Below are 280,280 nucleotides of genomic sequence, written 5' to 3'. Positions count from 1 at the left end.
TTTGGCAAGCAGATCTCTGTGAGTTCGAGGCCAGCCTGGGCTACAGAGTGAGTTCCAGTACAGCCAAGGCTGCACAGATAAACCCGGTCACGGAAAAAAGAAGAAAAACAAAAGTGTGACAATGAGACTCCCGAGGGATTTAAAACCGCACACCTTTCTGTTTCTCTCTAGGCCCTGAAGAATGAAGTCTCTCTGCCCCCCCTCCTTCCCCTCCCCCCCTCTCTTCAACCTGCAAGTGCAGAGCGAGACCCCAGAGCCTTGCTCTGAGCTATTCAAGAGAATTCAACTTTCACTGTACCATTTCACTTTAGGAAGAGGGGATGACGTGTGTGTGTGTGTGTGTGTGTGTGTGTCCACAGGTCTCCAGTGTGGAACTTGAACTGTTTTCATTTTAGCTGGGAGAGGGCATTTTTCTTTTCTTCGTCCGCATCAGGAAAGCCCACTTAATGTACAGTTATTATGACTTCAGATGGCAAGGCTCAGCAACGGGAGGGCAGCCAAGGGATAGAAGAGACTCCTCCTTGATATGACACCCTGCCTCCTAGAAGGGGCTCATCCTCCTGTAGTAATGCTCATGGGAATACAGGCCCAGCCCCATGGGGCTCATTTCCACAGACCTGCACAGTAGTAGCCTTGGTCCTGTTTCTGTCCTGTGGGCCCGTCTCTGTTGCCAGCACTACAGGTGTGCCCTTGTTTAAACCTCACACCACGTGAGAGAAAGGAACAGTCATCATCCCTATTTACAGACGAGGAAACGGAGGCCTGGAGTGGTTCTGTAGCTTCTCAGGGTCACAGAGAGAACTCCACTTCTATCCCACCTAGCCTGAGCCCAAGGGCCAAGGCCAAGCCAATCGTCATCTCAGTGGGGCTACTGGCAAGTTCGGTGATCTCATCTACACGCAAGGCTTATTTGGTACAAGCCTCACTGTAGCCCTAGCCCCCAAGCCTGTCTGTGCCTGTCTGCAAGGTGGGGACTCCAGATTCGTTAGAAATGCCATTAGGTACCCCAGAGACATGTGACTGAATTCAGGACAGCTGTCAGGCCTGGGTACTAACTAGCCTGATTGGTGTGATTCAGAGAAAAGGGTTCCCCTCTCTGATCTGTACCTCAGAAGACCCCGGAGCACAGGAATCCACAGCAGGTTCCTCCCACTTCCAGTTGCTACTCTTGGGCCTTGGTATTTATGCTTTGTGGGACTAATGCACCTTTTGGAACTGAGTGAGCAGCTACGATCGCACCTGTTATAAACTGTAAGGCAAGATATTTCCTCCCCACAGCTGTACCGAGTGCAGAAGTTGGGGGAGCCTCGGAAATGGTGGGGTTCCTGTCGTCTCTCTGCTTCCTGAAAGTCAGCAAAGGCCTGATAACTTGGAATTCTTTCAAGGAGGTTTCACTTCCTAAGGCTGACTTAGGCCTGCTCTACACAGGGAAAATTTTAGGGAAATCAGCATTTTTAGAAACAATGTGTTAGATATTATTTGAAGCCTCTGGTGATTTTGTTGTTTTTGTTGTTGTTGTTTTAATCTTTGCTGTGGCATTTGTGACTGACAGATCGTATGGTAACCTGGGCCATGTCTATCTGGGGTCAACCACCTAGCAAAAGGCAGGTAGCAGGTGAAAAACTACGGCTATCCCTCCTGTCCTCTGTGCTGTGGAGACCTTGGCCTGAGAGCTTTACTTTGTTAATATGCCTGTGTCTCACAGCAGCTCTAGGAGGAGGCTCTGTCTTCATCTGGCTTGCAGATAAGAGTGCTCAGTATGATGTACACACCTGTAATCACACACCTGGGAGGTAAAGGGAGCAGAAGTTCGAGTTTAAGGCAACCTAGACCACACAGTGAGATCTTGGTTTTTTGTTTCATTGGTTGGTTGGTTGGTTGGTTGGTTGGTTGGTTGGTTGGTTGGTTTTTCAAGACAGGGTTTCTTTGTACTGGCTCTGTAGACCAGGCTAGCCTCAAACTCACAGAGATCCCTGTCTCTGCCTCTCGAGTGCTGGGATTAAAGGCCTGCGCCTCCACTGCCAGGTGAGATCTTGTTTTTCTAAAGTGCAGTTGGCTATTAAGTTCTTCCAAGACCAGAGAGGAAGTCCTAAGCCAGATCTGGAACCTGCGTGGCTCTGGCTTCTGTACTTTGTGGAAGAAAGTGAGAGGAGGGAAACTGAGTCCCAGAGTACCAGTTGGAGGGAGGGAAGGGAGAATCCATTAAGCATCCCTGCTGTGCCACTGGCCACCCCTGCATCTGTATCTTAGGGCCTCAGTTTCCCTACCTGTGGGTAAAATGAGAACATTGCCCAGTCATAGACAGAATTTGGGTGACAATTCTTTTTGCTGCAGGCAACAGTAACCAGTAGTAATAGCCAGGTTTGGCCAGAAAAGGTGCTTGAAACTCAAAGCTTACCAGAAGAGTCTGGATTTGGCATAGACCATTGCAGACGCTCAAAGATGTCAGTCACTATGAACCTGCCCCTAGTCTGTACTGTTCTGTGTCCACTTTATTAACAAGCTGAGTCTTCCCATAGGGAGGCAGGGATGACCAACTGACAAGGAAATCATCTCACTACTCCAGCAAAAATCCCAAGACTAACTGCCCCGCTGGCCTGGTCTGAGCTCATACCCAGCTCTGAAATCACAACAGTTGTTCTGATTGGCCAAGCCTGAGTCACATGCTGATGGCTGGTCTAGTGGTGGGATCAGTCACTCTTCAGCCACTAGGGTCGAGAAGAGGGCAAGGGCTGAGTTCCCAGACTCAGGTGTGATGAGAGGAATCTGGAAGTTGTGGGTGTCCCCTCCCTCCAGAACAGTTGCTGGGATCTAGTCAAAGTGTGTTTGTGGAGGCCAGAGCAGCAGTTGGCTCTGGTAGGTGCTCAGTAATTGAGTCTCCTCCCTTCCTTCCTCTTCTGAAAGCAGGAACTGTGGGCTCACCAAAGCCAAGCCAACTTCTTCCTGTTCACATAGGGAAACTGAGGAAGATCCATAGCCAAGAAGGGACTTGTCCAAGGTGCTACAGTTTGTCAGCCACCAAACCATGTCTGACTGGGGAACAAATCCCAGTGGAGTCAGCTGGAATCAGCTGGCATCTACTGATAAGGAGGGAGATGTCTGCCTGCATAGACGAGACTGGAAACTCATGAAGCCTTTCCAAGCTGGAGGAAGTGAGTACCACTTACGTTGAGCTGTCAAGTTCTGCTACAAGCTGTAGGCAATGCGGAGGTCTGGGCAGGGTGCCCATTCAGCTCCCCACCCATTAAAGCTGAAGTCAGCCAGTTCCTCAAGGACAGCGTGCTCTGGGTGCCGAGAGATCCCCAGTGTTGTTTTTATGAAACTGCCCCCAAAGCCACCAAAGCCAAGATGGCTCTTTGCTGAGTTCTTTCCTGCTTGGGTTGAGAAAGCAAATGCATGTTCTGGGACCAGAGTGGAGAGGGGGTAGGCTGCCCTTTAGTCATCAAAGTCAGCCTTTCAGTTGGCTCTCGGCCAGATCCAAGTTCCTAGTCTGGGACAGTGTCATAATTTGGATCTGGACGGTCCTCAAGAGCTCATGCGTTCAAGCCTTGGTCCCCAGCTGGTGACATTCTTGGGGGAGGAGTTAGAGGGTGGGGCCTGGTGGGAGGAAGCAGGCCACTGGGAACATGATCAGATAGCTGTATTTTAACCTCTGCCCCTTCTTTGTCTCTCTCTCTCTCTCTCTCTCTCTCTCTCTCTCTCTCTCTCTCTTGGCTTTCTAGTCACCATGATAGAAGCAGCCTCTGCCTCTCCCACGAACTTCTGTTGCCGAGAGCTTCTGCCCCAAATTAGGTCCTAAATAATGGAGCAAACCTCAGAAGCTGAGTTAGAACAATCTTCTCATCACAAAGGCTGATTTTCTTAGCTGTTCAGTCACAGTGATGGAAAGCTAACTAATACTGAAAGTCTGATTTTTCCACTTCCAAGTTGGCTAGATAGACAGCGTGAAGTAAGTCTGTCCTTCAGAGAGAGAGAGAGAGAGAGAGAGAGAGAGAGAGAGAGAGAGAGATCTGAAGGTGCTGGGGGTAAACCCAGGTCCTTGGACATGAATGGCAGGTACCACATTGGGATGACTAGGCCTCTCCCCTCTCTTCCCTCCTAAGTGCACAGCTTTGGTGTGAACTCTGTGACAGGAGATAAGGGAGAGGGTTTCATGCAGAGGAGGTCACCAGGAGCAGGGCACAGGGCTGGGGGAAAACATAGACAGTGGTGTTGAGCTGCCTGTACCCAAATCCCAGCAGGATCCTGGGAAAGCACGGGGCCACTCTTCACATAAGCCTCTCCACCCCCAGATGAAGACAATGGCCCCAGGCTTGCGGCAAGCAGAAATGATTATGTGAAGTCAGTTCCACAGGACAGAACAGCTTTGTACAAGGCGAGGGCTCCATGAACACAGGCTGTTGTGTGCTTACCTAGATGGTGGGACACAGGTGCATGTTCATTGTCCTAGGGTGGCCATTATACATCATACAAGAGGACTTCACACATGCAGGTGCTCGCCCATGTCTCTCTTGGCTTTCTCGGCTTCCCTCAATATCCTTACAGTTGGTATAGAATAAAGTTTCCCCAATCCCTACTCTGCTGGGCCCTGTGGAGGAAGCTGCTGATTCCAGGGAAACTCAGACTCTACTTACATCTGACCCACAGTCCAAAGCCTGGGGTGAGCAAAAGTGGCAGCTTAGTTTAGGGGCAGCAGTCCCAGGCCTTCAGAGACCCCCATCACTCGCTGAGAGACTGATCTCAGGCAGCTAAGGGAAAAGTACCCGTGGCTGTGTGTAACCACATTGGTATCTGTGGAGACATCTTTGTTCCCATCCACACAACATAGGTCACTGCTAAGTTGTCCCTTATTCTCTCTCCAGTAGTCTTGAGGACACATCTCAAGGTCCCCCAGGGAAACTGTTCAACTCCGTGGCAGCTGGAGCACAGAGGTCTCTTAGAAAACAGGAGGCTCCTCTGTGTAGCCACATGCTACTGCCTGAGGGGAGGGGTACTGTTCTCTACATTCTCATTTCCTTAGACTTGTCTAAGATGCTGGAGTCTCTCCCCAAACTCAGGTTATGCCTGAGAGGCCCACAACAAGGGAGGCTGCAGATGGAAGCCTCCCAAGCCTGGGGAGGCTCTCAAGAATGCTGATCAGTTTGGAACTTGGAAAAGATGCCCCTGGAGGTGATAAGGAGATGGTCATGGGCACGGGGGTGGGGGGGTGGGGGGAGATTTAATAGCCCAGGAGATGGGGGTGGGTCCTGTGGAACCAGGCAAGGAACAGTTGGGGACTGGTATGAAGAAAGGGGACTCAGAAAGCTTTGGGAGCTGGCTCTGTTAAGCAGGAGGGGAGGGGACAGTTGAAGAGATTCCTGCCAACATGAAGCCATTTACTAAGAAAAGACTAGGGGGAGGGACATTTGCAAGTGTCAGAGTGGTGAGCAGTCTTCTGTATCTGCCAATTCCCACTCCTGTTCCCCTTATCCTTGAGGAAGAACCCTGTGTGCTATAGAGAAGCACTCTGCCCTTTGCTCAGGTCATGTAGCCATTGGGCTGTAGGACACAGGACTCTGTTCTGGCCCAATCAATGTGTTCCAGCTCTCTGATCCCAAGGCCAGGTTCAGGGGCTAGCATGCAACCAACCCTGAGCCAAAGGGAAGTCCTGGGAAGTGTCAGTGCTCTTGGTAGTGAAGTCTGTCTTCTCTGAGGGTTTGCTGAACAGCAGGATGACAACCTGAGCTGCCAATGGCCACAAAGGCAGGGCGAGCCAGCACTTGAACAAGCAGAAATCAAAGGATGGATGAGCACATGTGGGTGTTCCTGTTTGGTGCCTAGATCCAACTGTGCCTGGAACCAACAGAGACTTTTCGTGAACTGACACATTATCATCTTAGAGTAGTCCTGTTTAGACCGGGGTTTCTCTCTTAACTGAGAGTGTGCTAATGAATACAGACCCCATTAAAAAGCTTTTATGTGATCACTGAGGCTTTGCACAAGAGAATATGAACATTCTGGAAGTGGGCAGCAGGTGATGGCTGTGCAACACCGGGGTTTTGTTTATGCTGTAAAGCATATGCTTAAATGGTTAAAATGCTAAGTTCTTACTTTCCCACAATTTGAAATACATTCTTTAAAAGCTTTTATGGTGAATGTAAGAGAAACAAGCTTAAGGGCCCATGAAATGGCATTGTAGAGACATTATTCTGAGATGGCTTTTGAAAGACACCAGACAAAAAAAACCTGGTTGAGCATGGAAAAGCTGGATTTCAGGTGGAGGGGAGCCATGCACACAGGAAAGGAATATTGAGGGGCCAGGCTGACCTTACCAGGCAAGAAGAATGGGAGAGCAGTGTAGAAGAGAGAGCAGAGTACTAGCGATGTGCCTTTCGGTGGCAGAGTCATCTGAGGTTTCTACAGAGCTGGATGGATGTGAGCTCAGAGACTGGCAGATGGTTCCAGGATGCAGCTTCATGATGTCCCTCTCTCCCCTTTCCTAAGTCCTACAGCCTCCCCACACTGGGACATCTGGCAGTCTGGACCAAAATTAAGCTATCAGCACCATGACCTTGCCCTCTGTAACCCACTCCCCAAACAGGAGAACAAGGACCCTGCAGCTAACAGCACTCATCAAACCCCAGAGGTAAGCCCACACCCTCCCAAGGACCATATCATCTGATCTTGTGCCCACTCTGCCCTTGTCTCAACCTCATCCATTCTGGGAATCTCAGACCTCAGCCATGCCCACAAACACCTCGTCAACATTAATCCTTCCTCACCTGGCACTTGGTGGGTTTGTAGAACCCTCTGTGTCTGTTTCTTTGTCTTCCAGATTCACCTGGCTGGCTAGAGTCCAGCTGAATATTTTACTCCATTTGAGCATTGGTGACTCTTGGGCAGGTGCTCTGTCCTTATCCACAGTAGGTGCCTAGCAAATGGCAATGGAAGGAACAGTTTGCACGTACAAGGTCTTTCGAGACACCTGGGAAGTTAGATCTGGAAAAGGGAAGGGACTTACCAAGGGCATCCTGAAGTCAGTGCTGGAGGTTTGGTCCTAGCTCTAAGGCCCGTTAGTTTTCTATAGCTCTTCCCACATTTTTCTGTGGAAGGATTTGCTAGGCTCCTTGATGGCAGTTTTTCTCTGCAGGGTAGAAAGAACAAAGAACTGGCAGCCAGAGGAGATGGGAGCTGGCTGGGGCTCTGCCACCATGTGCCTTGTAGCTGCCAGCTCCCTCCTGTTGGGGCTCAGGAAATGAATATGCAATGGCTTCCATGAAGATGGTGGGTACCACATAGGTAATGGTTTTGAGTTCAGGGTTCTGACTTCAAGTCCTGCCATGACAATGGTCAGTGGCTCTCCACCTTGTCTCAGGCAATGAAAGAATCCAGGCTTGCCTGAGGCAGCTCATCTCTAAGACGTCCTTCACCTCCCTCCTACTTCTTGTGTGTTTGTGGAGCCCATGGTGAATGGGGATGACCTGTGTGGTAAAAGAACACTTCATAGTGACAGCCTGTGATGTTGGCATTCTAAATCATAACAGACGACTCTTAATAGTTTCATTGGAATGAAATGAACCAAGGCCTCCTGCCAACATTTAGCACCAACCTGAGGGCCAGTGATGTCAACTAAACCCTTCCAATGCCAGATGGCAAAAACACGAGACACTTCTAGAAGCGCCCAGCACGGCTGCTTCTGAAATGCCAACTACCCAAACTATGAGAGGTCAGATATTCCCATCACTGTGGTGAGTCACTGTGTACTGTGATGATTCAATGAGCAGCCCAGGTATCAGGCATCCTCATCTTCATTGTGGGCACTTAGCGAGAGCTTCCTATGTAGCTTCTCAGCTAACCTCTTAGAAGGATTTGCAATCCCCATTTCACAAGCAAGGGCTGCTGAGGTTTGGAGGAGTGTAGTCTCCCCCTGCAGAGGCCCTGGCATGAGGCTTTTGTAGTCATTGTCAGATACCTATGACTGGGACTCTGGCTGGCCTGGGCATGGTGAACATGGCTCTGGCAGGCCTTGCCCTCCTCTCTCATCCCCTCTGCCTTGCTAAAAACCCTTATATTACATTCCTAAAGCTGGCCACCAAGGTCTGTTCCCCTTTTTGAGCACTTCCTCCCCTGAGGCTGACTTCCAAGGTCCAGCTATCAAAGTATTGAAGTTCAGCAATCAAAAGCCTGCTTTGGCTTACCTAATTAATGTATTTAATCAATTGAAATTAAACATATCATCCTAACACAAGGTTTTCCCTTGTACCATTATACGCTGCCATTTTCCTACAGGCCACATCTGTCTCCTCTCTATCCAGAAGCAATCCTTTGTCTCCCCATCCCCTGCCCCGAGGAAAATACCCCTGTCCCCTCTCCCTGTTCTTTTCCCCTCCTCCCTCATCCTCTATCTCCCATCTTTGTCTCTTAATCCTGCCCTCTGTCCCTCTGGGGCAAATAAATCTCCTTTATGCTGAACACTTGGTCTTGGGGGGTCCTGAACCGATACTTTTCCTTTCCTTTCTTTTTTCTTTTTTTTGTTTTTGTTTTTTTTAAGACAGGGTTTCTCTGTGTAGCTTTGTACCTGTCCTGAATGTCGCTCTGTAGACCAGGCTGACTTTGAACTCACAGGAATCCGCCTGCCTCTGCCTCCCCAGTGCTGGGGTTAAAGTTCTAGGAGCCCAAGAGGGAGAAATTTTGGAGTCTGGCTTCCAATAACTGATTTCATAGCCTGGAGTGATAAGAGAATGTCTTAGAGATAGCAAACATCTCCCTTACCTGGGAGCTCTGACTGTAACTGGGGAGCTCGCTTTCCTGCAGAGAAACAGGCCAGCCTACACAGTAGTAGAACCTTCCATCAGAACACGGCACTTTGCCCTTAGGAAGTCCCACACACTCTTCGCTAGGTAGCATGCCATGAGACCAAGAAGTGTGGCACTCAGCAGACATTATCAGTTATCCTCTGATAACTGCTACAGTTAAACCTTCCATCTTGAAGCGAGATTTCTTAAGACAGGGAGGTGAAACAGGAGGATGGTCTAAGGTAGCAGTTTCTCAACCTGTGAGACATGACCATCAGAAAACATGTTTCTGATGCTCTTAGATACTGAGATACTGCTCAGTAACAAGATCACAGTTATGAAGTAGCAACAAAAATAATTTTATGGTTGGGGATCACCATAACATAAGGAACTGTATTAAAGGATCACAGCATTAAGAGGGTTGAGAACCACTGCTCTAAGGGGAAGTGGAATGAAGGGAAGCTTCTTAAGGCAGGAAGTAAACAATCCAATCAGGAAGTCCCTGAAGCTGATTCACTGGGCTCCACTTGCTCCACAAGTATATAAACAGTAAAGTCTACAGAAAGTCTCAGATAAGCCCAGTTGCTTGGAAGAAGCTGAGTCCAGCCTAGAAAATACAAAGACCAGCAAAGCTGCCTGGAGGAGGCCAACCGAGGCACCTGGAAAGGACACTCCTCACCCTGTTAAGCTTCATGCAGGCTGTGCAGTATGTTTCCAGCTTTTGTGAGCTGTCACCTATGCTTTGGTGATGCTGCTGTAAGTAACCCCAATAAAACTCATTGGTTTACTAAGTTGGACTTTGATGCAATCCTGACTTTGACCTGTTGTGGGGCTCCCCATTTGGGGGTGAGTAGACATATGTATCTTGCATCTCCCCAGGAAAACTGTATCACACAACAAGAAGTTTCTTGTGTGACAGGGAAACTGAGGCAGGAAAAGCTGTGTGACTCTGGTAGAGCCATGCAGCCTCTAAGTAAAAGTCATACCTTTTTTGCTTTACAAATCATTCAGGACAGAGGGGAGGCAGATGGGGTTCCTCCAAGTGGGGAGGGAGTGCTGGAAGAACAGAATGAGGAGTGGAGTTTTGAAATGAAGTCCACTTTGGAGAACATGATCATGAAAGGGTCTGAGAGGCGCAGAGGAAGCTGCTGGTGCTCCCAGAGCTTGCTGGAGCGCAGAGGGTGGGCATTGCTGGAATAGAAAGAATGAATAAGCTGGGTGTGTGGCAGAGGTGTGGCTAGAGACGCTAAGGGTTAGTTGGAACTGCAGCTGCAGGGCGTGTGCAGGAGAGAACTTTGAGCCTGGGCCCAAAGTCAGCTCTGTGCAGAGCGAGAAGACAGGGCTTATTTTCCTTGTTGAGTAGAAACCATTCCCCTTAGTTATTCTGTTCTCTCTGGGGGACAGGTGGGGTTTCACTAGCTTCGGCAAAAGCATTTGGTCAGATAGGCTAACAGAAGTCCAGGCATAGGTGGAAACCTTGACCTACCAGCAACACGGGAGCTGTTCGCTGCACACAGGTACCAGTCCAAAGGGGCTAAACCTCAGCCTGCCTTTTGTTTCCTAGCAGTATGACTGCAAGGCTGCACCTCCCAGAGGGATTGCTGCTGTTTTTCTTTTATTGCTTAGAAAAATAAAGTTTTATGAGCTAAAATTCACAGTACTTAAAATCTATGATTGAAAATACTTTCAAGCATAAATTCAATGGCTTTGGTATAGTCACATTGCTGAGCAACTATCACCACTCTCAATTTGTAGAATATTTCCATCACCCCCCAAAACAATTCTGTAACTTTTAGGCTGCGTACCCTGTGTCTTGACATCCAAGGATCTATCTGCCTCAGTAGGGCAGATCTCCTCTTTCCACTGTATGGATAGTATCCTCTGGTTTGTGGTGTTTCAGGGCTGCTTCTTTCATTTAACATGGTGGCTTTTTCCCCATATCGTATCATGAATCTGCACCTCATTCCATTGTACGGATATTCTACTTTTTGTGAATACATCCATTGGCTGATGGACTTCTGGGCTGTGCCCACTGTCGTTACGAATAAGGATGTTATAGACCTATGGGCAGGCTTTTGTGTGAACTTGTATTCCCTCCTTTTGGGTGTCGAGCTGGGGATGGAGAGGGTTTGGATCATCTTGTAATTCCGGTTAACTTGGTGAGTCGCCAAATTGTCTGTGTACATTCCACACAAGCAATGCTTAAGGTTCCTATTTCTCTATATCTTGTCAACATCTGTTCTTTGTGGTAGTTTGAATAAAAATGCCCCCCAGGCTCATCTATTTGAATGTTTAGTCATTAGACAGTGGAACTATTTGAGAAGGATTAGAATGATTAGGAGGTGTGACCATGTTGGAGGAAGTGTGTCACTGGAGATGGGCTTTGAGGTTTCTTTCAGAAGCCCATCCCAGGTCCATTTCCTATCTCTTGGCCTGTGGGTCACAATGGAGCCCTCAGCTGCATCTCCAGCACCACACCTGCTTGCTGCCCTGCCATAATGATAATGGACTAAGCCTCTGAAACTGTAAGCCAGCCCCCAATGAAATGCTTTCTTTAAAGAGTTGCCTTCGTCATGGTGTCTCTTCACAGTAATAGCACAGTGGGTGTGGAGAAACCATTGTGGTTTCAGGGTTTCAGTTTGTACTTTCCTAGTAGCTAATCATCTTGGGCATTTCCATATGCTTACCAACCACCATGGAGCTTCTGTTTCTTGTTGGTTTGTTTTCTTTTTAAATGCACTTATTTATACTCCTTGCCCATGTTTGGGCTGTCTTTTGAACCCTGAAATATATGGGTTCTTTAGAAGTGCTGGCTGCTGGATCAGCAGATAGCTCCTCACATTCGGTGGGGACTGCTGTCCTCTACTGCACTCCAGGGAAGTGGAAATAGCCTGCACAGCAACTTCGGGGTTGTGGGGACCGTAATTCAGTATGATGGACATTCTCCTGTCATGCAAGCAGAAAGTCTCTCAAAGGCCTCACTTCTTGGTTCCTTTACAGGTGGCCCACTGTTTCCAGGCCCAAGAGTCAAACTCTGAAAATAATGGGGCCCCTCTGGTCCTCCAGAATGATACCAGCTATCATTCAGACAGGTGCAGAAACCAGAATTACCACAGTGATACGTGAATTCCTCCCTCATCATGCCCCCATCCAGTCACTGCTGCGGGCCAGCACCCCTCCCTCCCAACCCACCTCCTATTGCATCAGGTCACTGGCTCTGTGGCTGTCACCAGGCTGCTTCCCACTGTCTCCTCCTCCCTCTGCACAGGACTTTTCAGAAATAAGCATCCCTTCATGGAGAGACTGACAACTTCACAACCGTGCCAAGAGCAAAAACTCACATGGATGCTGTGTTGATTAGTTAACCCGACACAGCTAGAGTTATCAGGAAGAGGGAACCTCAACTGAGAAAATGCCTCACCAGATCAGATTGTAGGGAAGTCTGTGGAGGCAATTTTTTGGTTGATAATTGATGTGGGAGGGCCCAGCCCATTGTGGGCAGTGCCACCCCTGGGCTGGTGGTCATGGATGCTATAAGAAAGTGGGCTGGTTGGGGATTTAGCTCAATGGTAGAGCACTTGCCTAGCAAGTGCAAGGCCCTGGGTTCGATCCTCAGCTCCACATTTAAAAAAAAAAGTGTTTATTCCACAGGGTTCGATCCTCAGCTCAAAAAAAAAAAAAAACAAAAAAAAACCCCACAAAACAAAACAAAACATCAGAAGTGTACTTCTGCCTACCCGGGTTCCCCCATCGTGCTGTAAGTATGTATTTAAGACTTCCTCCCTCCTTCAATACATGAGGTTCGACATTCCAAAAAAAAAAAAAAAAGAAGAAGAGGGGGTCAAGATCATGATGGGGAAACCCACAGAGACAGCTGACTGGTGCTAGCTGGAGCTCACTGACTCTGGACTGACAGCTCGGGAACCTGCACAGGACTGAACTAGGCCCGCTGAATATGGGTGACAGTTGTGTGACTCAATCTGTTTGTGGGGTCCCTGGCAGCAGGACCAGGACTTATCCCAGGTGCATGAACTGGCTTTTTGGAGCCCATTCCCTGTGGTGGGATACCTTGCTCAGCCTTTATACAATGGGGCTCTCCTTCAACTTGGTATGCCAAACTTTGTTGACTACCATGGGAGGCCTTACCCACTCTGAGGAGTGGATGGGGGTAGAGTGGGAGGGAGGTGAGGAGGCGGGAGAAGGGGAGGGAGGGGGAACTGGGGTTGGTATATAAAATGGAAAAAAATTAATAAATAAACACATTTAATAATAATAATAATAATAATAATAATAATAATAATAATAAAAAGAAAGTGGGCTGAAAAGGCCACATGGAACAAAGCCAGTCAGCATCATCCTTCAGTGGCCTCTTCTTCAGTTCCTGCCTCATGGTACCTGCCTTGACTTCTCTTCAAGACAAACTACAACCGTAAACTGAAATTCTTCCTTTCCCCAGTTATTTTTGGTCATGGTCTTTAGCACATCGATAGAAAGCAAACTAAAAGAGATGCTAGACGTTCCATGTCACGGTGTATAGAGTTGCTCCCCTCCTGGCACTGATATACCTGGCTGGCTGAACTTTCTCTCGCTTGTCCCACTGCCCCACCTTCTGAACAGGCATCTCAGACTCTGAATGGAGGTAAAGATATGGCTGTACCACAAGCCAGTGACAGGCTTAGCATCAAGTAGACAGGCAGATGCTTGGGGTATGTGGAGGGAGCATGGGGGTGACAGAGGAGGGAGCCTGGATTATGACTGTGCAGTTACAGGCTTGGATATGCACCCACGTCATCTCTCAGAAGGTATGTCCAGGACAGGCTCCCAGGATGTGAACCTGAGTCATTCCCTAAAGCAGCAGTTCTCAACCTGTGGGTCGAGACCCCTTGGGAAAAACCAACCCTTTCATAGGGGATCACATATCAGACATCCTGCATATCAGATATTTACATTACAATCCACAACAGTAGCAAACTTACAGTTATGAGGTAGCAGCAAAGTAATTTTATGGTTGGGGGTCACCACAACATGAGGAACTGTGTTAAAAGGTTGCAGCATTAGGAAGGTTGAGAACCATTGCCCTAAGGGCTTAGAAGCAAATTCATCTGGCCTGCCTGGATTGCCACAGGATCCTCAAATTCAAATGCTGGGAACGACATTTTAGGCGTGGAAGTGCGTGGCTGTAATCCCAGCACTTTGGTAGTAAAGGCAGGAGGGGGATCAGGAATTAAAAATGATCTTTGTGTACAAAGCAAGTTCAAGGCCAGCCTGGGCTAAGCAAGACTGTCTTTAAAAGGCAAAAGAAAGAAAGAAAAAAAAAGGTGAGACTAACCAGGAGAGTTGACTTCAGCTCCCCTGGAGACACTGTTGGGAGGCAGGTGTGGGAAGTGGACTCTCAGACACACCTCAGGTCACAGGGTCCCTGCAGTGCAGGCTGTGTGTGGCCACCCTGTGTTTTCCCTGTCTGGAAGCCAAAGCCTGGCTTTCTTGCTGCCAGATTGCTGGGAATGCACCCTTCTGACCACTGGCTTGGACCTGGCTACTAAGAAGGCTCTGGAAAGAAGGAACTCGTGACCTGGAGCTTGGACAAGCAGGCAGCTTGCTGACCTCCAGGAGAAGGGAGGATCAGGGAGCAAGAAGGGTACAGGGAGAGGCCGGCAGAGCTGAGAGCAAATGAAAACAGGAGCTAGGTCAGCCACTGGCAAGGTGGGTGTTCCAGCTGTCCCCTCCGACTCCTGGTGCCCCGGCCACCACGGCTACCTGAAGATCTCCATGTTGAAGGGCCGTTGTAGAACACTTGTTTAAAACATGGCTGTTTCCTTCGTCTTTCTTCTCCTCTCTCTCCCTTTTTTTCCTGGGCCGCACCCTAACCTCACCCCACCCCCGCTCCATCTTAAGCTTTTCATCAAGGTTACATTTTCCTAGGGTCTTTATCGCGTCACATCTCACTTCCGCTTCCGTGCTTGTTCGGTAAAACCACATCTCTGGTCACATCTCTCTTTCATAACCTTGTCCCTGCACCCCTGTACTTGCTTATAGCTGAAAATAAGCCATCTTTATGTTTTTGTTTTGTTTTAATTTTTTCCACATTAGCTTTCTCAAAACCACCCATGTTCACTTAAGATTCATAATCTTGTATAAAGGATTCTTGAAAGAATCCTCCATGCTACTTCTCTAGCTCTGGTGTGTGAATACACACACACACACACACACACACACGCACACACACACACACACACACACACACACACATGCACACACATGCCTACTGATGCAACCTGAATGCTGCCTCTCTAGGTCTTACTCACCACTTCCTACTTCCAGGAAATGGAAGCAAGCATATGTCCCTGGACTCCAAGGTATGCCTGTCACTCTGCCTTCAATGTGTCCTCCCAAATTCCCTGCTTTGGAATTAAGGAAATGTAGTCCTCAAAAGCAGACATTCAAGGAATTAGAAAGTGGGGTCCTTGAGAGGTCACGAGGTAAGGCCCCTGGAATGGCATCGGTGAGGTCACAGGTAAGACCCCCATGATGGCATCTGTGACTTTGTTAGAAAGACATGAGCTAGTTTCATCAGGTTCTACAGAGGAGGAGGGACTTTACCCCATGCTGGAACTTTGATATTGGACTTCCCAGTCTCCAAAACCATGCCCCAAACAGACTTCCATTTTTATAAACTGCATAGCATGGCTATGTTCAGGTACAGCAACAACAGGAAACAGATGAAGACACCCCCCCTTATACTCTGCCTCGTACCCATTGTGAAAGGTGGACTGACCATGTGTTTGTGTATCTGTACCCCATCCTACTCATCACTCTGATGATTCTCATTCTCTCTCTCTCTCTCTCTCTCTCTCTCTCTCTCTCTCTCTCTCCCCCCCCCCCCAACAGTTCTGCTTTTTGTTTTTCATTTTTAAACCCCTGGGTCATTCTTAGCAAGCACACAATCATGCTGCCGTTGCTGCAAGCTTTGAAATGTCATACCAGTGAAAACCCTTTGACAAAGATTTTCCTAAATGCTCCTCCATTTCTCTGTTTGGGGTCATTACTGTTGAGTCTGTAATGATGGCTTTCAAGCAGCTCTCACAAGGCCTCCAGTATGGTGTCGGGCAGGGCTCAGCTGCTTGGCTATTCTAATTCATGTGGTGTCAGTGGGGTGTGGCTTTCTGGGGCTCTCCTGGGCCAGGCTGGTGCTGGCTAGTGGCTGGAGTTCAGCTGGAGTTGTCGACCTGAGGCTTTCTATGTCTCTCTTTGGTGGCATGTTAGAGTATGCTTAGAGTATGGTGCCCTGTCCAAGACTGCAGATGCTGCTAGAACTCCCCAAGCTTTAACTTTGGAGCACACTGTTGTTTTGCCACTCTCTTCTGGTGAAAACCAATTGCAGGCAAGGCCCAGATTCAACAGCAAGCGATACCTTAGTCCAGAACACCAGGAGGTGAGATTTGTCAAGGCCACCGAGTGTCACGTTACCCTCATGCCCTCTGCAGCAGAACTTCGCCAGAAAACCCCCATCCACAGTCCTTTCAGTTCCCTCCCTCCTGGTTTTCTTAAACTCACGCCATTGAGTTATTCACTTCCCCTTTGAACAACAATGCTCTTTGTTGGGGTTGCCAGAAGCTACCAGATGGCAAGCTCCATCATCCATCCTCAGCACCACTGAGCGCTTCCCTCTTGGCTGGTTTCAGGACCCCAGTGTCTGCACCTTTTCCTTCTGTGTCAACAGTCCAACCTTCCCAGATGGCTTTTCTTGTTCCCTCCTGTGCCAACCTCTCAATGTTGGGGTGACTCAACTCTTCATGCCTTTCTCTCAGCCAGTCCCATCCCTTTAAATTCTATTCACAGCCATGTACTACATAACAATATTGGTCAAAGTCTTAGTTTACGTTCTATTGCCATGACAAACACTGTGGCCAAAAGCAACTTGAGAAGAAAGGGTTCACTTGATCTATACGTCCGTCCAAAGTCACAGTCCAGCACTGAGGGGAGTCTGTGCAGGAACTCCAGTCAGGAACCTGGAGGCAGGAACAAGCAGCTGCCGTGGAGGAACACTGCTCACTGGCTTGTTCCTATGGTTTGCTCAGCCTGCTTTCTTATATATCCCAAGACCAACTGCCCAGGGGTGGCCCCACCCACAGTGGGATGGGCCCTCCCCACATCAATCATTAATCAAGAAAATGCATCAGAGACTTGCCTATAGGCCAATCTGATGGAGGCATTTTCTCAACTGAGGGTCTCTCTTCTCAAGTGAACCACCCTGGAGTGGTCCCAGAAGACGGTCATAGAGCTAAGAATCTTCTGTCATCTGGTGTTATTGTGGCCATGTCAATGTCACAACACAATGCACTCTTCCTATGTTTATAGTGGCACTGGTATAAACAGACCTACTGTGTGGGCTGCAGAGTGGTGCTTGGCACTTGGAATCAATAAGCAATTAAGTTAGAGAGTTATGCAAGAGTGCAGTCCCTTATGTGATGGTAGCAGCAGCCTTGAGCATCTTGTTTAATGTCCTTCTTGATTGCTTCAGAAGGCCACCCCCAAAGAGTGACATGGGCCATCTCGGTCTGAGGAAGTATCCTCTAAGATGTTTACCAGTGATGAAATCAGCTGTAATGTGTTCCTCAGAACACAGTCCAGATGTTGCTGCCATGTTCACATCTGTAGCCTGGAGCCCTCCCTCAAGTTCTAACAACCCCCACTGAATTCCTGACTGTGCTGGCTAGTTTTTGGTCAGCTTGACACAAGCTAGGATCATCTAGGAAGGAGGAGTGGCAATCGGGGAACTGCCTCCATCATACTGGCCTGCAGGCATGCCTACCAGGCATTCTTGATTAATGATTGATGGGGGAGGAGCCAGCTCTCTGTGGGTGGCGTCCCGCTGGGCAGGTGGTCCTGGGGTGTGTAAGGAAGCAGGCTGAGAAAAGCACGGAGAGCAATCCAGCCAGCAGTGGGTTTCCATGGCCTCTGCTTCAGCTTCTGCCTTGAACTCCTGTCCTGACTCCCCCAGTGATGGAGAGTGACCCGGGAGTTGTGAGTGACATAAACCCTTTAATTCCCAGGTTGCTTTCTGGTCATTGTTGTTCTCACAGGAATAGAAAGAAACCCTAAGACAGAAATGGGTGCCAGAGAACGGGTTACTGCTGTGACAGACTTGACTACATTGTTTTGGCCTCACCTTGGAAGGGTCCATCTGAACCTCCAAGGGTGTGACATGACATCTCAGTTTCTAATAAGATTCTAGGGATTCTGGTGTGCAGCTGGGCTTGAGGCATCTCATCACTGTCCCTTATCGGCTGCATCGATCATGAACATCGCAGCTGCTGAAGAGCAGATTTAATTAGAGGAGGTGGAACATTTGGGGTGAGTGGATGACAATGTCTGGACACGGCCAAGGGTTTTGCAAGTCCCATCTCTCCCGTTGTCTTGGCCCGACTTGTTTTCAATTTAACTGATGTCACTGGTACAAATCATGTCTATAAGGCTGAGTTTCGGGGGTGGGGAGGGAGAAGCAAAATTCGAGAGGGTTAAAAGGAAATAAGAGTGTGGTGGGTATTGTGTTCCCTGAAATATTGTGTTCCCTGAAATAAACATATCTGGGGTCAGAGAACAGACAGCCACTAGAACAGAGCCAGAAATGGTCCCAGTACTTGGGAGGCAGAGCCAGGTGGATCTCTGTGTGTTCAAGGCCACTTTAGAAACAGCTAAGCATGGTGACCCACGCCTCTAATCCCAGAAACCCAACCTTTAATCCCAGGGAGTGGGGGCAGAAAGAGAAAGGTATATAAGGCATGAGGACCAGGAACTAAGGAGTTAAGCATGTAGTTAGTTAAGCATTTGGTTGGTTAAGCATTCAGGCTTTGGAGGAACACAGTTCAGCTGAGATTCATGTGGAGGACTCAGAAATTCCAGCCTGAGGAAAAAGGATCATCTGAGGAACTAGCAAGGTGAGGTAGCTGTACCTTGTTCTGCTTCTCTGATCTTCCAGTGTTCACCCCAATAACTGGCCTCAGGTTTGTTTTTATTAACAAGTACCTTTAAGATTCATGCTACATAAGAGACAGATTAAAAACTTCCAAAGGTTGAGAGACACAGGGAAGAACTGAGGGCTTGGGGGTGGGAAAGAGAGCAAATGATGTTTTCTTGAATGGACTGGGCAAGAGAAGATAGAAAAGAATGGTCAAGAATGAGATTCAAGGAAACTGGAGAACTCAGGCTGCTTCCTAAGGGAAGGGACAAGAGAACCAGACTCAGCCCTCCTCCTCCTCCAGGACCAGGTGGGGATGGCTGCAGTACTGCACGCAGGAGTTATTGGTCCAGCCCCTGTGGGCAGTGAAAGCCAGAGCCAGCACCCAATGGGAACCTTTGATTACCGGTGAATGATGGCTGTCACCTGCACAGGAGGAGACTGGGAGGGGCTTGTTAGGAACAGCCTAAAACTTCTGTCTAGGGCTACATCCCAGCCACACCAAAGGAAGCCCCATAGCACAGGCTGGGTACTAGAGGGCCTGGCAGGGAACCAGAGGTCTGGTTCTCTACTGCCAGAGTAAGCTGGAGTGTGGGACCATGAAGGAACATCTAGATACTGGCAGCAAGTGCTCCCAGTTCAGCAGAGCATCTCACTGGGCAGCTCCACAGCAACCCCTAGGTGCTGACACACATACCAGACAGTTCAGCCAATGATTGAGCTAGTACTGTACAGAAAGTGCCGAGCTACACCCCATGACCCAGGAGAGAATAAGGCAGGCATGCCCCTGGCTTCCAGGAGCAGGGGAGGCATGCCACACCATGTGTGCCTCAGCTACAGCTGTGAACTTCTCAGAGCGTCTCCAGGAAGTGAGTTTTAGTGTGACTTAACATCCAAAGCAGGACCCTTTGGGGAGTGAAAGTGGACGGCATTTACAGCTTTGCTTGAACAACTAAATAGCACTCACTGGGGCTGCCCTTGGCCAAGAGCACACACAGAGAGGCACCAGCTCCTCCTGAAATCAAGGCGGACTTCCTCTAAGAAGGGACGCTTGAACTAAGACTTAACAGAGATGTAGAAGCTGCCTGTCTGCTTGGACTGACTTTGCACATTGTCAGCCTGTGGACTCCCCCTGGACGGCTGTCATCGGTATATTGGTGGGTGATTGGTGGCTGATTTTTCAATGTCATAATAAGTCCCTCATGGGGAATGCCACCCTGTCTGACAGCTCTGCCTGGGATTCTTGTCAGGGCACCACTTGGAAGCACGGGTCATCTGGCACAGCTGTCTCTTGTCGTGTTGCTCAGAGCAGAAGCTGAGCGCCCTGGTGGCTTCCCACCCTAACTCATTATCCTATCTTTCTCTGAGATCTGGTGCATCTGTTTTACTCCAATCTTTTATTCTGATAAACATACATAATATAAAATTAACCACTTCTTGGCACAGAGCGCCATGGCATTAATTGCTGCAGCCCACACCACCATCAATCTTCATCAATTTTTCATCTTCCCGAACAGAAACTGCCCACATTAAACTCCCTCTCATCCTCCTCCAGACCTGGGCACCCACCATGCTGTCTCTTTGAATTTGGTTTTCTAAGGACCTTATACAAATGGAATTGTGCAATGTTTATCCTCTCTGTAACTGCATTGTGTGGCAAAGCAGAGCATCCTCGTCCATGCTGTAGCGCGTGTGTCAAACTCTTTCCTTTTCAAGGATGCATAGCAGACATTCCATCGTGTGGCTCCAGGACATTTTATCCATCTGTCCATCAACGGTCACCTGGGTTGCTTCGGTCTCTAGCTGTTGTGCACAGTGTTGCTGTGAACAGGTCTCTGCTTTGTGTGCTTTCCTGTGACTGTAACCAAACACCCAAGAACACCGGCTGAAGGGAGGAAAGGCTCACTGGGGCTCCCAGCCTGTTTCAGTCCAGCGGCATCAGCCTCCATTGTGTCTGGACCTGTGGTGAGAAGATGCAAGGCACCATAGCAGTGGGACACAGTCACTGACTTCATGGGGTTCAAGTAGTAGATAGAGATGGAGGTGTGGGGACAAGTATGGACCCTGTGACCTACTTCCTCCAATTGAGCTCTGCTTACTGACAAGCCATGTTAATGGATGACTCCATTGATGAGGTTAGCACCCTCATGATGCAATCATATCTCAGTGGAATCACCAGGTCTTCCATCGGTGAGCCTTGGGGAGGGGGGGGACACTTCATATCCAAACCTCAACACCTAGTTTCAGTTCACTCAGGTTTAAGCTCATAGTGTGACTGACAAATTATGGAGTGAGTCCACTGAGCTTTTCCCATGGCAGTGGCACCAGTTGACAGTCCCACCAACCGAGTACAGGAGCCCTGCCTCCTTCACACCTCTGCTAGCCACTGTTATTGAGTTCTTTCACCCTTTGTAGGGACCTGTATTGGACAAGATTCTCTAGGGTAACAGAACTTACAGAATAAGTCTGTTCTATGTATCTATATGTATATATTAGAATGACTTATTAGAGGCTTTGGTTCAGCTAATCCAACAATGGCTGCCAGTGAATGGAAAGTCCAAGAATCTAGTAGCTGTTCAGTTCATGAGGTTGAATGTCTCAATTGGTCTTCAGTAGACATTGGAATTCCAAAGAAGCTGGCATGGATGCCAGTGAAGGGATGGACTTGCTAGTGAGGTGAGGGCAAGCAGGCAAAGAGCAAGAGCTTCCTTCTCCCAGGTCCTTAGATAGGCTGCCAGGAGAGGGTGTGGCCCAGATTAGAGGCGTGTCTTCCCACCTCAAAGATCTGGATCAGAAGTGGATCTTCCCACTTCAAATGATCTAACTAAACATAATCCCTCCCAGATGTTCCCAACCATTTTTCAGTTTTATTTAATTCCAGATATAGTCAAGTTACTGATCAAGACCAGCCATCACAGGACCTATTTTTTCCCCCAATTTTCTAGAGGATTGTTGATTCTATGTAGCTGCTTTCACACAGCATCCCTGCATTCTCCATCCATTTTCCACCAAGAGTGACATGTCACAGCACAACATCACAAGAATAATTCTGGCATTCAAGCAAGTGCAGGCCTCATTCAGTGCTTATAAATATACGTGTGTGTGTGAGTGTATGTATGTGCATGTGAGTGTGTGTGTGTGTGTGTGTGTGTGTGTGAGTGAGTGTGTGTATGTGCATGTGAGTGTGTATGTGTGTGTGTGTGTGCGCGCGTGTGTGTGTGTGTGTGTGTGTGTGTGTGTTTGTGCATGTATATTTTTCAGTTTCATCACACTCATAGATTCAGGTAATGACCACATCAGCTTACACATCCAAAATAAATTTTTTAAAAAACTTAAGCATGTAGGTAAAATTTTAATTACATGAAACTAAAGCTCGTGGTAATAAACACCTGAGCACTGCCCTCCAGAGTCAGCTCTCAGCATTGGTTTCCTCTCAGCTCCTTGACTTTGCAGTGGCTAGGAGGCTTTTCACCCTTCCATCTGTAGCCACTGCAGAAAAGCTGTGGAAGAAGGAGGAGAACTGCCCTTTAGCACATCCCCCTGCTCACAGACAGCAATAACCCCTAGATGTTCCCACCGAGACACCCATCCACCCTCAACACCTGCCACTTCCTAAGAGAGGGGAGCACAGATTGGAGGTATTCACCTGGGGTGGTAGACAAAAGCCACAGTTTCATGCCCTGCAGACTAACCCATCCAAAGTCCTGTTTGGGCTGGAGAGATGGCACTTGCTGCTCTTACATTGGACCCAGCACCCACATGGTGGCTCATCACCATCCGTAACTCCAGTTTCTGGGGATGCCTTATTCTGACTTCTGAGGCCACCAGGCACACACGTAGTGCAATACATACGTGCAGGCAAAACACTGAAATGCATTAAATAAACAATAAAGGAGTAGAAAGTCCTGTCCCTTTACCTTCAAATCAGAGTCTCCCCGCAGCCCTTCCATGCCCTGTTAGTTTCCCATGGCTATCACCAAATGGCTGAGGAAGTCACCTAAGGGAAGAAAGGCTTGTTGTGGTTCCTACCTCCAGAGGTTTCTATTCACTGGAAGCAGGCTCCACTGTTTCTGGGCCCATAGTGAGGGCCACTCATCCAACTCTTGTCTCAGCCTCTAGAACCTCCCACCCGAACCTCTGCAGCAGCGTCTAATCAGGCATGCTGCCCGCCTCTGCCTGCAGCTCAGAAGAGACCCTACTGCAATCCTAGTAGCTACACCCTTATCTGTCAGAACCTCTGGCATTCAAAAGCCCACGCCAGGGTCCTCCCCATGTCTCCACTACCTTCTGACTTCATCCTCTTTCCCTCTAGACACATCCAGGTACCCTCCTGATTTCTGGCCTTAGCAGTCTGAGCCCTCTGTCTAGGATGTTCATCTTCAGGTGTCATATGATCTACCAGCTTCCTCCTTCTTGTCTAGACTCAGATATCATGTGGGAAAACAATATACCTTGGTATGCATTGGGCATTGGTTCCAGGACCCCCTTGACTCCCTTGAGTGCTCTCAGATGCTTATGTTCCATCTATAATATGGTATAGCATTCTTAGAGCCATACACACCCTCTCATATAATTTTGTGTTTAATTTCTTTGGAGAACTTTTTTGTGTTGCATTCATATCATTTTGACCCTTTCCTCTCCCCTACAGCTTCTCCTGTGTCCTCCCCACCCCCTCTCAAATTCATGACCTCTGTAATTATTATTGTTACACATACACACGCGCAAACACACACAACCTACTGAGTCCGTTCACTGTTGCTTGTATGTACACGTGTTTAGGACTGACCACTTGGGACTGGATAGCCTCTCAGGGAGCTCATCTCTGGCGAAGGTTGAGTCTCTCTTTCTCAGCAGCTGTCATTGCCTGTAGTTCTTGACCTAGGGGTGGGGCACTGTGAGAGTCCCCTGCCCACACTGGCATGTTAATTGATGTTGTCATCTTACTCAGGTGATAATGTTGTTGAAATTTCACAGGTGCCGCTTTGCTCTCATGTGTAGAAGGCACTATCTAGAGGCAGATGCCCTGGTCCTCTGCCTCTTACAGCCTTTCCGCCCTCTCTTCTGCAATGTTACTAGGTGTAGGGGTTTGTTGTAGATGTACCAGTTGGGATTGGGCTCCTGTGGTCTGTTCTCTACATTTTGACCAGCTGTGGGTCTCTGTGATCGTCTCCATTTGCTTCAGAAAGAAGCTTCTTTGATGAGGGGTGAGGGCTGCACTTACCAGGGAAGTGGGTGCAGGTGCCCTTGGAGCTAGGCCTGTGAGTGTGGAGAGAGTGGTGGCGGGCTTGGTGCTGGAGCCTCTCTTATGCTCTAAAGATTCTCCTGGAGACAACCTAGACTGATACAACGTAAATCCTCTGAAAATAAACATTCACTGAAGCTCACAGGAGCAAGCCTGTGCAGCACAGATGGGGTTTTAATTTTTAGAACAGTTTCTTTCTGAAGTTGGCTAGACCTGGGGATATGGAAATGGGACATGGGGCCCCACCACATCTCTACCTCCCACTGCATCCCCTTGGTACCTTGTTCCCTGTCGCTGGTGCTGATGGACAAGAGGCACAAAACTGGTGGTCCATGAGCTGGCCCTATGCGGGCATCCTGCTCAACTGATAGAGAAGGAGTGAGCCAGATTCCTGCTCATCCTCCCTCTGGCCAAGGTCACCATTTCAACACTGCAAACTCTCCTTCAGGATTCCACTCTTGCTAGGAGCCTGACCCTCTGCTGATCTCATTGCTCAGCTCTCCCCAGTCACTCTGGGTCCTCCTCCATGCCCGTATTCTCTGTTTCCCTGTGTTGTCCTCATTATTGGCACCTTCTCATGTGGTACACTCTACATCTATCTTCCAGTGTTTGTCATCTGTGTCCTCTACCCGGGGCAGCCCTGTCCTGTTACACAAGCTCTGTATCTTACAACCCCAGAGGTCTTTGTTCACAGACTGTGATGTGACCTAGCCAAGGCGACATGGTGTTATACAACAGCGGTCCTGTCACTTAAAGGAGTGAAAGCCTTTTTTCCCCCGGCTGTCTCCCAAATGCTTTGAAATGTGCTCACTTCACTCTGATTCTCATAAAAGTTTCTTTAAGAACTGTCAGTCTCTTGGATCCTTACCTAGAGACATCTAGAGCTCTTAGGAAAGTCCTTGAGGGTACCGTGATGGCTAGTTTTGTCAGCTCCATACAAACTTCAGACTTAATCTGAAAGGAGGGAACCTCAATTGAGAAAATGCCTCTGTAAGATGGAGCTGTAGGCAAGCCTATAGGGCATTTTCTTAATTAGTAACTGATAAGGAAGTCCCAGTCCACTGTGGGTGGTGCCATCCTTGGACTGGTGGTCTTGGGTTCTATAAGAAAGCAGGTGGAGCCAGCCAGCACGAGAGAGCTAATAAGTAGCATCTCTTCATGTCCCGTGCATGAGCTCCTGCCTCCAGGTTCCTGCCCTGTTTGAGTTCCTGTGCTAACTTCCTTCAGTGATGGACAGTGATTTGGAAATGTAAGCCAAATAAACCCTTTCCTCCCCAGTTGGCTTTGGTTGTGGTATTTCATCATAGGAATAGTAGCCGTCACTGAGATAGGTGGCCACTGTATCTTATTGGTTACCCAGTGTTGTAGTTGCTGTCTGTATGTCTGTCTATGCTAAGTCCTGACCTTTCCACACAGGAATATCTGGCATGAGGACTTCTGCCTGACATGCCAGATAGGACCTGCTCAGTGGTGCCATAGTGGGCCTAGGCTGATGGCAGCCCCAATCCCTTAGTAGCCATGTGTGCACTTGGCTCCCACCCACAGACTTTACTGTGAGCCTGGAGAGGTGTCTGGCCAAGGATGTTCCCAGGGAATACTTTTGAGTGACCAGATAGGTCCAAATGAATTGCCTTTCCACTTCCATGCCCCCTTCGCTGTGTCTAACCCAGGACAAGTTGGCCTTGATCCTGAACTAATTTCCCCAGAGGGGAGGTGGGGTGATGCCATTCATCAAGTAGACCCTGAGGACTCAGGAGAGGCCAGCACTAGATGTTGGCATTCAGGATGCAGCAGGTAAAACTGGAGGCTCCTTCATGTCCTGACTTCCCTGAATTTTTCCTGGCAGCCTTTCAAGCTGCCACAGCAGCTCCCTTGCCCTGCCCTATGTTCCTCCTTTGCTCTTATCAGATGTTCAGTCCAGTCTGGCTAGCCAGCTCACTTGCTATCTCTTGGTGGGGTGGCTTTCTGTGCCATGCCCTCCTCCCACTAGGGGCTGGGGCACAGAAGCATCCGTGGATACTCTTTGCTTAATTGAACGTGCTGTGGGAAGCAGGAGGGACTTCAGAAAGGACAGTGATGAGAGAAGCCATTAGGTCTGAATGCCACCCACCATCACTGCACGGCCTGGATGGCTTCTCTCGGGCCAGCTGGGTTGGGGTTAATTAGCTTCTGGACTTCTTAGCTGTGGGGTGTCTCCTTAATCATCTGCCACCTGCCCTGCTTGGGTGAATCAAGCGCCAGTAGCAGGAACTGACCTAGGGCCAGTGGTCCAAGGGCAAGGCTCCCAGAGCTAAAGCCACATGCCTCAATGGCCCCACTGCCCACCTGCCTGCTCCTCTGGGGAAACTGAGGCCCACACAGGTGGGGGCTGATCCAGAGCCATATTACAGCCTGACTTTCTTGCATTTGGGTTTAAGGCTGTCTGCCTCAAAATGCCTTTATCCACACTATAAACCGATCCCCACCGCACTGGGTTAAGAGGCTGAGACTTTGTGGATGACTAAGCTGAAAGGTGTCTCTCCTCCCGGGGGCTCACTCTGCTGTGGAGGACACCCCACTGAAAAGGCTAGCAGGCACATAAGAAGGAGATGGCAGAGTGTGGAAGGATCGCAAGGGTGACAATGTGGATGCCGATGATGACCCTGGACTGCCTTACACAGGGAGTATGGCTTGGATGCATTTTGCTTCATGCTGAGAACTGATTGTCAATGCAATGGCATTAAGGAGATCCCAGGGCACCACCTTCCTGGCCAGACTAGTCGTTCTCTGAGACAGAGGGCTGGTCATCATAGACATAGGTTATTCTCATAAGAACGGGTCCTTGCAGAGGGAGCCTGGCACCTCCCCTTGGCCTCTGGCACACATGCTGTCAGCTGTTTCTTCAGTTTTCCTACCATGCAGGGATCTACACAAGTTCACACCAGAAACGGGACCTGTGACCCCCTGACCCTGGACTTCCAGCCTCCAGAACGATGAGCTAAACAAACATCTTTCCATTATTACTTACCCAGCTTCAGGATCTGGGGTGCAGTAACACAGCATGAACCAGGATACAGGGCACCAGGGAAGTCCTTTCTGGGGAGATGACTCATTTCTCTAAGGTAGTAAGCTTTTCTTTATTAGCTCTGGGCTAATAAATAAGGATAATTTCACAGCCCCCCAAAGTAAATCTGAGATTGTAGAAAGGCTCAGTGGGTAATCCCCGTGCAAGGTAGATGCCCAGGGTGGGGGGAGCCAGAAACAGCGACATGTGCTTGTGACCCTTGTACTGGTGGGGAGCAGACAGGAGGGCCACTGGGGGGCTCTCTGTCCAGTCTAGTCCTTGTGTAAAAGTGATGGTTCCTGAGGAACAACATTCAAAGTTGTCCTCTGATCTCCCCACATACATACATATGTGCACCTGCACACACACACAGACACAAACACACACACATGCAGCTCTCCTTCTGGTCCAACATGTGCAGGTCACACATGTCACACTCATAATTTGACATTTTCTAGAAATAACCTGCAAAAATATATTAAAAAAAACAAGTGAAATCAATTTTAATATCTTTTACTAAACTCAACATGTCCAAACTCTTGCCATCTGAGTATATCATTGAGATAAAAATGAATGAAATTATTTCCAGTTTCTATGAAATCTGGCCCATGTTTAGCATTTGAAACACAGCACAGTCAGGACTAGCCACACACATATGCCAGTGAAACTGCTCACCAACATTCTGGACAGCATGCCTGTGGATTGATTCTCAGTTTCCAGGTGACTCGGGGCATGGAAAGACACATTTAACCACACTCCACAGAGGTCCAACCAGCAAAATCCTGACTGTGGGAAGCACTACAGGAAAGATGACTAGCATTTTCCCTTTGAGGAATTGTAACAAACACAGTGTAGGGGCTGGAGAGATGGCTCAGTGGTTAAGAATATTGGCTGCTCTTGCAGAGGACCCAGGTTCAATTCCCAGAGCCCATATAGCAGCTCACAACTGTCTGTAACTCCAGTCCCAGGAGATCCAGCGCCCCTGTTCTGGCCACCATAGGCATTGCATGAGCATGGTACACAGACAAACAGGAAAAATACCCATACACACAAAATAAAAATAGAGGGAAAAATGAAATCTATTATAGGGTCAGTGAGATGGTTCATCAGGTAAATGGAATGTGCTACCAAGCCTTATAACCTAAGTGGGACTCTCATGGGGAAGACAAGAACAAATTTCTAGAAGTTGTTAGTCTGAGTGCCACATGCATGCGGTGGCATTTGAGCACCCCCTCCCCCAACAAAAATAAATAAATAAGTACATAAATAAATATTAGTTTTTTAAAAAAATGTATGTTGTAAAAAGTGAAAAACTAACAAAGAATACACTGAAAACTACTGGAGTCTTCAGACACATGCCAAGTAGCCAAACTTGAAACACCACCTAAAAGACATTTTGTGATATTTATGAAAGAAGTACAAACCTGGACACTGAACAGCTGATGGTGCCCAGGAATGCCTGGGACTTAACGTGATAATAGCATTTGTAGCTGTTTCAAAAAGTCATTACCTTTTAGAAAGACATGCTAAAATATTTATGAAGGCATGCCAAAATAATATGAAATCTGGATTTTGCTTCCAAATAACTTTTGAGGGGAGGGGTAGGTGGGAATAAGACCAAGTTGCTAATGGTGATGCATGTCGCATATTCTTCTGCCTATCTTTACACTTACTGTAAGCTCCTGGACTAAAAAGAAATGAAGGGAATTAGGGTGCTTCTGAGAGAGGCTGTGGAGAGTGGAGGCCACAAAGCAACTCCAGAAGGGCAGGGAGTCTGTCCACTTTGACTAACAGCAGACGTTTGCTCTGGTTAATATTGAGAGTGGCCTCCTAAAGGTCAAGAAAATGAGATATTATGCATCCATACTGGGAAGAAAGAAAACCATCTCTGTTTGTAAGAGTGCATGACCTTGCAGATGGAAAATTTGAACTAATGCATAAAAGAAAGGGTCGAGGGAATGAATGAGTCCAGGCGGCTCATGAAGTAGGCCAATGTAGAGCAACCAATGATGCTTATAGACACAAGCAATGAAAACCCCACAAATAAAATGATAACACTATTTCATTTATAACAAAAGGATTAAAATAGTTGGAATAAATATATAAAAGGGGCAAATCACATGGACACTAATGGGCTGGTGAGACAGTTCAGCAGGTTGAATGTGAGGATGTGACCACGCCAAGGTTGAGGAGAACGTTTTGTTGTAGATAGAGAATGGGATAATTCAGTCAGAGGCAGCTGGAAGGGTCCAGAGCAGAGAGAGAAAGCAGTGGACAGACCGTGGCCAGCAGAAGGAGGAGAGGAGGCCCACAGCAGTGAGAGGTGCAGGGGGAGGGACAAGAGAGGAAGAGGAGAGAGGAGACAAGAGAACATGGCCCAAACGGGTGGATTGTATAGGAATCAGAAGCTGGAGGAAGGGAAGGGAAGCCCCTCGACTTGAGAGGTTTTGGGGGGAGGGGCAGGGAGAAGAGCAGAGAAGCCACAGATCCTGAGTGATTCTGGGCCAGTGTCTACTTGGGCATGTTAAATAGGTAGGCACTACAGTCAGCCATTTGTCCTGAGTTTCTTTAGAACCTGACACAGGTAAAGGCGCTTGTCACCAAATCTGGCAACCTGGGTTCAATCACCAGGACCTGCGTGGTAGCAGATGAGAATCAACTTCCTCAAGTTGTCATCTGACCTCCACACATGCACTATTGAGTGTCCTATGCCCAATCAGTACATGCAACTTAAAAATGTCTTTAAAAGATTCATACATTAGAAACTTTGAAGCATCCTTAAAAGCAATCAAAGGTCTACATAAAGAAGTGAAGCCTGCACTCAGAGCCTGGAAGACTTGGTTTTCTTAGGATGTCTGTGCTGCCAACATCTACTTAGAGTTCAATGCCCTTCCTACCAGTTAGAATTGCCTGTTTTTTTTGTTTGTTTGAAAGAATTGATAAACTGATTCTAAGATTCATATGGAAATGCAAGAGACCCAGAATAGCAACAACAGGAGAAGGAGGATAAGGATAAGAATAAGAATAAGAATAAGAATAAGAATAAGAATAAGAATAAGAATAAGAATAAGAATAAGAATAAGAAGAAGAGGAAGAGGAAGAGGAGAAGGAGGAAGAGGAGGAGGGCAAGAAGGAGGAGGAGGAGGAGGAGGAGGAGGAGGAGAAGGAGAAGGAGAAGGAGAACGAGAACGAGAACAAGAACAAGAAGAACAAGAACAAGAACAAGAACAAGAACAAGAACAAGAACAAGAACAAGAACAAGAAGAACAAGAACAAGAACAAGAAGAACAAGAAGAGGCAGAGGCGGAGGAGGAGCGGGAGGGGGAAGAAGAGGAAGAGGAAGAAGGAGAAAGAAAGAAAAGAAAAATCTTAAAAAGAACTAAGTGAAGAAGTCACACTTCTCAGATTCAAAATTACTCCGAAGTTCCTGTGTTGAAGTTCCGAGAGATGCACACACAGCACATAAACAAGAAGATGGAACCGAGAAGCCCCACCATTTGTCACCAACTGATCTTCGACAGGTGCCAAGACTTTCAACCAGAAGGGGAATCTTTTCACCCAAAGGTGCTGGGAAGACTGGATTCATATGTCACCCAACCATTCTGTCCCCTACTAAAGCCAAAATCAAGTCAAAACGGATCAGAGACTATTCACACATTCGGTCACAAACTATGTGTCTCTTAGATATGATGTCAAAACCATAAACAACCAAAGAAAAATGAGTACTTAGGGCTTTGTCAAAATTAAAAAACTTCAGTGTAATTTTAATTAGGGCTAGCAGGGGAGGGGTACTGAGTGAAAGGATGGTGTTAACTCAAGAGAATCTGATTGATCAATTTTTTTAATTTTATAATTTAATTTCATTTTACATATCAGCCATGGATTCCCCTGTCCTCCCCACTCCTGCCTGCCCCCCGATCAAATTTTCTTATAGCTGTGATTTCTGATATGAACATGTCCTATCAATGATGAGAAAGAAATACATGGACAGTATGAAATCCAGGGGAAATTTAAGCTGAATTGTTACCACATGAAATGTATCCTGACTGCTGTCTCCATGGCCACAGAACTCCTGGAGAGGATGCATCTCCTTAGAGCTGGCACCTCCTGGTTGGAGGTGTTGGCTGAGCACAGGGAAGCTCCTCTTTGGAGGTCAGTCAGCAGGTGCACAGGGGTCAATTTCCACTCATTCCTGTTTGTTTTTAAGATTCATTTTTATTTTCTTAAGTGTGTGTGTGTGTGTGTGTGTGTGTGTGTGTATCCCATGTGTTCAAGTACCTGAGGAGGCCAGAAGAGGGAGGGTATCAGATCCCCTGAGGTGTGTGCTGGGTCCTCTGGAAGAGCAATAAACACAACCTCAGCGCCATTTCTCCAGCTCTCAATCATCTGTTTTTTAAAAAATGTTGGTTTTTAGAATATTGCCATATTTTCAAATTGGTTATCAAAAAAATAAAAATAGAGGCTGAATAATGTGTATGTTGGTGGTACACTGCTGGCCTAGATCTTTGGGAGTTACAGGCCAGCCAGGGAAACACAAGGAGAACCTGTCCCTCCCCAACCCCACACCACCCCCCCCCCCCAAAAAAAAGAAAAGAAGGAAGAAACCTCACTCACAATGGTCAAAGAGTGGGCACACCTCAGGTGTCCATCAATGGAGAATTAATCGATTTGTTGTGACAGGTCTGTACAATGAAATAGCACTCTAGGAAAAACCGGACTGCCACAGACCCGGTGTGTGGGATTCCATTTACATGTGGCAGCAGGACAAGTACATCTAATTTGTGGTGATAGAGATCGGGACAGTGACAGCCTGAGGGATTTAAATGGAAAGGCACAGAGAAACATCCTAGGGTGATAGAAGTATCATGTACTCCAAGACCTGTGTGGCTAACCTCTGTCAAAGCACACCCGTCTGCCCAGGCCCCCTGCAGAACAATGTGGAAGCTTTAGTTTGTGAGAGAAAGGTGGATGACTAGAGGGTGGCTGTGTGCATACAAAAGCCAGGCAATTAGGCCTAAGCGCGCGCGCACACACACACACACACACACAAGCATGTACATCATGTAGGCAAAATATTCATTACATAAAATTAATAAATCTATTAATTTCTGGGGCCAGATGTTGAGCAGGTGGGAGTGGGCATAGGGCCCTGGCTCTATCTTGTTTTTGACTTTGGTCCCTGTGGCCCCACTGTGTGCTTTAGTGGCTGATTCAGCTCACCCCCACCACCCCCACCGACCCCCTGGTAGCTGAGCTTTCTCCACAGCTTCCCTCCTGAATCCCTTCGATGGCTACCCAGGAGGTGGGGATCCTTAGGACTCCATGTTCCATCCAGCCCCTAGAGTAGAGGAAGAGCTCCTCCCACGCTGGACCCCTGCCTCCCTAGGCAGAACAAATGGGGCTTCTGGGAAATCTCATTTAAAGTGTCAGCCATGCCTGCCTGTGGCTTCTCCAGGATTTCTTACCAGGGAGTAAGTACTGGCGAGGACAATGACTCACTGTGGGGGTAGAAGCCAAGGGGAGCTAAGGCTACAGCCAGCGGAGGCAAGATGAAAGGACACAAAGATCTGAACTTTGGCGACAGACCAAACCAAAGACATCCAACTTAAAGCTCGGTTAACTCTTCTGTAAAATGACATGGGGTCAAATTGGGACCTTCTCCAGAAAAGGGGGCATGGGCAGATGTGAATTCTTAGGAGCTGATATATGCATAGTTGGCTTACTCTGAGGAAAATGCCCACTGCCGGAACTTTGTTACAAATAACAGGTCATAAGGAAGCATTAACTGTGTCTTAACTGCATAAGGAAAAGCACCCCATACCAAAGGTCAGTACACTCCAGCTCTCACAGAATAGAGTCACTAGATATGAGCTACAGCTGAAGTCCTCAACAGCAAGATGCTGGCAGAGGCCAGCATTTGCACCTGTATTGTAAGAGAGCTGGCCTTGCCTAGGAAAGGGCTAGAATGTGCGTGTTGGGGAGACTTAGAGACCTGCTTGCCAGTCTCCCATAACATCTGCTTCCAGATGTTTCCCACACACTGACCCTGAATCAGCTTTGTGTCTCAAGAGGCCACTAGTCACATATCCCGACTCCTTCTCTCCAATTTTTATCATGTACATTTAGAAACCTGAGTGCCTACCCCAGGACATAGCATGATCTGTCCAACCAAGAACTCTTGTTGAAGCTTTCTAGAAAGAGTGAATTAGTCCTATACGTGGGACATTCATGTCCCCACGGGAGAAAGAAAATAGGTTTTTGTGCTGTTTAGTTTTTTGTCAACTTGACACAAGCTAGAATCATCTGGGGAAATAGAATCTCAAATGAGGCATTGCCTCCATTAGATTTATAGGCAAGTCTGTGGGGCATTTTTCTTTTCTTTTTTTTTTTTTAAATAAAGATTTTACTTACTTTTATTTTATGTGTTTTGCCTGCATTTATATATGTACACCATGCATGTGCAGTATGTATGGAGGCCAGAAGATCCCCTGGAACTGAAGTTAGACAGTTGTGAGCTGCTATGTGGATGCTGGGAACCAAACCTAGGTCTCTACAAGAGCAGCAAGTGCTCTTAATTTTTATGCTATCTCTTTAGCCCCCATTTTCTTGATTATTGACTGACGTGGGAGGACTCAGCCTGCTATAGACCATGATGCCCCTGGGAAGTACAAGCAAGCAGGCTGAGCAAGCCAATAAACAGCATTCCTTCCCAATCTCTGTTCCAGTTCATGCCTTGGCTTCTCTTCATGATGGACTACAAAAGCTGTAAGATGAAACAAACCCTTTCTCCCCATGTTCCTTTTGGTTGTGGTGTTTGCCACAGCATTAGAAACCTAACTAGAACAACTTTGGAATCAAACCTGGTTTGCTTGGGCTCTGTCAATCTGCTAGCTGTGGGATCCTGCTCAAGTTCCACCCATCTCTGGCTCCTAGCTGCCTCTTCCATAAGACATGTATATCCAAATGCCTGTGTTCAGAATGGCAACTGAGAGGAGTGAGGGCATGTTGTGTCTTGCAGTACATGGTGGGCATCCCCCCCCCCCCCCCGCAAGCACATAGTAGGCACTTCCCTGCAAACACATGGTAGGCACTTCTCTGCAAGCATACCCCGCCCCCACTCCTAGGAGAGAGGGAGCTGCTCCTAGGGAGCACCTTGCATGGATTTACCATGGCACCATATCTACTTGTCTTTGAGGATTTCCTTCAGTGCTGGGCGGGGGTCCTTGATCTGCTGGCTTCTGTTTCCTGTTCCGTCATTGCTCTTCAAAGGCTCAATTGTTTGTTGTCTTTACTTGTTTCTACAGGAAACTCACGCTCTCATGGGCATCTGGTTGTGCTTTCCAGGGAAGGATGGTTTGACTCAGCAGGAGCCTTTACCAGAACAGGTCCTTTGTTCACAGCCCAGGGAAGCAGATGAGGGGTCTGCTTGGAATTGCATTGCGCATCACCAGTGAGGACTTCAGATGGATTGCTTCTGGAAAGAAGGCGGGGCTCAGTCTGCTAGCAATGGGCAGATGACTTCAGGTAGTTCTCAGGGGCCACAGGCTGGGCAGAGGCATCAGACAGCAGACACACCCAGTCTGTTCCCTTAAGGATTCCTACCTTACCAAGAAAGGCGGGCTGGTGATAGAGCTGCCAAAACCAGATAACAGCTTTCTCAGCTGTGGGGGCTGTCAGTCACATCCCCATTTCTACTAATGGTGCTGTCTGGATCCCTGAGACCTAAACAGATTTCCTGAGCCCTCATCCTGGAACAGTGCCCTTTTCCAAAGCATGGCCACACCGAGAAGTCACTTTATCGAGCCAGATCAGGCCTGCTTTCTTCCTTTCAGTTGGATTACCCCCAAGGGGCAGACTGGTTAATTGTTCCCTGCAAAGTTGGTGTTAGTGGCTTCCTCGTGATGTCTGCTGTTCACAGTCCTAGGAGTGATACACATGCACATGTATGTATTATACATTTACTATGTTCACAGTAAGTGATGGGCCATAATGTGAGCACAGCAAGGGACTATGTAGGGTATTTAGTTTAGTTTTTTAATTAAAAATGTTTAATTTTACTTTATGTATGTTTTGCCTGCATGCATACCTGTGCACCACATCTGTACATCATGTTCTTAGAGGCCAGAAGAAGGTATTGGATCCCCTGGAACTATAGTTACAAATGGTTGTGAGCTGCCATGTGGGTGCTGAAAATCAAACCCAGTGCCTCTGGAAGAGCAGCCAATGCTCTTAACCAATAGCGCATCTCTCCAGTCTCCAATTTAATTACATTTTCCCTGTTTATAACACGACAAACCTTACCTAAATCAAGAGATAGACCATTTTCACCACCCAAAAGTTCCCTGGGACTTTTCAGTCAATAGCCCAAACCCCACCCTACCCCCACAAAGCAACCACTACCCACAGGTTACCGCCACAACTGGGTTTGGGCCAATTAATGGTCCATACATTCATTCAGTTAACGATCTATACATGTTGCCTTACCTATTGCCATTCTTCATCACCGCTAAGTAGTATTCCATTATAAGCCTACAACCTGTGAAATGGCTTCCAGGGGACAGACAAGAGCTGATTGTTTTAAGCAGGACAGTCATGGAGCATGCTAAATTTCATGGGATAGAGTGTGAGGGGTGAGGGATGGCAAAAGGGCTTAGAGAGTAAAGGCACTTGCTGCCAAGCCTGACGATATGAGTTTGATCCCCAGGACCCACACGGTAGAAGGAGAAAACTGATTCTCACAAGGCGTCCTCTGACCTCTACATGTGCATTGTGGTATGCATGTGTGCATACATGTGTGCATGCACATACAAGCACACACATAATAAATAAATATTTACAAAAGGATTTAGAGTTGAATGGAAGGAAGTTTAGAGGTTGTGCTCAACTTCCTCCATTTTTGGTGAGGTTTGGGGAAGGGAAGTGACTAGCCCAAGCTCAAGGTCACACAGCTTTGTGAGGCAAAGCTGAGGCTCCACAAATCCACTTCTCTAGCCAGTTGGGACTAGCTCTTTTTGGTTTTTATTTTGTTTTTGTTTTTGTAAGACAAAGAGTCTTCTGTGTAACCTGGCTATTCTGGAACTCACTATGTAGATCAGGCTGGCCTCAAACTCACAGAGATCTACCTGCCTCTGCCTCCTGAGTGCTGGGATTAAAGGTGTGTGCCATCACCATTCAGCTGGAACTAGCTTTTTAAAAGATACTTTATTCATTTATGTGTATGCAAGCCCATCTCTTTCTCTCTCCCTCTCCCTCTCCCTCCCCCCCCTCTCTCTGTGTATATGCATGCACTTGCACAGACTAGAAGGGGGTTCAGATTCTTTGGAGCTAGAGTTGCAGGCAATCATGAGTCACCTGACATGGGTGCTGAGAACCAAACTTGGGTCCCCTGGAAGAACAACAAGAGCTCTTAACTGCTGAGCCATCTCTCTAGCCCTTTGCCCCTACTCTGCCCTCTCCAATTCTTTCTTCCCCATCCCACGTCTTTCTCTCCACACCTTAATCTATTAAAAAGAAACAGAAAGGCAATCCTTTACATCCTAAAAGGCCTGCTAGTTTTTCTGCACACACAATATGTTCCCCTGGGAACATATGACACAATTTATTTCTGAGGTGTCAAACATGTGTCTGTTATGAAGTAAGATGGATTTATAAATGTTCATATGATTCACAAGAAACAGACTCTATTGGGGTTGGTGTGGTGGGAAAATTGCAAACAAACGATGCGCTTCTCAGCTCACTTTGCACAAGGCTGACATCCAGCTGCTCATGTGGGCTCCAGGTGTGATTTCTCTGTTTTTTCTACCTTTTATGGCACTAGAAAACTTCTAGGTCAGATTAGACCAGGGTTCACATCATGTTCTCAGTTTTTGCAGCTTTGCGACTGTCATAGTTTGCTTTCTATTGATGTGGTAAAATACCATGACCAAAAACAGCTTAAGGAGGAAAAGGTTATTTTATGTTACAGCTTGTAGTTCATCATCCAGGAAAGTCAGAGCAGGAACTCAAGGTAGAAACCTGGAGGCAGGAACTGAAGCAGAGGCCACAGAGGAAAGCTGATCACTGGTTTGCTCCTCATAGCCATGCTTTCTTATAGTACCCAGGACCATCAGCCCAGGGTGGCACCACCCACAGTGAGCTGGACCCATCCACATCAATCAAGAAAATGTACTATAGGCTTGCCCACAGGTCATCTTAGTGGGAACATTTTCTTAACTGAGGTTCCTTTTCTACAATGACTCTAGCTTGTGTCAAGCTGACATAAAACAAGCTGGCATAGCTACCACATAAATGACTGATCCTGTGAACTTCAATTTCCCCTTCAAAGTGGGCGTGGACAGTATCAACTGTCCTGCCTTGGTGCCAGCAGTATCTTTTCAGGTACAAAGTAGATACTCAGTGCATCCTCTTGATATGAATTTGGACTTAGACAGAGTCCCTTGGGGGAGATGGAGTGTATCTGGCAGAGTGGGAGGCAAGGAAATAGGATTCTAGTTTGTAGTGTGTGGGAAGCCATATTCTCCCTACAAACCCTGGCACTTTCCTTGGCAAGAGCTGTATGCCTTTTAAGTCTCTGGTGCCTGTTTATCTCTCATCTCGGAAGCAGGGTCCAGTGAAAGGCCAGGCCTGTGAAGGCTAGGCCTCAGTGTTACCAGCGGTTGGGGTCTAGGCCAATGTTTCCAGGTTCTTGGGCTCTTATTTAAGGAATTGAAGTAAAGATTCACAGTGGTCACAAAGGTAGCAAGGTGATTTTATTCAATCCAAAGCAATAATACAGAACAAAGAGAAATGTGCCAAGAGTGACAAGTGCCACCGCATGAGGCTGCTTAAGGTCATTGGTTATTGCTTAGGGCTTTCTGTCAGGGAGGGGTGGTTCAAGAGAAGGAAGAATTTGGCTGTTAAGAGGCATAGCATGGGAATTCTCTATTTTGATTCACAGATCTGCATTAAGTAAGCCTCTGTCCACTGAGCATGTTCCTTCCTACTATGCATCTGATTTTTATCATACATACAATTATGCATCGGCATAAGATGGTAAATAGAGTATTTTCCCTAAAAGTTCATTTATAAGACACAGTTTAACCTCAAATTAGTTCAGGGCAGATTGGCTGTCCTATATACTGGTCTATACTAGGAATATGTTTGAATAGAAATGGAAAAGAAACTGATGCCATTATGTAGAGAGGGTTGTGTGTGCAGCTCAATGCAGGAAGGAGGCCTAGGTTGCCAGGTACATTTTTGAGAAGAGAGGCACGTGCATAGTACATGCAGTGAAGGTCGAGGTTGCCAAGGGCATTGTTAGAAGAAGGGTGTGGATAGCCCAGCCAAGCAGAGTCCCGGGTTGCTAAGCTATTTCCTAAGCTTGCCTTGCTCAACAGACAAGAGCAGGGCTTTGGTAGTCTCACAAGTGGCTATGCCTCTTGTCCTGGGGTCCTAGGTAGGTCTGTTTGCTGTTGCTGTGATAAGATACTATGACCAAGGCAACTTAGAAAAGAGTTTATTTGGGCTTGCAGTTCCAGAGGGGGATGTCCATAATGGTGGGGGGAGGTATGACAGCAGGTGGCTGGAGCAGGAAGCTGAGAGATCACATGAAGCAGAGAGAGTGAAGTGTGAACTGGAAGTGGAGTGAGGCTATGAATTCCCCAAAGCTGCCCCCAGTGACTTATTTCCTCCAGCAAGGCTGCACCTCCCAGTTCCATACCCCTCCCCCAGAAAAACAGCATCACCACTTAGGGACGAAGTATCCAAATGCATGGCCCTATGGATGACACCTCTCATTCAAACCACCACAGGCAACTGCAGTTGGGTCTCTAGGGGACACTGAGAATGAGACCTTGAGATTTGGGGTGGGGAGGAGCAGGGGGGGTCTGGATAGGCCTGGGTAGAGATCCCTATTCCTAGAGATGCGCAGGGTGGTCTTGTGCGAATCAGTGCTTCTCTTTTAGCCTCCATCTCTTCCTTTGCAGGTGAGGAGGGTCACTCCTGTTGGGAGGGTTGGAAGGATCTCATGGACCAAGGTGAGAGAAAGTTACCAGCCCTTTCCCCTACTGTCCAGCAATTGACTGAGAAGTTTTCAGTCATGCCATCCCATGGGCCTGATGAATTACTGAGGCCCTCCCATCAGACCCTGGGCAGGACAGGGAGCTTCAGGGAAACTAGGGCTGCAGCTAGGGGGTCTCTGGTTGACAGAGGCTGTTTGCTGAGCATCGTCCTGAGTCCCCACTGTTTCAGTTATATGACAAGATTGCAAGCATTCGAGGGTAGAGGGCACAATGCAAAGCATCCAACACAGAGCGCACTCAAGTGCTCTGGCTCAAAAACGGCTCAGGACTCAAGTGAGTTTGGATCCCATCTCCAGTATTTCCTAAATGTGTTAAGTTAGGAAATTGCTTAAGCTTTGGGCCTTAGTTTATCCACCTGTAAAGGGAGGGCTTAGCCATACCCACCATACAGGGTGTTTCAGTAACACAGAGGCAGCAGACAGGAAAAATCACAATGACTGGCAGTCAACCAGAGCTGTGTGGTAGGATGTGGCCTCCTCTGGGGCATGGCCATGGTCAGGGACTCCATGTCCTTTAACTTCCCTGTCTGCCTGTCACTGCCACAGAATCATACCTTAATCAGTTAAGAAACATAATTGGATTTTAGTTAGACCACAGCAGGCTCTTTCATACCTTAGAAAGTGTTCTCTTTCTGGAAAGGGATTTAGTAATTAGAAAGAATGTGGATTCAGACCAAACATGGAATTCTGAGTCACACAAGTTATGTGACCATGGACAAGTCACTTCCTCTCCACAGAGCACCTTCCTCCTTTACAGAATGGGGGTAATTATGCAGCATTGCTGGTTCTCTGAGGGTGTGATGGGACTCTAGGGGCTGGAACCCCCGCCAAACTGTCCTTGGCCTAGGGTCAGCTTCTTAAATCTGCCACTTCCTGGCTCAAAAGCTTCTGCGGGAGGAGAGCTTTGGCTCAGGTGTGTCCTGGTGACTCCTGGCCAGAGGAAACCAGTGTTTGCAATTTATTCTGCAGCGCTCATTCAGCCCAGATTCCCAGCTCATCTGCCTGCCTCTGTCTGTGGCAACCTAGCCTGCTCCATGGGAAGGCAGACGTCTGGCCTTTGGTATCTCAGGCTGAGCAACCTTGAAATCCATACCCTCATGCGTGTGACTTCATCCCTCTGATCCCCGGTCTCCCATCTGGGGACTGTGTTAACTGTGGTCCCTTCCTCCAAGGGAGCTTAGCTTGTGCATGGTGAACAGGGCTGGAATGAGATGACCAGTGACACACACATATGCACAAGCACACACACACACATGCACAAGCACACACACACACACGCACGCACACACGCCCGCACACACGCATGCACGCACGCGCACACACCCATGCATGCCATCATTCACTTTAGGCAGGATGTCCAACTCCACAGAAAGGGGAAGTGAGCTGAGCACTAGCATCTACCACTCTTGTTTCCCAACTACAGGTGGAATGTGAGCAGCCAACTCCCATTGACGCGCTTTGCCGGCCACAGTAGGCTGTACCTCTTGTCACCGTCAGCTAGAATGAACATCCTTCTCTCTAAAACTGCATCTTGTCAGGTATTGGGTCACAGTACAAGAAAAGTAACTAATACAGATGTTAAAACGATCAAGGCTGGGTCACTTACAAAGAAGAGTTTTATGTAACTCACAGTTATAAGTTCAAGGGAACGGGGTTGACTTCCGCTTAGCTCCATGGAAGGTAGATAGGAGCAGAATGGTGGGGTCATTACATGTGACAAGAAGATTATTTATAACAACTAACTCTTAGAGGAACAAGCAATGGTCTGAGGGAGAGAGAGAGAGAGAGAGAGAGAGAGAAGAAAATTAATTCCATAAGAGGGCAGCAACCCAGTGACCTAAGGACTTTCCATGAAGTCCACCTTTTCTTTCCACAATGGTTCCACTCCTTCTCATACCACCATGCTTAGGACCAAGTCTCTGACATAACAAACCCTTGGGAGCACCACACATGCAGACCATAACAAATGCAATGATGGAGAAATGCCAGGTTGTACAACAGGGTGACTGGTCTCCCAGGAGCTCTTAGCTTGAGCTCACTGTGGACAGAACTGGAGCGGGGATCTGAGTATAAAGGGACATCAAGGAGGGATCAGGGTGGGGACAGGCCTAGAATACAGGGGTAAGAAGCCTGTTGGCAGGGTCACTACTGTGGCATCACCACCTGAGGAGGGGACAGAAGGGTGGTGGCAATACCTACCCAAAAAGAGAGTGGAACATTACCTTTGTGGGAAGTCCAGCCAGCTCTCCTGCTGTGCTTCTCACCGAGGGAGCTGAAGGCAGCCATCCACCTAAACCTGGCTGAGCTAGAATTCAGACCTAGATGGAAAGGCTATAGCAGATGATATTGTCCCTTGAAGTGTGGGGACCTCTAGAGGGTATTCCAGGTGGGGGGACAGATCCAGATGTATCGGCCTGCCAAAAGTACAACTATCTGCCACAGCCTAGACCCCAGCGATACCTCCAACCCTGAAGAGTCTTTGTGGATAAGCACATTTCCCAAAGCCTGTGCCGCCTCTGCATGTTCATCCAGCCCACACTCCAGAGCACCAAGCCGGGGCTCTTTCTGCGCCTCCTACCTCCTCTATTGGTCCAGCAGTGGTAGGCAGGGCTGTGGTGGAAGGAAGTACATCTGTTCCCTTTGCTCTCTGGTCTCCCTGCCTCCTGGAAGCTCACAGGCTTTGCAAGGCAGAAAATACCTAGCAAGACCACAAAAGACAAAAAAGCCTGTGTCTAGGGTGGGAGCCAGTCATGGGACACACCTTGATGGCCCCAGAAACCGGAAGGAGAGGAACGCACAGCACAAGTAGGTACTGTGGGATTCAGAGAGTCTTGCCCACTCCTGGACTACCCTCTTGACAGTCCATTTGTTTGGGTAATGCTTATGACCAGGGGTGAGTGGGAGCCCTGAAAGACAGATGCCTCTCGCTCCTCACATCTAATGTGGGTGCTGGTGGCCTGGGAGTTAGGAGCTAGAGCTCCAGCCCTGCCCATGGAGTCATGGGCTGCTATTGCAAAGAGATGAAGATCATCTGACACACACAACTCCAGGCTCATGTTTGGAGACCAGCGCTGCAGCCAGCAGTTAGGAGCAAGTGGGAATACTGTCGTGCGCGCGTGCGCGCGCGCGCGCACACACACACACACACACACACACACACACACACACACACACACACACGAGAGTCTTCCTTTTAGTTTGAACCTCAAATGCTTCTTCCCATATGGGGTTGGAGATATGGCTCCATTGGTAAATGACCTCCTGCACAAGCACAGTGGCCTGAGTTGGGATTCCCCAACACCCATGTGAAAAACTGGGCATAGAACATGTTTGGAACCCCAGTGCTATGAGGGCAGAGACAGACCAACTCCTGGCTTATTGGCCAGCAAGGCTAGCCAATCAGCTCCATGTTTGTGAGAGACCCTGCTGTAGAAAAATAAACTGGAGAGCACAGTGATAGAGAAAATACTCAACATCAACCTCAGGCCTCCACTTGCATGCCCACACATGGGCACACAGGCACATACTCGTACAAATATGTAGACGCATGCACACACAATATCCCTAGCAGGTCCATGCTGGAGTGCCTTATCCAGAAGCTACTGAATTTTCAGGAGGCCTTAGTGGTTGAAGCATGTCACCAGGGTGGGACTTTGAAGATTATATTGGCCCCTGGATTCTGACTTGAATCTACTTTCTCATTTGCCATGATGTGAGCAGCCTCTGCTGCACATGCCCACCGCCACAAGCTATGCATCACCATGGACTTAAGAGCTCTGAAACCATGATTGAAACAAATGTCTCTTGCCTTGAATCATTTCTGTCATAGCACTCTGAGAGTAATAAAGGCAATCTTTTTTTTTTTTTTTTAATAATAAAGGCAATCTTGCAATCAGGCTATTGTGCAGTCAGTATTCTCCCAGGCATGGGCAAGTTCTGCCCTCATGAAAACACCAACTATAAGTAGCTAGTATAAGAAAGCAGCTCTCAGTGTGGTTAAATGCAAGACAGACAGACGATGGTCATAATCTACAACTGCCACAGGCCACCTCAAGTCATCTTCAGCTGATGGCTGGACACAGTCTATTAGATCCATGCAGAAGTGCCTCCCTGGGGCTGACGGGTTCCTTACACTGTTCATGCCAAGCAAGAGTGTCTCTGAAATACTGCAGCCAAGTTACATATTCTGAATTCCACTCATCTCATCAAGTGCTTGCTTCCAGCATCCATTAAGCTGCCTAACAAGCCACGGATTTCACCTCTGGAAACACATTTATTTTTAACAGTCATTATGCTAATCAGCAAAGCCTCTGCTGTTGATCTTCCACGAAGATAAACGGACCCCTTGTTGTGGTGGCTTCTGAAGGGGTGTTGGCAACTTAAGAGAGGATGCTGATGGGCATCCTGGGACTGCGAGCTCCAAGCAGCTGCCTGCCCAGGAGCATGTCACACTTTCTACTCCCCCCACACCCCAAGGTATTGGAAAGTTTACTTCTGACATCATAGTTAATGCCTTCTGACTGACAATCTTGCTTCTGTGGTGAAGAGCACCCCATAGACACAATGAAGCTGCCTACTCCAGGCAAGAAGCCAGGCCAAGGCTGCCCTGAGCTCCCTGCAGATATGGGTCACTTTTTTCCAATGGTTGCATCTCCCTTTGACCCCTACACTTCCCTAAAATGTGCTTGATTGCACAATCAATCTTTATCTCTAAATATTCTTGGTTCCACAAGCCATTGTCCATTACTCCTTTTTTTTTTTTTTTAATGTATAGGGAATGCTTCATTAGTGTTCATTTGTTATGTACCTGCTAGACCTCAAGCTTCAGTCCCCAGTGTTTATCACTCAGTAAATACCATCATCCAGGGACATAGCAACATCTGCAGATGCTCAAGACCTTTACAGGAAATACTGTGGTATTTGCATAAAGCTGACACAGACTTGCCATATATACTAAGTCATCTCTAGACTATAATACTGATAGAGTGTAGATGCTACACAAATCCTTGTCCTGTATCATTTGGGAAACACAACCTTTTCTTCCCCCTCTCCCCAGAATATTTCTGATCCATGTTTATTGATTCTGGGTATGGATCTGCAGATATGGGGGTCTGACTGTACTGAACCCCCATTTGGGGGACAAAATAGTGGCACAAAAGAGCCTTTCCACCATCACTATTGCTGTTCAGAAGCAGAAAGGTGTGGTTTGACTATGACTGGCCCCCATAGACTAAACCTCTGAAACTGTAAGCCAGTCCCAATTACATGTTTTCCTTTCTTAGAGTTGCCATGGGCATGGTATCTCTTCACAGCAATAGAAACCCTAAGACAAAAGAGGTATGATTGTCAGGAAGGGATTGGGCTCCTCTGGACCATTGCCTGGCGAGTGGAAGCCAGCCCTGGTCCTGCTGGGGTCTCTTGGATCTTTGCTTCTCCAGGTAGTTCTGTGCCTTTCCAGAGAGGCTAAATGTGGGGCTCCTGTCATCTGCCTGAGGCCTGTGAGACCCATGATTACGAGCACACATTAGCTGCCAAGGATCATAGACCCCCTTCCTTGGTCCTAGGAGCAGGGAACTGTGTTTCTGAAAAGCTGAGCCTTTGTGATATTTTGTGGACAGAGGGGACAAAGTAGAAGCAAAGGACAGACAGACTGATGCAGAGTCATAGCCCACTGCCATAGCTGAGTATTGAACCCCTCCATGGCAGGTATAGCTAAGGTCTGGAATGCTAGGGCTGGGACAGGCTCAGGCCCCTTTCTCAGAGTTGTGAGTCCAGAAGGGGCCTCACATTCCTGCCTTTTCTTGTGACTAAAGCTGTATTGGAACACAGGCATGCTCTTCCATGTCTGGCAGGGTCTCTGTGGATTGCCTCAAGAGTATACATGGCCAACAAAACCTGAAATACCAATCAACTGCCATTATAGTAAAGGCTTGTTGGTCACGGTGAGAAAATGTATAGTTAGGAGGAAAGCAGAGGATGAGTGAGAGATGAAGATGCACACAATAAAGGAAAGGGGATGGGGGAGTCCTCACCCCTCTGTGAAGACAGAAGGCTGTTTCTGTGGTTTACATGTCCCCACAGTGAAGTGTTTAGGAGGGTAGCAGCTTAATCCAGTGACAACCTTCTGAGGCTGGCCTTTGGGAGGTAACCAAAGTAAGGTGAGGTCGTCAAGATGGGACCCTACCTACCACCAGGACCGTGGCTTTCTAAGAATAGGAAGAGAGACCTGAGCCAGACGCTTGCTATCCTTCACCATGACAAAAATTCCAGTTACTCATTTAGTCCTTAGGGAGAAGCCCAGCTTCTCCCCATGGGAAGCCAACTCTTGTTCACTTCACTGCCTTGATTCCCTAGGAGACATCACTGCAGGAGAGACCCTGAAACCAGAAGGGAGCAGAAAGGCCAGTTCTTAGCAGGTGAGAACTATCTGGGCTCCAGAGCGCTGTGTGGAGCAGGCTGTTAGCAGGAGAGCTGTGGTGCTTGTGGCTGGGTTGGGGCGCTTCTCATAGCTCCCCTGCCGTTTCTGAGGGTGAGACCACACTTGGGACCAAAGGACTCACTCACCAGGAGCTAAGCTGGGGAGTGCTTAATCTTGGGGTGTATTCTCTCTCTCTCTCTCTCTCTCTCTCTCTCTCTCTCTCTCTCTCTCTCTCTCTCACTTGCTGTGTGCTTGTGTCTGTCTGTCTCACTTTCTTTGTATGTAGTCACTTTATGCTATGATGTGTATACCAGAATGGGTCTATCCATCTGTATTTTGTAGATAGGGAGAAGTGAAATGTAAAATACAGGGTATTCTCTTTAACAAAAAGATTTCATCATTAGAAAAAATTAGGTACACACAACGAATATTTAGAATTTTTTTTAAAAAGTTACAATGTTTTGATATATATATACCCAGCAAATACTATAAGCATCCCAAAGTCAAATAAGTACTTGTCTACTCATTAAGTTCCTCACACCTTCCTACTTTCATGCATACGTGTATGTTTATTTGTGCAGCTGCAGACACACATCTGGAGGCCAGCTCTTCAACTGTTCTCCACCTTACTCTTTGAGATAGGGTCTCTCACTGGAGCTTTTGGGTTCAGCTAGATTGGCTGGCTAAGCATGCCCTCAGGAAGTGCCAGTCTCTGCCCACTCAGAGCTGGTATAAAGACAAATGCTAGGTCTGGCTTTTTTGTGTGGTTCTGGGGATCAGACTCAGATCCTCGTGCTTGCTTCTCCCTAGCCCATATCCTTTCTGTGTGTATTCTACTTGATTCTAGTAGTTTTCATCCTACTTTGATGTTTCCTACAAAGGTAAAGGAATGCTAGGTCACCTTTTCGGGTTGTTTTTTTTTTTTTTTTTTTTTTTTTTTTTTTTTTGTTGTTGTTGTTGTTGTTGTTGTTTTGAGACAGAGTTTCTCCCGGTAGTTTTGGTTCCTCTCTTGGAACTTGCTCTGTAGCCCAGGCTGGCCTCAAACTCAGAGATCCGCCTGGTTCTGCCTCCCGAGTGCTGGGATTAAAGGCATATGCCACTGCTGCTCAGCTGCTAGGTCACTTTTTATGCCATGCTGCTGACTGACATTTGCTTTGTACTGAGTCTGGGTGCAGAGAGCATGAGACTTCACACACACGGGTGGCTTTGGGTCTAGATCCTTCAGACAAGACGTTTTAGTAAACTATTTTGCATCTTTTCCATCATAAAATATAATGTCTGGCGTGTGAATACTGGTTAGCATTGCATTATTGGGGATGTTTTGCCTCTGCGAAATAATTTTGACTAGATAGTGAGGAGAACTGAATCTGATTATAGCACTGTGTCTGAGGATCAATTTCTTTGTCCAGTCCCAAGATGTTAGCCTCTGTCCACTTCTGATCTTGTTTGTCCTCTAGGACCCACACATTTCTGGTCCCCAACCCGGGGCTCCCACTAAGGTGCTTCATCACTTCCCAGGCTGTGCTCAGAGTTAAGTCAGCAGGGCAGAAGGCTATTCCTGGAAGCCACTGCTAGGCCAGGGTGGATAACATCAACCTGCACAAGGAAGGGACAATGAGCTGCTACCTCTGCATATTACACTGGGCCCCAAAAGTGTCCCCAAGTCACTCCAATGCTCCCTTTGGCAGGGTAAGTATAACAGAAGTCCAAGTTGGGAGAGCTGTGACCCTGGCTATAGCCAGCACGCATCACCTCCTCAAATCTATTCATCTAACAAATGCACAGACAGACTGTGATCCACTCTCACAGAGGACTATCACCCAGTACTGGCACTGGTGGACACAAGGATGGACCCTGAAAGCACTGTACAAGTGAAGATGGCTGGACACAAAAAAGAGAGTTTCTGATTGTAAGTGGAGAGTGATGGGTATGAGCTGCTTTCTGAGAGAAGAAAATTCTGGTGTCAGCTGACAGTGCTGGTTTTATGACTGTGAATAGGATTTTAAAAAATCACTGCATGGTGTGTGTGTGTGTGTGTGTGTGTGTGTGTGTGTGTGTGTGTGTGTGTGTTGGCTAGTTTTATGTCAACTTGACACAAGCTAGAGTCATTTTAGAAAAGGGAACTTTGATTGAGAAAAATGTTTCCACTAAATTGACCTGTGGGCAAGCCTATGATACATTTTCATGACTGATGTGGGTGAGCTCAGCTCACTGTGGGTGGTGCCACCCTGGTCTAGTGGTCCTGAGTACTAGGAGAAAACAAGATGAGAAAGCCACGAGGAACAAGCCAATAAGCAGCACTCCTCCATGGCCTCTGCTGTGATTCCTGCCTTGAGTGCCTGCCCTGACTTTCTTCAGTGATGGAGAGTTAGTTATAAGCTGAAATAAACTTTTTCCTCCCTGTCTCAGTTAGGGTTTCTATTGCTGTAAAGAGACACCATGCACAACAACTTTTATAAGGGAAACATTTAATTGGGGTGGCTCACTTGCAGTTTCAGAGGTTCAGTCCATTACCATCATGTTGGGGAGCATGATAGCAAGCAGGAAGACGTGGTGCTGGAGAAGTAGCTTTGAGCCCTAGATCTTGCAGGCAACAGGAAAGAGACTGTGACACTGAGCTAAGCTTAAGCAAAAGAGACCTCAAAGCCTGCCTCCACAGTGGCACACTTCCTCCAATAAGACCATATCTCCTAATAGTGTCACTCCTTTTGGGGGCCATTTTCTTTCAAACCACCACACTCCCCAAGTTGCTTTTGGTCATGGTATAACCCAAACTAAGACAATGTAAAAGGATGACTCTTATATGAATAACTTCTCATTAAGATGTCATTTAGGGCAATCTTACCAAAAGCAATCTACAGATTCAATGCAATCCCCATCAAAATCCCAACACAATTCTTCACAGACTTGGAAAGAACAATACTCAACTTCATATGGAAAAACAATAGACCCAGGATAGCTAAAAGAATCCTGTATGATAAAGCAACCTCTGGAGGCATCACTATCCCTGATCTCAAGCTCTACTATAGATCTATAGTAATAAAAACAGCCTGGTACTGGTATAAAAACTGACATACAGACCAATAGAATCAAATTAAAGACCCTAACATTAATCCACACACATATGAACACCTGATTTTTGATGAAGAAGCCAAAACTATACAATGGAAAAAAGAAAGTATCTTCAACAAATGGTGCTGGCATAACTGGATGTCAATATGTAAAAGATTATAAATAGACCCATATCTTTCACCATGCACAACACTCAAGTCCAAGTGGATCAAAGACCTCAATATAAATCCTGTTACACTAAACTTAATAGAAGAGAAAGTAGGAAGTACTCTTGAATGCATTGGCACTGGAGATCACTTCCTAAATATAACACCAACAGCACAAACACTGAGCACAACAATTAATAAATGGGACCTCTTGAAACTGAGAAGCTTTTGCAGGGCAAAAGACACGGTCAATAAGACAAAAAGACAGCCTACAGAATGGGAAAAGATCTTCACCATCCCCACATCTGACAGAGGATTGATCTCCACAGTATATGAATATTAGACATCAAAATACCGAACAATCCAATTACAAAATGGACTAAACAGCTAAACAGAGAATTCACAAAACAAGAAACACAAATGTCTGAAAGACATTTAAAGAAATGCTCAGCATCCTTAATCATCAGAGAAATGCAAATCAAAACGACTCTGAGATACCACCTTATACCTGTCAGAATGGCTATGATCCAAAACACTAATGACAGTCAATGTTGGAGAGGATGCGGAGCAAAGGGAACACTACTCCACTGTTGGTGGGAATGCAAATTTGTACAACCACTGTGGAAGTCAGTATGGTGGTCTCTCAGAAAACTGGGAATCGAACTACCTCAAGACCCAGCCATACCACTCTTGGGCATATACCCAAGGAATACTCAACCATATCACAAAGATACATGCTCAACTATGTTCATAGCAGCATTATTTGTAATAGCCAGAACGTGGAAACAACCTAGATGCCCATCAACTGAAGAATGGATTAAGAAAATGTGGTACATATACACAATGGAGTACTATGCAGCAGAGAAAAACAATGAGCATGAAATTTGCAGGCAAATGGATGGAACTAGAAAAAAAAATCATCCTGAGTGAGGTAACCCAAACCCAGAAGGACAAACATGGTATGTACTCACTCATAAGTGGATTCTAGATAGAAAACAAAAAACAATCAGACTGCAACCCACAGAACCATAAGGCTATATATATGACATGGAGGACCTTAGGATGATTGTTGCTTATAATAAGATCTGGTTTTACTCAATTACTGAGAAACCCTCAATGAAACATTAGACTATTAAGGTAAGAATTTATACTGTATGAAGCTGATAATAGAAAAATAAATTAATTAATTAATCTTAAAAAATAAAAAAGAAAAGAAAAATTTGAACTATTAAAAATAAACAAACAGGCAAACATTTTGCTACAGAAAAAAGGGGAAACTAGGGGCTCATCATTCCTCTCCACATTCTATTCTTTCTCTTGTATTATATATTTTAAATTTCTTATCGGTGTATTCTGCTGGAGTATCCACTGCAGATAAGCACTGGAGGGCTCTTATTGCAAATCACCCTCTGGAGCGATGGAAGGACCTTTCTACTGACACTTGGAGGGGACCCAATCTGGTGTTGGTGTGGACCTAGGGTTCTGCTTATGTCTTTCCTCAGGACAATACAATTCCTCATTGGGTTTCTGCATACTGAGGGTGCCCTGTGGCTGCAGCTGAAACCCAACATGGCAGAGACCTATTGAGCCTTCATGAAAAACTCACCCCTCCAATGCCAATGGGGATTGAAAGTCCAATATGGCCAGCTTTGGCAAGCATTAACGTAAGCCTAGGAACTGCAGTCATGCGGTTGGATTCTCCAGAAGGTAATGTATGGTAACTGCTCTTTCAAGTATGTTTGAGAATGTGTCATACAGACACCTAGAAGATTAAGGATAACCCTGAAGGTCACTGACCTCCATTTGTTAACAGTAGCATGCCAGCTAAGCCTTTTCATTTTCACAACCCTATTCAAGCTGGAGCAGTACCTACTTCTCAGGAGTGGTTCTGTGCAACATTTTTGGCCTCCTGAAATTCATTTAGCCTCCTTTGAAGATACCTTAAAATTTGTGAGTCTGAATGTAGTCATTATGAGACGATTAGTTCTGTTCCTTGTGAGCTGCCTGTTTTTTGGTTTTTGTTTTTTTGTTTGTTTTGTTTGTTTTTGTTTTTTGTTTTCTTTATGGTTCTTTTGCAGAGCTGCCAGCTTGAGTCGTGCTGGGATCAAGAATAATGGGCCTCAGTGGTTTGTGTTCCTGGAATTGCCTCCATGCCAATGGATACCCACATGATCCAGAAGAGAATTTGACATCGCTGCTGCCATTGTTGCTGTTATAACAGTGACGACCACTGCTACTACTGTTTTGGGGATTGCCATTTCATGATGGGTTACTACAGCTAGCACAGTGGAGACCCTGGCAGCAAAAGTAGCTACCACAGTTAATCTTTCATTCTATTGGGTATGACAAATTTAAATCAATAGTTATATACATTTCAATTGGCCTTGAAAGCTATAAATTTACAAACTCAAGTTCCATTTGTTCTCAGGATACCATCTTACAAAGTCTCCAATTTGCAGTAAGACTCATTAAGGAAGGGAATGGCTCAGTTGCCTTTAACCTACTGGCTATGGCTATGGGCACAGATTGCAAGCCCAGCGCCACCTAGAGATCTTTGGCAACAGTTAACTTTGCAGCTCTCACACATTTGAGCCTGTATGATAATGAGTATTCAGAGACAGGTAGTTCCTAGGGGGCGCTCACCAACCTAAGACAGAACACCTGTGTGGCCTGGACAGGTGTCTCCATGATGGGTAAGGTGACCTGCTGACGTCCCATGCAACCTAAGTAAGAAGCTCATTTTTCAGTAAAGGGGGGAACCTGTAGGTCCCTGGCCCCCATTTTGCGTAACTGTTGCATTGCTTGCTGACCTTGACCTTGATACAAGATTCCACCCTCCTGAATGCTTAAGGGAAGCTCCTTGTCTGTGTATCCAGCATATTGGGTGTTAACTGCTTAGATGCAAGATTGCAAAACATCAGGAGCGGGGGTGGGGATTTATCTGAATGGTAGAGCACTTGCCTAGCTCACTGACTACAGACTGACAGCTCAGGAACCTACATGGGACCAAACTAGGCCCGGTGAATGTGGGTGACAGCTATGTGGCTCGATCTGTTTGTGGGGTCCCTGGCAGCAGGACCAGGACTTATCCCAGGTGCATGAACTGGCTTTTTGGAGCCCATTCCCTGTGGTGGGATACCTTGCTCAGCCTTGATACAACGGAGAGGGGCTAGGCTCTCCTTCAACTTGGTATGCCAGACTTTGTTGACTGCCACGGGAGGCCTTACCCACTCTGAGGAGTGGATGGGGGCAGAGTGGGAGGGAAGTGAGGAGGCGGGAGAAGGGGAGGGAGGGGGAACTGGGGTTGGTATGCAAAATGGGAAAAATTAATAAATAAACACATTTAATAAAAAAAAGAAAGAAATAATAGAAATACAGAACAATGATTTCCTAAGTGGGGGGGAGGGGGATGTCATTTAGAAGATAAGCACGTGAACACAGTGCTTAGGTCCTTCTCAGGACACATTCTTCTTCAATGTATATGCGTATCAGTTATTCATTGGTTGCAACGCCGTGTAACAAGCAAGAACGGAATCTCGGTGCCACACTGCTACAGTAAGTAGGTATTTGGCTCATGAATCACCTGGGCTTTGATTGGCAGTTTCAGTCAGCTTCACTTTTGATGATTCGTTTTGTCCATGAAGTAAAGTTGTAGATGATCTCAGCTAGGACAAAGGAGATGACTTGGTTCTGTGTAATGAGCTCTCCTCTAACATCCTGGGCATGTTTTCATAGTGAAGGCAAGGAACAAAAGAAAGAGAAAACAGAAATATACAGTGGAAATACACTTTCCCAAAGTTATCCTTGCTAATTTATAGTTATACCTGCTAATGTGAGTGCACTTGCGTGTGCACACATGCATATACACACGAAGGTACATGCAAGCCTGTGTGTGTGACTATATGCAGAGGCCAGAGGACAACCTTGAGTGTCATTCCTTGGGAACCTTCCACCTTTTGCTTGATACAGGGTCTTCCCCAGGCCTAGAATTTTGCCCAGTAGGCTAGGCTGTCTGTCTGGGAGCTCCAGGGGTCCTCTTGTCTTGGCCTCCCATCTTACTGTCACTGGACTTGGGGATTCTAAGCACAAGTCACCACGCCCAGCTCTTGAGGGTTCTGGGGATCTGAACTCAGGTCTTCACACTTGTGAGACAAATACTTTATGCCGTCCCCCATCATCTCCCCAGCCCTGTGCTTGCTAACTTTGCATGGGCCAGAACATCATCACACAGCCAAGGCCAGGGTCAGTGGCTAAAGAAACAAACTGCCATCTTAAGAGAGGAGACAAACTCCAAAGCAACATGTCAAAGAAGACTTTTGTCTGCTTCCATGGACATACAGGTGTGTGCCTGCTTGTGCGATTGTAGCTGTGTCTATGTGTGAGAATGAGTGTGCATAGGTGTGACTGTGTGCGCATGCATTTAAGACTGCTGTGTATATGCATGTGTTTTGCTGTATGCATGAGCAAGCTCTAGAAGCTTTTCTGCTTGTGTGTATGTAGGCCTGAGCCTTCCTGGGTAGATGTCAGGCTTAGTGGACCAATGCGTGTATTCCCCAAGCCAGTGGAATTCTGGGGTCTTTGGTTCTGTTGACCCAGCATAGACAACTGTTAGGAGATAAGGGTGCAGGCTTTGAAACCAGGAACTCAATCCAAGAGCCAACTGGCTGTGCAGGTGATCCCAGTGCCAGCTTCCTGACCTGTGAAATGGAAACACCATGTCCCAGTTTCCTTAAGAGTATGCTGGGAAGTGACGCCCCAGGTGAAGGGACTTGGAGCAGTGTGCTGGGATGTGGTTAACAGTGAAGACTGAGTGGGGGTGGCAGTAGTTTTCCCTTCCCGACTCTGCTCTCTGCCCCACATGCTTGACCCCTTTCCAGAAGCTGAGGCTGGGAACTGAAAGCAGCTTCACATCTCTTAATGTGTTGCCATGGCAACCACTGGCTCCCCGCTCATGGCTCTGTCGCCCCCTCACTGTGGGACTGGGGTGTGGAGGAGGAGGAATGGCCTCTCCAGAGGTCCTCCTTCTTCTAAGGATGTAGGAGGACGGGCCCTGACCTGTGGCAGCCACCCTACCGCTCCCACTGCCCCCCAGCAGCAGCTCAAGGTTACAGGGACAGTCTGTTCAGGGTCCCCTGAGCAGCCTTAGCTGGTGCAGCTTTCAAGGCTTCACTCAGGAAGTGGAATCAGGTCTGAGGTGGGTGCCAGTGCCTACAGGGTTTCAGTTCAGGAGACTAAGGCATAGGGGCAGCCCTGCAGAAATCGGCAGTCTGAGGGCGCAGGGGCTGGAAGGACCCATTCCCAGATCCTGCTGAGTCTGTAACCCGCCACTTCATTTGCTGACTCATGCCTTCACTTACTCACATGTGTTTGCTTATCCATTCAATTACTGACTCTTCCGTTCACATTTAAATAACCATGCCTTCCTCTATTTACTCACTGCTCTGAGCAAACATTCATTACTGCCTGAGCTCTGAGAGGCAGGGAGATAATTAAGGCATAGCCCCTGCTGTCCTGCAGGGGGTTCCAGGGTGGGGTTTTCTAACTGTAGGGGAAAAAAAAGCCAATGGATAGAATGGCATTTTATTCTTAACAATAGACTGTAAGAGAAATGTTATGTGCATAGTAGGTACAGTGTAGGCTGGGGTATAGGGACAGGTGACAATACTCCCCTCTAGCACTTGGGGGCGGGTCATTTCCAGGACCCTGACTGAATCCATGGGTGCAAATCCTCTCTATGAAATGATAGCGTGCGGGAGGCTTTCTGAGGTGGGATCCTCACAGACAGACAGACTTGAGACCACCGCTGAGCGCCTGAGGAGGCGGAGGAGAAGGAAAAAGAGAGGTTTGGGCCCTCAGTGTCGACATCCCCGCTATCTTAGAAGCCGAGGAGCACTCGAGACCTTCCAGACCCCTCTTCCTACTCCCGCTAGTTTGGGCAGAAGACAATGACTGAAGCAAAACCAGAAACGATCATCTTTGGCGCTTTCAGTCCAGAACTCAAATGGAAAGCCCTTAAAGCCCTATGCATAAGACACGGGCTAATAGTGGGAATGATCTGGAAGAAGGGTAGTGAAACCAACAAATCCTAAAGAGCTAACCATGCAGCCTGTGAGAAGCGGGTGGGGGTGAAGGGTACAGCCAGAACCGCCAATGGAAAGCCCTCCAACGGAAAAGCTGGAGTGGAGCTTCCCACCAAAGCACCGGTGGGGACTGGAGACTTGGACTACCTCCACCACCTATAAGATACACCGGCCCTGGCAGAGGAGGAAGAGGCAGAAGTGGAGGAGTCAGGAGGTTCCCCCCACACGTGGATGATGGTAGCTCCTCCGTAAAATTTTAAGATGACTTCTTGCAAGGGGGCGATTTCCAGCAACAAGAGCCACCAACACGAGGTGGGCTCTTCCTTCCAAGAGATCAGTGCCGCCCTGGATATCGTATGGGAAGAGATGGTTATGGGAGCTATCTTCTTCTACCGAAGGAATCGTAGAAGTTGTGTTGACTTTTCTAAATTTTCCAGTTAGGTTCTCTGTAGCTTTATGTTTTATGAGGGGGAAAAGTAAAACATTTAATTTTGGTAGTAGGGTTGTTTCCACAGGAAAATGTTAAGTGTGTTAAGTCCTGACTTGGACCAATGTAAGTTTGCAAATAAAAGCATTCCTAAAAGCCCTCCCCCCCCAAAAAAAAATGACGGAATGCTTGCACAAAGCCTGCACAAGGCCAGCAGAGCCCAGTCCCTCTGCCAAGGTGAGAGAGGGGACTTCAGACAGAGGTGCACTTGAGCCTTGGACAAGCAGCCCAAGTTTGCCTACTGTCCACAGAGGAAAGAATCATGGGTGAAAGAGTGGCCTATGTCAAGACACCGACAGGGAAAGGCAGAGAAGAGCTGGGTAGCAGGCGGGTCTGGAGTACAGGCCACATACAAGGAAATGGTAGGAGAGAGGGAACAGATGCTGGGTTCCAAAAGATGCTGTGGCTGTCCCTTTTCTGTTGCCAATACCACAGAATGAGTGAGTGCTGTCATCCTTGGCCACACAGTGAGTTCAGAGTCAGCCTGGGCTACAGTGAGACCTTACGTCAAAACAAACATTTAAATAAAAAAAGTGAGGTTCATTGATTTCTGGAATACCAGGGCTGCCTGCTGACAGTATCTGGTGGAGGCAGAGGCAGAGGGCATCACATAGACTGGGAACTCATGTGTAACCTACCCATCCTCTCCTGATTAAGGCACCATCCGGATGCTCTTATCTAATCCTAATTCCCTGACAAAGGCCCTCCCTACCTCCAAACACCAAGGCCATATTGAGTTTCCACCTACCCCCCTCATTCCTCACAATAGGGAGTAAATTTTAACACCCAAATCCTCAGGGAACACATTCAGATCATAAACAAGGCAGCCTTGAATGCCAAGGAAAGTATTTATCAAAAAGCTTTATCACACACAGAGGTGCTCAGAGGAAGAGGAACTCTCACCCGACAGGAGAGCTGTGGTGAGCTGGCGTAGAGGGCCAGGGGAGATGGGAATGTGTGTGGCACTGGTCTTTGGTTGGAAGTACAAGGTAAGGACACCTGGGCAGTGGACTGGGAGGGCTTACCACATGGCCCGGCTCCTGCAGGAAGATGTTGCTTCATGCTGGGAACCCTGATTCTGCTCTCACCCAGCTTTGGCACAGCCTTCTCCTAGAGAAGCAGAGGTACCCAGTCCTCCAAATGGGAAGAGATGTAACTAGAATTTAGGTTCTTTAGACGAGGTTCATTGTGGCAATCCTAAGAGCAATGTGGCATCCATTGTTAGTCCAGTATCCTCTGAGGGCCTGGAAGCTTGAGCTCCCAACCTTCCCTGATGAACTCTGACCTGTGGAAATGCTCTTGACCAGGAAAATGTCCCTCTTGGTCAGGAGCATCATTGCTGTCAGGGTTCTGACTCTTTCTGTGCCTGGAACCTCACATGGAAAGTACCTACATCCTAAACTGACTACCCTTCTACCAGTTGAAACCCCAAGGAAGGGCTGTTACCCACTTGGACCAATCCTCTGTAGTCATGCTGTGTGCAACAGAGAGAAGCCTGGCACCATGTGGGGTCATTTGCTGCCACAGCCTCACCTGGACACAGACACTTACCCTTCTCTGGGCATATGCCAGGCTCCTCACACAGACAGTAGCTAAGAGGGGGCTATGAACATGGAAGCCAGAGTCATGTCACACCACAGTCGAGAACATTCCCCCACTGTGTCACTCAGAGAGCTATAGCTCTCTTGCTTCTGTGGTAACCCACAAGGTCCTCCAGATGCTCTGCCTCTTGCCATTTTGGTCCTGGCATGCTCTGCTCTGGCTCTGTCATCCTGAGAGGCCTCTTGCTTTTATCCTTGTGCCCTAAATACCATTCATTTGTGAATCTCTGTGGTTCCCCCCCACACACCCCCACATCCCTTTGATTCAGAAAGGACCTTTGCAGTGAGGTGTTTCTCCACAGACGGCTCTGTCTAAGTTCTCCAGTCCCACAGCACTGCCCACACCTGGCTTCTCTGCCTCAGGAAACCCCCTTAACATGACACAGGCTCCACATCTCTCATGGGCTGGTATCAGCAGGATCCTCTGCAGCAGACATCTCTATAACTCTTTTCTCAAGTCCCAGGGTTCACTCAGCGCAGGAGGGATCCAAGAAACACCATGGAGTGAGTGCACACCTAAGCCTAACTCCAGTTCCTCTGCAGTCAACTATAGGGCCATCCCCCCAACCCCCCAGCAGGAAAGAGGTGGCTTCCAGCCAGGACTCACACAGCAGGATATGACCAGAAGGTTGAACAGGTAAAGCTGGTCTTCCTATCAGGATGCCTGCCACTGTCCCCGAGGTCTGGCCCAGCTATCCCCTTTCCCTGCCTGGCATCAACAGCCCTTTCAGCTAGCATTGCAGGGTGGTGAGTAGAATGTCTGTTCTCAGGCCACAGTGCCACCTGCTGGGCACACAGGGAAGCTGGCAGAAGCTCAGTGTTGCCCCGAGACCCTGGCAGAGCTGAAGGGTGGAAATAGGGGCTCCAGGGATAGTCTTTCACAAGGTCCAATTTCTGTCCAGGTCTCTTCCTAGCTCTATGACACCCACCAAGTGTCTGTGTTGGGGTGGATAGCTCATCTGTAACAAGATGGCCGTGGAAATAGGTAACTTTCAAATTCTATTTCTTGGGAGAGCCCTCCTCCCACTAGGCCATTCACTACCTTTTAATCTTGCTTTATTGTTTCTTTGTAGCAACAAGCCCAACCCTGTCTGACATTTTAGCACTTCTTACTCTCTCTTCCACCAGCTCCATCGTGGGACAGCTCCATTGTTCACTGCATCAAGAAGCTTGGCAGTACCCATCACACAACAGGGCCTGAGCAAACAGGTCAGACACAACACATAACAACAGGCACAGCCTAAGCTCCATAAATGCTGCACTATGCACTCAACATGTTCTTACAGTTAGGTATTTACTCATCACTTAGTTGAGTCACACAATTATATGGTAATAAACTACACTACACAAAATCTACCACTTTAAGGATGTCAGTGGGTCATTGTGATAGTTAACACTAACTGTCATCTTGACAGGCCCTAGAATCACTAGGAGACAAGCCTCTGGGCATATGCAGAATTTTCTAGTTAGGTTAGTTGGGGGTAAGAAGACCCATCCTGAATGTGGACAGCCCTGGGGTGGGAATCCAGGATTGAGTAAAAAGCAGAAGGTGAGTTGAGCACCAGTGCTCATCTCTCTTGGCTTCCTGACTGTGGATGTGACACAACCAGCCAGGTCATGCTTCTGCCACCACGACCTCCCACTGCAACTGAAGTGCACCTCTGAACCGAAGTCCCAATAGCCTGCTTTGTCAGGGTCTTTGATGCCAGCAACAGGAAGTAAACTGACCTCACAGCTACGTGCAGCCTACGCCACCACTGTCTCTAGACTTCTTTCCTCCAACAAAAATGAATGCCTGCTTCTGTTAAACATGACCCCCCCCCCCCCCCATTCTGTCCTTCCATCTCCTAACAAATGCCATTGCTCATCTGGTCTCTATGAAGCTGACTGATCTGGAGACTTTGTGTCCTTAGTCACCTGCTTTTCTTGATTTTTTAAAACAAAGGCAGTAGCTTCTGTATGGCCAAGAGAGAACTGAATGAGATCAGCACAGGTAAAGCCAGGTAGCCCCTACCCTGTCTGTCAGTTCTTGGCCTGTTTCTGGGGGTGCTGTACACATCACAGACACCAGGTGGCATCCTTGTACCATGAAGGCATCCTTGGCTGCCGCCTGCAGAGGGAGCAGGGAGATACTGGGAGAGACCAGGACTTGGGGCTGCTTCAGTGGTAGCAGGTGTGGATTGAGAAGGCTCTTGGGAGCAGAAAACTGGAGCCGAAGTCCTTCAGGGCTGCAAATCTGGGCTGTGAGACCCTATGGAAGAGAAAAGGAACCAAGATCACAGAAGCTGTGGCTGACTGTGTGAGGCTCAGCCAGGCCACTCTGTGGCCTCAGCTGAGTGTCACCTTCACCTTTCTGAGCCTCCACATTAGCTCCTGGTTCATGGATCCCCTGCAGGGTCGCAAGGAGAGTAAAGGAAAGGCACTGAAGGGAGCCAGAGGAGGGTCCTGTCCTGTCTCTCCCACAGAGAAACCTCCCCAATCCAGGAAAGAGCATCCCAGTTCCTGCTTACCCTAAGCTCACCGGTCTCTGGGCTGGCATGATTTCTGCATCTCCCACCCCAGCTCGGGAGCCTCCTGCCACCTGCCCTCCTAGAGCGCCTTTGACCTGTAAATAGGAGTCTTCAGTAGTGATGGTCCCAGCTGTCAGAGTCCTCCCTGGCCTCAGAAACTAGTTTCTATTGGCCAGAGTTTCAGAAGTGTGGTGGTGAAGGTTTGTTTTTGGGGTGTGTGTGTATGTACACATGTGTGCATGCTAGACAATTGCTAGAATGATCTGGAAAGAAGAACCTCCAATGCCCCCGTCAGGGGCCTGTGAGGCAGGATCTTCATTGATGATGGATGTGGGAGGGCCCAGCCCACTGTGGTTGATAACAGTCCCGGGCGAGTCGTCCTGGGCCGACAGGCTGAGCCAGCCATGCAGAGCAACATTCTTCCACGGTCTCTGCTTCAGTCCCTGCCTCAAGTTCTTGCCCTGCTTTCTCTCCAGGACAGACTATAGCCATCAGCTGGAATAACCCCTCCTTCGACCTGCTCTTGATCCTTCTGTTTATCAGAGACATGGAAGCCAAGGAAGACAAGAAACCAGATGCAAATGCCATGGATTGCATGATTACATTCAGATGACTTGTCAGGAAAGGGTGAATTCGTGGGGCAGTGGTGGCCGTGAGGGGAACCGAACGGCTTTGTGGTTTCCTCTTGGTGACGAAAGTGCTTTGCGGACAGAGGTGGGAACTGTGTGCAGCTGGGACCAGACTGAGTGCGACCGCATGGCGCCTCTTTTAAGCACTCAATTTTGTGACATGAGTTTCATGATTTAGAAGAAATAAGTCTGATTTAAGAATGTTCTTGCTGTGGGATGTCCTGTATGTTGTGAATAAATAAAACGCTGATTGGCCAGTAGCCGGGCAGGAAGTATAGGATAGGCGGGACAAACAGAGAGGAGAGGCTGGGAAGTCTGTAGGAGACGCCAGCCAGCTGTCCAGGGAGCATCATGTAAAGGCGGCAGGTAAAGCCATGGAACACGTGGTGACATATAGATTAACAGAAATGGGCTGAGTATAAGAGTAAGAGCTAGACAATGGTAGGCCTGAGCTAATGGCCGAGCAATTTAAATAATATAAGCATCTGCATGTTTATTTTATAAGTGGGCTACGGGACTGCCGGGGCTTGGTGGGACCTGGAGAGAAAAACTCTAGCTTCATGTTCTTGCTGCCAAGGACATTTAAAGATAAAGAATGGGGCCAGTAGTGGCTTCCAACATTGCCACCCAAAGATTGAGGCTTTTCTCTCCCTAGCAGTAAAGCAAGGACCAGCACCCATGTATGTCCGTGTATGTCCCTTTACTAATTCATTCCTGATCAGATTTCCCAGCTAACAGTTAACTTATCTTTTTGTCCATTCCCCAGTGTATCAGCTCACTTAATTACTAGTCTGTCTACTCATCTACCATCAGACCATCCATCTGTCCCCTCATCTACCCACCTACTAATCTATCCATTCATCCACTTATCCATCTATCCACTCATCTATTCATTTACCCGTCCTCCATCACCTACCCACCCACCCACTCATCCATCCAATTACCCAGCCTACCCAACTATTCACCCACACAACTATCTGTTCCTATGCCCATCTGTCCTAGCTAGTGTTAACTGTCAACTTGACACAGCTTAGAGTCATCCGAGAGGAAAGCCTTGAGTCAGGGAACTGCCTAGATCAGTCTGACATATGGGTGTGTCTGTGGGGAGAATTGTGTTGGTTGTTTACTGATGCAGGAGGGCCCGCCCACTGTGAACAGCATCATCTATAAGTAGGTGGTCCCAGGCTATCTAGAAAAGCTAGCTAAGTATGGGACTATGAGCATGCCAGAGCGAGCAAGCAAGCAGCATTCCTCCATGATCTCTGCTTTAGGTTTCTATCTCTAGGTTCCTGCCTTGAATTTTTGGCCTAACTTCCCTCCATGATGGATTATAAACTCTAAGCTGAAATAAGCCCTTTCATTCCCAAGTTGCTTTTGATCATAGTGTTTATCATAGTAATAGAAAGCAAAATAGAACACCATCCATCCATCCATCCATCCATCCATCCATCCATCCATCCACATATCCACAATCCACTTATACATCCATTTTTCTTTTCTTTTTTTTTTCTTTTTTTGAGCTGAGGATTGAACCCAGGGCCTTGTGCTTGCTAGGCGAACACTCTACCACTGAGCTAAATCCCCAACCCATACATCCATTTTTTTTTTTTATCACCACCTCTGTCCCAGGCACTATAAGTTCAAGAATTAGGATCTCAAACTCAGTCCCCTTGCTGCAGGAACCCCATGTCCAGAGAAGGAAACTGGCTCTTTGATAATTAGCACAGGGCACTTATGGAGCTGTGGACACCTTCAGCAGGGACCCTCGCTGGTCAGAGATGAGGGAGTACCAGATTTCCTTGAGTAAGAAATGATTAGTTCAGACAGAAAGGTTACAGGACAGTGGAGCCTGTGGCTTCAGATGGAGGAGGAAGGGCACTTGTGCAGAGGGACCCCATGGTCAAAAGCCCAGGTGAGTTAGGGCTTAGACATATCCTACAGGGTTGAGCTGGTCTAGCAATGGGTGTTCCCACCCTATCCACCACTGCTAACTCTTAAGAAGGGAGCAGTTTCTCTACCTGCTGGGCCCTTGCTAGGATCTGATGCCCAGGGCACCCTGCCTCATCGTCTCTTCCCAGGAAGCTTCAGAGCCTCACCTCTGAGTGACCCATGGGCTCAGGGGTGGGGTAAAGGAGGGGAGGAGCCTGTCTAGGGACTCTTCTCCTCCTCCATACCCCAAATCCTGCTACACACTCTTCTTGCTTCTGCTGCTCCAGAAAGCAGTGGGGATTTTCACGCTCCTCTCACTGGCCAAGACAGCAGCAGACTTAAGCTGGAACTCCTCTGTCTAAACCAGGACTCCACCCATCTAACTCTGATAACCACTTCCTTTGTTTTACAGTCTGGAAAATTATCATCGCAATTTCAGTGCATACAGTTTCCACACCTACACCCCCATCCCCAGGAGCTGGATGAAAGGATGGCTGAGCAGGTGGTGAATGGGATCCCGATTCTGCTCCTTCCTAGGAGTTGGGTGACCTTTTGCGAGTAATTTAGCCTCTTTGTGCACTTACCAAAAGACATAACCCGAGTGGCTAGCACATGAGGCGTTGGGATGAAATGACGAGGTCATTGATTCAGTATGGAGTGGGTGACACTGAGTGACAGAACAGCTGACACCCTAGGAGGGTAGGCCATATAGCAGGCACTGTTCTTACCCGGCACAGGCCGAGTGAGTCCTCACTGCAGCCCAGAGGGCGAGAGTTTCAGGGAGTTTTCACCCTAGAACAAAGCTCCTGACACAGGCTTACAAGAAGTAAGCGGACAGGTTTATTATTGGCTCACAGTTCTGGAGGATTTGATTGGCAGCCCATCAAGTGGGAGGAGGGAAAGGGAGAAGGGAGGGGAAGGAGGGGAAGAGGGAGAGAGAGGGAGAGAGGGAGAGGGAGAGGGAGAGGGGCAGAGGGAGAGGCAGAGGGAGAGGGAGAAGGAGAGACAGAGACAGAGACTTGGAAAAGCAAGCAATGACTCCTCACCTGGGCCTTCAAGATCACAAAAGCAAGGTGGCTGCTCTGCAAGGTGTGTTTATGCTGAATCACCTGCTGACCTCGGCATGAAGGTGTCTGATAACTCACAGCATGCCTATCTGAGTGTGGAGGGCAGCAGGCCTATCTTACTGCTTTGCAAGAATGAAGGCATCTTTCTGTCAGCTCTCGGGGTCCTTTCCAGCCCTCCAAAGAGACTCACAGAGAGATCATTCCATGAAAACATCACCCCCAAACAGAGATCACCTCCATCTCATTGAAACTGGATTGTCCCCTCAGGCAATAAGAACTTCAAACCACCTTATAAAAAGAGAATTAAATCAATAATCAACCAGTCCCTCCCTGTGACCAAGACTGTTCAATCATGTTACCTGCAATTCACCACCCCCAACCCCAGTTCTCCTTCATGTCAGTGATGATGACGAACCAGGGTGACCAAAGCCCTCTGGTCCTCTTCTCAGCATGGCCACACTGCTGAAACCATCCTCTGCCTTGCACCATTCCCAGCTCTTTGATTGGCATAGGACATCCAGCCTCCCAGAGCATCACCCTGAACACCAAGCCTTCAACACAAATGTCAGTGTGGCCTCGATTTTACAGATGGAGAAGCTGAAGCCCCCAGGGACAACTGAGCTGTCCTCAGTGACAGAAAGGACCAGGGAAGCATTCAGACCCACAAAGCCTAGGTACAGACTCACCCCGGAAGCAGTGGTGACACCCAGCAACTATGGGTCACCATTATGTGACCCCACCACCCTCCTGCCTCCCCACCCCTACACCTGCACCAAGAGAGAGGTGGAGCCAGACACAAAGACTGAGGCCTTCTCCGGGCTGAGGGCTTCTGGGAGGTTATCTTAGGAGGAATGCACAGGGAGCCTGGAGGCCCAGGGCCCTGTTCTAAACTCCATCTGCCCAAGTGCTTCCTCCCATGTACCCGAACAGCCAGTATCAGCAATAATCCAGCCCTGGGGTCATGGGTTCTAATTACCAGGACCATCTGATGCCAGCCACCCGTCCTTGTGCATTGGCAGCCCCAGACCTGCGGGGGCCTAATGAGAACTGCAGGGGAGGATGGCTCCCTCCCCATACCCTGCACCCTGCCTCCCACCTCCCTCCCAAGAACACCTCCCCAGCCACTGGCCCTCCCCAACCACCTTCTGGTCTCACCAGAATGGGTTTCAGAGCCGTCTTAATTCTCACTTTAATTAAAAGGAAATGTGCTCCCAGGGCTTTGGGGCCGGATTTTCTCCCCCCTCCCTGGAACATTTGTTCAGCCTCTGAGATGGAGCCTGGTGCCTGGTTAATTGAAAGTTTCAGATGAGCGAGGATACAGCTCTCCTGGGAGGGGACGAAGAGAGACACAAGCTGGCATTGGCTCCAAGCTTTTCCGGTGAATGTTGGGGAGGCGTGGTCATGCCCCAGGCTGGTGGGCGGGTGGGGTGCCACCAAGGGTCTGTAGATACCACCTCCACCTTTAGGGTCCTCCCAGCCATAGCAGAACACCATGGAAACCTCAGGAGACAATGTGCCAGCCAGAATTCCAAATAAGCCCCAAACTCCCTTTCCACCAAAGGAAAAAAAAAAAAGACAAAACGAAGTGGAAGATCTGAGTGCAATCACCCTCCCACCATCTGGAAACAATCACAGCTAACACCTGGGGGATAGCAGTCTTCAGGAACTTTCTAGACTCTTTGCATGACCCAGTGATTTTTATTGCCTTCTCCATCTTGATTATAAAAGTGATTGATCATTGAAAACAGCTTAGAAAGAAAAAAAGAGTGTAAAAGCTGAGTGCACTGGAGCCATCCACAGGCAAAGTTGTCCCAGCAGCTGTTGGAGAGAAGGGCAGGGCAGGGGAGGGCCATGACATAGGCCCCAGAGGTCAGGTACTGGGACAAATCCCTGGGACCATCAGCATGTATCCGGAAGGGCTCCGGAGCTTTTGCTTTGAGATCTGTGGTCAATGCATCTGTCACCTTTAGGCTTCCAGTGAGGGCATGTGGCAAACTAGAGACACTTGAAGGGGCCAGGGTCTCCTTACCACTTCAGGGCCTGTCCTTAATGACCTAAGACTTCCCTCTAGGCCCCACCTCCCGAAGCATCCACTCTCCCCTAACAGTGCCAAGTTGAGGACTAAGTCTTCAGCACATAGGCCTTCTGAGGGACTCGAGAAACGGGGCACTTTAAATATCTTGTAGGGCATGTTTCCCCTCCACACCTTGGACAGCAGTCTGCACGTGCGCCTTATGAACAGTTCCGTCTGCTTCTGAACCTGGAGGTAGAGAGGCAACTGAGTGGGGGACGTGCAGGACATTGACACCACAGAACTGGGGGCGGGGGGTGAGGCTGACCACCTGACCGTGGCTGAGGTGGTTTATGTTTCCTAGGGTGTGAACCTGACTCCCTCTTACATTGCTGGCCCACTGAATGAAGCCTAACTTAAGGGCTCCCTTCTTGTCTCTGACCACGGGTGTTCACAGTGACAGACAACACTAGCTCTGGTGCTCCAGCTCTGGATCCCAACTTCAACATCGAGGAATCTGATTTCCTGTGCCTCTGTGTGCCATCTGAGGGCACTGACCCATGCCACAGTGACTATCTTGAAAAGTTGCCATGCTGGGTAGTTGTTTTTGGTTTTGTTATTTAGTTTTTTGAGAGGATTTCTCTGTGTAGCCCTGACTGTCCTAGAACTAGCTCTGTAGACCAGGCTGGCCTCGAACTCAGATTTCTCTGCCTCTGCCTCCCTGAGTGCTGGGATCAAAGGCATATACCACCACACCTGGATCTGCTACGCTGGATAGTTTTATGTCAACTTGACACAAGCTAAAGTCATCTGAGTGGAGGGACCCTCAAATGAGAAAATACCTCCAACAGATTGGGCTGTAGGCAAGCCTGTAGGACATTTTCTTTGTTGGTGATTGATGTTGGAGGATCCAGTCCATTGTGGGTGGTGCCATCCTCTGGGCTGAATTCGGTGCTATAAGCAGGATGAGCAAGTCAGTAAGCTGCACTTCTCCATGGCCTCTGCATCAGCTCCTACCTCCAGGTTCCTTCCATTTTGAGTTCCTGTCCTGATTTCCTTCAATAATGGGCAGTGATATGGAAGCATAAGCCAAATAAACCCTTTCCTCCACAGCTTGCTTTTGTTATGCTTTTGTCATTGTCACAGCAATGACAAAATCTAAACTAGGACAGTTGCCAAGGGCAGGAATGACGTCACATAGCATGCCTACCTCTGCAGCAAATGTAGCTGACACTTTGGTTAAACTTGATAACACCCCCTCCTCCAGCTCCCAGTATCTCCTTCCAATTGAGGAGTGACATACAAAAGGGTCTATATGGTACTGTGTAAAGATGGGGTTATATCCCAATAAAGCATACATTACAAGAATATCAGAGGTCAAAGGCATGGTGTGGTGATATATTGTGTACCCTAATAAAATTTACCTGAAGATCAGAGAATAGAACAAGCCACTAGATTAAACATAGAGGCCAGGCAGTGGTGTCATTCACCTTTAATCCTAGCACTTGGGAGGCAGAGATCCATTTGGATCTCTATGAGATCAAAGTCACCCTGAACTACATGATATTGACTCAGTCTAAGAGAGAAAACAGAGCCAGGCAGTGGTAGCACACATCTTTAATCCCAGTACTGGGCACCATACACACCTTTAATCCTAGGATGTGATATGGTGGGTGGAGAAAGGTATATATGGCTGAGGAGACAGGAACTAAAGCCTTTTCGACTGAGGAAACTCATTCCGTTAGAGGCCTATCAGCTGAGGCTTTTCCATGCTGAGGAGTTGGTGAGGTGAGAGGTGGTGGCTGTGGCTTGCTCTGCTTCTTTGACCTTTCAGCTTTCACCCCAATATCTGGCTCCAGGTTTTTACTAAAAGACCTCTTAGAAATTCGAGTTACAGCACAGGCAATACTCCACTTGTCCTACACCCTCACTTCATCACGTGACAGTTGCAGAGGGGCAGTGGGCTCATCTCATCCTGGGGCTGACAAGTGGCTCAGTTTCCTACTCTGCACGGCAACACAGTGTTACGCCGAATATTACCAGCCAAGAAAAGACTACAGTTCAAAATCAAAGGCGTGAGACGTGGTTTATTGCCAAATGCCTGTCACTTTCAGATGACAGCCCAGCTAAAAACATCTGGTCCTCAAGAGTCAGGGACTCTCAAATGTGGAGTCTGAATGTGGAACTTTGCATCTTATTTTTATCCATCACCAAATTGGGGCCACTTGAAGCCATGTGACATTTGCTGTTCTTTTCCAATGTCACTTGGAACCGTCAAGGGGGTGTTTGCTGGGCTGGGGGGGCCCAATGTCTACCCTGAAAAGCCTGCCATCAAGCTTCTAGTGGGCTCTTCTATGGCTGTTGTCACATGCCATGTCATGGGGACATTTCTGGAAATGCTGGTTGCGTCTCTGAGTAATGCCTAAGAAAGTAAGTCTGGGAATTGGGAGGGCTGAGGCAAAGGAACACATATTCTCTTACCAAAATTATGTGCAGAATTTTTTTTTTTGAAGATCTACTTCTGCGTGTGTTCACCATTTATTACGGTATGCCTTCCTCTCTGCCTCTGCTGCTGCTGGCCACTATGCTTCTCAATGAGTCTGTGGATTCATTTAACCACTAAGGAAGTTCTTGCTGGCTGCTTTAGTTACTAGGAGAAGAAATCAAACATGGCGACAAGTAGGTAATAGTTGACAGAGCAAATTCTCTTTGATAGTTGGTTTCTCTGGCAACCCAGACCAACGGTGGCAGCCATCTTGCAGAGCTGTGGTGGACTAATACCAATCACTGTGCACTAAGCTTTTGGTTCTGCCCTGGTCTTGCCAGTGACACACCACCAGGCCTTAGCACTTCCTGCTGGGCTGGGCAGTTCCACAGACTATGTCAGGGCTCGTCTTCTGCAGGGGAAGAACTCTGTGTGATTTGATATAGGTCTTTTGTCCTGACTGGTCCTCAGTTCCTCAGGCTCCAGCAGGGCCTGGGAGGCCTGTGTTGCTACCTCAGAAAGCTGTTAATGAGCTAAATGAGGGTGTGCCTCTCCAGAGCTGGGCACCCAGGAGTTACTGCCTCTTTTCTGGCTTCCCGGTGTTGGGAGCAGAGAAAGCCCTGAGTGAATGAGGTCCTGATAGATGGATGTATGCTGTAGACATGGGCATGACCATGTCGAGAACCTCATAGCCTCAAGACACATGGGAAAATGGCAAAACCTTTTCCCCAAGGGTGAATGAAGCTCCGGGAGACAGCAAATACTTCCCCTGGTCCATAGTCTGATGGTGATAGTGTATGTAGAGAGGTCCACCATAGCTCCTTCCACCCATGTTTATGGCCCAAAAATAGCCCCACAGAGACAGCTCCTACTGAGATGAACTGAGCCTGCCTCCTCAATGTAGCTGTGTACCATAAACCCTGCCTCCTTGTTTATCTGTATGTAATAACCACACTTCTTCCTTCAGCGGTCTGCAATCACCTTCCTCCCAGTTCAACTTTATATATATACTAAACACACTGCATTTCCAGAACACTGAGGTTTCTCCATCTGAGGACCCAGTTCACGGGATCCCTCATTGCCTTAGTCAAGTTAGTTTTCGAAGCAGAGCAAGAAAGTGGCATCTTGGAGTTTGGCAATTCCAAATCGAAGTGGGAGAGTCCAGGAAGTCTTATAGAAGGGCACCAAAGCCAGGGCTTGAAAAAGAACCTGGAGTGGCCAGCTTGGGGGAAGGAGGGCGTCTTCTCCCACTCTGGGCAGAGGTAGAAAGAGAAGAGCCATCTGGGCTTGGGGGACTGCTCTGGGATCCAGCTCACTGCCACCTGAACAGAAGATTGTCATTTTACTAGCAGGGAGGGGAGGGGTGGCTGGTGGGTGAGCAGCCCTTAGGCCACCCCACACTTGCTCCTGTTCAACAGGACTTCCAGAGAATCTGTCCTAGATCCCCGCCTAGCATCTAGGACTGAAGAGAACCAACTTGGGAGAAGTGCTCATAAAATCACCACAGAGAGAAGCAAGCCGTCACTCACACTGTCCTAGAATACAGGAAAGGGGCCAAGGACTCAGCTCCATGGCCACCTTGCTTTGTGTCCAGCAGTGCCTTTCTGTGCCTCAGTTTCCCCAGCAGTAAAAGCAGCTCTCTTTCCCCAGGGAAAGCTGCCTTGATGCTGTTCCTGTCTTGTACCTACAGGACCCGAGCTTCCCTCTGGCCTTTCCTGTTATGTTTACTTTGCCAACTCCAGGGCTCAGCCAGTGAAGGCATCTGCCATCCCAAACAGAAGCCAGGAGGAAGGTCAGAGTCAAGGTTGCTGAAGATGCTGTCAGAAGGCCCTGTTCCATCCTTCCTGTGTGCCATCTGAGAAGGCTGGCCTGTCCACACCTGGCCATAGGATGGCAGGAGAAATGCTAAGCATCTATGTCCCACTGCAGAGAGTCAGAGTGGGGGTGTTCTCCTATAGGCATATGCATGTTAAACACACAACCAAGGAAAAAAATGAAGAAGAAAGCATGGGGTTCCACTACTTGCCTGCAGCCAGCACCAGATCAATACCCCCTCCCGCCCTGATTCCTCTGTATGCCCTCTGGTCTTTGTCCCCAACATAGGTAAGCAATGCCCTGAGGCCCCCATTGCAGCTTAGACTGGCCTGTTTTGTGAACTTTACATTCATGCTGCCACACAGACAGCATTCTCAGTGTCCTCTGCCCAGCATTGTACTGATGAAATCTCGTCTGTCTCTTGGAGCTGTGGCTTGTTCATGTCTATGTCCATCATTTGAAGATCTCACAATCTACCCGTCCTTCTGTTGATGAGCAGTGTGGCCTCCAGTGGAGGGCTGTTGAGATGATGATGCAGTGACTGTCTCTGCGCTATCTTTTTGGTAAATACTGTATTCCAAGGTGCAGTTAAGAAACTACCAAAAGGGCTGCTCCATGGGTGGAAAAGAAAAAGTTTATTCCAAACTTTTGAGAAAAAGAGAGAAAGTAGTCTCTTGAGAAAGCAGAGAGAAGCAGGACGGTGTGTGTGTGTGTGTGTGTGTGTGTGTGTGTGTGTGTGTGTATGGAGGGATATCACCAGTTATAAAAAGAAACTGTATTTGGAAGGAGGGAGGATTAACTGGAACAGCTTAGGAACTAACTAGCATGGAGCTTTGATCTGTTGGAAGCTTGTTTGAGTTAATAGAGAACTAGATGCCCTATCCAGAGATGGGGGTGAGGGGTTGTAGTAGCAGATAAGAAAGTCATGGCTTTTCCTGGCAAACTAATCCACTTTACAAGGTTTCTAAGGAATACTGGGTGTTTATGGGTCACAGTCCAGCCTGAGCTGAGCCCAATTTGGGTGGGGTGGGGTGGGATGGGGTGGGATGGGGTGAGGGAGTGAAGGGGGATGGGGAGGGTGGAGGTATAGGAAGGTTGGGGGTGTGGGGGACAAACACTAAGCCTGCCTGTTAGGCAAACATCTAGGAATAGAATTGCTGAGTCCTAGAGCATGCACATACCTGGCTTCATTATAAACTTGGCATCATGTGTCTAGTATTTTTTGTGATGTAAACTTCTAAACATAGGCAAGTTAAATTAATAGCATAGTGACCACCTGAATGTCTGCTGCCTGAATTCTACTGTTATAACTGTACTATACACATTGATCATGACTCCTGCATGCCATCTATCTACCTCTCCACCCATGTGTCCATCTTGTTTCCCCACCATATAAAGACACCAAACTATTGGGCATGGTGGCACATGTCTTCGATCCCAACACTCAGGAGGCAGAAGTAGGGAGATCTGTAAGTTGGAGACCAGCCCAGTCTACATAGTAAGTTCTAGGCTAGCTGGGCATGCAAAGAGACCGTGTCTCATAAAACAAGCAACAAACAATCACACAAACCCTACCTAACTCCATGCTTCCAAGTCTGCCCACCATACCTCATTGGCTAGGATTATACCCAGATTTCCACCAACTACTATCCAGGGTAAAGGACCACATGACTAGAAGAGACCGATCAAGATTTACCAACCAGCTGGGGCAGAGCCATGTTCACCTATAGCATGAGGCTACCTGATACCCGAACAAGATCAGAGCTTGGTGTGGAGGAGGAAGAGGGGAAGTGGCTGTTGGTCTCCAGTCCCCTGCTTCTAAAACCATCTCCAGAGAGCCTGCAACAGGCAGAGAGAGATCAGCTGTGTGAAATCTGAGGACCCCAAGGGAGACCTTCTGTGAAAAGATCAAGAGTCAATACCTGACTTCCCATGCCTTAATGTTTAGTTCACTCCCCCAGGGCAGAGGGCCCAGCGGCAGGGGTGCACAGCTCTGTGCCTTCCTTTATAGTGTGGAGTGTGGGGTGCCTGCACAGCCCTTGCCTTCTTCCACAAGCCAGGAAATAGAGCTGATCCCCACCCCCATGCCCCCAGGTCCCTCTCATCTCTAGAGAAGGACCTGAGAAGGTTGCTATCAACTAGCAAGAGGAAAGGCTAGCTAACTGGCCTGGCTTTGAGCACCAGGCATCAAATGTGTGACTGAGGCACAGACCAATACTATCAACTCATTTCTTCTCTAAGATTGATACCAGGCTTTGATACCTCCCTTCCCCAGGCCTCAGCTGTGTCATCCACATAGATGAGGCAGGAAAGAGAACACTATTTATTGGAACAATCTACCCCACTCTTCTTGCTCCAGACCAGCAGGCAGCGCCTCCCACCTCCTCCCACCCTCTCGCTGTATAAAGGTCCTGGACACAGCCTCAGTTGACCACAGGTAGCAGCAATACTGAAAGCTTATCAGACATGCAAATGGGCAGCCCCTTCCCATGGGCGAGCACAGTGCAACCTAAAAGAACAGAGATGTCTCACTTAGGCCGTGAGGGTCTGGGGCCCACACTCAGCGTGTCAGCTCACCTGCACCTGAGGCACCAGGGAATTTAAACTGCTGAATATCTCAGTCCTATATCTAAAGATGCTGAGTGAGTGGATCTGAGATGGGGGTGGGGGTAGGCCTTTGAACCTCCAGTCAGGTTTGGGAACCAGCATTTTCAAAAGTTTGGCGGAAGGTCCTGTCTCTTTGCCATCTATGGGCACTGATGGTATCAGCCATTAGTTCATTTGCTTGTTGGTTCCTTAAGGAATGCAATTTAATCTGCTTTCTGGCTTTCTCACTTGTTCATCCTGCCTCTTAGTTAATTCACATAGTCACAGCAGTCCCTGCTGTTCCAGGGGGACATGTTCTAAGACATCAGTGGATGATGCCTGAAACCATGAATCCTATCAAACTTGCTCGGGCTGTGTTTCCTCCTACCCAGGCATACTACAGCAGTTTCATTTATAGATTAGGTATAGTAAGAAATCCACAACAGTTAACATTGATAATGTGAACACCCCCCCCCCTTACCCTGTGGTAACAGTTTAATGACCATGACTCTTGGAGCATCCCATTGTGCCCAGTACTCACCCTTCTGTGATGCCAGCTGATGTTATTCATGCCTGTGTGATGAGCTGTAGAGAGGCACACATTGTAAGCATTGTGGCAATGTCGGACTATGACATTACTGGTCTCCTGAACACAAGCACTGTAGCACTGTGGCAGTCCCCACTGTCTGGTGACCAAGTCAGCTACTAGGTGACTAGATGGTGAGCAGTGTATACAGCGTGGACATGCCAGACAATGGCATGACTCACATCCTGTGTGGGATGAAGCAGGATGATGTGAGCCTTCATTGTGGTACCCAGGAAGGCACACAACTTAGAACAAATGAATTGCTTATTTCTGGAATTTTCCATGTAATATTTTCAAATTAGCTGTAATAGAAACTGCAGAGAGTGAAACTGGATAAGCAGAATGACAGCATTTATGGCATGGCAGGCACTAGCGCAGAAAGGTCCCCGTTTCCAGGGGGATGACTATGGCCCCTTTCCGTTCTCCAGATCTGTTCTCCAGATCCTCTCTGGAGAGCCTGCAAAGAATGCACCAAGCTGGCACTCACCTGAACAAGTCCAGGAGCCTTCAGAGCACAGGATTGGAAAGGTGTAACCCAAGCTTCTTTCTTTGGGCCACCAACCAGCTCCCAAATCATGACACAGAGACCTATTATTAGTTTTGAATGCTCAGCCTAGCTTACGTATGTTTCTGGCTAGCTCTTTTAACTTAAACTAACCTGTTTCTCTTTATCTACCTTTGGCCTTGGGGCTTTTTCCTTTTCTTTCCTTCAGTATATCTTACTTTCACTGCTTGTCATATCTGGCTGGGGGCTTCCTGCCCTAGGCATGTCCCTTGTTCTCTCCTCTTTCTTCTCTCATTTCTCCTTTCTCGTCTCTCAAGCCTAGATTTCTCCTATTTATTCTCTCTGCCCGCCAGCCATACCTATCTTTTTCCACCTAGCTATTGGCCATTCAGCTTTTTATTGGACCTATGTGGTGCCTTAGGCAGGCAAGGTAAAACAGACGCAACACATCTTTACATAATTAAACACAAACACACATCCTTACGTCATTAAACAAATGTAGCATAAACAAAAGTAACACACCTTTACACAGTTAAAGTAATATTCCTCAGCATAAACAAATGTAACATATATTTACATAGTTAAAATAACATCCTACAACGGAAATGTTCTTGCAGAGACAGGACACTCTGGAGGTACCTAGAAATGTGAGGATTTTCCTTACCATATAGTGGAGGACACAGAAGGGCTCCTCTGGCAGAGGTAGAGATAATTCAGCTGGAGGGTATGAGAGACTTGGGGTCAGGGGAAGAGGGCTAAAGGTTGAGCTCCAGCAGGGCAGGGGCTTTCAGGGCCTCTGGGATTTGAGTACAGATCTTTGGCTGTGGGAAGCACCCTCAGTCCCCGACTAGGCCTTAGTGAGTGCATTCTAGCTGAGTGTGGAGAAAGAATCAGAGGTCTGGAAAACAGAAAGGGGCCACAGCAGTGGGCAGGTGAACCACGATGATGGCCCCGGCAGGAGATGGGGAGAGGGCAGGATGGTGTTGAGACATTATGGGTTAGGGGAGACACACCAGGTGAGGATCTAACCTCACAATGGTCTGGGTTGGGAGTAGGACTCTGGCCAGGCTGAGGAGAGATGATTATGACCCTGGGTTGACTCTCAGCTCAAGTGAAGCCCAGCTGTGGGTCCCACATGATCATGAGCCTTTTCCAAGTCAACTCCCTTACTTCAAATAAAGTCCCATGAGGCCATTAATTTGTTACAAATCTTCAACTTAGAAGCACTCCTAAGGGAGAAGGCCAATTTAAAAAGCAATGTCTTGATGATTAGGATTTAGCAACATGACCCATAGGGAATGTTATTCTCACAGTGAGGTAGGGTTGAGGAAATAGAAAAATACTTACCTCAAGTCCCTTCTTACAATGGATCAACTCAGAAGCCCATTGCTACCCCGAGAGTCACAGAATCAGCCCCAGCCAGGTGTGCAGCCCCTTCCTGTTCTGCTAACATGCCTCCCAGGGACGGTGAGCCCACTCCCTCCCTAAGGACCAGGGCAGTTTGTTCTATTTTTGGACAGCCCCGGCCATCACAATGTTGGAGCCTCTTACCCCTAGCATATTTGGACCGCTAGGCCCCAGGATATTGTGTACCTTCCTTCGTCCAGTCCACATCCACCCTCCAGCAATGCAGTCTCTTTATTAAAGCAATCACATCCTTTGCCTGCCTTTGCCATCTTCTCACGGCACATGCTGCATTTGTGTGTTATGTGTTTCTGAGGTACTTGGGGTTAAGCTACAGACAAGTTCAGCATGCATTTCCTAAGCACAAGAATATTCTCTCACACGGCCACAGTGCACTGCTTAAGATCAAGGAGCCACCACAGGCACAATACATTTTATCTCACTACGTAGGGTATTCAAATTGCAGCCATCGAGCCACCAAAGCCCTTTAGAATAAAAGAAAAATGTGTATTTTAAAAGCAACCTAAGGGTTTGTTTTACTTCCATTTGAGGGCATCTGGTACATCATGGCAAGAAGGCATGGCAGCTGGAGTGTGAGACAGCTAAGCACCCTGCTCTCATGGTCAGGAAGCAAAGAACGAATGCTGGAATCAGCTCTCACTCTCCCCTTTCCCCCTTTTTAATTCAGCCTGGGATCCCAGCCCAATGAACGGTGACACCTATGTTCAGGGCAGGTCTACTCACTTCATTTCAACCCTTCTGGAACTACCCTGCTCCTCTTGGAAGAGATAGTTCTCCTAGGTGACCCCCAATCCAGTTGGCAGTGAAGATTAATCATCAAAGTCTACCCCTTGTCAACCTCACACCTGAATACATCACTTTGAATCATAGCACTATACAACCTTGGCCCTCAAAGAGTCATGGCCACCTTACGGTATATTCAGTTCATCTCTAAAAGTTCCCCAAATCTTAACATTTCTAGCATTATCAAAAGCCCCATATCCATACCTATAACCCCAGAATTTTGGAGTTTAAAGCATCTTTGGTTACATAACAAGTTTGAGGCCATTCTTGGCAACATAAAAGTCCCTCCTTGTACAATGGCAGAGTAAACCTTCTTCCAAAGTAGAGGAACAAGGACATAGCAAGGAAAGATGGGATTGAAAAGACCAAGATTCAACAGGGCAAACCCTGAAGTTCCATATCTGGCATCTGGAGCTCTTTTGTGGCCTCATCAGAGTCCAACAGGGCTTGGGCACCCTACCCTCCAGTTCTACTGTCTCCAGCACCCCCTCTTTCATAGGGCAGCTTTATTTCTTGGTGGCTAACCCAGTGTCCCCGCATCTCAAAATCCTGAGGTCTCCATTTCATCTTAGACTTTATCTTCACAGCTTCATGCAATGGCCTTTCTGGTGTCAAGTGGAGAACCTCTTCAGAGGCATCCTCAGGCCAAGTTCCTTCCTGTCTAATGCATTTGCATTCCACAATCGGTGCCTTCAATGAGCGGTGTCTTGCTGTGGGGTATCCACCAGAGAAGACTACTTGGACATGTAGTTAAGCCAACAGAAAGTCTTTATTAGCTGGCCTGCCTCTACACTGGGTGTTCCAGATACCATTGTAGCCCCGAGCCTTTCTCAGAGTGAGCTTTTAACCACAAAAACCATATCCTGGTTTGACATACTTCAGCTAACAAGAATAGTTATTTAGAAACAGACCTACAAAGGCCAAAAAGCAAAGTTAGTACATTTAGAGACTTTCCCTACAACTATGGACTTTGATGGTCTTTGTTTTCGATGTAATAGGTAATGTTGTCTACCTGCTGAGTTTTATGGCACAAATGGTACTTACAACATGGAGTCAGTTGTGCTAAGGTCTGGTGCCCCTCTTACAATCTTGCCCTCAGGGTATCCTTCCTATTGCTCCAGCAAAGAGGGCAAGGTTTCTCCTGAAAAGTGCAATTTGCTCCACACTCATCTCAACACAGCTTTGAATTTGCTCATGCTCTTTCCTGGACAAATTACCCACTTTCTATATCCTTCTGCTTTGAAGTCTCATTACAAATCTCACTAAACATAACAGCAACAGCCACACCATAATCATAACCTCAACATTAGACCTTATTGAAAATTTCTCTGCCAAATAGCGGTCCATTGCTTTTAAATTCAGCCTCGCTCAAGTTCTCAGAACATGAACAAAATGCAGGGGATTCTTTGCCAGAATACAACACAAATGGCCTCCAGCCAGCTTCCTAGTAAGAATCCTTATGCTCTCTTAATCCCCATGAGCATAGTCTTGACTACCATCATTTCAGATGGCTGGTTTCCCAAAGTCCCACCAGAATGGCCCATCAAATCCTGCTTAATGCATTCTAGGGTTTCCGGAGCCCATAGGAGGAAACGCTTCCACAGTCACGTTCCTCCCATAAATTAATTCCAAAGTCATAATGACTCCATAGCCACAGCAATGGCTCAGTACCAGTTTTCTGTGTTAGGTAATTTTTCTCACTGCTGTGATGAAGGACTTAACAAAAGCAACTTAAGTGCACCTGCACAGGGGCAGGCAGAAGGATAGAGCTGACTCCAGAGGCTCTGTGAGAAAGCCCTAGAGACCGTGCTATGAGCTTTCCTGATCAGGTCCTGCCTTAACCCTGCCTAATCTCAGCTCCTTGTACCCTGTGCCTTCTCTGTTGATGGAGGTCACTGCGCTGAGACACAAAGATCAGGGCTTAGGTGCTCAGACCCATCTTGCAGCTGTGTGCCCTTGGGAGTATTGTGTTACCTCTATGGGCTGAGGATACTCACCAACTCATAGAAACAGTAAGCTGTGCTTTTTCCCTTGTTTGTGGTAGGAAGCATTCCAGGAGACAGTGCTAGGTATATAGCAGGCATTCAGGAAACATGAACCCTTTCCTTATTCCTTCTGTCCTGAACTCTGCATCCCTGTGGAGGGGAAGTCATTGGCCAGAGGCCTTAACATCAGCACCTTGGGATTACCAGGGTCTGAGCCAGTCCACATGGCCCTGGACCTCAGTCAAGGAGCAGAGCAGAGGTAGAAGAGTGTGATGCTTCTCTATGATAGGTTCTTCTAATGACATCTTTGCCCAGGTGCCTCGCTAGTCAGCACCCTCCCCAGTCAGCACCCTCCCCAGGCTCTGCCTCCTTTCCCAGGCACGGTATCTTTCTGTCCACTCCTGCCTGATGTCCCTATTGCCACTGAAAAGCATCTAGTCCATCAATTCACAGCACTGTCACCTCTTTTCTGGTTCCTACCAGCCCTGAAGTGATGGCAGCCTTGGACAGAACACCGAGACATCAACAAGGAATATCTAGGGAAAATCTTACTCTCCCTTGATTTCTCCAGAGACAGTGTTAGATATTATTAGATGTGTCCATCAAAAGTAGGCTCTCTGTTTATGTCCCATTAGCATTTGTTAGCACAAGAAAGCTATCAAGAGCAAAATATGCACAGACCTTAATTGATGTGCGTCATAATGAAATGTTCTTGTCAGTGAATTGTCCTCCTCCAAGGGAGGACTATATTTTTAAAAGATTGTTTATTTTGCATTTCTCATTATAAAAATAACAAGCATGTCTGGGACACAGGCAAGGTGCTGGCTCCATAGGAAGCCACTATACACACAAATGAAAGTTAAAAGCAAAAACCAGAGACTATGGCTGGAGTGTGAGCACAAGGGTCACCTGTATTCCATGGGTCGGGAGGTACTGGTACAAGGCCTGACCATTACCGCTGTCATTGCCGTTACCATCACTCAGCACTGGTCTCTTCAAGCAGCCCCTAGATGGCTCTATGACCCCGAACAGTGTCTCAGGAAAGGTCCTCCGAGAGTCAGGAGCAGGCTGCTTTAAGAAAGAGAAGAGAGACTTTCACTACTGTGGCATCCTAGGAAGTTGTCAGCATGGCCCCATCTGAGCACTCACGGTGTTCAAGGCCTTTTCTGAAAATATTGTGCTTGGGGAGCCATCAATCCTCAGCCCTTTAGGAAGACACAGCAGAAGGTGACAGAGACTCTCATCTACCCTAGAAAAGAGGGGCTGGAAAAAGAGAAGGCTCAAAAAATTTTGTAACTTTGTGTTCAAAGTCATGTCAAACTGGTAAGGTCCTGGAGCCAAAGAACCAGACTAGACAGTGCGGAGGGCTAGTGGTCTTGTACACCGGTTTAATGAAATGCTGATTGGCCAGTAGGCAGGAAATACATGTGGGGTGAGTAGGCTAGGAGAATTCTGGGAAAAGGGAGAGCAGAGTGAGGAGTTGCCAGCCAGACACAGAAGAAGCAAGATGACAAGGCAGAACTGAGAAAAGGTACCAAGACCCGTGGCTAAACATACATAAGAATTATGGGTTAATTTAAGTGTAAGAGCTAGTCAGTAATAAGCCTGAGCTAATGGCCGAGAAGTTATAATTAATGTAAGCTTCTGAGTGATTATTTTATAAGCAGCTGTGGGACCTTAGGGCTGGGTGGACTGGAGAAACCTTTCGACTACAGGACAGTAGGAAGCCGACTCACTGGAAGAGGATATCTTAGTAAATGTGTGTGGTGTTTTGAATGAGATTGACCCCCTTATAGGCTCATATATTTGATTGATTAGTTCCCAGTTGATGAACTGTCAGGGAAGGACTAGGAAGTATCGCTCTTGTTGGAGGACTTGTGGTCTTGATAGGGGAGGCTCAGTCTCTCTCTCTCTCTCTCTCTCTCTCTCTCTCTCTCTCTCTTTCTCTCTCTCCCCTCTCTCTCCTCTCTCTCTGCCAGCTGCCTATGTATCAGGATGTAGATCTCAGCTACTTCTCCAGCACCATGCCTGCTTGCTGCCATTTCCCGCACTATGATGATAATGTACTAAGCCTCTGAAACTGAAAGCAAGGCCCCAGTTAAATGTTTTCCTAGTAAGAGTTGCCTTGGTCATGGAGTCTCTTTACAGCAATAGAATAGTAGCTAACACAAGATAAAATATACATGTGCATGTGACATACATATATATCCTGTGAAGATATCATATATATTTTCAACATGCATAAGACAATGTTAATCTTGTCAATACATGCTGTGGTTTGGATCCAAAGTATCTCTCCAAAGGCCTACATGTTAGTGTTTTGTCCCCAGCCCATAGTGTCAGTGGAGATAGAGGGAACTTTAGGAGGTGGGATCTAGCAGAATGACATTAGATTCCTAGGTGTGTGTCTGACCTTGAAGGGAGATATTGGGACCCTAGGGTCTTCCTGCCTCTCTCTGTGTCCCAACCACCATGAAGTGAGCAAATTGGCTTCACCACATATTCCATACATGACATACTATGTCACCATAGGCTGAATAACCATGGACCTTGTGATACCTATGAACCAAAGCCCCAGTAACTCTTTCCTACCTTGGTTATCTAGGGCACTTTGTCACAAGATTAGAAATATGACATGTAGTCTGTTACTAAATATGTATGCATACATACATAAATAAATCAAGAGGTGCATGGGCTATAAATCCATCAAATAAACACCCAAAGCCAGATAGCACATGAAAGAGTTGCACCACCAGTAAAATTTAAAAAATATGAGCTCACATTTGGGACTAGAGAGATGGCTGAAAGGTTGAAAGCACTGGATACTCTTCCAGAGGACCCAGGTTCAGTTCCAAGCACCCACATGGTGGGTTCACACCATCTGTCAAACCAGTTCCAGGGGATTTGATGCCCTCTTCTGGACTCTGTGGGTACTACACACACATTGTGCATACACATACATGCAGGCAAAACACTTGTACACATAAAATAAAAATAAGTCAAAGAATGTAAGTTCCTATCTAAGGTATCTTAGCTGTTAAACTGACAAAGACTTAATAACAAGACCCAGTTTAGAAAGCATGGTGGAGTGATTGTGGCCAAATGCTTCTAGCAGGGATAAAAATGGACACAACTTCCAGGGGACAGCACATCAGTAAGTGTTAAAGATCCTGAAAATGCACAAACCTTTGGATTGGACAGTTCTGCTGCGAGCACATCTGGAAGAGATACAGATGTGCACATAATTTAACACTTAAGAAAAAGAGCTCTTCTTTTCAGGCCTGGAAACACCACCTCTCATAGCAATCTGTACCACTTTGATTTCAAAGACAAAAAATACTAAGCCTTCAGCTAAACGTTTTGTGGGATGATGTAGCCATAGGCCCCACCTGAGGCTCAGGAATTGCAAGAGTCCCTGAAGAGTTGACAGAGGAGTCTGGAAGCTCTTTCTGCCTTAGAAAGCCTGGAGGAGATCAGAGTTATCTATCACTGGGACAAGCTGGGGACCCAAAATGCCATATTTCCTCACTTTTGCCTGGAATAACAGCTCAATGCTGTCACCCTGGTTACCCCATGCTAATCAGAAGCTGTAATTAGCAACCATATCTGATTAATAAAAGCACGGAGAAAAACAGCTTAATTATGAAGTGACAGTGTGACAGATACACACTTCAAACCACAGGGCTCTGGATGGGGGATGGATTCTGACCAAGGAAGAACATCTCAGGCACGGTCACTAGATGAACATCAGTGATTTTTTTTTTTTTTTGAGTGCTCAGTTGGGGCCAGGTATGTGCTATGTGCTTTCCTTGGTTTACCTCACTGCACGTTAGCAGTAATTTTATGAGGAAGCCAGACCACAGGTATATATGGAGTGGCATGAGAAGTGAACAGCAGAGACAGGTCTCAGTAGCAGGCTGATAGACCGGAGCCAGGATCCCTGATAGTGTTCACACTGCTGTTCCCTAGAGGCCCATTCACCCACCAGCTACTTGTGCACCCACTTTTCACCAACACACCAAATCTATTCACCTAATTGTCCATGTACCATCCATCTACCCACTCCCCAGCCACCAGCCACCAGCCACCTGCCAGGTATTCTCCATCCACACGCCACCCATTTGCATCCATCCACCAGCTTTTCACATTTTTCTAACCTATCCAGTCATCTACTATCCATCTACCACCTATCTATCTACCACCCATCCACCCAGCTACCACCCATCCATCCACTCACCAACCATCTACTGTCCATCCATCCATCCATCCATCCATCCATCCATCCATCCATCCATCTACCACCCACACACCACTAACTCATCATCCATACATCCATCATCTATCCATTTGTTGAGCTCTTTCTGTGTCTCATGTGTGTCATATTTAGGTCATGGCAGTAATTTTAAAAAGTCCTCATCTCCCACCCCCACTCTAATCTCCTTTAAAGAACATGGGCAGAGGCAAGAGAAGATGGATAATTAAGAAAAAACTAGAGCCAGGCAGTGGTGGGGCACACCTTTAATCCCAGCACTTGGGTGGCAGAGGCAGACAGATCTCTGTGAGTTTGAGGCCAGTCTGGTCTACAGAGGACAGCCAGAGTTACACAGAGAAACCATGTCTCAAAAAACAAGAAACAAACAAGCAACAGAAAATAGGAAAAATAATAAGAGAGTAGGGGAGGGCTTAGTGGATGAAGGCATTAGCCACCAACCTGACAACCTGAATTCTGTGCCCAGTCCCCACGTGATGAAGGAGAGGACTCCAAGTTATTCTCTGACCTCTGATCGTGCATTGAGGAATATACATACCCCCAAAATAAACAAATAAACACATAAATATAATTAACAACTTAAAAATGAAGAAAAACAAAGTGGAAACTGGTATGTTGACACGTGTCTATAACCCCAGCATGTGGAAAGCTGAAGCAGGAGGATTTTGTTTGAGGCAAGCCTTGGCTACCTAATAAGAACCTATGTCAACAAACTACAAAAACAAACCAAAACACCAGGGAAAAGAGAGAGAGAGACAGAGACAGAGAGAGCAATTGTTTCAGTTACAGTGATCACGGAAGGGATCTGTAAGTGAGATGGCTTTGAGCAAAGACCAGAATGAAGGGAAGGAGGTAGCCATGGGCTTTCAGTTGGGAGAGATCAGAGGGGGAATTGGCAACTCCCACAACCTCCTGATATGGGAAGCAGATGCCTTTCTGCCCATGTGACTTTGTCTCAAACCCCTCTGACTTTCTTACCAACTCTTCCCCATTCTTTTTTTTTTTATAGTAGGTATGGAACTATAGTTTTTCTGTGGCTAAGTCACCCCTTGGTTCACAGATTAGGTGGTTATTTCGGTAAGTCACTCTGATATTTCTGACTAAATTGAGGCATCCCTGCTTACCCTGCATAGAAAACCCTGAGTGTAAAGGTTTGGAAAGCTAATGGGATAAAGAGATGGTGTATTTGGCAAAGTCACATGAACAAAGGTATGAGTGATATGCATGGAATTGAGAAAGACAGAATTCACACTAGTCTCTAGGACAGAGGAGGGAAATGGAATTGTATTCTAGATGTGGCTTGAGAAGCCATTGGAGGCTGGAGCAGGGACACAACATGAGCCAGTCTGTATTTTAAACTTACTCTGGTGCTATTGCATATGTTCTACAGTGAATGTGATGGTTTGGATGAGAATGCCCCCCACAGGCTAATTTGTTTGAATGTGTGGTCCTCAGTTAGTGGAACTGTTTGGGAAGGACTAAGAGGTGTGGCCTTGTTGGAATAGGTGTGCTTTTGTTGATGGAAGCATGGTGGGCTTTGGGGTTTCAAAACCTACACCAGACCCAGTCTCTCTTTCTCTGAATGCAACTTGTAGATCATATGTGAGCTCTCAGCTACTGCTCCAGGGTCATGTCTGTCTGCCATCATGTTCCCTGCCATCATGGTCACAGACTCACCCTCTGAAACTATAAGCAAGCCCCCAATTAAATGATTTCTTTTGCTGGGCAGTGGTGGTGCACGCCTTTAATCCCAGCCCTCGGGAGGCAGAGCCAGGCGGATCTCTGTGAGTTCGAGGCCAGCCTCCAGGACAGGCACCAAAACTACACAGAGAAACCCTGTCTCAAAAAACCAAAAGAAAAAAAAAACCCTGCTTGTTTGTGCAAAACCTTCTCCTACAGCTACAGAGGGAGATACCAGGATGTGCCTTAAAAAAACCTTTACTCTAAACACTTGGAGCTACACTTGGATCCGGAATACTTGAGTGTATTCTCAGTCACTTAGAACAAAGACTTTCAATTGGCTATCAATTATGTCTGAGTGGTCATCTCTGATGGGCTCTCCACAACACTGGGACAGGCAAACAACAAAGGCCCATCGATCAGGCCACCAGCTTATCAAGTAACCTTAGAGTCCTTCCTTGCATGGGCCTTCCCATGGTTGTACCTACTTGCTCCATTTTTGACTATGAATCCTTTATGTAGGGAGCAGAGGCAGATGGATAGGTACTGAATGTATTTGATCTATTGGACTGCATAGGAGCAGAAGTTAAGAACACCACCTCAGTATAGCCCAGACATTCATCATTGCTTTGTTGGAACCCAAAAAAAACAGACTTCCTGGCTTACATACTTCCTCCAAGCTTGCCCACTGTCTTAGTCAGTGTTCTATTACTGTGAAGAAACAGTATGACCAAAGCAAGTTTTAAAAGAAATGTGGTTTTTTTTTTTTGTTTGTTTTTTTTTTTTTGGTTTTTTTTTTTTTTTTTTTTTTTTTTTTTTTTTTTTTTTGGTTTTTCGAGACAAGGTTTCTCTGTGTTGCTTTGCGCCTTTCCTGGATCTCACTCTGTAGACCAGCCTGGCCTTGAACTCTTAGAGATCTGCCTGCTTCTGCCTCCCAAGTGCTGGGATTAAGGGAGTATGCCACTGCCACCTGGCACAAGCAAGCAGTTTAACAGAAGCCAAGATAAGCCGTTAGCTGGAGGGGGAGGTTTGCACAAGCAGCAGTTTAACAGGAGCTAAGATAAGTTAGCTAGGTTATCTTGACCTCAGGTTGAGTAGACTTGGGTAATTTCTCACAGAAACCTCTAATAAGGAGATCAAATTCTAGCTAAACTTGAAATGCCCTCAGCAAAAATACATGATGGAGGAACCTCTGCAACTGTCTTTCCCTGTCACCAGCATCTGAGTTCTAACTTCTCTAGAAACTGGGCTCTCTTCTGATTCTCAGTTCATGTGCTTGGATATTACTGATCCATTCCATTGCTTAAAAGGTGGTCAGATGACTATTCTAAGCATTCTATCCTCTTGGTCACACTTAACAGTTGATATCTAGGATAGGTGTGTATTCCAAATGGGCCCCAGGGCTGAGACACATAAATTAGGGACAAGATACTGTAAGTAGCATGTAAGCCTGCTCTTCCATTATTAAGCATACAGATAATCTGATGATCCTATAATCTGGGGCAGGAGGCAGAGAAAAAGAGAGAGGAAGGGAGGGAAAGACTGAGACTCTGGCTGATTTCTGAGGTCACCCTTTGAGCACCCAGATCCAGCTATGCCTGAGGCCAGTTCCTCTGGAATGTTTTGTCAACAAAGTCTCTTATGCAGTAGACAGTTTGGATGAACTGTCAGTTTCCTAAGCAGGTTGCAAACTCCCTTTGAGCATTTCAGAAGAGGGACCTGTGGCCTTTTTCCAAATTTTTATCTTATCCTCATTTTTAACATTAAAAGGGCTATCAGCAGTACCTGAGTATTTTGATTTACAGTCATTCAGACCGAATCCGGGGCCCAATGAATCACACTCTGTATCAGCCAGGCTCCCCCAGGGGATGTCAATGCACACTGCATTCTGAAAACAAGTCCAGCCACCAGTAGGACTTAGAAGCCTTTGAACAGTCTTCCCAATCCTGAGCCCTCCAGACCTCTTTCCAACTTCCCCCCTGAGAAGCTGAAAAGGAGAGAAGCTGGCAGGGAGCCTACCCAGACCACCTCCGTCAGGGTGGGGAAGGACAGAGGAGACTGGGCTAAGGAAGTCGCTAGGGTCCTCTTTAAAGGCTGCAGCTGATTCCCTCTGAAGTCTGAGCTGTATGCACTGTGACTGGAGGGAAGTCAGAAAGACTACAGTCAGCTACAGACAAGCCCCAGGATGAGGGAGGGGTGTGGAAAGCCCCCCCCCCACAGTAGGTGGTTTCTTTAATTTAATCCTTTGCTCTTCAAAAGGGAAATTTTATTCTCTTCTGAAATGGCCATAAGGCTTGCCTCTCCATCACTTTGGAAAAGAGCCAGGAGTAGCACAGAAAAGTCCTGATGCATTTCATAGAGATGGAGAGAGGGAGTTGAGCTGACAGGTCAGTGCTCTGTGGGCATAGGCAGCCACCAGTGCCAGCCTCACCTGGGCTCAGCAGGTAACAGGTGCTCACAATGATTTGCTAAAAGACAAAACAACTGGATGCAATGCGTGTCCCTGAACTGGATCCTAAAGTCTCTGTAAGGCATGTAAGCACTGCAGCTGGGATAGAAAGGGATCTGGGTAGTTGGGAGCCAAGGAATACCACGGTAAGTCTAATGGCTTACAGCCCTGCTCCAGGGAAAGGTTACCTCAATGTATCAACTCTGCTCTGGCAGAAGAGGGTTTCCCCAACCAAGGTGTTACAGTTCTGCTCAGGTCCCAAAGTGTAACAACTCTGCTCAGCTAGGTTTCCCCCGGTGAAAGTTTTACAGCCTTGCTCTGACCTGCTCTCTTCAGGCTCCATCTCTGATCCTGCAAAATAAGGTCTCACCCAAACCTCGTTCAAGAGATTTGTTGGGAGGGAAGAATCCAGGAGGGTGGCTGCCTCTGCCAGGTTGGAAAAAGGCAGCAGCAAACTGAACAGGCACAGGGCTTATATGAGCTTCTTAGGGGCAGAGTTTTTCCAGCGAGAAGATTTTTCAGGGTGAGAATTGGTCAGACTTCAATCCGATTGGCTAGATTTTGTGCTCAGGGATTGGTTGGTTTCATGCTCAGTTGGTCAGGGGCAGATTTGGTTCTGGTTTCAGTGTCAAAGTGTGTTTCTTTCACTGGCTCTGTTTCCAGAACCAAAGTGTTTCTTTGGCACTGGTTTCAAGGCCAGGGTGTGTTTCTTTCACTGGCTCTGGTCTCAGGGCCAGGGTGGGTTTCTTTGGCTGGCCCTTTTTCCCTACAAGGTACCCTTAGGGACAGTCAGGGAAACTGGATGTGAACTTGGAATTAGACAACCACATTATGACCCTGTAAAGTTCCCTGGACGTCCTTGCTCAAAGAAGACTTGGGATGGTTTTAAGAGGGGAACCCAAACATCAGCAAGTCATTCTCAAACGGCTTAGCAATTAATCACCTTGTCCATGCCATGTTGCATGAGCTGGGGTTGCCTTCCAAGAACGCCACTGTCTGGTGGCCTTTGCCCACACTCTAGAGGATGTGAGGCAGGAGCCCAAGCTCCTTGTCTGCCACCTGCTCTGGCATATGACAGCTCGGGCACTCACAAGTGCCAGGCGACTCTGCCTGGTATCTGTGAGTGACAGGAGGCTAGGCCTTCCCCATGTAGGCCAGCTCTCCACCTGGTGTGGAGAGCCTGAAACCACACCCAAGAACAAAGGGCAAAGGCGCCTTATGACTTCCGGCTCCACAGGGGCTCAGCCTCAGGCCAGCGCCATCTCTTCCCTCCTGGCTTGAGGGCACATCATGGTGGGCACTTGTAGAGGTCCAGAAAGGTTCCTAGTGAGATCTGAGCTTGCTTTACCCAGCGGAGCTGCATTAGAGGATTGCTTGACCACATGCATGGTTACTAAGTGATTGGAAGGGTCTGCACTTGGCTGTGCTAGGGGGAGGTCTTTGGCTCCACCCCTTGGCATTCCTATAAAAAGCTCTTTAGAAGAGACAGAAGGGGCCAGTGGATAATGACCCAGGCCCTCCCGAGGCTGTCCTGTGTTTGTTTCTCTCCCCTCTGTCCTTCTATCTAAACCTCTGATCCCTCACTCCTCAAGAGTACCCTGGGGGTGAAAAAGTGGGAGCTGGCCTCCCACAGGCACTCAGAGCTCCTCATCTCAGGGTTTCTGGAACAAGACAGGCAGGGAAGGACTGCAGAAGGTTGAGAGGGCTACAGAGGGAGGAAGGGAGAGAGGAGAGGGGCTCCCCAGACAAAGGGAGGTGATCTACAGGTTTGGGCTGGAGTCAGAATCCAGTTTGAAGGAGTCCATTCTCTCCTTCCATCATGTGGGTTTTGGAAATTGAACTTTTCATCTCACCAGCCCGATTCATGTTTCTTTGAGGGCCTTCTTTTAGGGTTCAAAGCAAGTTCTCGGTTCCAGTGAAGAGTGACCTTTTAAGCCTCTCAGAGGCCAGGATGACTGAGTAGTGGATGCTCTTGCCTACCTCATACAGGTTTTGAGTCTCTTCTGAACCCACCCATGGAGTGCAGTGGAGTCCTATGCTGGTGGGGCAGCTCCTGGAGGCAGTATGCCAAAGAGGTGGCAAGGACTGTGGAATATAGTCACTGGTCCCTCAAGTACCCCTTTGAAGCTCTTATTTCCCAAACCTTCTCGCAATTCTTTAATGACTACATCCCTTAATAAACTTCTTATTCTGTGGTATTCATAGCAGTTTCTCATCCCAGACTGATTTGATTGACAGGAAGGGAAGAAGGGTGAAGGGGTGGTGGGTAGAGCCAGAGAATATGGCATGCCTACAGGTGAACCCTGGATGAATCATGGATAGGAGACCAGTCTAGCTATTCTTGCAACATCTCTGCCAAAATCACATTTTTCTAAACAAGATTAAAAAATTAAAATTCTGAAGAATGCATCAAGTCAGCATCACCAAATGTGCTTCTAATTACCCCCCAGCTTAGCTCTTTATTTGGTTGACACAATTGGGAGTGCCTCCACGACACAGCTCTGAGTAATTTCCTCCTGGTGTTACTCGTTCTTTGAGGAAAGTCCGGCTTTACTGAAGTGGTTTTGAGCCCAAATCTCTCCTGGTCTGGGACAGAATTAGTCTGTGTCCTTGTTGTGTTGTTTCAAGGAAAGGGACTATTGTAATGCTCCCATCCCTAAGAAAGGGATGTCTGCTGTATGTGTGGTGGTTTGGAGAGATGGCTCAGTGGCTAAGAGCACTGGCTGCTCTTCCAGAGGTCCTGAGTTCAATTCCCAGCACCCACACGGTAGCTCACAACCATCTATAATTGCTATAATTGGGTCTGGTGCCCTCTTCTGCCCTGCAGGCATACATGCAGACAGAGCACTCATACATATAATAAACAAACAAACAAACAAACAAATACACACATTAAAAAAAGAAGAAAGAAAAGAGAACTACCTCCCAGAGTCTCCAGCATTTGAACTCTTGGTGCCCAGCTGGTAACCCTGTCCTCACAGGGTTTTTCTCTCTCTGCTTTGTGTTTCAAGATGTTAGCCCTCAGCTTCCTGCTCCTGCCCCCATGTCTGCTGCTTACCTGCCATGCTTTGTGTTTTCTTCCTTAAGATTGAGGGCATACATTCAAAACACTGTATTTGAAACTTGCTCCATAGGAGTAGAGGTGGATACCACTATGCCAAACTGCAAACAGATATTTGAGCCAATTCTTGCCTTCCCATTTTCTCCCCGGAGGCTGAAACTCCAGGTAGCAATATGCTGGCTCTGATGAGGACTCTCAGGCATTGGTTGTGGCACATCATGGTAGGTAGCAATACTAGGAGTATGTGTGAGAGGGAGAAATGGCCTCTAGAAAATGGACTCTAGAGCAAGGCTGGGGCCCACAATCCATTCTGAGGACACGTGCCTCAGTTGACTTAAAAATCTCTGTCTAGGGCAGGTGAGATGGGCTCAGCTTTTAAAAACACTCACCAGTAAGTCTGATGACCTGAATTTAAGCCCCAGAACTCACATGGTTCAGGAGAACCAACTTCTAAAAGTTGCCCTCTGACCTCCACGTGCATGCATAATCACACACATACTAAATAAGTAGACGTGCAAACAAAACAAATAGAAAACTGGCCCTGGGCCTGACGACTTGAGTTTGATCCCCTCCACCCCATATGGTGAAGGAAGAAACAACGAACCACATCTACAAGTCCATTGCTGTCATGTGCTGTGTGCCTCCACATGTAAGCGGGCGCGCGCGCGCACACACACACACACACACACACACACCACAACTGTAATAAAAACTTTAAAACTAAGAAAAATCCTTAGCTGTCTTTTTTGTTGAGACAGGGTCTATGTAGTCTAGGCTAGATTCAAACCTTCTATGAGACCCAGGCTATGTTGGACTTAGGATCCTCCTGCCTCAGTGTTCTGAAGGCTGGGATTATATGTGTGCCACCCTGGGATTTTAACCCTTTTCTTCTGTAAGCTTGGTCATGGCATCTCGTCACAGCAACAGAAAAGTGACTAATACAGTGAATATCATAGAACCTTTATTATTTTTCCTCTAAATTCTTAGAAACTTACATAACGCCGTGCTCTAGTTGTGATATCATTTATAGACATTTAAAACACATCTTCATGTATAAATATTTTACATTTGGTCCATAGAACAGATAATTTTACTAAATAATACTGTAAATTTTTTAAAACAGGCTCTGTATATAGTCTGAATAGTCATATATTACATATACTTTTTATATAGAGATAAATTTACTTGATGTTCTGAGAATAAATCCTTATTGCAAAAAAAAGCATATATGATAATACAATTATCTTTTTCCCTCTGGGCAAAAACTAAAAAAGAAAAGTTACACATATTCACAGTTCTCACAGTAATTTACGACCCTTAATGTTGTGCTCTATAAGGTAAGTTTGGGTGGAAATCGGGGATTTCTTGCCAAACATCTCAGAGGTGCTTACAGACATGAAATAGACTGCATTTATCTCAGAAATACACGTTCTCAGTTTCACATCTAAGAACAGCAAGCAGCAAGAAGGGAATTTCCTGCCCTCATCCTAAAGGGCTTCATACACAGGTGGGGGAGGGGAGGGGCCACAAGACACAGTGGAGGGTCCTTGCATTCCACACCCGGGACTCTGATGACAGGCACCTGTGCAAGCTGGTCACAGAGTCTCCACCGAGCAGGCAGATTCCTCAATCACATGACCCCTTTACGGGTGTCTTTGAGAAGAGCTGGTAGATTGCCTACTGCCTAAACAATATCACATGGGATGCTAAATGCCACATGTGAGGATGGGTGTGCATGTGTGTGCATTTCTATGTGCATACATGTTTGCATTCTCTATAGTGTGCTTAATGCTCTGAGGGATAGCTTATTGCAAGAACTGGTGTGCTGGTCACTTTTGGATGAGAAGGACAAGAGATTCAAAAAACCCACGGTCACAGTTATTCACCATAGTTATTAAGGATTAGTCATAAACACAGTTTGTGAGCTATCAAGCTAAGGAGCTACGGGACAAGACGTACGCTTTGCTACATGGGAGCCCATCCTCTCAGCAGAGGAAAGAGGCTGAGCTGCTGGAACTTTCCAGAAATTGTCTCCACTGGCTTCACCTACACAGAGCCCAAGGCCAGAGGGACATGTGACATTCCCTCTGGAGCGGGTCAACAAGGAAAGCTCAGTGTCAGGGTAGGCTGGGCAGAGCCTCTGGATTAAGCCTCCTCCATTGGTGGTCATATAGATCTGAGGGATCTTCAGAAAGGTGAGGAGGACAGCAGAACAGAGTGGCAGTGGTAATCTAAGGGAGGAACCAGGGCCAGCTGGATGGGTCCTATTTAGACAGAACCCTCACCTTGGTTTCCTCCGCCATTGTTTGTGCAAAACGGGGCAGCTCGGAAGAACCACAGCTCCCACTTGGGGGAGTCCTGGAATGGTGACCAGAAAAAGGCAATTGTGCTTGTGACTTTTTTTTTTAAATTCTCAGCACACAGGGCCCTTCTGGATAGGCTGCTGCTGTTACTGTCACCTGGGGAGGTGGGGCAGGGGGCACTGAGCTGCCCGGGTCACAGGGTCACAGGGACAGAGGACCCTCTCCGCACTGCTCTATGAACAGCCACAGAGATGTCTGGGGGTGGACCTGTGAAGCTGCCTCGGAAGGAGACATTGAGAAGGAAAGGGACTGGCCACGAACAAAATGTCGTAGCCCTGGTCCATGATCAGTTCAGAGCCAAGGTGGACAGGAAAGTCTGGATAACAGTCTACGGTTGGGGCACAGGGCAACAGTCTGAATATGACTAAAAGCCAGGAGCATGTGGCCTCAGCTGTCACCCTCTCTGGCAGCAGAAACATAAGCTACAGTGGCAGTTACAAAGGCCAGCGACCTGCTCCTGCTGTGGGGCCTGAGGGAAAAGTCACCAGGCCTCTGTGAAAGGCCCCAGGGGTGGCTGCCCATGAAGGGCCCACCCAGGGGCAGACTGTCCCCCACCTCCCTCTCTGCATGGTGATGGTGTCTGGACCTGCCCCTTGAGGTAGGTGGAGACAGAGAGCATCTTCAGTCTTCAAGGGGTGTGGGTACAGCCAGGCCAGGGTGCCAGTGCTGGGGTGATGAGGGGGCTGCACCCCTAGATGTAGGCCTCCTTGCTGGCTGAGCTGCCAGCCTGCGGCTGCTCAGGACCATTCTCAGGGCGCACGATATCTTCGCTGGGCTGAATCATGACCTGGAGGCGCTGTGGACAGGGGTGGTGGTGACCAGCCCTTGCAGTGGGGACCATCCCCTCCCATCCCTCTTCCTGCACCAAATCCAGTTCCAGCCTCCTCACTAGAGAGCCAAATGTCCCACATGGTGGAGGCGACCTGGCCAGAACACCCTGCTCTCAACTGCGTGACCCAGAGGCTCCTGACTGGTTCTCGGATGCCTTTCTTGACATTGTCTCCCCTCCATCCTCAGCACAGCAGCAGGAAGCTGGTCAGAATGCCCCCCCCTCCATGTCTCAGGACCCAATAGACTTCCATTTCATCCAGTGTAAAAGCCAGATCCTACTAGGCCCTCCCCAGCCTGGCCATTGCCACCTCTCAGACTCCAGTGTCTGCCCATCTCCATGTCTCCCCTCCTCAACCACTTGACCCTCATTGCCCTCTTTTGTACCCCTGGGCCTTTGCACATGCTGTTCCTCGGCCTGCCATAGCCTTCCTTTCAGATTCTTACACAGCTTACTCTGGCCCCACCCCCTTCCTCCTTCCAGCCACTCATCTCCCTCCAGCTTACCTCATGGCACTTTGACCTCTTGACCTTCTAAGAACATTCTTTCTCTGTCCACCACTTAGATTGACTTATCTTCGGGCTTCCAGGAGGCCACCCTAATCCTCCTCCACCCAGGCAGGTTCTCAGTGCCTCAGAGGTGGCCTCTGTCACTCTAAATGGCACTGGCTTGCCGACTCAGGCCTTCTCAACTAGACCCTGGGCTCCCCTGAGTTGCAGAAGGGCTTACCTGCTTCAGAGAGCCCTTTAGGGTGAGGAACATGTAAGCCATGTACCCAGGGATGAGCACCATGGAGGAAAGGGCCATGAGCCAGCCCACACCCTGGCCCCATTTGGGGAAAACGTAGCTTCCCATGGTAAGTGGTGTCATCTGCACAGCGCTGAAGAGAAACACACCCTGTGGATGGGGAAGGCCATGAAGGTCAGTTCCGGGGCTGGGCCAAGCAAGGCCCTACCTCCACCATAGCTATTCTGCCACTGTGCAGGTGAGGCATTAAAGCAGAACCCCCTTTCTGGAAAAAGCCTGGAGAGGAGGTCCTTGCCTGCACACTAGCCAGTATAGTGGGCTGGATGGCCTCTCCAGGCCACTATTATACAGGGCACAATATAGGCAGCAGCCCAGTGCCCATCTCAAGGACCCGAGGTGCCCTGCCAGGGCTCTCAGGTCCTCATCACTCCTCAGGATGGAATGGGACTTGCTGAAGAAGAGAAGCCTCCACATGGCAGGAACCTGGGCTCCTGGGTTAGGCTGAGCTGGGCCAGCTCAGTTCTCTCTTGGTGACTCAGGACAACATTCTGGCTAGCTGAGGTTGTGAGGATAGAATCATGCAATTGTTCCCGGGCAGGGCTTGACACAGATGTCCAGCAAACAGGAGGGGAAAGTGTTATTTGAGGGGAGCAGGAGACCTGGAGAGTCTTATCCTGCCTTTACTCCCAAAAGTTTTCTTCAGGGACTTGAGATGTTTGCACCCCAGTGGGCTAGTCTCATCCCCATGGGCTAGCCTCATCCCAGTGGCTGGTCAAGCCCCATCCTTACCGCCACAATGATGGGTGTGAAAAAGGACCAGCATAGCTTCCACCAGATGCAGGGCCTGGAGCCAACCATCTCCTGGATGTTGTCGTAGAACCGGTTGACACCTACAACATGGGAGTAAGAAGCAGAAGGCAGGGAGAGCTTCCAGGACAGTAGTCTAGGACCCAATTCTACTCTACTTCTTCCAGCTGTGGCCATGAGCAAGTCCCCTCACTTCTACTAACCCCAGTGTCCTCGTTTCTTATGTGGGACACGTGCTTTGGTTTTAATCAATTCCTATAGCACCAGAACATGATGATGTGTAAAGACATGCCTGCCTAGCACCCCTCCCCCAGACCCTGTCCCAGCCATGCCTTCAGTGGCTTTGCCAGCAGCACATTTCCCCGTGGTGGTCTTACTGTGAGAAACTTATTGTAAAGAATTCCAAATTCAGTCCATCAATGATAATGATTCAAGAAAACCCGAACCACTCAGAACAGAGCAGGTCACTGCTCACCATGGAAAGCCACAGAGCAGGGCGACCCAGTAGGAGGGAGGAGGGGACAGGGCTGAGAGGGTGATGGGGTGCAGGTGGAGGATGGGGGAGGGGCACTGTGCTAGACTCTTTCAGAAGGCGCATGCTGTTGAGACAGCTGGCATTTGGGAAGGACATTCTTAGATCTTAGTCATTTGGGGAACTCTGACCCCACAAGAAACAAATAAATTAGACTCTTCCTTTGTGATTTGTTCTAAAATAGCTCACACTTGTAATCATACATAGTCTTGCTGTCATGAAGCACGTCTTTAAAAACTGTATAGTTTTTCAGATAATTTTTTTCCCTTTTTTTCACATTTATTTATTTTATCTGTGGGGGGGGGGGGCGGCACACGTGGAAGTCAGAGAACAGCTTGTGACAACTGCTTATCTTACCCCACAGGTGGGTTCAGGGGCTTGAACTCAGGTTATCAGACTTGGTGGCAAGCATTTTAAGCCATCTCACCAGCCTCCTAATAAAATTTCAAACCAATCTTTTCACCCTCAAATTTACGAAGTCATGATGGCTTGCATTTTATTTTTTAAGACTAATTTTTATTTTATGTGCATAAGTGTTTGTCTACATATATGTATGCACCATATTCACGAAGTGTCTGTAGTGGCCAAAAGAAGGAATTGGGTCACGGGAGGTTGTGAGTCTCCATGGGGGTGGTGGGAACTGAACCTAGGTCCTCTGCAAGAGCAGCAAGTACTCTTAACCTCTGAGCCATCGTTGCAGCCCTGGCTTGCATTTTCAATGAGTATCTGCAACTGTCCCAGCTGCAGTTTCTAAACATTGCTAGCGCCTGTGTTAACTAAGCTTGTGGAAGTGTTATAAAGGCAAAATCAAAGTTTAGTAGCCAAGGTATCATTAATGAACAATGATGGGATGGATAGATGGATGGATGGATGGATGGATGGATGGATATGAGGGAAGAGGACTGGTTCTCACCATAAAACCAGGAAATGGAGACACACTCAAAGAAAACCAGGAACAGCAGGCTCATGCCACTGGCAGAGTAATAATCAAAAAGTTTGAAGACATAAATGCCCCCCTGAAAGAGACAAAGGGATAAAGTGCAGACATAGCTCCATTGTTGCACACACCTCCCCAGCCCCAAGAGCCGGAAGAGGCTGGGGTCAGGCACACTACAGCAGGACAGCTCGAGGACAGGGTAAAGCCAGCACTTGGGATCTATGGCTGCCTACTCTAGGTGGTGCGCCATTTCCAGTGGGCTATCAGTAGGCCTGGAAGGCAGCGGAGCCATCCCCAGCACATATCAGCGATTCTTCTTTCCTGCTTAAACCCCCTCCAACTCACGCTAAACAGTAGGTAGAGCTATCGTTTCAAATCAAATCTAACCACAAAGCCTGCAAGGTCTGGTTTGACAGCTCCATCCACCCTCCCTCTCTCTACCTCTACCACAGTGGCCTCTCCTGTCTCTCCATCTCCCCAGATGCATTCCTACAGCAGGGTCAATCATGTCTATTCTGCCTGCTTCCCTAAGACCCCAACCCACCCACCCCCACCCAGCAGTGGCGTTGCCTCATCTCTAAGTCTCAGCTCAATGATCCTTTGCTTAGAGAGGCCTCTCCTGGCTACCTTGGCCACTCTTCATCCTCCTATCCATTTCTCTCCTAATGCTCCTCTCAGAAAGAAGTTAGCTACTGTACCCGTTAGTTTTGACCCATAAAACACACCCCTCCAGAAAGCCAACACGGCAGTGCCCATCATGATAACTGCTGAATCCTGGGGTCATGCTATCCCACAGCAGGTGCGCACAGCATTTCTCTCTGAGATAAACAGAAGGGCCTTGGCATGTGTCCCTGTCAAAGAACCCCCTTTCCTGGCTTGACTCTGACTCACTGCAAGCTTATTCCCCCATCCCCTCCATTCACTCATCCTCTCTGTCTCCTCATCCTCTCCACCTTCTCAGTCTCCCCATCCCCTATTCACCCCCTTCCCTTCCTCCAGAGAGCTGGCGGTTTGGTAGACGGCTACATTCTCTGGGCCCCTGTGGATCTCATAGGGTTTGGCATGCTGGTGCTCAGTGCAGAGACAAAGATGGTGGCATAGGCTAGCCCTAAGGAAGGAGGCCCGAGGGCTGGAGAGCTTTGGGTCTTGGAAGCGAATGTGTTTCCTGGCATGAAAAGATGTGCCAAGCCAGTGCCGGGGAAAATCTGCGGCGGGTCAGATGCTGGTCAGCCTACCTGGGTGATGTTAGAGAGGCCGATCAGGTAGGACACAATGCACACAGCAGCAATGAAGAGTTCACGGCGATTGCGGAGGAGCCTGGGGTACTCATCCACCAGGGCAGTGATGAAGCCCTCCACGGTACAGAACTTGTTGGGAAAAGGATGGGGTCAGCCACCTGCTGCAGCCAGCCTCTACCCACCCACCCGTAAAACCTGGACTTGTAAGGGAAAGCAAGCCTATAGCCAGACAGCAGGCCTAGGATGGGCTGGGGCCTTCCAGGCACTGCAGGGGCTAATCAAGACCAGGATGGCCCTGAAGGGGGTCCTCATGGTGCTGTGGGGGGAGCTCACCTGGCTGTCGATGCCCAGCATCAGCAGCATGGAGAAGAAGAGGATAGCCCAGAGGGGAGAGATGGGAAGCTGTGTCACAGCCTCAGGGTATGCCAAAAATGCTAACCCAGGGCCTGGTGGGGAGGACAAAACAGAGGAAAGAGAAAGACTGAGTGCCACCAGCACACCCGGTACACCTGGCACATCAGTACACCTGGCACGCCTGACAACCTGGCACACACACCCAGCACATCAGCACCCCCAGCACCCCCAGCACACCTGACAACCCGGCACACACACCCAGCACATCAGCACACCCAGCACCCCCGGCACACCTGACAACCCGGCACACACACCCAGCACCCCCGGCACACACACACCCAGCACACCCAGCATACCTGGCACACCCAGCACACCTGGCACACCAGTACACCGGCATGCCTGACAACCTGGCACACACACCCAGCACACCCCACGCACATTCCCTTGCTCATTTTGACCTCAGCTCATCCTCTGGGTAACCTTGTGTGTGTACTGTTATCCCTTAGTCAGCAGTGAGAGCCAGTAGTGAGAGGGAAGACAGAGGTACAGAGCTGTGGCCACCCTCCACTGAGAGACCATGGGACCTGGCCAGGGGCAGGGATGGTGCAGGTGTGGAGAGGCTGGATGGGGAGACATGAAGGAGGCAGGTGGGGGACAGACACCGGAAATGATGGCTTGTGGAGAGGTGGGGGAGGGTGGGAGGAGGCCCAGGCTTTTGTTCAGCCTAGGGCAGCTGAAGCCTTCATGAGGTGGGAAGTTACAGGGTGGAGCAGATGTAGGACATCTGTCTGGGGTCTGGAAGGGAGGATGTAGGTCTGGAGGCCCCAGAGAGGATGGCTAAGAGTTGAGGAGAAACCTCCTGTGAGGATACTGTAATCTTCCTGAGCGTGGCTCTAGGGCAGTGTGGGGAAGCGAGAGTCTGGAGAGTTCCAGGAAAGTGGGATTGGAGGAGGGTTTCCCCTGTGGGTGAGACAGGAACCTCAGCAGAGAGCATGACCAACCCGGTTCCACAAGGGGAGGTCACATCACATCCCTGAGCCTCAGGGGTCTCTCCCAGGTACACAGCCCTCCTGTTGTGGCTTGCACAGCCCCAAGTGGGAAGGGGTCAGGCACTGAGGGTCTTCCTGGCTTTGGCATTAGTAACCATGGGAGCAGAGTGGGTACAGTGACAATGGTTTTAGAGCTATGGCAAAAGGCTAGCCTGAAGAGCTTTGTATCATGGAGGTGACCACGTCCCAGCTGGACCCACACACCTCCTCACGACAGCACATACCGTCATGGCAGGATCTGTCTGCCTTCCCTGGGGTAAAGCACTAACCTGAGGCGGCCACATCAGCAATGGATCTCTTGGTGACATGAGCCATGAAGCCCACGATGGAGAAGATGACAAAACCAGCGAACATGCTGGTGCAGGAGTTGATGCAGCAAACGATGATGGAGTCCCTGAAGAGCAGGGCGGGGCCGTGAGATGAGGGGGCATTGACTACGGGCTAGTGGGACCAGAGGCAGTGACCTCTGAGGGAAGGAAAGAAGGGCTCTAGAAGAGAGTCTTGTGGTTCTAGAAGGGCAGGCCCAGAGCAAGACAGGCAGGGGTAGAGAAGGAAGGAAGGGAGGGAGGGAGGGAAGGAGGGAGGGAGGGAGGGTGGGAAGGAGGGAGGGAGAAAGGAAGGAAGGGGTCACCTAAGAGAGTAAAGAGGGACCTAATATGTAAATGGCCAGGGTAGGCGTACTACAGAAGGCATGGCTTTGGGGCTAGGTTTCCACAAGGAATGCAGTCTTTGAGGCAAAGCTTGGCATCCAGTGTGTGACAAGAGGAGAGTGCCCTGAGAGAGCTGTACATTACTGGGGTTGGCAAGGAGGCAGAGGGGTTAGGGGCAGAGGGGTTAGGAGGCAGAGGGGTTAGGAGGCAGAGGGGTTAGGGGGCAGAGGGGTTAGGAGGCAGAGGGTTAGGAGGCAGAGGGGTTGGGGGCAGAGGGGTTAGGAGGCAGAGGGGTTAGGAGGCAGAGGGGTTGGGGGCAGAGGGGTTAGGAGGCAGAGGGGTTAGGAGGCAGAGGGGTTGGGGGCAGAGGGGTTGGGGGCAGAGGGGTTAGGAGGCAGAGGGGTTGGGGGCAGAGGGGTTAGGGGGCAGAGGGGTTAGGGGGCAGAGGGGTTAGGGGGCAGAGGGGTTGGAGGCAGAGGGGTTAGGGGGCAGAGGGGTTAGGAGGCAGAGGGGTTGGGGGCAGAGGGGTTGGGGCAGAGGGGTTAGGGGGCAGAGGGGTTGGGGCAGAGGGGTTGGGGGCAGAGGGGTTGGGGGGCAGAGGGGTTGGGGGGCAGAGGGGTTGGGGGGCAGAGGGGTTAGGGGGCAGAGGGGTTAGGGGGCAGAGGGGTTAGGGGGCAGAGGGGTTAGGAGGCAGAGGGGTTGGGGGCAGAGGGGTTGGCACGCATTCCCGGAGATGTGGCCTCAATGTGCCTCTCCCAGAAAGGTGTGATCAGGGGTGCGGTCAGGAAGGAAGCCTCAAGTCCCACCCCTTCACACCTGTACACATTGTTGTGGAAAGAGTTGTAGCTTCCTAGAGCGATCAGGGACCCCAGGCCCAGCCCGTAGGAGAAGAAGATCTGGGTGGCTGCGTCTAGCCACACCTGTGGGCAGAGGGTGAGAACCTCAGAACCGATAAAGTACAGAATCATCATCGCAGCCTCTCCCACCCAGGAGTTCTCAGCTCCACCCGACATGCTTGGGTACTTGGTGGCTACAGCGTGCAGACCCATGGTGGATCAGAGCAGGGCAGGGTGGAGCGCTCACCTCAGAATCTGACAACTTGCGGAAGTTGGGTGTGATGTAGAAGAGGATCCCCTCCTTGGCCCCAGGCAACGTCACTCCGCGGAAGAACAGGATGATGAGCATGATGTAGGGGTACGTGGCAGAGAAGTAGACCACCTAGGAGCAAAAGGCCGTAGGGCTGCATCTGCTCTGCAGCACCAATCCTGAACCCCCTACCCTGGATTCCTACCCTGCTAGGCATGCCCACCTTTCTTAAGCCCCTCCATGGAGTCTCTGGCGCTGGCTCAGTGCTCACTTTCTCACTCCTGTCTTCTCTCTTTCCTCCCTCTGTCCCTCCCAGGTGTGTGAGGCTAGTGCCTGTCGGTGAGGGAGACACCTCCCCCACCCTCCACCCCTTGTCAGCTCAGGGCTGGCTTCAAACTCACAGCGATCCTCCTGCTTCATCTTTCCGAGTGTTTGGGTTACAAGAGTGAGCTCTAATTTTTGTTGTTGTTGTTTGTTTGTTTGTTTGTTTTCCCGAAAGAGGGTTTCTCTGTAGCTTTGGAGCCTGTCCTGGAACTTACTTGGTAGCCCAGGCTGGCTCAAACTCACAGAGATCTGCCTGGCTCTGCCTCCCGAGTGCTGGGATTAAAGGTGTGGGCCACCACCTCCCCCAGCATGTTTGGGGTTTTTTGTTTGTTTTTCTTTGAGATAAGATCTCACTATGTAGTCCTCCATGGCCTGGAATTCAGAGAGCCACCTATTTCTGCCTCTGGAGTGCTGAGGTTAGAGATGTGTACCACCATAACCAGTCCCGCGTTGATTATTTTTTAATTTACATTATCCAAGTAACACATATGATGACAGGGAACATTTAAAGTTCATGTGGACGTGCACATAAGGTCCCACAGATGACAGCTCCTAGTCATTAGGTGAGGGACAGGCCACACATGGCTGACATCTCTGCTCTCCCAAGGCTTAAAGCAGTCTGTGACATTCAGTGGACTCTCTGTAGATGTCTGGCAACCATGTAACATTTTGGTTCTTCATTTTTTTCTGTGTGGCTGACCACATGTCCTTGCTAAAAGGGCTCACATGACTGAGTCACCTCTTTGACATGTATGAGGCTAAAATACACAGGCTAGGTTCGTTCCCACTCAGTTCCTAATTGCTGCTTCACTGTCTCAGGATGAAACCGATCCATAATTACAGAAGGTCCTCTGGGCGGTGCCAGCTCCCCCTATGGCTTTCCAGCTACACGGGGATCTAAACAAAGCACTGAACCCATCTGTATATAAATTTTAATCTGAAAAAGTGTTATTTCATGCTTGGAAAAACTTACAGCTGTGCAATTACTGAATCTAATACCATTAACTTTTCCTAACTATTGACTTATTTGCTTAAGAACCTTCTGGAAATGGAGCTGCAGCTGGCAGGGCACGGTGGCCTCTGTCTTCTGTCAGACCCATCACTAAGAAACTGGTCTGTGCACTGAGCTTCTTTGCAACCTTGGTTACCCCCAAGTCTGATGTGACTCCCCCACCAGTGGGGGTGAGCATGGGTAGATTCTGAGTTACCTTTGTCTTTCTTATTGGACTCTGAGATCCTTTGGTATTGAGAAAAATAGCCACAAACCATGAAAAAAAAAAGAAAACTTAAAAAAAGAGCACTAATCATCAGCGTTGTGTAACTTGGGGTAATTCTTTTGCCTTCTCTGAGCCTTGTTTTTGTTTGTCCAGCAAATGGGTGTGATTTTCAACCCCATGAGCAAAGAAGCTGGTTGTATGAGGGCACAGGCCATGCCTAATACATTTCCTGTCTATGCTTCCCTATTCTCCATGCTCAGCAGGAGGCTGAGCACATAGTAGGTGTTCAATAGAAACTTGCTGAAGGACAGACAGAGGGGTCAACATCCCCAAATGATAGTGAGGGAGGCCCCCACTCTATGTCTCTGATCACTAACCAGAATTCTGGGTACCCCACCACCACCACCAATGGTTATAACTCGTATTAAGTGCCGAGTTTCCATGTAGAGGGCATTGACCAGTATTCTGCATAGATTGTCTCTCAGCCACCAATGGATGAGGGGACTGAAGCTCAGAGGGGTCGTGTGACTTGCCTAAGTACACACAGCTATTCCCTGGGGAGCTAACACTCTAACTTCCCTCCAAAGCCTTGAACAAAGCTCCTACTCTTCTACTTCCTGGAGTTAGCCGGGAAGGGCCCGTTATCTGGCTCTGCTTACCCTATTCCTAGGGACTGATGAGAGGTCTCCTGACTCCAGCACAGGATCGGAGGACCCAGTGGGTCCCAGGGCCTACTAGACTGCACCACAGGTGCATACCACCTCTGCTCCCTTCAGACCGCAGTCAGTCCTCTAACTCTGTCCCCAAATTCTTCAACAGGACGTGAGGCCAGCTGCCCTCCTGACTCAGTACCCAGATGGCTCCAGCCAGATGCTCCAGCGTGGTCCCCGTCTATACTTGTGTAAGTGAGATGGAAATGACAAACCCCCTCCGTAATGCTGGAGATCCTGACAGGTGCCAATGAACCACTGGGTATGTGTTATTTCACAGGAGGAAAATGAGTTTCGGGGAGACAGAATGATATGCCTGTGGTCACAAATCTAACTAGCTATCATGCAGGGATCTGAACTTGGGGATGCGTGCCTCTAGCCACCCGCCCATCCGCGGGTCAAAACAGAAGATGGCATCTCTGGGTCCCTGGACTGGGTACAGGGTGGCATAGAACAAGTGCCAGGGGAAGCTGGTTCAGTGACCCTGGAGCAACACCTGTCATCTAGCGATGGCTCCAGCAAGCCCAGTGGCATCTGTGGCCCTGGCACTAGCTCGTCTCATTTCACTGAACCCAGGCACAGAGAGCTGAAGGGACCTTAACTAAAGCCAGATGCAGCCTGTAGGAATCTGGGCCCTGGCCCAGTACACACTTCCTCCTATAGAACTGACCCTCTCCTGTGTGCCCCCATTATGCACACACTTGCCTACCTTTCCAGTCCAACCAACACCCTTCCAGATGCAGAAATACACAAGCACCCAGGCGATGGCCAGTGTGATGGCTAGTGGCCAGCGGATCTGTCCTGGCTTGTCCAGCCCGTCCGTCATCTGGTGCATGTTGCGCCTGGGGACAGAGGAAGGAGGAAAGGGTCACACAGGGCCAACAGTAGGTGATTGACCAGGGCTCCAACACAGACCATACCTTCCCCAGGGTTCCTGGTGTCACCATGACCTTGTACTTTGGACAGGGACCTTGGGGCCATGACACTCATCCTGGAGATTGTACCAGGAGTTGGTGTCAACTCTAACTCCTGGGCTGCTGTGCCTTCTCCTCTACTCTGCTCTACCCAGCTCCATGGGATCTTCCTAAGTCCCAGGTACAACCACAGGGTCACTCTCCTGCCTGAGACCTTGTAGTGCACAGTACCCTCTTGTCTGAGTCTGGAGAACAGATGACCAGACCTCCTAAGCCCCACACCTCGCCCTTGCTTCTCACCACAGCCCCTCACCTGGCACTCTCTGTAACTGCTTCCCTGATGGAACCTGCACACACATTCCTTCTCTTGTCCCACTGACTCCTCCATCCTACCTGTCATAGAAATCAGCCACATCCTCCTGCAGGCTGGTCCAGGTCATCTCCCTGTCCTGTCTATCCCCAGACAGCATGGGTCATCTAAAGCTGTCAATGCCTGTTGGCATGCTCAGATCTCTAATTACCCTGACACACAATAATTGTTCAAGAGACAATGAGGGATGAATGACTGAAGGAGAAGCCACACTACCTGCTGCCACCAAGCTCCTCCTCAGACCCCTGTGGCCACCCTGCTGGCACAACCTCCCCAGCCATGCGCCCAGTCCCCACTCACTCCCAGAACTCCACCACAGCGCTGGTCATGTTGGTGGTATTGACCAGGCTGTAGTTGGAGAAGCAGCGGTCAGTGTTCCAGGGGTTGTCACACTGTTTCCAAGGCAGGGTCTGCAAGGGCAGAGGCACAGACAGATTTCACTAAGCCCCTGGGGCTAGCCCGAGTGGACCCCACTCACCCTGCCCATCCTTATCACCCCTTGTACCTGCTCACAGCCATTTCCCCATCTCGCCTTCCTAACGGCTCTCAGAGACAGGTAGACAAGATCACACCATTCAAATCTGAACTCTTGCCCCACCCAACCACCAAGAACCAGCTTCCAAGCTACACTGTGTCTACAGGGGTGACCCTAGAAGACGGGGTCTGTCCCATGTCCATCCTGGCTCTAGGCTCTTCACACATGACTTATGGGGTGAGCTTCACTTTTTATTTCCTTCCTATTCCTGGTCAAACATTGGCTGTATAAAATTCACCACTGTTCCTTGTGTAGCTCAGCAGCATGAAGCGTATGCAATATTGTGCAGCAGCACTTTCTAGAAATGCTGTCTCCTTTACTAACTCCCCATCCTCATGGACCCCCACACGATGCCTTCTGTCTCTCACAATCTGACCACTTTAAGGACCGCCTGCCAGTGGAATCACACAGCATCTGTTCTCCGTGACAGCCTTATTGTCAAGTTTCATGCCCACAGTACACTGGTCAGAGTTTCTTCCTTCATTAAGCCTGAGTAATATTCCGCCACACACACGCAATCCAGTCACACGTGTTCCCTGGGGGCCCTGGCTTGCTTCTGAGTGGTGGGTCTTACAAAACATGATGCTGTGAACGTATGGCATAGATCCCAGTGTTTCCGAGACCTTTCTTTGGTCTGGAGCAGTGAGGTCTCAGAGAAGTTAAAGCTCATTCCTCAAGTTGCACAGGTGGTACATAGTAGTGGGCATTCAAATCCATGCCATCTGAGTCCATACAAAATGAGCAATTGGATCCAATTGTGGGATGCCTCTGAAGTGCTAGATTGAGACTCTCAGTGTGGCTGGCCAGGGAAGATACAAGCCATACCCCTCATTCAAGGGCTGACCCAGGAAGCACACTGGGGGGATCCCCTCAGCCCATGTAAGCCCTGACCAGCAGCCACTCACCGTGGTGAAGGAGTTGTACAGGTAATAGATGGCCCAGGAGATGATAACGATGTAGTAGATGTTCAGCCAGAAGGATAGCACAGCCGCAGCGAGGCCCACACCTGGAGGGGAACACACACAGGGCATGCCCAGATATGGACCCAAGGCTTCCTCTTCCCTGAGGACCTTGGGTGAGGCCCGTCTACATGCCCAGCCTCCCCGGCCACTCACCTTTGAACATGGGAGCCAACTTCCACACTCCCAGGCCCCCAATGGAGGTGTACTGGCCTAGTGAGCACTCCAGAAGAAAGAGAGGAACACCCGCAAAGATGAGCGTCAGGAAATATGGGATCAGGAAGGCCCCTGGAGGAGAGACACACTCATGGCCCTAAGTCTCTCCAGCGGCTTTGGGCTTCCACCCACCATTCCCATGTGTCCCACCTGGAAAGTATCACCCAGGGCCAGGGCCAGGGCCAGACCCAAAGGCATCCTTTGTTCAAAATGCACCCCAGCTCTTGCAAGAGACAGAAGTTTCTGGCATCACTGCCACAGACAACTGTCACTGGGGAACTCAATAAGAGGTGACAAATAGGACCTGTTCCCAAAGACCCTCTCTTCCCTTAAGGTAGACCCAGAAAATGCAAAGACCTGGCCCCGATGTCACCAGGTGGCCACCTACCACCACCATTTTTCCCGCAGAGGTAAGGGAACCTCCACACATTGCCCAGGCCAATGGCGTAGCCCACACAGGACATGAGGAAGTCGAAGCGGCCCTTCCATGTGTCCCGGTCGGGGAGGTCCCCAGCTTTCTTCTGCACCTTGACCACCAAGGTTTTGGGCTTGTCGCCGGCCACAGGGGCCTCGCTGACCTCAGTGGAGATCTGCCCATCAGCCACCTTGCTGGTATCGGTCGCCATGTCTCGGAGCACGAACTTGGCAGCAGGGGTCCTGGTGGGTGGGCGTGTGATGTCAGCTCCGGTCCACGTGGACAGCAGCTTTGCGGCCTGTGGTCATTGTAGGAGGATAGAGTGGGTTACAGGTAAAGGGCAGGGGTGGGGGGACCCTGAAGGTGCTTTGAGTTGCCATTACCCACTCTACCATTCAGGGGCTGTGTGACTTTAGCTAAGTACTCTAATCTCTCTGTGCTCTGCTCCAGCTTTTAAATCAAGGACAGCAGCACATCTCTCAACAGGCTGTTGAGGGGAAAATCAAAAGAAGCCATGTTTGGTGGGACATTTAGGAGGCTGAGGATGGAGGGCAGCCTGGGATATACAGTGATTCTCAAAAAAGCCAACAGAAAGAAAAGGAAAAGACTTTTATGTTTGCAAACTAACCCTTCCCTTACTGAGGAACAGCCATGGCTTACATGACCTTTACCAGACCTTGGTCACTCAAGATGTTCTCCTGTCACTCTCCAGTTAAAGTACTATGGGAATGAAACTGTCCTCAGATGGGTCCTGAGTTCAGTTCTGTGTTTTACCAGCTGAGTACTAGGACTTAGTACTATGACTTAACTCTCCAGCTGATTCTCTCTCTCTCTCTCTCTCTCTCTCTCTCTCTCTCTCTCTCTCTCTCTCTGTGTGTGTGTGTGTGTGTGTGTGTATGTGTGTGCGTGCAGATACACATGTGCATGTATGTGTGTGCATTTGTGAGGCAGAGGTCAACCTTGGATGACATTCCTCAGCAGCTGTCCATTATTCCTGAGACAGTGTCTCTTGGTGGCCTGGAACTCATAGACCGGGCTAGGCTGGCTGGCCAGCAAATCTCTGGCTCCTCAGTGCTGGGATTACAAGTGTGTACCTGCACACCTGGCTGAGCGTGGGAAACACAAGCATATCTGGGAACACACACAGAGGCCAAAGGAGGCTGCTGGGAGCCCTAGTCCTCCTCTTGAGATGTGGTCCCTCATTGAACCTAGAGATCATAATTCTTTCAGCTACACCAGCATCTAGCAAGCTGCAGCAATTCTTTTATCTCCATCCTCCTGGTTCTGAGGTTACAGGCCCATGTGGCCACGCTTGGCCTTTGACAACCGTGCTAGGGATCAAACTCAGGGCCTCACGTGGGTTCTGAGTTCAAGCACTTTACTGACTGAGCCATCCCCATGATTCCTCTAAACTTCTGTTTCCCCATCTCTACAACGGGGCCAGTCTCCTCTGGCCGGCACAATGCCCCACACGGTTGCTCATCTTACCTGGTGGCTCTCTGCAGTGGGCCCTCTCCTAAAGGCTCCCTCCACAGAGCCTGTAGAACAGATCGGGGAGAAAGGCAGGAGGTGAACGGGCAGGCTAGACCAAATGGTGCTGGGCTGTTGGCAGGGGGCAACAGGCAGGGGGAAGCAGCCGAGACACAGGCTGTGCGTGTGACCGCAGAGCGTCCCCAGCCGGAGTGACTGGAGTGAGTCCATGCAGCATAGAGCTGGCCCGCGGATGCGGAGACATGCAGGGAGGGCTGTGTTAGGACAGCTGTGGTGATGGGCAGGGTGTTCCATAATTTTATCAGGCGGACAAGAGAAACCAGGGGTGGGACAATGCTCGGGGTCTGCTGGGAGTCAGGAACTGGGCTGATATTTTCTTTTCTTTTTTTTTAATATACAAAATTAAAGTTTATTCTAGTTGACAGTTTTCTCCATCCTCCATATAAACTTGCAGAAATGTTATAAAAAAAATGGTGTCAGACAGAAGACGGTTGTTTGGCTTGAACTGTTTGGGGGATACCCAGGCAGGGGGATCGGGATCTGTCCCTGGTCTATGGGCAGGCTTCTGGAACCCGGTGCCTGTGGTGTGACACCTTGCCCAGCCTTGGTGCAGTGGGAAGGGGCTTGGACCTGCCTAGGCTCAGTGTGCTGGGCTCTGCTGACTCCCCATGGGAGACCTCGATTTGGGGGATGTGGGAATGTGGGGTAGCTTCAGAAAGAAGGCTGAAGGGTGGGAGGAGGGAGGAGGGGGGGTCTGTGGATAGCATGTGGAGTGAGTAGAAAATTTCCTAATAAAGAAAAGTGAAAAAAATGATGTCAAAGTACAGGGAAGCACCCTATTTTTTTTGTGTGTGTGAGGAAGGTAGAGGTTGGAAAACTCTTCTTCAAGCGGTCCTACTTAAAGTTCTGACCCCCTAAACATGTCAATAGACATTCACAGAATTTATTTTCTTCTTTGTGTGCTAACAATTTTTTCTAGAACATTCTATAAAAACTGTTTCATAAAATGATACAAGCTAAACTTATGGAACCCTTGGAATAAACTGGAACACAGGAGGGAAGGAAGTGCTGCTCCATGACTCCCACATGGGAGATGAGCAAAAGCCATGGGTAGCATGGGCGTTGTGCCTAGGACTTGCCCCAGATGCCCTGTGTGCAGTGCAAGGCCTTCAGCCCCTCACATGCAGCCTGTTACCCGGCACCACTGTGTCCTCTTCATGGGAATACTTCACGGCCACCCCTGCTTCTCCTCAAGGTGGCCCGCTCAGTTTGAGCCTCCTGCATAGGGATAGGCTTGTCCTGAATGTTTATCTCCATTCTGGCCGGGCCTGACCACATCAAGGAGAACCATGGCCTCAGGTAGAGGCAGCCTGTACTTTCCAGGATGGAGAGAGTAGGAAGTGGAAGATGAGGCCTGTTCCGGCGTCAAGAAATGCAGATGACTCAGACGAGACAGACAAATGGGTTCACTTCTTTCATGACCAGTGTCCTCAGTTGTCCCACTGTCTGTCTATCCCAGTAGGCTCCAGCTGCCATATTTATTCAGAATGATCCAATCACCTCAGGCCAGGTCTGACCATGTAGCCTAAGCTAGCCAATCAGATTCTTTCCCTGGGATCTTGGTGTGAGGAAAGTGAGACTTGGGGACTTGGAGGCATCAGGGGCTGCCCACCCTATACTCAATTGTGGGAGAGAGAACTGGCCATTGAGGAGGAAGAGGATGTCTTGCTAATGTTCTAGCTTGCATTTCCAGGGTTTCTTTAGCCCAGCTACTCTACTCTGGGATGCCACAGTGTCCCTACTGTGGCTTGAATGAGGCACTTCAGAGGTGGTCAGGTTGGTTGCAAGGCTTGGTTCCCACCAATGTCATTGTCGCTGGAGTGGTTGTTACAAAAGTGAATTCCACCTTCTCAGCCTCTCTCCTGCCATGTCTCAGGAAGATTTAACAAGAAGGCCCTTCTGATGCCTCTAGACTGCCACAGTCTCTCAGCTTCTAGAACCATGAGCCTCCAGGCTGTTGTCATGATCCAACACTGACTGGTCTGTGGTATTCTGTGACAGCAGCACTGATGGGCAAGGATGGTCCCCATGGTCACATGGGGCTCTCAGACTCCTTGGCCCCTTGGGTCCTCAGGAAAGGCAGTCTGCAAGTCCTCACCTCCAACCCAGGGGTCCTAGGCAGGGCTACTTGGGAAGGCTGGCCCTGAGGGAGCCAGGCTGCCATTTCTGTTTTCCAGAAATGTGTATCTGTATTCATCCAAACACGGGCAGCATCCGAGAAAGAGCTGCAGAGCCAAGAGCTGTGATTTCATGACTATGTCTGAATATAAACAAAGGAGGCTGGTGTGATGGAACTGGTGCCAGGGGGAGGATTCAAGATGCAGAGACTGACTGGCCTGTGATGGAAGCCACTTTATTGCTGAGTCTGACCTTGGCTCCCTCCAGAACCTGCTCATGGAGGGTGAGCTGCCTCACCTCTCTGACCCCCCATCTGGATAAATGGGTGGATGATAACAGCAGGGCCAGGCACAGAGGCATGAAGAATAACTCCTGCAGTGGCTGACAGGCTCAGAAAATCTCAGGCACTACGTGGACATTCACCATTTCATGTGGACTGATGGTTTGTACCCAGCGTTCCTGGCTGCATCCATCTGGGACTATGCCAGCAGGGATAACACAGGGATGGAGGGACTGGCACTCTGAGACTCTGGTCCCTCAGAGTCTCAGCATTTCAAAAGCCCAGGTATTCACCTATCAGTCCTATCGGGGAACACCAGCTATAAACACATGAGTCTCTTTGCTGTGGGTCTTTACCTCAGCCAGAAGAGGAAGAGGTCCAGCTCATCCCTGTCAGAGGCTGAGAGGGGAGCTGGACCGGAGTACTGGACACAGGGACTAGTTGTAAGAAAGGTACTATGATCAGGCAGATGGAAGGCTCACTGAAAGGATGGAGTTAATGAACGAGAGCAGAAGGGTGGTGAGTGTTTCAGTGATGGCCCATTGACAAAAACATAGCTAAGCATAAAGAGCTCTGTGGGTCCCTCCACCAGAGACACTTTGCAAGAAAGGGGTGAGGAGTCGGAAGCCATGAATCAGATGTGGCAAATGGGTCAGAAGTAGCCCTTGAGCTTCTTTTATTTGGGCAGAACAACCACAAAATTCAGCTTGAATTATTAGCTAGAAATGTGACACCCTGGGACATAGGACACAGTGTCTAAAGCAGCACAAAGACCCCGAGGCTGGAAGGAGCCCTTGGTGTTAGAAAGACAGCAGAGAGGCCAAAAGGGAACGGACCCAGGTGGAGGGGTCACAGGGGTCACATCACACAAGGTCTCAGAAGCCACAGTTCAAATTATTATTATTATTATTATTATTATTATTATTATTATTGTATCATAAGTGGGTGGGGGCTCTCAGTCTGAGAGTCCAAGAGAGACATGGGGACTTGGTCTGGGGCACTGGGGCACTGGGGCTCCACCCTGAAGCAGTAGCCAGCTTGGAAAGAGGGGTATGCAGGGACACACCGAAGGACAATCTCCCTCTGTCTCATGGCTGCAGAGGCCCCGTGTGGGTGGCAGAGGCTGAGAAGCCAGGGCTGGAGAGTGAGGGGCGCCATTGTCCCAGCACATGAGTTGTGGGTCGGAGGAGGCAGAGCAGCTGGCTTAGCCTGAATGCTGCTTCGGCTTGCCTCTCTCCCAGCTTCCCCTTCCTTCCTCTCCTCCCTCCCCGGTTGGGCCCACTGCTGCTTCATCTTGCTCCCTCCCTTCTGCTCAGTAATTACTGGAATGGCAGAGGCTTGCAGCAGCTGTAATAGCCCCACTTGCTTTTATCTCTTTCAGAACTGCAATGGTTCAAGAAAGAAATTAATATTGGGATTGGCTTTGCGCCAAGAGGAAACAATGCATTTTATTATCTGATTGAGAGAGAAATGCTAGGCCCACCCTTGGGACATCTGCTGTGTACCAAAGTCCCCGTGCGTGGATCCTGTCATGGAAGTGCTGCATATATTGGGCACCTACTGTATTCCAGGCTTGTCACAGGAGTTCTAGTGCCCAGACTTACTGCAGCTACATAAGCTGGATTATTACACTCCCCAGATAGAGAAGGAAACCCAGGCCTGCCAGCCTGGGGCTGCTGTCTGGGGGTGGGCAGGGGGTCTCAGAGGGCTTTGCACTTCCAGCTTTGCTATGCACAGTGAGGTTTTGCTAGCAGCAGTGACCACTGGACTGGGTAGTATGACCTGAGTGCACTTGGGCTTGAAGCTGTGATGTAAGGACCCCAGATTTTGTGGGGCTGGCTTCCCGTCTGATCCCTGCAGGGTATTTACTTGGGATATTTGGCTTGGGCTGGCCTTGGGCTTCAAGAATGGGGTGAGAATTGAAGCCAGGACACACAGGATGTGCCAATAAGGGGCAGTTCCAACTGTCACACAAAGAGATGATCAGCCATCTACACACTGTCTTAGAGAGCAACTAGCAATGACAGCAAGCCAGGGGAGACAGGCCAGGGGGAGGTGAGGTCCTGGAGGTGCACAGGTGTCCATGGAAGAAGGGCCACTTCGGGCAAGATGGATGGGAGTGTCCAGCTGGACCTCTAGAACAGACCCCATTCTTGGACCTTCAGGTGACACGTAAGGAGACCAAAGAAGCTCCCTCGCCAGTCTAGGCTGGCTCTGCACCACATTGATATATCTTCATAAAGCCTGGAGAAGGCTGGCATGAGCTCAGGATCATAGCACAAGAGTGGCTTTATATTTCCAGTCTTTGAACTCTTCCCACACTTGCTCAAGACCTGCAAACCTCTTGACCATCTCAGCCTACCCTGAGGTCAGCAGCAACCCTAGTACTAGAAGCTAGGCTTTCCTGGCACCCCACTGGGGCATTCCAGTAAGTTCTTTCTTTTCTCTAAGCTCAACAGAAAGCCCTCATGCAGAGTTGTAGTTTCTAGCTTCATGTCTGGCCCAGGGAAGAGTAAGATACTCCAAAGTTACATAATCAATAGTCTTGTCTTGCAGACATGACACCATATCTCAAAGAGGTCAAATGACTTGCCCCAGGTCACCCAGAGCTTACTCTGGGCCCTGGAGTCAGAGCCTGGCCTACCATATCCCTTAGGGCATCCTGGGCTCAAGCCTGGGTAAATTCTCTGTGGCTTTAGGCTCCCTAGCCCTAAAGTCAATCCCAATTGGTATGGCCACAGTGCGAGAGCTGGGGCTGCTAGGAGATGAAGTTGTCCAGGCAAGAGGAAGAGGAAATGGAGGCTCTGGTCCTTCCAGGGAGAAGGCAGCTGAAGGTACCCCAATACCCTGTGTGAGAACAGCATCCAATGTACAACCAGCAGTGGATGTTCTGAATAACTATTAAACTATCAGTTAGCAACAATCCCACTTCACAGAATCATAAACTGAGGCACATAGAGACAAAGTAAATTGTCAAGGTCTCCTAGCCAGAAAAGCTGGGTGTGTCAAGATTTGAATGAGAGGTAACATGACAGTCTGGCCAGCACCCCTCATTAGACTGTGAGATCCGGTTTCTCCTGGAGACCTTGGCTCTCAGCTCACAACCTGGGCAGCCCTGGGGAGGAGCACTGAGCTCACATCACAGTAGCTTTGTCGCCTCAAGCATCTTGCTCTCTGTGCCTTGGTTTCCTTCTGTGTGCCAGCAGAGGGGCAGGGCTCTGCTTTCCAGTGACCCTCCTTCCTCATTTCGATTTCATCCTTTTTCCTTTCTCAATCACACCATCGGCATCCTGCCAAACCTCGTCCTGATGCCTAATTACCTAGTGTCTGGTGGCACACCTCATTCTGTTGAGATGATTTTCAATCTAATCTGCCTGGCATCGAGTGAGCCAGGTCCCACGCTGGGTACCGGGGAATGAGATTCGAGATGGAGTCTACAGCCTCCTTATAGAGCTCCCAGGGCATTTGAGAGATGAACACAGATGGACCAGTACCATGGATTTCTTCCTGGGCACAGCCAGTTGCTGTTACGGGGCCTTGTGTGCAGGAAAGGGTGTTTATCCTACAGCAGGGCTGCAGATCCAACCCACTGAAGCTTCCCGGGTGTTTGATACATTCTGTGTATCTCCTGTACCATGCCATTTGCTCCTCACCGCATCCCTATTGTACAGATATGGAAACTGAGGCTCAGATAAGGAAAGCCTGCAAAAGTCCAGGAGAGGATGGTTAGATTGGCTGCCCAAGCTCCTAAGCACGGTTCTCTGTGGGGACACAGGGCCACCAGCACACAGGGAAACCGATCTGAGGGGATTTGGCACCATTGCCTGGTAAGGAAGGTGCCAGATCTGTACAGATGGGACTTGGTGCTCCCTACAGCACCACACACAGCACTGAATGCTTGTGTGTTCTCCCGAGTTCCATCCGGAAGGACCAAGGAAAACGTATCCTCAAAGCACTGTTGTGCTGGCGCACGTGTTTAATGAGAGGCTCTCAGGAAACAAGGCAAAAGGCTGGGTGAGTGGCAGCTGCCGCCGCCCCTGGTTTAGACACTCCCATGCCAGCCCACTGGGGCCAGTTGGAGGAACCCACAAGAGGTGGCAGGGCTACAGGTCATGGTCTCCAGCTTTGCAGACAGCATTTCAGATGCTGCTTCTTATGCAGCCGGGCCCTCACCACCCAGTGACCTCATGCTGGAGCCCTCTGATGCTTCCTATAAAGAAAGCCCTGAACCACACCCCCTCCCTGGCTCTGAGCATGCTCTGTAGCCCCCAAGAGTGCCAACTCAGGATGCTTGCTGCTCTCCTCATCCACGCCAGCATTAGCATCCTGGATCTAAGGGCAGGGAGGCATGGGGGATGGATGCGAAGGAGGAAGGAGTGGAGAGGGTGGGGTTAGGAGGTTAAGGGAGGGTGAGAAGTGAAAATAAGAGGAGGCAGAGGGTAGGGAGATGACAGCCAGGAGGAAGAACAGAGGAAGGTGGGGAGGAAGGGGGAAGGATCGAGGAGAGAGGAAAAGGGGAGAGGGCCACAAAATGGAGTCCTGTCCTGCAGACCCAGGCTGTACTCTTTCCTGGGTACCCAGGGAAGGAGGGAGCACACACTCACCAGAAGCAGTCTGAGATTGCAGGGGCCCAAGGTCATTCATGGGGAATGATCTGAATTCAAATTCAGCCTCAGGACGCGAGCCATTGACTTCTTCTGTGAGTCCTAACTAGGTTTGGGATGCTGAGCCCCCCTACCCAGACTTCCATGCAGGCAGCTGCCTGGCACTCCGATCCTGCACTGGACACAAGGCAACCTCACAGAAGCGAGCTAGGGGTGCTAGCCCTTCTCCTTTCCTGGCCTCCTGTGGTGGTGAAGGCTGGTTCTCTGGAGGGCCTCTGTTCCAAGGTCGCCTCTGCAAAGGCTCGGAGCTCAGCCCACCGGAAGGATTAACTGGGACCGGGAAAAGAGTGACAGGGTGACCACTTGGCACTCTCTCACATGGCTCTCTGCCTTGTAAAAACACTGTGAGAACCCATGGGGTTAAATAACCATTCTGCCTTTTCCAGAATGTTGGAAACTCCCACAGGAGTTAGCAGAATGCAAATTTTGGGAGAAAAAAGTCTTGCCAGGGCTAGTTGAATTAAATACATCTCTAGTAAGTTACATGTAGAAGTGAGGCCAGGCAGAGGCCTGTCTGGGTGGCACAGAACAGCTCAGCAGTGAAGGTAGCCAGGGACTGCTTCAAAGGTCCTGGCCAAGCATCCACACTGGGGGTACCTCCCCCCAACAATGCCACAGGCTTTATCTAGCCCTTCCAGAGGCATACTGTCAGCAACAAGGTCACCAAAGGTCACCCAGGAATCAGTGGTCTATGGGCTAAATATGTTTGCGTTACATGTTGTCTACTTAGACTTTTCAGGCTTGAATTTGCATCCCCTGGAGAGGGAGCTAAGCTTTGACACTACTCTCATCTGTCCTAACTCCCCTACTCATTGGCCCCAAGTGGATTTTGATTTGCAGTCTTAAGGTACATAAGGCCACATGGTTCCTCAGCAGAGTGCTTCTCTGGGTGGTAGTTGAAGGGTGAAGGTAGAGGCCTTTCTGGGGGTGTCAGTGTCTCGGGGTGCTGGAGTTCAGAAAAGCATGTGAGACATTCTGATTTCTATTAAAAACAACAACAACAACAAATCCCATTCCTCTTTTCATAAATTCTCAGTCAAGAGGGTAAGAAAGAATGTCTTCAGCAGCGGTTCTCAGCCTTCCTAACACTGCACCCCTTTAATATGGCTCCCCATGTTCTGGTGACCCCAGCCATAACATTATTTGATGGCTATTTCATAACTGTAATTTTGCTACTGTTATGAATCCTAATGTAGCTATCTGTGTTTTCTGATGGTCTTAGGCGACTGCTGTGAAAGAAGGGTTGTTTGACACCCCCACCCCAAGGGGTCCAGACCCATGAGTTGAGGAACACTGTCCTAGAATGAGAGGAAACTATATTTTCAGAGTTGAAAAAGGGTCAGGCTCTGGGGTCTAAGGCTGATTTTATGTTTATAAGGACTATCAACGGCTCACTTTCACCAGCACATCTGCTCTCACTCCCCCTCAGCTTTCCAGAGGACTTTCATGCCATGTGTCCCCACCCTCTCCTATAAAGTGAAAATCCTGACAGAGCAAGAATCCCGGAAGACGGCATACAGACCAAAGAAGTTCTGCAGGTCCTGTGAAGTAAGCTCCAGCCTATGAATAACTTCTGCTGGGGGTCACAGGGTGACCAGATGTCTGTCACAAACTGTGACAGGGAGAGCAGAGCAAGACCCTAGCACTTGGAGCAGGGGAACCTGTTTTTGAGTCACAATCCAAGAATAATGCTGTGGGGCCAAACGTTAGTCACACAAGCACTCTGTGTGAAGAGAACATCTCATTTTAGGACTTGTACTTGGACAGTACAATGAGGTGAGTACCGAGGACACAGAAAATGCTTGATGGCTGACATTGTTTCTGTTTTGAGATGTTGGGAGGGAAGCAGGCAGAGGAAGGATGTTGGGAATTCTCATCCACATGCAACAGATTACAAGAGCAGGGGAAGTCCCAGGGAGAGATTAATCATTTCAAACTCTCTCAGTGAACTCCTCAAAAATTAGAATGTTGCCAAAATCCTGACTAAATGTGAACAGTACTCATTTGCCACTGAGTGGGTCCCTTGTCCCTCTCCTGACTGCAGACGCAGGAAGTTTGGGGAACCCAACCCTGCCATCCTGCCAGCCAACAACTATAGAGTACCTACAAACAGGATACAACCTCGTCTTGAGGACCGGGTCTACTCAGACAGGTTCGTGAACATCAACAAAATGGTCTCCTGCTTTCATCTCTGCTAGGGCCTCAGCTCCCCCTCTGCCTCTGAAAAGGCCACATGCCCCAATCCAGCACTCTCTCTCTCTCTCTCTCTTACCATTTCCAAGAAGGAACGGGGTGACAGCCAGCTCACATCCCTATCAGCATGCAAGCAATACACTCTGGGGTTCCTCAAGGTGTTACCCTCACATTATCTGATCCAGGAGAGAAATATATTTTACCAGCTGCTCAGGAGAGAGACATAAACAGTGCGGGCGAGAATATTTTCCACAAAAGACCTGCAGCCTGTGGTCATTTACACAGCTGGCAGAAAGAACCCATCTCCTCCAGCATAGAGTGCTCACAGATCTTTAGGGAAACGGTGAACAGCATGTAAAATATTGTGCCTGTTTCTGAGGATGGAGGCATTTGTGTGTTCTCCTGATGTCCTAGCCTGGGAACCAGCATCTGGAGCACCTATACTGGCTTCAGCAACTTTCATTCTTGCAACTTCACAGATGGCAGCAGCAACCCCTGCTCCTGGTCTTTCTCCTTGGGCTAATGACAGATGGCAGCCGCTATAGAGGGAGCCAGTTGGGACTAGCTGGTGGCTTCACCTACCATGCTGTATATCATCTTGTAATTTCCTGTGAGGTGGGAAATGGCATCGCCCCCCCCCCCATTTTCCAGCTGAGGATGCTGAGGCTCAGAGATGCATAGCTTGCCCAGGGCCATGAAGCTAGAGGAATAGTGGGAAATTTGACTTTGACTTCAAAATTGACACCTCTGGCTCTGGCTGTGTGCAGGTGTTCTCTTCCTTTGGGCTGACCTGTTCCAGGCTGTCCAGCAGAATCTTCACATTCACCACCTTCATCACTTAGGAGAACCAAAGCTTTGCAGGGCCCTGAGACCACCCCTCCTGAGACCCCAGCAGTAAGCTTCCATCCCCTCTGCCAGGCTTTCCCTGCAGCAGTGAGAGACCCAGGCCCAGCTCTGCCTCTTTGTGGTATGACCCGAGCCTTGGAGTTGCCTCCCCTCCACCTAATTCTGTGATGGTGAAGTGTCCCTTTCTGAGTAGGCTTGTAAAGAAAGGAACTCCACAGCATCGAGCATCTCTGCAGTGATCCCATCATCCCTGCGCTCCCATGCATCCTTGTTGGGGAGCCTAATGCTTAGACATAGTCCCTCTGCTTTCTCACAGGCTCCCTCACTCCAGAAGCTCCCGAATCAGCATTCCACACACATCACTCTCCTTGTGCAACGCCATTATCTCCCGAGGACACATGCTCCGTTGTCACGGCAACCAGAGTCCTTCCTCCAACTCTATTTAATAATTTCTCAACAGTCAAGCTGGGCTGGCTTAGGGCAGGGGAAAGAGCAGTGGGGCTGGGTGAGAAGTTCTGGGTCCTAGCATCTGTTGGGCCTAGGACAACTGTCTAGGCTCCAGTTTACCCATCTGTAACACAGGGATGCCTGCAGTGGGCATGTTTGTGATTTTTGCTTCGAAATTCTGAGAAGCAGCCTTCTAGGTCTAAAATGCCACTATAGGAACCAATGTGGGAGGTTAGAATGACATTTTAGGCCAGAGAATGAACTGGAAGCTGTCTTGGGTGATGACACTCTTTCCTGTTAAACCAAGTCTAACATGTCACCTGCAGGCACTGAACCATCTCCCTGATCCCCCAGCATTAGAGCTAGGGCTGGTTGGGATACACAGTTCCACCAGCAGCCATCATGGACACCTTTCTTCCCACTCTGTGGATGGGCAAACTGAGGCAAAATAGTTATCATGCTGGGTAAGGTCTAGGTTGTCCTCGGAATCCAGTGACACACTATCCAGGAAGGCTGAACCAATGAGACAAGAAGAATGGCCTGTTTACTGGCTGCCTCTCTACCCACTTAGCCCTCAGCTTCTATTGCCATGGTCCCCATCTGACTGTCACTCAAGAAGCCATGTAGATGATGGAGAAGAAAATCAAACAGTGATCTGAGTCCCTGAGGGATAGTTTCCACAGCTCTTCTTTCACAGAGCCTGGCACACAGTAGGTACACAATGTTCTATCTAGTGCAGCTGAATGCCCACATCTGTCCCAGTAGCTAACTTACTTAGGTTCTCAGAGCACTCTAGGAAAATCTCCCAAAGCTGCCATGAATTAATGTCCCAGAAACAGCTGAGGACCCCAAGCCTAGGAAGGACACTCGGCTGCTTCTGGGACCTTGTGAGCCTCCAAGGCTGGGGAGGGGGTGTTCTGCCCTGGCCCAGGCCGACGACACCCCTTTTGAGCAGGCTGTTGGCAGCCTCGCACTGCCATTGAACTCCCTGGGTTGGCGTTTCCACTGAATGCCCTAGCAAAGGAGCCGTACCACATCTGCTCTGTCATTACTGCCATTCACTGCCATTTGGAGAAAGAGTGCTTGTCTTACCCAGTCATTAGTCTCAGGAGGGTGTCATGGAGAAATTCAAGGGGTAAGGAGGGAGTTTGGTGGGCAGCTTCCCTCCCCCAACCCTGCCTGGAGCCTGAGGAATGGGCAGAAGCAAACTAATGGCTAGTCTGTCCAGCAGTCCTGAGAGGGAAGGACATACCCTTGCAGCCCAAAGCCAGGCAGGAGGTGGCTCTCCACTTCCTTCTCAGGTATGTGAGCTCAGGCCTGATGGAGTCCCAGCTCTGTCATTGTGAGCTAACCTGGGATAACCCTTCAACTCTGGTGCCTCCATTCCTTATGGAGGATCTTGGAGCTGTGGTTGGCTCCGAATCATGTCACACAGTTAGCATCAAGGGATGACCCATGTGTCATCTGCACATTCGTCCTGAAGAAATCTGTTAAATGACACACGCCTGTTTTTAAACCCCATCCTTATAAACATGCATCTGTAAGACTGCTTCTCACCCTTCTCGTGGACGCTGGTTTTTTGAGGGGGAGGGTGTTATGTTTTCATTTTTTTGTTTTTAATTACAGGTGAGTCCTTGGTCTCAAGCTCTGGAAACAGTCACAGCAACGGCAAAGATTGAGCTCCATCTCCTTATGGGTCCTCATGTCGCCTCCTCACACCCTATCTCTGCTCAGGTGCTTTTCAAAGATGCGAACAACATAGAAAAGCAAGGGGTTTGGCATTAGCAAAACCCCATCCAGACACAGCTGACAAACAGGACACCCACTCCCTTACCCCCAGCCTCAGAGCTGGGGAGACCACCCACACCAGCACCAGCCTTGGAGTGGGTGAAGTGAGGGACCCAGCCTTGTCCAGGGCTTGGGGGTGGGGGCCTTGGGCAGCAGTCAGGCGGTTGGCCAGGTTCTTTAGTCACCTCACAGCTAGGGGACCCCCAGGCCTCCTACCTCCCCTGCTGCATCTCAGAGGCAAGTGTCCCAAACAGGTAAGATGTCATAACCATCATCACAGCAAGTGTTCAATGGCAATTCTAACCAGGTGATCTATTCTGTATCCCCTGCCCCCCAACGTCTGTGCTGAGCACACTGGTAACTACATGATGCTCCGACAATGGCCTTCAGATGACCCAGCTCACATAGGAACATTGTTCTACATCCTTCCTGGCTCCTGAGACTACTGGCTGGAGGGTTCATGTTACCCCAATTCCTTCAGATGAGCACGCCTGTGTCATGCAGGTCTGTTTGAGAACACACATCTCTCTCTCTCTCTCTCTCTCTCTCTCTCTCTCTCTCTTTCTCTCTCTCTCTCTCCCACATCTGGCTATGGCCAAAGGATCACACTTTTGAACCCTAAACTCTGATTATGATGAGAGTTTTGGCCAGAGCCCAGATTAGGCTCAAGCAAATAAAGGGAGAGTCCTTCAGTCTTCAGCTTCTCAGTTAAGCCCACCCATGCCATTGGCCACCTCAGTCCCCAGGTACAGTGGGTTCCTCTTCCTGCCAGCATGGTGTTCCCCAGGCTCCCTCTCAGGAAGAAGAGCTCAGTAAAGGAGACCCACGTTGGCTGGGAAGCCACGGGACAGGAAAGGGCTCAGAGTTCTCTGGGCCTCAGATCCCCCCTAAAAAATGAAGATAGAAAAAGTAATACTATCTTTGGAGCACTGGCCTCAGATAAGAAAATGCTCTGAAGACTGAATTCTACATATTAGATGAGTAAGTATTCTCCCCTCATACAAAGAGAATTCATTCAGGTCAAGGTCATCCGGATTTAGGTTTATGAGAAAACTAGCTTAAAACAAGATTCTCTTTGGCTGATGGCAGATTCTTCTTTAGGACCACACTTGCTTTTCCTGGGTTACTTCCCCATCCCACCGGCAAGGGCATGGTTTACAGACTGTACATTGCTATGCTGATAACCAGGAGGTGTGGTCAGCACCAATTTGCAGCCAGCCAAGACATTGACTCCAAATGTCCCCACTCATGTCATGGCACCTGCAAACTCTCTCTTTCTCTCTGCTCTTCTCAAGCAGGAAGGCCAGGGAGGCAACTGCTGCCAATGCCTTCCAGGGCATCTTTGACCTTGAATGTCCCTCTGTCTAGGGCTCAGCTGTCTCAGGAGCTGGCATAAGACACCGGCCTTGCAGACATCAGGCAGCTGACAGGTGAGCAGAGTGGCAGGTCACTGTCTCAAGCAGCCACCAATTCCTGCCTTCCCCACCTTGCTTGTGTGTCAAGACTACACCCAGCCCCAGAAGCCCAGGGCCCCTTTGCCAGCTAAGGGGCCCAACACCCTAATGTGCTCTGTTCCACACAGATGCACGTCTCCCCCACCTCCCGAGTGCCACCACCAATCATTCTCCAAGACCTGGTCTCCTTGTAATTTCCAATTTGTGAGAAATATAAAAATAGAAGGCTATTCGCTGCAGGCAGCTCACATCGAATCGGATGCCACTTTGTGTGTCATGTCAGATCACTGTAAACGGAACTGATGGCTTCCTCGGGCTGCTCTCAATAGCTTCCTGAGCAGGGAGGTGGTAGGAACCCAGGAGTTTGGGAAAGGTGGCGGCTGAGTGCATGTCACCAATACCAGCTTAAATGACGTGCAGGCCACAGATCTGTTTGAATAGGAATGTGACCTCAGTTAGAACCTCAGTTCTGCCTCATAACAGCAGAGGTCTCCAAACTTCAGCATCCCCTGCAGTCAAGAGCTACTAGGTAGCTGCCTGGTCTAGAGAAGAGGGGGCTCAAGGTGCTGGAGACAGACAGTCCTTGAGGTTTCTCTAGCGGGCTGTGCCTGGGCTTCACAGCAGCAGGTTATCCTCCTGCAGGGGAGTTGACAGCTGAGTTGGGACTCAGTGCCATTTACTGCCCTCTTCTGTTATTCCATCTGCACAGGGACAGTTATACACACCTCACAAGGGCTTGTGAAAATTAACTGTTGCCACAAAAGTGCAGCATGGGACACATTCCCTGGCACACTGTCCATATTCAGGCAAAGACAGCTGTTGCTGACGTTGCAACACTGTCGAAGGGATAAGGGTTCCTGGAAACTGTCCCTCGGTTTATAGCTGTGTTCCAGGTCACAAATTGTGTTCACACCTACTGCCTGTACCAGGACCTGGTCTCTGCTCTGGGTGGGCTTCACTGCGCTTCCCAGGCCGAGGGCTCAGGGTTGGTCTGGAATAAATGACAGTGCTGGGTATCTAAGAAGATCACAGAGACACCTCTCCCGGGAAGCCCTACTTTGAGATTCAAATCTGGCCACCCAGCCTCTCTTTATTCTCAGAGGCCAAGTTCTCTTCCAAAACGTCACAATGACTTTCAGAGAATAGGGAAAGCTGACCAAAATAAGAAAGAGAGAGAGAGAGAGAGAGAGAGAGAGAGAGAGAGAGAGAGAAGGAAGGAAGGAAGGAAGGAAGGAAGGAAGGAAGGAAGGAAGGAAGGAAGGAAGGAAGGAAGGCACCAAATCCTGGAGCAGTAGATGCTCGGTGACCTCACCAGCTAGGGGAGGGATTGCTCTCATTAGCTGGGGGAGGAGCTGCTCTTTGCAGTTGAAGTCATTTCAAGGTCATCTGAAGTCATTTTAAGGTTACTTTCATCCCAGCAAGGGCTGACCACTATTCCCCAGGTGTAGAATTGGTGATATCAAACACTTGAGTGGAAGGGACAGCTCTTATTTAGGCAAAGATGAGCCTGTTGCCACATTTCCATCTCAGGACCAGGCAAAGCGACAAAGGGGCTCTCACTGGGTTTGGCTTCAGGAATGCATCTGAGGGAGAAGGAAGCTGGGTGAACACAGCTTAGGATCAAGGGGCTACCTGGCATGCCATGAAACAGGAAACAGACAAAGGCATGGCTTCCTGCCTACTCTCAAGATCATGGGAAGCCATCAGGAGGCAGAAGGCTGCAAATGGCGGCCAAGGCTGGATTTGCTAGGGTCGATACTTGGCCAGGCAACCAACACAAGCAAGAGATAAGGAGAAAAAGACAGCTCTGAATTCCAAGTGACCCAAGATATCTCTCACAACCTATACTAGGGATGGATTCTACAGGAGGGCAATTTATTTAATGTTGCTCTGGGTATGCTACTTGCTGAGAAGGAAGAGAAGCAGCCATTTCTCTGACAGCAGGTCCAGAAGAACTGTCTCACAGTCCACCATGAAACCTCATTGTCAGTGCCCTTCACTTGGCTATCCCACTTTATAGATGGGACGATGTGAAACCAGAGAAGCACAATATGGCAACCCAGGCTTGGGAATCAGAAGAGCATGGGTCAAATCTTTGCCTTGCCTCCTCCTACCTGTGTGACCTTGGGCAAGTCACTCTCCCCCTTTGTCTCATCGATTCTGAAGTGGAGTTTAGAGTAGTTAGTCCCTTTTGTATGAGGTTAGGGTAGGAATTACAAGCTTGGCACATCAAAAGGTTTCAACATTCCATTTCTTCTTTCCAAGGGGAACTAGAACTTGGCCAAGGTCACCCAGCCAAGCAGTGGCAATGTTCGGCCCAAATGGAACCCTTACCCAGGGTTCATTCATTCATTTCTGGCTGTGGACTCCAAGGAAGCATTTTACAGCCTTCTTGCCTCACCAACACAGGTAGATCAGAGCAGGTCCCTGCTAACTGGACCATTAGGCAATCACCTTCCACCCAGGTGGGCTTTATTCTGGAACATATTGAGTTCCTTCTGGGTGATGGGCCATGGGCAAACAAATTCACAGCCTTAGCTCCTAGTTGCCAGGAATGTCAAATACTGGGCTGACAGAAGTGTGGAGTTACTGTATCGTTCCTTAGCCTTGCCTTTCACCCTCTGAGCTGCCTGTTCCTTGGCCTCTGGACCCCTCATTAGAGCCTCAGCCTGGAGACCTTACTTCTCAACAAATGTGGGTCCCAGGAATGAGGTTTCCACTGGGGAATGCCCATTACCGTTTTCTCCTTCAGTGATAGCTGCATGCCTCCAGTGCCTTTCCCAGGGAACCCCACTCCACAGAGGATCTGGGGACAGGCTGGCCTGTGTCTCACTGCCTGGGACTCACTGTTTGTCCTCTAGTCACTGGCCACCAAGCCAGCACTTGGCTGGAGACAGAGCGCTTTCTTTGTTTGCCCCCTGCCTGGCGATTCCTTTCTGAAGCTTTACGGAGGCTCAGCCATTTTGCCCTCCTGCTCTGGGGAAAGCTTCCCGTTTCTCCCCCTCTGCAGGAACTCACCCTCGCAGGGCGACTTTCTGGTCCTCTCCTTTGCTTTGAAGAGGGTCTGAGGATGCTTTGACCTGAACTGGGGGCAAGGGGGACTGAAAGACACTCTGAATCCCCACAGACCTCTTTCGCTTTGCAATTTGGAAGTTGGGGAAGCCAGGCTCTCCTATTCCCACCAAAGTTCACAACAACAGAAATATAGAAATATAGGCAGGACTCAGCACATCATTTTTCTATTGCCCAGCACACACTCTGTATGCCATAGAAAAACTAGGGCTAGCATCAAGTTCCACTCAGCTGGACATAGTCCCTTCCCTAATGTGGTCACAATCCCTTTCACCCCTGATCTTTGTAGCCAAGAGGTCCAGTCTGTGGACCTCATGTATGTTGGTCCTAACAATTGGCTTTCAAACATCCAATTTTCCCTTGAAGATCAGGTCTGTTTCAAGAGGACATGGGCTCTGTACAGAGCTGCCCATGCTGAGTCTCTTGTTGGAAGCCCAAGGCAACCACAGAACAGGACATCTGTGGGTGTCACCCATGTGGAAAGGGGTGGGTGGGTACAGAGGGGCTGAGCATGGAGAACCTATGGTTATTGCCACAGAAAGGAAGGAGTAGACACCTGGGGAATACAAATCACAGGAAGTCCTGGCCCGACCCACCGGACAACTCTGTGGTGAGCAGGGCAGCAGCCCCAGCTTGCGCGCGCACTCAGCCCCTGCTGTTGTGCGCCTTCTTCAAGCTAAGGTTTCCTGAGAGCTTGAGGTGCCCCGGAATGGGAAGGAGATGTCCCCATCCTCAGGTGGCCCCAAGCCCCTTCACCTCCCCTCCCCAGAGTGAATGAAGTATACGGAGACTGGGGACGTGGTGCACATTGGTCTGGCTCCCTTCTGGGCACCCTGCCGTCGACTAGGGTACGAACCAAGACTTCGACGGCATCCAGCCTCCCGTGACCCTCCCGCCTCCGGAGCATCCCTGGGCTGCAGCCGGCGCACGTCGAGGGCTAGAACTGGGTGGGGGGACGCTGCAGCCTAGGTACCCGCCCTCCACCCAGCGCCCCGACGCCAGCTCCCTTCCTACCTGCGGCCGGGGCTGCGCGGGCCGCTCCGGGCTCGGCCGCGCTAGGACGCGGGCGCCTGGGCTCCTGGGCTCGCGCAGCTCGCCTGCAACCTCTCAGCTCGCTAGGGCTCCGAGGGCGGGCGGAGGGGCGGGGCTATCTGGACACACCCACTGGGCGGAGTTTGTCCGCGCCGTCTTGCCCGCCCCTACTCAGCTGCCTCCATCTCTCCTTTCCCACCTTTTCTGCTCCTGCACCTCTCTTCCACCTACTTCTGTCCTGCTCTCCTCCTCCTTCTGCCCTGCACCCCTCCTCTCTCTGTCTGCCTTCGTATCCCTCTAGCTGCCCCCTCCTCCCTCTGCCTCGCTCCCCTCCTTCCTCGGCCCTGCCCCCCTCTTCTCTCTGCCTGCCCCCTCCTCTCTTCCTCTCTCTGACCTCCTTCTCTCTCCTAGCCCTGCTCCCTCTCCATCTTCTTCTTGGCCTCCATCCTCCTTCAGTCTCCTGGCCTCAAAGGTCTACCTCAATTGTTTCTCTGGCTCTGTCACGCCTTCTCTCTTGGGGGTACTGTGGGAGCTAGGTAGGACTCTTGAGCCCTCCCCACTTCCCCTGTCTGCGGTGGCCTTCTGTAGGAATCAAAGTTTCTACCTGGAGCTACCAGGCTGGGAAAGACTGCCACTGCAGGAGTGGATTGGTCATGAAGACGTGTGTGTGTGTGTGTGTGTGTGTGTGTGTGTGTGTCTGTCTGTCTGTCTGTCTGTCTGTCTGACTCTGTGTGTGTCTCTGTGTGTCTCTCTGTGTGTGTACAGCAGACCACAATCTGGAAACCCCCAGTGTTGGCTAAGGCACCTAAGTGCTCTGCTTCCAGCTCTTGAGGTGTGAGGGGTTGGTTGTCTAGAGCATCTCTGCTCCTGGCCAGCCCCAGCACAATGCCAGCTGCCTCTCTCCCCAAGTCCAGACCTCCTGGCTCCTGCCATAGAGACTTTGGGGGAAAGGCCATGCCTGCCTTTTCCACGTTCCCCAAAGGCGCAGAAAGAACTCCTCTCCTCCTGCTATGATGTCCTCCTGCTTCTGTCCCTGACTCTGGCATTTACTATCCGACTTCCCATACTCTACCTTCATCCATCCTGGGGTTTCTAGCCTCAACTCCCAAAGGCCACCCGACTTCTGTCTCTTTCTCCACACTCACTTCCACAAGCATGGAGGGAAGCTTGGCACTCTCTGGAACCTTCTGACTGGTTACCAGGTGCTGTGTGTACTTCAAATAAATCTTTCCAGAGTTCCTTCTGTGCACCACACACTGGCCTGGGTTTAGGGACACCATAGCACTTATGAGGCCAGTGAAAGAAACAGGCTTTCCTGGAAAAATCATTTGAGACTCTAGAAGGACAAGCTCTGCCAGGGCCACCCATGAGGGTCCTAGCCCAGGTTGGGATGACAGTTAGGTCTATTCATGAAAGTGCCACTGGGGAGGGAGCCGCCATGCTTGGTTGAATGTACAAAGCTGTTAGAGGGAAATGTGGGTGTGGCTTGGAGCAGAGATTAGGGAAGCAAGGAAGAGGGCTGCTTTCACATGCCTGATGACCCTTTCCATGTCTTCCAGTCTCAGGACCTCAGTTTTTACTGTGGGCCCTTCTCCCCACTTCTCACACTCATATGATTGGGTAGAGAGCCCCCTTCCACAAGTAGGAATGTGACCCATAGCCAGTCAGGACATGTCACCTCAAATCAAGGGCATGTGACAGAAGTTAGGCTAATGACACCTCCACCTGGGACTTTTACCAAGGTCTTGATCACCAACAACTGGGCTGGCACACCTGGAACAGCTCCTACCTGAATACAAGGGAAGATAGAGGAAGACAAAGATGAGGCAGACAGAGGCCTGGTGAATGTTGTGTGAGCCCTCTGATCCAGCCATGCCTGTAGGCAGATTGATTCTCTGAATAATCAAGATACTTTATAAAGGTTAATTTGTTGTTATTTTACGTGTCTGTGTGGGTATGCTCGTGTGTGTGTGTGTGTGTGTGTGTGTGTGTGTGTGTGTGTGTGTGTGTGTCTGCAGACTTCAGAAGAGGATCTTGCATCCTCTGGAATTGGAGTTACAGGTGGTGGTGAACCACCATGTGGGTACTGAGAATTGAACTAGGGTCATCCAGAAGCACAGCCAGTGCTCTTAACCACTGAGCCATCTCTCCAGCCCCTGCCCCTTCATATTCTTGATCGGCTTTTATTTCCATCGTTCCATGCCTCTGCATCTGTTTGACCTCCCACTGAAAGCTGCCCCTGGCTGTCAAGACAGTTTCTTAGGCTTGCCAACTTCTCCATAGCACTCTCCCCTCTGCCTCAGCCCCATGCCTCTCAGCCTAGCTGCATCACTCGAGGCGTGTTGTTTAAGCAGATAATATCCAACCACAGACTTGGCATGGTAGAGTTCTGAGCACTACATCTGAAGCATGAGGTAGGGGTGTGTGTGTGTGTGTGCGCATGCACATGCACTGTAGCTACAGGTGAGGCAGGACCCTCAGCCCCTTGTGAAAAGCCTGAGTGAGACTCTGTCAGGTAACTCACAGGCATTTTGTGGGCTGGAAGCAACCTCTGTAGCACCTCACTTCCAAAATGTCAGCAGCCAGGCTCTGGCGGTGGTGGAAGAATGTCCATGGGATGCTATATGCCCTGAGATGGTGCTGAGTAGAGGTTAATGCCTCTCAAGGCATGGGCAAGCATGCCTGAAAGCCTTGCACCTCCAGCTGTGGTGGGCAACAGGGTCTAGAATTTGTTGGATGTCTTTCTACTTCGACCTTGTGTTCATTTTCATGGAGGCCTATTTCTGGCAAGTAATATTGGTCTTTTAGTTACAATGTGATGTAAAGTTTCCTTTTGAGATACACTTATTTAATCTAAAAAAAGGAAATATTTAAGTAAATAAAAATAGACATGGCACACAGATTTTTGCCCAGCTCTTGTGGCTGGTTTGCAAATGCCTTCAGTTTGTGTGGCCTAATTTTGAGAAATGCTTCGTCTGTGTATTCATTGACTCAACAAATATTTATTGGACACCTACTGGGTGTGAGACACTGGGGGAGGACTGAACGAAGAGACACTAGAGTTAGAGAAATTCCATTCAGGAATCCAGGATCTGAGTGGCCGACTCATCCATACACAACATTAAAAAACCCCGAGACTTGATCCTAGGAGCACCAAGGAGCCATTGAGTGATCCGGAGATGAAACATAAGATAGAATTTAAGAAAGCTGAGACTGGCCGGTGTATGGGATGGAGAAAGGGAGAGAAGAAGACTGGAAACCAACAGCTCACTGGGAGCAGCTTTGTGATAGCTTTGAGAGGGTTGGAGGGGCTGGCACCTCGCTGAATTCCTAGCACATAGTAAGCACTCAATAAATGGCTGGAACTACTGCTGTTACTGTTATTAAAATCCTCTCTCTCTTTCTTAACTTAGAGAATTCATTGAGTCTCAGACCCATGGGTTATCAAACCAGTTTGTGGATATTAGCTATTTAGGCCCTTTGATGGATTAGTTGAGGTCCCAAGAGGGGGCAATGGCTTGTCTTAAGAAGCCTAGGAAGAAGCCTGTCCAGTGTCGAAGCCAGAAAGACATGACCACTAGCTGCATTTCCAAGCACTTACTGTGCTAATCACTGACACATGGGAACACAAAGGCACAGAGGGCTGAGTGCTTGGCTCAGAGACACACTGTGGGAGAGTTGCAGGACTGGGATTCCAAATCAGGTCTGCCTGCCCGTAGGGCCAGCAACTCCTCATCTTGTCTCTGGATTTTTCATAATCCCTGACAGCCACTAAATGAGCCCTGAAGAGGGAGTCAGAATGCCCGGTGCTGTTACTAACCTGCTGTGTGACCTTGGACAAGTTCTCCCCCATCTCTGAGCCCTTTTCCTCCTCTGTAAACAGAAGGCAATTCAAGCCATTAGGCTGCTGCATGTGGATATTATACTTAGGGGTCTGCTGTCCTTGCTTTTGTCCAGTCCTGCTGCTCAGGACCCCTATCTGCTGCTCAATCTGACTTTGTCTCCATGACAACATCAAATTCCATCTTCCAGGCTCATTGAAAGTATTAGCAAGATGGAGAATCCCCTTCCAACACAGTAAATCCCTGCTGTGGGAAAACAGGCCTTTGCTGGTTGTATTTGATTTCCAGAGGGCTGGAATTACTTTACTCACACCCCTGCTCTGGGCTGAAGATGTCCCCCTCAGTGAACAGTCCCTGCAGTTATATGTATTAGTACTTGGAGGCACGAGACACCAGAGTTGGGGATATCGAATGGCAAAGTCCAGGGTCCACTTTAGAGAGATCTGAGACTTGGTCTTGAGGACACAGGGGAATCACCGAATGCTCAGGAGCTGAAAAGTAAGGTGGGCCTTAAGACCCGAGGGAAATAATAGGGCACGAGGTAGGTCATCTTGTCATCCTATCCTTGAGTCACACTGGGGCACATCACCACTGACTGTGGCCCCACTGCAGAACATTCAAACATGTGGGCTTTCTCACCTGCAGGGATCAGCAGATGGACATTGAAGCATGCAAAGGTGACCACAGGAGCAAGTCCACAGGATGGGTTGAGCAGTACCTCAGGGGTAGCTGGATGAACACTTTCCCCAGCACAAAGCATTGGGGTACTCTGCTAGCTGTCGACCTTAGGCAAGGGGCCTAAGCTTCCTGAGCCTCAGTTTTCTTGTGTATAAGATGGGAATGAGACTAGGATTTTTTTTTTCTCACAAATCCACCAGGAGGGATCCAGAGAATTTCCTGGTATTCAGCACATGATCAGTTCCTATTTACCACTCTGCTGATGTCGACAAGCTCTGCCTTCCCGGGGTGGGCTAAGGTCAGCCTCACGGGCTGCCACCTCTAAGAAGCCTGCCTAATTTTCTCCAACTGTACATTATTTCATCTCTGCTAGAATTCCCAGCTCATTCTTGCTTTCTTTAGTATTCATTATTTTCCTCTTGGTGGAGGGGGGGGGGCTGTGATTCCTTGGAGCCCATACTCAGTGAGACCAGTACTGTTGACCCTTATGTCCTTTCCTGGTAGAAGGCAGCTGAGACCCTTGGGTTCCCTCACATATGGACTGCCTGTATCCAGTCTATGGCATTAATTTCAAGCTCCTTATAAAGATACTTCCAGGCTCTTGCATATGTGGTTCCTCTACCAAAGACACTGTCTCTGCATTGTGTTCTTCCAAGGAGCTCTCCTGTAGGGTTGACCTGGATGTACCAGGTTCAGCCCCATCTCACCCTCACATGATGCTGAGCTCTGGGACATAACAGGACTTCAAGGTAGAAGAACTGGATTCTCACCCCAGTAGACCATTCAGGAACCACACAACCTGGGGTAAACCTTACCCATATGGAATAGCCACATCAAGCATTTACTGAGCAATCACTCAGAATATTCAATGTCAAGTGAGCTAGCTGTCTTATTTAGGGTTTCAATTGCCATGAAGAAACCATGATCATGGCGACTCTTATAAAAGAAAACATTTCATTGGGGCTGGCTTACCATTCAGAGGTTTAGTTCATTATCCTCATGGTGGGACATGGTGGCATGCAGACAGACATGGTGCTGAAGAAGAAGCTGAGGGTTCTACATCTTGATCTGCAGGCAGCAAAAAGAAAATGCCACACTGGACCTAGCTTGAGCTCAAAGTCCACCCCGCAGGGACACACTTCCTCCAACAAAGCCACACCTACTCCAACAAGTCCACACCTCCTACTAATGCCACTCCCTATGAGCCTATGGGGGCCAATTTTATTCAAACCACCATATGAACCTTGTAAATGCTTCAGTGCAAGTGGAATGTAAGTCCCTTTATAGATCAAGCTATAAGAAAAAAAGGTGACCTGCCCAAAGTGACATGGCTCACATGCTCTCCTTTGACCCTTTTGAGTTGGTCACACTCTAGAGAACCACTGTTTGGAAATATCACTCATTTTTTAGCACCTCTGTCTCATGGCCTGTTGTAGTGGGTGGTTGTTTGAGCCAAGCCTTGAAGCATGACATAGCTCAACTTTTCCCCGGACCCTATGAGAAATCTCCCGTGGTTGTGAGTTAACCCCCAGGTAAATTCCTTTGCTCATTAAATAGACTGTATGGATTAATCCCATTAGCCCGTGAAATAGGAACGAGAAGAAGACTCTGGCCACAGGACTGAGGTAGATTGCAGGGGAGGGTACCCTGAGCAAGACTGGCACACACTGACTCCTGCTGAATCACAGAGAGCAGGCATTATGGAGAACCTCCTGTGGGGAGACTGTTCCAGTAGCCACCCTGGCGGACCTTGTGGGTTGTACTTGATTCCCAACAAACCAAGGAGGTAGGAATGCTTCCTGTCCTTATTCTATCTGAGGTCCATTAAGGGAAGATACTTTACCCAGGGGCACAGCTGGAAGTGTGGGAGCTGAGGGTGGGTGCCTACCCCTTTTGCTAATGCATGCTGATAGTATGCCTTCATGTGTCTAGTGTCATGGCTAGACAGAAGGCATGTGAGAAAAGCATGCCCATATTGGTGCTCATGTGTGTAGAGTGGACCAGGAGAGGTGAGAAGTCACGTGGCTCCTTACAAACACCGTCACAGCCACTGTCTCCACAAAACCTGAGTGAAGTCCACAGTAGTACTCCTGTGGCTGTCACAGAATACCCACCAAGGCAATGGAGACGGGGAAGGTTTATTTTAGCTTGCAGTCTGGGGGTACAAGGATGTCAAGGTGGCAAGAACATAAAGCAGCTGGTCACATTGATGACCCCGTGGAATGATACAGCTTCATTGAGAGTGGACCTTTCAGTTAATCTAATCTAGGTCATCTCACAGATGTGCTAGAGGCTTGTCTCTTTTTTATCCAAGATCCTGTCAAATTGACAATCAATGGTTTTGGGGTTTTTTTTTGTTTTTGTTTTTGGTTTTTGGTTTTATTTTGTTTTTGTTTTTGTTTTTGTTTTTCGAGACAGGGTTTCCCTTGTGTAGCTTTGCGCCTTTCCTGGAACTCGCTTGGTAGCCCAGGCTGGCCTCGAACTCACAGAGATCCGCCTGGCTCTGCCTCCCAAGTGCTGGGATTAAAGGTGTGTGCCACCACCGCCCGGCGACAATCAATGTTAACACATATCCGCACATATTCATCATATCCACACACCTGAATTGAAAGTCCGGGATTGTACCCAATCACCTGTGGGTACAAATGCATTCAACTCACACAGGACTGAGAGGTGCCCCTTGCTGCTACTGTGGACAGTGGGCTTCTTAAACTCTCTCTGCAGTCCATGGCATATAAAATAGGTATGCAAATCAAACAAGCCATAAAGAAATGTATGTTAAAACAGCTCTTTGTTATACATAAGGCAAAAGCAAGTCTGCATGCTAAAGAGATGAATTTGTTTATTTTTCTCATAAAGATTCAGTCTTGTCTGAATAATTGGAACTACTGAGAATGCCCTAGAAGAAAAACAGTTTAAAAGGCAGAAGTGTGTTTAAGGCCATTTCTGAAATCGTTGAGAATTCTGTTCCAATCCCAAGCCCAAAGTCACTGAGCCAGATTTTTATGAGACTCAAGGCAGCAATTCAAATGGCAGTTTTAAAAATCAGACATTCTGCACTGGAGAAATGACTCAGTGGGTAAGAATGTTTGCTCTGTAAGCGTGAGGACCCAAGTTTGACTCTCCAACAAACAACAACAAAAAAGAGTTTGGCTTCATCTGCCCATAACCCCAGCACTGGGAGGTGGAGATAGGCAGGTCCCAAGAGGCACTTGGGCATGTGTGTAGCCGCTCCTACAGAGGTTGGCCAAGGACTGTAGGCTTTGGGGAACATGGAAACACTCCCAGATGTCCAGATGACAATAATGGTTGTGGGAGGCAGGCCAACCACCTAGGACAGGTCAGGCCCAGGTCCTGATACGCTGTCCTTGCCAGTGGGGACTAGCCTGTGTGCTACTCAGCAGTCAGTGTGATAGTGTCTGAGATGGTAACTTCCAGGGAAGGGGAGGGGAGAGAAGGGGACGGAAAAGGAGGGGAGGGAATGGGAGGGGAGGGGAGGGAAGAGCCGGTACACCATCCAGTGATCCTCTCCTAGGCCACACTCTGCCCCAGGGGATGGAAGATCCCCTCCTAGAGGTCCACCTCTTAAAGCCTCCACAAATCACCCAGCTAGTGACCCAGCTTTAGCACACAGTGGACCCCAACTACAGCATGTGAGCACAAATGCAGCTGAGGAGTGAGCGAATGAGGCCAGCCATATCTCAGCACTGTTTGCTTGCTTTCTACTAGCTCTGCTGGACTGGAGTAGTAGGCTGTGGCACTCTGGGGTGAGAATTCTGACTTAGGAGTCAGGTTTGTCCCAGGACCTTCTTAAAGGGGCCAGCACACCTCACTCTGTCAACACAGACATGGTCATAACAGCCCAGGTGAGGTGGCAACAGGTAGAAACCTGGTATGAAGCACATGGCTACCAGGCCCCTAACTCCTATATCTCAGGAAGTCCGGAGGCAGCCAGCACTTCCCACTTTCATTAGCCATTAGAGTGACAGCTAATCACAGCCTCCTTATTTATGAGATAAACCATGCATTCAGCATATTTCTTCAAAACGGAAGCTATTGGCAGTCCTAGAATAGCTCCTGAGAGGGAAAGCCCACGGTTAATGGAGCCTTTAGAGACAATGGGCAATCAACAGGGCGGGAGCCAGTCACATGGGCCTGCTGGTAGGGGGATAAAGGATCTGGGTTGGGGCGGCAGCAGGAGAGGAGCAGCCATGTTTGTGGAGGAGACCACAGCATCCCAGAGTTTGGAGGCAAAGGGCTGGAGAGGTGTTGGCAGATGGAGGTGGGGTGCAGGAGCCCTGGAGGAGGAGGAGCCTTGCACCTGTTCATCCTTGCTGCTTCCTCTCCCTCCCCCCCTACCCCCCTTGTTTCCTCTCCAGAGCTCTTGAGCCTCCTTTTTCCTTTCCCTCTTCCTGGCCTTCTTCACTTCTCCTTCCTCTTCCTTCTTTTGGTGTCTCAGTTCTTTATTACTTAGATAGGAATACAGTGTTTAAGACAGACATTGCTTCTCTGTGTGTGTTTGTGTGGTCTAAGTGTGCACATGTGGAGAACAGAGGTTGCTGTACTGTGTCTTCCTCTATTGTCCCTCCCCCCTTTTTAAGCAGGGTCTCTCACTGGATGATGGTCAGTGAGCTCTGAGCATCTTCCTGTTTCTGCCTCCACCCAGCACCAGAGTTAAAGACTCATGCCACCACACCCCACTTCTATGTAGGTGCTAGGGATCTGAACTCAGGTCCCTATGCTTGCTTAGCAGCACTTCCCCTGCTGACCTGTCTCCCTGTGGCCCTAAGTATTTTCCCCCTGTGGCCCATCCTTTTGATTGTTACACTTAATCCTTCGTTGTCCCCCCCCATTCCCTTCCCACAGATAATCACTAGGAACAGCTTACTGAAGGCCCTTCTAGAATGTTCTTTCCATTAGCATATATCTCTATATTCCTAGAAACACAAAGGTTCCAACTTAAGAAAGGATGGGATAGTTTATCTTCTTGGTTAACTTGATGAGACTGGGAGTCACCTAGGAGACAGGGAAGTCTTATGAGAGAATTTCCAGAGAGGCTTCACTAAGGAGGGGGAAAAATCACCTGTATATGGGTTGCACCTTCCTATGAGCTGGGGTTTCCTGTTGAACGAGAAGAACACAGTTTGCTGAGCACCATTGTTCATCTCTCTCCTTCCTAAGTGTGAATGCAATGCGACCAGCTGTTTCACACTCCCTACCATGCTTGATGCACCCTCAAACCACAAGCCCCTTAGTCCTTAGATAGTGTCTCCACACTAAGAAAAGTCACCAACACAGGAATCATGTGCTTTGGTTCATAGTTCCAGAGGCTTCAGTCCACCATGGTGGGAAGGGCATGGCAGAGCAACTTACATCCTTGTGACCAGGAAGCAGAGGGAGGGATGGAGGAAGGGAGAGAGAGAGAGAGAGAGAGAGAGAGAGAGAGAGAGAGAGAGAGGGAGCCTGCACTTGGATTTCTCCTTTATTCCATTCTGGTCCCCAATCCGTGGATGATATGATTGTCTCTCTGGAAACATCTGACACACCTAGGGTCATCTCTCCCACCCCTCAGACCCTGTCCTGAAGGGCCCCAGGACTGGCTGCCAGGGTGCTTGATCTGCCTGCAGTTACCTCTCTCTCTGGAGCACTGGACGAATCTTTGCTGAGCTCTCACCATGAAGCTCTGGGGAAATTAGAATCTGTGAATGCCAGACAACCAGTCCAGTCTGAGCTCCCCCAGGGCCTGCTAAGCAGAGATGGAGCCAGAGCTGATATGGAGACAAGCGTCCAGCCTGGGACTCTAGCCAAACCTCACAGATGGCCGCTGGCCACAGAATCGGGCACCAGAGGGAGGTCCAGCTGCAAGATGCTCACTCTATCTCTGAGTAGGACAGAGCAGGGGTTTGGAGACCTCTCCAAAGGGGCCGAGAGGGGCTGAGGCAGGAGAGATAGGTGTTGAGGGTATCCTCCTTGGGAGCACAGTTCTGAGACTGGAAAGAGATCCCATTTCTGAAGGGGTGGATGTCAGAGGAGGAGGCAGGGTTGGGGGTTCAAGGTGAAATAAATGCCCATAAACCCTCCTTTGTCATCTCATGGATTTTCCCCTCCCCAACTTTCTTACTTCAGGTCCTAGGCATGCCCAACCTTTTCCTACCTCAGGACCTTTGCATAGGCACCCCTCACTCCAGCAGATCCCTCCTCATTGTTGAGAGCTCAGCACCCTTGTCCCTGCCTTCTCTGCTCACCTTTCATAAGACTGCCAGCCAGCCCCAATCATTCTCCCCCACCATGGCCAGCTTCTGGAGGAGCAACTGAGTAGCAATCTCTGTTGTCTTTGTGGGGAACTACAGTTCAGCAGGAAAGAGAAGAATCCCTGTGACGTATCCCTGTGACATGAGGTGAAGGCCACTCTTTTGGGGTTGGTAGGATAGTGACTCTAGAGGCCACAGACAGGAGGCTCACTGAGGGCTTGAGGTGGGAAGCTTTCCAGAAGAGGAGGTCAGGTGGTCAGGAGTGAGCCAGGAACATGGGAAGAGGAGGGATTCTGGCAGGTAACTCAGCTTACACAAAAGGTTCAAAACGGTGAGTGGTGAGTGCCCGGAAATTGAGGCAGGGGTGTGGAAAGTGGGGAGCACCAGACTAGGGACCTCGCAAGTGGTGGGCTTGGAGCTAAAAGTGTGTGTGTGTGTGTGTGTGTGTGTGTGTGTATGTGTGTGTGTGTGTGTGTAAATCATGACAACCAACTGGTTTGGGAGGCCAGTTTTGGAGATGCATCAGGGTCAGAAGGTGAGGCCTATGAGAGCCCAGCTCCAGGCATAGGCCCCTGCCCCAGAGGCTAGGGAGGAAGACAAATAATCTGAATTCTCTGTGACACCTCCCCAGAGCCCTTGGAGCGACTGTCTTGCCATGAGTGGCCCCAGGCCTGACCCTCCCAGGCTGTGTATGGAGAAGTTTCTCAGAACAGGGCACCTACGTGGCCTGGTCCCAGCCTAAGGCCCCTCCTATGTAAGCAGACTACAGTCTCCTCACCTGCCCACAGGAAAAATTGCCTCATGGGTTTGATGGTGATTCACTGAGACATGGATGTATTGATGGGACACAGACCAAAAGAAGGAAAAGCTGCTGGTGGTTTGGAGGAGTCCAAAGCATCTGGAGAATCTCCAAGTCTTTTCTGGAGTAGACTTACCTTCTACTCCCTTAGAGCCCCCCACCCCCGAGCCTCCTCCCTCAGAGCGTCTACCACAGGGTCACTTCTAAAGCCTAGACAGGGCCCATACTGGAGTTGACAGCCAAAGACATAATGCTCCACAGCCACAGCTCAAGGCCAGGTGGAGCCACAGAAGTGTGGAAGGGGACAGATGGCCCCAAATGAGGGCGAATGAACTGCTAAGTGGTCCACTGGGAGTGGCGGTCCTGCTTCCCATCTGTGAGGCGCCTTCTTCCCCATGGAAGAGCCTGTGCAGTTGGGCCTGGGCTGTGCTGGAGAGTGTGCCCTTTGCGACTGCACATACACATTTTCACAGGACCCTCTGTGCCTTGTCACACCTGCACTCAAGTCTGTCCATCCTCAGGCTCTCCCACACTTTTACACACACACATACATCCAGGAAAGGCCAGCCCACATGTACACTTCCAGAGGACATGTTCCCACTCCCCTTGAAAGAGTTGCTCTCACAACAGTGTGCTGGGAGCCTGGCTTTCTCCCCCATAGATGCTCATGTCTGATTGGTGTCTGACCTACTGTAAGCTGGGTGGTGGGCTCCAAACTTGTTCATAGCCTCCTCTGGGTCACCAAGGAAGATCATACTTTCCCATCTGCAGGTGGCTGGGGTTTTTAAGAGCCTGCTCTGCCACGTGCTCTTTGTCCTCTACTGTGGTAACCTTAGGAAGGGTCCACCCATTGGCTCTGGGTCCCAAGGGTACTCTGCAAGTAGAATCTTAGAAGACTTGTATATTCACTGGTGGACACCAAGGATTCAGTCTCAGCTGCTGAGCATCTCTGAGCAGGGGGCTGTTTGTTACTGCAGCCATAGTTGACAGATACAAAACAGTTACCACCCCATCATCTTACTCCACACAAGCCAGCCTCTTTGAAAGCTCACACCTGCACATCAGCTGTGCACACTCACTGGCGTGCATTTCACGCTAGTGTAACTGGTGGGGGCTCTTTTGATAAGGACCAGGGTGGTAGGGACACAGGAGGAAGAGACACAGTTGTGTTCATTCCATGATGCTCCAGTGGGATGGTTTCATGGCAACTGTTTATTGTCAAGGCCTCAGCCCTCAACCTTGGCTGGATAGGCAGGCTCTAAGGCCAAGAGGAGTGGCTGAGTCAGAGTTCAGAGTCAGGAAACTGCGGCATCCTCCATTTATCCACTCTGGGGGCAAGAATGGCTTTAAATCTAGGAAGGGTGACTGGTCACATGTGGGGGACAGTTTGCTGTTGGTTGTTTTTCTTTTTTCACTCTTTTGGCTCATTGTTCTCTGGGGGGCCAGCCACCCAGCTCCCAAATAAATACATACAGAGACTCACTACTACTTATAAATGCCTGGCCTTAGCTTGTCTTACTTCTAGCCAGCTTTCCTTAATTTAAGCTACCTTTTGTCTGGGTTTCTTCTTATTCTGGGCTCTTTCACTCTCTCGCACTGTGTGCTGTGTCTTTTGCTTTTATGTGCTGGGGTCTGTGCTTGGGCATCTTGTGGCTGGCGTGGGCTGTGGTGGTGTGTGGCTGTGTGGTGGTGCTGTGTGGCTGTGTGGGCTGCTGTGTGGCTGTGTGCTGGTGGCTGTGTGGCTGTGTGGCTGTGTGGCTGTGTGGCTGGGTGGCTGGGTGGCTGTGTGCTGTGTGGCGGTGGCTGTGTGGCTGTGTGGCTGGGTGGCTGGGTGGCTGTGTGGCTGGGTGGCTGGGTGGCTGGGTGGCTGACTCCTGGAGTCTTCCTCTCCTTGTTCTCTTGTTCTTTGATCCCTTTATCTTCTCCCAGATTTCTCCTTCTATTTATTCTCTCTGTCTGCCAGCTCTGCCTATCCTTTCTCTTGCCTCGCTATTGGTTGTTTAGCTCTTTATTAAACCAATCAGGTGTTTTAGGCAGGCAAAGTAACACAGCTTCACAGAGTTAAATAAATGTAACATAAAAGAATGCAACACATCTTTGCATCATTAAATAGATATTCCACAGCATAAACGAATGTAACACTTCTTAAAATAGCATTCTTCAACAGCGGTTGAAAGACTATGGCTTGGGGACAGTGCTGGCTGCACAACCACGTTGAGTGTCCAATCACAACTGCTGAAGGTGCATATGGTCTAAGGTCCCCTCAGCAGGTGCCTGTGGGTCCCTTCCTAGCCTGCAAAACCTAAGTAGGGTCTGTGTGCAGGTAACGCCATAGCGTCCTCTCCAGAACCCAGGGCAAGAAGGGCCAGTGGGGTCATGGGAATGCCAAAGAGAAGTGGTCACCTCAATGAAGTTGGGGAAGGAGAGGGACATAGAGAGACTCAGGTACAGATCCTGTCTGTTCCTCCTGCCCCGGTCTCCTGGCACCTCCCCAGACACACTGTGACACCCACTTTCCTGGGATTTTGCCCAACCATTCCCTTCCAGGAATGTCCAGGCCTCTCTTAGTTGGAGCAAACTCCTAATTATGCTTCAAAGCCCAGCCCAATGCCCACTCTAGTTCTTTAACCAGCCCTTCTGAATTCCACTCAATTTTGAAAATACTTCCTCCAAATGTTTATTGCCCCTTCTTGATCTCCTGGGGGCACACATCCACCAATGCCATCCACCTCTACTCTGGCTGAGAACCCCTCTAAGGCCATATCCACCATAGTTGCCCAGGGGTAGGCAATAGTCCTTCTGTGAGTATCACTTCCACATCTGCAAAGAGACGCTACTGACAGAACCCACTTCTAGGGCAGTGTTGGGATATGTGAGTAGACAACTGGTCTGAGCATCTTCCATCCTGTGTTCCTGCCCTCCTTCGAGGGTTGTGTATATGCAGTTCTGGGTCAGGAAGCAAAAGTTCTTTCCAGGCATCTGCAGCGTCCCATGGTCTCTGGTCCCCTTTGGAGCTGGGGGAGAGCTCCCTCCTGACATGTTGTTTCAGCTTCTTGCTCTCTTTCCTGCTGGTCAGAGCAGGAGGCCTGGCCCACTGCTGGAGAAAGATGAGAGAGCCTCTGAGATGCTCAGGCCTCTTGAAGCCACACTCTGCAAAAGCATTGTCACTGGCCCTGAGCAGACTCCCCACCTGGCTGGCCTTTCAAGTCTCTGATTACACAAGCTCTCCTGGGCTATTCTGGCCATGCTGGGAGCATGAGGTGGGGGGAGGGGAGTGGCTGAGACTTTCGGGTTTTCTGCCAGGCCCAGCTGCCTGTGTGCTGGGTCCCTGGGTCCCACCAGCCTGTTCCTCACTCCTGCTCCTAACATCCCTATGAATGTAAATGGTTAAGACTTGTCTGTGAAAGCAGTAAAGAGGCTCATCCATCTATCCATCCATTCATTCACTCCCTCATTCTTCAATTTCCTCATTCATTCATTCATTCATTCACACCTCATTAGCTCATTAATTCCTTTCTTCATCCACTCACTCCCTCATTCACACATTCATTTCTTCACACTCCCCCTCATTTGTACCCTTCATCCATCATTCATTTACTCAATCATTCATCTATCCATTCACTAATGCCTTCATTCATTCATCCAGCATTACTTTCTCCTCTTCTTACCCGGTTCCCACAGATGGAATTCAGTTCCCCCAGTCCACACAGGTCCCTCCTGTCTCATCTCCCCTAAGTGTAGACATAAACACTGCCATGTCTGGTGTCCTTTTTCTGACCCCTGTTGAATTGTGCCCCTTCACACTCCCAGCACCCTGTCTGCCTGTCTGCCTTTTCTTTCCTCTGTATCAGGCATCACCCTTTATTTTAAAGACAGGGTCTCACTGTAAAGCCCTGGCCGACCTGGAACTCAATATGAAGACCCGGCTGGCCTTGAACTCACAGAGGATCCTCCTGCCTCTGCCTCCCAAGTGCTGGGATTAAAGGGGTGTGCCATGCTTGGCCATGCTACATAATCTCTGAGCCTCAGTTTCCCAGTCTGTAAAATGCACATCCTCCCAGGCTTTCCTGAAGGCTTTGCCGGCAGTGCTGCATGCTGGCAGTGTGGCTCACAGACATGGCCATGACCAATAGGCGTGCTACCCAAAGCTCCACGCTGGGGTCAAGTAACTCACAGAGTGCTCAGACTGAGCACTTGTGGCTCCATGCATGGGCTTTCTCCTGACCCTGGGATCAGGTGAATGTTTTGGAGACACACCCCCTGAAAAGAAGGCGTGGCCCGTATGGGACAGGAGTTGAAGGGTCAATTCTCAGCTCTACAGCTGTCTGTGTGGTAGCAACAGAGCCTGCTCCCTGCTTCTGGGATCCAGACCTAGTTATCCACATGCTCACCCACTCAGCCCTGGACTGGTTACTGCGGTTCCCCCGTTTCCTTTTTCACTTTCCCCCAGCCCTGACCAGAGCTTCTGGGAGTCTCCTCCCACAAATGTTGCTTGCCTTCACTTCCCCATTTCAGGCTGTTTCTGGGATGACACAGCCTGAGGGAGATGGACTCTTGGAGTGGAATCTTCCTGGGGAGTATAGCACCTCCTCCTTCCCAGTCCAGCCATGCCTCCCCCCCCCCCCCCCAGCAGCTCTCTCTGTGGTCCTCAGGGCAGTGTTCTCAGAGCACTCCTTTAAAATTCCCCTTCTGCCTCACCCTACCACCCGGGATGGTGTGGGAAAAGAAGAATGAACTGAAGTAGTGATGGCTTTTCTGCCCTCCAACCAGAATTGTGCTACATCAAGGTGTGTATCACATGAATCAAGTTGCCTTCGGAAGACATGGCTCCTGTGTATTTTCAAATGGGCCTTGTATAGAACCCCATGTTAGGATACCTTAATATAGGGATCAGGAAGAGCCCTGCCAGTCCCCGCAGTAGCTTCTAGACATGAGTGTTCACTCCTCCATTCATCATACTTTAACGGGCCTCATCCCCGTGTCAGGATTCAAGGGCACAGTGGGCAATGACACAGATGTGACCTTGGGACATTAAGGCATCCACAAGCTACAGCAGTCTCAGGGCTCTGTGGAGTTAGGAATCTATTGGGTTAAGGCTTCTGGTCAACCTTCTCTGAGAGCCCCAGCACTGCTCCAAGTGGAGTCAGCCTTGGGTAGAGTTTGTACCTTTGGTTGGTGGCAACGCTATCTTGGTCACACTATAGAGGTCTTTTTTAGACCCTCTGGTCTTCCAGTTACCCTGTGGCTGAGACTGTAGAGTTGAGAGAGGCCGTGTGTGAATCTGTGCCTTGTCATGGAGAGCCTCCATCTCCCAGAGAGGGTCAAGGCTGAGGTATCTGAGCCTTAGAGGACAGAGTGGCCTCTGAGCTGGATCTCTTTAGAGGGAGAGCATATAGGAGGGAGAATAAACCAGACGGAGAGAGAGATGGAGAGGGAAACAAATTCCCACGACGAGAATCAGAAAGCAGCTCAGAGTCCTTGGGTTGGAAACAAGAGGTCTTTAGGGACGATTTAAATTCTAGGTTTCACTGTCAAAGCCAGCAGCTCCCAGCTGCAGTTTGTCTAGTTGTCTATGCAGCAGCAAGCGAAGCCTGAAGTGTGGTGCTGGGCCATGCCTAAGAGCCCTCTTTGGATGCAGATAAGCCAGGCGAATAGGGCACTTGGACTGGGTACTCACTGTGTTCCAGGGAGTGGGTTACTTCTGGGATTTTACTTAATCTTCCCTAGAATTCTGTGAGAAAGCAGGCCAGGCAGTTCCTGGTGGGGACAAGAGGCACTCAGGTGGTGAAATGGAGGTGCATTTAAAGATGGCTGGGGAAATCCGTGAAGTGGGGTACACATCTGAGGCTGGCAATGGTGAGCCTAATGACCCAGGGAAGGAGATGACAAAACCAGAATATGGTGGGGATGGGTGTAGATCTGGAAGCCTGAAGACCCGATGTCAGACCCAGCAGAGCTGGGGTCTCCATAAAGATGGGACCAACGTTCAGGTGTTCGGGCCCCCGGGGTGGGGACTGCAGCTAGATGGCTTTGGACTTGGGCATCCTCCTCTCAACCTCCTAACTCTTGCTGGGGCCCCACTGGCTAAGCCTAGTTGTACATGTGAAAGGACAAGGGAGCCTGAAGGTATGGCTCTCACCAGCTTCCTGAGCCACAATTCACGGAGACTCTTGGAAGGGAGAGGTGTCCCCTCAACCCCTTTAAGTCTTGACTGAAATGTTTCTATTATCTGAACAGCTGAATCTGGAGGTCCAGGGAACATGAAAAATGAAAATGCAGGCCTTTTTGTCAGAAACCATTAAGAGGGTCTGGAGAGGTGTCTCAAAAGTTTATAGCACTGACTGATTTTCCAGAGGACCCAGGTTCAATTCCCAGCACCCACATGGCAGCTCACAACTGTCTGTAATCCCAGGATTCAACATCCTCACACAGACATACATACAGGCGAAAACACTAATAAAGATAAATTAAACCACAACAAAACCATTAAGAATTTCAAGACAAGAATAGAGATTGATTGTCACACACCCTTGGGGCTGGCTGGCTCCCAAGACACAGACAAGGAAACTGAGGGATGGAGCAGAGAATCAGGTGTCCCACCAAAGGCTATTAAACTTGAGCCCAGCCCTACCCTTTGTCACTGTAGGATCCCATATCTGTCACATTCATGTCAAGCGAAACAGACTCAACACAGCTAATAATGGCGGAAGCGAGGTGAGGCTGGCTCCAGCTATGGCCTACGTTGGCGTTTTGTCTGAAGTGTTGATCCTGCATTATGTTCTCCAAACCTTGAATCTCACACATGCTGAAGTGAGTAAGGACATTTGACACCATCTGCCCCCTTCCTTAGTGATGGTCTGAGCATGACAGTATGAGCTCTGGAGTTGTAGGAATGTGCTGAGGACAACCTAGCTACAGAGACCTACCAAGGATGGTGCGTCTGTCAGCTTATCCCAAGACCATCCACCACAGTGACCCCTTAGCCACATTCACACAGGCTCCATTGAGCATTGGAGGAGACACTCCACAATTACACTGTCATTAGGTCAATCTAGTAATCAACAGGCTGAGGGTAAATGGCAGCTGAGAAACCTACAGTTCATGCCTTCATAAGCAACCAGCCCTCCACCCACAGGCAGGGATCAGATGAGCAATCTCCCAGGCTTCTCAGATCCCTTATTGGCATAGCTGTGGGGTATGTTCCGGCTCTTGGAACTCCCTGACACATTAAGAGACATACTGAACAGCAACCACCAGCCAAGCCACTTGCTGGCTCCTGGTCCTCAGAAATGATTAGTTAATGGGTTGATAAGTGGTAGGGGTAATTTGTTGTACAGAAGGTAATAAATTCACTCCGCTATCTGTGTTTCCTGGAGTTGCTTCCAAAAATACTGTTGAACCTTGAACATTTGTTTTCAGGGAAACCAAGACTTTGTCATTGCCCAGGACTAACTCCCAACCCCATCATATGGGGAAGGCAGGACATGAACCCAGAACAATGAAGTGCCTGCCTCAAAGCTAGGCTGGTTTTGTGTCGGCCCCTCCTGGCTCCATGTTGTTGGTGCCTTTGTTAGATGGATGAGGTTTCAGTTCCTAAGCTCAGAGCCTCCTCACTTGGGACCCTCTCTTCACTGTGGCTTCATTAACCAGAACTCTCCTGCTTAGGCCGAGACGGGGTTCTCTTTAGTGTGAGTATGGAAAGCCTACCTTTGTATCCATCTCATGGAACATGAATCTGGCAGCCTGCTTGGATCTGAGTGGTGACATGAAGAAGTGTGATAGATGATTCTTACCAATTTCAAGAGCCCTTTGGCCACCTGCCAGACACACGTGACTTAGAATTGAGGTCTCCTCGTACTTTGACAAGCCAGGCACCGACCTCTTTGAGAATGGGAAGAAGGCTGAGGGGGCTGGATGGGGAGGGGCACTCTTTGAGAACTTCAGGTCCAACCCCCTCCTTTGCCAAGAATGACTGACTCCCAGGCTATCTTCCCAGCAAATGTTCAGTAAATATACATCAAAGGGCCAGATTGGAAAAATGCCAATGGTGCATTGTACACAGAATAGCAAGTTCTGAGCTCTCACAACAGGGGCCCCCCAAACACACACGTTTCCTGCTGCTCCTTTCTTCCTCTGACCTGGTGACCCCAACTTCCCAGTTTTGTGTTATCCTCACCCCCCACATTGGGTTAGAAATCTTGGCCCATTTACTTTCTGATTATGCTAATTATCTAGGCTTTTTTTTTTTTGTTTAAAGGAGACAATTATTACCTTCAATTTGACAGTTTCTAACATCATTAGCAGTCAGAGCTGCCAGTACCACAGTGCTATTAATCACCTGAATTGCTCCAGAAAGACAATTACTATCTTCAGGCTGGGTCCTAGCGCTTTGCTGTGTGGGGACAAGAGGTGGCAGGGATGGGGGGTGGGCTTGGCGACCTCCACAGTGAGCAGGAATCACTGGGGGAGCCGAGGGTGCCGTCTGCACAGGCTCCGGGTGCTACAGTTTGAGCAGGAGGTCACAGGAGAGTGGAGCAACTGTGACTGTTACCCTGGAAATCAGAGGGCCATGGAGGCAGAAGACATGCAATCTCTGAGGACGCTATTTGGTCCCTGGCTAGCCACCATGCTGGTAGACCTCACTTCTCTACCAGCTGCTCCTGCAGTTCTGAGGTACAGCACACCTAGAAGCCACCTTTCCCCTTTGCTTGATTCCTGGGCTCTCAAGGCTAAGTGTCTCCACAATCATAGACCATTTCTGTCCTGTTAGATGTAAACACCCCCCTCCTCTTCCTCCCTGTCTTACGTCTTTCTGGCATAAGGTAGCCCAGGCTGCCCTCACACTCACAATCTTCTCACCTCCGCCTCCTGAGTCCTGGGATTACAGGCATGCACCACCATGGTTGGCAAAATAGCTTAACTCTTGACAAATATCTTTCTCTTTTTCATACTGTCACCAAATAGTTATGCCTGTGACATTAATAACCCACAGAGGGAGTTCACGTGCCTATAACTGACAGGTATACCCTCTATTTCTGTCTTTGAGGGGCTGTGAGTGGGGGTTGCATGTGGAGCAGGATGTGGGAGATGCCCCTGGAAGGCTGCCTTCTACCTCATAGCCAAGCACAGAGAGCAGACAGGTACCACTTGAAGGACAGCATGGAGGGAGGCAGGAGTCTTGGTGGCCGTGTGTCTCTGGACCCCATCCCAGTCATAGCAGTAATCTGTTTGGAACTGTTTCTCTGTGCTGAGGACTTGGCTGAAAATATTGAGCTTGCAATGTCCCCTGACATCTGTAGAGCCCCTATGAAAGGGAATCACGAGTCTACTTTGGAGGTGATGAGACCAAGATGGGGAGACCTCAGGTCCCTTTCTCAAGTTTGTGGGTAACAGACCTGGGCCTTGAGCTCCAGCGACTCCACAAACTCTATCTTCTCTCCACTGTCTTGTCTATCAAGTGGGTCTAGGAAGATGGCTCAGTAGTAAAGTATTTGCTGTACAATGTGAGTAAAAACCAAAGTCTGGATCCCTAGCACCCATGTAAACGGTAGGCGGGCACGGCAAAGACCAGGGATCTGGTAGCTAGATAGACTACTCAAATCAGCAAGCCCTTGGTTCAAATGAGAGCCCATGTCATAAGGAATATAAGGTGGGAAATAGTCAGGAGGACAGCCATTGCCAGCCTCTAGCCTCCATACAAATGCACAGGTAACTACACACATACATGCCACTCTCTCAGGATGGTATCCAGGCTAGGGTGCCTGGCAGGTGTAGGGTGTTCTCAGCTGCTCACACAGGAGCACCTGACACCCTCCCCAGCTTGGGGGGCTCAGGGTCTAGTATCCCTCAGGGACAGAATGACTGGACTGAGCCAGGCATCTCCATGCAGGGTCCCTGCAGAGAGTTCAGTTCTGACCTATCATGGGGTTATCTGTCCCCTGTTGGTAAGCTCTCCTGGAGTCTGGGGCCCAAGCAGTGTCTTCCCTGCTAACCCCCAGGGCCCGCAGTCACTCAGGCGCTCAGCTGATACACAGTGGGTGACTTCCCATGCTGTCCTAATGGCGATCAATGTCTGAGAGCTCTCCCATGACGCTTCACGATAAACCTACAAGGCCTGGGGAACAATAGGCCCAGAAGGTGAGCCTGTCTCTCTCTCTCTCTCTCTCTCTCTCTCTCTCTCTCTCTCTCTCTCTCTCTCTCATGAGAAGTTCAGTCACTTGTGCCTCTCTGACACACCTAGGAGGACCAGAGCCAGGATCCTAGAGAGGTCTGCCTGACTCTGAAGCAATTACCCAGAAAAATATGGCGGTTTCTAGTGGCCCCCAGCAAGCACTGAGTCTTTATAGAAGACTGACGGAAGGTGAAAGGTGAAAGTCTTTATAGACTTCATCATAGCCCATATTGTGAACAAGGAGACAGGCTCAGAAGAAATGAAGTCAGTCCAGAAGCCACACAACCCCAAGTGGAGGGACACGTCCTGCTTCCCCCCAATCTACTTTTTATTTTACCCTGTACTATGTAGTCCCCACACTAAATGAAGTCAGGATGGGGGTGGGGAGTAAGCGCTCAAACAGCGGTATGCTGGAATGGCTTTCTCTGCAGCCCCACAGGCCTCCCCAACTTCCCTCCGCCCACACTGGCAAAAGACCTCAGAATAAACGGGGCAAGCAGGGGCAGAGAGAATTTGAGATGACATCCTGTGGCCGCAGGCCTGTGGGCAGCAGGGACTGGAAGTGGGTTGGCGTCCAGGGCAGTGATGACCCACTTTGGGGCTCCTTCCTTGTCTAAGTCTTCCTCAGGCCCCTCCCACTTCCCACACGGAACCTGGTAAGGGGCTTGTATGCCCCATCCCCCTCTCACAGAGGAGCTGAGGACAGTGGCAGTCCTGTCTCTTCTGCCTCTGCTAGCAGGGAAGCATGTGCCTGGTCTTCTCAGCTGTGACAAAGAGACCTGCCTGAGAGATTCCAGCATGCCTGTCTGAGCAGGGACAAGGAGCCACTCTGCCAGCCACGGGGGATGAGGAGGGGCCAATGACAAGCTAGTGTTTCGTTGTTGTTGTTTAAATACCCAGAAGGACATACACACCCCACCATTGGTTACATACCCCCAAGACCATGACAGCACACCCACCATTGGTTAAATACCTCCAAGACCATGACAGCACACCTGCCATTGGTTAAATACCTCCAAGACAGCACACCTGCCATTGGTTAAATACTTGCTATGACCAGGAACCCTTCTCTCTTGCAATGGCCAGAGGGTAACTTACATTCAATATCCCCATAAAATACAAGGTTCAGAGAACTTCAGGGACTTGGCCAAGGTCTCACACAGTGAGTCTGCTGCACTCTAAATCCAGAACTTTCTGCTTCTGGGACCTGGTTCCTTGCTTTGTCTTAGAGAGAGGCTCAATCTCTTCTGAAGTAATGGTCCCCAGACTAAGGAAGCTCCTCAGAGATGAGGAATTCCCTAGAAGAACCAGTGGCAGGTCAGCCAGGGTTTTTGGGGTTTCTTGGGAGGTTTTTTGTTTGTTTGGTTTGGTTATTTTGTTTGTTTATTTTTTTGAGGTTTCTGGTGGGAGCCTTCTTTTAAGAAGCCACATTCTGAAGATGGAAGGTGAATTCCAGGGGAGGGATCCTTAGTAATGGGGTTAGGTGTCTTTCTGACTTTGGAGGAGGTAGTGATGTATTCCCCAGGCTGGGAGCAGAATGGTAGACGTCCTGAAACCCAAAGGAATGATTGTGTCCTGGAGTCCCCAGCCACCTTGAAGAACACTCTAGAGATGACAGCCTGGCTGTGCCATGTACTTAGAGAGGAAAAAGGAGACATTCCCACAGCTGTCTGAGAGAAGTTAGCCCTGGGGCCAGGTTTTCTGGTCAAGGCCTCCCTACACCACCCTCCTGGGAGCTTGGTGACATGGGTAGTCTACTGCGTTCTGACTCTCGGATGCATTGCTGGACTGTCCTGTTGCCCAAGGCAGAAACCAGCTTTTCCTGACTCTCGCTCCTGCTCAGGTCCCAAGTATCTGCTGGATGCCTACAGAGTTCTCCCTCATCCCCACAGAACACTCTCGCTCTCCATGGCCTTGCTGTGCTCCAGCAAGGTCCTGTCTGCCTCTGCCCTTTCCTCTAGGAAGATGGGGCTCAGCACCTGTGGCCACCTACTGGGAGTACCCAGCCCAGCTTCACTACTTCAGTCCCAAGACACCTCCCTGTCATGGCTCCCTGAACACATCAATGGGCTCACGTCTGCCTTGCTGATCTGTATGTTTGAACTTCACAGGGCCAGAGGCTGGTTTGTAGTGTGGTGGCTGAGTGAACGGGCCCTTCACGAGATTGTGTTCTGTGAGTTGCTGGAGAGTTTGAAATGATCTCAAACCCACGCTTCCTGCTGGGTCCTCATGCCCATCCTAGCACACTACCATTGCTGGGGCCTTTGACATGGATGATGGAAAGGGACAATCTAGTGGTGACAGCTTGAATCAACTGTAGAGAAGAGATAGATGGTGATCCTGGTGACAGCCCCCAGCCACAGCCAGCCACACATATACCAACCTTATGCAGACACACACACACACACACACACACACACACACACACACACACACACACACACACACAGGCTGAAATGCCTTTATCCAAGAAGCCAGCAAGAGAGAGGCTGAGGATAGAACTGCCCAAGGTCAGGCCATGAGGCCCCTGGTGTACCCAGCAAAGCTGCAGGCCCTCTTTGCAGACTGGACAAGATTGCTGAAGCCCTGGACCTGGGGAATCAACCATAGCTGGCACCTGACATCTGCTCCTGAGCTCCCAGCTGCTGCCACCCCCCAAGACAATGGAAAGAAAGATTTCTCCAGTCCCCCTCCCCCTGTCCCCCTCCTGGCCCTGTGGTTCTGCCTGGCCCCATGGTCCCGCAGCCACTCATAAAATTATCATTCAGAGGCTTAATATTATTTACAAACTGTGTGGCCTATGGCAGGCTTCTTGCAAGCTAGCTCTTTCATCTTAAATTAACCTATTTCTATTAATCTATGTTTTGCCACATGGCCAAGGTACTGCTGGTCTGCTGACATTTCTCTCTCTCTCTCTCTCTCTCTCTCTCTCTCTCTCTCTCTCTCTCTTTCTCCCCCTCTCCTCTCCTCTCCTTTCTTCTCTTCTCTCTGTATATCTGTTTGGATTCCTGCCTGCCTCTAAGCTGCCTTGCCATAGGCTAAAGCAGCTTATTGATTAGCCAGAGGGAGCAACACATATTCACAGCATACAGAAAGACACCCCACAGCAAGATTTCATGGCCAGAATGAGACCCAAGGCTAAGCAAGAAAATCAGTATGTATATACATAGCAAACAAGTCTGTGGTGTGTGTGCACACATACACATGTGTGCATGTGTGTGCACATGTATACATATATCTAACATGTACACATATGCCAACTCCTGCACACATTCTACATCCCAACTTCCTCTTCAGGCAGGGTCTGTGGTAAGTTCTCTCACACCATCCTCCTCCGGGCAGCCCCTCCACACTCATCTCCTATGTATGACACAGGTCAGAAAATGCCACAGCATCCTTCTGACCCAGGCAGAGGACCTGCCTCTAGCAAGTCTCCAGTGGGACCCAAGAAGTTCAGAGCTGCCCCCACGCCCACATCAGGGGCTTCCATACCCGTTCTTGGTGAATCAGGTCATGTTCACAGTCACTGAGGTGAGGCCCTGGGCATCTGGTCTCAGCTCCCAACTTGACAGAAAAGGAAACTGAGGCTGGGGATGCTGATGGCTGGGGATCCCCCACTTCCTAGGCTGTGTAGTCAGAGAAGGGCTCTTTAGGTGGAACCCAGTAATGAGTAGGTTCGTCACTGGGCGTCCTCAGCCCACCTTCCGGTGACCCACACAGCACCAGGCCATGGTGGATCCATTCCTTTCTGCCATTTACCCATGAGCTCACAGCAGTCCCCCCTGAGACTAGCTCTGGGCACTTTGGGGAGCACCTTTTGGCTGGACAGAGTCTCCGTGCTGAGGTCCTGCTTCTAGAGAGCCTTGGTTTACTGTAGGTACTGATGAGAGTAGCCATGCAGGGTCAGTGTCTAGAGTAGAGGCAAGACAGTGCTCCAGGCACTCTGCATAGGGTACCTGAGGCCAGGTAAGTCTGGCTCCAGGGCCTTGAGTCTCCCTGTTTTGTGGGGCTAAGCCAACACTCACAAATGGCGTGTGTGTATGCAGGGGGAGCCCTTGTTAGTTTTGCTGGAGCTGGTCTAGGGTCTGCGTCAGGGAAATGAAAGGGAAGGAAGTTGAGGGGAAGAGAAAATTGCTGACTTCAACCCTCCCTACAATCAGCAGCAGCCCCCAGCTGTTGTTAGGCAATTATTTATCCTCTAGCTCGATCCCACTCTTCAGGCCACATATTTTCCCTTTTCTTCTTCATCCTATCAAGAGCCCTGTGAATTCTGCATCTGAGAATCTTCACAGATAAAACCATTGCCTATGCACTCTATGCCTAGTGTCTAGGAGGGCTACACACACACACACACACACACACACACACACACACACACACACACACACACATTTACTTTAGGGAAGGACATGCTGACATCAAACCATTCCTACTCAGTGGAGCCAGGCTCAGAAGTGTGAAGGGGCTTGCCTGCAACCACACAGCGGTGTGGGCTCTGCTCCACTGCAAGTGTGGCAATGTCTTCCTGGGCTCAGGAATTAAAAGTCCTAACAAGGCTCTCCCGGGAGTCTGTCAGCTCTGACATGGCAGAGTTAGGACGTGTTCACTCACAGCTCTGGTGATCTCGGGCAAGTCTCTACTTATCAGAGGGACTGTGATTCTCGCTGTGTCTGACTTGGGGATCGCTTCCCCAGGGCCTCTTAGTGAAGAACAGAGGCAGCTGCTGCAGCCTCCCTCAGCTCATCCTCCACTGGTACCCTCAGCAATGAGCAGCTGTTGCCTAGCAACAGAAGTATAAGGTAGGGGTCTGCAGAATCCCAGGATCTGTGTAAACCTCCTGCCTGAATCCCACATCCCAGGCATGGGCTTTAGAGACAGTGTGTCAACCACAGACCTGAAGCCCAGTGCCGGGAAATGGAGGGGGTCGTGCCTGGCCTTGCTGGAGTGCAGTAAGGTCCAGTCTGGCTTCTGATCACTGGTTTTTGTGTGCAGCAGGGCACTGAGTATCTTGCCAGGCTCATGAATGGGGAAAGCTGTGAGGATAATAGATCCAGAGGCTCCTGAGAGCCTTGATCTTGGAGCCCCCTCCTCCTACCAAGGGCCCATCTAAAAACAAGGGGGATGGTTCAGAAGTCCACTCTATACACCCCCTAGATTGAGATCTGGAGCAAGGCTAGTCCCTGACATGAAAACTGAGTTTCGGCTGGAAATTAAGCACTTTGTATTCTTTCACTCTTAAATACTTAACCCTGGGAAGAAGGAACTGAGAACGATAGAGATTGTGTGACTTGCCCAACGTTACGCAGCCAGGATGGATCAGAGTCAAGATCTGTAAACCAGGCCTCCTGTGTAACACCAGACCCTGAACTTGACAGCGTTCAAAGACAGGTGACCTGTGGACAGCTTTGAATCTTCCAGGTTCCTACTTGAGAAATTTAGTGTGTGTGTGTGTGTGTGTGTGTGTCTGTCTGTCTGTATGTATGTATGTATGTGTGCATGTGTGTGTGTGCACTCATGGGTGTGTGTGTGTGTGTGTGTGTGTGTGTGTGTGTGCATTCATGGGTGCATGGGTGTGCATGCATGTGTGCATGCATACGTGTGTGTAAGTGTACCCCAATGCATAGAAAGCCAGCAGCTCCATACCTGGGACAAATTTGAAGGACATCAAGGTGTCAGACGTGGGGCCCTTGTAGCAGGAGGAAGAAAGAAAACGTGGTGGTTACACTGTAGAAAGGGATCAGGCTGATGAGGGGTACCCTACCCAGGGCTCTTTGCCCTGACCACTCTGTTCTGCTTCAGGATATTAGGGGAGGGCTCCTTGATGTCTCTCTCCTTCCTCAAGATAGTAGAGGGGTGTTAGGGGCTCTGAAAAGCCTGGGTCACAGCCTAGGACTGTGGTGTGCATCCTGTCCCCAGTGGAGCTGAATTGCAGTCGTCTGCAGCAAACCCCACAGGGGCTGCCCTGCAGGTCTCTTGGGTCTGGCAAGCAGATGGGAGGGAGTGATGGCTGCCAAGAGGAAGAGGGTTGGATGGGGAGGGAGAGAAGACTATGGCGCGTGGACAGAGGATGGAAAGAGAGAGGGCTGGGAAGGATGTGAACTGCTGAGGAGGAAAGGAGGGAAGAGGACAGAAGAAGAAGAGGAGGAGGAGAGAGGGTATCTGTGCATCCCACAAGCCTCAGGCCCTGATGAGCAGGAGAGGGCTTCAGTAATTCTTTGCCCCCCTCCACTCTGTCACCCAGATAGTACCTTACAATGCAGACCTGGCCACAGCCAAGACCTGTTGACACCAAATCTCTAAGGAAAGAGCCAGATGCTGCTTTTAAAATCATGCCCCAGGGGTTGTCAAGAACTAGCATACCCACCAAAGATCTAGGTTCAGGGCAACCCCAAACCAGCTCCACCAGCCTCAGTGTCATCACCTGCAAAGTGGGCACAGATGGATCTGAAAACCTGACTCTGGGGAGACTGCTCAGTCAGTAAAGCGCTTGTGGAGTGCTTTGATTGTGTGTGGTAATGTGTGCCTGGGGTCCAGCAACGGGAGGTAGAAACAGGTGGATCTGGGAAGACTGGATAGAGAGCAATGAAGGAAGAGGTTGATCTGTAGCTTCCACACACATACATGCAAGCATGATTGTACTCATGTACCCCCACCAAACACAGGAACATGTGCATTCACATGTGCACACACAAAAGTGAGCATGGGATGTGCAGGTGACCACACACTTGAGGTCTGTGCTATTGTTCAGCAGAGGGAAGGAGAGATGTTTAAGGTCCAGCCCAATGAGCCAGGTGGCCTCAAGCACAGCCAGACATGTGCATGGACGAGTGTGGCTGCACATGTGTGTGTGGCAGAGACGATGGATGGAAGATCCTTCTACCCTGGCCAATAGCTCCCCAGTCTTAAAAACTCAACATGTAAATCTCACTCTGTTCCTCATGCTCCTGCTCTGGAATCCAGAGGCTTTGGCAGAGGGGGAGTGGTTCTGGAGAGAGGCCACTGATAAGGTATCTTAGGAGGTAGATGTGGGTGAGGTGCCCTATACTATATGCTGTGTCCCTTCCTTGCTTCTTCAGGTGGCCCTCAGGTGGCAGTGGGCCACGGTGGCAGAGTGGGAGCCAGCACATCCCACTGAGGCTGGGGAGGGGGCTGGCCCGAGCACTAGCTCGCTTGCTCGGCTTGCGGTAATCAAGGCTCAATCAGCGCTCATCAATGTGTTCTTGAAATAGACCCAACTGGATGGGGGAAGCGAGCAGCGTCTCGGCTTGTATAGCAGCAATCAGAGGGAGGCAATTTTAGATCCTCGGGAACAGCAGCTTTGCCCACACACGCAGGGGCTCAGCCGAGCCACAGTGCTGTTGTGGAGCCCGCTGCAGCCTTGGAGATAAAAATGCCCCCATTGGGGCTGCAGCTGCCCTGGCCAGGAGTGGGTATGGGAACATGGGTCCAGCTGCACCATGGCAGAGTCTCTGTTCTTCTGCACCTTGGTGGAGGTCCTACTGTGTGCTGGGAGCACAGACAGCTGCCTTGTGCGAAGTGGGTTCCCTTTTGAAGAGGATCTGATGGAGATGGAAGAGGTGGGTGTCTGGTCCAAGGTCATTTAACTAGGGCAGGATCCGGTCTGTCTGAGGCCCCTCCGTCTCTAGGAGACCATGCTAATGGGACACCTAGGCCTTGAGAAATTCTGAGGCTTGAGAACAGTAGTTTCCAGATTGCAGATGTGGCAGAGTGAGGCCCCAAGAGGTGAAGGGATTTGCTCAAGAGTTTGACTCCAGCCATTGCATGTGAAGTCATTGGATACTGACCTTCTAAGGTCTAGCTCATGCCATCAAGAAGGCATGCTCCCTGAGGCCTGTGAGGCCTGAGAACAGCTCAGCCGCCCCTATCCCAACTGACCATCCTAGATGCCTCACTTCCGAACACCAAGAGATCTTAGTCCACTTCCAAACCACACCCAGGATCTGTGTTCCCTTCATAGCTCCCACGCTGACTCCATCCTTTTATTTTTCCTCTTCTGGTTCTGGCAGCCACCTTACCTGAGCCACGCCCCTTCCCAACACACAGCTGCTGGAAGGTTGTATTTAAACATTAGCCAGAGCCTATGAGATGGTTCAACAGGTAAAGGCATTTGCCACCAAGTCTGAAGACCTGAGTTTGATCCTCAGAACCAAGAAAGAGAAAACCAGCTCCTGCAAGTTGCCCTCTGACCTACACACACACACACACACACACACACACACACACACACACACACACACTGGGGCACACATGCGCCCCCCCAATTACATACACATATAAAAGCAAATAAATAAAGTAAATAAAAATAAATTCATACACTCATACATACATACATACATACATACATACATACATATCACAAACAGAAATCAGAACTTGTACTTTTTCTGCTCAACCTTCCCATGGTTCCGGGCTTCCTCATTTCACATTTACACTATTATGCTAGCCCCCCCCCTTTCTACCCACCACCTCTCTCAGCTTGTCACTCACCACTGTTCCCTAAGCACTTTACTTTGGCTGCTCTTGCCTCCTTGTAATCCTGAGAATACTACATACATGTTTCTACCACAGGGCCTTTGCATATGTTGTTCTCTCTTCCAGTAATGCTCTTTCCTAGATGGTCATGATGCTCTCTCCCTCACCCTCTCAAGAAGACACTCCCTGGATGGCCTATTTAGATTCTAGCCCCACCCCCATGCTTAACCCCTTCCATGCCCTTTGGCCTTCCTATGCCTCTTCCCCCCTTGAGTCTCATGTCATCCCCTCCTGGAGTCTCATGTCAATCACTTGCTTCTGCCCCTCTCTTTATTGTACCTTGTGTAATGCCCATGGTCCTATCCCTGCCTACCTAGATGAAGCTGTGTAACATAGTGGGTACAAAACTGATATTTGTTAGATGCGGGCAGCAGCTGGATGGTGGATCTGAGATGGAGAGGAACAGACTGGGTGGGGGCAGAGCCTGCAAGGGTTGAATTCACCTGAGAAATGAATTGGAAAAATACAAAAGAGAACATGACTGCAGGGCAGTCAGTGGTGCAAGCCCAAACCTCAGTTTACCCATCTATTCAGTGGGCTAGTGATTCCATACTCAGTGGGTACCAGAGTGGGGGAATGTTGGCTTCATTTGAAGATGAGACAGGAAGGACATCAGGACTGGGCAAGCCACTGATGAGGGCTTCTTCCCTCTCTTCATCAGCTGTGAGAAGCCACATCTAGAAACAGCCACAATGCCCACCAATGCTATCGCCAGAGGAGGGGGCCTGCCTGTGGCACAAAGCCCAGGTCCTGCTCAGTTGCTAGTTCCCCAGCATCTCAGGGCAGAGCTGAACTCCTGGCTGATGAGTTTGGCGAGGGTGGGCAGCCTCCCTCCTGGCTCCCCACCCCCACCCCGCGCTTCCTCTCGCCATCTCTTCCAACCACATGTCTATCATTTTTCTTTTCCTCAGAATGTGCATTTGTAACCAACTTCTCAGTGGCCAAGGGAGGATTTTTAAAAATAGCGTCATTGATTTCATGTTTTGGAATAAAAAAGCAATAGATGAGCTTTGTTTAGAAAAAAAAAATAATTAGATGGTACAGAAAAGAAAGCGCAAAAAAGAGAAAATGGCCTAAATCTTCTCCCCAGAAACTTTCATCATCCTTATTCCATGTCCCGCCCCATTCCCATCCCAGTCCTTCTTCTGTGGTTGTTCTGTTAACTTCCTTGTCCAGATGGGATGGGGCCCTGACTTCAGGGCAGATGGAGTAAGGCTGGCCAGGAGGTGTGAAGCAAGGCTGGTGTGTGGTACAGTGTGAAGAGAACCACAGGCCATCCCTGGGCCCCTCAGCCTACTCATCACAACTCCCCACAACCTGCCCAAAGTTTTATCAGAAGATTTTCAACATTCACCCTTCCTGTTATAAAACCAATACCAGACAGCTAAGGTCTGCATCAGCTTTGTTCAGAGGGGCAATGTGACGCTGTCCAAGGCATAGCACATTCGGGAACGAGAAACCAGGTCTGTGACGGAGGCTAGGTCTTTCTGAAGACCATTCAATAGAAGGACTCAAGGTGGGTCAGACACCTGCACTCAGCCCATTTGTGTAGTTCTGGAAACTGAATGAGACCAATAAAGTCACTTGCCCAAGGTCACACAGTCAGGGGAGAAGGTGACTGCTGTCAAGGTGGGTGTGGAGCCAGAGGAGGAGGAATTATACCTTTCTTTTTTTTTAAACCAAGGGTAGCCTTTCTCCTTTCTGTTCCTGCAACTGGGTACCTAGATAAGTCCATTCACTCTCTGTGCAGATCCCAGTTCCACCTCCACTGCCTAAGGTTAGTAATAGTGCCCCCTAGTGGCTGGTTTGCTGCTACCTGCCCTAGAAGAGATGGGAGGGCAATAAAGGGAGGGGCCTTCCCAATCCTCCCCTTCCTTAAGGCCACATCCTGCAGTTTGCTCTTTGGGGATCAGCCCATGTCTTTCTGCGGGCCCTGTGGGTGGCTACAATACCCAGTAATGCTCCTGAACCCCGACTTTTCAAACTCTGCTGGCCCCCAGCCACTTCTATTCCTAGAGTCCCCTTCCCCTTCCCACAGGGCCTATCACCTGTCCCCTCCCACTCCCAACACCCCCTCCCTCCCCCATGACTCAAAGAGTCAACCAACCACCAGGAAACCCTTATGTCTCTTCTCAGGTCTCGGGGGTAGGGAGCACATGTCCCAGTGACATCTCCTGACTTCAGTGTCTCCTGGCAGCCTCCAATGTCCCCATCCTTCCCAATAAGTTCTAGTGGCCTTCCATCATTTGGGGGAATGTGAGCCTTTGAGAGATGCATCACGTTACTGAGTAGGTTCCAACTTCTGCCATCTATATGCTTTTGGTGACCCAGCGTGCTCTTGGGTGACCCAGTGGCTCTGGTGGCTGTGGCAGTTTTCTGGAGATCCCAAAGGTCAATTTCATGTGTGAACTTGACTGGGCTAAGAAGGTGCCCAGATAGCTGGTGAAATGTCGCTTGCCTGTGGGTGCCTGTGAGGGTGGCAGCCCTCACCTGGGTGAATGGGCACCATGCCCCCTGTAGAGGGCCTGGAGAGAAGAGCAAAATGGAAGCAGTGTGGACTTACTCACTCTCTGCTGGGGCTAAGGATTTCTTTCTCTCAGGCTCTCCCGCTGGGATGGGGCTACACCAGCAGCTTCTCTGGATCTCCAGCTCATAGATGGCAGGTGCTCTGCTGTGCCTCTGCATTCCCTACAGAACAGCCCTTTCTCAGCAGGGAAGGGAAAGGCTCCTCCCTGCTGAGTGATGAGCAGCTGAACTGATGGCTTACCTGTCTACTAACAGCTCTGTTCCTGGGGCTGCAAGAAGATCTACATGGGACACTTGGGGAAGTGTGGGCTAGCTGCAAGTTCTCTCTGGTCTCATTGATACACCACTACAGATAGCCAAGGTGAGTATTGCCTAAGAAAGTGGGCAGACTCACTAACTGCTCAGCACAGTCCTGCAGGAGAGGCCATGGAGGCAGCCCCTCCACAGGTAATCCCCATCCGGAAGGCTGTGGACACGGCTCTTTTTGACTAAGAGCAGGAACATTTGAGATGTGCAGAGACTGCCTACTGGGTATGTGGAAGAATCTGATGAGACTAGACATCAGCAGATCACTTGGACCCCCCCATCACCCACAGGAAATGTCCTGGGTCTTTGACTTCACTTTCAGACCTTCCCTCCCAGATTCTGGTTATTGGTAGTGTCTCACAGAGCTAGGCTGCAGAGCCACACTTGGCCAGCAGGGGTCACTAGCACACACAGCTGCCTGCTGGTGTGCCAGGCAAATTAATTCTTAAATCATGTAGGTTCAAAGGTCTGCAGCTCAAGTTTCTTGAGAAGGAAGGAGACACACGTTTTTATGACAGCCTCTTACTGACTTGCTGCTGACACCTGATTAAGCGAATATTCAGGCTGTCAGACAGAAGAGCCCTGAGCTCAGAGACTCATCTGACTCAGCAAGGAGAGGGACAAGGGGCAGATTCTGTGGTTTCTAAGCTGTGTGACTGGAAGGCAAGTCACTTGACTTCTCTGTGCTTTGGTTTTCCTTATCTGTAAAATGGGCAGGTGGTTGTGTGCATTGAAGAGAGAGATCTGTTGAACATTCAGTTCACAGGAAGCCTCTGTAAAGCAGCTGCCATGAACTGTACGTAGTACAGTGACTACAGGAATGGCAAAGGCATCCCAGGAGGCAGGGCCTGACATACCACCTCTCCTCACGTCGTCTAGTCTGCCATGCTGAGCAGAGATCACAGCCTTTAATTACAGAACCAAGACCGTTATGAAGGTGCATCCTGTGGATACCTGAAGACAGGAGGGAACCCAATAAAGACCGCCTGCTGGGAACAGTCACGTGGGAGTCTATCCACAGCTTTTAATTTTTTAAAAGGAGCAGACAGACAATCTTGTGCTCTTTGGGTTGCCAATAAAAAGTTTGTTATGCAAAACCGTCCAACCCTTTTCATTTTTAATAATACTGTAAATATCTCAGAAAGGATATATTGTATCATTTCTAATGAATATCAAAAAAGTTGACACAATGACATGTCCCCTTGCTCCCTCTTACCCTCCCTTCCTCCCTACAGTTACCCAAATACTAGTATGAAATTACAAAATAAAACAAAACAAGACAAAAAAACAACCCCCAAACCTCAAGCCTCCCTCTACCTTGCCCCATGAGTAATGTTAAGAGTGTCAAATGTTAAGGGCCACATGTAAAACACATGTGTCTGTGATGATAGACATTAGGGATCTGTCTGTCCATGAGGGAGTTGGTGGTGAGGAGCAATAGCAGCAATGGGCAGCCTCCCTCCTCAGGAGTGGTGGGGAACAGCAGTTGAGGACCAACTCCACAGGTCATCTTCAGTATGATGTTGGCCTTCCCAGAAGGAATATGTGGCCTGTTTGTGAGCAGCTGGGGCAGGGGCATGCCCTGGATACATGTACAATTAGCTGGGGAGTGCTGGGCATTTGGCTCAGCCATCTCAGACTTTAGGTGGAGGCAGGGGAGGGGGTTGGGGAGGGTGTGGCTGGGCAGAACAGCTCAGAGTCCAGAAGCTTTGGGGAAATAGAGCATTCAGGTCTTTGACAGGATACGGGAACTTTAGTGTGAAGAAATATCACCTTTCCAACAGATGAATCTTGGAAATTACAGGAAGAGAGAAAGGACGCCCCTCTCCCACCTCCCATCCCCCAATAGCTGGGCAGACAATGCAGCTGGAAAACCCAGCAGATGAGGAAGAGAGAGGTCAGTCCAAGAGGTCTGAGCCAGGCGGGAGGGCACAGTGCCAGCATCCTCCTGGGGACCACGTCTGCTCTCCATTTCCAAGGAAGAGCCTGAGGGATGGATGACCAGTTCCTCCCTCTGGTAAGTGTGAGTGAAGGCTCCTCACACCTGGGCAGGTGGAATAGCTCCAGAAGATGTCTGCCCACAGGATCTGTGGGAGTGGCAGGAAGGTAGAGAAGAGGGCAGGGCACAAGAGGGAGAAAGGAGTGGTATAAGGAAGGGGCCCGTGGGTGGAATCCAGCCCTGGGCCTCACTAGCTCCCCTGCAGGGATGGCCATAGATCCTGGCCAGGCAGCTGCAAGAAGAGGTGGTTGCTCTCTGCCCATCCCTACCAAGGAAGGAGGGACAGACTGATGGCCAAGAAGGTTGAAGAGATGGTAGGACCCCCTGTCACACAGGCAGGGGATGTGCTGGTCTCCAGGGATCAGGGCTACACTAAAACTCCAGTTGTTAGGGAAACACACTTCCCCAACATTGTTTGTGATAGGTTTGACTTAAGATAAGGTTGAGGGTGGGGGAGGGTCATAGCAAAGAAGGATGGAGAAGAGGCCTGCAAGTCTCTGCAGGTCAAGGTCAAAGCAGTCCTTCGAGGCAGTGAGGCAGGGAATCTTTCCCCACTTCAAGGGGAAGACTCCATTCTATCCCCTCCCTCAATCTGGGAGATGGAGAAACTGAGGCTCAGGGAGGGAAGGAAGTAGCCGCAGTCACTGGATGGGACAGTCATCAACTCCTGATTACTCAGGAGCCCTGTGGAGGCTAGGGTGTTTTCTTCACTGTCTTGCAACTTTGACGTGTGGAAGGTCCTGTCATTGGAAAAGGGGAAGACCAAAAGCAAACAACAAAACAGAACAAATTGTCCCTAGGGTACAGAGGAGGGTGAGCAGAGAAGGTCCGAGACAAGGTCAGGAATGACTGAAACCAGAGGCAGATAGGCTCTGCTCCCTCAATCCACTCGCCCCCAGCATAAAAGTTGACAGTGTAATACAAGGACTCTAGAAGACATGGGTTGAGCCACCCTAGGCCAGGATCTACTAGTCACTGTACAGAATTATCTTGGTAAGGTGGATATGCCCATGATCACAGGAGTGAGGTGAGGGTCCAGGGCACACAGTGGCCGGCTGGGAGTTAACTTGTTAATAGTCCTGTGCGGATGAGCAAGCCCCTAACATTAGGTGAAATACAAGGTTCAGGATTCATTTACAAGCAGGGAAGGAACAGGGGAGAAGGATCCGAGTGGCTGGTGGGACTCAGAAGTGCGTCTCCTTCTCTGTGATGGCAGAGATGGTACCGTCGCCCTTGACCTTGGCCTCACAGTCATTAACGGTCACCGTCCGTGGGCTGGCCCCAAGCTTGCCCCGCATTTTCAGATCAGCACTGGGGACTGTCAACTTCTGTAATTTCTAGATGGTTGGAGAGAAGGCTGTGTGAGCAATGCTGCTGGGGCCCAGGGTCTGTCCACTTCTGCCTCCCCAGCTGTACAGATGTTCCTTGGTGCTATGGAGCCATCAGACGGAGGGCCAGGCCCTGGCTTTGCCTTGCTCCTCACTTCAGGGTGAGGCATTACCTCCTTGAGTTCCCACCACCAAAAATGGGGATGGCTGAGGTCCCACTCTGGGCAGTTGGTGAGAAATAAGGAGATGGAGACACTTAGTCCCTGCAGCATGGCTGTGGAAGGGGACCAAGACTAGAGAGTCAGAATCAGGGCCTGCCACTCCATTCCTGCCTTGGCAGCAGGGGGAGCTGAGCTTTGAAGTGACCTGATGGTTGTGCCAGCCAGTCTCCTGACCTCTGGCTGCATCCCTCTATCTGTGGGCCAGGATGGCAGGCGCTGGCTGTCCAGAGGCTCAGAGACTTCCAGGGCTACTGATGTAAATATTGGTTAATCAGAGTCCTACCCTGCCCTGGGCTTGTCACCATGCCACTGCAGTACAGGGGAAGCTCCCTGTACTGAGCTCCTCAAGCTATGCCTAGAGGCAGGCATCATCCCTAATGCAGCCTCCACTCATAGCCCCAACCTCTCAGAATGCATCTTGCGCATGGGCCCCACCTCAACACCGTTTGTACTGCCCTTGGACCAGGACTCAGGAAGCCCTCCTGAGCATGGGCCCTTACCTGAAAAAAGGCTTCAAGGACTTTGGAGTGGCTTAGAACTCAGGGACAAGGTTGGGTCTCCATTTTTAGGTAAAAGCCATGCTGGCTAGGTAGGATTAACACTCAGATTCATGGGAGCTGATTAACCCTGCCTCCTGTGTGCCAGGCTCAGGATGTGAATGCACAGGTCTCCAGGCCTGAAGCTGGGCTGGATCAGAGGCTCACTCTGTAACAAGCCTTGCTGTCTGGGTGAGCAGGGTATGAGCTAGGGTGACAGGAAGAAGCTAGGAAAGGGCTCGTAACTACCAGGAGACTGCTGGAGGCCTGAGCCAGGGTTCCCAGGTCCGTTCCCTCTGGACGGTTTGGTCTCAATATCAATTAACCAACTGCCCTTGACCAACACCTCCTGTAAGCAACAAAAGGGACCTTCTCCATCCATCTGCCTCTGCTGGAGCCCAGGAGGAAGCATTTTTAGATGGCACTTGTGTCTCCCTATGGCCTGTCAGAGCTGACATTTGGCCAAACCTCAGTTCAGACCCTGATTCAAATGCTTTCCCTGTAGGAATCCCCAGACTGTGTACATCCTCTAATAATTCAGGGTGCTGTCAGCCTGTTTGGCAGGTAGGGGGGCTTTAACCCAGAAATCTCACAGAGGTGCTGCTGGCACATTTTAAGGATGAACACCTGCCAAAGAGGAGCCTGCCACAATTCCCCTTCCATCCAGCCCCAGCCCCCTACCCCTGCTTCCTCCCCAACTGCTCACCTCGGGCAGGGTGCCCTCTGTCTTCCACACCTTGATGAAGATCCAGAGCGGGATACATAGCATGGAGGACAGAGCCATGAGCCAGCCAATGCCATAGCCCCAAGCTGGGTATGTGTACACGTTGTTGTACTTGAGGGGCTTGTACTTGACCAGAAAGAAGATGAAGATGCCCTGTGGAGAAGCAGATGGAGGTTCTTGGTGGTGTCCCTCAGCCCTGACCTACTCCAAAGGTCCAGGTATCTCAACTTTCCACAGTGAGCCTGAGGTTGAAATATGGGGGAAGCTGGTCTGATGGTCAGAACACAGGGGCTTGGGACCTCTCCAGGGCTGTGATGTTTGTCCCCTTTCCCAGGATCCTCTTTCTCAGCTTCTTCCCACTCAGAGTTTATCTTAGGGCCCTCTTGAATCTGTTATTCTGACCCCTTCAGTTGGGAAGATAAGCTCTGATGCCCCCAGAGACAGGCCAAAGAACAATGAGACCATTTTTCTGTTGAGCTTCCTCTCACCACTGCTGGCCTGGGGCCTGGGTCCAGGGACAGAGCCTAAACCTTGACCTTCCTCAGGGCCAGCCTCAGCTGAGCTGGCTGGAGCTGACGAGTGGCTAGTAAGCAAGCGAAGGGGCTGGAAAAGGCTTTCTGCAGGCCTTACCGCACAGATCCCAGGGGTCACAACTTTCCAGCACCACTTGATGAGTGACAGTGGCCGGTAGCCAATCATGTCCTCGATGTTGTCATAGAACCGGTTGCTTCCTATCCGGAGGAAAGCAGACAGGCATAGGTGTCTCAGAGCAGAGGTAAGGGGGGCCTACCTTCCCCAGCATGGGACACGGAGTGCTTGGGCTTGAGTGTTGAGTGCCTGCATGGATATCTGGGTCCCTTGGGTGGCATTATTAGGTGTGAGAAGTGCAAAGTCCTACTGTGCTCTGGGAAAGAGGGCCCTACAGAGGTCCTTAGGTCAATGGTGGAGGTGCGGCTCCCTGTTCCCTGCTAGAGATGTGATGGTTTTCTCCAATACATACCCCCACCATGAGAGGCCTTCACTAGGACCAGAAGCAACGAAACCACTCAATCTTAGAACTCCAGAACCATGAGTTCTGCTAGCCCTCTACTTCTTAAGTAGCCCAAGTTGGGAATTTGTTCGCAGTGGTGCAAAACCAATGAACACAATGGGCAAGGTGAACATATGGGTGATTCACAGGGGGTTTGGGCTCTGGAGGCGAGGGCCTTCTGGGCTGCTTGTGTGTCTAGTGGTTATTGCTCCCAAGCTACATTCGGTTTATCTTTGAGACAGCAGATCTCATCCTGATTTGTGTGAGGACCAGAAGGCAAAATGAATGAGGGTGTGGCTCATGCCAGTTGCTCTGCCTCAGATCTCCCTCTGGGGCACAAATGGGGAAACTGAGCCTCAGAGTAGGACTGGCCAGAGATCGGGTGTCGGGGTCCTGAACAGCCTATGCCAGTGGAAAAACAGGAAGGTGGCAGTAAGAAGGAACCTGAGTCCCTAGGGAAAGTGCCTAGATAGACAGAGCTTGCCAGGCCCCAGGGGCCCAGCCTCCCACTTACCATACACCCAGCCAATGCAGACACACTCAAAGATGGCCACAAAGAGCAGGCACATGCCACTGGCAGCATATGAGTCAAAAAGCTGGAAGATGTACATGCCTCCCTGCAGGTAAGAGGACAGACACACAGACAGACACATGGGAAAACAGGGTCAGTAGGTAGCCTCCCTGGCATCCTCTCTCCGCTTTGGCAGCTGCCAGCCAGTGACCTGCTCATCTCTAGTCCGAGTGCTACACTCTCTGCAGCTGGGTGTCACCAGGCCCTGTCCTGTAGAGATGTTGGGGTTGTAGGTGGTCCGTGGCTTCAGAGGCACCACTGAAACCAGAGTGGAGGGCAGACAACTTCAACACCTTTCCCCAGAGGGTCAGCTCCAGCAGCCTCCAGGCAGGCCTTACTGCTGCTCTTGTCCTCTCCCATCTTTTCATAGGCTTAAAATTGCCCTTGGCTCCCTCCAGTCTGCCCCACCAGCCGTTTTCAGGCAAGTGGCCCCACTTTGCATTTGGTTAAGTTCTTTCAAAACTCAGCCAAAACGTCACTTCCTCTGAGAAGCCCTCCCTCCTCAGCCTCACTCTGGGTTTCTAGACTTCATTGTCTGAATTCACAATTTAACCCTAAAAGTACCCTGTGGGCAGCTGAGAGCGCTGAGCTCTGCCCAGGAAGCCCCCGCACCTTGGTCCTTGCTGTCCCTCCAGCCCACAGTAGGTCCCCTAAAAGATGTAAGTAGAATCAGCTAGAGCATGGGGTCTGTGACGTGCTACTGTCTGGCTTGTCCAGAGCTCAGAAATGGACACATAGTAAGTGCACAGCTCATCTTTGGGATGAATTACTAATGAAGGCTTGCCTGTGGGCTCACTCTATAACACATGGTCAGCCCCTTGATGGGTAGCCTTCATCGACCAAAGTGAAGAAACCTGGCTTCAGAGTGGGCCGCGTCTTCCAACAGAGGGCCCAGATAGAAAGAGATGTGAAAAGCATGTCTTTAGTGCTTCTATTATGCCCTCCACCACCATGGACCCCAGCTTCTCCATCCTTCCAACACAGACACAATGCTAATGACTTCAAGTGATCTTCCCGGGCCTCCAGTCCCAGTTTACAACCACTGGAGTATCCAGCTTCATGGACTGAGTAGCTACCAGGTTCTCCTCTCCAGGGAGCAGCCGCAACCATGCAAGCCATCCCAAACCCCTTTGTATACTCTGTTCCCTTAGAGAGCCCTAACAGACCTCTTGCCATTCCCCCAACAGTACAATGTACCTCTTCACATACTGTTTATATGATGTTAGGTATTATGAAGAAACCAGAGATGACTGGTCCAAGGAAAATAGGAGGGACCCAGGAATCTGCAGATTGGTTGTTCATGGGGCTTCTGGTGTGACGGGATAACCGTCTGAGCAAGTCTGGAGATAAAGTTCAGTGAGGATTTGGGGGTGGTGAGAGCGTGGGAGGAGAAATCGGGGAGAAGAGGCCAGGTCTGGATTTGGGCAGAAATGACATATGTAAGGAAAATCTTCCTGGTACATGAAGAGCACAGATGCAGGGAAATCAACATGAAAGAGCTTGGAAGGGTCAGTTGGAGAAGTCGGGGAAGTCGAGGCAGTGGGCTAGAAAGCCAGAGTGCAGTTTCAGGGCCTCTTGTGTCTGCCAAGGGGTCTCACTTGGAACAAGAGTCCCCCATCACATCCCTTGGGCTGTCTCTACCATGTATATTCCATAGCTTGAGACCATGTGTTCCCTCATTTGTCTCCTCCGAAAACTGACGTAACATCGTAAGGAAGACAAGGCCACCACATAACACCAGTGTGAAGAGAGGGTTGAGTGTGAAGGGCGCGTGGAGACTGTGGCTATCTGCAAGGCCCATGTACCATCTGGACACACGGTTCTGGCCGATGGTTGTTAGGGGGCATGGGTGTGAGGTCTGATGTGCAGGTTTTCTGGAATGTACTAGAAGTCAAAATTTTTACAGGAAAAATAATCTCTTTTTAACATTATTGGTGATATCTTCATGTTTTGAAAAACATAGGGAGGGTGTAGCTAAATAATCCCCAGGCCCTGTCTGATATGAGGCTGCCTGTGATATCAACAGTGGGCATTAGTCTGTCTCGTCAGCTCCAGGCATGGGTCTGAGGCACCTGACCAGCAATGAGTTTGGCTTTCTGAGTTCAAACTAAAGCTGCCCCTCCTAACTGCCACAGATATCATTAAAAAAGAACTAAGTAGCTTTCCATGAACTTCCCAGGAATGCTTCAGGTCACACATTGGTTTCCGCTCAGTCACAGGCTGCATGTACCAAAGACAACTTCTGAGTCTTGCCAGGCCCAGAAGAGCAGACCTGTCTTTACAGGCACTTGGGAAGCGGAGGTGGGAGAATCACAAGTTCAAGGTTGGCCTCCTCCACAGAGCTAGTTCACATCTAGCCTATTCAATTTAGTGAGACCATCAAAATAAAAAGTAAAGAGGGGTAGGGGTATAGCTCAGGGGTGGGCTCTTGCCTAGCGTGAGTGAGGTAAGTGAGTCCAGCATCAGCACTGAAAAGGACACAAGGCAAGACATTTGCTGAGTCTAGGTCTCCTAGTGCCCTGGGGTCTGGCTCAGTTTGTGCAAGAGTGCTCTATGGTCTATGGCCAATTTTCTTTCTTTTTCTTTTCTTTCTTTTTCTTCTCTTTCTTTCTTTTCTTCAAGACAGGGTTTCACTATGTAGCTCTGGCTGTTGGGACTCCTCTACAGACCAGGCTGGCCTCAAACTCAGAGACCTACCTTCCTCTGCCTCCCAAGTGCTGGGATTAAAGGCACACACACCATGCCTGACTATGGCCCAGCTTCTTAAGCTGTGCAGGTCACATACATGAATGTGGAGGGTGTAAAAAACTTGGCAAAGACCAAAGGATTCTGACTGCACCACAGCTGAAAATTAATTCAAAATCAAATTTGTAAGAAGTCAGAGGTGTTTCCCAGCAGTGCTCACTGGTGCTGCACCACGTGGCCTCACCAGAGCCACAGTTCTGAGTACATGACACTCAGCACCAATGCATACTGCCTGAAACATTTCAGAGTCAAGACTGCACGTTACGAACTTCAGTGTTTTTACTGTACATATAAAGGCATCTGCTCTTCCAGAAACATAATGGTTTAATTATGGAAAACAAAGACTTTTTACATTTTCTCAGTCGTTCTTCAGTGTGTATCAAGTTAAGATATCTTTGCATTATATTATTAGAATGTTTGATATTTCTTTTTATACTTAATAAAGTGTGTGTGTGTGTGTGTGTGTGTGTGTGTGTGTGTGTGTGTGTGAACTGTGCTTTGTTCATGTGTGCAAGCCAGAGTACAACTTGTGGGAGGAGTCAGTTCTCTCCTACCATGTGGGTTCTGGGACTAAGCTCAGGTTGGCAAACTTGGTGGCATCTTTACTCACTGAGCCATCTTGACAGCCTCAGAGTGTTTAGTCTTAAAAACTGCTGTTTAAGTTGCATGAAAGATCATTCAACAAATTTGGAATTAGGACAGAATTACAATTTCTGAAAGTACCCTGAACATGCTTCTGAAGTTATGAACTACATATTTATACAACCAGTGTTCTCAGCATTGATGATCATAAAATCAAAATATTGATCAACTCTGAAAACTATTAAAGACATTCTGCATCCTGTAGTATCAAATATTCAGCCAAAATTTGATTCTTTATGTAAGCACATCTACCTCAGTATGCAATTTTGCCTTTGCTTTAATAAATGACAAAATTGTATGTACACTAAAGAATTTTTTTTCAAAGAAATTTCTTTATAATATATTATCAGCAAATGTTTGGTTTGTATATTATTTTTTATTATTATTATGTATATGAGTATTTTTTGCACGTATGTATATCTGTGCACCACATGTGTGAAATGCCTGTGGAGGCCAGAAGTCGGCATTGGATCACACGGGACTTCTTGTGGGCTGCAAGAATATATCATAGAGATTCAGTGGTGTATTAAAGCTGAACTTTGACCGGCCAAGGGCCTGTCAAAAGGCAAGCCATTTATTATGAATATTTGGTGTTACCCAGCTTTTAATATTTTAGCTGTCTTCTGCTATGAAATCCTTGTGAGCCCAGACCAATTGGTAAACAGTTCAGCTCCCCTGACCTGCTGAACCTACTAAATTACTAACTACCCTGCTGAGCTTAGGAGACAAGATGGCTGGAGATGCCTAGCTTTATTTCCTGTGCCAATGAAGCTCAAACCATCCCCTGGCCTTGAGGAGGCCTAGTGGTTTTCCAGAGCACTTTGACTGAGAACAAAAGAGGTTTTTACATGTCGAGGTGAGAGATAAAACAACATTCCTGAGGAGGCAGGGAACCATGTGCCCAAGGAAAGAAAAGGCAGGTATTTTCTGTAGACAGGGAGAGAACAGACGGAGAAGAGAAAAGAGAATGGAAGAACTAGATGGATAAGAACTCTCGAGAGGAACAAACTGAGATGGGGAAGAACTAGATTGAAGGGCTAGAAGAGAGTACTAGAGCAATTAGATGGGAGATGAGGAAGAGCCAGATGGGGAAGAACAAGATGAAGAAGAGCCAGATGAGAGAGAAGGAGATGGGAGAGGAGCTGATAGGGGAAAGAACCAGATGGATGAGAACCTAGATGGGACAGAACTAGATGAAGGAATTAAGATAGAACCTAGAGGGGACAGTAGATAAATGTAGAGAGAAATCAGGCAAGAAAGGAGCTAGGCATGAGAGCAGAATAGAAGCTGTGTAGAGAGAGAATTATCACAGAATAATAAAGTGTATGAACTAAGGAGTTTCGTGTACATAGATTCATTTAATTTCACCAAAGATTAATTATCAGCTGGTTGTAGATTCTTCCAGGACCCTGGGAGGGAACTACCGAGGGGCTGAACCCCCATAGTCGCTGATAGAGACTGAAGCTATAGATGGCTGTGAGCTGCCACATAGGTCCTGAGAATCAAACCCAGGTCCTCTGCAAGAACAGCCAGTGCTCTTACCCACTGGGCCATCTCTCCAGACCCTGTATATCTATTTTATATGCCTATATTTCCAGAGTCACATACAAATTTCTTGGGTGAAAGGGGCTATGTGTAACAAAACTTAAGAATTCCTGCTCTGATGTCCATATGCCTTCACTTGGTGACATAGCCCTCAGATCTTTAAAGGCATGACTGTGTCCCTACAGGGAAACTGAGGCACCAAGAGGCAAGGCCACTTGCAGCAGGATGTCACGGAGCTGAGTGACGGGACTGAGGACTGAGTGGCAGGGCCCACAGTCTTAGCCACTAGTCACACTGCTGTGGTGGAGGATAAGAAGCAAGGAACCTGGAATTTCCTTAGAGCCAAGTGTAAATGAGAGAGAGGCTCTGGCAGGCAATTACCATGACGACTGAGGCTGGCTTGGCTCCCTGGACCCATGGTGAACTTCTTCAGTACAATGGCTTGAAGATAACTCTCTGTGGGGGTGGAGGGCTGACATGTGAGGCTGCCCAAATTCCTGCTGATTAATAGTCTCGGTTGGCTGGAGCGATGGCTCCCTGATGTTCCCCCTGGGAGTCACCACCACAGCACCCTAGAAGAGAGCTCTGTGCACTTGGGGCAACCCAGGGCAGGCTGTGGTGGGAGTCAGCGATACCCACAGCAACACCTTCCCATTAGCTTTTTCAAGGCATCAGGTTAACCTCCTCCCCAATTTGTACGTGACAAGTGACTGCATTCGATGTAATTAACCAGCACTTAATGAGGCCCTACTCGCTGTAGCCCGGCCGCCCTACGTGGTGGAGAAACACAAGCAGAGGCATAGCAGGGAGAGAGGGGACTGGACCCTCCCCCGCTCACTTGCTCAAACAGTGGCTCTCATTAATGTGACAGTGAGTAAGAACAGCAATCACTCACAGCCAACACAAGACCTGAGCTGCCTCCAGGCCCTCCTGGCTGAACACGGTAGGCTCCTGTTCTCCCTGGACCTTTGGGCCTGAGGGAAGACAGGACAGGTGAAAGGCTGCCAGAGGGACAGGGCGTGAGCTGGGAACACAGTGGCCCAGGTGGGGAGCTGACAGGGAGCCTGATGGGAAGGGAGCTTCCCTGAGACTGGGGCCTGGGAGGGAGATGGCTGGCCCCTGTTTCACCCCATCTGCCTGATGGGCTCCAGTTCCCCGTGTCTCCCTGTTTCTCACACAACCTCTGTGTCTCTCAGCAACGGATCCCCCCCCCCCCCCTTTTCCCTGCTTTCATTATCTTTGTGCACTATGGGGAGAAAGACACCTAATCTCACCTTCCAAAGATACCTGTCACAGGACAGAGACAGAATGGCTGTGGGGTGGAGTGAGCACATGGTTTAGAAGACCTCCTCAATGCGGGGTTAGGGAGAAGCCCACCTCACCTGCAGGGACAGGAAGAAGGAGGAACACACAGGAGGCTGAGGCGGGAATACATGGCAAACGTCGCCCCAGGTGCCTATTCCGAGAGATGTTCCAGAAAAGCCACTATTGAACTTGAAGCCAGGGTAAGGAGCTAGTTCTGGGCCTCAGAGCTGACATTGTTCTCTTTGCTGGAGGGTCACCCAAGGGATGACTAGGGAATCACTGTTTGGCCTGACGAGTCCCCATGTGAGTTGTCCAGTCTATCAACAGCCACCTTTAGCACCGACATGGTGGGGGAGAGGGGGGGGGGGGGGGTGGAGACCTTGTGCTCAGAGCTCACTGAGTCTATGTCTACTCTCACAGTATCCCCAAAGGTAAAGCAGGTACCCCAGTAGCACTAGTAGCAGAGAAGGCTCTGGATCTGCCCAGAGCCACAGGGTCTGAGGTCTTGGAGCTGGAGTGTGATGGAGCACTGGTAACATCACTTACCTCTGTCAACATCACCAGGCCTAGAAAATAGGAGATGATGGATAGGGCCAAGATGAGCAGTTCTCGCCGGTAGCCCCGCCGGAAGACCTTGGGGTACATGTCTACCACAGCAGTCACAAGGCTCTCCACACACACAAACTAGAGGGAGAGACACAAGGAGTAATTAAATCCCAGGAAAAGGCCAGTCTTGGCACCCTAGGTCCATGTCCCAGGGGCCTCCTCCTCACTGGCCTGCTCTCCACCGTCACACTCCATCCCACAGTCATGAAAGCAAGCCCAGCACCAACTAGCTCCAGTATATCCATTGAATGCACCCGGAAAAAGATGCTGAGAGAAGGGTCACTCGGCATGCCTGCCGTCCAGACTGTGATGACTCCCCTCCCTCATCGATGCCACTTCCTGTTCTGGGGTTTGTGGGCTACAGCAGACCCAGCCTTTGCTCTTGAGGCAAGGCAGGAGTCTCAGAACTGTCCTGAGAGCTTGGTAATCTGCTGGCAGCAGGCTCAGCCATTGTCTTTGACTTCTAGGACTGTGACAGTCCCCTGCCCTATGACAGGTAGAAAGCCACACCCAGCTCTGTCACCCAGGTGTTGGTGGCAGAGCCCAGCTGTGAACCACCTGCTTCTGAGGTGGTCTCGCTACCTTTGTACTGCAATGGAGTATGAGCTTGCTAGTCACCATGTTGGGAGGCTCTGCACCCCTAATCATCTGATTTACATCTGTCTTCCCAGACAAGGTGTTTGCATTATACAAAAAGAGTTGCAACCCAGAGAGGGGTGGTGACACTCTCAAAGTCACACAGTTCAGAATTGATGCTCAACTCTGGTCCTTGGCACTGTCTCCACATCAAGGGCTGGTACTGGCAGCCTTTCCCCAGGGTCTTGTGGGAGGGAGATGGGACTCAAAGAGGGCTGCTTACCCAGGAAGCTAATGAGGTATGAGGTTTGGACATGTACAAGTAAAAGTCAAGCAGTCTGGGTACCTGCCCCAGCCAGTCACTCAGCACCTCTCAGCCGTGACTTCTACTTTCAAAGCCAGACAACAAATAGGGGTCCTCATTCATGTGACTATCAGAGGGTGGGCTGAATGTGGCCCAAGAACATGGCAGAAGAGCCAGTGAGCCCTGCTCAGTGGGGCATGAGCAGAGTCCATGCCCCAGTCCCACCTCCCCTGTCAGGCAGGAGCCTCTGCCTGTCACACACCAGCTGCAGAGCCCTGATTTCTGAAAGGCTTTACCAACAACAATGGAAGGTAAAGTTATCAGCAGGAACAGCCAGCGTGTCTGCCACACAGCTTAGTGGTTTCTGGGGAAGGATTCTGGCTCTGGAGAGAAAGTGAATGTGTCTGGATTGACAGACACACCAGCCAGGGCTTGTGTGTGCAGTGACTCTCGCAAGGTCGTGAGTGGGAGCAGTGCTCATTGGGCTAACTTGGGCACTATCCTTCTCCCGAAAGCCAGAGGATCAGGACTGCTTCTCTGGTCAAGGAGCAGTTCTCTTCTGCATAGGTCTCCAGCATAGACTTGTCAGGACACCTTACTGACAGCCACCATCATGGCTGGATGCAGCTCTCTGGGCTCTAGACAGGCAGCTGTGCTGAGCAGCAGGCAGGGGCTGTATTCCAGGCCTATGGGGGCAGAGAGAGGCCATAGGCTTCAAGCTAGGAGGCCATGGGGAGGAGGAAAGTGGGCATGGAGAGCAGGGAGGGAGTGCAAGCTGGTATAGAGGGATGAGGGAATGGAGCATGCAGTTCACTCCTAGAGCAAATGTACCTGCTCCAAGGGCAACCGTCGCAGAGGGAGGGATAAAGGAGGGAGTGGGGGACTGAGGTCCATAGGGACTAGTGGGCTTACAGCTGTTAGATAAAGGTGCTAAGGAACCAAGAGGAGCCAAGAACAGGTCATAGAGTCCTTGTCACAGGCCCAAAGAAAGGAAACTGGCTCTCCTGTGTCCTACATGCTCCATGGCTTGGTAGGCATGGGGACCCTTAGTTACTATTAGCCACAGCCTACCCTCTTTAGGACTTGTTTCTGCTTTTCCAGGAACCTCTGGCTGGGAGTCATTTATCAGAATGGAAGGACTGTAGTGGGTAGCCATTCCAGCCTTGGACTGGAAGTTCCAACCCCCCTTGAGGCTTCAGTAACGGTCACGCCCACAAGGCGGGGCTGAGGGAGGAAGCTGAAGACCCAGGATCAAGAGGAGAGGCTTCTCTTGGTTCCAGGACCCTGGATGCTGGAGGTAGACCAAGCAGAGTTCTCCAGAGAACACCGCCGGACTGTGCCATCCCTTTCCCAGACCCTGCAACCTACCTATCCCTTCATTTGTAAGTTACCCCACAAAATAAACCTCCCTTTTAACTATGTAGAGTGGCTTTAATAATTTCACTAGTAAAGGATTTAGGATATCAAAAATTTAATTGGGGGCCACGAGTGGTGGTGCACGCCTTTAGTTCCAGCACTCTGGAGGCAGAGACAGATCTACATGAGTCCAGCCTGGTCTCCATAGCGGGTTCCAGAAAAGCCAGAGCTACACAGAGAAACCCTGTCTTGAAAAAAAAAATTGAATTTGAATCTGGGGACCTAAGTTCCATCCCCACATGGTTGATTGAGAGAAGTAATCTCTGCAAGTTGCCCTCTGAACTCTGTATGCATGCTATAGCAGGTATGTACACACACATACACATACACAAAATAAATAAATAAATAAATAAATAAATAAATAAATAAATAAATAAATGCAATAAATTAAAACAAAGCAAAACACAAAGCACTTAAATTAGGAGTTTGAGGTGAAGTAAACAAGAGGGTCCGGAGCGACACCAAGTAGATGTGTCTGTGATTGGAGGCTACCAAGAAAGTGGCAGGGCTGCTTGGTGGTCGGATGACTAGGAGAGGGTTCTGGGGCCTAGAAGCTGCAGCACCTGGCCTGTCTAGTCCCTGTTCTTCCCTTCCTGTCCCTTCCCCAGCACCTGACCTGCCTCTCCCCTCCCCCCTTCCCCCCCCCCACCCATTACTTATTTGTCCCCTTCCCCGCCATCCCTTTCCCTCTTCCTGCCCCTCACCTGGCTATCCAGACCCAGGAAGATGAGCATCATGAAGAACAAGGTGGCCCACAATGGGGAGAGCGGCATCATAGTGACCGCCTTGGGGTAGGCGATGAAAGCCAGTCCAGGGCCTGGAGGGGAGGGAGAGAGGTCGCTCAGTATTTCCATTTGCAGGGATGTAATGGTGCGGGCCACTGGACCCAGGTCCCACTCAGATCTCCTGTCCCTACCCTGCCAATGATGCTGTGTTAATATGGACCTACAGAAAAGTATATCACTGTGCAAAGGGCCTGGAAAGGTCAAGGTTCAAGCCAGGAATGTCTGACCCACCGATCTTCCTCTGTATCCACCTGCCACCTGATTTCATATTGTCCAAATATTCTCACCAGGACTGGGCATCAGCTGAGTCTAAGCAAGAGTGGAATAATCTACCTCAAATGGTTCTTAGGATAGTGAGATACCGCCAAACAAGGAGTGCACAGTAGAAGAACGTATTATAGTACAACCCATAAACCATAAGAGCCCAGTGTAATGTGCATCCCAGTGGATTCTGAAAACATGTTCACACCACAACCACCATCAAGATACACAGCATTCCTGTTGCCTCTAACTGCCTACCACCTCCACATCCCCATTCATCAGCATCCTGGGCAACTAGAGCTAGGATTTTTTCATTTATTATTTACAAGATTATTTTTAAATTTGTGTGTGTGTGTGTGTGTGTGTGTGTGTGTGTGTGTGTGTGTGTGTGTGTGCATCTAAGTGCAGTGCCCATAGAGGCCAGAAGAGGGTGCTATATACCCTAGATCTTGAGTCACAGGTGATTTTGTTACCTGAAGAATATACATGTCCCTAACCTCTGAGCCACCTCTCCAGCTCTTTTTTTTTTTTTTTTTTTTTTTTTTAAATTTTAGATTAAAGTTGCTTGGGCTGTTTAAGACAAAGTTGCGGGGTGGGGGGTGGAGGGTTGATGACAACCACACACTTTACCTATGAAATGCTGATTTCAAATGCAGTCATGCCATTCTGTCATTTTACGTTTGAGACTCCATGTTTTTGCCAACATTTGATACTGTTATTATTTCAGGTTTAGACCTTACAGTGACTGTGCATTGTTCAATCACTTTGGTTTTTAATCTGTGTTTCACTGCCTACTATTCACATAATGTCCCCCTTTATTGGCCCGTTTCCTTTTTATTGCATTGGAGCATTTTTTTAAGATGGCAGGAGTGTAGGCATTGTGGATATTTCCTGGCCCCTGTCTTATTTAAAAAAAATTATTATTTTATTCTGTGTATGGATATTTTGCCTGCATTCGTGTCTGTGTGCAGTGCCTACAGAGGCCAGAAGAGGGCGATGGATCCTCTAGTACTGGAGTTACACAAGGTTGTGATCAACCTTGTGGGTGCTGGGAATTGAATTTGTGTCCTCTGAAGGAGCAGCTAGTGCTCCCAACCATTGTGCTCCCTCTCCAGCCCTTTTGTCTTTAATGTTTTGAAGTATTTAATTTTTCCAGACTATTTGTTGCTAGCATATAAAACCTGAGGTGTTTATGTTTATAATCTTTTATGCTTGATCTTAGTGAAAGCTAGCAATTCTCATGAGATAAAACCACGGACTTGGCATGAGTCCTTCTCATGTGGTTAGGCTGCTGCTGTGACCCCATCCCTTGGCTAGGCTGGTGTCGGCATCATCTCCATGATGAAGCAGTGGTTTTCCTCTCCTGGGGAAGAGCACTTGGGAGTTACACAGGACCCTGCTCCTCTCAGCCTCCATTAGAGCTTTTCTCCTATAGCCATTGTTATGACGGTGTTGGCCTAGGATGGGTCTTCCTCCTTCCTTCCACACCCACTCATCAGGAGTCTGCAAGGCCACTCACTGGGTGATGCCTTCATGCCCGTGTGGGCTCCTCAGTGTTCAGTCTTCTCTCTGGGTCGTGATCCAGTAATGATCGCTATTTACTGTGCTGTTCAGGTTGTCCCAGCACAGGCCATTGGGGGCTCCTGCAGGTGGGCTCTGCATCCTTCTGATGTGTCCCCAGGCTTCTCTAGAGCACAGCTTTATCTTCTGGCTTCACTGTGTCCTGGTCCAGCCCTGGACCCAATTGTGTCTTCAAGGGGCCCTGGCTGCAGTGATGTTTAGAAGCTCAAGTCTGGACATGAGGTGGCTCCCCCAGCACGTTTATCCCTTCTATGCATGTCTACATGTTTCTGCCCACACAGGGAAACCAGGAGTCCAAGCATACATATCCCATGACTTCCAATACAGTGCATTCTGGTACCTACTCCTCAGAGGACAACAGTGGCCTTGGGATCTACATACATTTACCGATTTAGTCCACCCCACCACACATATTCCATTCAACAGAATCTCTAGTTCAGAGTCCTGTTCTGACACAAGTACACTACAGTTATTGTTTTCTTTTTCTTCTTCAGCCTCCAGTACCCACTCATCACATCACGTCTGTCTGTTCTCTTAGTTCTGTGTTCCTTAGTACCCACAGTGAGGTCACTGTTACTAGCTTGTATTCCATTTTTGGGTCCCATTCCACTTTGGATGGGGTATGAGACATCACCCAGGGTCAAGGCTAATGGGAGACACTCTGGGAAGTACTGTCCTTTCCTCCCCCCACCCCGCTTCCTCCCTTTTCTGCCCTTTATGACAGTAGCCATTCTCTCTGATTTCCAGGCCTCTCTGTCTGTCTCTGTCTCTCTGTCTCTGTCTCTGTCTCTCTCTTTTGGCTTTTTGAGACAGGGTGCCTGTCCTGGATCTTACTCTGTAGACCAGGCTGGCCTCAAACTCACAGAGATTTGCCTGGCTCTGCCTCCCAAGTGCTAGGATTAAAGGCGTGCGCCACTACTGCCCAGTGCCTCTCTGTATCTCTTTTGCACAGTTGACCACACATATTTTCTTTCATCTCTTGTCTTTCCCCGATGAGGGATATAGAAGAACACTGATATTTACTTTTTTTTTTAACTTTTAAATACTTTTTTTTTTTTTTTTTTTTTTTTTTTTTTAGCAAAATATCACTGTGCAGCCCAGGCTGGCATCACCTTTCTTCTGCTTCAGGCTTCCAAGGGTACACCACCATGACCAGCTCTCTCCATATATCACTTTAAAAATATCCTTCAATTGATATCTTCTTGATTGCTTTTTTAAAAAATTAAGATTGCTTTTATTTGGGTATGTGTGCACACACATGCATGCGTGCATGCATGCATGTGCACGTACACACGCGTGTGCACCTGCCTGTGTGAGTTTATGTGCACCACATGAGTTCAGTGCTCATGGAGGCCAGAAGAAGGCATCAGATCACCTGGAGCTGCTGTTACAGGTAGTTATGAGCTGCCTGATGTGGGTGCTGGAAACCAAACCCGGGTCCTCTGCAAGAGCAGCAAGCTCTCATAACTGCTGAGCCACCTCTCCACCCCCTCCTGATAATTTTTAATATACATGCATGGTATTACATGTTGTCAACATCTTTTTTTTTTCCATATCCATGGAGATACTAAGTTTTTTGTTAATCTGTGCATACAGTGCATACTATAATGGAGTTCCTAACAGTAAACCAACCTTGCATTATTCCTATAATGGTCCTTGGTCCAGACACATAAATCAGTTTATTTCCATGTTTCCCATACTGTTTACTACAGTGAGCTTTCTCTGTTAGTTTGTCTCTATCCTTGTCATCTTGTATCTTCCTCTAGTTCAGCACCAGGCACCACCATGCCCAGCTTTCATATTCAAATGTGCTGGTCAGGGTAGCAGTGTTGGATGGTGGGTTTTTAGAGGCAATTAAGTCTTGAAGAGGTGACCAGGTCAAGAGGGATTAAAGAGGGGACTAGATTAGTTCTTTTGAGATGGAGTAGTTCTCATGGACGGACTGTTAGAGAGGATCCACTCCTTGGTACCCACCCTCTTTCTGTGCACCCATCCCACTCCCACATGGCTTCTGCCATGTGATGCTTCCATCATGTGACACCCCCATCATGTGATGCCTCCATCATGTGATGCCTCCATCATGTGATGGTGCTGCATAAGATACCAGACACATGATGCAGCCACCAGACCTTCCTTTCTCCAGAAACTACCAGTTAAAAAAATACCCCCCCATCTTTAGAACTTATCTAACCTTAGATATTCTGTTATAGGAAAAGAGAATGGCAACAACTGGAGAGTGTGGCCTTGTAAGTTTTCCATATTTCACAGCTGATCTGTGGAGGAGCATGATTCTTTACTAATTTGTGGGAAATTCCTGTTCCTAACTGTTGGAGTAGTAGTGTATAGCCCTTCTTCTTCTTCTTCTTCTTCTTCTTCTTCTTCTTCTTCTTCTTCTTCTTCTTCTTCTTCTTCTCCTCCTCCTCCTCCTCCTCCTCCTCCTCCTCCTCCTTCTTCCTTTCTTTCTGTCTTTCTCTCTCTCTCCTCATATATGTGTGTGTGTGATGTGTATATATATATATAATGTGTATGTGTTTGCCTGCTTAAATTTATGAGTACCATGTAAAGGCAAAAGCTTCCCATTTTTTTTTATACTTTCTCAGGCTTTATGTGAATATACTTGGCCCTGAACATTGGCTACCACATATAAGTGGAAGTTTCTGTCCTGCCAGCCAGCTTCCAAATAACCACACAGAGACTTATTATTAATTAATAATAAATGCTCAGCCAATAGCCTAGGCTTGTTACTAACTAGCTCTTACAACTTAAATTTACCTATATTTCTTATCCACGTTCTACCATGTGGCTTGGCACCTTTCTTTAACACAATGTGTTCATCTTCCTTCTTGCTGTGTCACCTGGCAACATCACCCTCTTTCATCCCGGTGTTCTCTCAGTCTGGCTCTCTGGCCCAATCTCTTCCTGCCTAGTTATTGGCCAGTTGGTTCTTTATTAAAACAATGAGAGCAACACATCTTCACAATGTACAAAAGGATTATTCCATAGCACTGGCCTCCTTTCATTGTTGATATTAGTTGGATTTATTTGAATGAGAAATGTCCCCCATGTGCATTTAGACAGTTGGTGGTGCTGCTTGGGGAGGCTATGGAACTTTTAGGAGGTGCAGCCTTGCTAGAGGAAGTACATCAATGGGGGCGGGATCTGAGAATTTATAGCCTTGCCCCACTTCCTGCTGGCTTTCTCTGTTTTCTGAATGTGCTTGAAATGTGATCTCTCAGTTTCCTGCTCCTAATACCATGCCATGCCTTCCTTCCATGATGGACTTTCTATTCCCTGAAACTATAAGCCAAATAAACTCTTCTGTAAGTTGCTATAGTTATGTCATTTTACTGTAGCAACGAAAAGTCAATAATACATTAGTAATTTGTATTTTAATTTTTTTCCTTGATAGTTTTGCCAAGGAATTATGGCTTTTGTTCATCTTTTCTAATAGAGTTTTTGGCTTTTAAAATAGTCTCTATTAATTGTAGGAATTCTCTTTATTATTTACCTGGTCCTACTTAATCTTGGATTTAATTTGTGTCCTACTATGCTACCTATTATGGTAAACACTTCATGTTTACTTGGAGAGAATTTTTCTCTGAGGTTGTTTGGTACAAAAGTATATGAATGCCCCTTCAATGGGCTAAGGAGCTAAGCACACTATGAGGTGGTGTGTAAGGCAGTGCTCACTTCTGAGGTCATCTACTTTGACTCTGACCCAACCTCCTCGAGGACCATCTCTATCTTCAATACTCAGGACCCATAGCACCTTTTTATTACAGTCTTTTTTTTTTTTTTTTTTTCAGAATCCAAGTACCATCTAAGTCAAGAAGGAGTCATCATGGTGAACCATCACCCCGATCATAGCATATTTGATTCAAACACATCCTTAGGCTGTGACATATGTAATAATTCCATATGTAGAATGGTGTGGAGGAGCAGAGAGGAGGTAGTCCTCTAAGCACAGGTGCAGCATGTGTAAAGGGCCTGGGGTAGAATATGGTGCAGAAATGAGAGAGACCACTGAGGGCCAGTGAAGTGGGTGGGATGGCTCCAGCATCCTGGGGCTGTTCAGGCTGTGCTCAGAGGCTGCTTTGTAAACATAACACATGGGGTTGAGTGCAGAATGGAGCATGTCCAAAATGAGTGGTAATGGGGGAAGGGGGGGTAGGGGGGTCGAAGGAAACAGAGTAACTTGGGAAGTAAATGAAGACTTTGGCTCCCTAATGAGGAAGGTCAGGGCTTACCCTGCAGGTCATGGACTGTGGATAAAGAATGGCCACATCCTGAGAAGCAAACCCAGGACAGGAAGACTGCAGTGGCCACATTATCCTCACCCCTTCAGCTTTCCACACCCACCTCTGCAGACTTACCTGACTCTGCCACCTCAGCAATGGGCACTCCCTGCTCATACGCCATGAAGCCCAGGACTGAGAAGATGGCAAACCCAGCCACGAAGCTGGTGCCACTGTTCAGACAGCAGAGCATGATACAGTCCCTGTGGGGAAGCAGAAAGAGGGGCCTGAGTCAGTGCAGGAAGAAGAGGTAGCTGCTGGAACTTTCCCCACCTGAGACCAGGGCACACTGTGGGGCAGGCAGAGAAGCATAGACACCGACAGCCTCCACTTTCCATATGAAGTATTTGTGGTTCAGAGAGGGTAGATAGCTGGCTCACAGTCACACAGCTTTCCCTGCATTGCTAGAAGACAAGGTAGGTCTCCAGGAGAGGGGCGTGACAGAAAGAAGAAAGCCTGGCTTTGTACACCAAGAGAGGGAAGACCCAGGAGACAAATGCTGATCTGATTAAGGAGAGAAAGCCCAAAACAGCAGGAGGGGACCATGCTCCCAAGGCACAAAGCGCAGAGGGTGAGAGAAGCTTTTATGTGGGTAGCCAGGTAAGTAACTAAGGACCATAGGCCTGCAGCTCCAGCAGCTTCCTGGGGAGAGATTCTGCGGTGACTCCCATCCTGGCTGAGCAGGGGAGAGGTTTTGTGGTGGTATCTATCTTGGCTGAACAGGGGAGAGATTTTGTGATGTGACTCCCATCCTGGCTAAGCAGGGGAAACGTTTCAGAGTGGCACCTCTCCTGGCTGAGCTCATTACCAAGCAGTACCCTGCCTTCTGCTCTACTCAGGTTCTGTTCAGTGGACCGGCTCATGGAGGAGACTGAGCAGAGCTGTTGCTTTGACCTGCTCTGGAGAGGTGCTCACCAGCAGGGAAGCACCAACGTAAAGCCCCAACCAAGGGGAAACCAGACAACAAGTAATGGAGTTTTCTGAAGATGAGGGTGAAGGCCCAGAGTCTTGGTCCACCCTATCACAGGCTCTAGAATTCAGCCTCTGTAGTGTGGGCTCACAACTCAGATCACGGTGCATGCCAGTGCCTTGCTCTGTACGGGAGGTGCACTTGGGTGGTCCTGACCAATAGTGTCCCAGAGTGAAGTGACATTGTGGCTTTAGCTCCTGGGCCAGGAGCTGGAACTTAAAAGTCCTCTTCCTACTGGGTGGAGCCTCCTGCTGACAGCAGAGAGCATCTTTCTGTACTCCACTGGACAAAAATCTGCCTTGGCCATCCAACAGGCTCAGGGGCGGGGCTTGAGGCTGGGGTGGTCTGGAGGGTGAGGCTCAGAGCTCCTTCGGCCTTGTTCTCTTGGCTAGCACCCTGGTTCTCTTACCACTCCTTCAGACTGCTCCCATCTGTGGTGCACTCTGGCTTACTCAGAAGCTCTGCAGCTATCCTGTGCAGGACTGAGAACTCTCCTCTCTTCCTCTTGCATTGTGCTTTTTGTAATAGAACCAAAGGTAACAGCAGTGTTGGTGACAAGCCAGCAATGACCCCGGTAATGAGGGCACAGTGGAGAGAGAACTAGACCAGGAGTCAGGAGCCTGGGTCTGTGATTCTCCCTGTAGGTCTTTTCTTTGTGACTGACCTTGATATAAAGCTTTTTTTTTTTTTTTTTTTTGAGCTGAGGACTGAACCCAGGGCCTTGTGCTTGCTAGGCAAGCGCTCTACCACTGAGCTAAATCCCCTGATATAAAGCATTTGGTAGCAGGGCTTCATGGGATGGAATTTTGTTTTTGTTTTGTTTTGGTTTTGGTTTTGCAAAAAACAGGGTTTCTCTGTGTAGTCTTGGCTGTTCTGGAACTTACTCTGTAGACCAGGCTCACCTCGAACTCACAGAGATCCACCTTCCTCTGCCTCCTGAACACTAGGATTAAAGGCAAGTGCTATCATGCCCAGCTGTCATGGACTGTTTCTCCCTCCACCTAGGGGCAGAATGGAAACCCGGGTCCACTGGCCTGGGCTTAGCGATGTGACCTACTTTCAGACAGTAAGGACATTAGCTGATGTGATGCAGACATTTGACTGGTGTCTTCTTAACTGGACTTGTCTTCTCTCATTCTTGTGATTATTTTCCCCCACAGGAAGAACTCCCAAGGGAATGGCAGTCCATTCAAGCCTGGACTGCAGGAGGCACACACAAAGAACAGATTTGAGCCTGACCTGAAGCCAAACCCACCCACTCACAGCCAGGATAGTTTCCCTAGCCAACCTCAGCCCAGGAGCACGAACACAAATGCTCCTGGAGCAAGGGCTATTTGTCACAAACACTCCCACGGCAGCCGATGAGTGGTACAGGTCCCTTTAAAGACCTCTTCTGACACAGTGAATGCCAGCTGAGCTGCTAACCCTGACTACTATCTAAAGCCCCGTTTGCCTCTACTCTGGAAGAAACTCAACCCAGGCCAGGAAAGGACCACATTATTCCTGAGGCAGCAGGGACTCACTTACACGTTAGCTAGTATTTTACTGTCCAAAATCCACTCACAGGTGCCCTTTGCATCTTCTCCACAAGCCCAATAGCCCCTAATGTATCCAGCTGCAGGGATTGGAGAGTCTGGAGAGGAAGGCATTACTCCATGCTTGCTACCTTCTGGATTTCTCCCATCATGTTTAAGGTGCCACGGTGTGGCAGCCCTGTGTTAGGTCCTCTAAATTCCAAGACTGGAGGTGTGGGCCCATTGTCAGCGAAACTACAGTTGGGAATCAGTCAGTCTTCTCAGATGCCCTGTCTGGAGGCTAAGTGACACTTCCTAAGAATCAAGGCTTCCAGGACCTGACTGTGGACAGTTACCTTCAGCCACCATGTGGCTGAGGATGGCAAAAGTCCCTCTCTGCAAATCTCTCCCATAGGCCTCTCAGATCACTTTCTTGTGTTTGAGTTCTCAGGGACGTCTGGCTCCTTCAGCTGTGTGTGGATATCAGCCTCCACCTGTGAGCACACTGACGACTGGGCCCTGCCTGGCTGGGCTGTTCATTCTTCTCAAGCCTTCCCTGACAGCTCCCAGCAATCTCTGGGGAAGGTTTATGTAACCGGGGCTTTGAAGTCAGCAGGGGCTGAGCTGGGCATGCATGAGCTCCAGAGGTGACTAAGCTGTCAGGAGAGGGGATTAACAGACTGCTGGGCAGACCTGTTTGCAGAACAATCTGGAAACAGATTTTTGCAGGCATCTGCTTTGTTCCACTGAGCGACCGGGAGAGGAGGGAAAATCCTGCTTGCTGAGTCCCTGTCAGCTGTGGGTTGGGACAAGCCCCTCTCCTACCTCACACCCACACCAAATGCTCTGCATTTTCAGGTCGCTGGTTGAAAAAAAATCGCCCACATTCAACTTTACATATATGGTCTAAGCCCCTGAACATATTACATGTCACTATTATGACTTCTAATTTAATAAATAATTTGGTATATTTGATTTGGGGTTAAATAATACATAGATGATATCTGCACTAATTTGATTTTCCTTGCTGGGCTGGGCCTGGGGTTAAGACAGGGTCTCACTGTATCTTAGGCTGGCCTGGGACTCATTATGTAGCCCAGGCTAGCCTGAAACTCACAACAATCCTGCTTCAGCCTCCTGTGTGCTAGTGTTGTGTGCTAACATGCCTGGCTCTCCTGACTCTGTTTTCTTTTTAACCATAAAAGCAACATGCTCCCACAGTAGACAAAGATACCTTCGATGTATAGGGATCGAGAGAGGAGAGATCAGGCTTCTTAATGTGATATTTTTCATAGTTTTCTCTTTCCTCCCAGAAGTGTGAGATGGTGTAGATGTTCACATGGATCCACCAATTCCTCCTTTCTCTATGGCCTCCACTTTAGCTTCCTACCATCTTTTCACATCCCCAAATCAGCATTCAATTCCTTCCTTTAGGATAGTTTCTTTGTGGCTAACTGGTATACAGGGTGGGCACAGGTTGGGTATCCCTTCTCAACTGGCTGTGCTCATGGTGGTACCCCATCACAACTCCAGTCTCCTTCCTGTGGAAGGAGCTCCCAGGCTCTCACAGTGTGACGCTCTGTCCATCCATCAGCAGGTATCCACATATGTGTGCTAAGTGCTGGGCTGTCATTGCAGTCAGGGACCCCAGAGTGAGCTTATTCCCTGCCCCATCTCTGTGCCTCCCAACACTGCTGAGTGTCCCTGGTCCTCTGTGGGCCTCAGCCTCATGGTGGCACTCAGGCTGCAGGCCTGCAAGACTCCATAGCCTTGATCACCTCCTCCCTGCCTGGACCCTATGTGGCCAGGAGGTCAAGAGGACTGTGGGGTCCAGGAGGGCCCAGTCACTCCAGGTGGGTCAAGAGAGGGCCCCATAGACCCGTGAAAAGCACAAGGAGGCAGAAACAAGGTCCTTGGTGTGGAAACACTTGGGTTAAGCCAGTTTGGTTTCTTATTCACTGTGGGACCATGAGCAACTTATTGTATATATACCTATGTTGTACATGCTGGCCCTGGCTCCTGACTGAGGCTACAGGGTGGATTTACATCCAGGGCAGACTCTGCTTGTGGGTGGCATTTTCCCAGCTCTGTCCGGGTGATCCTTGGGGGCAGGGCAGGGCTGACAGCAGCTCTCTGTGTTCTGGGTCCTGCACTGTGGACAGCTGTGAGGCTTTGGAAGCTGTGGCTGTCAGATGGGCTCACCTGTAGCAGTTGTTGTTATAATTGTTGTAACTTCCCAGAGCAGTCAGGCAGCCCAGGCAGATGGCGTAGGAGAAGAAGATCTGCGTCCCAGCGTCCACCCACACCTGGAGGAGGGCACAAAAATGTGGGCATTGAGAGTCAGATGTAGGAGGTGGAAACGTCCAATGGGGGAAGGGTGAGAGTCAGACGTGGGAGGAGGGCGAGTTAGATGTGGGAGGAGGGCGAGTCAGATGTGGGAGGAGGGAGAGTCAGCTGTGGGAGGAGGGAGCTTGCTCTCTGGACATTCCCCAAAGGAAATTCTAGGACAGGAATATCAAACTTCCTAACTTTCTTGGGAACGCCTATGAAAACATTTATATTCCTGGAACCACCTCATTAAAAAGAAATTTCCTTTATAGAGTCTAGATTTTTCCAAAGGTTGTGGATAATAATCCACTACATAACAAGAATTTGGATATTGAGCTCGGCCTGTGGGCACAAGCCTGTAAACCTAGCACTAAGAAGGCTGAGGCAGAGGGATCTCTGCAAGTTCAAGGCCAGTCTGTCTACTTAGTAACTAGGCTGGCCAGAGCTACCTAGCAAGACCCTGTCTCCAAAAAATAAACAAGTAAATAAAATCAGGTGTAGTGGTGCACACCTTTAATCCCAGCACTTGGGAGGCAGAGACAGGTAGATCTCTGAGTTCAAGGCAAGCCTGGTCTACAGAGTGAGGTCCAGGACAGCCAGAGCTACATAGTGAGATCCTGTCTCAAAAAAAGAAAACAAAAAAAAAAAATGGTATTTGGATATTAAGGGCCCTGGCTGACTCCAGCTGTATGACTTGGAAAAGTAACTTAACATCCCCAAGGCTTAGTTTCCTTATCTGCCAAGTAGGAAAGGAAGAACCCTGTCAGGCCTGCATCGAGGGCAAATGTACCAGGATTGTGAGCCCTGGGCATGGGTCCTGCTTCTTTGCCACATCACACCTAAGTCCAAAAACACTCCCTTTTCTTGGTAATTAAAATTACCATGAATACAGTGTCACATGTCTGTGCAGAAATGTTGACACAAGCTGCCCCAAGTACAGATTAGGGTGTGTGTGCCCATATATCTGTGCATGTGTGTGTGAGTCCACTAGCTTGCAAAACAGATTCCTTAATGCCAGTTTCCCTGGGGTGCAGCCAGCCAGCAGCTTCTTAGTCACCAAAGTCACCTCTGACCAAAACTCCTCTGGACAGCATGACCTATACTGTGGTAATCACACTGATTTTTCAAGTACCCTCTCCCCCCAGGCTCAAAACTCAGCACCTAGAAGTCGCCAAGGAAAGCCACAGCTGAAACTCAAGCTGGTTTTGGGCTGAGCATCCAGCGCCACCTGGAGATGAGACTCAGCACTGAACAGAGACAGGAGCAGCCTTTATTAGGCACTTTTGGTATGCGAGGCACTTTTGGTATGCGAGGCACTTTGCTGAGCCCTTGAAATGTTAGCACTCCTAGGCAGCCCAAGGCAGAGGGTGCTCCTAACCTGCTCCTTGAGCCAAGGAACAAAGAGGGCAAGTAACCTGCCCAAGAGCATGCAGCTGGGACGTGATGGCTTGAAACACACCAGATCCACTTCTAGAGATACAGCTTCAGCCCCCATGCAGGTTCAGAACCAGCTCCTGCATCCTGGTGCTTCATCTCTAACTCAGAACGGGACTCTCTTCCAAGTCCTTCTGATGGACATCTGCCTGACTGATGTCACTGATGGGGAGTGACATGTGTCTTTCTTCTTCAGACACCTCTGACTGGTAAGTCATTTCCTAAAGTGGGAACTCCCCTTTCTTGGTGTTTGATTCTGGGTCCCTCAGACCATCATAGCTTTCTCTTGCACATGGCAGTATTAACGCCTAGCCTTCTGATCCCCCAAAACATCCCCATTCCAGGCATGATCCCTTCTCAAGGATTTGCTCACATGGAACAGGCCACCCTGTGTGGGTGTGAAAACACCCAATGGTGACATATGAGAAGTGCTTCTATCCCTGACAGGAGTGTCTGTTAACTTCTCCTAAGCTGGCATGGCTGGCTTTAGAGGGCCACTAAGGAGAAACACCATGAGCACATTTATGTTGTGTGTGTGCACATGGGTGAGTGTGTACATGTACACGTGCACGTGCACACATGTAGTGCTAGTAGATCAGGGTATACTAAGACACGGGTATTTGGAAATAGAGAGAAACCAAGAACATTTCAAAAAACATAAGAATCATATTATTTTGTGTTTACTTAAAATTACAGACACAGAGTATTTAATTAAAGTTATGCCACTTGGGGTAACCCCTCAATAGCCATAAACTATCTAATAACAACCCAATGCAAGGCATGGGAAACCTCCTTTTGAGGTGGTCAGACGAGTCCAAGAAACTCCCCCCAAAATATAGACTATTGCCATAGCCCTTGGTGCCTTCTAGAAAAAGAAGGTAAGACATCATTACTAAAGATAGCACATAATTTGGACACAGGAGAAATCTATCTGGATCTGACCTGGAAGCCTCCTCCATAAGGACTAGCTCTTGCGGTATCAGAAGGAGCCATGTAAGCTGCCTAGGAGAAAAGTAATCAATAGTCATACCCAGCTGTAACTCCAATGGACCCAAACAGTGGTAAGAATGATAAGATATTCTGAAAGATACAATGATGACAAATGTATCCTGGGGTAATCAACAGTCATCATATTGAACTTAAGGCCCGCTCAACAGGAGAGAATTTGTGCCTGGCACCATAAACCTCGCCAGCCACCCATGGCTGGTGACACCCGACTGCAGTCACTGTGAAGCAGTATGATACCCAACTCCCCTCAAAATACTTATCCTTCAACCTTCAAAAGTGCACCTTTCACTTGTCATCAAAGATACTTCTTTTTGCAGCAGAGACCATCACAGAAAACCACAACTGGTCAAAATACAAACAACTGCTCGTGGGTACCTAGCCCCAGGGGATACATCTACAACACATCCCTGCACCTAAGGCTCAGGAAGAGGATGTGGGAAGATGTTAGAACCAGAGGACCAGGACCTTCGCTGTGAGATAGTGTCCTCTAAAAAACAAAACACACAGTGGAGGTTACGGGAAGAAAGGGGGTGGATATGATTAAAACACATTGTATGAAGTTCTCAAAGAATAAAACTATATTAAAAATGATAACTCCCCACAAAGCTCAAGAATCACGGTTGTGAATAGGGAGTCAGAAAGAGTGGTGGGGAAAAGGAAAAATCAAACCCAAGGAAGGTTTTCAGAGCAGCAGGAGCTTGAGGGTTCCTGTGCGTTGGCAGAATAAAAATTGCTGAAGACTGAGGAGAAAGATGAATATATTGTTAAGTGCTGCATCCTGTGTTTGGTTCCTTGTGTATCAGTCTCTCTGTGATGAATTCCTTTCTACACAGAAAAGAAAGCAGGCCATAGTGAGAGGCAGAACGTGGCCCAGACGCTGACTCATGAATGGGATGTCCACTCCCAGTGGTGTCCTGTGAGATGCTTGGTGGCTGACTGATCACTGTGACTGTTCACAAGGGACTCACACCTGTAGCTAATGGTCCTGCAAGCTCAGCCTCCCACAGGCCAGAGGGGAAGAAGCCCCCAGCCTGGTGGAAAAGCCTGTTCAACTATGATTCTACAGAACCTCACCACAGTCCTCAACTCTGCACTCCAATGATGTGCACCCCAAAACCCATGCATGGATTTTTACTTGCAGGCAACTTTTCTGGAAGTTCAGCACCCATCTCTTTCTCTTGAGTAGCTGGACTTTGGATTCTCTTTGGGAACTTACTCCTTCCCAACTCAGGGTGGACCCATATCACAAACCTGACCATGCTGATTTGTACAGGAATGTAATAGACTTTGAAACTCTGGGCTAGAAAAGCAGTTGGATACTGTATGCAGAGCTTAATGGGCCATGCTATGAGATACCTAGAAGATAGTAGTGGCAAGAGCTATGTGGACTATGGAGGCTCAAGAGGGTTCATGGGGGAACACTATTAGCATCTGGGCTAGAGACCATTTTTATAATATTTTGGCAAAGAAAAAAACCCCGCTTTTTTTCTGCCCTTGTCCTAAGAACTTGCCTGAGGCTAACTTTAAAAGTACTGGGCTAATTTCTTGGAAGGAAGATTTAAAGACAGCTTAATATTGACTCTGTCATGTAGTTATTAATATTGATTCTGCATATTACTCATATGCAAGTTACAGTGAAAAAAATAATGGGGCAGGAAAAAATACAGTATGGAAAGGAAAAGGACCATGGCAGGCTTGATGTGACAGCCAAGGCATGTGCTGGAAGATAGGTTATGATTGCTGAGATGGGAGCCATTAAGGAGAGGCCAGGTCTGCATTGGAATAAAGAGAAAGGTGCCCCCAGTAGTGAGAAGTCTGCCTAGAGTGCGCAAGGCTCAGGGTTTAATCCCCAGCACTGCAAACACAAAACAAACAAAGCCAGAAGAAAGGAGTTCGGGAGCTTTTACCATAAAGAAGTGATAAATCTATTTGAGGAGACAGAGATGTTTGACCTGATTTTTATATATACACTGAATTATATAATACCCCATACATAATATATATAATCCCCATCAGTATATGCAATTTTTACACTTTATGTATCAGTTTTAAAAACTCATTTTATTTTTGAGATAGTGTCTCATGTAGCCCAGTCGGGCTGTGATCCCTATTGAGCAGAGGATGAGTTCCAGCCCATAATCTTCCTGCCTCCACCTTCTAAGAGCTGGGATTACAGGTACTCAGTCAATGCAGTTGCTTCATGCATTTTAGGCAAGCACTCTCCCAACTGAGGTATGTTCCTAGTGCCAGGTGGAAATAAACTTAACAAGATGTAAGTTCAAGTCTTCCATTCTAGTAGAAGACATCCCCCCTCATTATTGCTTTAGATGTGTCTCTTTAGGGACCTGTATTTATGTATGGCCGTCTTGTATATTATACTTATTTATTTTTCTCACATTTAAAAAAATTACAGTTGTTTCTTGGTCTATGTATTATTTGTTGTGTATATGCATGTTGGGGGGTGCTTGTGTGCATTGTGTGCCTGTGGTTAGGAAACAACTTGTGGGAGTGCTATACACACACACACACACACACACACACACACACACACACACACACACACACACTCTCTCTCTCTCTCTCTCTCTCTCTCTCTCTCTCTCTCTCTCTCTCTCTCTCTCTTCTCTCTATATGAGTCCTGGGGATCAAACAATGGTTGTCAGGTTTGGTGGCAAGTACCTTTCCCCACTAAGCCATCTTGCCAGACATTTCTTGCATTTTAAAGTATCTATTTCTATGACTTGGTCTTTATTTTTCTCCTAACTGGCCTCTGTTTACCTCATGACACTATCATGGCCACACTCAGTTTCTTTCATTTTATTTAGCTATTTTCCTTTTGGGAGTGGCCAGCCCTTCCTGGTGGACTCTTCTGGAATCATTATCTCTTTCAGTTGGCTTTGGATACTGCAGGGTTGGGCTGTCCTGGGGCTCTGTCGACATACAGTACATTCTTCATTCATGGGAACCCTGTTCTTATGGTTTCTTGTGACAGCCATGTGTGGGATCAGACCACAGTCCTCTTCTGCTGTAGCTGAGAGGGGACAATGCTGTGCAGAGCAATGGCAATGGCCTGGGGTCTACTTTCTAGCCTTTGTAGTCCTAGAGTTTCCTCTTCGGGGACTATCAGAGTCTTCAAAATGATGGCAGTGCTACTGATGCTTTGTGAAGCCATTGTTCCTTATCCCTAGCCCCCACTCTTCTCCAAAATGTCTCTGCCTGCTTAGGCTGGGATCTCCTTAAGGTCATGTCTCTTGCCATGGGATCTCAGCTGCCCCACACCCATCACCCTCCCCCATCCCGCATGGACCCTATTGGGTTGGTCTGATATCCTCTGATACGCCAGCAATCATCTACCCTAGCATGGTCTCTCCTCAGGGCAAGCATTTGAGAGTTCCGTGGGATTCCTGGTGTTCAGCCTGCAGCTTTGCCCTGCATCTTCTCACCAGCTCACCGTGCTCTTGCTGTTGCAGCTCCCAGAACCACCACAGCCACCAAAGATTGTGCCGATTGCTTTCTCTCATACTTTCTTGGCTTCTCTGTTGGCGTTAGAGACTCCGGCAAAAATTAAAGTATGTGCTTTGATTTGTTTCCTTTTGCTATATCGTCTCCTTGGTTCTCAGGATCATCTTTAGAAGGTAGATTTGAAAGTGGAAGTTGGAGAAGAGCATGCAGATTTGAGCAGGCAGCAGAAACAGTGCAGCACCCAAGGTCAACATGGTTCTCTTGTAAGGGCGGTGGTGCTTCCTGGGGTGATGGGTAAAGTGCTCATTTGGAAAAGCAAGTTTGAGACATCAGGAGATTCTCAGGGGCTAAGTCTGGGGCTAAACACAGAAGCCTGAGCTGAAGGTGCAGAGCTGAAAAGTCACTAGGATCTCTGCAGTAACTTAACACTCTGGACTCTGAATCCCAAACCTCCCCATTGGTCTCCCCACCTCCCACATGTGGAAAATACGTGTTGATGTTAACCATTCTAAAAAATTAAAATGTTTTCCTTAATGCTTACACTATTTATTTATATATTATGTGTGTATCTGCTTGTCTGTATGCACATCATGTGCATGCAGCAATCAAGGAGGCAAGAAGTGGGTGCTAGACCTGGAACTATAGTTACAGATGGATATGAACCACCTGATACAAGTGCTGGAAACCAACCCAGGTTCCATGTAAGTAAAGACATCTTTAACTGGCCATCTTTACGGCCCTGATGTCACCATTCTACTAAAGACACATGCATCTTGGGCATCACAGAGCCCAAGCCAGGTTTCTTGAGAGTGTCCCATGGAGAGCCATGGCATGTCTTCACATAGAGCCTGGGAGGTTCTTCACCTCAATAAATAGATACAGCAGACATGCCTGTGGTGAAGATCTATTGTGCCTGGCTGCCAGCCTGGCCACTCTGTGTAGACAGGAGCTAATGAGCTTCTCAGTGAGCTGCTGCAGCTGTCATGGTGAGGACTGCTGGACCACACAGAAGCCCTGCCATCTGGGGGTTCTGCTAGATACCAGCCTAGTTGTCACCCCCCACAGAGCCAGGTGTAGCCCGTGCAGAGGCTCTCTTCCACCCATGACATGGTGACCCACGCCTTTCCTGCCACCTCAATAACAGCTTCCTACACAATTACAGGCAGAGAGACAAAGACCCAGAAGTTGCCTCAAGAAACTCTGGGGCCTGTGGGGACTGGTTCCTATCACTTCTGCCCACATACAATGACCAGGGCCAGGCCATGAGGTCCCAACATAAAGGGAGTCTGGGAAGTATTCCCAAGAAGGGATAAATGGCTAGGGGGCCACATCAAATTATCTCTAAGGCATCACATCACGCCCATACTTCTTATGCTAACTAGGAAATTTATACATATGGAAGAAAGGAAGGGAGGAAGGGAGGGGGGAGGGAGGGAGGGAGGGAGGGAGGGAGGGAGGGAGGGAGGGAGGGAGGAATAAAAGCATGGTGGCCATGGAGTGATTTGACAATCAAAGAAAAGAAAATGGGGGGATGAACATTCCGAGCCCCTCTGTGGAGCTGATGGGCCCTTCGGGAAGAGACTTCTTAACCTCTGTCAAAGCAGACCAAGCTCTCCAGTCTTCCATGCACAAATTCAGGATTTGCATGATGTTCTCGCTGGGTGAGTTCTGGCATCTCTGCTTTCTCCAATGAGAAAATGGACCCATCGAAGGTCAGACAGCTCTTAAAGGAGACTCAGTTCTGAGCCTGGAGCTTTCTGGATCTATGTTTCAGAGAAAGGCGGGAGAGCCCCTGGTCTTCAGCATGCACCTGGCATCCCCGAGTTCCACAAAACAAATGGGGACCACACAGCTCAGCCCCTCTGCCTGCATCTCCTGGGAGCCACAGAGGTGGAGGCTCCTAGGAGAAATGGCTTCCTATCCCTGCCCCCTCACCAACGTGAAGGGAAAACAGTCTCACTAAACAAACCCTAAGGAAGTAGGGTCAGTGGAGGAGAGGATCCTCCCCATGTTCTGAGGGATGAATGGGGGGCGTGCTGGCCCTGCTGCAAGAGCAGCCCACATTCAGAGATTTGAGGACAGATTTGTGTGGGAACAGGAAAAGCCCCTTCACAGCTTTCAGGACAATTGGTTCCAAGGAGCCCTGGCACATGGGTCAGGGTGCTACCTGCCTGCCCAGTGGGACCCTTGGGATTCAGGAATGTCAGCTGCAGACATGAGGACAAGTTCTCAAATTCTCAGAGGATATACTGCCACAGTGGGTGGCCTAATTGGCAGGGATAACACTCCACACTTCACACTACTGGACTGTGAGTCTTGTACCTGCCCCTGGGGCTGACATCCACCCAAAAGTTAGATATATGGCTAAGTGGATGCTTAGCTCAGCCTCTCCCCATATCGCTGCTCTGAGCTTACCCATGGAATGTCTAATTTTACCCACATATGAGGACCAAAGATTTGCATCTTTTCAGTGCCTCTCAGAGAGGGGCAATTAACCCAGGGCTCTTGGGATATTGTGAACAGGTAGGGGCTGTGTCTGTGTTTCTCTCATACACAAAGGATGGAATCAGGGTCCATGCCTGGGGAGCCAGGAGTGGCACCCACAGGGGGCACAACAGTCTAGTTATAGTGTTAAATGAGCCAAGGAGCCCAGTGAACTTCACCCTTCCCCAGGACATCCCCTGTCCAAATATCCAGGGCAGAGAGAGACAGGGGTCAGGGCAAGGGCTCTCATTGTATTCCTTCTCCTGTAGCATGGAAGCACTGGCTGAGCTCCGAGAGTGAGGACCGCAGTCTGGACCACAGTCCACCAAGCTCCTCCCAGTAGAGACAAAGATGGAGAAGGAACACCATTTGGCAGAGACAGGCAGGTGAGGGAGCTGGAAGAGGTGTGCTCTTTGAAGGCATCCAAGGCAGTGTGGATCACCACAGAGAAACCCCAGCTAGAATGTTTCTCCAGGTCTGCAAAGAGCCCACTGCTGGTCAGAGCCAATGGCTGGGTCTCTGATGGACTTTACAAAGGCACTGGTAAGAACAGGTGTATGCTGACAGTGACTCTGGGCACCACAGTGGCTCCAAGCAGCTGTATCAGAGCCTAGGACACCAAGGACTGGGTGAGTCCCATGGTACAGCTCAGCTGCCCTTCAATCTCACTGGCAATGTTGATGCTCTCCACAGGCCAACCAGCTGGCAAGCGGCTAGAGAGAGGAGCTCCACCCTCTCCGCTGTGGGGAGAGGGACCCTAGCACATGTACAGGCACTTTGGATTTGGGAACAAAACGTGGTGGGGGAGCTTCCATCAGGTGCCTCGTCCTGAGCCTCACAGGGATTTGCAGACTGGGCAAAAGCTTTGGGTGGGCAGATGCTCTCACTCTTCTGTGAGACCCCAGGTGAGTTTCTTCATCTCTCTGAGCCTCGGGTTTATCATTCATAGATGACAGAAGCCATGTAATGGGGTACTGGGCTCCTGCCCCTTGTGCTGATTTTATTTTATTTTTTTAATCAACTACGGTAAGGAAACAAACTCTTCATGTCTTTTCCAACATCCAACCTCCTTCCACGCTGCTCAGGTTCCTGAGACATATCAACACTGCACAGTGCACAGATACACCTGCGTCCTTTGGCCATGAATGCAGGAATCAGTGATGGGTAGGAGGAGCCAACCTCTGTTCCCAGGCTCCCTACCATCCCAAAGCCTGGCAAAAATGCAATGGGAAAACTGCCAGACCTGTCTGACTTTTGGGTCTGGAAGTCAGGACAGGGCTTGGTGACCCACAACCTTTCTTGAACATGTTCTTGACAGACAGAGGGACGGACAGACAGACAGACAGACAGACAGACACACACACACACACACACACACACACACACACACACACACTTAAAAAAGTGGAGCCCTCAATTGAAGCAAAAACGTAACTTATATAGCGTGGCAGAAAAGGGCTGAATCAAAGTCTTTCTTTCCACCTTCTCTATTGGGAAGGCCTCTGAAAGGATTAGAAGTAGGTTGGGAGAAGAATGAAGCAGCTGTGTTTCCAGTGTGTACCTGACAACGGCTTTTGTGGAAGTGAATAATTACATGAGAATCGCTTCCTTCCCACCTCTTTCTCAGCCTCCTCCGGGTTGCTAGGCACCCTTGCTCCTTCTCTCTGCTAATGCCACATACAGAAGCAAGTGAATACAGTATGGCCATTATGAGGGGCCTGGAGTCCAGGAGAAGGATTCAAATGCTCCTCCCTGGTGGCTTCGATGGGGAAGAGGGTTGAGGGGGAGCTGACTTTGGCTATATTTAAATGCTAATGTGCTGGGCTTGCTGGCTGGGAGAGCGAGCAGGATGGTGGTGGTGGGAAGGGACAGGGGATCTTGGCTTGGAAACCCCACTGGAAACATGTTCTGTTGCTTCTCGAGTGGGTGCCAAGCCCTTCCCTGGACAGCTGGCCTTGGTCACCTCAGGACCTGCCAGTAAAGTGTCAGCAGACTGAACGAATGGCTGAGCCATGGGCAGTGAGGAGCTGGCTGGCTCTGTGTGTGGGGAGTTTGGGTGTGTCGGCTGACCCTGGTGACCTGTGTGTGTGCAGTGATGAACAGGGGTCATTGTGGCTGGACCTTTGCCCAGGATGCTGAGCAGTTGTGTCTGAGGCACAGAAAGCAGAGGGAGTGGATGGTGGTGGATGGCACCAGGTATGTGGCAGTGACCTTTGGTGTCTTATGTAGTAAAATACAGGGGGCTATGCACACCTTCCCCAACTTATCATGTTAAGTACTGAGCCCCATTTTTTCAAGGGATCAGCAGAAGAGGTCTAGAGCCAGGACCCCTTCTCAGCTTGGGCCTCCCCCTAGGTCTGTCCATGGACTCAGAGGTCCCATTAAGTCAAGATCTCCCCTATTAGGACTTCTTCAGGGGACCATTCCCGGCACTGAAGACAGTGCATTCCCCACGCAGGATGTGGTATACATACATGAACCCCACTGACTCCAAGAGCTATGCATGTAGCACTGTGGACACCAAACTGATGACCCATCTCATTCTAAAATGACCTGGATCGAAGGTCCAGCCTTGCCTTGGCAGGGGTCTGGGCTGGCAGCAGTAGCCCTCATCCACAGACAGCACAAGGCCAGTGTGCCCTGGACCAAGCCAAACTCTAGCTCCCAAGTCCAGCCCTGAGTTGGCATGCTCTTTTGTGTCAGCCAAGCTGGCTCTGGGATGAAATTTTAGACCCTCCCCCATGACCACATACTTTCCTCTAATAACTGTGGAATTGATTCAAAGTCAGGGATGCTTTGTGCCCTCTGGGGGCCACGGACAGTATGAGGTCTAGACAACAGAAAAGGCTCTCTTGCTTGGGGTTGGAGGAGAGACAGAATACAGCTTCCCAGCAGAAGCCCACTTTACCAAGTCTGCCTGCACACAGAACAGAGACCTCCCAGCATGCCATTGTGCTCCCTGCAACATTGTCTGTCTGCCTTAGCAAGGATGGGGCTCTGTGAGAGCACCCAGACCTGTTTGCCCTGCCTGGCAAGTTTTCAAGAACAGTGGCCACCACTGCTTGAGACTCAGCACACAGGAGCACAGTCCTTGAGGTCCAGGCAGAATCCTAACTATCAGGCCAAGTGGGGAACTTGTTGGACTGAAAAGTCAGGGATTATTGGTTCCATTCCAGATAGTCCCCAAAGTTCTTGTGTATCCTCCTAAAGCTCTTCCCCCACCCCTTAGCCTTGGTTTACTAATCCACAAAATGAAGAAACTAGACAGAAATGAAGATGGCCAGTATGTGACATGCATATCCCACCCTCACTGCTACCTATGGCAGACATTACGAATCAATCACACTCTCTTCTATCCTTAGTCTGGCTATAATGAGAAGTGTTTACTATTAGCTAGAGCTGGCAATGGAGTAAAACCTGGGAGATGATCATCCAGCCCTGACATCTCAGGCAGGGAAGTGATTGATAGATTTAAGGACTAGTTGGGCCCATTACAGAAACAATGGTATGCTCACAGAAATAGACATTTTTAGTGGGTCACTGGTGCATGCATTGGCCTGGGAGGCTGGAAGGAAGCAAGATAGCAAAATGCAAAGGCCCAGAGGTTGAGAAAGCTAGGGTGGGACTGAAGTTGGCCAGCAGGGGCACTTCCAAGCAAGGGGCAGAGTGTGGGGTGGGGTGGGCTTCCCAGAACTCCCTGGAGTCCATGGAACAGGTACCAATTTGCTAATGCATCTTTGGTTGGAAGTTGTTCAGAGTTACCAAGCAGGATTGTGCCCATGGGACTCACAGGGAGGCCATAGGAAGAGACTATTCAATCCTGTGATGAACAGATTTCTGACATTGCCTAAGAACACACTTGAGTCCCTAAGGAGCCTCCTAAAGGCGACTCATGTTGGCTGGGGACTTCAGATAGTCACAGAAGTCAATGAGCTCCTCCCTGGCTGAGAGTCTAGCCCAGGATGAGCCTCCTGTGGTTGGGGATGATGAGGAAGCACGTGACAGGCCTCTACACTGCTCTTTAAGTCTGGGCAGAAGATCCCTGAGCTTCTCTGCTGCTGAGAGGTGGAAAGGCTGCAGAGACTTTCTCAGCCACACTTTCTGACCATTACCTGTGTAGCTTCCAGATATAAGCATTCAGAGGTAGTCAAAACCCCAAGACCCTTTGCTCAGGAGCCGGCCACCTAGCAGGTATACAATTGGAAAAGAACTGAGGCAAGTCCCCTGCCTGGAGGACACAGGGTCAGTTAGACTGGGTGGAACCTCAGCTCTTCTTTGGAGCTTCTTTCTTCCAGCTCGACTTTGGAGAGGTCAGTTCTTGAAGCCTCAGTTTCTCTGTGGGTGTAACGGCAAAGCAGGGAACTGTCCGGCTGCCCTCAGTTCATGGCACTCATCACACAAAGAGTTCACAGGAAACACCGAGGAGCCAGAAAAAGTCATGACTATGTATCGTTAAAAAGGATTTTTGAAGGGTCCAGGCCTGAGTGTGCAATCTTGAGCTGGGGAAGAAGCCAGTGTGTTCTAAGCCCTGTATGGAGCTGCTCCCTGTTCTCCAGCCCTAGCCGTGGAGGCTTTACCCAGGGAAGGAGGCCTGGTTTCCTCATTCTGGTTTAGAACTACCCCACCCTCAACTATCATCCCTGCTCTGTTTTCTTTGGGGGCCAACATCTCTCCTCCCAAGGACAGGAAATGCTTCCCAGAAAGTCACTTCCAAGGCTTCCCTCAGGGTCTCTGAGTCTCCCTGGGTCTCTCAGGCAGTAGGCTGCTCTTAGGAGTATGAATGGCCAGATCAAACTAGTTAACACACACATTCCCTCACACACTGTGAGGCCTGATGGGAGAACACTTTAATCTACTCTCTGTACTTTTCAAGTATTCCATCCCTTGGATTTTACTGAAGACTAGTACCACAACCTTCCCCCTATACCAAAATGTCAGGATGCTCAGGCTTAAATTAAATAGTATGCCCTCCCACACATTATCTTGTCTCTCAGCAACTCGAATCCCATGGGAGAGTTGCTCTATGTTATTAGAGGACAGCAATAAGGCCTTCATGCTCAGTGAAGACACAGTTTTGTTTATTGAACCAAGATTGGTTTAGTACTCTTTCAGCTCTCAGAATCCTTGCCAAATTGAAAGGCCACCTTGCCACCTGCTCACATGGCCTCCCTCTCCCTGGCTCATCTGATGAGAAAAGGTGACAGTTTAAAAAAGTTCTGGACACCCGGGAGTCTGATTGACATGGCGGTCCAGGAGGCATGCCCAGGGTTGAGGATGCAGCCTTTGGGTGGCTGAGAATCACAGCACCACTGGCTGCCTTGGCTCAGAACCCTGGTGGGCGGGGGGAGCTCTGCTCCCAGTCACTGCAATGTCTGGAGGAAGCCTGTAGGAGAGCTGGCTTCTTCAGGAAGACAAATAGGAGATATGGCAGCTCTGGCTACTCACCCTCCCAAAAGATTCTCTGCAGCAGTGTCCCAGAAAGAAGCTACCTGAGCAGGAGGAATTACAATAGTCTTGCAGGCCTCGATAATATATCATAGAGATTCAGCTATGTATTAAAGCCGAACTTTGACCGGCCAAGGGCCTGTCAAAAGGCAAGCCATTTATTATGAATATTTGGTGTTACCTAGCTTTTAAGATTTCAGCTGTCTTCTGCTATGAAATCCTTGTGAGCCCAGACCAATTGGCAAACAGTTCAGCTCCCCTGACCTGCTGAACCTACTAAGTTACTAACTACCCTGCTGAGCTTAGGAGACAAGTTTGAGGGAGAGGCCTAGCTTTGTTTCCTGTGCTAATGAAGCTCAGACCATCCCCTGGCCTTGAGGAGGCCTAGTGGTTTTCCAGAGCACTTTGACTGAGAACAAAAGAGGTGGTTTTTACGTATCAAGGTGAGAGAGAAAACAACATTCCTGAGGAGGCAGGGAACCATGTGCCCAAGGAAAGAAAAGGCAGGTATTTTCTGTAGACAGGGAGAAAACAGATGGAGAAGAGAAAAGAGAATGGAAGAACTAGATGGGTAAGAACTCGAGAGGAACAAACTGAGATGGGGAAGAACTAGATTGAAGGGCTAAAAGAGAGTACTAGAGGAATTAGATGAGAGATGAGGAAGAGCCAGATGGGGAAGAACAAGATGAAGAAGAGCCAGATGAGAGAGAAGGAGATGGGAGAGGAGCTGATAGGGGAAAGAACCAGATGGATGAGAACCTAGATGGGACAGAACTAGATGAAGGAACCTAGAGGAGACAGTAGATAAATGTAGAGAGAAATCAGGCAAGAAAGGAGCTAGGCATGAGAAGCTGTGTAGAGAGAAAACTATCACAGAATAATAATGTGTATGATCTAAGGAGTTTCGTGTACATAGATTCATTTCATTTCATCAAAGATTAATTATCAGCTGGTTGTAGATTCTTCCCGGACCCTGGGAGGGGACTATCCAGGAGCTGGACCCCCATAGTCTCCAATACAATAGGAAGACATATGGATGCTATCCTTCTACGTTATTGTCTTGATTGGCAGGAAAAGTGTGTGTGTGTGTGTGTGTGTGTGTGTGTGTGTGTGTGTGTGTGTGTGTGTGTGTGTGTGTGTAAGGAGGGGAGAGGTAGAGGTGCTGGCCTATCTTTTCTTATGGCTGGTAGGGTATAGGAAAAGGAGTACAGCTAAATCTGCTGAAGATTCTTTGCTAGGACACAGACACCCAGCAATCATGAGAAGAATCAGATTGTGTGTGGAGCAGAGAGTGAGGCAGACATGACAGAAGAGAGTCTGCAGGTCTGATCTTCAACACAGAAGAAAGGAAAACCCGTTACTATGGCTCAGTACAGGACATGGATAATCAGGAAGCACTCATATGAACTGCTGGGATTGGGAAAGACTTTGAAACAAGAACCAGAAGAGCTCTCATAGCCCAGCTTGTAAGGTTGAAGGATGTGGGAATATGGGGTCAGGCTGAGCCCTGCAGATATGGAAAGACTGTGTAACATAACTACCCATCCTCTCTGGACACCAAGGCTGCAGAATCTGACATAACACAAAAGAAATCAGTTCCAGACACACTGACTCATAGAGCCACGTGTGACACTTGGCCATTGTCAGCTAACTTCCCCAAGAATATCAGGGCTGAAAGGGAACAGAGGAAGGACAGACACTACTGAGAGAATTGGGCATGAGCAAGGTGGTGCCTGATGCCCAGCTCACCAGCTTGCTAGGCCTGTGTTCACAGAAGAGCTAAGAAGGGGGCTACTTCAGCAGGGACCTTGGGGATGTCATAGGGCTTCAGTGGCTTTGCTGGTCACATGGTGAAGTGCAATCTTCGGAAACCTCTGAAGAGGTTCTTGCACACCTGTGATTTAGACTAGCATGTAAACTGGCTTCACAAAGTGCTAAAGCAGTCAAGAGAAGACAGAATGGAAAGCAGAGGGCCATGTCTGGGTCACTCAAAGGTGACTGTGGCAAGATTTATATCAAGCTAGTCTTCCCGGGTGGGGAAACATCCTGACAGCTAAGTACTTAACTGCTGGGCACCTGGATGCTTTTAAAGCCCGAGAAAATGTTCACAGAAGACATAAATCATAAAATAGTCCAAGCGACAAAGATCAAGCTTGCTCTAGTGTGGGCATCTGTATCTTCTGAGTTTACGGTGTACATTTCTCCCCTGAAAGAAAGTAGACTTGGGTAGAGGTCTTTCACCCAGCCCAGGGCTCTTCCTATAGCCAAGTGTGACCACCAGAGAGGCGAGAGCCACTGCAACAACCTGGAGCCTGTCTGACTCCAGAATCAGTTCCAGCAGCAGCACGCACAGTAGGGCAGCATGGCCTGGCTCGCTGGGCTCCCTGCCATGTAAGCAGCCATATCTGGCCCCACCAAGCCTGTGGCAGGCAGGGAGACCCACAGAAGTTTCCCATCAGGATGAGGGAGCTGGACCTTCACAGAGGGGCACTGTGGATTAGAGAGAGTTAAGGTAGTGCCTGCGTCCAGACTGCTGTGCCTCCCATTGTTCTCTTGATGGAACAATTGCTACAGTGACGTCATCTTTCCATGCTGGATTTGACCTTGAGGACACATTTCTTTTTTCTTTTTCATTTCCTCCTAGTTGCTGCGTTACAAGCCCAACTGGCCCTGGAAGCCAGTTGGCCCTCAGGGATCTGGCCCACCCTCTGTGTAAGTGTTTCATAAAGGATGCTAACCCTTGAAGGCCTTACAGAGTCACAAAAGCATCCACAAGAACAGCAGGCAGCAGCAGTTAAAGAGCTTGAATGAAGACCCTCTGACTAGGTGGGAGAAGATGCTCCCAGGAGCCATAAAGTTGTTGGGTAAAAGTCTCAGTGTCAGCAGTGGGCTACCAGGGGGGGCACCTCCATAGCTACCCCCAGCCCAATTCAGGCTGTTACCACTGCTCTTGGTTGTATGTCAGAACTAGATGATAAGACCCTATTGCTGAAAATACTACATCTAGGACATGGAGAAATCAAGCGGGGGCCAAGCTGAAAGCCCCTTCTCTATCGGCTGGCTTGTGTAGTGCTGGAAGGGACTAGGCAGGCTGTGGCAGGGAGAATGGTTGCTGACAGTACTGTCCAGATAGGGACCCTACATGTTACATGAACAACATGCAGGTAAGATGTGCCCTCTAGTGCACATGCCCAGCTCACTGGCCTGCTAGGATTGTGTTCACAGAAGAGCTAAGACTGCTCAGGGTACAACCAACTGATTTCCAGTTAAAGTCCCGCTCCCTAGATGGGAACTTAAGTCTAGTACTATGAGCCAGAGCAAAGCTCATAGCTGGGACTGTCATAGGCTCCCGTGAGGAAGGGACTTCTATTGTTTTGTTAAATGGAAGTAATGTATCTGTCAAGTTGCTTTTAAATGTTTTTCGTTTTGCCATGGAATATTGCTGCTGCTACCATGAGTCACAGAAAGAAACTTTTTTTTTCAGTGTAGATTGAAGATTCCTAACCATCCAAGCTGCTGAGAGTAACTATTGCTGTGGTGCAGGGGCTCAACGTCAGGCATAAATGTAAGACAATAACCACCCTCTCCAGTCTCGGGAAACAACTCAGAAGATGGGAGATCCAGAAGAAGGGGTGGACTGTCTCATAGCTATTGCCTCTAAAATGAAGCATTCTCTCCCAGAGGGAGAAGGGAGGTTCAAAGGACTCAGGAAGCTAGGGAAACTCATAAGGTTCAGAAAGCACCAAGGATTACAAGACTCACAAAGACTCAGGCCATATAAGCAATAAACAACTGGAGCAAAGGACTTTTTGGTAGAGCTGCGAGTAAGATGTGAGTCATCACCCATACTGAGAAGACTTCTTAGTGACACATCTGTCTTGGAGTCACACCGGTAAACTCATTGGTTCACCAAGCAAGGTCTGGGTGAGACCATGTCTTTTAGTCTGTGGTCAGTGCTCTATCTGGGATGAACATTTGTTTACATCTCCATTGGGAAAAGCCAAGCAACACCCATGCTTGCACCAATGGTGGCAAACTGCATAAATCTCTGCTCTCTTTGGCAATGGTAAGAACAAAGATCAGTGTTTAGTCTGTGATCAGGAAACCAGAGTTCTGGGGACTCAGTCATCTCTGCCTTGACATCACCTCACAGGCTAATGAAACTTTAATTAATGACCTAATATCATCCATCTGCAAGCCATGCATCTGTCTGGGTGGTTCTTACTCCTCACTTCCAGCCGCACATCCCTCCTGAATGAGGTGGAACAGCCCCCAGGGATCCAGAGGAAGAAAAGGACAGACCAAGTACAAGTATGAATTTGTTTCCCTGGTTCCATTTTGCCCTATGTTTGGGACACAGTCACTAAAGAAGCTCAAGGCTGTTGTTATTTCCCCCATCTGGTTTTCTTAGGGACCCCCCTTTTTAAAAAAATGTTTTCTTCATCTGTGGAAAGTTGTATACATTTATCCAATATATTTTGACCATATTCATCCACTACTCTCTGCTCCCAACTCTCCAGTGTCCCCACTACCCTCCCAACTCTGCTGTGGATATCGCTCTGTGTAAATAAAGTTCTGATTGGCCAGTGGTCAGGCAGGAAGTATAGGCGGGACAAGAGAGAAGAGAATTCTGGGATGTAGAAGACTGGGGAGAGACACTGCCAGCCACTGCCATGAAAAGCAACATGTAAAGACACTGGGTCTGAGCAACTGTGGGACTGGCAGGTAAGAGAGATTTGTCCTGACTGGGCCAGGAAGGAAACTCTAACTATAAATGGTGCCCAACGTGCTGGCAAGAATTTCCACCTAAAACCTGAGAAAAAAGATTCTAAAACGGAGCTAAAAACAGCTTCCTAGTTGTCTCTCTCAAGTTAGCGGCAGCCTGCTGGTTTGAGCTACTATGGCGGGTTCCTGGAGTGTGCGTATGACCTGCAGTGTGGCAGGAATGAGGAATCTACAAGCGACACTTTACTCTGCTGCGTGGTAGATTTAGCCTTTGCTAGTTAAAAAAAAAAAGTTTCTGGGCTATGCACTGCTTTGATAGAACTGCTTCTGATAGTTGATGGTACACATGGCTCCAGACTCAGAGCTGGCGGTAAACTGTACCACCGCCATGTTGGGAAGCTGAGGTGGGTGGAGCCAGCAGCCACAGTGGCTTTTCAGTCTTACAAAGATGGATATTACATGGAGAATCTGGTTTGTGTTGTCTTTGAGATTTTTAACTGCAGAAAAAGATTTGATCGTAAAAGCTGTTGAGTTAAACAAATATGTAAATTTTAAAGGTAACTTGACTTCAAAATTTGGATATAAGGATATGTTGCTTTGGAAAAGAGTCTCTGCTTTTGTTTCCACAGAAAGCCAGAGGCTGTGGATTTGTTCCAGATTAAGATATATCAGGTTTGATCAGCCAAGACCACCTGAAAGGTCTCCGATGACACCATGGCCCAGATGACCCAACAGCCAAAATGGTTTCAAGGCAACTGGCTCAGAGGTTCACCCTCACGGACTACTCTATAATCCTAAAATTTTCTTTGTGCCCCCATAAGATACAGCGCCCCCCTCCAGCAGGAAGTAGTAAGAGAAACTACGCCCACATTCCCAAAATTATCAAGCTGGCTTTGGAGATGGAATTGGCTCATTCCTTCTCTAACCCAGACATATTGCTAAAAGAAAAGGTTAAGAGATTCTTGTGTCCCAAACAGAAGAGCCCTCTGGTGTGGGACAGAGAAAAACCAATATTTTTATTTAAAGCAGTTTAATTATAAATGAGATCTCTTTCTAAAGAAGAAAAGGGGATATGATACAGATATAATAGGATGAAAGTGTAGATTAAGGAACTTACTTCTAAAGAGCAACAACTTGTTTAAAATGTTTTACATTGGTATAGATTTTAGTATATTGATACAAACTTAAAGTTAATTTTGTTATACTGTGTGTATATTTCTAATCGTGTTTAAGGTATTATGTTTGTATAGCTCATTTTAAATTGTAATGGATAATTAAAAATAGATTAATAATTAATCATCTATGATAATCATACTTGTAGCCATGTTAGTTAAGTCTTCTAGATATACATAGAGATATTTCAGATAGATAGGTAATCTTCAAATACTTCAAAGACCTACAGAATATGGCATTTAAAATACTTTTAAAATTTAGACTTTCTGGACAATTGGACATGTCTGCTCCTGGCAGCACTGATTTACTTCAGAGAGGAGGATGGGCATTAAAGACACTTCATATCTTATCTTCACCTTGACAAAAATAGCCATTTGGGCAAGAAACTGTTCTTGCCTGGACTGCTCGATCAACTGGACATGCAGGACCCATAGAAAGGTGACCACTGAACTTTGCTTGACAAAATGGTCCTCAGGCTCCTGCTTCGCAGAGGAAACTGCCAAACATTCTACAGGACACTGAGAGAAGTGACTGAGAGACTCTAGCCCTGTGGGCTGAAGACAAATGCCCCAACTTTACAAAGGAACATTAGGTGACTGTTCAGGCTGCCAGCTGTCTCTGTCTACCCTGCAAGACTCCCGAAAGTTGCTTGCATCCTTTTCCCAGTTCTCAGGTAATATTATATCCTTCTGAGGTCTTTGATGTGGTTGAAGACTAGATAGTTATAAAAGATAAGTTAGATATAAAACCTTAGACTCACAAATATAAGATAGATAGGATATCTTCATTAATATTGTAACTGTAATTCTTGCTTGATAATTATTTTGTTATATGTAATTGTACTATGTAAAAGTTAAAACCTTCCTTAAAAAAAAAAAAAAGAAAAGGGGAAGTGCTGTGGATATCGCTCTGTGTAAATAAAGTTCTGATTGGCCAGTGGCCAGGCAGGAAGTATAGGCGGAACAAGAAAGAAGAGAATTGTGGGATGTAGAAGACTGGGGAGAGACACCGCCAGCCACCGCCATGAAAAGCAACATGTAAAGACGCTGGGTCTGGGCGACTGTGGGACTGGCGGGTAAGAGAGATTTGTCCTGACTGGGCCAGGAAGGAAAACTCTAACTACACAACTCCATGTCTTCCTTTTTTGTTATTAATCATCCTGAGTCTACTAAGTGCTTCCCATATGCACATGCCTGTGGGGCCATCCACCAAGGCACTGGTTACCAGCCACACCCGCAAAGAAGAGTGATACTCTTTCCTTCAGGGCCATCAGCTGGTGCTAACTCTTCTGTCCTCAGGCCCCTCCCACATTCCTGCTGCATTGTTTTGACTGACTTGATCTTGAGCAGATAACCACAGGTGTTGACATGTACAAAGACCATGTCGTGTCCAGAGGGAAATCCTTATTTCTTTTCTATTCTGATTTTTCCACAAGCTCTCTCATCTATGTAGAGGTCTAAACGAATGCCATGGTACCCACTATTCCAGGCAAGAGCATAATTTTGAGATTCTACAAAAAGCATTCAGTGAATACCTACTATGTGCTGGGCAGCACACAAGCCATCTCCAGAGGAGAGTTGAGTAAGATGTTGTCGACATGTTGGGAAGGTTTGCTCATGTGGGCAGTGGCTGAGCAGAATCTGGTTTAATCATGTGCTCTTAGACCAATATTCATCTGTCCCTTTCGATACAATGTATAGTAAAAACACTCATAGGACCATAGATAAATCACCTCTCTTCTCTGGGCCTTGTTTTCCCCCAGGAGAACTTTGAAAATCTATTCCTGGACTTTGCCAGGGTATTTTGTTTTTGTTTTTGTTTTTTGTTCGTTTGTTTGTTTTGTTTTGTTTTTTACTTTTATGACTCAGACACTGCTAAGAGGAATTTCCACTTGGCATGAAGCCGCAGCGGGAGTGGGAGACTCAGAAGTGGAGAATTGAAGGGCTATTGCTGGTGAAAAGATAAAAGCCGGCACTTTGACTCAATAGCCTTCTTTTCTAGCTGAGGGAACTCTGGCACTGGGAGAGACAGTGGCTTGTTTAAGGTCAGTGATAGTTCTGGGTTCCCAGAGACTGAGTGGGGAGTGTCCGAACACCATGCAGTATTGCCTCCTTAGGTGAAGTGTGCAAGACAATGCCATAAGCCTCTGTAAGGTTGGAGGAGGAGCTGTGTTCCCTGGCCTGTGCCTGGCAGAATGTCACTAAGGTTCTAATCAAGGAGTGGAGCCAGGCTTGAGTGCTTTGTGAGCAAAAGCAGGGCGGTGCTTGCCCCGTGGGTGCTCTGGAGCTCAGCGTGCGGATGCGAAGTGAAAGAAATGGGACAGGGGGTTCACACACCAGTGAGTTTGCACAGAGAAGGTCATCAGCTGTCATAGTTCCAGTCACCCAAAACCTATCAACGCCCCATCATCTTGCTGCTCATGGGCAAAAGAGACCTCACTCCCTCACAAAGCTGTGCTGGATCAGAAATCATCAGAAGTCACCTCGTCTAGGAGGTGCTCATTAGAACTGTGGGGTTGGTGAGGGCCTCCTCTACCCTTCCTCCCTCCCTCTGACCTCTGCAAATCTCAGGGCACTTTCCTCCCTGTGAGCCTGCCAGTGTGTCTGATATTCTCTACCACCACCAGAAGTAGAAAGGACAGGGCCAAGTAATTTGGAAGTCTGGAGATGTCAACCCCCTTGTCTGACGTCACAAAGCTCATGAGTCAGGACTTGATTCCATGTTAAGTCTAGACTCATTATGTCACAGGTGAAGAGACAGATTCAGAAAGCTGGAAAAGTGACAGATGTTTCATTTGGGGTCCTATGTCTTAGTCCAGTTCTCTACCAACTCTGGTCTTAGGCAAGCTACATCTTCTCTCTGGGACTCAGGTGCTCCCTGTCAAGGAAGTAGTTGGTCCCAGATACTGCTTCCCTAGCATGCTAATGTAGGAAAGAAGTTAACTGCATTGCATTCCTGATCACATACCTTAATAAATATAATTGCACTCTGTATAAGAAGCAAATTGACAGTCAAAGTATGTTTTTTAGGAAAATGTGTTTTTAGGAAATCATCAACCAAGAAATAAGACTTTTTCTTGGTCATGTTGGAATTAATGAATATTCTCTACATACTCATTTGCGGCTCAAAGAATTAGTATGCCAGATTTAAGACCCGTAGGTAAAAAGAGACAAATATTGATGATCAAGGATGTTGTCATGGAAGAGTTGACAGCATGGCTTCAGGAAGACAAGGTAACAGCTCCATGTTTAAGTCCCCAGGGAAACCTGAGTGCCAGTTTCTAGAGACTCTCCTGCTCTGGGGCCTTCAGTCAGCCCTAAACATTATTACTACCCAACAGACATTTCTACAAAGACAAAAACCTTCCATAGCCATGATCTTTGTGATAGCTAATCATGGTTATCAACTTGCCTGGATCCAGAATTGAATAAAAGGCAAGCCACTGGGCATCCCTATGTGGAATATTCTTTGTTTTCTTTTTCTTTCTTTCTTTCTTTCTTTCTTTCTTTCTTTCTTTCTTTCTTTCTTTCTTTCTTTCTTTCTTTCTTTCTTTCTTTCTTCCTTTCTTCCTTCCTTCCTTTCTTCCTTTCTTTCTTTCTTTCTTTCTTTCTCTCTTCCTTTCTTCCTTTCCTTTTTCTTTCTTTCTTAGATTTATGTATATGCATGCTATAACATCTGCAGACCAGAAGAGGGCATCAGATCCCATTATAGATGGTTGTGAACCACCATGTGACTGCTGGGAATTGAACTCAAGACCTCTAGAAGAGCAGCCAGTGTTCTTAACCACTGAGACATCTCTCCAGCCCCCTATGTGGAATATTCTTGATGAAGTTATTTGAAATGGGAAGTCCCACCCTAAATTTGGGCAGCACCTTCTGCTGAAAGCACAGATAAAAACAGAAAGAAGCTTCGCATTTTTCTGCATGCCTTCATGATTGCTGGCAATTCCCACCCTGGCACTTCTATGATAACAGACGAAGACCAGAAGCTCTTCAGGACTCCTCAGGGCCATCAGCACAAGGTTGGGACTGCTGAGACATCCAGTATCAAGGACTGAATAACTATCAGGCTGCTGGCCTCTCTGGTGTGAGACAGCCATTGAGGACTATCCTGACTGCATCCTGTAAACGAGCCTAATAAGTCCCATCTTAACACATAGTCCTTCTTTTAATTCTGTTGCTCTACAGAACCCTGACCAATAAACTCCCCACTTTAGTGACCATTGGTCACATGTGGCTATTAATGATTGGAAACCGTTTAGAGAAACTGAGGCACAAAACTGTGTGTGATTTAATTTCAGTCAATTGAAACAGACATGGTTTGAGACTACTTTACAAAGGCCTGTTGCATTCCACCTCCAGGAAGCCTGGGGTGCTCCTCTACCTCCTCCTACCTTAGACTGGGCAAGAAGGCTCCAAGAAATCCTTGCTTGGCTTACCTGTCCCCAGAACCATGACAGACACAAGCCCTTCCTGATTTATCTGACAGGTCTCATCTACCTGGAATGTTCTCTTAGACCAGACTGTTTCAAACTTCTACCTGTGTGCCAGGCACTTAAGGACACTGCTGAAATGTAGGCTCAGAGGGGACAGGCTCATTATGGAGCCCAAGTGTCAGCACATCTGACAAGCTTCTGGAGACAGGCAGTGTGACTGGCCAAAAAGCAGCTTGTGTAGTAAGGCTTGAGCAAAAGAAGCCAGCCCAAAGAGCCTACATTTGCACCATTCAACTACAGATCGTTCTGGAAAAGACAAAACTATGGATACAGGGAAAATGTCAGAAGGAGGGTGGGTGTGAACAGGCAGAATACAGGAATTTTAGGGTAATGGTCTTACTGTATAATACTTGTATGATACTGTAATGCTGGGTGCACGTCATTACACAATTGTTTAAACCCATAGAATGCCCTACACAGAGGATGCAGGCACATGCTGCTAAGCACAATGGCCTGAGTTTGATCCTGGGACCCACGCTATGGAAAGAGAGAACTGATAGCCATGGGTGGTCAAGGATGGTGAAAACAAGTGTGCTGTGGTGTATGTGTGTGTGCACGCATGTGCGTGCATGTGCGCGCGCATGCACACACACACACGCACATACAAATAAAGTTACACATAAATAATAATGGGTTTCAGTGAATATCAGGCATCAATACTGACTCTGTAATTCTTGGGGATAGACCACCCTAATGGTGACAGAAAACCTGGGGTCCTTTAGATTCTGTTTTCTATTTCTATAAGCTTGACACTCAAAAAGTAAAATATATTCATCAAAGACCCTCCCCAATTAAAAGCTACTGTCCCAGAAAACAGAAACTATATCTATCCACCTGTTCCTCCACCCACTCCCACAGTGGCCAGCCAGTGGCTAGCGGGAGTGGTCACTTGGTCTATGGAAGCAGAGCCAGGGACAATCCTTCATAAATATGTTCTGGACAAATAAGCTCAGGGGATCCATCCGAAGGGCCGGTCTGGGGTCTAGGCCAGTCTAGGGTTGATGTGCTTCTCTCGGTATAGCTCACATTGCCAGCTACACCACTGAGCACATGTCATAAGAGGCTTTGGGTGTCCTCTGGAAGTGACCCTACTATCTGGTCGATGGCTGCTTTGCTAAATCCCAACAATTCACTGGATATGTGGCTCCACTTCTCCTTCTTTCCCTCCTCACTGTTCTTCCATCCTCTCTAGACACTGGAAGAGGCTCACACTATCTGTCTCATCTAGCCTGATGATATTCACATGGGGACAGGAGACAAGTAAAAGTGGGTCCCTACCCTCTAGGAGCACACTAGGGGACATCTTGAAGGTCAGAGGGCAAATTTCCAAGCCACAGCCACACAGAAAAAGCAAAGAGCAGAAAGCCTAATACACTCTGCCTGGCTTCACTCAGTCTGCCCTGAGCTGGACTGCCTTCTGAAATTACAGCTTTTTTCTCGCCAATCAACCTCTCACTTGGGAACATTCCACAACCACCCACAGACCACCAAAGGAAGTCTGGATTCTTTGGTTTGACAGACATGGTTTCTGGAGAGGGTAACATGACCTTTCTTTCTTTAATGCCACATTACATATGGCTGCTGGTCACCAACTCTTGCATGTAATCATGGCTCTGACCACTTCTTGTATGTATACAGACATTCATTCTTTTTATCCATGCTTGTTTTCAAACAACCTTTCTTTCCTCTTCCTTCAAACAGCAAATCAAAGCTCCCTGAAGTCTCTAGGACAGACAGCCAGAAAGAATTTTTTTAGTCACCTCTGATTGTTGGTATTCCTTAGGATAAACCACCATATGGTAATCATTCATCTGCTTCTATACACCCATCCTCCCATCTGTCCACCTATCCACCTACCCACTGCCTATTCATCCATCCATCTATCCATCCATCCACTCACCTACCCACCCAGTCATCCATTGTTTCATCTGCTTATCCTCTCACTAGCCATCTACTCATCTGTCTGCCCAAACACCATTTATCCAACCACCATGCACCTACCAAGCATCTATTAATCTGTTTATCCATATATCTACTCATCTATCCACCCATTCAATCACTCAACCACCTACCCATCCATTTACCATTCATCCATGTGACCATCTACCCACCTACCATCCATCCATCTAACTGCCCCTTCTACATCCACCAGTCTATCCATTTATTTGATCAACCACCCATCATCCATCTTCCTACTCATCCACCACCCATTCATCATCTTCTCAACTATTGATCATCCATAGTCATCTAATGCCACCATCTACCACCCATCCACTCATCCATTTATCCATCCATCTGTCTGTCCATCTAACCAGCTGCCCATCTACTCACCATCTCACAGTAACTAGGATCTTCTCATGTTCTAGACTCTGTCTCAGGTACCAAGGAGTCCAAAGTGGATAACACACAAACATTCTTTGCTTATGTAGAGCTGAAATTCTAACTGATAATACTAACCATAAACATATTGATTAATAAACATGAGATTATGCCAGGCAGCCATCAGCTCCATGAATTAAAACAACAGGGTTTTGTTCAGGTCATGGGGCTGACTGGGTCCTGACACAGGAGCAGAATGACCAGCAGCATGTAAGGGGGCCAGCTATGGGATGATATAGAGACAGAATAACAGAGACAGAATCTGGGATGATAGGGCCCTGGCAGCTAGAGCCAGGCCCACAATGACCCGGGAATGAGGGCCATGTGAGATAGGACAGGCCCAATGTGGTGACGGGATATATTTGCAGATACTGCCAAATGTCTCCTATGAGGCAGAACTTCCCATCTAAACAGCACAGCTTTAGAACAAGGGAATCTCTATACTCACCTTCTCCAAGCTAAAAGCCCAGCCTTGAGGGGACCCATAGGAGGACCATAACTCAGAAGCCCATCACCTCCTGCTGAGTCCTATGATGCCAGAGTGTCTTTTGGGGTCAGCATGGGGCTTCCATAGATCTGAACTGAGAATATATGAGGGTACACCCACACAAGGTCCAGCTAACTGTCAATACCTGGAATAAAATGTACATTAAGACAAAAGCCAGCACTCTTCAAAGGAGGATAACAGAATCTAGTGTTCACACCAATTCTGTAGCACACAGTGTTCAATCAAAAACTACCAGCAGCACAAGCAGACAAGAAAACACAGGCTTTCCTCTAGGCTAGAGGCTCTGCATTTACTAGACTTCAGTGTCCCCAGATACAGTCAGAGAACCAGAGAACACATTCAAAGCACCTGTGCAGGAGTCTCGGTTCCCTACCAAGCTCCTTGAGAGTGCTGCAGGAAGGCAGCAGGGCCATGAGGGAAGGGTGGTAAGCAGTAAGAAGCGGGAGCCCATTGCAGAGATGGCTTAGTCTCTGCTGTTCAGGCTGAACTTAAATCCACCTAATGGATATTCTCAAAGTAGAATACTGGCAAATCAGAGAAGCAAAGCCAAAAGAGAATAGAAGGAAGGAAGGAAGGGAGGAAGGAAGGGAGGAAGGGAGGGAGGGAGGGAGGGAGGGAGGGAGGAAGGAAGGAAGGAAGGAAGGAAGGAAGGAAGGAAGGAAGGGAGGGAGGGAGGGAGGGAGAGAAGATAGATTGGTCTGTCTGTATGTCTGTATGCATGCACATATATTTGAGAAGTGAGTGACTAGAGAGTTGCTCCAAATTGGAGGTGAGGACGGGAAGTGGTTTCTGGGTGGGAACAAAACCCACCTGATGTGCAGCATCTAGGATCCTAGCAAAAGGCCACACAGTGACTTCAGAATCAGGAAGGGCAGCTGGGACTGTGCAGACAGAGAATCCAGATGGTCGACATGGTGGCTTTGGCATTTTGCCCTTTGCTCAGCTGGGTCACAAGCCACTGGGCTCAGGGATGGATGTATAAATTTTAGCCCTCAAGCCTTAGCTCCTTCATTTGTGAAATCGGATTTTAAGCTTATATCCTGTGAGAACTTTGCCCGTACGCAGAGCACGATGGTTTTCAGTAATCATTTGGTGGCTGAGTGCCTTGGAGAGACAAGATAGCTGTGGTGACTGGTGGAGTGTCAGCCGTCAGTAGATAACCATCAGTAGTTACTTTTGAGATGGCTAGCTAAGCTGTGCTATGTGACTGGACCATGCTCCAGCATCCAGCATCATTACTTTGATGGCCATGCCAACAGCTCTCCTACCCCAACACTGCTAAAACAGCTAAGAGACCACAGAACTTCATCCCAAGAAGACCCAGGGCTCCAACACTTTAATAGTGTCTCTGTGGTACACAGAACCCCAAGGAGGAGCCCAGCAATTCTGACTCCATGAGCCAAGAGAAGAGGGGCACGAGGTTAGGTAACCTACACCTGTAGGGCAGTTCCAACCCCCAGTACTGTCCTCACCATCGTTATTACTGACCTAATCATGCCTTTCCCAAGAGATGGGAACATCCTTGAAGACAAGAGCCATGTGTAGTGGGATGGCTAGGCCTGAAAGAAGACAACAAACCCACGGTACTACAGAAACACTTAATACAGAACCAAATGTATTCAAAAGAAACTTTGAGGGACTTCCAGTTTCAGGGAGTGGCCTCCACATCAGTGATGTTTCATTTAAACATGTATCTGCTATCTCTAAGTCAGTGGAGACATGGATATTTTGGTTTGAAGTATTTCAGGCTAGAGGCCATTTCTTATTTTGAGTCCTTGGCATGGAATCAGAGAACACGGCCACCAGGTGGCAGTAATCTCATGGAATCTTCTTCAGAGTTCAGAAGATTTCCAGTCAGGGTCTTGTCTTCCTCCTGTGTTCTGATTTGTCCTGTGGGATGGGCAGGCAGGAGAGATGCCTTGTCCTGAGGTCCAGCACCTTGGACACCTCATCCTCAGGTTCTGTTCTCTCCACAGAGGAGGAAGTACAGGAAAGTGGTGTATCAGTACCTTGCCTGGGAAAGCAGACCCGTGAGCTGGATCTGTGACAAGCCTTTCTGTTCTGGCCCTGAAAACACACACTCGAAACACAATGACAAGGGAGAGCAGCAGAAATCTGGGGCAGGGACAATGTGATTTCTTGCAAGACCCCCTTGGCTCTCCAAAGACTGAGAAGACAGAAAGTGAAAATCTGAGGGGGTAAAAGTGGAGCTGGAGTACTTCACACTTCGGAGAAAACCCTGTGCCGACAGTGAAGACAAACAGATGTTTAGACGTTCTGACCGTGGAATGCAAATCACAGGCACAAAGCGGGCGAGCTGCTGCGCTGCATCCCTTCAAGCTCTTCACAAGAAACTTAATTTACTGGATCCACAAGAAAAAGCCCAGTTCCTAGTTCAAAGCTACCCTCCTCTTGGGCTGTGGGATTCTGAGTTGTCCTTCTCAGAGTCAGACATAGGCCAACATGACCCAGGGTCCTACTAGGTGCCAGGCCTGGGGCTGGGCAACAGAGGTGTGAAATGCAAGGGCTCGGGCACATATGTGCACCCGTGCCTTGCGGCAACCCTGCATGGCTGGCAAACACTCCTACTAATAGACAGGCGAGAACCGTGAGCCCAGAGAGGGAAAAAGACACAGGGTGGAAGGCACACAGCCACACAGCAGCAGCGGGTTAAGTATTTACAAAGCCGTTCCTTGCAGAACATACTCATAAGTGCTGAAAGATTGGAGCACCAGGATACAGGCAGTGAGCACACTTCGGGATAGCTATCTTCCTCCCAAGAAACAATTACTTGTCATTTTAACTCACTACAGGCTGTGCCAGGGGCTGGTGAGCAAACAGTAAACATAGCAGCCTTTGAGATGTCAGCGATGGTGCCCGGGGACTGACAAGAGATGGGTATTGGGAAGGACATGGTGCAGCCGTAAATTCAGGGACCCCTGGTGACTATACTAGCTGCCGGCACATCCTTAGATTTTTAAAACAACTTCCACAGCTGTCTTTTTCTGTCCACACAAAAAGGAATTAGCCCCATTTTACTGATGATGAAACTGAACCGGTCCCAAGGTTCCAAAGAGGGAGTGCAAAGTAGTGCACCCCCACCCCACAGGCAAAGGGAGGAGCTCCAGGTGGGGGAGGGGAGAAGGCCTGGGAAGGCAGGGGAGGGGCAATGAGGACAGGGTGCAGCTTTGGCCCTGGAAAGGAAGGAGTGAAGGTGAGCAGCCCGACAGAGACTGCTCCAGACCAGACTCTCTGGTCTCTGGCTCTCTCTGCTGCAGATGGCAGACCCTATGGAGGGACACGGACCTCTGATCTCAACCTAGCCTGTTTTGTTCTTCTCAGAGGGAGACCTGGGTCGGGGAGAGGCCTGACTATCCTCTTCCCCCAGGCTGAGGACTCCAGGGACCAGGATCTAGCACAATGCACACTGCTAGGCACAGGCCTTTATGGGAGAACTCTCAGCAGCCATTCATTTGTTCATGGGACTGTCATGCATGATTCATAATCAGGAAAGACACCCCCATCTGCTGATCACTGCACCCAATAGCCCAGCCCCCACACCCCAAGGTTCTGGATGGACAGCCTGGGGCCCAGGACTCAGAGGCTGGAGACTTGACCGGACCTGACAATACCCTGGAACTCTAGAATGTCCTTCCTCCTGGTGTCTCTTCTCTGGCTCTCAGGAGAGGTGGATAACTATGGAGTAATCCTTTATTGGCTCCTGGCTGCAGGAGGTTACAACTTAGCCTTTCAGGTCATTGATGGAGAAACTGAGGCTCAGGAGACCTAGGAAGACAGTGGGAACCTGAGATGGTCAGGGAAGAGCTGAATGAATTCCTAGGCCTCTGGTTCATCTGTGTTCTCAGACTATGTATCCATGTGTGTTCATCTGTGTGCATGTGTGTGTCCATGTCCATCTGTATACAAGTGTGTGTACCTGAATGTGTTTCTCTCTGTGTATAGGTGCGTTTGTTTCCTCAATGTGCATGTGTGTGCACTTATGTATCTGTATGGGCATGTATACTCATGTGCATCTGTGTTTTTCTCTGTGTCTGTGTGTATGTACATCTGTGTGTATGTATGTATGTGTATATGTATATGTATGTCACTATGTGTGTATCTGTGTGTGTCTGGTGTGAATGTAGGGCTCTGAGAAAGTGGCAACTGGACTTCCCCAAACTTTCTGTCTGTCAGAGTCACCTCTGAGGCTCCTTACCTACCTGGCTGTCCTGTAGCCATCCCAGACCCTCTGAAAGTGACCCCCTGGAGCCCGCATCTTTACCAAGCTGCAGACACCCTGATGATTGTCAAGGTCTAGATACTATAAAGGATGCTCATAGTCTCTTCACTAGACCTTAAGGCCCAGGGAGAAAGAAGAGGTTGATCAGAGGAGATAGGCAGGAACCTGTCTTCTATTGATACTGGAAGTGTAGACCTAGCAAGGAAAGATGGACCCGTGATGGGATCTGTGTAGCCCAAACTGCTGCTTAGGTACAGACCCTCCTATCAGAGTGAGAGTTGACCAGTCTGGAGCCAATTTTCTTCTTCCTAGGGATCCTGTCTGTGATTTGGGATGTGATACAGGTGGCCAGTAGCGCCCCAAGGCATAACAAACTGGCAAAGATGAGCATGTGTCCCACTCCACCGGCCTCATCACTCACTGTCACAGACACCTCTGAGTTGCACTAAAAAACCGGTGCTTTGCAAATCCTTCTGTCCACACTGCCCAGACAGAGGGATCCAAAGCCACAGGCTTGAACTCGCTCAGAAGTTCAAACTCTAATTGGAAGTTAGACACTAATTCTATGTGATTCATGTGTTTGTTTCTATATAAAGTGGGCACTTCCTGGTAGAAAAGTTGACCCTGAGCAAGTAGCTTCTTACACTGAAATTACTGTGGACTTGGGCTCAGTGGAGAGAGGTCTGGGCTAGAGTGTAGGAAGCCCCCTGACAGCTTCTGGCATAGAGTAGAGATTGAGGGATTGGCTGGATGAGGGGGTCTCTGTTTCACACACTCCCAGGCACTTGTTACTCATGACTAGAATAAACCAGTTCTGACTAAAGACTATGGGTATATGAGGCAACTTCTCTAATTCTTTGTGTGGGGTTGGGGGTGGCTTTGGTGTGAACTCTTCTACAAAGAAAGTTAATCGCAGTAAGGACTCACCTTCTCACCAAGATCCCCTGTGGCAGGTCTGTGACATCAGGCAGGGAAAAATAAGTTTATAATTTTAACTAATTCCTGAAGTTTAACATGTCCTTTATTTGTGACCATGAGTGCTGTCAACAAACCACAGACCCCTCATGAAGAAAAGCCAAGATACGATGGTGGTATGACTAGCTAAAATATCTATGGTGATGGGGAGGGAGACAGGTATCTGGCTCAGTGGTTAAGAGCATATACTGCTCTTCCAGAGACCAGAATTCAATTCCCAGCATCCACATCAGACAGCCCACAACCACCTGTAACTCTAGCTTCCGGGAGATCTGACACCTCTGGCCTCTTCCAACACCCACAGGTATGTGGCACATATACACATACACATGATTAAAAATAAATTAATTAAAAACAAATAAACAAGAAATAAAATATCCATGATAAATGCTGCTTTGAAATCATGGTACTGGATGAGCATCCCTGATCCCAAAACTCTGAAACTTCCAGAATGTCAACATAACATAATTAGGAAAGCTCACGGCAAGAGATTGTATTTCACATATTAAACAACTAAAATATATATACAAGATACACATGGAACAAATTTCATGCTTATATGTGGGCACTGTCTCCAAGATGCTCATCAAATATATGTGAATATTCCCAAATTCAGAAAAATCTCAAATTTGAAATGTCTGATTCTAAGCATTCCAGGTAAAGGCGACTCTGCTTGCAGCTCTCAGTCCTGTGTGGGATGGTATGTTGAAGATACTAAGCAAGAAATGTCCATGTCGTCAGGCCACACAGTTACCTCTAAACGTTCTCCAGTTGTATTTTACTACATTTGCTTTTTTGTGTGTTTAAGTGGTGTGTCAACAATTATTGTCCTGAGGAGGCCACAGGCTTCCACCTACTTCCCTGGCCATTGAGCTTCAGTGGCTGATGTGGGACACTGTGCTTTGCGATGCAACCCTTACCTGTGGGTCAGAGAGCCGGGAGAGGTCAGGGTACAGATAGAACTTGATGCCTTCAGAGGCACCTGGCAGCGTGACACCTCGGATCAGGAGGATCAGCAGCATGATGTAGGGGAAGGTTGCGGTGACATACACGACCTGCCCAGGAGGAGAGAGAAAAGAGTTAGGCAAGGGGGGCAATGATGGACTTAGTTCACTGGCACAGCTCCCTCTCTGTGCAGCTGCATGCTGCAGACTGTCCTTTATGAAGGCTGCCCTGAATTTCACTAGATGCATGGACCACATTCTCTGTATCCATCTATGCAGCCCAGGCTCAGAAAAACAGTTGACTCTGAGCATCTACAGGGTCTTGTTGCCACAGCTGCCAGTGGCTATGGATGCTCATGTCTCTCACATCAAATGACAGCGTATTTGCAGAGAGCCCCACAATCCTTTGTGTATAGCAAGTCATCTCTTGATGACTGACAATCTCTGGTACAATGCAAGCACTGTGCAATCAGCACTCTGCATTATCTATGGAACAATGACAAGGAAAATGTCTACACATTCAGTTTCCACACAAACCTCCATTCAATATTGTCTGAGTTTCTTTAGATTCACAGATGTGGCTCCTATGTGACTTTACTGACAAGAAGTACCTAAAGTGGAGTCATAGAAGCAAAGAGTGGGACAGTGGCGCCTCCCTTGTCATCTTTGTCATGTCAGGTGTGACATTCCTGTCAATCAAGAGGAGCATGAGAAAGAGATGCATCGTCCAAGGTTGTGTGTGCATGGTCGGCAACAATGTGTCCCGAATTAGAACATTATTGATAGGGGAGACTACATGTTAGGATTCTTACTGCAATAAATAGAATTCGAATGGGAAGGGGTGACAGTGGTGGGCATCCCCAGGAGCCAAGTGGAAAGGGGGCCCCAGCCCACTATACCCCTGTCTGTCTCCCTCAACCTACTCCTCAGGGGAGTGCACACCCAGGGCACATGAGGAGTTTGACAGCAGTAGGTGCCAAGCCCACAGAATGAAATAGGAATCACAACCCCATTCATGGAACTTTGGAAAGGAAGTTTCCAGGATCACTTCCATGTGGGACACCTGCCAATGTTGTCTACCAGACTCTCCTCATTTTAAAATTGATGTGTGGGGGCCATATGCATGGCATGGCACATGTGTGGAGGAGGTCAGAGGAAAATTCTCAGGCGTCAGTGCTCTCTGTTTACCACGTGGGGCCCAGGGATCGAACTCAGGTTGTCAGGCTTGGCAACAGGCATGCTTTCTAGCTGAGCCACCTTGCTGGTCCTCTATTTCATCTTTTTAAACCTGGCCACACCTCTTTAAATCTATGTCACAACTCATTAATGAGTCAAGATCCACAACTTTAAAAAGAACTGCTCTCAATAAAAATATTTTTTTTTTTTTATAATTAAAGATAGACTGGGACATGGTGGGGTGGTAGTATGGGGACGTGGGAAGCTGAGAGGGTAAGAAGGAACCAGCCCTGGTTTGGAACTCCCTGGGCCTGGTCTGTTTGGAGGCAGATGTCTGTACCCAGAGAAGCTGAGAGAGACTGAGCCACAGATCTATGAGGGAACAAAGGTAAGTATACTCAAGGACACAGAGCCACCCCCTGAAGCCCCCTGTCCTGAATACTGCTCATGGGAGATGGTCAACTCACTACACACTCCAGACCCCAGTCCTGCGCCCCCATGGAGGTGCCAGCCACACCTCCCACTGGAGGACCCTGCAGGACTCAGTGTCCTGCCAGGTTAGACCCTTCTCCTTTGTCATTTTCTCTTCTCCCATCACTGGCACTGCCCCTTGTCAGGGCCTCCCCATTCCTATTTAGAAGGGAGTTTTCACCATCCAAGGGCCAGAGACATGCTTAGATTCCAGTTTAGGTTTGCATAGCTCTCAGTGCACACAGATGCAAGGCACACTTGCCGATGACTCAGATATCACAGGAAGAGCATGGGCTCTGAGCAGGTTGCCTCTGCTACCACCTCTCACCCGGTTCAAGATGGGCCTGCTTTGGCCAGGGCTCCACATCATTCCCTTATTTGCCTCCTCACTTACTCATTATCCAGGCACTCACTCAACACTAAAGCCATTCCTGTGCAGTCAGTACTGAGCGACGCCCAGGTGAGGAAGACTCACCCAATGGCTCTCTCTGCTCTAAGGCTTCCAAATGGTGGGAAGGACAGAGACAGGACAGACAATACATTCAGTGGTGGGCACAGAAAGACAGCAGCCATGATATGAACAGTCAAGAGGGAGCTTCTCCAAGAAGGTGACTCAGACATTGGATCCTAAAGGAGCACAGGATATGGAAATCAGGGGTGGAGGGAAAAGAGAAGTGGAATTTCTACTGCATGTCAGGCATGCATGGCACACACATATATATACACAATAGCAGGTGCATGCACACATAGGCACACGTGTTCACACATTCACATATGCAAATATACATAAATGCAATACACATGCACATACCTGCACAGATGCATATACACATATACACACAACACTCATGCCTGAACATATACTGAATGCACATACATGCATATGATAGTGGTACTGGCTTTGCTCATCTTACATGTCTGCACACTAGGCAAGTGCAGAGAGTGCTCTAGGTAGGGAGAGTTATCAGTATACATATATACATATACATATCTATACATATACATATATATGTATACATACATACATGTGTGTATATATATATATATATGCTCATGAGAGATGGCCAACTCACTACACACTCCAGGCCCTAGTCCTCGACCCTACAGAGGTGCCAGCCACGCTTCCCACTGGAGGACCCATATGTATATATGAAAGGATGGAGTACACAGGAGCCTGTCCAAATCACCCAGCTAAAGAATCATGGCCAGTATGAATTCATAACAAAGTCAGTTTGCTCCCAAGGTCACCCATTTGAATTTCCCACCACACAAGAGATCATCATGACATTCCTAAAAATACCCTATTAATTCTCCCATCTGGGAGAAGCCCAGCCATTTGGTTAGCACACAGCATAGGTTTAAACATAGCTCTCAAGCAGGAGGGCACAAGGATGAGCAGGGGGTGCAGACACATCTTAGGGACACACCTGGAAGGTCAGATCATTTTATGTGGGTGCTATCTCTTCAATGATAGTGCTGCTTGGAGCACACTCAACCCCCAGTCCACCAATGCCTACATCATGGCCACCAAATGAACCGTGGGCTCCCAGGCATGTCAAGTGACTGACGCATTCTCTCACTGTCATATACAATGTCACATATTGTAACCCAAAGAGAGAGAGTTTGCAAGTCAGACCTACAATTACAGTGGGCAGTCGATATTAACAATGAGAAAAAGGTCAACCATCAACCAACAAGGGTAGCCAGTTGTTGGCCAGCAAGCTGATTGCTGTGAAAACCTCCTCATCCACAGAGCTTTCTAGACCTTGTCGATGACAGACATTCAGCACTGCATATTCTCTAAAGTATTGTTTGTTAGGGCTGGAGCGGTGGCTCAGTGGTTGAGAGTACTTGTACTTGCTGCTCTTCCAGGCAGCCCAAGTCTGGTTCCCAGAACCCGCATCAGGGGGCTCACAGCTGTATATGACTCCAGTTCCTAGGGATCTGACTCCTCTGTCCTCCGAGGGCACCTGCACTCATGTGCATGTACCCACATGCTCGTGTGTGCATATGCACATGTGCACACACACACCTATACATAATTTAAAACATAAGAAAAATTAAATAATTTAAAATATTGATTTATTCATTTATTTGGTATGGGTGTGGGTATGGGTGTATGTTGGGGGTGGGGTGTAAGTTGTAGGACAATCCACAAGAGTTGGTTCTCTCCTTCTATTGCATGGGTCCCAGGAATTGAACTCAGGTTGTCAGGCTTGGCAGTAAGAACCCTTACTGTTGGAGCCAGCTCACCAGCCCCGCGCCCTCCCCCCCCCCTCTCTCTCTCTCTCTCTCTCTCTCTCTCTCTCTCTATATATATATATATATATATATATTTGATTCTTTTGGGTTATACTCAGTAAGCTCAAATCTACAAGTCAGGTGGGGAGGGACAACCCAGCTGCTCTCATTTACTAACATCCATGCATCAAACAGATGCAGTGGCCAGGAGCTGCCATGTCTCAGGCTCCCCACATTTCTTTCTCCAGCTGAGCTGCCATGAGCCCTTGCTCACACACTTGAAGGATGAGAATGTAAAACATAAGGATGACTCACATTCATAGAAGTTTATCCTAAACCTGTGAGGCCGCTTTGGTGAGACCAAATTTGCCAGTTTTTTTTTTTTTTTTGTTTTTGTTTTTTTTTAATGTGTTTTGTTTTGTTTTTGTCTCTACTAAGTGGCTAGGGTTACTGGAGGGTCCTTCAGCAAGTCACTTAAGACCTGTCCAAGTGTACCCTCATTGTGCCCAGGTAGTGTAGACAGTAGCTTGAGCCTCAGAATGGTGGTGGTGTGACCCATTAAACAGCCAATAACTGAAGAATGCCACAGCTTACAGCTCCCAGTGGATGCTCTGTTTCTGTATTACATTAGGACAGCCATGCTCCAAAGCTTCATTTTTACACTTTTAATAAAACCATAAAGGAAATATAATGTGCAAATGAGCTGCCCACAGACCACAAGCAAGCAAGTTTACTGCCAGTATGAAACCACTGGCTGGCACGTGTTACCCAAGATTCATGCATAAGCCAAAGTTTGAGAGCGCCAATAGGGATACAAAAGGTGGTTTAGGAGCATCATTGCATAACATACACAGTATCTCCCCAAATCCTTTCTGATGTGTTTCTATTTTTGGCTACTTCAGGTATTTGTGGTTTCTTTGAGCCCCCCGCCCCCTGCACCCAGATCAGCTGTTGACTGTTAGCTATAGATCTGGCAGTCAAGAGATTGCCCACAAACAACATGTGCTGGCACCTACTCATCTTGTGCTCTGGTCAGATAGACACTACTAATCAATCACAGCATTCCTTGCAGCTAAGCCTGCCTGCAGCCTCAGAGCCACCCATGCAGTACTCCAGCTGTGACGCAATCCATCTGTTATGCCTGGCCTACTCTGTGTCTCACACGTGCATTTCCAGTTTCCTGCAGGTCCATGGATGTATAAGACCTAGGTCTAGTCCTTAAGGAAAGATTTCTGTGCATACAGGTTTGAGTCCTGATACAGTGCAGCAGAACCAAACATGAAAAGAAGCCTGCTGGGACAGCACTTCCCAGATCTCTGAGATGGATTTGTAAAAGTAATTTGGAGCTGGGCATCCCTGGGTAAGTAGGAATGGCAGAGGCCAAGGATATGGGATAGGCATAGAATATACTTTCTGAACATCTAGAGGCTTCTAGGTGGTCACTGGGGTGATGGGGAGGTTGCTCTCTTTCCTCAACTGTCCCCATACGCCATTACAGTCCATTCCTACCATTTGGCTCACTCACTGTATTCTGAGCTCACAGCAAGGCTCCCTCCCTCCCTCCCTCCCTCCCTCCCTCCTTCCCTCCCTTCTGGGTCACTGTGGCAGCCCCGGTGCTGGTGCTGCCTACACTGCTGCCCAGGTTCAGAAACAGAGATCTGGTTCATCTCTGTCCCGTGAGTCTCAGCCAGCAGACCATGCTCAAGGTGGGGTGCAGTGAAAGGGTCGAGTCTTGGTGGCGAGTGTGAGCATCCAATCCTGCTTCTTGCTGTGTGACTTGGCAGGTCTTCACCAATCCTCACTGCTAGGGAGCATGCCAGGCTCCTCCAAGTCCCCTGCCTTTTCCCAGCCTCCCTTTGTCCACAGAGTCCATCGCCAGCTCAAGGCCACCCACAGTGTTCACCCTGTGTGTCGAGTCCCCACACAGCTGGCTGAGTTTCCTCCAGGTCACATGTTCTGCCCCTCCACCAGAATGTTCTTGTCCAATCTCACAGGTCTGGAAGCAGACAATCACAGTGGCCGACTTAAAATATCCCTTGCTCACCTCAGAAGTGACCTCTTACCACACAAACGAAACCGCCAGCCCAGATGTTGTTATAAGGACTGCCATGTCGATACTCCTGCTCAACATCTGTCCTTATCACTTGAGCTATCTCAGCTCTCTCTAGCACCAAATACTATGGCTGCCTTGTCTGACAAGCTCATGACTTCTAAAATGGAGGAATGGACCTCCAGGTTTGACTTCTTCTCCAGCCACAGGTCCAAAGCATAGAGGGCATGTGAGATGGGCACAGTCGCCATTTGTTGGCTGTAAGCAGAAACACAAACTTAGGCTAGAACGTTGCTCATTTAGAATACGGTTTTTGCAGCAGGTCCATGTAAAATGCTGGAGCCATGTAAACCGGGTTTGATGAGTGTTGGATTTTAGGAGGTGTGATTACAGGGAAGGTGATTACAAGGGATTCCCTTGTAATAGACCCCACAGATCAGACACTGAGAGTCAGGGATCTCATGATCAAGGTGCTCCCTGACAAGGAGACATCTGGGGACCCAGGATATGTCTGGAAGAGGCAGGAGGTGGCCACAGCACCTGGGCCTGTGCTAGATGGGGTGTCTGAGACAGGCACAGCAAGTTCTTTGACAAGGTAGCACTCAGCCAGGCTGTTCCTTGTTGTTGCCAGCAGTGGCTCAGACCCAGGGAGGTGGGGGAGAGGGAAGGAGGGTCCCATTTGTCAGCCTCCTTAGGCCCAGGCTGTGAGGCCTCCCTGCCCCAAGCACACCCCTAGGTTAATGAAGAGTTTCACTATTATTTAATTCCCTTGCATCAGGTCACCTCCTTCTGCACAGAAAGGTCGCATAATTGTGGTAATTACACTGTATCCTGTCTTAATTGACTCTAATTGCTCATTTGCATCCCAATACTGGGATCCTGGGGTGCCTTTCCCCCTACTTCCAGGACACAGCTATTTATTCCATAGCAGGGAGACTGTCTGGTCACTGGGCATGCTGTAGAGTTTGCACAAGGGCCTCCCCTCCCTACGTTTTTTTTTTTTTTTTTTAGGACAATGGGGTGGTTTATAAAGTGGAGTGCTGTTCAAAAGGCACTTGGAAAGTGAACTAATGTGGGGACAGAGGCTGAGGTCCCCAGGGTCAGCAGCGGGCAGGGCTTCTCAGGCAGATTCCGTTCTGCACGGAGGGAAAGGTATGATACAGAGAAACGAAGACAAGTTATTCGAGCTTCAGTCACTCCTACAGTGTATTCCACAACTGAACTCACATGTGTGTGCTAATCTTTGTTATTTAGCTGCATCTTCTAAGAGTCATGCCTCTTATGCTACCAAATGTGACAAGGGAACTGAGAACTGCTGCCATAGATGGGCAAACCATCTCTGAGCCCAATGGAAGGGTAACTATAAAATTAAATGTGCTGGAATAAGATGAGAGTAAACTCTGGCCCAAGGCTATCTTGGGGTGCTCAGTCTGTGTCTAAAGAAAGAGAAGCAGGCTATAGAGACACTAACTTTAATTCAGTCCCTCCCTGGACTCTGCCAAGGAAGCGACGGTCTCGCGATGTGATTGGATGCTCTTATTTGCATTTCATGCAGATAAGATCATTTTGAGGCTCGCTATCAGTAGAGTACCTTCCATAGTGAGAGACCAGATGGATGCTATGTGAGGTTCTCCCCAAGTCTCAGCATTCCTAAGAGACTAGTCTTTTGTCAAGTGTGAGCCTTCCCAAAGGACCAGGACTCCCTGGCGCTCTCCATGGTCCTGACACTGATTTGGGTTGCTCGCTTACCTTGGGCAATGCCTCCATTTAGCTGAGCATCTGCAGCGTGCCAGAGATGGCTCACACTGTCATCTCTAACCTGCCTTCAACACCACTTATATGGATTTCTCTATATACTTTGCAGACTGAAACCCTCAAAGATTAGGGAGTTGAATTGTCCTGGGGCATAGCTGGAAGGTCATTCAGAAATTTGACCTCTCCATGCTGCAGCTTCTACATGCTTTGCATGCCTGTCCTTAACCCCCATGATGCAGCTTCTACATGCTTTGCATGCCTGTCCTTAACCCCCATGATGCAGCGTCTGCATGCTTTCCATGCCTGTCTTTAGCCCTCATGCTGCAGCTTCTGCATGCTCTCCATGACTGTCCTTAATCCTAGAGCCTCTGGCTTGACTGGATTTTGACAGAAATTCATCATTGCCCACTACCTCCGGCCAGGGAAAGCCTATGCTATGCCCCTGCCCATTTCCCTTTCCAGATGGTCATTCCAGTACTTCTGCCTGTCCCGTGGGCTAGAAAGCACAGCACTAAACATCCATACTAGACTCTTCTTTTACTGTTACTAGATCCCTGCTACTCCTCCTACCTGGCTTTCTAGGAACCATTCCCAGAATTCCCAGGGAAGAATAGTCTAACAGTCACCTAATAGTCAGACATACCCTCCACTAAGGACTTGTTGGACTTTGAGAAGTAAAGAAGATAAAAATCTGAAGAGTGGAGGCTGCCATAGACATAGCTGGCTTCCCATATTTTTAAAACTATTTTTAGAGTTCTTTCCCAAGAATATTCTAACAAAATTGTACATGTTGGGGGAAAACATACTTCCAAGTAATTAAGTCTGAAATAAGTAGTGTCCATGTTTTCACAAGACTATAAGGGTATCTCCCCATAGAGGCAATGTATTTTAACAAGACAGTGGTGTTTCCTTAGGCAGCTGAAGAGACCATTGTTAAGCAACAACCAACTAGTGGTGTTTTAATATGGCAGAGACTGCAGGACTGTCACTAAACACTAGGCCACTTCAGGATGCATGTTTCACACTGGCATCCCCAGACTGGGTTGAGGAGGAAGACGGAAAGGTGCTGTGGGACAACATCAGAGAAAGGCCCAGCTGAGTGTAGTGGACAGACCTTGGAGCTCATTCCAACACCACGAGGGACCCCTAATATCTACTCCCTCTTCTGCAGTAATGAGACCTCTCTTTGAAGTGTGTGTGCATACGGGGGGGGGGGGGTACTGAAAATGTCTTCCTCAATCACTGTCCACCTTATTTTTTAAGATAGAGTCACTCACTACAAAGATCAGTGATCTGGCCAGCCTGGCTGGCCAGCAAGCCTCACACACCCTTTTCTACCTTTCTGCTGCAGGAATGGCTACACCAAGATTTTCATGTGGGTGCTTGGAAAATTGACTGAAAAATCTCCCCAGCTTCATTTTTAACATAACCCATGGCTGCCTAATACCAACCTCCCTCACAGCTAGGTGGCCATGTGATGACAGCTGGCCAATAAGACTCAAATGAAGGTGCTGTGTACTACTTCCAGGTTTTGCAGGGCTAGATTCTACCCTTCCATCTTGCCTCTGCATTGGGCTGAAATGAAGACAATATCTCATGAAACTGTGGGCAACACCCTAGGATAGCCAGGACCATCAGGTGAGAGAGAAGGGATGAACCTTAGTCTAATACAGAATCTGACTAGCCACCAGCTGCCTCTCTGACCTTGGGTAGACACTGCTGTTGCCACTCTGGGTCTTGGTCTTTTGTTGTTAAATGAAGGTACCAGCTAAGAAGATCCATACTTCCCTTCCACAGACACACAGAGATGTTGAAGATGACCCGAGGATCCCAGAAGTCAGCCATGGGGAGTGACCATCTGCTACCTCTGGAGTCAGCCAGGAACATCAACAAATAGGAAGGGCTGAGCTATAAAACTAAAGCTTCAAGCTTCCATGAAATGGTTAAAGAACAGTGTGGATGGGGATCTGCACTTAGGGTGTATCACCATGCACAAGGGGCATATATGGTTCTCTGAGGATGTATCACCATGCACAAGGGGCGTACATGGTGCTCTGAGCTTACATCTTCCTAGTTTGTGAGAAGAGGTCAATTCCCACACAAATGATGAAGGTAGATCAGAGGTCACCATCACTCAGTCATGAGAAAGGCTGGAGTGGCCTTGCATCTTAGCAAATGAGTAGCTTTTGTGTGTAGCAAACAATGTAGCAGGGGTTCTAGATTTCAGGCAGAGGCTGCATTAGCCCCATTTCAGCTGTGAAGGGGTCAGGGCAGTGGTTCTGGACAATCCTTAGGAGACCACCTCACTAATGGACTCTGGGTGGGACTGGAAAGCTGGTGTTGAGAGGGCTGATTCACTGGCTGGGGAAACCTGGGGGCAAAGGACCAGGAGAGAAGATGACCATGGCATAGAGACACATGCATAGCCATCACTATTCCCAGACACTGCAAGGAACCAACACAAGCCCCTGCTAGTGAGAATCATCTGAGAGTCCCAATTTCAGCCATGGCAGGTGACAGGGCTACGGGCAGAATTTCAGGGCCTGGGAAATAGTGGGCAAGAAGCCCAAGCCCTTAGAAGTTTTGGGAATGCTGTCTTCTTCATAATGGCTGGGACCATGAAGATTGCCTCCACCCATGATTCATCCTAATCCTGAGCTCCATGTATCTATTACCCAGCAACCATGGCCATGCTTAACAGAAGTAGAGGGTTGAGAAGGGTATGTGCTGAGTTCAAGAGATGCCACTAATGATGGCATTAACCTCCTCATCCACTCTATCTACATGGTTCCTATGTTGTCTAATTCCATTAAAAAATTATAACCATGTCCAGAAGGAAACACACTTGCACAGCCAGAAAGCGACGTAGTTAGCCAATGTGTGAGTCAACTTTCCACCTCAATGACATAATACCCAAGACAAACAGATCAGAGGTGAGAAAGCTGACTTTGACTCCTGGGGTCAGAAGGCTTGGCCTGTGGTGGCTTGGTCTGGTTATTTGGGGTCTGCAGAGACATCATGGTGGGAGGAGGAGGAGGAGACCCATTGACATCATCATTGTGGTCAGGGATGGGGAGAAAGAGGAAAGAGGAAGAGGAGGAGAGAGAAAGGAAGAGGAGAAAGAGAGTGGAGGGAAGGAAAATAAAACAGGATGCAAAAAGAGGAGAGGGAAGAGTCTGGATTCCAAAATCATTTTCAAAGACACATCCCCAATAACCAAACTTCCTTCCATTAGGCCCCACTTACTAAGGGCTCCACCATGTCCCTACCATGCCACAACTGAAAATTGAGCCTTTAACAGGCAGGTCTTTGGGGGCCACTTAAGGTCTAAACTGTAGCAGCTGCTGATGCAGCTGGCTGTGCCTTTACTCAGCTGCTCAAGACTAAGGGCTGCATGCATCCTCACAGGCTCTGAGGCTTGTCTTGCTAAGTCCTTTGCACACTGTAAATACTAGATGAATATGAAATTCAGATCTTGACTCAGGACAAGTGAGCACCACACACATAACCACACAAGTCTGCAGTGGGCCTTTGGTGAGGGAATGAGGCTGCTCCACTCTGCCACTTAGATCTTTCTACTGAATTCCACCTGCAGACAGTTGGATTTGCTGGGCAAACGGTGGCCAGGCCCTGTGCTTGCTTCTGAGAACATGCTGAGGCTGATGAATGAGCTGGGTCCCTATCCTTGAGAGACTCTAGAACAGACACAGCCATGTAAAAAGGGTAGTTATGAGAAACCCACAGCACTGTGGGAAGGTGGTTCGGGGCTCATGGAGGCGGGCTTTGAGGGGCATTGGAAGCCTCTGAGCCTCCAGTCCTGATCTAGAAACCTCTGTGAGAGTAAATCCTGCAAGGCAGAAAGTGTCAGCCTGAGAAAACGTCACCTCCAGGGACAGAAGCCAGCCCTGCATGCTGGGTGACATGGTCCCGAAACAGCAGGCATTTGTGCATGCTCATTAGGATGGCTGAGCCCACTTGAAATCCTTGTCCACAGGGTATCGAAAGATGACCAGATTCAGGAGGCAAGGGTTTAAGCCTATTTCACGGTGAATTAAGATTAGCTAGAAAGTCAATGCTATTGATTTTTACATCTCCACCATAAAGGCCACAGAAATGGAAACAATCTCAAAACAAGCCTGAGTGACATAAATATTCCATGCTGGGCCCAGCCAAGCTTACTCTGGCATTAAGAGCTATTGCTTACTGCCTGAAAAACATGCCTAGTACCTTGACTAATAATGATTTAAACCCTATCCATCTTCTTGGACTAGAAGGCTTCTGTCACCATAGCAACCAAGTGCACCAAGAAAGCATACATTCCCTGGAGTGGATTCACCAGCGTGTGTGTGTGTGTGTGTGTGTGTGTGTGTGTGTGTGTGTGTGTGTGTGTCTGCCCGCCTGCCTATCTGTCTGTCTCGGTGTGTGTCACCCCATGTGTCCTGGCTCTCTTGAGTAAAGATAGAAATATGGAGAACAGCAAAGGCCGGTCGGGACCAAAGCTGCTGCCGGGTTCCTGAAAACAGCCTTCATCTCAGAGCAACTAGATCCATGGCAGAGAAGCAGCCCGGCTCACACCCCACTTCCTGCCTCAGCTGGTCTGCGTCCCTGCTACTCAGCTAGTGTCTCAGAAGATGCCAGGCTTGCCTTTCGAGGTACAGCCTGACAGTCTCTTAGTCCTGATCTTCATCTGTCTTGACAGACTTGAAACTTTCCTCATTATGCTCCTGTTCCTGTCTCCTCCCATTAGAAAAGCTCTTGGCCCCACTTGGTTTTGTAAGGTATTCTCTTAATCAACTAAATACTCAATGGACCAATCGACAAACTCAGAGGAGCAAAATTGTCATTAAAATACTTATGTGCAAACATGAGTCCTGAGTTTGATCCCCAGAACCCATGGGAAAGGCTGGCACAGTGGTGGCCCCTTCTAATCCAAGAACAGGGAAGGTGGAGACAAGCAGATCACTGAGGCTTGCTGGCCAACCAGCCTACCATCAAAACATGAAGCATCAGGCCAGAGAGACACCCTGACTCAGAAAGGCAGATGGCTCCTAAGGAGAAACACATGAGGTTGAACTCTGGCATCTACACACACATGCACACATGTGCATGCACATACATGAACATCTTCACAAATAAAGACAAATAAATAAGTAAATGACAGCCTCAGGTATTTAATTACAGCCATGGAAAACAGACTAAGATACCCCACTTTCCTCTCTCCCTGCACCCCTTCCTGGTAGCCCTGGTGAGAGTGGAACTCTTTATGTAAACCAGGCTGGCCTTGAACTCACAGAGTTCTACCTCCTTATGTCTCTGGAGTGCTGGGATTAAAGGTGTATAAAGGTGTATGCCACTATACCCAGTGTGTGTGTGTGTGTGTGTGTGTGTGTGTGTGAGTGAGAGAGAGAGAGAGAGAGAGAGAGAGAGAGAGAGAGAGAGAGAGAGAGAGAATTAAACCCACACTAGGCAAGCACTCTTCCCCTGAGCCACACCCCAGGCCTTTCTCCTCCTATGGTCTCTGAGGCTGTGGATGGAATAGTGCCTCCTAATCCCACTCACCAGCTGATAGGAGACCCAGAGTTAAGACTTACATTTTCTAATTCCTTATGATTACATCTGCCTGGATTTCCCACAACTCCATGTGGATTTACAAATCTGTATGTTCAAAGCAGCAGTCCTCAGCTTCTCACCCAAACCTTCCATCTCTCCCTGGACATGGGCTCCACCAGGCTTGGCCCCATGTGTGTCCTTTGACTGTAGCTTCCCTTTCTCCCCCTTAGCTTGAATTAAACGTTGGAAATGGGCAAAGAACAACCTGCTTCTTCCAGAAGTTCCAGCACGCCACGCTCTTGTTCTTGCCCAGGCTGGCCAGCCCAGGGCACACTCACACCTAGGTCTTCTGGGCCCTCTCTCCTTCTCCTCCAAATCTTTGAAACGTTGGTGCTTCCCAAGGCTCACACCACTCCTCCATCTTTTCCTGTCTTCTCTTCCTGAGCAACCCTGCGCTCACATCACTTCCATCCCCTCTCCTAGAACACATGCTTTTGAATCGCTGATTCGTCCATTCTCTGTTACTGTCATCAAACACTGGACCCAGCTAACTTTACGAAGAGAACAGGCTTATATACGTAGTGGTTTGGAAGATACAAGTGCAATGGCACTTGCATCAGCTCAACCCTGATCAACACCCTCCTGACATCATGGCAGGGTGTGTATGTCACTACCAACCTGATAGGATGCAAGGCACCAAGAAAATTGCCATTCTCTATAACTATACATGAGCCACACACTTTATTGATTAAAAGAGCTAAATTTTTAAATTTTATGTATATTCATGTTTTCCCTACATGTACATACATCTGTCTACCATGTGCATACCCGGTGCCTATGGATGTCAGAAGAGGACTTTAGATCTCCTGGTACTGGAGTTACAGTGGTTGTCAGCCACCATGGGGGTGCTGGGAACCCAACCTGAGTCCTCTGGGAAGAGCAGCCAGTGCTCATAATCACTGAGCCATCTGTCCAGCCCCCTGGTTAAAATAGTTTAAAATAATTCAGACCATTTATTTAACATTTAGAATGTCTGTAGGCAGAGAGATGGCTCAGTGGATAAAGGCACTGGCTGTCACACCTGAGGACCTGAGTCCAGTCCCCAGAAGCCATTAATGGAAAGAGAAAATGGATTTCCTTAAATTGTTCTCTGACCTCCACATACAAACCATGGAACATCACACACTAAACTTATGATAAAATACTTAAAATGTCTTTAAAAAGATGGCACTATTTTTTTTCCTTCAGAACGGTATCAAAGGAGGTTGGTGGAATTTGATGTTGAAAAGCCAACTTTAGAAATATGATCTTGAGTACTTTTTTTTTTTTAATTCCACATTTTCCTGAGGCAGCCCAGTACTTTACGGGTCCAAGAAAAGAAGATATCTAGAGCAGAGGAGGCTGTGACACGTTCTGTCACTGTGGCCTAAGCACACACATGGCCCTTCCCAGCAGCAAGTGTCCACATCGATGTGCAACCTAACATCACATGGCCTGGCGCCCACTGAGATGCGGCACCTTCTCGACTTCTGTTCCATCTTGATGGGAGGCAGAGTGCACTTTTTAGTACATAGGATAACGGCATGACTTAGTTCAGGTGAACTACTTCAGTCAACCATTTCCCCTTTTAGGAGTGGGGCACAAAATAAAATCCAGACGATATCTATGAACCCTGAGTGTGGAAAAGTGCACATACCCAAATAACCCCATGATTTCTACAGGATTCCTTGGGATTCATGGGAGCCCCAGTGCTCCTACAGGCCCTGGATAAAGAATCACCCATGTATGAAGCAATTCCACTCCACATGCCTCTTCTGAGTCCAGATACCTGAGTGTCATCCCAGATGTCTCCCTATGTATTCTCATGGGCAAGGGCCATCTTGACAGGACCTCAGTGAGGGAACTGTCCCCTCCAGCCTCCACTCCTTTTCTCCACTGGCACCACGCCTGGCTCTGAGCATCTAGCTTGCAGCCCAGGTTTCATAATCAACCTCTCTGCCTCCCAAGCCTACCACTAACAGATGGGAGGGTTCACATTCCGGGCACTTCCTAACTCCACCCTCCTCTGTCCACCTCAAGCCACCTACTATCTCTGACCCGCACTCCCTCCATGATTGCCTATACCTACTCACACTACCATAACTCCAGAGGCACCAGAGGAAGGAAGCCAGGCCACACCATCCCTTAGCTTCCAGACATGTCCAAGCTGGGTGATCAGGGCCACACAAGTCTTAGGATAGCTATGAATGTGGCCCAATATGTTTGTAGAAGACAACACTGTGTCACAATGTCAAAAGGCTCTTCAGTGACTGGCCACATTCCCAACTTCTCTTTAGGCTTGCCACCCATTTACCATCTCAAGGTCGAAACAGGTGTTTAACACTTTTTGATTGGCTCTGCATCGAGAAGGTGAGCTTCGTAAAACATTGGCGCAATACCAAATGGTTCATTTCTGCCATGAGACCTGAAGCAGGTCTTCCTGCTGGCACCTCATTACACAAGGGTGTGCACATCTATAAATGCTAAAGCATTCTTAGGAAGGTTCAGTGGTGCAGTGCAAGCCAGTGGTTACAGTAATATTGGCCCTGCCTCCTAAGGGCCAAACCAGAGACCACAGCACTGAATTAAAATCCAAGGACTAGGGGACCCTCCAGTGCACACCAAACCACGACAAAAAGCCCTGCTTACCAAGGTTTCCAAATGGCCCAGCAGCCATGCAGGTAGTTAGTTCTAACCACTGAGCTTAAAATTTGTTTTACATGGAACCGAAATTATTTGGAGCTGCTAATGATTGACTCCAGGGCCTCATACAGCCAAGTTTTTTTGGTTTCTTTGTTGTTCTCTCTCTCTCTCTCTCTCTCTCTCTCTCTCTCTCTCTCTCTCTCTCTCTCTCTCTCTCTCTCTTTTTCCTTCCTTCCTTCCTTCCTTCCTTCCTTCCTTCCTTCCTTCCTTCCTTCCTTCATTTTAATTGAAACCAAGTTTTCCACAAATGGAACCACCACTCAAGGTGAGGTGAGGCAGGTCATCTAACTATCATATCTCCTTTCAGATAAATCACATTGCAAAATCAATATCTCCATAACCCTCCTGACCAAGGTACCACTCCTGTACAGCTCTGATCTAATATTTGTGCTTACTTGGAGCTCTTCTTCCAAGATGGAAAATCCAGAGCAATAGTCCTGAATAATCTGGGCTGCCATCTTGCCTCACTTCTATACACACTCCTCGCAGTTGAAGGCACTTCTGGTAAGCCTCATTGTCTTGCCTGCTCGAGAATGTTTACATCTTTATAGATGTACTGTATGGACTCGCTTCTGTCTTTTGGCTTTTCCTATAATGCAGCTAGGTTTTCTGGAACTGATCTGAGCAGGCTGACTACGTGTGACTGGCATCTCAGGCTGGTCCAGGTGTTATAAAGCCCCGGCTACAAGCAGGAGGCACTGCAGCTGTGAGTGGTTTAAGGCGCCCTAAGCACCTGGACCAGTCTGGCATGGAGCAAGTGCTTCCTGGCGCTCTGGCCACACACTGGGCCAAACACAATTGATGTACTGGGAGAAAGACGTCACTGGCTTCTGGAGAGTGAACTGTCATCTGCCCCAGTGTTCTCCCCGGGGCTCTCATTCACTCCATGCCTGAGGTTGTCAAACAGGAAGGGGGACAGCTGCTGTCACAGCACAGGGCACAGTGTGAGCCTGTCCGTGCCAACTCCACTGTCCAAAAACACGTTTCTGCTTAAATGCCATCCTCAACTATTGTTTGCTAAGGGGTTCTGTGAATATCTGCAGGTGAGGGGCTCAAGCTTACCCACCTACATTGAGCCAGGAAATGAACCCAGCAAGGCAGAGAGACTTCAAAGTCCCAGAGAAGCTAGCCACTATACCTGCTACACACAAATCTAGAGCATTTTTTTTTTTTTTACATGCAGCACCTTCTAGAAACCTCAGGGACAAGGTAGGTTTCCTTACATCTCAAGAGGCAAAGAAGGGCCAGTGGTCACCCTGGAGGGCAGAGCCACACTCAAAACCACATCTGCCAGGGGCCAGGGGCAGAGCACTTGGTTTCTGCTTTCCTCCATGTGCTGATGAGCAAAGGGATTTGGGCATACTAGCTAGCCAGGCACTGTGGCAGCCGGGTTGTACCCTGGCTCATCTGCTGACTGTATGACTGCATGCCACTTACTGCTCTGGACCTTAGTGTCATTCCTAAAGTGGGTTTGCTTACACTCACATGAACACCTGCTGTGAAGGCCAAATCACACCATGACAGCAGATTGTCAAGCTTCCATGTCAGGAACATAGTAGGTGTCTACAATGCTGCTCCTTAGCTCTGTGGGGAAGGCCTGAACCTGGAGCTGTCTAACTGCTGTCAGATGGGTTCTATGGCATGCTTGTTTCTCTCTCATTCAGTGGTCACCCTCCTTTCAAAACTGGTTCTCAGACAAGGGTCTCACACACTTGGTGTCACAAACATTTTTGCCCACTCCACCTTTTTCTTCTTCCACAAGAAAACATTTCCTACAACTGTTTCCTGAGGCACTGTGGGTACAGGAGGGTGCAAGGGAAGAAGGACTGGTGTGTGACTGTCCAGGAAATGCTGTGGCTTGTCACCTCAATCCAGCCGGTCTTTGTACACAATAGGCATCACATGCTCTTTGGACCACTCAGTCAGCATCCCTGACCTGCATGGAGTGGACCTTGCTCACTGTCTACAAAGAAGAGGAAGGCTGTCTTACAGTTAGCCTGGTTCCATGAACAGAACTACCCTGTAAAGTCACTATCAAAAGTGCAGTATAGAAACCGTAAAGCAGCCAAGTACAGCCTCACCACTAGCACACCGAGATTAGCTGCCTGCTATACTTCATACAGCTAGGGCAACCTCTGTGTCCCACCAGCATCAGCACCAGCATCAGCACCAGCATCAGCACCAGCATCAGCACCAGCATGGAAGGATCACCTGTGTGAGGTGGTATTGCGTTCCCCAAAATATTGTGTGTTCCCCAAAATAAACAGACAGCCACTAGAACAAAGCCAGAAATGGTGGCTAGAAAACAGGTCAGAGCAAGCCATAGCAGAAGTTGGACGGTGGTGGTGTACACCTTTAATCCCAGCACTTGGGAGGCAGAGCCAGGAGGATCTCTGTGTGTTCAAGGCCACTTTAGAAACAGCTAAGCATGGTGACCCATGCCTTTAATCCCAGAAACCCAACCTTTAATCCCAGGGAGTGATGCAGAAAGTAGAAAGATATATAAGGCGTGAAAACCAGGCACCAGAGTTAGTTAGGCATTTAGTTAAGCATTTGGCTGGTTTAGCGTTCAGGCTTTGGAGCAACACAGTTCAGCTGAGGGCCATTGGGATGAGGACACAGAAGCTTGCAGTTTGAGGAAACAAGACCAGCTGAGGGACTGGCAAGAAGCTGTCTGCCGCCTCAGAGCCTGGGGGCTATTGTGGACTCCCATACTGGTACCTCGAGGGAGATTTTATTAACAAGTACCTTTAAGAATCCTACTACACCTGTGCTGTGACATCACAGTGCCTCTGATACAATCAACAGAAACCTTCCAGGTCACCCTTAATTTGGAGCCGTTACCACTGTTGTGTGGCTCCCCATTGACAAAAAGCATCAACATGTAGCACACAGCTCTGTTCTCTGAGTGGGTGCAGGCTAATCCTGGAGGCAACACAATTGATGCTGAAACAGGGGGATGTGGTCATTCCTAAGGGACTGGAGCAGGTCCACTCACCGCAGAGGGAGCTGGCCAATGATCTGCAGGGGACAGTGTGTAGGGATACCGACAACATGACAGTTATGACTTGGCCAACATCTATTAGCTCCCTAGGAAACATCTGGACTCACCCTTGGTGCCCCCATGACATTGCCTTACTGTGATCCACAGAACTGGCCCATGGGTCACCCAGTCCTGAGTCTTGCACACATGGTGACACACACTGTCCTCCTACACTGTCCTCCACACTAGAACACATCGTCCATGGCTCTGCACTTGTTAAACTCACCTTGACAGAACAGGACTCTGAGACTGGGGTGACAACATGGTTGAAAGCTGACACTTGCTTGCTGCACGGAGACTGTCACCTCTACAACCAGCTGGGCCTCTGACAGTGCTAACATCACATGGGTGCAGAGCCAAAGCTCCCTTCATTCCTGGCTTGGTTCCCCAACAGCGCAGAGCCTGTGTCTGCTGGGAGAAGTTTCCCTGGTTATACTGTGTCCACCTTGCAGAGTGATAGTGCCTGGTGCCCCCAGGAGACCCACCAACCCACATAGGGCTGAGGCTCCACACAGTGCCCAGTGCCAGGGGAGGACTGGGAAGGGTTAACAGTGCCTCCCTCCCCTCAGGCCCCACTTGAGCTCCTGCAGGCTTTCTCTAGAGCTGGCTGGGCCTGCAGAACATCCCCCCCCCAGCAATCACTCGGACTTTGGGGGGCCTTTGTGTTTTAATAAAGACGGTATTACTGAGTAGAAAGCTTCCTCCCTTCCAAGTCTCCTTGCTGCCAGCGTTCTGCTAAAGGTGAAGCCCAGCTATTCAACCCCAGAGAAAGGGCTGAATTGGATGCTGGGCTCTTTGGACTTAATGTCACAATCGACCCCTCTCCCAAACTGCAGCAGTGTGGGTAGCACCCCGACACCGTGGTGAGGCTTCCGTACCCTTGAGTTTGGGGGGCCCTGGCTGGGATCTTCATATGGCAGCGGCTGGGGTGCTCTGCATGCCTCTCATGATTGCTCCAGTTTCCTCTCTGAAAGCAGACATCGCCCGCCACTGGGGAAGCCCCACCACCAAGGCTGCTTGAGGGCTGGGAGGCAGGGCTGCCCAGGTCTGTTTCTGGCCCTGTCCTCTGCTGTCTTACATTTCTCTCCCCTTATCTCCCCTGCTCCCTTCACTCTTCCTTCATGCCTCACTAAACCTATTAGGCACTTTACAGGGTGTGGGACTCCACGTCTCTGCTGTCAGCTCTGCTTCAGAGCCCTCTGAGCCCCTCAGGCTGTCTCCATCTGCAACTCCATCTACAAAACCTGCACCCGCAGGCCTCCATACACCACCTCCTCCCAGAGCCCCCTCGACTCTGGCAGCATCCCCCAGGACCTGAAGGCTGGGAAACTCTGTCTTCTAATTTACAGAAAGTGGACAATGGCCGCACCTTCCTCACAGGCTTGTGGGAGGACAGAACGGGTTAAGAGTTTGGGTGAAGGGGGCGCCGCTCAGTCATCTGCCTCCCTGTTTCTAACATCCAGACAAGACAACACAGTCTGTTTGGGAGTCCTTGTATTACCTCTAGTTCCTGTCCTTGTGGGTGAATGGGAAAAGAAAACAGACTCAATTCAAGGCTGTTTGCAGCTGTTTCTGGGTGAGGGTGTCTGTGTCTGTATGTGTGTGTGTGTGTGTGTGTGTGTGTGTGTGTGTCTTTTTTTTTTTTGATTAACTTTTTTCCCTCTGCCTTGGTGTCCTGGGGCTTTGAAAAGAATAACAACAGAGCCCCAGAGCAGTGAAAAGACAGGATTCTTCTTCAAATCCCGGCTAATCCTGCAGCTTCCTCTGAAGGGGCAGCAGGGGGAGGTGGGGAGGGCCCAGAATTGTTTTTATAGGTCTCCCCTCCCAACCACTGCTCCTGGAGACCAGGAAATGAGGGGGAAAAATCCATAAATCATCCACGGTGAAGGACAGAAGGAAAAGGGAAAGACAGGATGCCAGCTGAAGAGGAGGCATTGGGACAGCGTGAGGGTACATTGTCTCAGCTGGGTGGGACAGCTCTCTACTGAAGCCAAGTGTCTAAGCCAGAAGCTGGGCTGGCCACCCCTGCTCAGAAGGTGGGAGACAGCAAGGGCTCAGTGTCCTATGCATGCAGAGTAAGAATGCCACCCTAAGCCAGGCGGTGGTGGCGCACACCTTTAATCCCAGCACTTGGGAGGCAGAGGCAGGCAGATCTCTGTGAGTTCGGGGCCAACCTGGTCTACAGAGTGAGATCCAGGAAAGGCACAAAGCTACACAGAGAAACCCCCGTCTCAAAAACCAAAAAAAAAAAAAAAAAAGAATGCCACCCTAAAGGGGTTTTGGGTGTCATATGTGTGCCCTGTGCCTCTGCCATCACCTCCCTGGCCATATGTGAGTAGTGATGACCTAAGTCTCTCCTCCACTAACCCCTTCACAACAGGCAGAAATTCAGCCAAGATCCTCTGTTCCACAGGTCTCCTCGTCCTTAGAAAACCGGCCCTCTCCTTTGCACAGTGCAAGAGGCCTGATTCATGTCTCTGCTCATCTCTCTGTCAATCAACTCTCCACCTGGCTTTGCAAGGCTCCTGACTTCATCAGGGCCTCCCTCCCTGAGAATTGCAACTGGTGGCTTGACCCTCGGCCATGGTTCCACACAGTCTCTGGGGAACCCCTTCTGCATCCTTCTGCCAGAGCCCATCACTCCCCAACAGCATTTCTGTTACTTACTCCCCTCCCTCTGCAGGAAATCAAAGGCTCCATGTGCTGTGCAACTTGCCACTCTAAAGAGCCCCCATCTGGGTGTGATGCACAGTGGGTGCACGGCCAACACTCACCGGGGGTCGGTATGAACAGAAGGATCAGACCCGCTAACAATAAGCGCTGGCCTGGGATAAGAGCTCTGTGGTAGAGTAGCTTGCCTACCATGCATGCCTAAGGTCCTGGGTTGCACCCCAGCACGGCCAAAATAACAAACTAAACCTCAACTGAAGAGCATCTGGACATGGGAGATAATGTATGAGGAGCAAGAACAAGCAGTGTGTGTTTGTGAGTGTATGTGTGGGCACATGGGTGTGTGTTTATATGTGTATATATGTGTGTGTGTGTGCATGTATGACTGTATCTATGTGTACATGTGTGCATGTGTCTGTGTGTATATATGCATATGGATACAGGTGTGCCTGTGTGTATATGTGCATGTGTATATAGTTGTGTCTGTATGTATATACATTTGTATGCATGTTTATGTATATGTATGTGCACACATGGGCATGGGCATGTGTATATGCACATGTGCATATATGTATGATCATGTGTGTATATGGGTATGTATATATATGCATGTGTCTGTATGTATATGTGTATATGACTATGTACATGTATATATGTGTGTATGTGTATATGTGCATGTTTCTGTGTATATAGGTACATACATGTATATGGGTTTATATGTGTGTGGGCATGCATTTGTCTGTATGTGTCTGTAGGTACATGCATGTGTATGTGCACACCTGCATGTATCTGTGTATTTGTGTGCATGTGTGTGTGTATATGTGAATTTGGGTATATGTACATATGTATGTATGTATGTATGTATGTATGTTTTTTCATGTGGTATGTGCATGCATCTGGTAGCCACATGTATGTGTGAAGGATCCTTCACAAACAGTCACTGTTGTTTCCCGGTGGTTGAAATGGCCCATGCACTAGGTGACAGCAGTTTTTAGTCAGCTTTATTAAAAGGGAAACATTCACATAACAGGTTTAGACTATTGGACTGTCCTATTGAACTCCTTATCAAAGCTACTTGAAATGTTTGCAACCAGGACTGTTTGGGATTTCAGATTTTTAAGTTGGGTTATATGTACATATTTGGGATGTTTATACATATTGTACACATTGAGATAGATTGGGTATGGGTCCAAGACTAAACACAAAATTCAACTATGCTCTTAAGCATCTTAAATACACAGCTGAAAGATAATTGTATATATCTTGGTAAATTTGTATATGAAACAAAGTTTCAAAATATGGGATTTCTTCAGGTGTTACATCAGTCCTCAGAAAGCTTTGGACTTTGGAAAATTTTTGGATTTCGGGTTTTTGGATTAGGGATGCTCAACATCTTTGTGGGCCACAAGGCCCCGGGCAGTTCCTCCGTCCCACCATGTGCAGTAGCTGGCCAACACTGGGGTGAACAGGTGCTGCTTAAAGATGGAGGCAGTGGGTCAGGTCTGCTGAAGCAACGTTTGGCCAACTGCTGGGTTAGATGAAGGCCTAGCAGAGCCACCACAGGAGAATGCAGACAAAAAGCTTTGAAATTCACAGAGCTTCACCTGAGGGAACAGCAAACCATAGCATCAACACACACACAGCGTTCCACTTGGATGGTGCGAGAGAAGGGCGTCGAGATGTCACCTGCAATTTTTGCTTCATTGACCCGCTGCACTTGAGTGTGTTGATCTATGCACAAAAGTGCTTTTGTCTGCACAAAGGTCGTCAGCGGACTTGGCCAATAACTGGATGAGAGGTTAGTGGCGTTGACCAAAACGACTTAGTGGCTTTGTGCAAGGGGAGCTGAGAGCAGAGGCAAGCATGGTGAATTTGGTAGATGTATGGACACAGGAAAATCAGTCACATCAACGATCTGGGTCCTCAGTCTCAGGCCTCCACAGTGACACTTTATCACCTGGAAGGTAACAAGCCTTGTTCATTCAGGATTTACAATATGATCAACTATTCAGTTCCCTTTTAAATCCATAGGAAACTCCAGGAGCTTCCACAGTATCTAGAGAGAAGAAACAGCATGGAAATCTCAGCAACTTTTTCTGAGGCAGGAAAGGGAAGTGATGAATGAGCAACTCCCATGGGCTCAGAACAACAACCAAGGTCTTGTCCTTGAATCTGCACACTGTTCCTTACCGAGGGCACAGAACAGGCGAAGACATGAATTTGAATGTTAGTGATGTTCCTGGTCACTGGGCAGCCTTGGGCCAACTTTCCGGTCATCCATGACTTGTAAGAGTTTAAAAACAAAGATGCCTCCCGGGCGAACACACTGTAGAGGTTCTGGAAGCTCTCAGTATCTGACTTGTTCAGCTGCTGCATTACTGAGGAGCAACATCCGGGCACTCAACTACAACTGCCTATATTAGCATGCCCACTCTCACCAGCTGCATATTACCTACCCTTGAGGGCTGCACACTGCAAACCCATCAAGGACCACACTGTCCACTGTCTTCACTGGCACAGAGTGACATCTGTGCACTCCACCAGGCTTATGACGCAACAAGTGGGTGGCAGAGCCCTTTCCTGTATCCATTCCTCTTGGAGAAGCATCTTCTGGGGTTAGGATTGATCATTAGACCCCAGAAGGTACTGAGTGCTGGCCTCTGTGGTGTCAGATGTCTTCTGGGGAAGATACCGATGCCAGAAAAACCTTGTGGCCCGTCATAGCCATTTTGAACACCGTCTCTGTTATATAGTGCTATGGGGACTTCACCTGTGGTATGTCACAGCTTCCCCTGGGGTCTGTATGTTGGTGATCTGTTCCCAGATCCATTGATTATGAGGTCACACAAGCAGTGTTTGCCTCCCTGATCACGGGAAGAACTGAGCAAATTGTGCTAAAGACAGAAGCAGATTTTAGCTTGGAGATAGGAGGACCAGGAACTTTCCTCACACTAATGAACACGTCAGCTAGACATGTCTGATGAGCTCTGACTTCTTGGGAGGCATGCTGGATCTTCAGGAGGTGATGAAGAGGAGGACGCCACCACATCCAAAGACCTGAACAGTCCAGAGACGATGGATGACTCCTTCCTTGGGGAATGCCATGCAAACAGCTCTTGCCGGGGTTCCCATGCTGGGACCAGGGGTAACCGCTGCCTACACAGGACACCTCAGATGAACCCATGTTTTATTTTCAGATGTTTTTGTACAGAACACAAAAGACTTCTAGGTTCCGGACTCATATCCAAGATTCAATGGGTAAAAGACAGAAGCTAGCCCATGCTAGCTACCACCCACCCAACCCCCACTGAATGCACCCGACAATTCATGGCCTCTTCTTCATAAGTTGCTAGGTGTGACCTTGGAACCCCACCATTGATAAAAAGCTGAGTGCCTGGCCTGACACACTTGCTCTGTGACACTGGAAAAGTCCCTTTTTGACTCCATGCCTCAGTGTTTTGTTTTGGTTTTTTTCATGCATAAAGTCAGGGTGGTGTGGGCTTGATACCCTAGCCTAAGGAGTTTTAGTTCTGACAAAATGGCTCTCACCTTGCATGTCACTGTGGCCTTGGGGACATGGGGAGCATCCTATAGATGCCAGCCTGCAAGAGTATGGTCCATCTGCTCACCAGATCTAGTATCAGTATTGCCTTGAAAAGCATTTGTTCAGACATATGAAGCCACCCCTGTGTTCTGACTATATACTAAGCAGTCTCTTTAACCTCTTTCTAATTAGGTCACAAGACAGCCACGACCATCCTCAGGATGCTGCAGGTGGTGTGACTGTGCCCTTATGCAGAACATGGGCTGTACAGTCACCAGTGCTTGGATTTCAGCCCCCTCCGCTGCTGCCTGCTTGAGGGTGCTTGAGTTAGTCTTTTCATCTGCTGCCTCTGCAAACAGGGCTGCTGCCAATGGGTGTGGTGGCACACATCTGTAATCCCGACACTCAGGAGGTGGAGGCAGGAGGATCACAAGTTTAAGGTCATATTTAACTACACAGCAAGTTCAAGGCCACAAAAACCAAGAGTCCAAGAGGGGCCAAAGTTCTGAGGTGAGGCTGAGGCACCGTCACAGGACACCTGTAACCAGGCTGGTTGGTCAGTCTCCAGCTCTCCACTTGTGAAACAGAACACTAATTCCCCACAAAGCAGGGATATAGCATCCCCTGTCAAGTGAAGGGCCAGAAGGGACAACATGGCTAAAGACTCGCCTGCTTCTCCTCTTTCTTGGCAGCTTCATCTAAAATGCCCCAGACTGCACCTGCCCTTCCTAGAGCCCAGTCCAGCAGCAGGACTTCCCCAACATCTGGGCTGCGCACCGCCCCGGGACAACAGCACATAGTCCGCACAAAGGTTAAGTGTAAACGTGTCTTGCTGTGGCCGCATGCCAGGCTCATACCGACAGCTCCCACCATGCATAAACCCCAGTTGGCTTAGTTCTTCTTGTGCCACACATCACTGTGGCCCAGCCAAGCCCACTGATCTAGGCACGGCCTCCAAGAAGCAGTATTGGTGGCTGTGCTACCATAGCGTGGCCCTTCCCCTCAGCTTCCTGAGGCATTCCTACTGACCTACTGGGATGGGTGCACGGTGTGTTTTCCTCACTTTTAGAAACGTATTGAGGGCTGTTAAGAGGCCTCAGCAGGGAAAGCACTTGCTGCAGAGTTTAAGTTTGATCCCTCAGACCCACTCAGTTGAAAGAGACTTCAGTTAAGTTGTCCTCTGATGCCCCTCCCCCAACACATACACACGACACATTGACACATTAGATAAGTAGAAATGTAATAGGAATGTGAACCCACTGGATTATGCCAGTCTCCAGCAGGACTCAGAAGGCATTTTTAATGTTTTTCTTCTCCCCCCCCCTTGCTTTGTTCTTCCTCCTCCTTCTCTTAAATGGGGTCTTGCTGTGCAGCCCAGGAAGACTGAGCTCAGTCCTCCCACCCAGCCTCCCCAGCACTGAGGTACAGGTGTGTGCCGCCACTCCCAGCTCAGAGACCACCCCTTAAGTTATAGTTTATCTTTATACAAGATTATGGAACACCTCCATTCACCCAGTACTTCCTGTGAACTCACACTGTTCCACACTAACATGCAACCTCATGTATGTATACCCTTTGTCTCACCGTGCAGCCAGCTCATGCATCTCATTCTATAGAAGGGAAACTGAGGCTCAGAGATGTTAATCTGGGCACTCTACAACATAGCCAGTGAACGACAGACATGGTGACTGAGTCCTGATTCCAGGTGATTGATTCACGGTGAGCGAGTCCTGATTTTTTGTTGTTGTTATCCTTAAGATTTATTATTTTTTAAAAGTGTGTGTGTGTGTGTGTGTGTGTGTGTGTGTGTGTGTGTGTGTGCATGTGCGTGCATGCACATGTGTTAACACAGGTGCCTGCAGAGGCCAGAGGCACCAGATTCCATGGAGCTGTAGTTACAGGAGGCTGTGACACACCTAACATGGGTGCTGGTAGCTAAACTCAGGTCCCCTGGAGGAGTTCCAAGGACTAACTGCTGAGCCAGCTTCCCAGCCACTGAGGCTGGCTCTTAGCCATCCAGTTATCCTCTTCTTCAGCTAGAGAAGGCAGCAAGGAGAGACACAGGGAGAACAAGGTGACAGTCTAAAGTGGAGCAAAAAGATAAGCACTCCTTATTTGCAAAACCAGAGGGATCATATCACCTTTGTGGCATCATAACCCACAGAAGGCAACGTCCAGCTGATCACCATGGCTGGAGGGACACAAATGTCCTTGTTCTACAGCGGGGGTTCCCAGGTACCTCCATGACAGTCTTTCGGCATACACTGCCTTGCTCATGTGTCATTCTCCTGTGTCTCTGTGTCTTCCCAGCTTCCCTCCTGCCAGCCGCCCTGCCTCCCATGCTCAGCAGTTTCTTCAGTCCACACCCACCCCTGAGGGGCTTCAGGGGAGCAGCTTTCACAAAGGGACTCAGAGTTGCTGGTCCCTCAGTGCTTGGAGGCTTCCCCTCTAGCTCTCGTCCCAGTCAAGAACTTAAAACACAGATGACCAGCAACTACCGTGTCACCCACATCCATGAAGGGTAGTGGAGTCGGGAGGCTCAGGTGCAGGAATGTTTCCTTTCCCATTTCTCATAAGCAAATAGAATGAGTCAGACAAGAGCCTGATGGTCGCGATCCTCAGCCACAGGAGTAGGAGCAGCAGGGGTCAGTGAGGGATGGTGGCCAACCAGAGCACCTGAGTTATAGACATTGCCAGTGAATTAACTCTTTTCCTTCAGTTCCTTCTTTTTGTAAACCACACAACCGAGCTGAACATGGCCACAAATGTCAATCTTGAGGTGGACAGTCCATGTTGTGCTCTGACCCAAGGGCCCCTGTGGTTGGAAGAGGCTCAGGTTCTGACCAGCAGCCGTCCTGTGGTGGAGACTAATACAATTCCAAGGCAGTTCAGAGCTGGCCACCATCTTCCCTCTTTCTTCCCCTAGGACCCTGGAGGCCACCTGGTACAGCTAGCACGGCAAGGCTGCAAGACAGAAGTCCTTGCTCCCTGCTCCACACTGCAGGAACGTGAGACATAGAGACACCTAGGATGGTTAGTGGGGAGGCCAGCATTGTCTGCCCTGGTATATAACTGGAGTCAGGCTCAGCAGCATAAGAATTATGGCCCCAGGTGTTGGGCATATTCCAGTCTTCAATATATCGTATCCAGCCTTGCCTTATGTGACTCTTGACTCACCCAAAGAGGTGGGATAAGGCTTTGGTATTTCACAGAGGAGAAATCCAAAGCTTCAAGCAAAGCAGAATAGCCCTGAAGTGTGTGGCAGCTATGTGAAGGAGCTGGCTCTTGGCTCCCAGGTGGTCTCTTGTCCCAAGCTGGTATGTCCAACATGATCTTCTCCATGATCTATAGGTCACTTGTTAGCGTGTATAAAAACCATCTCCTGTTGTGGCTAGCTGCTCAACAGTTAACTCTTACCTTTCCAGTCGACTTGGTACCCTTCCAGATGCAGAAGTAGCAGATGGTCCAGGCTGCCAAGAGACACAACGCCAACTCCCAACGGAGGTTCCCAATATGTTCAATACCATCAGATATAGCCAAGACCCGGCGTCTGTGGAGAGAGGGTGGGAGTCACTGGACCGAAGATGTCCCTTGTATCCCTACCTGTGGCAGAGACAGAGCAATAGAGGAACAAGGATGGGCCGCTCTCTGATACTCCCATCCACCATCGTCCATCATTCACTAACTGTGAGACACTGGGCTGGGCAGGAGGCCTCTGAGAAAAACAAGGCCCAGCCTGTGACTTGGTGGAACCATGTTCTAGTCAAAAAGTAGAAAAAAAACAAAAAACAAAAAAACAAACAAAAAAAAAAACATGTGGCACAATGGTCTTAGGAATCACCCCGTTGAGTCTGACGTACCTAGGAGACTGCACTGCTTTATAAATAGTCTGTGTTCTTAAGAGGAGATTACACATTGCTGCTCTGCTGAACTCAAGGGTCGCCACAGGACTCTAGAACATGTGTCGAATCAGAGAGAAGCTTCTAGAGCTAGGTGTCATGGCTCTCCAGCTCCCTTTTCTCCCTTTGCTGTGACTATGGAAGAGTGTCAAGGTGAGGAGGCTTCTAGTAGCTCCGTTCCTGTGGCACTGCCCCAGACACAGAGCCAGCAATCAGTGAAGACTCTGGTTTGTTACTGCAACATACTTCAACCAATCTTCACTGCTGCAGGCAGCCTCCAGAAGCCTCCTGGGAAAAAGAGTGTAAGATTTACACTCTGGGGTTGGGGATTTAGCTCAGTGGTAGAGCGCTTGCCTAGCAAGCACAAGGCCCTGGGTTCGATCCTCAGCACCCAAAATAAATAAATAAATAAATAAATAAATAAATAAATAAATAAATGATCTACACTCTGAAGGAAGGAGACTGTTCTAGGTTAAGTGAAACCTTTAAACCTCTAGATACAAGAATGTGGTGCATTTGGGGGACAGAGGGCAGATGGAATGGTGGGAGAAGTAGAGAGAGGGGACCCATGCTAAGGCAGAGGGGTGCCCATACCAAGAGGACCCAGGCCTTAGAGTAGTGAGGACACCAGCTATGCTGTAAATGTCTCCCATGGCCTTCTCCAAGGGCCCATCAATTCTTCAGAGCTGACGCTTGCCTGGCTCCCAGAGCCCACCCTGGGGTTGTGTTTCTTTAAAGTCAAACTTGCCACGCTCCATATTGTGTCCAACCGTGGCACCAGCACAAACCCCCTCTACACTTGCTCCACGAACCCCATTCTGGCTGCCAAGCCACCCCTACCAGACGGTGCCAGTCGCCTTTAGTGCTCTGAGAATGTCCCCGGAGAAAGGAACTCCCATCCCACCAAGCATGAAAGCCACCCTCAGTGTCTGTCTCCCTGGGAATCAGCTCGGGCCTGATTCTGCATTAATTACTCAATGACACCAATTAGCACTGGTCAGCAGGCTCCCTGCAGCCCCAGCCCCTGCTGGAGAAATCAGGCAGGCCCCCAAACAAAATCAGACTGTGGGCAGCCACAGGGTTACTAGAAACCAGCTCACGGCTGGAAGAAACGGGAGCAACCACCCTAAGTACATATCTCCTAGGGGCCTGCTATGCACTGGGCACTACCTTAGGTTCCGAGAATAGGTCAGTATGCTCAACTAGGCTAAGCTGGGCAAAAGGAGACTGCAGTAAGAAGGAAGGAGTCAGCTGGCCAGGCCCAACAACAACCACAGTTCATGCTTTAGCGGTCTTCAGCTTGAATTCATTGGAGGATCTCACACCTCACAAAGACCTTACGAGTCTGTAAAGACCTTAAATTCTAGCGCGGAAGCTGAGAAGCGTTTTTGCCCAGTAGATCCCTGGGAGCAGTGGGCCATGTCTTATATGAATTTTCTTACCAAATGAAAAAAATTTGGACTCCCAGAAGCAGGACCCTAGTCATGGAGAAGAGAGTGACAATCGCCACCTGAGTCATTTTTAACTCTGCCATTTTCTTGACAGGAATTGGGGGGGATGAAATCTCCTCTCCCTTCCTCTCCTGGCTCAGTTCTACTCACACTTCAAAATATGTCTTATCTATAATTTCTTACAGGAAGTTTTTGGGGGCTTCTGTAGCAGTCGATGGATCCAGTTTTGCCACAGGAACAAGCATCCCTCCAAAGACCTCCAAGGTGGAAAGCAACTATATTCTTTTCTTGCTCTTTGAGAGTTACTGCAGGGATAGAATTTCTTGCTAGAAATATCACCATTCCCTAAATTGTGCATGAAATTTCAGGGTGCCCAATGCCTCTCCTGTCTGCATATTTGGAACCCAGCAGCAGATGTACATCTATTGTCATACAAATTGCTACACCTCAAAGGATAGCCCATTGATTGGAGAGGAGTAATAACCTTAGGTCCCCGTGCATGGACACGACATGCTCTGCATCTGTCTAGTCTAGGTTTGGGACAGCTCATGAAAACACATACAGGTTACCCAGCTGGTTGGGGTGTGTATGTGTGTTTTCTTATTGGTTGACTTGTCTGGTGAATTGGGGATCTGAAGTCTGAAAACACACAGGGACAGAGAAAGGAAGGAGGGAGCAAGCCTGCTAGGAGGGAGCTGGCTGCATGCCCCTCTTCACATTGTGGAAGCTGCAAGCCTCAGCGGCCTCTGGCGCCCCCTCACTTAACTGAACAACCTCATTTCCCAATTGGGAAGCAGCACACAAAAAGCCACAGCGGATGAACTGCTCTTTTGTTCCATCAGACTCGATTTGAAAACATCTTCAAACTGTTTTCTTTATGTTCTACCAGTGCTGATTATCACCCAGCAGGTTCTGGAGAAAAGCAACCTCAGTGGACGGGGGTTCTCAGCTTGCTGGGCTGTGGGCTTGTTTTGAAACCTACAAGGGCAGCTTTTGACAGTATGGGGGCTGGGCACTCCACAGCAGAGACTCGGTGAAGGCACAGCTCTTCCTGGGAAAAAGCTTTCTTAATGACCCTCCCCCATAAAGCACTGGAGCACAAGAGGTGGCTGAATGGGGAAGAGCTTGCTGCCAACATGCTGGCCGGCAAGGACCCAGGACCGGACCTCTGGACACTGTGCCCAGAGCGGACGCACTCAATACTCAGGAATAGCTAGAGCTCCTTGGGGAAATGACTGTATGCAAGTCACACTTAACTGAGCACTATGCAATGGCATTGGAGCATATCCAGAGACAGACAGAGGCAGAGAGAGACAGAGGCAGAGACAGAGAGAGACAGAGGCAGAGACAGAGAGAGACAGAGGTAGAGGCAGAGACAGAGAGAGACAGAGGCAGAGGCAGAGACAGAGACAGAGAGAGACAGAGAGAGACAGAGACAGAGAGAGAGGCAGACAGAGGCAGAGACACAGAGAGACAGAGGCAGAGGCAGAGAGAGACAGAGACAGACAGAGACAGAGACAGAGGCAGAGAGAGGCAGAGACAGAGACAGAGAAAGACAGACAGAGACAGACAGAGAGAGCACCTTTTAGCATATTTCTGCAGACTTCTACCTGGAGGCTGTGATCTCAACCTGGAGGGATAGGGCCAGGTGTCTCCAGCCCTTGGCATACACCAAACAGCTGAGTTCAAGGCCAGCTCTGTTTCCCTTCAGGTGCTCCGCCTTGGTTGGGGAACATCAACTCTCTGGGCCTCAGCTTTCTCATCTGTAAAAAGGCATTAATGGGACCTCCCTCCAAAGGCTACCCAGGCACAAAAACATCTACCCCATCCCATGAGCCTTGAGACAGGGACACATTATTATTGCTTCAAGGATGGGGAAACTGAGGTCCAGCCAGGTTAAGGAACTTGGCGAGAGTCACATTAGCAAGTGATGGAGCTTGGATAGGAACTTGGCAGCCTCCATGGGTCTCCCAGAACCCCAACATCAACTCTGCATTGCTTCCAGCTCACTAACTCCAGCTCTAATCCAGAGCTACTGAAGGATCGCTATATCCAAGCTCTTAGTGAGCACCGCAGGGATGGCGGATGCTGTGCCAAGTCTAGAGGTCCCATAAGCACTCAAGACCCAGTGGAAAGGGAGATAAGGACATTGGCAGCCATGGAGAGAACAGTGAAGCCTCAGGCACAGTGAGACACTGTCACCAGAGTCAATGTGGAGGGGGGGCGTGCCAAAAGGTAGGAAGAAAGTTAGCAAAGAAGGCAGAGAGAGGCCTTGGGGGCAGAAAGTCAAGCCAGGGCAAAAGCTGGAGGCCAGAAAGGGTGCAGTGAGGCATGTGTGGCCAGTGCAGAAGCAGAGGTGCAGGTGAGGCACAGCATGCACCTTGCAGTGTGGGGGGAGCTGCGAAGAATCTAAAGAGGGCTGATACCTTGTTAGGTCAGACAGGTGCTTCTGGAAACCCAGCTTCATCTGTATCAGGAAGAGTGGATTATAAAGGTGGTGTAACGTGGGGTGTTTCACCTTAGTTGGGACAGTAAATAGGGACGGTTGGGATGTGTCAGGGGTGAGGGGCGGATGAGTTCTTTAAGACAAGATGGTGTCCTAGTTAGCTTTCTAGCTCTGTGACAAAACACTATGGACAAGAGCAACCTGGGGAGGAAAGGGTTCATTTCATCTGACAGCTTGTAGTCCACCACGGAAGGAAGACAGAGAAGGACCCAGAGGCAGGAACTGAAGCAGGGGCCATGGGGAAATGCTGCTTCCTGGCTTGCTCCTCATGGTTTGCCCAGCCTGGTTTCTTATCCACCTGCCCAGGGTTGGTACCTCCTGGGCTGGGCGCTCTCCCATTATTCATCAATCAAGAAGATGTCCCACAGAAGTTGCCTTCGGGCCAGTTGATGGGTCATTTTCTCAGCTGTGGTTCCCTTTTCTCAGATAACTCTAGATTGTGTCAAGCTGACAAAAAACTAGGCTTAGATGGCTCAAGGTAGGACACTCATAACCGAAAAGCCTGGAGGCCACTGGGTCTCTGGATCCAAAGCTCGGAAAACAGAGGCAGGGAAAAGGGTCATACCTGAAACCTGGGGCTTTCAGAGAGAACTGGAAAAGAGATGGTCTGTGACTAGTTCCCAGAACCCCAAGTCCAGGGCACAGGAAGGAAGGGAAAGCCCCTCAAGAAGGCACAGACAGGACAGAGGGAATGGACAGCATGGGGAAGGCCACCTCCAAGACAACACAGAGGAAATACAGGGGCAAGGGGCCGACCTAGCCACCATCAAGACAGAGAGCCTCACTCTGCAGCGGAGACCTAGGGGGAATGGATGGAGGAGAGACCCCAGTGAGGTGGCTCTCTCAGGGAGTGAAGCTCTTGGGTTAGAGGTGTGAGGGGGAGCTGTCAGAAAAAAGGCCATGACGGAGGGAAGAGTTCCAGACACAGGAGGGCGAGCATGAGAGGAGGGTGGGAAGGACCTCTCCACAGCAGAGAGAGAGGTGATAGGAACCAAGCCCGAAGCTTGGTCCAATGTGCTTCCCTATTAAGGAACTGAGGAATGAATGGGAGAAGCTGACAGGGGAGGGGCTGGAACAGGTGTTATGGGTAGGGCACCCATCTCACTGCATTTCTTCTTCATAGCAAACAACTACTTCAGGGGGTTAGTTCCACCATCCTCTATGTCCGCAGAGCATCAAGTCTTGACCCTGCAGATGCCAGGCCCTTCTATAAAGCGTGGTGAAGTATTCGCACGAAACCCAGTGCAGCCTGCTGCATGGTCTAAACCATCTCTCAAGTACTGATAACACCTCCTAGGGTACAGCGCTCTTCAAACAGCTGATCTGTGCTGTTTAGGGACTCATGACCAGGAGAAAACGCGATACATTCAGGACAGATGCAATTCTTTTTTTTTTTTTTTTTCTGAGTATCTCCAGTCTGCACTTGGTTGGAACCTGACATTCAGAACCCAGATATTAAGTGCTGAGTGTGCACTTATGAATGGTGAAACTGGAGCCCAGGCTGGCAAAGCCATTGCCCAGGGTGGGATTACAGGACTGGAGCCAAGTTCTTCGGCTGACACCAGCTGCCTGGTGGAGACCCACTAAGGGGAGGGTGTCTTGGGCTTTGAACTTCTGTCTCTGAGAGCCCTACCAGAAGTATCCAGAATCCCCAGTGGGTTCCTCCAGTACCTGTCTCCTGTACCTCTAAGTAGTTCACCTTGTGTGCTGGCTCTGGCCAGAAGGCAACAGCTCCTTAGGATGAGGCTGCTCTGACCAGAGGCCACAGAGTTGGAGACCAGCACTCTCTTTCTGCCCCTTCCTCCATTAGAGCTGGGGCTGGCCTTGCAAGGGGCTGCTCCCACCCTCCGCTGGAGAGGCCTCATCTTCATGTGGTGCACGGAGCCTGGGAACAGATCACCTTTCTTTAACCTGCCCTGTGGGAAAGGGCTGGCAGGGACATGGAGACTGCCCTAAAAGCTGGCGCAGAGGGGTTAGGCTATAAATAGCCGTGCTGGTCTCCCGAAGCAACCAACTACAACAACAAAAAAAGGCCTATCATGAAAACAAGTGTGCTTCCCTGGCCCCTCTGGGGAGCTAGGGCTGCCTTCTGGATTCTACTGCCCAGATTCCACTCACACTCGTCCAGGAACAAACTCAGGCACCCACTCTTCCCATGCCTGGGGGGCTCCTACAATGTCCACAGTGTAGCCCCTCCCCCACCAGCCAAGCTGGAATGGAGAGTGAGACCCTTCCTCTACGTGAATGCCTTGTCTTGGGGGCAGCCAGATCAGAAGTACATCTGCTGGGTGGTGTTAGAACCCCCAGAATTCAAGGAAAAGTGAACAATCAAAGAAAGAACTTGGTGTGGTGTATCTGGGGCTGCCTCAAGTTTCTTCTGTCTCTTATCTAAGCAAGTCTCCCATCAGCTCCCTGCTTATCTGCACTCTCCTGTTTCTTCTTCAGGGAACCTCCTTCTCAATCCCCTCAATTCCACAACATTTTACCCACCCCACACACTCCAGTTCGGACAGTATGGACCGCTCTGCATGCCTCTTTGTTCCCATCCCCACAGCAGGACCATCCACACATGGTGCTGACATGTCACTGTGCACCAGGAGTGTACACAGCTCTATGCAGGGTCAGAGGGCAAATGCTCTATCTTCATAAGGCATCTGTCTCCATTCCAGCCACCAGCTCTGTCCTTGCAGTGTGAGTGCTGCCAGGGGCAATCTGCAAATGAGTGAGTGTGGCTCCCTTCCAATAAAACTTTATTTACAGAAACAGGGACTTGGCCAGTAGTCGCTGACCCGTGTGGCTTCTCCAAGACACTTTGAGTTCTCAGCCCACAGTGGAACCTCATTCAGGAAAACACTGCCCATTCCAGACATCCCTAGGGATTCTCTTAGAAGGCCTGAAATAAACACCCCAATCACACTGTCTGACCTGGCACTCCCCAGACGCCTTTGAAGGCATCCTTCAAGGAGATTCGGAACAAAAGTGCTGGAAGACCCTCTCCCCAGCCAGCAGGATGGCTGCAGTGCAAAAGGCAGAAGCAACAGAGCCTCATACATCATAGCCACATAGCCTAGGTCCACGGCCCTGCGAAGCGGCCCTGCGAAGCAGCCTGGCGCTTTTGTAAAACATTAGACACAAGAACCTAATGACTCAGACTAGCAAGGTGGTTCAGCAGGTAAAGGCACTTACTATGCAAGCCGGATGGCCCGAGTTCAATCTCTGAACCGTGCTGTGGGATAGAACTGACTTTTGAAAGCTGTTCTCTGCCTCCATACATACATGCTCATTCTCTCTCTCTCTCTCTCTCTCTCTCTCTCTCTCTCTCTCTCTCTCTCTCTCTCATACACACACACACACACACACACACACACACACACACACACACACACACACACACACACACACACAGTAAGAAGTAGATTTAAATGAAAAAGAATCCACCTGGTAATTCTGCTCCTGAGTACATATTGCTCAGATGTAGAAAAAACAGATAGGCTCAACCCACACATTAATGTTCCCGATAGCTTTTGGTCCTCACAGCCCCAAGGAGAAGCCACTCAAACATCCATCAACTTATGGACACCAACAAAATGTACCATGTTCATGTGGCATAGGTTTTATCACTTAAAAAAATGAGGTGCAGAGTAAGGATTCCTAAACCCAAACCCAAAGTGTTCCAAAATCAGAAAACTTTTGTGTGGCAATTTGATACTGTACGTAGAAAACTCCACACCTGGTCTTACAGAAGCAGGTCACAGTAAAATCCAGACACACTGGGAGTGTTACATCAAGTTACCTTCACTCTTCCTGTATGAGCTGTGTATGAAACAAATGATTTTGTGTTTAAACTTGGTGTAGACATTCCAAAAGCTAGGGGAAAAATCCAAAGTTTGAAACACTTCTGGTCCTAAGCAGTGTAGGTTAAGGACATCCCTCCTTCACTGAGTCAGGATGTAGTACCACAGATGATCCCTGCAAGAAACTAATTACCAAAGACCCAATTCCATTTATATACTCTGTCCAGACGAGGCAAGTCCACAGAGACAAAGCAGATGAGAAGTCGCTTGGAGTCAGGAGTAGAGACCCAGTCGACATCAGCAACTAATCTGGAAGATGGGAATGGTTTAAGCCTATGTTATGATGTTGCTCTCTGTAAGTTTACTCAATCCAACTGAACAGGGTGCTTAAAATGATCTCATCTTATAGCATGTAAGTTCTAACCTCAATAAATCTACTAAACAGCTGTTTAGGAGGAAGTGCCCTCCAAGCGTGTTTCTGCTTTTCCAAGGCTGTCCCCAACTGTCTGAGGTTGTCCCCAACTGTCTAAGGTTTCAGTTACCTATGGTTTGTCATATCTGAAAATATTAAATGGGAAATCCCAGAAATAAACAATTTCTAAGTCTTAAATGGTATGTCATTCTGAATAACATGACAAAAATCTCTCACTTTACTGCTACTATTCTGTCCAAGACATGAACTACCCCTTTGATCAATGTATCCACATTGATCTATATGCTACCCACCTTAGAAGCTACCCTTATTTTCCTTAACAGGGACCACAAAGTGCAAGAATTGGGATTTGGTGGCTTTGTTATGGTGTTATTATTTGATGTTACTATTAGTTACTACTGTTAATTACTGTTCCAGGTTTTTGAGTAAACTTTATCACAGATGTGTAGGGAAAAACATTGTATCTATGTAGGGTTAAACTTTCCTGTGGTTTTGGATCTCTGTGGTTTAAAACATGCCTTTCAAGAATAAGGGAGATTCTAGCATTGGGCACAACATGGACAGAACCCCAGAAATTTATGCTTGTTGTTTTGTTTTGCAATCATCATTCAGAAGAAGTTCAGGTGCCACACACGTGTTTAACTTGCTGTGGTGGTTTGAATGAGAATATGGCCCATGGACTCACGGGTTTGAAGACGTGGTCCCAAGTGGGCACCACTATTTGGGGGAAGTTTAGGAAGTGTAGCCTCTTTGAAGGAATTACATCACTGGGGGTGGGCTTTGAGGGTTTAAAAACCCACTCCATTCCCAGTTTACTCTCTGCTTCCAGCTCTAGTCACCTCACCATGTCACTGGCTGGCATCCCTCCCGTCCCTGGTGGACTCTGACCCTCTGGAATCCTAAGTCCCAGTGAACTCTTCCTTCTGTAAGTTGCCTTGGTCATGGTACTTTATCCCAGCAATAGGAAATTAACTAATGCACTTGCCCACAATCACAAAGCTAGCTGATGGGTGGTACAGCCTAACTTTGAACTCTGGTCTCCCAAACATCAGTTCGATGCCTCTTCTGCTGCACTGCATACAACTGTATGGTGTGACCAGAGGAACAGCAGGGAAAGGAGATGGGGACAGTTAGTCTAGAAGTGGGCACATTTCAGACAGCAAGGACACAGAGACAGGCTCTCAAATCCTGCTCCTCCTTGGGAGGGGTGGACAGAGCTCTACAGGCCAGAGACAAGTACATCCAGGGAAGATGGAGAAGCAGAGGACTGCAGAGATTCTGGGGTCTCACTGCAGCGTCACAACACAATCTGTTCTCACTCATGGGACCTCAGGGTTGTTTGTCTGGAGCCGGGATACTTCTCCCACATTCTCAGAGGGACCCCGGGGGAGCCCAGAGGCACTGTCCAAGCCATAGCCATGCCTATAATTGCTCTGGACTAGTGAGCAACTGTAAGTTCATGGATACTCAGTCTCCTGTGCTCCACTCACCCATGGGGGTGGGGCTTTACACAGAGGCTGGATGAGAGCCACAGTCAGGGTCTGCCAGAGGCCACCTCTGTCCTGTCCCTTCATGCCTTTGACAGCTAAACAGAAAGTGTGTATGTGAAGGCTGCTGGGAGTGACAGGAGCAGATGAACCAGGAGGAGCCATCATAGACCAGAGCTAGCATCCACACCTCCCTGGATACCTACCAAAGCTCAAAGTAAGGCTTAGAAATACTGTTCCCTGGGCAACGGGCTGCATCTGATAAAGTCACTGACAATCAGAATGCCCAGAGGGAAAGAAGGGCTAGGCACTTACTGAGCATCCTGGAGCTGCAACACAGCACACTGTGAGTGCTGGTCATTCACCCCTGAGACTACAGGCTGACTTCAAGCTGTGGCCCCTGCCCTGTCCAATGTAGAGATAAGATAGGCCACACATCTCTAGCCTGGGAACAAACCTCAGTCCCCAAGTCAAAGCACAGTTTATGAATGTTCACTATTTCCACACCCTATAAAGCTTAACATGGTAAGTGAAACAATCATGAAGCCAGTGTGTCTACACAGACACCATGCTTTGGAGGAAGAGCCCAAAGATCTGGGTTTACTTCCTCTAGGTCCATGAAGGAGCCTTGAGTTACTCCAGCTCTGGGGACTCCTCCTATTCTGGATGTCATTCATCTGCCCACTCAGTGGGAAGACCATAGATCACAGGGGAACAAAGGTAGGGGTGTGTGTGTGTGTGTGTGTGTGTGTGTGTGTGTGTGTGTCTGTACACATGCAAATCTTGATAGTGCAATATGCTCTTATAACTCTGTTAAAAAAACCATCTGGAGTCATGATGGAACAGCCATCTGAGCACTCTGCTCCTGACCTTGCATGAAGTCATTTGTTCACTGATGCTTCCTGCCACCAGTGAGAGGGTCACAAAGAGCATGGAGGAGCCAGCATCAATCCACCAGCTCCCATCCTCCCAGCAGGTAACACTGAGGACCACTTTCACACCCCACACCTGGCCCAGCTAGACACTGAGAGACTCTTTCTAAAACAAGGTTCAAGTCACTTCCTAAAGGATCCTCTTATAATCCAAGAAAGATGAAACACAAACACCAGGTGTGTTTGTTCAGTACAAATGCTGGAACCTTCTGTGAGTCTCCTGCAGCCCCCCACCTTGCCTATCAGGAACATGCCCGATCTAATGAAAATCTCCCAGGGCTATTGGCACAGGGCTGCTGTGGGACTCTATGTGGGAGGCGTGTACCAGTTGGACACTGTGCCTGAGATAAAGCCGGAAGCTGACGATGGTGCAGAAGAGAAGAGTGATCGGTTGCAGAAGGATGCAGGTGGGAATCCGAGGCTCTGGCTCACCCTGAGAGGTTCCACAGACAAGCCCCTTAATCTCTGACCTCTGTTCCCTGTGACATGCATGGCAGATGTCAGCCTTGCAATCATTCTCTGAGCAGGTGGGTAGAAGGAAGGGACAGGGTTATAGAGCTCTGTGTGGAAGCAGGGTACACAGTTGGGGCTACCTGGAAGTGACCCCCTTTCACTGCTGTAGCCACCAGAATGTAAAGGGGGGCCCATACAGCAGCTGGTTCCTCCCCATGATGTGTGTGTCAGTTAAAATCGCCGGTGGCCTCCTGGCTAACTTCAGATGTATTGTTTGCCTGAATGGTCACAAATGTACAGCAAGAATAGACCCCAACTCTGCAGAGTTTATCAAGGCTGGTTTCTACTGCTGCCGCACAGAGGCCGGGCCAGCAGCTCTAAGTAGCAAGTCCAAGGCAACAGCGCAATGATTCCTGCTGCTAGCCCTGAGGCCCAAGTCTCTGGATCCCCACACCACACCATGGCATTAAACCGCTTTTCACAGCTCTCTGTACAAGCAATGTCTGACCCTCAGTGGGCTTTCAGTGTGGGGCTCAGATGATGTCAGAACACAAACTGGTCCTGGGTCAGGATTCAGCTCCAGTGGGGATGGCTTAGGGCAGACAGCTTCATATGATACACAAGAGCAAACAGAGGTTCCCCTCGGTCCTTCTCGGCACCTCAAACTCCACTGGCAATAGAATGGAGGCCTGGCTCCACTCAGAGATTTGTGGGGGCCATCAGGGAGGTTCTGTTGGACATGAGGAAGCCAGAACAGTAGATTTTGGCAAGAATCTCTCCACCTTCAGCAGCACAAGAACCGGGGGCAGGAAGAGAGTGACTTGTTAGTGGTGTGATCGATAGGGGCTGGCGAGCAATATGTGATTTACAATCTACTATAGAAACATAGACCTACTGTATTTTAGTTGCTAATAACTCCATTCACCATTGTTGTAACCAATAGTTAGAATGTATTCAATAGTTAGAATAAAGAGGCCACAACCTGTTGTAACAATGAAGAACCACTTTGGCTTGAGTTGGCAAGTGTCTTGACTGCTTCCCTGTTCTCCTTAGCTGTATTCAAAGGTCCCCAGTGCCTCATTGAGGGGGCAATGACAAACAGGCTCCTCCCTGGGACAGATGAGGTCTTCTGCATACACAGGGCCTGTAGCAGCAGAGAGCAGGTGGGAGCCAATGATGGACCAACTTTGAGGTTCAGGTCCATGAGTTGGGGCAAAGCTCAGTGTTGGGTAATGGGAAGATAGAGATTTGTCTTCTGCCTACCTCCTGGGCCTGACTGCAGAATTAAGTGAGTTAATATTGACAAGAATGAGATAATATGTAGATATTAGCACGATGGGGTTAGGGCTCTAAGTGGCACTGTCACACAAGCAAAGAGAATCATGGCTGACAGCTTATTCACCAGTATCATGAGTCCTGCTTTTATTGTAAGATAACTATGCTGCTAGTTGTAACTGGAAAATTCAAATACTATGAAAGAGCAGAGATCAGAAAAGCAAAACTCTGTTACTATCTACTCCCTTTCTCCATGTTCTATTTCTGGGTGGTCTGCAGGTAAATGGCATCTTGTGTACCCTCCCAGACATGTCTATGGGAATAAGGGTGTGTGTATCTTCAAACATACATAAACACAGGTGAAGCACCCCCAGTCTGAACACTTGAAATATGAAATGGTCTTAAATCTTAAACTCTCTCTCTTGTTCTTCATGCCTGTACGTGTGTGTGTGTGTGTGTGTGTGTGTGTGTGTGTGTGTGTGTGTGTGTGTGTGTGTGTGTGTGTATGCAGGTACTCATGAATGTGTTTGCATGTATGTGGTGGCCATAGGTTGATGTCTGGTATCTTCCTTGATCATTCTTCAATTTTTTAAAATTAGGCAGGGTCTCTGGCTGAATTCAGAGCTAACCAATTGAATGTAGCCACCCTGCTTGCCCAGGGATCCCCTGTCTCAACTTCCCAAGTGTTAAGAGTATATGTGGGCTAGCATGTCCACCCATCTTTTATGTGCCTTGAAGCTAAGGTCTTCAGCATTGGATGCACTGAGCTATCACCCTAGGTCCATATGAAACTTTCTGAACACCAGTATTCCATAGTAGACCTTATATGACAACTTGCAATTGAAAGGCCAGCACCCCAAACAACAATACCAAACTACCTTTAGGTTATGTATTGAGTACATATTCATAATAATTAATTTCATATTTAGACTCTGGTCCCATTACTAGTCAATATGGATATGCAGAGACTCCAGAAGCCAAGGAAGAGGGGGACCATTTCAGATGACAGCTCTTCAGCCTGCATATGCCTCTCGCTCTCCACACCTCACCCCTCCTCACCCCAACAGCAGCTCCCCTGTGCCAACACCTTTCCTGCCTCGCTCTTTATAGCTGCTGCATAATTTCACTCATGGGACATTTTACATGTGGTTTTGCCATCTTCCTTCCTTCCTTCCTTTCTTCCTTCCTTCCTTTCTTCCTTCCTTCCTTCCTTCCTTCCTTCCTTCCTTCCTTCCTTCCTTCCTTCCTTCCTTCCTTCTTCCTTCCTTCCTTCCTTTCTTCCTTCCTTCTTCCTTTCTTCCTTCCTCCTTCCTTCCTTTCTTCCTTCCTTCTTCCTTTCTTCCTTCCTTCCTTCCTTTCTTCCTTCCTTCTTCCTTTCTTCCTTCCTTCCTTCCTTCCTTTCTTCCTTCCTTCTTCCTTTCTTCCTTCCTTCCTTCCTTCCTTCCTTCTTCCTTCCTTCCTTCTTCCTTCTTCCTTTCTTCCTTCCTTCCTTCCTTTCTTCCTTCCTTCTTCCTTTCTTCCTTCCTTCTTCCTTTCTTCCTTCCTTCTTCCTTCCTTCCTTCCTTCCTTTCTTTCTTTCTTCCTTCCTTCCTTCCTTCCTTTCTTTCTTTCTTTTTAACCATCACAAATGGTGCTTCCATGGGCAAGCTTGAGCTATGTGTAACTAGTATGGACATACCCCAGAAAAGGCTTTCAGAAATGGGACAAAGCATTTGTACATCCCCAAAGCTGGTGCCTGTAAGAATTGGCTCCTGGCGCTGTCAAACAAAAGAAACAAATCCTGAGTCCTGGATAATTTGGAGACTCCCATGGGTCTCTGTTGGGAAAGACCCACTCAGGATGTGATGGGTGAGGTCAGAAGACAGCTTACAGCATGGGGCAGCACTGGTGGAGTCTTAGTAAGTCAGGAGCACAGGTCTGTCATCTGCATCAAGGAGCAGCGCAGCTGAGCAGAATAAACTACCATTCTCCAAGATGGCTTCTATTACTGTTTTCCAAACAGTTGAGGACAGTCCTACCCCAGCCTCCTTCTGCCTGGCAGAAGTCAGCTTCCTGCACCCAGGCCACACCCAGCACCTCCAGGATGCAGAGCAGAGTTCTGTCTTATTCCCAGAGCCACAAGGTGGACTCTTTCAGAACAATCTACAGAATAATTTCCAACCATTCATAAAGGGACTAGGTCCAGACAAACTTAGGGCCTGTTCTGGGCAGGTATTTTGTGAACTGGACACAGCCAGAGTCATCGGAGAAGAAGGAACCTCAGCTGAGAAAATGCTCCCATCAATTGGCCTGTAGGTGAGTCTGTGGGGGCATTTTCTTGATGAATGATTGATGTAGGAGGGTCCAGCTCACCATGGATGGGCAGGTGGTCCTGGGTTGTATGAAAAAGACTTGGGTTGGGGATTTAGCTCAGTGGTAGAGCGTTTGCCTAGCAAGCGCAAGGCTCTGGGTTCGATCCTCAGCTAAAAAAAAAAAAAAAAAAAGAAAGAAAGAAAAAGACTGAGCAAGCCATGAAAACAGGCCAGTAAGCCACACTCCTCCATGGCCTGGCCTTGCTTCCTGCTTGAGGACCTGCCCTGACTTTCCTCAGTGATAGACTGTGCTCAGGACACACGGTCTAAACAAACCCTTTCCTCCTCAAGGAGTTTTTAGCCGCAGTCTTTGTAATAGCAATAGAAGCATACTAAGAGAGTCTCTCTCGCAGTCTATCAGGAAAGGTCCGTCTTGCATGTGAGGTCTTGCATGGGATGGTCTTAGAACACGCCATGTCCTCCATAGTGGGGCCCCATCCTGTGCTCCTCCTCTGGCCTCAGAACTTGTCCCTGACATCTAAGGTTGTCACTCCACTTCCTTCAGGTCCCTGCTCAAATGCCATCCAAGGGCCCCACCCGACCCTGGCCCTTTCAATTCCTTTAGCCTGCTGGTGTTTTCCATGACTTAACTGGGGTACTTTCTCATTTGGTTCTATTCATGATGTACCCCAGGACCTATACATTGGGTATAGATCAAGCTTTCTCTGAAGATATGCATGGTGGCTTCCCCTTATCTGAAGAACAAATGTTTCAAGATCCCCAGTGGTTGCCCGAAACCACACAGTAGTGAATTGTTTATATACACCATACTTTCTCCATACATCTAAATGTACAATAAACTCACATTTATAAAGTGGCACAGGGAGAGGCTGCAAAGGCCCTGGCCACCTGAGTGTACATGTTGTCCCTTGGGAGGCTGGAACAAAATTGTGAATTCCAAGTCAACTTGGAAATCAACAAATTTCAACAAATTAGAAATTTGAGGCCAGCCTAGGCTAAAGAGAGAGAGACTGCTCCCTAACACACCACAGAGACAGAGAGAGAGACAGAGAGAGAGAGAGAGAGAGAGAGAGAGAGAGAGAAGAAGAAGAAGAAGGAGGAGGAGGAGGAGTTGATAAACTTTTTCTGTAAATAAAGCATTTGCTGACTCCTCTTCAGCATATCTAAAACTCCAATATCACTCTTTCATGCTTGGGCCATTATTAAATAAAATAAAAGTCACCTGAACACAAGAACCTTTATATCACCACAGCATCTGACCAAGATGCCATGAGTGACTGACAGGTTGGCAGCATATACAGCGTGGACACACCAGGAAGAGAGAGAGATAGTAGGAAGTCATCGAGGACGACACCTCTGCAATCAATCAAACAATCAATCAAGCAATCTCTCCCTCCCTCACCCCCTTCACCCCAGGACAAACAACATCTCAGCTAGAAGAAGCAATACAAGATTTCATCTTGTCTTGATAGGGGACGGCATTTAGGGGTTAGGGAGAAACCTGGTGCCAGGGAAACTCCCAGGAACCCACAAAGATGACCCCAGTTAAGACTCCTAGCAATAGTGGAGAGGGCGCCTGAACCAGCCTTCTCCTATAATCAGATTGGTGACTGCCCTAATTGTCATCATAGAACCTTCATCCAGTAACTGATGGAAACAGATGCACAAATCCACAGCCATGCACTGGGCTGAGCTCCTGGAGTCCTGTTAAAGTGAGGGAGGAGGGATTGTACAAGCCAGGGGGGTCAAGGACATGACGGGGGAACCCACAGAGACAGCTGACCTGAGCTGGTGGGAGCTTATGGACTCTAGACCAATAGCTAGGGAGCCCATATGGGACCAACCTAGACCCTCTGCATGTGGGTGACATTGTGTAGCTCGGTCTGTTTGTGGGGCTCCTAGAAGTTGACTTTTGGGAACCCATTCCTCACCCAGCCTTGATGCAAGGGAGAAGCTTGGTCCTGCCTCAAGTTGGTGTGCCATGCTTTGTTCATGGCCATGGGAGGCCTGCCCCATTCTGAACGGAGACAGAGAAGTGGATGGGGGGGAGCAGGGGGCAATAGATGGGAGGAGAAGAGGGAGGGGAAACTGTGGTCAGTACGTAAAATAAATGGAAAAAATTAATAAAAAAGATATTCTCACTCAAAAAAATTTTCATCTTACTACTCAAACAGTATGAAATTGAAAACACATGAACATGAATTAATTTGTTTCTGTAATTTCCCATTTAATATTTTCGATGGGCTGACCACAGGGAAGGAGGTAACTACTACAGGAGAATGATGCCCTGCCCCGCCACCCCAGCCTCTCTTCACACACATACTGTAGCATTGTAACTGAAGTCCACAAGCCCCTACGTGTGGCCTCAGTATCTGGGCACCCGTCCGTGTCACACCTTCCTCCTAGCTCTACAATGAACCACACGGGCTCCTGATCACCCTTCAATGCTCAGCTTTGGTCAGCACTGGCACCTTCAGGAAGCCAGTCCCACAAGCTGGATAGGCAATCTCCCTGTTCCTGGCTCTGTGCCAGCACAGATTTATTGTCATGTACTCAGAAACTCCACCCCACCCCACCCACTTCCCGGCTTCCTCCTCTAGGTTGGGTGCTTCTCGTGTCTCTGGGTACAGATGTGGTAAGCACACCCAGGAAAAGTTTGGAAAATGTTAAAGCTGTTTATTGAGTATGGACCACATGGTAGGTGCTCTGTAAACATTGTCTCATTTGATGCTAATGTGATACATTCAGCCACTTTCAAAGGAACACACAGGCTTCCAGAGGCCACACAAGTAGCCCAGCGGCACGCCCGTTGTGGGAAGAGAAAGCAGTGACTCCAAGTGGGCCACAACACCTATCCACTGAGATCTATACTGCAGCCACAGGCAAGGCAGGGCAATGGGTAGGGGTGGAACAGGGTCAGGAAGCAGATGGTACCACAGTGTTCAGTTCTGACCTAGGGATACGGGTCTGGGATCCTACTGTCCCTGAAGCAGGGGTATGATATAAAGGCTTCTTCAGGCCATATGCTGGCTGCAGAGGTGTTTGCAGCTCAGGTCCAGCCACTAGTCTGCCCCATCAGAAGTGGCCAAAAGGAACACTGTGGCTCAGTGTGCCAGTCATTTGGGACTTGGGAACCTCAATTGATGAAATGCTTCCATAAGATCAGGCTGCAGGCAAGCCTATGGGGCATTTTCTTAATTAGTGATTGACAGGGAGGGGCCCTGTCCAGTGTAAATAAGTTCTATAAGAAAGCAGGCTGAGCAAGTCATAGGGAACAAGGCAGTGAGCAGCACTCCACCATGGCCTCGGTATCAGCTCTTTCCTCTAGGTTCCTGCCTGGTTTGAGTGCCCACCCTGACTTGTTTCAATGATGGACTGTGATGTAGAAGTGTCAGCCAACTTGTCCTCAACTTGCTCTTAATCATCATGCTTCATCATAGCAATAGTAACCCTAACTTGGACACCTAATAAACAGGAGCTAAACAGTGTGTCTGCTTACAGCCCACCCAGGGGCTCACATCCCACTGTCTTAAGTATCCACCAGCCACCCAGACACTAAGACAAGGAACCAGGAGAATCCCCATTTTTGGCTTGCATCTTCAATGCCCCTGTAAAGGCTTAATACCCAGTAATGGCACTGGGGAGGTCATGGGAGCCTTATGAAGGTGAGCCTGCGAGGGAAGGAGGTTAGAACAACACGGAGTGTGTCCCTGTGAAGCTCACACTGTAACCTCGTCACCTTCCTGTCTCTATCCACGTCCCAGCTGCCATGAGGTGGGCCACCTCCTCTATCACTTGCTCCCATGATGCACTCTGCCATCATGGGCCCAAACAGGACCACCTGAACAAGACTGAAACTTGTGAAGCCATGAGCAGAAATAGGCCTTTCCTCCTCCTTGAAGCTCTTTACCTGGGGTGTTTTGTCACGTTGAAGAATGCTGCTGACTAGCTCAGGTCCCCGTTTCACAAATGGAAGAGCCACTCACAAATATTCCATCTGTGCAGCAGACCTGTCCACACAGCTCAGTGTAGGGGAGGTGTCATGGCCTCCAACATTGCCAGCTGGAGTTACCCACTTCCAACTTCCAGCTGGAATGGAAGGGGCTATGCAACATGCACACATCCATTGGCTCACTATTGCATTCACTGATGTTGACAATGTTTTCTAAGCACCTCAAATGCACTGGCAAACAACAGTGAACAAGAGACACAGGCTGAGCTAGCATGGAGCTTACCTACCCTGAAGATGGAGGGGAATGAGCCAGTTTGCAGAGACAGTTCAGAAAACAGCTATGCAGAGCGAAAGCTGAGGAACTCATTCCACTGTGCCCCTCAGGAGGAAGTTGACATCTGAATTAAGACTCTGTGAAAACACAGAGCCAGACCCAGGCAAAGGGAGGGAAAAAGCCGGGAGAGTGTGATCCTGGTACAGGCCAGGGCACGTGTGGACGGGCCAGGACAAAAGCCAGCCACAGGAGGAGGAGAGAAGGAAGAGGAAGATGGTGGAGAGAGGCCAGTGAGTTGGGGGAGAGAGGAGGAAGGAGAAAGGAGGAGAAAAGAAAATAAAAGGAGGGGAGGGAGGCCAGCAGGGGGAGGAAGGAGGAGGGTACTGAGGGAGGGGCAGTGAGGCAGCAAGGGAGATGCCCAGTCTCACAGTAAGAACAGGTTTTGCTCATCTGAGCCTTGATTTCTGCCCAAAGATGAAGAATTAAGATCTGTGGGGCTTTTCAAAACACAAAGGAAACACACCTGCAGTAAAGATAATCCAGAAAGACAAGGCTAGGTCCTGAATAAAGAAACGGAGCTGCAAACCCTCAGAGCCTAACTCCAGCCCAACACAAAGCATGTGCTAGGACATGTTCCTCACATGCGCTCCTGTGCAGAGTAACTGTAATTATACTGAAGGTGAATCTGAGGTTGCTCCTAAAACACAGGGACTAGGGAGGTTGAAGGGATTGAGACAGAGAAGTGAACACAAGGCCCATCTAATGTTGTCAAGCTCAATCCCACCAGAGGATGCAGGCTCAAGATTAGAAATGCAGACATATTTAGATAAGCACACGGACTTGATGCATAATGGTTACTAAGGGAAACCACCATGGCCCGATTTTGAAATGTGACATTAGAGAGACAAGCTGTCCCACCCTACAAGCCCCTGCCAGAGTCAGAACCAGGACAGATGCAGGGTCTGGCTTGTCTTGTTGGCTGAGTGAGTCATTTCAAATACATTCTGAAAAGGAAAAGAAAAATTTTTAAAATGGGCTTGATGTGGGTTGGGCTAGGTGCCCTCAGCAATATGAAGCCATACCAGTTATGGGCAGGGAAGCAGCTACTTTTTGTGGATTTGATGGTCATCTGTGGGTTGTCCACTTGTGTATTAGAGATTGGCATCCATCATCTCTGCCCTCCCCCAGATACAGTAATTTTCTTCCACACAGCAAGAAGCAGGCATTTGTAGAATGAATGAACCAGCAGGCAGCCCAAGACAATGCTTTGACCAAGCCTGGTGGCCCTGGTGTGAATAACAGGGACACACTGGGGACCTGAGAACAAGTCAGGAAACTGAAGGGCCACAAAACAAAGAGGCCAGGAAGCATGGGGGCAATGAGAGCTCTGGGGAAACTGACCCAATATGCAAGGACTACCAGGTGAAGAACTAGAAGGTTCTTCCCAGAGCCCCAGGATCAACTATCAGCTCAAAGCAAGAAAGAACCATGCCCAGCAGAGCATTCTCCAGCATTGGTTCAGTGGAATGCTCATGGCGTCCAGAGCACACTGTAGAGAGGGGAGTCTAAATGATTCCAGTGAATACAATATGGTTGGGAACCTGGGTTGATCAAAGGTACATGGATGGTCCCATCAAATGGCACAGCCATCAACTCTCCTCAAATTTCTTGGCTTTTCTCAGATCTTCACAGGATGATGTGAACCCTCACCCACTCTCTGGGTGCTCCAAGCTTTCTTCTGAGAAGATGAATTGTTAGGGGTACGACCAGAGGTACCCAAGGAAGTACTGTTAGTACCCAGCAATCAGGACTGCATAGACAATACAGACACACTGGAGAGATGCTGTCTCCCACGGCCGTTCACCTGGAGTGACCAGGCAACTGGGAAATGTAGCAGGAATCTTAAAGAGTCTTATTAATAAAAACAAACTCAGGGCCTGGTTATTGGGGTGAATGCTGGAAGACCAGAGAAGCAGAACAAGCCACAGCTACCTCACCTCGCCAGTTCCTCAGCTGATCTTGTTTCCTCTGACTGGAAGCTTCTGAGTCCTCATCCAGAATGGAACTCAGCTGAACTATGCTGCTCCAAAGCCTGAAAGCTTAACCAGCCAATGCTAAATGCTTCTAGTTTCTGGTCTTCATGCCTTATGTATCTTTCTACTTTCTGCCGTCACTCCCTGGGATTAAAGGCTCACTTTCTGGGATTAAAGGCATGAGTCACCATGCTTGGCTGTATCCTTGAACAGATGGATTTCTGCCTCTGGAGTGCTAGGATTAAAGGTGTGTGCTACCACTGCCTATCCTCTATGTTTAATATTGTGGCTGTTCTGTCTCTGACCCCAGATAAGTTTATTTGGGTACACAATATTTCGGGGAACAAAATAACCACCACAGGGAAAGGTTGGTGTTCTGGTGTGTAGTAAAGACACCATACAGTGGTTGCTGGAAGTGATGGGTGCTGACGGATGGGAAGCTCAGTGAAGGGTGGGTTCCTTCCAGGGCATCCTTGCCCCTTCTCATGTAGGGTTTGCTATACTGTACCAACTGCTTACCTTCCTCTTCCATCTACTCATCGTCTTGATACTCACTAAGAGCCTTCCCAAGCCTGGAAGTGGTCACATTGTCTGAGAAGCACAGACTGTGGGCAAACACATTGCACACACAGTGACTTGGGCTGGCAAGGTGGCTCCAGTGGGTAAAGGCACCTGCCAACAAGTCTGAAGACATGAATTCAATCTCTAAGACCCACATGGTGGAAAGAAAGAACTAATTTCCCCAAATTGTCCTCTGCCCTCCACACATGCACTGTGGTATGCATGTATCCCCTTAAAAATGAATATTAATACAAGGAAAACTAGGGATAGAACATAAGTTGCAAAAGGAATGAATATGTGGGGAAAACACACAGAGCCTTACACAGATATCATGTCTTGTTTCAGGTTGAGTTCCCTAAAAAATAAAAAAATATTTTTTTTCACAGATCTTTAACGGTTTGTGTCCAACACAAGCCCCTGTATACTTTTCCAGGGAACCCCAGCCCAATGTGGTTGAGGAAAACACTCCTATCCTACCCAGAACCAAAGCCTCCTCCCTAGCACATACCTTTCAGAGGCTCCTTTTTGAGACTGACAGACTAGGCAGATGTCATTGGTTCAAATGCTAACTGCTCCAAAGGCCACAATCAAAAGGGATTTAAAAGACCCAAATAAATGAAGAGTCAGTTGAAGTATGTTCGCGGACCGAAAGCTCAATACAGGAGAGGTGACTTTCTCCAAATTAAGCTAACAGGTCAACAGACTTCCACCCCAATCCCCACAAACTTGTTTTCATTTATTTCTTGTTGCTTAGATGAAACAAGCTGATTCTAAAATTCATCTGGAACAGTAAGACCATTTTGGAAATGAATAAAGCATGACCAGGTCAAGGTCATATCAATAACACCAGGGGAAACATCTATACAGAGACAAAAAGACCAACTACATGGCAAAGAAAAGTGCTCTTAGGAAAATAACGTCTCATGGGGAAGACACTGCACATTGGCCGAGAAGAGGTGATGGATGGGTAACTGCTGAGGAAATCCAGTATTCACATAGCAACAAGGCTCCATTTCTACCTTATCCACACATGGTGTTCCTAAACGTGAGAAAACCGAAACTTTAAAACTCTTGGGAGAAAATACAGAAACTATTCAACTTTGGGGGAGGGAAATCATCCTAAATAAGGGGCTAACTGTACCGGCCCCAGAGGAGAATGTCAATACAATGGAAAATTCTGTACACCATAAGAAAGAAGACCCATACACGGAGAAAAGATCCTATAGCAAGGATTTTAAAAAGCATAAAGAATGTTTGTAAGAAAACACAACCCAGAGAAAAACAGGAGCCTGAAGTTTATGGGTGATACACCAAAATTATGAAAATATGATCACCTCACCAGTAATTAGAAATGCAAGTTTAAAATAGTGAAATGTCATTTCACACTCATTATCCAGTAGAAATAAAACCTTACTGGAGAGGCAGAATCGGGGGGGGGGGGTTGCTACAAGTTCAAATGCAGTGTGGTCTACATAGCAAGTTTCAGAGCAACCAGGGTTATACAGCAAGACCCTGCCTGAAAAAAACAAAATGAAGCGAGCCTAAACCACTCGCTCAGATCAAGTGCTGCACAGAAAGTCAAACATTCACTTGGGGCTGGAGAGATAACTCAGTGGTTAAGAGCACTTATTGCTCTTGTAAAGGACCTGGGTTCGATTCCCAGGACCCACATGGCAGGTCACAATGATCTGTAACTCCAGCTCCAGGGAATCTGATGCCACCAGACACTGCATGCATGAGATGCAGAGACATACAAACAAGCAAAGTACCTACACACAAGATAAAAATAATCTTACAAAAAAAAAAAAAGTAGAGCAGCAGAAATTCTTACAAGCTGATATTTAGGATGCACATAAGAGCAATCTCTACATTATCTGATAAAGCAGGTGCCGTGTGTGGCCCACATCCCAGCAGTCACACCCTTATGCATGATTTAGAGGCATTCCCTTACAGTATGGGTTGGAGTGTGAAACCCCAATGCAACAGCATTGAAATGTGGCTTATGGGGATGGACCTGAATTGTTCTCATGGGCCCAACAGAGATTCCTAAGAAAATGATGGATTTGAACCCCTTGCTCCTCTCTTGCCTTTCTGCCTTCCACCATGGGATGGTGCAGGAGACAACTCTTGCCAAGCACTAGTCTCTCCACCCTGGACTTCCAAACTCTACAAGTATAGGAAATAAACCTCTGTTCTTTATAAGTCACCCAGTCCTGAGTATTTTGTAACAGTAATATAAAACAGACTAAGATGGGCTTGCAGATTAGAAACCGCCAAGCAAGCACAGTTAGTTCAACCACTGTGGCAATGGCTAACAGTCTAACCCCATCAAGAAGACTTGTAAATACAAGGTAATCACTCACACAGAGCAACACTATTAAGGGTGTGTGTGTAAAGCCAGAATCCTTGTATCAATATAGACGCATCTCGAAACAGCTGCTGAGAAAAGAAACAAAGTCGAAACAGACTGTAAGGCTTGGATACTAGTCCTGGAAACGTTTACAGTAAGTAGGGGCCTCTGTTCTATTCCGGGCACATATGTTAGCAGAACAAATGCAAAGACAGGAGAATGATGAATCTAAATGCAGCCAGACTTCTAAAGGGAAGGAAACAAATGGTATCCGGCACACATATTAAAATTGCTCAAAAGCCCACCATTCACCCCCATGTTACTATTTCTTTTCTTTCCTTTTTTTTTTCCAAGACAGGGTTTCTCTGTGTAGCTGTCCTGGATCTCACTCTGTAGACCAGGCTGGCCTCAAAATCAGAGATCTGCCTGCCTCTGCATCCCAAGTGCTGGGATTAAAGGTGTGTGCCACCACCGCCCAGCCCGTGTTACTATTTCTAATTAGCCATAAAGTAGGGAAGACTTTGTCCATGAAGTCAGGCCTCCACAGACTGAGAGACCTTGGTTTAGCTTTCAACATGTACAGAAACCACCTGTCTATACCTGGGCGGAAGGACTCTCTTGAAGCAGAAGTCAGGGCGACCATATACATCCTGCAGGGTGTGCACCACACATTTCTACAGTGCACGTTTTACAAGGCACCTCAGAATGAGGCTCCTCAGGTGTGCATACAGTTTACACAACTGTATCCCTCAGCCTTGTGAGGATCACAGTACTTTAGAACTCAGATAAAATTGTGCCCACTTCTAGGATAAGGGGTGCTCACAACCTTCCGGGTCCATTCAATCTCACATCCTTCTTAAATACATTTGAAACCTGCCTCTCCATACCCTCTCTCCACTGAAGTGGACCTACTTTTTTACACACTACTTCAGGAACTGAGAGAAAGGTAGCCCCCCCCACACACACACACTCCCCAGACTTCAGCTTTCTAAGGCTAAATATACTCCTGGCTTTGCTAACGGCAACTGAGCACTAGCTTCTCCGCTGTCCAGAATGAATTTTTAAACTGTCTTTTTACCAAGCACTTCCCGCCCTAATAAGCACTGGGCATCTGACATGTTTTCAGAGAACCAGAACGAGTTCCTCTCAGCTGCTCCTATGGGACGCCCTGGAAGGACCCCCACATATGCTGGCTTCTACATCAATCAGATGGCCACAGGAGCCAAGAAGCATGGAATGGAGGGAGTCGGGCTAGGCCTTTCCAGGAGGAGGTGGAGGGTGGGAGAGGATGGGAGGGGGGACAAAGATGAGGACAAGGCTAGCTGATCCTTCACTTACTCCCAGAATTCCATGACCGGGGAGGTGGCATTCTGCAGGGACACATGGCTGTAGTTGCTGACGTTCAGCTTCTGGAACTCCACACATTTTTCTGAGTGAGAACAAGACAAAACACACAAGGAAATTAAGCTTCATGGGGTTGACCCTGGGGAGTACAAGGTGCTGATGGCACAAGCAGGTGGTGTTGGCAAACAGGGGCCAGAGTACAGGAGAATCCAAGATTTGACAACAGTTTCCCTGATGACCTGGTCTGGTTCTAACAGGAGAAGTGGGAGGAGCAGGGCTGGACTCTGGTCCTGCCCAGAATCTTACCACAGGCTGCCCCTGGCCTCACACCCACACCATCTTCTAGACTTTCTTCTCTTTCTCTGCTTAGCCCTGTCCATGGCCTTGGTCCCCATTGCCCAGGGGCCCTCACCAGAACGAACACAACAGTCATCCCCGTGGGCTCTGATGGATAGAAAGAGTTGACTACTGTAGCAGTCTTGTGAAGGACTGAGGTCTGGATGAACTGGCAGGAACCACATACCGAAGGAGTCCTTGGTTCCTTCATCCCCTCACTCACTCTGATTAGTCTAAAAGTTAGTTATTGAACAACTCTTCTCAGAAATTTGATCACCAAGGGACTCTGCAGCAGAACCATCCTAGTGTCCAGGTCCAGAGCAATCCTAAACTGTCTCCTCCTCCTCCAGGAAGCCTTCCCTGACTGCCCTCTCCTGAATTCTAAGTAAATAAGAACCCCAAGACCCTGCAAGGAATCACCTTTTCTAGGTCTTCCCTATGAAGAAAAAGAATCCAAGGAATAGCTGAGGTCCCCATGTGCACCCTCCCCCTCCCTCTGTAAAGCCCACAGCCTGCTAAAGACAGAACCAAGAACAACTCCAGCCAGGGCTCCACTGCTGGCTGTGGTTGATTTGGAACCTGTCAGCTACCATAGACCCTGCATCTGTGGACACAGCTGCCTGGGCCACTGGGCTGCAGGCTTTCTGGGGCAGAGCCTCCTGTACCAGCTCCTTTGGGGTCCAGGCGTCCATCCTGCTCAGGGAACAGTGAAGAGGGGTGCTGCAACATTAGGCAGCACCCCCCTTCTCACAGATAAACCCCAGTTACACCTGCCACACGGGCAGGAGCATCTCAGGTGCAGCAGGTGTGCATGTTCCGGGCTCTGGAGAAAGGGGATCACAAGCTGGGGGTCTGTGCTCCACTGGGGATAAATGGCCCGGCTGTCTGCTTTATTCTCTCTCCTCTTGGCTAGGGCTGCCTTATGCTGAAAGCAGGTGGGTTTGGGCACCCCAGGGAGTTTATAGTGGAGCCTAGAACCCAACACCATCTGTAACCTGACTGCATATACCCCTGCCTGCTTCTGTAATGACAGTGTCCTTGACTTGTATCAGACTCCAAAATGGTGCTGCCTAAATATTTTTCCTAAGAGTATAAAGAAACTGGGTGTGGTAATCCATTCCTGAAGACTCAGCTGAGGGACCTCTGTGAGTTTGAGGCCAGCTTGGGCTACAGAGAGAGTCCTTGTCTCAAAACTAAAAAAACTAAACCCAAGCAGAATAAAAGAAAGCAGGCAGGCAGACAGACAGACACAGACACACACACCACATACTTCCTCAGACATTCAACACTGATGGGTCATTTGTATTAAAATTGATTATGTACAAGTAAACAATGGTTATAAACTTTAATGACTCACAGTAGATATGCAAAATTAAAATTGTAGTAAGTCAACTGCTTTTCAGCCTTTGGTCTGAGATCATATAGAGCACAAGTTAAAGCCGCCCTGCACACATCTATACTCCCAGCACCTGGGCAGGAGGCAAGAGCACCAGGAACTCCAGGTCTACCCTGGGCTACACAAGACTCTATCTTAAAGATGGATTGATTGTATAAATGAAATACCAACTAAACTTTGGAAATGATACAATACAAAGCAATACCCCACCCCCAGGATGCATAGAGTAATTCTGTTTGGTGACCATTAACTGCTTTCCTAATAGAAAAGCAGACCTGACAGCAAAGAGGCTGCTGAAATTCCCCCTTGTTTCCTCAGCCCACCCTTCTGCAAGTCCTTCCTCCTCACAGCACGCCTTTTAACAACGTGTCTCTCTCCTTCCTTCCTTCCTTCTTTCCTTCCTTCCTCCTTCTCTCCCCATTTCCTTCCTTCTATCCTTTCTTCCTTTTCCAATGCTGGGAATGGAACCCAGGCCCTTGTGCATGCTAGGCCAATTGTTCAGCCACTGAGCCACATATGTCTTGTGGACACACAATTTCAAAATGAAATCTTGAGAAGTTACAAACACAGAGTCAAACAACGGAATCTCCCGAGGGCCCTCGACTGCGGTGGCTAGGGTAGAGATTCAGGATGTGCGCAGGTTTGTAGTTTCCTTAGCACACTAACTGTCAGGAATATAAGAATATGTCTCTGAATTTTAAACATCTCCATGAGGTTCCTTGTCATAGTGAGGCTGACTGAACTCTGGGCCTGAAGAGAGCTGGCAATAACTGCCACAGAAGCAACTGGAAGGCAGGTAAGACAAAGTCACAGAGCCTAGAAACTAGACTGTGGTGCTTTCTAGACCTAATAATTGTGGTTGCTCCTCTTAGACAGCACCATACAGTACCCAGGATCAATGTATCTCAGCTCTTGGGGTGATAGGCCTCTCCTAGACATAATATAACCATAGATGATAACATAGATGGATAGGTCAAAGTATATGCCCCAATTCCAGTCAAAAGGAAGCACCTTTGAGAAGAGCTCTGAAGCCAAATCTTGACTCAGAAAGAAAGAGTTCTGCAATCCATTAGTGATGCCTGCTCTGAGCACAACAATCTCAAAAGGGATTGGGCAGGTATTCTTCTCTTCAAGATTGCCAAAGAAGTTCTGATAGGATGACAGACTAAAAGCAAACAGTGTATCAAAGTCAAAGATGACCTATAAGACTCCCCACTGTGTTGGGTGGGGGATGTTGTTGTCTTCAGATGTTTAGCGGGTTTGAACAAGTAAAGCAAACCAAGTAACTTGGGTGTGATGATGGCACTATATCATTCATAAGCTACAGCTGCTCCCCAGTCATAGTTGTGACTGCTGCTGTCAAATAGGGAAGCTGCCATAAAGGTTGAGGGCTAAAGAATTGGCTTAGCTGTTAGGAGCACTGGCTGCTCTTCCAGAGGACTCAGGTTCGATTCCTAGCATCCACATGGTGGCTCATAAGCATCTGTAACTCCAGTCCCAGTGGATCTGACACCCTCTTCTTGCCTCCACGGGCACTGCATACATATGGTCATATACATGCAAATAGACACACTCATACACATAAAATAAGATTAAGTAAATCTTTAAAAAGAGAGAAGCTGAAAAATCAGATCTCTACACAATGTCTTCCAACTTTCAAGTTCCAGCAACCAAATGTATTTTCAACTTTGTGTTCATTACCATAAATGCAATCAACTTAACTGCCCTTAATTTAGTTTACCTCCTTCATCTTACAGAAGATGAACAACTCAGAAAAGCAGGGCTGGTGATGGACACCTGATCCCCAAATTGTAACCTAGAGGTTATTACACCCTAACTCTGTCTGTAGGGCTCAGCCTCACCTGTAACTGCTGAATATACCCTGGTCAGGTGACCATTGTTCCAGAGGCCACTCCCAGGAAACTGAACTTGTGACAAGAGCCTAGAGGCTTGGGATACACCACCAACCCCAAATCCCTCCACAGGACCCAGCATGGAGACCATACCTGTGTTCCACTCATGCCCACAGGTGGCCCAGGGGAGCTCGGTGGTGAAGCAATTGCTTAGGTAGAAGATGGCCCATGCCAGGATGATGATGTAATAGACATTGAGATGCGCCTCGATCACCTGTGTTGCATAGCCAATGCCTGTGAGGACCAAGGAAAAAGAGCAGCTAGGGTCGCTGTCCTTTGAAACAGCCTTCAGCGGCTCCTGAAAACCTGTCATCAATGAGGCAAAGTTTTCTTTGCTCAGGAAACCAACACTTACCTTCAAATAGAGGGCAGATTTTCCTCCAGCAGGTAATGCCTCCTTCGCTTGTGAACTGCCCCAGAGCCGTTTCCAGGAAGAAGACAGGAATTCCACAGCAGATGAAAAACACCACATAGGGAATCAGGAATGCCCCTGTGAGGGAGCAGAGGGATGACATGGAAACTGGCCTGCTGGTTCCCCTTCAGCACCAAACACCCGTCAGTCGGCATCTACCACAGGGCAGCACACAGTGCTCCTTCAGCTGGACTTCCAACCTGGCTAGTGTGAGGGACTGGAGCCAGAAAACATGGAAGGGGGTTGTGCCCTCTGCCACCTTTGACCTTATGCAATTCTACCTCACATCTCTGAACCTCAACTTCTCCAGCTGTAAAATGGTCTTTAATAATATCTGCCACTGATCATTTCCCAGCATGGTTGCATGACTGAAATGGGAATGTTAAAAAAATTGCTTTGTTTGATCAATTCTTAGTGTGATTTACTGTCCATGAGTGTGTGCATGCAGACATGTTTGCACACATGTATGTAGAAGCCAGAGGTCATTGTCAAGTGCCTTCCTCTATAATCCTGATCCCATTTGATACAGGGTCTCTCATCCAGCTAGACTGGCTGGCCAGTGAGCTCCAGGTACTCTCCCATCTACACCTTTCCAGTCCTAGACAGATGTGTACTACCATGTCTAGATTTGAATATATATATGCTGGGGATTCCAACCCAATCTTCATGCATGAAGAGAAAGTACTTTACCATCCCCATGTCCCCAGCCCCCACCCACCTGTTCCACTCTCCAACACAGATTAAGCTCATTCTTAGCCTATATGTTGTCCCCCTCTTAATTCTAATCTCAAAAGGGTGGCTGAAGGAGACCACCCCTTATTATTTTATTATATAGCCCCCTAAAATAATTTTTTGCATAAAGTAAAACATCCTCAGGGAATCATGCAGTGAGAAGCACCAGGCTTCAAAGGGTTAAATGCCCCTGCACATATGACCCAGGCATGGAGCTGAGCCCTAAGGAATTTGTAGCAAGGATCCCACTGCAAATGGTGTAGGGTTAGCCTGGGTAAGGCCCACCCTAAACATAATATCCACTGCCTGGGCCTTGCTTCAAAATCAATGAAATGAATGAAGTGTGCCTGGGCTCCTAGACAGAGATGGGGGCCCCCTACACCCCCCATTTTCTTTCTCCCATCTAATAACGAATCAGGAAAACACAGTATTCTTCATCAGATATCAAGAATGGAGGCTTTAGCTGAAATTGCTTTTGCTAAATGAAGCCTCTTTAACCACTGGATTAACAGCAACAACCTTGATTAATCCTGATAGTGTGGACCTATCTACTGGGCTCTGAAAGGAGCTTAGCCTTTTCTGGGCAAGGGACTAATTTAAGATTTCACCCTGTGAACGAGATGCTTTCAGCTACTGTGGGGAATGTTTGAGTCCAGCCTGTGGACAAATTATTTTGAAAGGAAACCACAGCCCAGCTAGATTGAAGGCAGGAATTTGTGTAACAGGGTAAGTGGTATCTGAGGCCTGAATCCAAATCTATTTGATTAAAAAGCTCAAGGGGCTCCCTAAGACCCCATAATTCACCTGTGAGCCTCTGAGAACCCAACAGATGACACTGGGTGAAAGCCAGCTGGCCTGTGTACTCACAAAGCAAGTACTGTAATTCTTAAAATAACCAACAACCAACCGGGGTGTCTGACGGATGGAGGCTCTTGGCAAATCAAAGAGAGGAAAAATGAGAGAGAGACCAACAATGAGTCATTTTTCAACTTCACTCACTACAACCTTAAAAACAATTTGTAGCAGAATTTGTGATTAACCCAATTTATCTCCATTTTCCACTTTGCAGAATGCTTCCTGTTTAAGCCTAACACTTCCTAGATGAATAAAGATGCTAAAATAGTTTCTGCTTCATATTACCCTAAAGGGCTCCCACAGCTTTCTAAGCGGACACAGTGGCTTCTAAAGACTCCGTCTGCACGGTGAAGGTAGGACCTGCCCGAGGGTACAGGGCACATTTTAGGTCTCCAAGTCCGGGCCTGCTTTCTCGCCCTGCCAAGCCACAGGCACTACTGGCCACTTCATTACCAGTGCAGGGAAGGCCTGGAGCAGCCTGTGCCTTGGAGTGAATGACCCCAAAAAAGGGGCCTGGGCCAGAAAGTGTGTTTCACAGGCTCCTAAACTGTTTGCACAGGAAGCCCTGCACTGTCTATGCCAACCAACTGCACTACCTTTTTAGAGTTTGGAGACTTTCTTTTTTTCTATTTCTTTTATTTATTTTTATTTTTATTTTTTATTTTTTATTTTTGCTGGAGCTGAGGTCCGAACCCAGGGCCTTGCGCTTGCTAGGCAAGCGCTCCTGCCACTGAGCTAAATCCCCAACAAGATTTTCTTGAAGATTGGGATACCACACAGAGGTGAGGAAATGCCAAGACAAGCCTTTTCTGGGAGGAACTGTGCCTCCTCCGAACGTTTTAATGGGATCCCTTGCTACTCTGTCACCCTACGGCTGCAATACGAGGGGTGTGGGAGTATGGGGGGGGACTGCATCTGAGCCATGCTCTCAGCTGGGAGTGCTGGGGACCACAGCTTCCACTCTGCCCAATGGCACTCTGAGATGCCGCTGGAAGAGGCTCTGGTCTCCTTCCCCAGTCTCTAAGCATCTTACGCATACCAAGTCAGTGAGTGTGCTTGCCATTGTTGTGGGTGAGTCTGAGCCCAGCAAAAGAAACTGCTTAGTGCCAGTTTCTCCTCCAGAGAGGCCTAAAATACTTTCCCTAGAAATGGCCTGAAGAGTAAATTTTTAAAAACCACAGGGAAGAGCACACAGCAAAACCTTTCCAAAAGTTGTTCCCGGAGTCAGTTCAACCCTGCACAAAAAAAAAGAGACCTTTGGGGTCAGAATCCCACCCTTGCCAGTAGTAAAACAGAGTGTTTCTTGGACCCTTAGCCTCATCATCTTTGAGATCAGTAAAAGCACTGCCTTCCAAGGCGACTGTGAGGCCAAAGGGAGAAAAAAAAAAAAAAATAGTACGAAGACACAGCTAAAGCTGGGCCCCTGCTCCTGGCACTTCCGTGACCTCTCCAAAAGACTGCTCAGACAAGTCTTTTCCAGTGAGGACAGCTGAGCCTCCGAGGCTAAATTAAAGGACTTCTGCCTAAAACGCCAGCCAGTTGCCTGAAAGCTGAGCTCCTGGGCCAGGTCAGTCCCTCACGCAGGTGACAGACGCTGCTCTGGGCCCCGTGGCAGGTGGCAGGTGGCAGGTGGCGGTGCGCTCAGGTGCGAAGCGGATCCGTGCACGCAGGCGCAGAGGAACAGGTGGGCCCCCCGGCGCAGCCCCTCAGCTCACGGGGACTGGGAAGGGGGGATCAGGGCCGTGCATGAGGGACGTCCCCTCCTAGGTGTCGCCCCGCATCCCCCAGCCGCGCTCACCTCCACCGTTCTTGTAGCACAGGTAGGGGAAGCGCCACACGTTGCCTAGCCCGATGATCTCGCCCGCTACGCTCAGCACGAACTCCACCTTGTTGTTCCAGTGGCCGCGCTCGTGGACCGCCTTGTCGCGCACCTCGCGCGTCCCCGCCGCGCCCCCGCCGCCGCCGCCGCCGCCGCCGCCCAGCGCCTCGGACCCCCGCGCCTCCTCTGCCGCCTTCCCGTTGCCCAGGGGCAGCGCCTGCTCCGCAGTCATGGCCGCCCTGCCGCCTCGTGCGCCGGCCCCGGCTCTGCGCCGCCGCCCCGGGCGCCCGGGCTTTTGAGAGGCTCGAGCGGCGGCGGGCGGGGGAGCCGGGGGTGGAGCCGAGGGAGCCGCCCGGCCGGGCCGCCCGGGACGAGGACGCGGTACCCAGGCCACCTCCTGGCCCGCCTGAATCTCGGGATGGGAGGGATGCTGCAAGTCCGGTGACTTGACCTTGCGTGCCCAGCACCTAGACCTTGTGCACCAGTA

At 48.8% G+C, this 280,280-nt stretch overlaps 2 protein-coding genes across 3 annotated transcripts; both read right to left on the bottom strand.

Moving 5' to 3' along the window:
• Positions 1–89,598: 89,598 nt before the first annotated feature.
• Slc6a1 (solute carrier family 6 member 1) lies at positions 89,599–124,573 on the bottom strand. 2 transcript variants are annotated; one of them, XM_036181785.1, is made up of 16 exons: positions 124,335–124,573; positions 106,396–106,445; positions 104,881–105,205; positions 104,433–104,564; positions 104,223–104,323; positions 103,083–103,192; positions 102,208–102,340; positions 99,245–99,379; positions 98,978–99,081; positions 97,781–97,905; positions 96,442–96,554; positions 96,106–96,237; positions 94,847–94,949; positions 93,384–93,484; positions 92,577–92,744; positions 89,599–91,814 (listed from the first exon to the last, which is right to left on the bottom strand). In XM_036181785.1, exons 3-16 carry the CDS (start codon positions 105,116–105,118, stop codon positions 91,710–91,712), a joined length of 1,800 nt encoding a protein of 599 aa, XP_036037678.1. In that variant the 5' UTR covers positions 105,119–105,205; positions 106,396–106,445; positions 124,335–124,573; the 3' UTR covers positions 89,599–91,709. The 2 variants fall into 2 exon arrangements, with proteins under 2 accessions (XP_036037678.1, XP_036037677.1); XM_036181784.1 differs by lacking the exon at positions 124,335–124,573 and adding an exon at positions 113,461–113,728.
• Positions 124,574–158,482: 33,909 nt separating this feature from the next.
• On the bottom strand, positions 158,483–280,062 carry Slc6a11 (solute carrier family 6 member 11). Its single transcript, XM_036181726.1, has 14 exons — positions 279,773–280,062; positions 276,331–276,465; positions 276,069–276,209; positions 272,325–272,415; positions 246,692–246,824; positions 218,009–218,143; positions 184,635–184,738; positions 180,027–180,151; positions 173,731–173,843; positions 170,671–170,808; positions 163,831–163,933; positions 162,917–163,017; positions 162,269–162,439; positions 158,483–160,814 (listed from the first exon to the last, which is right to left on the bottom strand). The coding sequence occupies exons 1-14, from the start codon at positions 280,023–280,025 to the stop codon at positions 160,662–160,664; spliced, it is 1,896 nt and encodes a 631-aa protein (XP_036037619.1). The 5' UTR covers positions 280,026–280,062; the 3' UTR covers positions 158,483–160,661.
• Between the last annotated feature and the right edge of the window lie 218 nt (positions 280,063–280,280).

This window comes from Onychomys torridus, chromosome 3, assembly GCF_903995425.1.
Source record: "Onychomys torridus chromosome 3, mOncTor1.1, whole genome shotgun sequence".
Taxonomy (NCBI): domain Eukaryota; kingdom Metazoa; phylum Chordata; class Mammalia; order Rodentia; family Cricetidae; genus Onychomys; species Onychomys torridus.
This window is presented reverse-complemented; position numbering and strand designations above follow the sequence as displayed.

What these genes read in the sequence shown, in the direction of transcription:
- Slc6a1 (XM_036181784.1), bottom strand. Translation starts at nt 113,500, where the DNA reads ATGAATGACCTTGGGCCCCTGCAATCTCAGACTGCTTCTG. An exon ending in CTGCGGGAAAAATGGTGGTG is followed by an intron (nt 104,565 to 104,880) that starts GTAGGTGGCCAC and finishes TCTCTCCTCCAG; the next exon opens with GGGCCTTCCTGATCCCATAT. An exon ending in TAAAGGGCTCTCTGAAGCAG is followed by an intron (nt 91,815 to 92,576) that starts GTAAGCCCTTCT and finishes CCCTGTCCACAG; the next exon opens with CGCCTCCAGGTCATGATTCA.
- Slc6a11 (XM_036181726.1), bottom strand. Translation starts at nt 280,025, where the DNA reads ATGACTGCGGAGCAGGCGCTGCCCCTGGGCAACGGGAAGGCGGCAGAG. An exon ending in TGACCCCTGGGATCTGTGCG is followed by an intron (nt 162,440 to 162,916) that starts GTAAGGCCTGCA and finishes GCTTCTCCACAG; the next exon opens with GGCATCTTCATCTTCTTTCT. An exon ending in CAGAGGGCACCCTGCCCGAG is followed by an intron (nt 160,815 to 162,268) that starts GTGAGCAGTTGG and finishes CCAACCATCTAG; the next exon opens with AAATTACAGAAGTTGACAGT.